This window comes from Pelodiscus sinensis, chromosome 32 (assembly GCF_052426305.1).
Source record: "Pelodiscus sinensis isolate ZL-2025 chromosome 32, ASM5242630v1, whole genome shotgun sequence".
NCBI lineage: Eukaryota > Metazoa > Chordata > Testudines > Trionychidae > Pelodiscus > Pelodiscus sinensis.
In genome coordinates, this window is record NC_143083.1 from 1,887,368 (window position 1) to 2,162,160 (window position 274,793).

At 58.0% G+C, this 274,793-nt stretch overlaps 10 protein-coding genes and 1 long non-coding RNA gene across 24 annotated transcripts; 7 read left to right on the plus strand and 4 right to left on the minus strand.

The window, feature by feature from the left end:
* The first annotated feature begins 11,644 nt into the window (after positions 1–11,644).
* TBXA2R (thromboxane A2 receptor) lies at positions 11,645–69,120 on the plus strand. 3 transcript variants are annotated; one of them, XM_075903287.2, is made up of 3 exons: positions 11,645–11,995; positions 51,768–52,742; positions 68,082–69,120. In XM_075903287.2, the coding sequence occupies exons 2-3, from the start codon at positions 51,948–51,950 to the stop codon at positions 68,349–68,351; spliced, it is 1,065 nt and encodes a 354-aa protein (XP_075759402.1). In that variant the 5' UTR covers positions 11,645–11,995; positions 51,768–51,947; the 3' UTR covers positions 68,352–69,120. The 3 variants fall into 3 exon arrangements, with proteins under 3 accessions (XP_075759402.1, XP_089631176.1, XP_075759404.1); XM_089775050.1 differs by lacking the exon at positions 11,645–11,995 and adding an exon at positions 30,023–30,114; XM_075903289.2 differs by lacking the exon at positions 11,645–11,995 and adding an exon at positions 30,023–30,080.
* Positions 69,121–69,251: 131 nt separating this feature from the next.
* On the minus strand, positions 69,252–78,603 carry GIPC3 (GIPC PDZ domain containing family member 3). Of its 2 annotated transcripts, XM_075903291.2 has the most exons (6): positions 76,887–78,603; positions 74,685–74,870; positions 72,661–72,841; positions 72,186–72,298; positions 71,822–71,903; positions 69,252–71,357 (listed from the first exon to the last, which is right to left on the minus strand). In XM_075903291.2, exons 1-6 carry the CDS (start codon positions 77,178–77,180, stop codon positions 71,206–71,208), a joined length of 1,008 nt encoding a protein of 335 aa, XP_075759406.2. In that variant the 5' UTR covers positions 77,181–78,603; the 3' UTR covers positions 69,252–71,205. The 2 variants fall into 2 exon arrangements, with proteins under 2 accessions (XP_075759406.2, XP_075759405.1); XM_075903290.2 differs by having other exon boundaries at positions 74,685–77,028.
* Positions 78,604–78,720: 117 nt separating this feature from the next.
* Positions 78,721–91,557, minus strand: HMG20B (high mobility group 20B). Of its 4 annotated transcripts, none has more exons than XM_006114793.5 (10): positions 91,537–91,557; positions 87,128–87,230; positions 85,930–86,035; positions 85,376–85,579; positions 84,787–84,907; positions 84,535–84,587; positions 83,908–83,986; positions 83,189–83,404; positions 82,556–82,688; positions 78,721–81,779 (listed from the first exon to the last, which is right to left on the minus strand). In XM_006114793.5, the coding sequence occupies exons 2-10, from the start codon at positions 87,163–87,165 to the stop codon at positions 81,767–81,769; spliced, it is 963 nt and encodes a 320-aa protein (XP_006114855.1). In that variant the 5' UTR covers positions 87,166–87,230; positions 91,537–91,557; the 3' UTR covers positions 78,721–81,766. The 4 variants fall into 4 exon arrangements, with proteins under 4 accessions (XP_006114855.1, XP_089631177.1, XP_075759408.1 ...); XM_089775051.1 differs by lacking the exon at positions 91,537–91,557 and adding an exon at positions 88,488–88,612 and having other exon boundaries at positions 87,128–87,229; XM_075903293.2 differs by lacking the exon at positions 91,537–91,557 and adding an exon at positions 87,738–88,363.
* Positions 91,558–106,316: 14,759 nt separating this feature from the next.
* Positions 106,317–133,954, plus strand: MFSD12 (major facilitator superfamily domain containing 12). Its single transcript, XM_075903286.2, has 10 exons — positions 106,317–106,729; positions 122,997–123,207; positions 125,645–125,768; positions 126,092–126,289; positions 127,501–127,593; positions 127,795–127,887; positions 130,979–131,149; positions 131,583–131,677; positions 132,100–132,230; positions 133,480–133,954. Exons 1-10 carry the CDS (start codon positions 106,465–106,467, stop codon positions 133,566–133,568), a joined length of 1,470 nt encoding a protein of 489 aa, XP_075759401.2. The 5' UTR covers positions 106,317–106,464; the 3' UTR covers positions 133,569–133,954.
* Positions 133,955–153,258: 19,304 nt separating this feature from the next.
* LOC102454107 (uncharacterized) lies at positions 153,259–173,417 on the plus strand. 3 transcript variants are annotated; one of them, XM_075903284.2, is made up of 13 exons: positions 153,259–153,519; positions 162,682–162,816; positions 163,019–163,100; positions 164,028–164,100; positions 164,570–164,673; positions 165,587–165,685; positions 165,892–165,963; positions 166,588–166,662; positions 167,391–167,454; positions 167,804–167,866; positions 169,607–169,700; positions 170,134–170,241; positions 172,231–173,417. In XM_075903284.2, coding segments are annotated over exons 1-13 (1,023 nt in total). In that variant the 5' UTR covers positions 153,259–153,466; the 3' UTR covers positions 172,232–173,417. The 3 variants fall into 3 exon arrangements, with proteins under 3 accessions (XP_075759399.1, XP_075759398.1, XP_075759400.1); XM_075903283.2 differs by lacking the exon at positions 153,259–153,519 and adding an exon at positions 159,750–159,963; XM_075903285.2 differs by lacking the exons at positions 153,259–153,519; positions 167,804–167,866 and adding an exon at positions 159,752–159,963.
* A 270-nt stretch (positions 173,418–173,687) lies between these two features.
* On the minus strand, positions 173,688–178,339 carry TEKTIP1 (tektin bundle interacting protein 1). The gene is made up of 4 exons (XM_025180545.2): positions 178,181–178,339; positions 177,408–177,640; positions 174,268–174,393; positions 173,688–173,847 (listed from the first exon to the last, which is right to left on the minus strand). Exons 1-4 carry the CDS (start codon positions 178,252–178,254, stop codon positions 173,705–173,707), a joined length of 576 nt encoding a protein of 191 aa, XP_025036330.2. The 5' UTR covers positions 178,255–178,339; the 3' UTR covers positions 173,688–173,704.
* A 2,146-nt stretch (positions 178,340–180,485) lies between these two features.
* Positions 180,486–222,221, minus strand: FZR1 (fizzy and cell division cycle 20 related 1). Of its 5 annotated transcripts, none has more exons than XM_075903281.2 (15): positions 222,063–222,207; positions 215,953–216,136; positions 200,039–200,179; positions 195,834–195,959; positions 195,419–195,482; positions 195,036–195,163; positions 194,389–194,471; positions 192,038–192,221; positions 191,726–191,791; positions 189,899–190,001; positions 188,983–189,167; positions 187,295–187,528; positions 187,096–187,200; positions 185,329–185,421; positions 180,486–183,935 (listed from the first exon to the last, which is right to left on the minus strand). In XM_075903281.2, exons 3-15 carry the CDS (start codon positions 200,105–200,107, stop codon positions 183,894–183,896), a joined length of 1,482 nt encoding a protein of 493 aa, XP_075759396.2. In that variant the 5' UTR covers positions 200,108–200,179; positions 215,953–216,136; positions 222,063–222,207; the 3' UTR covers positions 180,486–183,893. The 5 variants fall into 5 exon arrangements, with proteins under 5 accessions (XP_075759396.2, XP_075759394.2, XP_075759393.2 ...); XM_075903279.2 differs by having other exon boundaries at positions 200,039–200,182; XM_075903278.2 differs by lacking the exon at positions 215,953–216,136 and having other exon boundaries at positions 200,039–200,182; positions 222,063–222,221.
* LOC142819050 (uncharacterized) lies at positions 195,697–197,291 on the plus strand. The gene is made up of 3 exons (XR_012896739.1): positions 195,697–195,809; positions 196,452–196,641; positions 197,157–197,291. It is a non-coding gene; the product is annotated as an uncharacterized LOC142819050 (long non-coding RNA).
* Positions 222,222–225,891: 3,670 nt separating the features above from the next.
* On the plus strand, positions 225,892–232,306 carry LOC102454595 (uncharacterized). Its single transcript, XM_075903277.2, has 2 exons — positions 225,892–226,253; positions 229,278–232,306. Exons 1-2 carry the CDS (start codon positions 226,107–226,109, stop codon positions 230,394–230,396), a joined length of 1,266 nt encoding a protein of 421 aa, XP_075759392.1. The 5' UTR covers positions 225,892–226,106; the 3' UTR covers positions 230,397–232,306.
* A 4,461-nt stretch (positions 232,307–236,767) lies between these two features.
* DOHH (deoxyhypusine hydroxylase) lies at positions 236,768–244,970 on the plus strand. Of its 2 annotated transcripts, none has more exons than XM_075903275.2 (5): positions 236,768–236,877; positions 238,450–238,809; positions 240,317–240,393; positions 241,282–241,519; positions 243,193–244,970. In XM_075903275.2, exons 2-5 carry the CDS (start codon positions 238,536–238,538, stop codon positions 243,507–243,509), a joined length of 906 nt encoding a protein of 301 aa, XP_075759390.1. In that variant the 5' UTR covers positions 236,768–236,877; positions 238,450–238,535; the 3' UTR covers positions 243,510–244,970. The 2 variants fall into 2 exon arrangements, with proteins under 2 accessions (XP_075759390.1, XP_075759388.1); XM_075903273.2 differs by having other exon boundaries at positions 236,831–236,985.
* A 14,555-nt stretch (positions 244,971–259,525) lies between these two features.
* On the plus strand, positions 259,526–270,547 carry SMIM24 (small integral membrane protein 24). The gene is made up of 4 exons (XM_075903272.2): positions 259,526–259,754; positions 260,110–260,245; positions 263,753–263,791; positions 269,895–270,547. Exons 1-4 carry the CDS (start codon positions 259,691–259,693, stop codon positions 269,983–269,985), a joined length of 330 nt encoding a protein of 109 aa, XP_075759387.2. The 5' UTR covers positions 259,526–259,690; the 3' UTR covers positions 269,986–270,547.
* Positions 270,548–274,793: the final 4,246 nt, after the last annotated feature.

The window sequence follows — 274,793 nt, forward strand, 5'->3', positions numbered from 1 at the left end:
TTCACGAATCTGAGAACCAGCAAAGACACCTTCCTTTATCTTAGCTTCACTTAACCTTGGAAATTTTCCACGGAGGTACTTGAAAGCTGCTTGTGTTTTGTCCATGGCCTTGACAAAGTTCTTCATTAGACCCAGCTTGATGTGTAAGGCTGGTAACAAAATCTTCCTTGATTCAACAAGTGGTGGATGCTGAACACTTTTCCTCCCAGGCTCCAATGACTGTCGGAGTGGCCAATCTATCTTGATGTAGTGGGAATCTCTTGCACAACTATCCCATTCGCAGAGAAAACAGCAGTACTTTGTGTCTGCAGACCAAGCAAGAGAGCAACAACCTTCAAATCGCCACAAAGCTGCCACTGATGTTGGTCATAGTTTATGCACCTCAAAAGTTGTTTCATGTTGTCATAGGTTTCCTTCATCTGGACTGTATGACCAACTGGAATTGATGGCAAAACATTGCCATTATGCAGCAAAACATCCATGACGTCTAGGAATAACATGATGCAATTCATATAATGTATGACGCAATACCAGCATCAGATTGCACCATTCATTGTTTTGCCTAAAAAGCAAGTACTGTCCAAACCCAGTCATAGATTTATTCGTAGATCCAGTCAAAGATGTATTTTAGTCATTTCTGGTTTAAATTGAGATCCCTTCCCTTTATAACTCACTTATCCTCCGCCATTCACAAGTCAAGGGTCGTATATACCGACCTAATAGCATATCTTGAAACATAACTAGAGACAATCAACAATTTTAAGCATCATTTTCATTCTCAGTGACCCAGAATTAGTAAAGTTTGACTACATTTATTTCAGAAGCATTTTGGCTGTAGAGCAGTGTTACTTCGCAATTAGCTGACAGGAGGCCTGTATTGAATTCCTATATAAAAGAAAGAAATTATAAATAAATATTAGATCCACTCAGCTCTAATATTAATACATTCTGACATCATGTGGCAAGTCCCTTAAGGGACACTGGTTAGCCTTAAAATGTTAATATATGGTCTTACTGTCTTACTAACTGTGGAGAGAGAGAGACTGTCGGAATTCCTGGGCTCTATCTCAGCTCTGGAAGGGGATGGGACCTAGTGGGTTACCGTAGAGTGCAGATACATGTGGGTGCTACATAAGAACATTAGAATAGTTGCACTGGGTCAGACCAATGGTCCATCTAGTCCAGTAACCTCTCTTCCAACAGGGTATGTCTACACTGCATTCCTCTTTCGAGAGAGAAATGCAAATGCAGACAAACGAAATTGCAAATGAAGCGTGGATTTGAATTTCCCACGCTTCATTTGCATAATCGCAGCTGGCCACTTTTTCGAAATACCCTATTTCGAGATAAAAAACACTGTTTAGATGCTGTTATTTCGAGAAAAAAACCTTCTTTCGAAATAACCCTTACTCCCCAAAAGAGGAATGCAGTGTAGACATTATCATTATCAGTGGGAAATAGGTCAATGGAGGAATGATAGGGGTTACTATCTGGCTGATGAGTCTTGCCCACATGCTCAGGGTTTAGCTGATCGCCATATTTGGGGTCGGGAAGGAATTTTCCCCCAGGGTAGATTGGCAGAGGCCCTGGAGGCTTTTCGCCTTCCTCTGTAGCATGGGGTACAGATCACAGCTGGAGGATTCTCTGCATCTTGGGGTCTTCAAAATATTTGAGGGCTTCAATATCAGAGATATAGGTGAGAGGATTATTCTAGGAGGGGTGGGTGAGATTCTGTGGTCTGCACTGTGCAGGGGGTCAGACTAGATGATCATAACGGTCCCTTGTGACCTTAAAGTCTATGAGTCTATGAGACATACCCACAGTGGCCAATGCTAGATGCTTCAGAAGGCATTAACAGAAGAGGCAATTCTCAAATGATCCATCCCCTGTTGCTCATTCCCAGCTTCTGACAAGCAGAGTCTAGGGACACTATTCCTACCCATTCTGGCTAGTAGCCATTGATGGACCTCCCCTCCTTGAACTTATTTTCTTCTTATTGGAACCCTGTTGCAGTTTGGGCCTTTTCACCATCTCCTGGCAAAGAGTTCCACAGGTCGACTGTGAAGAAATAATTTGGTGTAAATCTGCTGTCTATACATTTAATTTAATTCTTGTGTTATGTTAGTGAAGGAGTAAACAGCATTTCTTTTTTCTATTTTTCCACATCATTTGTGATTTTCTAGATCTCTAACATATCCCCTCCATCCTTTAATCATATCTTTTCCTAGCTGAAAAGTCCCAGTCTTGTTAATCTCTCCTCATATGGAAGTTGTTCCTTATCCCTACTCATTTCTGTTGCCCTTTCTGTATCTTGTCCAAATCCAATACAACTTTTCTTTTAGATGGGGTGACCAGATCTGCATACAGTATTCAAGATGTGGGCATACCATGACTTTATATAGAGGCAATATGATATTTTCTGTCATATCTATTCCTTTCCTAATGATTCCCAACATTTGATTAGCTTTTTAGTTTTTAGACTGCACTACACATTGAGCAGATGTTTTCAGGCAACTATCCGCAATGATTCCAAGGTCTCTTTCTTGAATGGTAGCAGCTGTTTTAGATCCCATCATTTTTGTGTACATAGTTGGAATTATACTTTTCCATGTGCAATACTTTGCACTTAATGCTGAATTCCATCTACGATTGTGTTGCCAATTACCGAGTGTTGTGAGATCTCTTTGTAACTCTTTGCAGTCAGCTTTGGACTTAACTATGGTGAGTAATTTTGTAGTATCTGCACATTTTGCCATATCACCATTTACACCCTTATCAAGAACATTTAAAAATTTAGCAGTACTGGTCCAAAGGCAAATCCCAACAGCACAACACTCATTGCTACTCCTCTCACCCCCTCTCAGCTTTTAAGTACCTGGCAATGTTTTCATGATTATCTAAGGATTTCTTAATTACTTGAATGACCCGTCTTTTGTTCAAAAGCTTCAGAGGGGGAGCCGAGTTATTCTGTAATAGGAAAAACTTAAAAAACAACAGTCTAGAAGCACCTTAAAGACTAACAAAACATGTAGATGGTATCATGAGCTTTTGTGGGCAAAACCCACTTCTTCGGATGATGGACCTTTTGTTATTCTTAATCACCTGCTTCCCTTTTTTATAACAAACTCCCTGCCCCAAAGGCAAAGCTGCAAGCGCTCACACTCTGTTGCAGTTAAGCGCTGCCTTTGGAGCCAGGGCATGCAGCTTTAAGCAGACCTCAAGTATGAAATCCAGGGGTACCTAGGCCTCTCTAAATGGCACCCATGCGCATGTGGCTGTGTTTTAGCAAATCAGAATGCTGGCTTGCACAACTGTCAGTGCGGTGCTAAACGTCGTGAGTAACTAAGCACTTCCAGAAATTGTAGTGGAGTAAAAAGTACAATATTTTCTAAAAAAAACCTACTTGAGTAAAAGTAAATTATTTTTAAAGTAAATAATTATTTTACTCAAGTAAAATAAATAACTTGAGTAAAGAACAAATACCGAAAAAATGTACTTGAGTAGTGTAAGGAAGTATTTCTACTTAGTTACTTTCCACCTCTGTGTATATGTCTGACTTTTCTAAACAGTTCTTAACCTGTTCTTTCTCCACTGAGGGCTGCCCACCTCCTTCCCATACTGTGTTGCTTAGTGCAGCAGTCTGGGAGCTGACTTTGTCTGTGAACACAGAGGCAAAAAAATTGAGTACTTCAGCTTTTCCCACATCATCTGTCACTAGGTTACCTCCCTCATCCAGTAAGGGCCCCACACCCTCCCTAACCATCCTCTTATTGCTAACATGCCTGTAGAAACCTTTCTTGTTATCCTTCACATCCCTTGCCCGATGCAAATCCAATTGCACTTTGGCCTTCCTGCATGCCCCTGCATGCTCCAGCAATATATTAATGCTCCTCCCTAGTCATCTGTCCAAGTTTCCACGGCTTGTGAGCTTCCTTGTTGTGTTTAAGCTCACCAAGGATTTCACTGTTAAGCCAAACTGGTCGCCGGCCATATTTGCTTTTCTTACCGTGCATCGGGATGGTTTGTTCCTGTGCTTTCAATAAGTCTTTAAAATACTGCCAGCTCTCCTGGGTTCCTTTTCCCCTCATGTTAGCCTCCCAGGGAATCCTGCCCATCAATTCCCTAAGGGAGTCAAAGGCTGCTTTTCCGAAGTCCAAGATCTGTATTTTCTTGCTCTCCTTTCTTCCTTTGGTCAGGATCCTGAACTTGACCACCCCAGGTTGCCACCCGTATCTACTTACCCTACTCATTCCTCCCTGTTTCTGAGCAGCAGGTCAAGCTGAGCACTTGTACCAGGAAGTTGTCCCCAACATTCTCCAAAAACTTCCTGAATTGTCTGTGTGCTGCTCTACTGGTTTCCCAGCAGATGTCAAGGGGATTAAAGTCCCCCATGTGAACCAGAGCCCATGATCTTGAAGCTTCTGTTAATTTTCTGAAGAAAGCCTCGTCTACCTCATCCTCCTGATCTGGAGGTCTGTAGCAGACACCAACCACAACATCAGCCCTGTAGCTCCTGCCGCTAAACTTAACTCAAAGGCTATCAACAGGCTTTTCTCCAGATTTGTACTGGAACTCTGAGCAACCATACTGCTCTCTTACCTATGTAAGCTAGCAATGCAACTCCTCCTCCTTTACTCCCCGGCCTGTCCTTCCTGAACAGTTTATACCCTTCCATGACAGCACTCCAGAGTCATCCCACCAAGTCTCCATTATTCCAATCAAATCATAGTTCTTTGACTGGGCCAGGACTTCTAATTCTTCCTGCATATTTTCCAGGCTTTTTGTTGCTCTTTGCCAACTGGGCCCCATCTTTCCTGAAATTTGGTGCTCAGAACTGATCACAGTCCCCCAGTTGAGGCGTAATCAACACAAATTAGAGTGTAAGAATTATTGCCATGTCTAGCTTACAACTCTCCTGTTAATGCAACCCAGAATTATGTTTGCTTTTTTTGCAACAGTGTCACACTGTTGACTCCAATTTAGCTCATGATCCACTATGGGTACGTCTAGACTACAGGGTTTTGTCGACAGAAGTTTTGTCGACAGATACTGTAGACAAAACTTCTGTCGACAAAGAGCGTCTAGACTACATTCAGTTCTGTCGACAAAGCAGCTTGCTTTGTCGACAAAACCCTGTAGTCTAGACATAACCCTACATGCAATAACACTTTCTGTCGACAGAACTCTGTTGACAGAAGGTGTTATGCCTCGTAAAATGAGGTTTACCAGCATCGACAAAACTGCTGAGTTCTGTCGATGTTATGTCGACAGAACTCAGCGGTAGTGTAGACGCAGGTATAGTTTTGTTGACAAAAGTCCACTTTTGTCGACAAAACTCTGTAGTCTAGACACAAAGCTACACGCGGCACGGAGTAGGTAGTTCGGATTAGGCTTCCACGTTAGGAAGCCTAGTCCGAACTACCTACTCCATGCCGTGTGTAGCCATGGGCACGGAGTCCAAACTAGCGGGGATTTAAAAATGGCAGCGCCCGGCAAGATGCAAATGAAGCCCAGGAAATTCAAATCCCGGGCTTCATTTGTAATTTCGGTTGCCTACATTAACCACCCTAGTTCAAACTAGGGTGGTAGTGTAGACATACCCTAAGGGTATGTCTAGACTTGCTTTCACTTTAGAAAGAAGGTATGCAAATTCGGTGTAAATTTGCATATCTTCTTCTGATCTCTTTTTTGAAAGAGGTGCTTTCGAAAAAGAAAGTCATCTAGATGTGGTTCTTCCGAGAAAAAAAACTTTTTCAAAAGAACCATTCTTCCCAAAAAAATGAGGTTTACACAGTTCTTTCAAAAAAGGGTTTTTTTCCTCGAAAGAACCGCGTCTAGACGACTTTCTTTTTCGAAAGAACCTCTTTTGAAAATGCAATCAGAAGAAGACATGCAAATTTGCATATCTTCTTTTGAAAGTGAAAGCAAGTCTAGAAGTGCCCTAAGTGGAGTACTTTGCATGTGTCCTTATTGAATTTCATCCTAATTACCTGAGACCTGTTCTCCAGTTTCTCCAGATCAGTTTGAATTATGACCCTGTCCTCCAACGTGCTTGCAGCCCCTCCCAGCTTGGCATCGTCCACAGACTTTATAAGCGCACTCTCTGAGCTGTCATCTGCATCAGTGATGAAGCTATTGAACAGACCCAGTCCCAGGGCTGATCCCTGTGAGATCCCACTCGTTGTGCCCTGTGAACCATTGACAACTGCTCTCTGGGAATGGTTACGCAAGTGGTTATGCACCCACCGCAGTGTGGTGACCGCAGGGGGCTGTGAGCTTGGGCTGCCTCAGAGGGGAAAGCCCCCATGTGCATCCCACAAGCCCTTGGCTGCATGTCTCCATGTGCAGTGACAGCAGCCACCAGGGGTGGCTTGGTCTGATCTGGGAGTCCTGGCTGGCAGAGCCATGAGTGGGGACTGTTGACCTGTCATTGCTGGGGCGAGCCTGGTTCTGTCCTCTCTGGGGAGGCTGGCTGGTGGGATGAGAGAGCTCGGCTGCCTTGGGAAAGCCATGTTTATAACCCCCTCTCTCCGGGGAAGTGCTGCCCATCTTGGAGTGGCAGGAAGCAGCCACAGTCCTGGTCCCAGGTGCCCTTGGCACTGGGCTTTGCTGCTGTTCTTCAGTGCCGCTTGGACCTGACAGTGCATGGCGTAGAAAGGGAGCTTTGTCCTGGCTATGGGACAGCCCCTGGACATGTTGTCCAATGCTCTGTGCATTTCCTGCTCAGCCTGGCTTGGGGCTTTCCAGCACAGTGACCTACCGGCAGCTCCAGCTGACAGCGTCATCCATGTATCACTCACGCAGGGAGCTGGAGCTGAACAGTGCTAGGGATGGACCCCCCCTCTCCCCCGCAATGGAATTCCCCACATCGAAAACAAGTGAGTAACCCAGCGCAGGATGCAAGTGCTGCTCAATGGAGATTTCAGGAGATGAAAGATTGGGGGGGTGTCAGGAGGGAAGGTTATAGTGAAGGCCTTTTGCTTGTAAACCAGAGAATCAGAGGACTTGATGGAACCTCGAGAGGTCATCAAGCCCAGTCATGGCAGGACCAAGCACCATTTAGCCCAGCCCTCGCAGGTGTCTGTCTAACCTGCTCTTAGAAACCTCCAATGATGAAGATTCCACAACTCTCCTGGGCAATTTATCCCACTGTTTCACCATCCTGACAGGCAGGGAGTTTTTCCTAATGTCCAACTTAAACCTCCCTTGCTGCAGTTTAAGTCCATTGCTTCTTGTCCTGTCCTCAGAGGTTAATGCGAACAATTTGTCGCTCTCCTCCTTGTAACACCCTTTTATGCACTTGAAAGCTATCATGTTCCCTCTCAGACGTCTCTTTTCCAGACTAAAGAAACCCAATTCCTTCAATTTTCCCGCATAGCTCATGTTTTCTAGACCTTTAATCATTTTTGTTGCGCTTTGCATTTGTCCTTATTGAATTTCATCCTGTTTACCTCGGATCATTTCTCCAGTTTGTCCAGATCATTTTGAATTCATTCTATCCTACAAAGCACTTGCAAGCCCTCCCAGCTTGGCGTCATCCACAGACTTGATAAGTGTACTCTCGATGCCATTATCTGCATCAGCGACAAAGGCACTGAACAGAACCGGACCCAGAATTGGTCCCTGCGGGACCCCACTCATTAGACCTTCCAGCCATTGCTATGCCACTAGCTATGGCCATTGCTAACTTCTCTCTGGCAATGGCTTTCCAACCAGTTATGTGCCCACATTATGGTAGCTCCATCTAGATTGCATTTCTCTAGTTTGTTTATGAGACGATCTCGTGAGAAAGTACCAAAAGCTTTACTTAAGTCAAGATACAGCACGTCCATAGCATCCCCCCATCCACAAGGTGTGTTACCCTGCCAAAGAAAGCTATCAGGTTAGTTTGACACAATTTGTTCTTGACAAATCCATGTTGACTGTTACTTATCACCTTATTATCTTCCAGAGCTTTGCAAACTGATTCATTATTTGCTCCATTATCTGTCGTGGCCCGGAAGGTTGTCCTTATTCCCCTTTTATAGATGGGCTCTATATTTACCCTTTCTCTCCTGTATTCCATGACTTTTCAAAGATGATAGCTAATGGCTCAGAAATCTCCTCAGTCAGCCCCTAGGATGCATTTCATCAGGCCCTGGTGACTTGAAGACATATAACTTGTCTACGTCATTTGTAACTTGTGTTTTCCCTAGTTTGGTTTCTGATCCTATCTCATTTTCACTGGCATTCACTATGATAGGCATCCAATCAATCGCTACTGATCTTCTTGGTAAAAACCGAAACATAGAAGTCATTAAGCACTTCTGCCATATCCACATTTTTTGTTATTATTTTTCCCCTTCATTGAGTAACAGTCCTACCCTGTCTTGGTCTGCCTTGCTTCTAATGTATTTGTAGAATGTCTTCTTGTTGCCCTATATGTCTGGCTATATTGAGCTTGTTTTGTGCTTTGGCCTTTCTAATTTTGTCCCTATATACTTCTGCTATTTGTTTATATTCACCCTTTATTATTTGACCTAGTTTCCACTTTTTGTAGGACTCATTTTTGATTTTTAGATCATTCAGGATCTCCTGGTGGCCTCTTGCTGTACTTCCTCCCCTACACAGTGGGATAGTTTGCTCTTGTGCCCTTAAAAATGTCTCTTTTAAAAACTGCCAACTCTCTTCAATTGTTTTTCTCCTTAGACTTGCTTCTCTTGGGATCTTATCTACCAACTCCCTATTGGCTAAAGTCTGCCTTCTTGGCTTTCTGTTGCTCTTCTCCCTCCTACCATTCCCTAGACTCAAGAATTCTACCCTTCCATGGTCACTTTCACCCAAGCCGCCTTCTGCTTTCAAATTCTCAACCAGTTCCTCCCTAGTTGTCAGATCAAATCTAGAACAGCTTCCCCTCTAGTAGCTTTTTCCAAGTTCTGAACCAAAAGACACGAGAGTGAGAGCAGATGCAATGCAATGTAACCAAGCCATCCGTCCACCTCTCTCACGCTGGCCAGCCACCTTCAGTCCAGGGTATTCTAGCCAGCCTCCCCAGCTGTCTGCCTAGCTGGTTGTTCCTCTTCCCTTGTCCACCCAGCCATCTAGACCGGGGAGCTTAGGCTGTGGGTTGTGGCTGATGCCCGGCAATGTGACCCTGAAGAGCTGGGCTCTCTCCCTAGTTTGCTGGGTAACCTGGGGCAGATCAGTGAACCTCCTTGTGTGTCTCCAGGCACTGCACGTGGAACTTAGCAGGACACAGCTATGGTGCTCAGGGGTGTAACACCCACACCCAACCTAGCCCAGGGTCAGCACAGCCAAGCTGTCGGATCCGTCCTTCTCTTGCTCGGGCAGGTTTGCTCCTGCAGACGGCGCCTCTGACCCTGCTCTGTGCGGCACTCCGGTGCCAGTGGGCACCAACCCACCAGCAGCGAGTCCCTCACTATGAGGCCAGAACTAGAAACTCAGCTTGACAGAGGACTCCGTCCTGGGATCTGGCTGGCAGAGCTCTGGGTCCTGATGAGTCTCCACTTGTATTTAGACTGAGCACAGGAAGCTGTCCATGCAGCTGTGCTCCCCTGCAATATCTGGTCCTGCTGCCTGACCCTGCCTGCCTTGTGGTCTGTCCTCTGGCCTGTTGTGGATTTGGATCTCCTGGCATCTGACCCAACCCGACTCCTCCTCTGACCACTAGGTCAGACTGCCCACATCCTGGGTATGCCAGCAGGGCAATGTAGCTCCTCCTGCAGACAAGCTGTGACACCATCTATAAGAGCAGGAGGAGTGACATGGTTCATTTACAGCATGTTTGTAAAACTCAGTTAATTCCTTTTTGTTACAAGCTTTGGGTACAGACAGGCCATGAATTTCTATAACCACTGAAACAAAGATACACCCACAGCTAGTTTGTGTGTGTGGGGTGTATATGGTGTGTGTGTGTAGATGTATAGTGTGGATGCTGGGGAGTGTGTGTGGAGAAATAGGGGGGGTTTCTGGTGTATAGTGGATGGAGTATGGGGACGGATGGATGTTGGCACAGTGTGTCGGGGTGGTGTGTGTGTCTCATGGGTGTGGATATGGGTGGTGGACTAGGAGTGGTCTGTGTGTGCTAGGGGTGTGTGGTGTGTGGCGTGTGGTGTGCATGTCTGGTGGGCATGGGGATGTGTGATTGGGTGGGGTAGTGTGTGTGTGTGGTTGGGTGGGTGTGTGCTTGGTGTGCAGACATGCACATGTGTACTGTGGGTTTTGTGTATGGACACACATGTTGGGGCCCCTGCCCCCAGACATGGCCGCTTGGAACAGTTCCAGCTACCCCTGCCATGGAAGCGTGGCGGGCGCGTGGGGTGCCAGGTGCAAAGCAGAGTGAACGCTGTGCCATGCACCGGCAGGGGATGCGCTGGGGAGACGCCTGCCCAAGCCAGGGTGCTGAGAATACAGCCCTGCAGCCCAGCCCGCACCGTGCGACTCGCAGGCTCGTTCTCTCCAACTGACAGCCTGTGGCCCGACCTGCGAGCCTGCTCCTCAGAGCTGCTGGAGCCAGAGGGGATGGGGGGGTGGCTGCCACAGCCTCCGGCTTGAAGGGCTTTGCATCCCGGACAGGCTTTACCCTTCTCGCTCCAGCTCCCCTCTCAGTGTGTAACCCGAACCCTGACCGAGCCGTCTCTGCCTAGCCTGGGAGACTGGGGCTGGCACCTTCACTGCCTGGGAAAGTCAGGGTGCCAGGCACCAGCTCAGACAACAGCTGGAGGAGTTTCTGGCTGATAAAGGTAGCATTGGGCAAACACGCTGTGTCCCGCTTCCCAGCCAGCTGCAGTATTACTCCGGGCATTTGAGCCAGCCAGATGATCCCGGGAACACAGACTCCAAGCCACCCGGAACCTGCCTCTTCTCCATGGGTGCGGAATCCAGAGGTCACTGCAAGTCCCAGGCCTGCAGCTCCCTATACAGAATGACCCCTCTCCTCCGGGTAATGAATCACAGAGCCAATCGCATTTCTCAACCAGCTGAAGTCACTGGCCAAACTCTCCTTAACTTCCGTGCAAGCAGGGGCTGGCCCTGGCTCATTCGTGTGCAACTCGGCAGCATTTCCTGGTGCTTGGGGCTTCGAGACCAGGAATCAGCACCCTTGGGCTCTGTTCTCAGCTCTGCCAGTGGCTCACTTTGTAACTTCAGACAAGTCCCCGGGGCCCAATTCTGCAGCCTTTAATCATCAGAACGATCCTTTCTCAAGAATTGCCAAATCAGGCCCGCAGCTGCTCCGTGCCTCAGTTTCCCCCCTGCCAATGGGTTTAATGATACATCCCTAATCCGTGGAGGGGGAGGCTCAGCCGTGGGTACGCGCTCTGAGATCCCTGGGGCTTTGGAAGTGCCGCACTTGCTATCCCTTCATTCCTGGATTTGTTAATGGCTTCCCCAGTTGCATGGGGTGGGGATGGGAGGTGGAAGAGGAAATGCCTGCCTCCCGGTCTGCAGGACGAGGCTTTCCTGGCTATGGGGCCCACCCTGCTCCCATCCCACCCCCTGTTGTGCTTCAGGAGCCCGCTCACTCAGCCGACAGCCGATTCCGTATGGTTCTGTGACACTTGCAACACGGTGCCCTTCTGAGTCATTTCCTCGCCCCTCGTCCCTGGGGCCCCCTCACTAGGGTCTGCCCAGGGGTCCTGTTTCCTGTTTCCTGTAGGCTGTGGCATGTCACCACCAGGCCCCGAAACAGCCCCAGGGGCGCGACTGAGCCTTGCTATGCGCCTCCCCGTTTTGTTCCCAATTTGCACCTCCCAGCCATCACTGATCCCTGACCCTGTCTGTGTCTTTCAGGGGAAGGAGCCAAAACAGGCTCTCTTGATCTGTCTCTCCTCCCCTCTCCACAGTCACCCCCACCCCCACCCCCGCCCTGCATCTCTGTTTCCGTCCACTGAGAGAGAGGTTCTTCTACAGCAGCCGGCCAAGTGGGAGCTCCTCTCGCCTGTGGCTCCGTATCCCTCCTTCCCGGGGACCTCCTCAGGACCGAGCACTGCCAAAGGTACGTGGGAAAGAGCGGCGTGGCACAGCGCTTCCCAGCAGAAAAAGGGCTTCATTCGAAAGAAACTCTAGTTGCGAGTTACAGGCACTGTTACTGTCACCCGGCTCAGAATGAGCAACAGATGTGTGTGTGGGGGGGGGGGTCAGATAGAAACCAAGTCTGTCTGAGCTCAGTCAGGACCAAATGTCTGTGTGTGTGTCCGTCCCCGTGTGTGTGTGTCCCCGTGTGTGTGTGTCCATGTGTGTGTGTCCCTGTGTGTGTCCGTGTGTGTGTGTGTGTCCCCGTGTGTGTGTGTCCCTGTGTGTGTCCATGTGTGTGTGTTTATGTCCCCGTGTGTGTGTGTCCCTGTGTGTGTCCGTGTGTGTGTGTGTGTCCCCGTGTGTGTGTGTCCCTGTGTGTGTCCATGTGTGTGTGTTTATGTCCCCGTGTGTGTGTGTCCCTGTGTGTGTCCATGTGTGTGTGTGTGTGTCCCCGTGTGTGTGTGTCCCTGTGTGTGTCCATGTGTGTGTGTGTCCCCGTGTGTGTGTGTCCCTGTGTGTGTCCCCGTGTGTGTGTCCGTGTGTGTGTGTGTGTGTGTCTCTGTGTGTGTCCATGTGTGTGTGTGTGTCTCTGTGGCTGTGTCTACACTGGGCCACTTGAATCAAATCAGCTGCTTTTCCGGAATAAGCTGCGAGCTGTCTACACTGGCCCTTGAATTTCTGGAAAAGCAACGATGCTCTACTGTACAAAATCAGCCGCTATTCCGGAAAAACTATTCTGCTCCCGCTCGGGCATAAGTCCTTATTCTGGAACACTGTTCCGGAAAAGGGCCAGTGTAGACAGCCCAGTAGTCTTTTCCGGAAAAAAGCCTGGATTGCGAAAATGGTGATCGGGGCTCTTTTCCGGAAAAGCGCGTCTACATTGGCCACAGACGCTTTTCCGGACAAAAGGCTTTTCCGGAAAAGCAGCCTGCCAATGTAGACGCTCCTTTTCCGGAAAAACTGAAAACGGAATAGTATTCCGTTTTAAGCATTTCCGGAAATTCATGCCAGTGTAGACACAGCCTGTGCGTGTACACGTCCCCTGCACGGTATCTCTTCCCCATCAGCTCTAAAGATCCCTTTTAGGGAAAAGGTAACACATCCACAGGAATTCTGTCTCTCTGAGCGCCGCCTGGCTGGGTATCAGAAGGGTCCTTCTGTCCGAGCCGGGGATGTTATCTTCTGAATGACTGGGCTGGGAGCAGCCTGCTTGGACGGTGGGGGGGCTAGTCTCATGCGAGCTCACTGCATCTGTCTAGCTGTCGATGAATGAAAGAGGGACCCGAGCGCGTAGTTTGGATCTGGAACCAAATCCAGACTCCACGATGTTCCGCTGGGGTGCGGTCTGGCCCCTCTTTTCACAGGCTTGTTCAGGGTTATTCCCAATGCCGCGCTCCCTGCCAGCCGTCGTTATGAAAGCCCCCTCTCCAAATCCACAGTGATAGCAGCCTCCTGATATCAAGCCTACATTTTCCTTTGCTTAATTTCAGCCTGGAGCCCTGAGTGGGAGCTAATCCCTCAGCGCTGCAACCTTCAAATACTTGCTGGCTGTTTATCATGTCTCCAGAGGCTTCTCTCCGCCAACCCATAAACATTTCGCTTTTGTAATCTTGGCTGCCCCGCTGGCCCTGCAGCGCCTCAGTCGCTTCTGCTGCGCTCCCAGCGCTGGAGCTGAGCGGCCAGGGGCCCTGGGCCTTGGCAGCCAGCTAAGGGGGCTGTGACTGTCCCCCGGGTTCTGCAGGCGGCAGCAGCGGAGCGGAATGCAAGGGGATGGCTGGTAACAGTGGACGCTGGTGGTGACCCCAGAACAGGCTCTGAAATGGGTGCAGGGGCTCGTTGCCTGGAGCCCCAACCTCTGCCCCATGGGCCAGTGCACGGCAGCTCCGCGGGCGTGGGAAGAGGTTGATGTGGCTGCAGCGCTGTGCTGGTGGAAGGCCATGAAACTGGTGGGGCTAGTTGCTGCCTTCAGTTGTATCCCCGGGATGAGCAGGGCTTGGCCCAGGGCTTGTACACCAGCTGCTCTGGCTGACTTACAAGGGGCAGTGCTCAGTGCGCCCTTAGCGGGGTTCTCAGGCCCTGAGACACAGGCCTGGTTTGCCTGCGCCGCCCAGGGATGGGTGCTCATGCGTGGCTTCTCTCTGATCTGCCTCATAGAACCATAGAACCATAGAGCTGGAAGAGACCTCAGAAGATCATCAAGTCCAGCCCCCTACCCAAGGCAGGACCAATCCCAACTAAATCAACCCAGCCAGGGCTTTGTCAAGCCGAGACTTAAACACCTCTAGGGATGGAGACTCCACTACTTCCCTAGGGAATCCATTCCAGTGCTTCACCACCCTCCTAGTGAAATAGTTTTTCCTAATATCCAACCTGGACCTCTCCCACCACAACTGGAGACCATTGCTCCTTGTTCTGCCATATGTCATCACTGAGAACAGCCTCTCTCCATCCTCTTTGGAACCTCCCTTCAGGAAGTTGAAGGCTGCTATCAAATCCCCCCTCACTCTTCTCTTCTGCAGACTAAACAGACCCAAATCCCTCAGCCTCTCCTCATAGGTCATATGCTCCAGCCCCCTAATCATTTTGGTTGCCCTCCACTGGACCCTCTCCAATGCGTCCACATCCTTTTTGTAGTGGGGGGCCCAGAACTGGACACACTACTCCAGATGTGGCCTCACCAGAGCCGAATAAAGGGGAATGAGGACATCTCTGGGTCTGCTGGCAATGCTCCATGGGCTGTGCAGGAGGTGGGCGGAGGGAATGACCCAGGCTGGCAGGGAGCCAGAGTCCCGCAAGTGGCAGATACTGGAATGGCCACATGCAGCCACATAGACAAGCCTGCTTGCCCGGCAGGTTTGTCACTCAGCAGGTCAGACCCTGCTTTCCTGAGAGGCTGAACAAGATCGTGGGGCGAGCCCTGGCCAGCACCTGACTCCCCAAAGCTGGTTTTCTCTCTGCCCTGGCCAGGCAGCGCCAGCTGATGTGGGAGGCCCCAGGATGTTGGGCTGTCGCTGCTGCTTGGCCTCCGCATGGGAGGGAGGGAGAACACACTGCAGGGGAGAGGCCTGCATCTGCTGGGGAGGCTGGGAGAAGGGGGCAGCCTAGCCCAGCCTCTTCCCAGCTTTGTCTACTGCCTTAGTGAGGACCTTGGCGGGTGGCAGGGGGCCAGTGGTACTGGCCTGGAGCACACGCACTGGCTCTGCTCCCGCTTTGTGCCCATGCAAAGGAGAGCAGAATCTGGCCCCAGATGCTTAGTCCCTTGAGGTCATTTGCACCCGGAGCCTCCAGAAGTCACCAAGCTGCTCAGCAACATTACAACCTCCCCTGCCGTGCCCCCGGCCCCACAAGCCATGGGCTCTGCCTAGGGCCGGAGGGGGAGAGGGGGAGGCTCTCGCCAGCCTCAGAGGCCCAGTCCCGTTAGCCCAGCCTCGCCTCGCAGGGGCCAATGCGGCTCAAGAGGCGTGAGAGGAATGGCCGACCCCCGGCAGTGCGCAAGTGCACACTGGCGCCTCTCTAGGGCTTTCTGTGGGCACCATCCCCAGCACAGCCGCAGCCTGCGGGTCGGACTCTCCCGGCGGACCAAACAAACCTGAGGCTGCAAAAGCCAACGGGCCTGTTGTTTAAACGTGGCCCCTAGGAGCTATGGCAGCAGGTCGCAGCGGTGCCGTCCAAATTCACCGTGGCAGCGTTTCCTAGTGGTGTCAGAAATACGTGGCGCCCCAGCGTGCTGAGCAGCTCCTGGGTCCGGGGCGCTGCACTGCCCTCAGGGACCCTGCTCCTGCCACTGGCACGGCACTGGCAGCAGGAGCCTGGCGGAGTCTGTACGGGCTCTACCAGCCGCAGCGGAACCCAGCCCAGGGCAGCCCGTGAGGTCCCAGCTGCAAGGCGTTTGTTCTCGCTGCTGCCTGTTTGCACGGCCCCACACTACAGCGCTGGCTTGGTTCTGTGCCAGGCCCCGCAGAACCAGCTAAGCAGGTGGGACCCAGAACTTGCCACAGCTTTCAGTTTCGAGTTACAGTGACAATTGCTCCAAAGGCCTTCCCAGGCCCTTTGCACAGACTGTCTGGAGGCTGCCCCAGGCAGCGCAGCGACAGGCTAGCCAACGCACCGCCGATGCCTGTGGCACGCGGAGGCCCACTGAGGCTGAGGGGTTCCGGTCCAGCCCAGGTCACTGCTCAGCAGCTCCTACCCCAGACTGCCGGGGCGGAGGGGGCTGGCTCTCGTGCTTCCTCAGAGCCGTGTGGAGCTGAGCAGCATGTTCCCGGCCAAGGGGAGGAGTGTGCCGTGGGGCTGCCGGCAAAGGAGTAGACGCAGGGCTCGGGGGCAACACCGGAGTAGCAGCAGGGGAGCGGTAACAGCCTGCCCCACACAGAGTGACTCAGTCCTGCTTGCCGTTGTCTGGGCCAGCCCCAGGGGCCGGCTACTCTGAGGCGTGAGGCCCTTTGAGGCAGCTTCTGTGGGTCTGTGAATGGGGCCCTGGATCCTGCCTCCGCCTGGCTGGGTGTCTGGCGTGTCAGCAGGCTGGGCCTGGGCTATGCTCGTGTGGCGCTGTACTGGGAGGCACGGGAAGTCCCAGTGCTAAGAGATGTGCGGGGGCAGGTGACAGCCGGAGGTTTGCAGGCCACAGGTAGAGCTGCACAGGCACTGGGCCACATGCAGTCTGTGGACACCAGATTGCCCACCACTGAGGATGGGAAACCTGGTGTTGTGAAGGAATAGACCAGGGCTGGGGTTTGTGACTCTTATTATCAACTCGCGGAAGGGCATTGTTGTTAAAAAACATCAAGGGAAGTTTTATTTATACTGTCCAGGAAGGGAAACTGAGGCAGGCTGAGGGGGTGCATGGGAGGTGGCTGACCCCAGTTCCAGGTGTCTAGCACAATGGAATTTGACTCTCCACTGGGGTGATCTTGGTCGCTATGGCTACGCTGCTACTGACTATGCAGCTGGGGGACGGGCAGGTTAGTACCTGGCATCTAACACCTGGTGCCACAGCCACACAGCCTGCTGTCGCTTCTAGCAAGGGTCTGGCTCCCGTGCCAGGGCTGGCACCTCCCAGTCGCTGGCCAGGCCTGGTAAGAAGAAGGAAACTTGGGCCAGATTGACATGGAAACAGTTTGCCAGCAGTCAGGAGCGTGAGAAAGCCCTGCTATGGGCCCAGTCACCTCAGCGGACAGGACTTGCGTTGCTATAGCGCCTGTGAGCAGGCCCAAACTGGGGCCTCAGTGCACGAGGCTCTACACTACAGCTGGAGCTCCAAGCTGGCTGGCTCTCAGCTAGGGCTGTCGAACTGACTCAGTCTCCCTCGCTGTAAGTGGGCTCAGTGCCGCACCACAGGACTGGGCCCCATGCCCAGCAGGCGTGCGGGTTACACTGGGCTCAGCGGTTCTGTTCTTTGGTGTGTCTCGCTGTGCCGGTGTAACCCACACACCTACTAGGGTTCACTGTCCTGTGCAGTGGCACGTAGACCCCTTACAGTGAGCTAAGAACAAGGGAGCTCTACACCCTAAGCTGCGCATCAACTGGCTTCATAGCTCAAGCCGCAGCGGTTCCTGCACCAAGCTCCTGAAATCCCAGGCTCAAATTTGCTTGGTGGTAGTTGCACCAGGCCTTGTCCTCTGTTGTAAATGACTGAACTGCACACCCTGATCTCTGCCACTGCACAGCCCCTCTGCTGCAGGCCAGCCCCAGCTGCCTGGTAGGAGCCCTAGGCCAAGACCAGGTGATGTCCCCTCCGTCTCTCTTCCCAGAAAATCTGAGCAGTGTGGCGTTCTCACAAAAGCCCCTGATCTGGTGCTAATCAGGAATGATGATTGCAGGCAGCACGCCTGTAGTCTGCAGAGTTTCTCTCCCAGAGCACCACATTCAGCTCCTGCCCTTTTCCTTTGTGAAGCTCTGAAGCAACAGGAGCAGGAAGTGAGCTTGCGGTAAAGCACCAAACAAAACCTGGAGCCCTAAGAGAACATGATCTGTTTAAATAGCGTGGCCTTGGTTGCCCTCACACTCTGACTCCAGAATGGGGGTGATTGGAATGAAAACTCCCTGCCCTTCTCACTGTTTGTTTTTGTATTTTCGTGGCCTCACTCTCACTTTCACTTTTGTGTACGGTTAATTCACTACGTGTCTTGGCTGGTAAATATCACCGGGAAGGTTGGTTAGTTTCACAGAAGCCATCGCAATAAAACCATCCTGCCTGCTTGAGCCTCGCTGTCTGGTGCGTTGTGGCCAAAATGCCAATTTCAAACAGCTTTGGACCTGGCCAGGTGCTGTTCACTTTGGAGTAAGTGGCAACCGTTGGGGAAATCAACGTGCACCATGCTGCAGGCAGTTCCACGCATACTGCTGGGTCACTGACTTCCAGGAAGTCAGAGCCTGCCAGCCAAACTGGTCTCCTGGGGTGAAAGTCCCCAGATCTAGTGAGAAGGTGGCAGGCAGTGAGTGCACAAGGAGTTGGAACAGAGTGGAAGCTCCTGGCTGGTTTTGAACTTTACCCTGGAATTGCTGTGGAGCAGCTACAGAACAGCAATAAAGCTCTGCCTGTAAACCTGGTGTTTTATTATGGGCAGGCTCCAGGCTTCTGGGCATGGTCCTAGGCACTGGAAACTGGAAGTCAGGAGGCTCATGTAAGGCTCAGTAAGGGCTGGGGGAGGAGCTAAGCCGTTGGCAGCCAGCGGTGCTGACAGAGCCAGTGTGTGGAGGTGTTGGCAGAGGAGACCTGTGCATCCCGGTAAGTGTCCTCGCGCTGTGTGGGGCTGTGCTGGGGGTCAGGGGCCATGGGTGGGGTTGGGACACTGGCTGCCTGCCAGGGCTGGAACGGCACAAGAACAATTCAGCAAGCAGCCACGCTCTGACCGGCAAATGGGTGTTGCGTAAGGGCTCCGACCGAGGCTTCAGAGCAGGTGCTTTGGCTCTAGGAGGCCAAGCTCGACTCCGGGAGGTGAGCAGCGTGCGGCGCAAAGGCGCTCAGTGCAGCTCTGGCCCTGAAGTGCCTGGTGCATGCAACGCGGGGACCCCTGAGCCCAGTGGTGGGAGCTGCTGAACTGAAGGAGACCTGGCCCCACAGGACTGCTGGCCCCAAGTCTCCCACTGGCGGGACGAACAGGGCGCTAGGCAGCATTTGGAGGGGAGAGCCTCTGCAGAGGGGTGGGCTCATCCCGTGTAAGGGACCAGGCTGGGGTGTGACCGAAGAGCTGGCGGAAGGGCTGAGGAGCTCCCTGCTCAGAGACAGCTCTTACGGCTGTAGAGAACACAGTGGGCTCTGGGTGGCCAGTTAAGGGTGAGGTGCCGATTACACCTGAGCTGGAGCAGGAGCAGATAGCAGCGCAGAGGCGACGTCTGTAAACTCAGCCGGGTTAAACGAAAAGAGGCATCTGGTGAAAAATACCCCAAGAAATGTCTGTCTGCAGCCACAAGCAGTGAACAGCAAAGCCGGAGACTGGGGAATGCCTGGGGCCGGGGCAGGAGAGTCCTTGCTGGGATGACAAAAAGAAAGGAGGGAGCTGATCAGGTCTGCTGCCAAGGGGCGTAAGCCTGGAGATGAGGAAATGGGTGAAACTCACATTGGCTCAGGGACTGCAGCAGGCTGCAGGGCCCCATGGCAGGAGGTTTTAAGGGCTGCTTGTGTGGACTCCAGTCAGAAAAGTGTTAGGTTGGCATGGCCCTGCCTCAGTGGGGGGCTGGACAAGAGGGCTGCTCGCCATCGCCGGTGAAGAAGAACCAGGGGACGTAGTTTCTTTATACTTCCAAAGAAATCTCGTTCAGCTGCGGTAGACGCTCAGGCTGCGTCTGCACTGGGGAGGTTTGGGAACAAGTGCCGTTAACATGCAAAAGTTGCCAAAAGTGCAAAACCGTCCGACCAGTTTTTCTGCTTCCCATTGTCCACGTTTCATGGCCACTTTGCTAGCACCCTGCTGACAGACAGAGCAAAGCCTTGTGGGTGAGCATCCCACAGGGCTGGGTCAGGGGAAGGCAGAGCTGATCCCTGCATTGCCTGGGATTCCCTCATAGCTTTGGGGTCTCTCCGTCAGAGGGATGTCAAAGCAGCACAGCAGCCTCTCCAGCCCTCCCTCCGCAGCAGCAGCCTGCCTGTCGCTATGTTCCTAATCCAGAACAGGAGCATCCCAACGATTTGCTCTTTGTTTGTTCCCCAAATGGAGCAGCTCACTCAGCTGTCAGACACTTCCCTGAGCTTTGAAAGGGGAGGGACACCTGCCTGCAGGGCAGCAGAGATCACAAAACACTGAGCAGAGCCATCACAGATGTAGGATACTGACAGAAGCCAGTTCTCTCAATAGAACAAACAGCAGAGTCCACACTGGCTCCTTGTCGACAGAGGTGGAGTTTTTTGTCACCAAAATTGGGTGTTTTTCCTGACAAAAGTTGCATTGCAGTGTAAACACTCTCATTGTTTTGTCACCAAATGGCAGATTTGGGGGGCAAAATGTGCCAGTGTAGACAAGCCCTTAGTCATCGTGGTGTGAGACACAAAATAGTGTCACTGATTAAAAACCAGCTCAAAGGCAGGAAACAAAAGCAGGGCTTACTTGCTGCACTGCAACTATCTGGCTCAGGGACGTGAACTGCCTGCCCCCAAGCTCAGCAAGTTGCCGCCCTGCAAAGCACCAGTGTAAACAGGCTCCCAGAGCTGTTAGCTCCTCCTCTCAGGGATGTAGTTTGCCTCAAGCGCCGGGAGAGCTTGCACCAGTGTTGGCCAGTGACCACAGGGCCGCCTCAGCGTGCTGCCGCAGCTGTGCCTGGCTTTTAGAAGTGTGGACAAAGCCTCGGCTGAACTGGGGCGTTTCCATCACGGCAGGAGGCAAACAGCTCCCGGTTCTGCACTAGCTCTAGGTGTCTGACGTGGAAAGGGGGGGCAGTGTGACCAGGCCCGCGCTGAGGCAGCCAAAGAGGGTTGCTTCCCCGGGGCCTGGTGATTTGAAAGGGCCCAGGACTCCCAGCAGCAGTGGCTGGAGCCCTGGGCCCTACATCACGGCCAGAGCCCTGGGGGGCACGTGCTGGGCAGCACCGGGGGGCCAGCTGGGGACACTAGCCACAGCCCTGCCCCTTTCACCCCATTCTAGGGGTGTAGAGCTTGCCCCCATCTTGTCTGGGGGCCCGGCAAGTCTGTCGGCCGCTCCGAAGCTGGCCATGTTTCCCTATGGGACACTGGTAACATGACTTGTGTGCAGGCACGTTCAACAGCAACCCAAGCGCTGCCGCGCAGACACGCAAATCGCCACCACGGGGACCGAGCCCCTGGCAAAAGACTCTGCGAAGTTGGTGATTTTGGTTCCCTTCCGACCTCTCAGGCTTTAGGGTTCACGCGGGGAGAATCGACGCACCCCTCTCCCTGGGGCGGTGCTGACGTGATGCCAGGCTCCCTGCCCGATGGAGCCCCAGACAGACCTGCCCCACGGCAATATGGGGGCATGCGGGGTCACGTGCCCTCCCCAGATTTCTGTCATACCGGATGTGCCCGCAGCGGCTCTCTACGCTGTGTGGGAGGAATGGGACAGAAGCTGCTTCCAGCCACAGAGGCCGGGAGGGGGTGGGTGGCCTGGCCTGTGTCTGCAGAGCTCATCCCCCGCCCCCCCGCCCTGAGGCTGGAAGCAGCTTGTCCCTTCCTGCCTGCACAAAGTCAGAAAGGCAGCTCACACCTCCAGGCTGCTGCTGGCCACCAACACAGCTCACCTGCCCCCACCCCCGCTTACAGTGCAAGCAGGAAGGGGTTAAACTGGGAACCGGATTGCAGGGGCTTCAGCCAACTAGGCCAGAGAGCAACAAGTAGTCCTGTGGCACCTCAGAGACTACCAGCGTATAGATGGTCTGGTGGCACTTGACAGACTAACAAAACATGGAGATGGGATCATGAGCTTTTGTGGGCTCAGCCCACTTCTTCGGAAGACCGGAGTGCTGGATGTCCAGAACCAGTGCCGCTCACCCCGCGATGGCCTGCTGGCACCTATTTTCCCATCTTACTTGAACTGAATGATTGAATGGGATTCCCCTCTGGCGTACTGGCACCTATTTCCTGTTTCCTGGGGTGGCTTGGCTCCAGGGGCGGATGAGAGTTTTGTGGGGCCCAGGGCAGCACAATTTCACGGGGCCCCCTTTGGAGAAAAAATAGAAAAAAGGCATCTCCCCTGTGCCCACTCCTCCAGTAGCCACACTCTGATCATGTGAGCTACCCCTCCTCATCCCCTCTCCTAACACCTCCCTCTGCACCTGCCCTGCCTCTCTCCTCTGGTGCTGGTCCCTCCCCTGCAGGTGTCTGCCCTTCTGCTTCACCCCCCGAATCCCCTGGCACCTGCCCCTTCCCTTTCCCCTGCACCCTCCTGGTGCCTCCTCCTTCCCTCCCCGCCTGCGCCCTTTGCCCTCTTTTTCCCTGATGCCCACCCCCTCACCACCCTCTGCCCCCATTTCCCTCATGCCCCTCTGTGCCCTCACACATGCCTTGCTCCATCCCCACCTTCCTCATGCTGACCCCTTCTTTCAAGCCTTCTCCCAGCACCTCCCCCTCCCTCCTTTAGCTCCCAATGCCCTTACCCTCTCCTCTCACAGCATCACCCTGTCCCCCCTTCCACTGACACCTCCCCTCCTGCCCTTTTCCTCATTGTCTCCACTTGGCCCCCTGGCATTTGTCTCTCTCCTCCACTCTGTCCCTTGGTGCCTTCCCCTTTCTTCTCCTGACCTGCCCCCTCCCCTCAGCACAAGCCCCTTCCTCTCCATCCACCTTCTGCCTTCCAGTTTGCAGGGCGGCCATGACCCCGGCCCAGGCTCCAGACCACGTGCCGAACCAAGTGGTGCCATGCTGGGCCGTGCAGTTTTAAAGTCCCGGCCCGTGACGTCACACCATGCCTGGCCGTCTCCCCTCTCAGCTGTTGCGGGGCATTTCAGCACACCACGCATGTGTTCCCTTGGCCCCACATGGCCAGTACTGGCCGGCGCCGGGGAATTTAAAGTGTGGGGCTGTGGTGCCCCGTCACAATCCCCCTCCTCCTCCAGCAGCCGCCAGCTGGCCCTTCGGTGGACGGCCCACTGGGAAATTCCCGGTATCCCGCTGGGCTAGTCTGCCCCGGCGCTAGTGCTGGGCCTATTGAAGTGCGGGGCCCGGGGCAGCTGCCCCGCTGGCCCTGCCCTATATTCACCGCTGCTTGGCTCCCAACAGAAGCTCTTAAAGAGTCCGCGACCGCATTTCGGCCCCTGGTGTGGGTTTGTTTGTTTTTTCTTCTTTTTGCTCAACAGCTTTGACCCTGGAGTACCGTCACCTTTTTTCTTACAAAAAAAGCACTGTCCAGAACCAAGAATAAATGGGGGATGGGGGGGAGGGGAGAGGCAGTGCATTTCAAAGGGAAAGCAGAGCCAGTCTGTAACAAATAGTCTATTCGTACCTTAAAGACTAGATAGTTAAAAGAGGCCGATAAGAACCATGAGTTTGCACTTGGAGAGGAAGAGCACTAACACCAGATTCTGTGCAGACATCCAGAACCATTGGTACCTTCATTGTTCGGTTAGTTGATATTGTTGCAGCCATCCAATATCGCAATTTAAACCATCTGCACGAGAGTTAAACTTGTGAATGAAGTGGAGTTCCAGCCTTCTCTGTGTATTTGGCTTGTGAAATTGGTCTGTAGCAAGACAGCCACTTGGAGATCCCTTAATGAGTGTCCAGGGAGGTTAAAGTGGTTACCAACAGGTTTTTGTTTGTTCCCTTTCCGGATATCTGATTTGTGTCCATTCTTTCTTTCCTGGAGGGACTGTCCAGTTTGTCCAATGTACATTGCAGTGGGGCACTGCTGGCATTTGATGGCATAGATCACATTAGTGGATGTTAAATGAGCCTCTGATTTGGTGGCTGATGTGGTTGGGTCCAGGGATACATTTGCTTGTATAGATATGTGGGCAGAGTTGGCACCGCAGCTGATTACAAGGCTGGGCTCCTGGATGCTTGTGATGTAGCTGTGTAGCATGGTTACCGGAAAGAAATGGATTCAGGTTGGGGGTTGTCTGTAAGCGAGACCCCTAACGATGGGGGGAAGGACGGTGAGCAGTGAGGGGCAGGGGAGGGGGAATCTGCCCAACACAGACAGTGATTTAGGGGAGTTGGGACCAGAGAACACTGGAGGGAACTTCAGAGAGGAGCCCTAGCGTGGGACCAGGCTGCGCACATGGCAGGGGGGATAAACTACTCGTACCTGCGCCACCGAGGGTCCAAATGAACCACCCCAGCTCAGGACAAGGGAGCCCTTGTGGACAGCACCATGGAGACGCCTGCTCCATGTGCTGTGCAACCAAAATTGCAAGTGCGCCGGGAGGCTGAGGAAGGGACGGACAGTGAATATTGCAGAGCATTTTCTAAGTCGTGATGTCAATCAGTGCCCAGAACGGAGCTGGTTACCACAGCGCCCAAAGGGCCGAGCCAGAAGAGGGATGAGGGGAATGAGCAGCAGTTTCCTGGGAAGAGAAGGGATGGGATACCTGGGAAGAGAAGGGACGGGATACCTGGGAAGAGAAGGGATGGGATACCTGGGAAGAGAAGGGACGGGATACCCGGGAAGAGAAGGGATGGGATACCTGGGAAGAGAAGGGATGGGATACCAGGGAAGAGAAGGGATGGGATACCTGGGAAGAGAAGGGATGGGATACCTGGGAAGAGAAGGGATGGGATACCCGGGAAGAGAAGGGATACCTTGCTGGGTTAACTCAGCAAGGGATGGACTCCGAGGATGCGTGAGGAGAGTCTGTAATGGGTCTGGCTGCTCGGGCGCAGGGGTTTCTGTTCTCCTTCCCATGGCGTAACACAGGAACAAAGAGGCATTTGTTGAGATGAAAAGGTGAGAAAGAAAACCAAAACCAATGAAAGGAAACGCTGTCTCGCGCAACGTGTGCTTAAACTGGGGGACTCATTGCCGCAAGACGTTGTTGTGGCCAAGAACTTAACAAGTTTCAAACAGAAACAACCCTGAGTGCAAGTGATCCTGACATCTTAGATTTCAGGGGTCCCAAGAAAGGAAGGCATGAGAAAAGCAGGATGGTTTTGCTCCCCACCCCCCTCCCCTGTTCCTGGCTGCCTCCTCCCAGCAGGCTGCTGCCATGGCTCCTCTAAGTCTACACTGCCACTGGTACTGGCTCAGGGGCATGACACCCCCAAGTGTAGCAAATTTCAGCTGTAAGGTGCCAGGCCTCGCCCGGCGCCCTTGCTGTGACCACGCAGCCACCTCTGCTCTTCCAGCTTTCAAGTGCAGACAAAGACTCGCTGCTGGGACAGAGACAAGAGCCGTGTGAAATCGAGGTGGATGGGCTCTGTGACATTGAGGGGCATGGGGCTCACAGCAGGGGCTGTCACCCAGGACTGCCAGGGCCCCGCACTCATCTCTCAGCATGCCCTCCTCAATCCCAGCAGGCGCGGGCGAGGGTGTGCACCAGCACCAGGAGGAGAGTGGCACGCACAACAGCGCTTTGAACCCCTGGGCGGCTGTAGGTCCACCAGCCTAGCTTTGCTGCGTGGCGAGCCCCGGGCACTGCATGCGCCACCCCAGAGAGGAAGATAAAGGTGCTGAGAAGAGACTCGTTAAGGACGTTAGAAAGCAGAAGAGGATGAAGGAAAGCGCAGGGCCTCTGCGTGGTGAGGGATGGGAGCTCAGTGCTGAAGACGCAAGGGAGGAATATTTAGCCACGTTAGTCGGCCAGGTCTCATGAAATTCATCTGCCGGTACCGAAGGCAACCTCAGAACCGTTAGCGACTCACTGGGCTGGAGGAGAGGTGAGGCCCGGCTGGCTGGAGAAGGGCAAAGGCAGAGCTTGCCTTTGGAAGGGGGAGTCTGGACCCAGCAGCCTGACTCCCATCCCTGGAAGATGCTGGAACAGATTATTGAGCAATAAGCGTGGAATCCCCCAGCAAGGGAGAGTCAGCACCTCGGGGCTCCTGGCCTAGTGGGGGGGGAAGCCGCTGACATAGGCACTGGAAGTCGGTGTGGGGGAGTGGGGGGCAGGTGCTGCAGCATCCCCAGGTTTTGCACCCAGCTTCGCCATGCCCAGGGGCCAGCCCTGCTGCCGTCCCCTGGGGTTCTGCCATCCCACGGGCTCGCAGCCCCTCGGCCCTGGGGTCCAGCCCACCATGCCTGGAGGCCCCGCTGCTGCTCAGGGTCCCGCTGCCACCCGGGCTCTGAGGCCACCTCCAGCTGTGGCTAGGTTGCCGGCTCTCCTGGCCCAGCCTGCCGGATGCCATTTCAGCAGTGTCTGGGCCAGGAGAGTTGGCAACCCTGGGGAACGCCAGCCCGGGGCAGAGCCGTGCGAATGGGGGAGTGGAACTCAGCACCCCCCTAAAATAGCTCCAGCGCCACCGGCAGCGGGGTCTGGATTTTCCAGGGCTTTGGGCCCAGTCCTACGTGCACACTAGTGCAGTGTGGGCTACAAGGAGCGTCCCTGGCGTCGGCCGGAGGAGGGAACCCGTGCCGAGTGCCAGCGCTTCGCCCTCGGCTGCGGAGGGAGTGCGGGGGCCAGTCCTGGCTCTGGGACCAGCTGCTATTTTCATTAATTGCGGCGTGACCCTGTCCCGGAGGCGCTGTGGAGGGCAGGGCTGGACTGAAATTCCTCGCAGACGAGAGCAAAGCGCCCGACCGAGCCGAACGGGCCCCACAACTGCAGACTGGCCCTGCTGGCTCGCGGCCGCCGCAGGGCACAGGGCGTGGGAACGGATCCCGCCCCAGCAGAGGGCAGCTGTGCGAAAGGCGACTAGGACTCGGGGGGGGGGGGGCTCGCTGTAGGCAAGACGGGGGAGCTGGCTGCCCCGCCCTGCCCAGCACTGCTGGGGCTTCAGCTGGAGCCCTGCGTCCAGCTCTGGGTGGGAGGGAGACTAACGGGGGAGTGACACACACGAGAGAGGGTCAGAGCCCTGAGCACTGAGGGAGGATGGAAAAGCTGCCAGGGTCCGTCGAGAACAGACCACGGCAGCACGGGGGAGTGTGGGGGACGGGGTGGGGGAGAACCTGCGACTAGCCTGCAGCCACGCTCGGGGCTGCTGGAAAGGAGCCGGCATCAGCTGCTCTCCGTGTCCTGTAAGGTCGGACCAGAAGTGACAGCCTGGGAGTCCAGAGAAACTCCCCACTCGGCCCAGGGAGGCTGTGGGGCCCGTCTCAGGCCAGGGCCGTCCGTGGGCACTAGATCCCAGCATGCGTGTCCCAAATCAAGCAGTGCCCGTGCTGCGCATGCCAAGCAGCCCCCGCCCCCACCCCAGCCGCTCTCCACCTCTCGGCCCAGGCAGCCCAGTCCCCTGCCCCCGTCGGCCCCCAGCTCTGGCGGCTGCACCGCTCCCCCTTCCGCCTGTTCTCCCACAGCCTCCCTGCCCTGTTCCTGCCCCCCAGCCCTGAGCACAGCCCCCCTGCAGAGCGGGTGGTGCAGGTGCTTGGGCTGCACAGGGCTCCGGCATTCACAAGGGTGGCCTGTTTCAGACAACGCCCTGTCAAGGCTGCTCCGGGGTCACTGGCCTCCCAAGGTCCCTCCCGCCCTGCATTCCTGTGGCCTGTGCATGCCAAGGCTGGGCAGCCTCTCCCCAGTGGGCGTCACTGCCTGCGGACGCCATGCCCTGGGCAGGCTCTGGAGCGTGGGACGGGGCCTCGGGGGCCGGGCGGGGAGGCAGGGTCATTTTTCCCACATCGCTCCTCAGGCTTCCGGCAGCTTCCTCCGCAGCAGCCGGTGCCGGGCGCTGGCAGAGACAGGATCCGGGGGGCTCATCTGGTCAGGTCCCGCAGTGGGTCTGGGGGGCCGCCTCGGCCTGCCCCATGCTCCCTAGCTGACAGCCTCCCGCGAGGTCTCCCGTCCCCAGCACGGTGCGCTCGCTCCGACGGGGCCGGGAGCCGGGCCCCGGGAAAGAGGGGACCTTTCTGTGGCATGTTCTTTCCCAGGCTGCAGCAGCTCCTGGCATCCCAAATGAAAACAGAGAATTCCTAGCGCTAGCCGAACAAGGCGGTTGCAGCCGCAGCGCCCAGAGCCAAGGGCCAGGACCAGCCCTCAAAGGGGACAGGGGCTCCAGCAACGTCAGGCGGATCCAACTCTCCAAGACCCCAGGCTGGGAGAGGCTGGGGCCTGGGTTCCAGCCTCTCTCATTTGGCAGAGAAACTGTCCCTCTTGGGAAGCAAAGCCCGGCAGGCCCCAGGCCAGTTAATGCAGCCAAGCAAATTCCTTTGCCGTGAATATTGATGGCACAAATGATGCTGCAGGAATCTCAGCATGCGATGTACCATGAGTGTGCAGCAAGCACCGTCCGGGTGCAATCCGAGTCCAGCTTCCCCAGCGGGCAGCAAGTCACCAGGCCCTGCGGCAGGCATGCCTGGAGTGGGGCAGGGGGCCCGGATGGCAGCTCTCTCGTCCGGGGATGGTGCTCACAGCACGTCTGCCCTTCTCCAGAGCCCTTTTGTCCCAGGAGCGTAACACGCTTTACAAGGCAGTGTTGTTATCGCTGTGGCACAGCTGGGGAAACTGAGGCAGGGGCCCATGCCGTGAATTGCTCCTAGGCCACGCCACGAGTCACTGATTGAGGTGGGAATGAAACCCAGGAGTCCCGATCACCCCCACAGCCTCATGCCTGCTCTGTTAACGTGCCACCCTGGGCACCTGCACCCTGCCGGGAGCAAGGCTGTGCTTGAGGGTTTGCTATAGATTGTGAGGGAGGCTCGTTCTTGTCTTTCCTTCTCTCATGGAGGCGCAGACGGTCCCATGTGATGAGGTGGCTCTGTCCCTGGCAGGGTAGATGTGATGGGTGGGTCTTTGGGCACAGTGAAGAGGAGTCCCAAGAAAAAGAATTTCCTGGTGGGAAGGGTTTGTCGTGGGGGGATTTCTCGCTTCCTCAAGTCCCGGCTTTGCTTCTTGAGCCCCCTCGCTTTGTGTACGTCCCGGCCAGCCAGCTCATACACCGTCCCCGCCAGTAATAGCCCCCTGGGCACTACTGCAGCAATTTCTGCGTCGCTGCGCTGTCCAGATGCTACTGTGCACAGTGGCCTTGTGACAGACACAGACACTGGCCTACAAGTCGCAGAAGTCAAGTTCCATCTCCAGTTCAGCGACTGGTGCGCTGTGGGATGACAGCCAAGTCTCTGCTCCACTTTGTGCCTCAGTTTTCCCATCTATAAAATGGGGTCACTGGCACTGTCCCTGGGAACATGCTGGCCCATCAGCACAGTATCTGAGCACCTTAGAGCTTTTAACAACTCTTCTGTGAGGCAGGGCAGAGCTATTCATCCCAAACTACAGCTGGGGACCTAGGCACTGAGAGGTGAAGTGACTTGCTCCAGGGCACATGGGAAGTCTGTGGCAAAGATGGGTGAGACTTGAATGCAGCTTTCTTGACCCCGAAACCAGCTTCCTAATCACCAGCCGTCCTTTCTTTCATAGGGAAGCCCCTGAATGAAAAGGACTAAGTATGCTTAGCCCCTCTCCCTACAGTGCACTGTGTATTTCTGTGGAAGGTGCGACCGGGGCCAGATTATCCATTAGGCACAGTAGTACCTCGGGCCTACAAAAAATGTAGGGCCTACAAAAATTCTTAATTGACTCAAAAATAAGAAAAGAAAACTGCTAAATCATATGTAATAATTTGCCATTTTTATTAGAATACATGTGCAAATTATGTCGGACCTGTTTGTAATGTCGGTACCTCTTCAAAGGCCGTCCTTGCCAAGTATTATTGTATCACGTTATTATAAGGTCTAAATAAACCTTTCAGAACCTAATTCCCAAGGTTCCCTGTAAACTGGGCAGCAGCGTGACCTTGCAGCTGCTTAATGAGCCCTGCCCAGGAGTTCAAGGGCTGCTTTGCAGGGAGTTGCCTTATGGGGGGAGGGGTACTTCTCTCTCAGCAGCAGTTCCATGCTGGAGATGGAGTTTGCCTCTTCCAGCTGGTAGGGAGGGGACAATAAGTGGTTGAGGGGGGAGTTTGGGGTGGGAGAGGAGAGGATTGGTGTGATTATAGCAGCTGGGTTTGGCTGTGGTTTCATGTGAGAAACTTCCCCTCCTCTCCCCTCCCAGCCCAGCAGTCTGGAGTGTGCTGGGAGAAGGGGAGCAGACTGCATGGGGTAGGTCGGTCCTGGCTGGCATCTGTGTGCTGAGGTAGGGGGAATTTGTTGGGTGTCCTGACTCACTCCTGTCTGGTCTGCAACTGTTGGTGCAAGGGAGAGACATAGAACTCTCTCCTGGGCTGGGGGAACAGGTTGCATGGGGAGGTGGTGATATGCTGGGGTAGGGGCCATGCGGCTATATGGAAGATGAGGATGCTTCTATGGAAACTTCATTTGTCTCATTAATGCATCAGAGGGAAGTTAGTCAAATATATCTTCCCTTTTCGTGTTGGGGCTGGAGTGAGGAATATTAATTACCAGCTGATTGGTGACATAATTACAAATTTAAATACGCGAGGAAAATATGACAGGGGAAAGAATAATGTAGCACCCACTGTTAGACTTGTCGGCTGCGTCTAGACTGGCAAGTTTTTCCGCAAAAGCAGCTGCTTTTGTGGAAAAACTTGCCAGCTGTCTACACTGGCCACTTGAATTTCCACAAGAACACTGACTTCCTACAGTCTGAAATCAGTGCTTCTTGTGGAAATACTACGCTGCTCCCGTGCGGGCAAAAGCCCTCTTGTGCAAATGCTTTTGCGCAAGAGGGCCAGTGTAGACAATGCGGGATTGTTTTGCGCAAAAAAGCCCCGATAGCAAAAATGGCGATCGGGGCTTTCTTGCGCAAAACCGCGTCTAGATTGGCACGGACGCTTTTCTGCAAAAAGTGCTTTTGTGGAAAAGCGTCCCTGCCAATCTAGACGCTCTTTTCTGCAAATGCTTTTAATGGAAAACTTTTCCGTTAAAAGCATTTGCGGAAAATCATGCCAGTTTAGTCGTATGCACACACCAGTGACTCCTCAGCAGTGCTAGACCAAAATATTTTTCACCTAGTATCAGGAGGAAAAGATAAAAAGCTTGCTTTTGGCAATGTTGAGTTTGTTAACAGGAGGTAACCTTCCTGGAGATGTTAGCCTGAGCTAAAGATTAGTTTGTTTGGAGGGAGACAGATCCTGAGCAGACAAATAAAGAGTGTGGAGAGATTCTGCATTCATAGATCTTAATGCAGGATCTGAATTCACTTGTATTGGTGTTTTTGTATTGTAAATCAGTTAGGTTGCTTTTGTAGATAAGGATTATGTGGATAGGCCTAGCTCATGATATTTGCGTGATTATACTTCCAAGAAAGTTTACATAAGTGGTATAGTTCTGGCTCTGAGTAGTCAATGGGTGTACTAGGTGTGATGCTAAGTGTGTTGTAGGATGAAGACTGTATTTGCAAGCTCTTTAAAAAATGGATCTGCCTACAAACTCTGACGCCATGTGTTAAAATGCTGCTCTGGCTGGAGCTTCTACTCTTTGAGTTGGTGACCCACACAATGTAAAAGTTTCAAACAAGGATAACTTTTATCAGTGCTTACAGATCTCTGTTTCACTTGCATAGCATTCATGTAAAATACATATCACCAACCACCTGATTTTTTTTTCCCTTCCTGTTTTCATGTGTGTGGCCTTATTTATTTTCTGTGTTGCTTTATTACTTATTTTTACTGTTCTATGGTTATGAACTATTGATCAAATCAAGAGTTAACATTCCAGAGAAACTGTATAAGCCTGAGTGCATGCCTTTTTCTCTTGTTTCCCGTGTAAGTAAACATAGTATTAATATTTGCAAGGAGAGCATGACTATGTTCACTTGACTCAGATTGCTTTAGCATTTTAAAGCTGGGCTATGTGTGGATAATACACGTTTTGGTGTGTTTCATAGCTTGAGTTGTCAGAAAGGATGATGAAATACATGTGGTACCAGGGTAGTGTTAATTTCCTTCTATTTGATATTAAACATTGCTCCTCGTTAATTATCCCTTGTTTTAAAATTTGTGTCTTCCATACCTACAAGCTGTTTAAAATATATATTTATATCTAGGTTTTTTTTGTTTGTAGTGGTGGTGCACAGAAGAAAATTCAACCTGCCCAAGAATGGAAAAAGTTAGAGGGAACACTGCTTATCACTACAGTGTTTGCATTGCAGTCACAGTTGTGTTTCAGAAACCCTAGGCTGCTCTTAAACACTGTCTGTGGGGAAACGTATGGCCAGCATCGACCAATGTGCTGTTATTTTGTAAATGATGTTGAACGATCTTGAGACACAATGTTGCCGAGTTACCTCGATGCATTGCTCTGTGGATTTTACAGTCGTAGTGGCGGCTACATCACCTCACTATTCTCCTTATCAGTCGATTATCTATCAGGTGACTCCTAAGTATAACTGTAGTATACAACAAAATGGCTGTTATTTTAGAATGAAGGACCATGAATTCCTCAGGAGAATATCAGGAGTGAAAATTAAAATGGGTGATATTAGGTGTATAGGGGATAGTCTAATTCAAGAGCCTACAATTATGAGCATGCCTAGGCCTACAAAGAGCTTAATCCGGCCCTGGGTGCAACTCTCCAACTCCACCCAGCTGCCTTTGTACTGGGGCTTCCGGCCTCTTTCCTCGGCACCAGGGCTAATGCAAACCCTCAAGCACAGCCTCACTCGTGGCAGCCAATGCTCAGCTGTCAGGTGTGCAGGTTCACTGGGTGGCATGTTTACAGGGCAGGCATGAGGCTATGGGGATGATCAGGACTCCTGGGTTTCATTCCCGCCTCTATCAGTGACTTGTGGCATGACCTTGGAACAATTCATGGCATGGGTCCCTGCCTCAGTTTCCCCAGCTGTGCAATGAAAAGCACATTGAGCTCCCTGCACCCAAAGGGCTCTGGAGAAGAGCAGAGGAGCTGTGAGTGGCCATTCCCTGACAAGTGAGCTGCCATCCGGGCCCCCAGCCCCACTCCAGGCATGCTGGGGCCTGGTGGCTTGCTGCCTGTTCAGGCGGCTGCAGGGATTTCCCTACACCCCCCTATGGGGTGTATACCCCCCCCTAATTTCTCCAGCACCCCACCAGTTTTGTGAACTTTGGTACCATACAGCCCACCTCCACTCTCACGGTCTCACCTCTCATCGGCCCTGACACACCCCTCCGTAAATTTGACACCCCCCCCCCATTTCAGTTCCTGGGGAGGCTACTGGGTGGCTGGGAGGAGGATACAGACAGAGCGGGGGTGAGGTGGACTGTGTGCTTGTCTTTCAAACATCAACTGTAAATTCTGCGGCTGAAAGCCTGGCTGGGGGGTTGCTGCGCCGCGCAGATGTGATGGTTTCCTCTTTGAACTGAGCTAGCACCTGCAGGCGGGATGGGTTTGCCATGAGCTACGTCTGTGCTCTGAAAGAGAAAGCGGAAAACAAGCAGAACAAAAGACACTGCAGGGCTTGGAGCATGTTCAGCATATGCTGCCTGTCCTGGCCGTGATTTGAGTGTGACGGGTGAAAATATAAATCCGGTGTTTGTATTACACCGTCTACAAATGCATTTGGCTTATAAAAACCCAGCGAGGCAAAGAACAATGATTAAAATCAAACAGAGATTAGAAGCAAAATTCTGGGGAGGGGGCTAGAGTGGGAATGGAAGGAATGTGGGAAGAAAAGGTGTCAGGGGGTCCCATGATCATTCAGCTACTTCCAGGAAAGCAGCCCCCACCTCTGGGAATTTGCCTGGAGTGTACCCCCCGCAGTGCCCCTGTCCAAGGCTGGCTCTGCAGCTTGGGGCTGCTGTTTGGGTTTCCCTCTCTGAGCACGTACTGGTGTTCTGCCCAGCACTAATACAAGCAGCAGGTTTTCGTAGAATCACAGAAGATCGGAGTAGTGGGATGTAAAATCCCATTTAATTGGTTACCGGCCTGCCGGAGCAGCCCCTTCCTGCAAAGGGCAGGGACCAGAACCAGTAAGTCTCACCCAGTAAGGGTGAAACTTACCAATTAACTGATTAAACATTCACATCCTTATAGAGTTGGAAGAGATCTCAGCAGATCTTTTGTGCTCAGAGAGGGACCAACCCCAACTCAGTCATCCCAGCCAGGGCTGTGTCAAGCTGGGACTTAAACCCCTCTAGGGATGGAGATTCCACCCCCTCCCTAGGGAACCCAGCCCAGCCCTTCCCCCCCCCTAGGGAAATCGCTTTCCTAATACCCAGCTGTGACGGCGCGTTGGGGTCCCCCGTCTCCTGCACCCCGAAATGGCACAAACAGACTGCACCAGCCGGTGGACTAGAGGAAGTTTATTGCCTCTCCAGGATACAGCACAGCACAGATGGAATCTGGTCACAGAGCTGGGCCAGGATGCCTCAGGCCCCCTTGAGATGGGGGAGACTGGGCCCCTAAACTCCAGCCCCTCTCCCTAGACTGTCTCCTCCATGCTCCCAGCCAGCAACTCACTAACCCTCTTCCAGCCCTGCCCCCCAGCCAGGGCAGCATCCACCTTCCTTTGTTCCTCTCCATGGGGGGTGTCTGGCCACTGGTTTGCATAGTGACTCATCCTGTTTTGCTGGGTCGTGGTACCCACGGCAGCCAGTGGGGGTTACCCCAGAGCCAGCAGCACAGAAGCCAGCCAGGTACCCCCACTACATCACACCAGCCTAGACCTCCCCCCCCTGCAACTTGAGACTGCTCCTCTTTCTGCCACCCGTCACCACTGAGAACAGCCCCTCTGGGACCCCCTTCAGGCTGTCGAAGGCCGTGTCTACGCTCTGCAGCTTTAGGGACCGAGCCGGGTTGACATAGCCCAGTGGCTAGAAGTCAGCGTGCATGAACGCTGTTGCTGGCAGATTTGTCTACAAATTACACTCCCCACCCCCAATGAGGGGTTTCCCGCTGGGGGCAGCAGGGTGCTCCTGCCACTGCGGGGGGTTTGCACTTTCTCTTGCTGCAGCAAAACCGTCCTTCATGGGGAGCATTTTTTAAGCCCCCGTGAACGCCAAAAGCTTTGTCACTCGGGTTCGAGTGTCGTCATAGCTGGGGTGAGCTTTGCACTGACATCCAGCAGGCTCTCTCCCAAACGGCCTGGCCTGGCAGCCTTCCCAGCGAGGGGTTAGGCTGTACCCTGCCTTGTGTCTGACGCAGCAGCACGGTGTTGGACCGACACGGGGCAAAGCTCCTTCCCAGCCTCTTCTCTGGGAGGCTGCCCGGGCTTGGGGCTTCCGCCTCGGAGGGTCCCGGGCTTGGGGCTCCACGTGGCCCTGCGTGGCCGACCCCTGAAACAGCTCACGGACCCCCACGGGGTCGGGATTTTCTGCCAGGCTGTTGTTAGCCCAAGGCCCAGGGAGCAGGTCAGACAATGGCTGAAGTTTGTTTCCATTGACTGGCAGAAAATGAGCCTGGTCCCTGCCCCCATTCCCAGGTGTGCGAGGAGCAGCTGCAGCTCTTGGTGAGCAGGGCCTATCCGAAGCACTTCAGGAGTGTGGGGTTGGTCCTGCCAGGCCAGCGTGTTGCAGGGGGTGAGTGGGAAAGGTCCAGGGGAGCTTTGCCAAGGCAGGGCTGCGAGGGGCTGGCTGAGTTTCTAGGTGTCAGGGGCTGCGGGGATAAAGGAGGCCCTGGCAGCGCAGAGATGCTGCGAAGGGCGGGATTCTATCCCCTGTTCCAGGGGCCCTGACCAGGCTACATGGGAATCACCATGGTGCGTGCTTGGGAGGTTAGCTATTGGGTAATTGAACAGTAGTGTAACCTCATGACATCTTTGCCATTTCATGACTATTTGTGGACAGTCATTAAATTAATGGAGATTGCCTATCTCCTAGAACTGGAAGGGACCTTGAAAAGTCATCAAGTCCAGTTCCCTGCCTTCACAGCAGGATCAAGTACCATCCCTGACAAATGTTTGCCCCAAATCCCTAACTGGCCTCCACAAGGATTGAACTCACAACCCTGGGTTTAACAAGCTAATGCTCAAACCACTGAGCTATCCTTCCTCCCCACCCCCCTGTTCTTGGTGGGGAAAGAACGGCTTAGGAACTATTTAGAAAAGCTAAACGTACATAAATCCATGGGTCCGGACTTAATGCATCCGAGGGTACTGAGGGAGTTGGCAAATGTCATTGAGGAGCCTTTGGCCATTATCTTTAAAAAGTCATGGAGATCGGGTGAGATCCCGGATGATTGGAAAAAGGCAAATGTAGTGCCCATCTTTATGAAAGGGAAGAAGGACGATCCAGGGAACTATAGGCCGGTCAGTCTTACCTCAGTCCCTGGAAAAATCATGGAGGGGATCCTCAAGGAATCCATTCTGAGGTACTTGGAAGAGGGGAAGGTGATGAGAAATAGTCAGCATGGATTCATGAAGGGCAAGTCGTGCCTGACCAATCTGATTAGTTTCTATGATGAGGTAACTGGCTCTGTGGATATGAGGATGTGGATGTGATATACCTTGACTTAAGCAAGGCTTTTGATACAATCTCCCACAACATTCTTGCCAGTAAGTTAAGGGAATGTGGATTGGATAAATGGACGGTAAGATGGATAGAAAGATGACTGGAAGATCAGGCCCAGCAGATAGTGATCAATGTCAGGATGGCGGCCGGTTTCTAGCGGAGTGCCCCAAGGATCGGTTCTGGTACCGGTTTTGTTCAACATCTTTATTACTGACCTGGCTGAGGGGATGGATTGCACCCTCAGCAAGTTTGCGGATGACACTAAGCTAGGGGGAGAGGTAGATACGCTGGAGGTCAGAGATAGAGTCCAGAGTGACTTAGACAAATTGGAGGATTGGGCCACAAGAAATCTGATGAGGTTCAGCGAGGACAAGTGTAGAGTCCTGCCCTTGTGATGGAAGAATCCCAAGCATTGTTACAGGCTGGGGACCAACTGGCTAAGTAGCAGTTCTGTAGAAAAGGACCTGGGGATGACAGTGGATGAGATGCTGGATATGAGTCTACAGTGTGCCCTTGTAGCCAAGAAGACTAATGGCATATTAGGTTACATTAAGAGGAGCATTGCCAGGCGATTCAGAGATGTGATTATTCCTCTTTACTCAGCTCTGGTGAGGCCACATCTGGAGTATTGTGTCCAGTTCTGGGCCTCCCACTACAGAAAGGATGTGGACACATTGGAGAGGGTCCAGCTGAGGGCAACCAAAATGATTAGGGGGCTGGAGCACATGACCTATGAGGAGAGGCTGAGGGACTTGGGTCTATTTAGTCTGCAGAAGCGAAGAGTGAGGGGGGATTTGATAGCAGCCTTCAACTTCCTGAAGGGAGGTTCCAGAGAGGATGGAGAGAGGCTGTTCTCAGTGGGGGCAGGTGGCAGAACAAGGAGCGATGGGCTCAAGTTGTGGTGGGAGAGGTCCAGGTTGGATATTAGGAAAAACTATTTCCCTAGGAAGGTGGTGAAGCACTGGAATGGGTTCCCTAGGGAAGTAGTGGAGTCTCCATCCCTAGAGGTGTTTAAGTCTCGGCTTGACAAAGCCCTGGCCGGGTTGATTTAATGGGGATTGGTCCTGCCTAGGGCAGGGGGCTGGACTTGACCTTCTGAGGTCTCTTCCAGCTCTATGATTGTATTTGATAGTCGCTGGGGGCGGGGACAGCAGCCAATGCGCTCTGGCCCCACTACCAGGTAGCCCCCTGCCACTCCGCACTCTAAAACCCAGCTCCCTGCTGATACAGAGGCAGCAAGGGGGGGTCGTGTAGTCGACAAGGTTAACCAGTAAGCCTGTGCTTGTGTAGTCAACTGCATGCTGACATCCCGAGTGCATGCACTTAGCTGGCTGCCCGCCCTCCTAGGATGGAGTGGAGGGAGGAGGGGGCATAGAACAAGCAGCGCTACAGCAAATGGGTTGTGCCAGGGATGCTGCCATGATCTGAAGCAGCTCCCTGGACTGCCTGGCTACGTCTACACTGGCAGCTTCTTGCGTAAGAACCGTTTTGCTGAAGAGTTCTCGTGCCAAAAATCTTCCACAAGAGCACGTCCACACTGGCATGGGCTTTTGCACAAGAGCATCCGTGGCAGTGTGGACGCTCTCTTGCGCAAGAAAGCTCTGATGGCCATTTTAGCCAGAGGGGCTTCTTGTGCAAGGAATTCATGTTGCCTGTCTACACGGCCTCTTGTGGAAGAGCTCTTGCACGAGAGGGCTTCTTCCTCGTGGGGAGAGGAGTGACTCTTCCGGAAGAAGCCGTTTTCCAACGCTAGACTGTCCATTTACTTGCACAAGAACGCTCGTGCAGTGTAGTCAGCGGGCAAGTTTTTGCACAAGAACGGCTGTTCTTGCGCAAGAAGCTGCCAGTGTGGACATAGCCCCTGTGTGTCTCGGAGCCGTTCGGGATCCCCTGACAGCCCAGAGTTCTGCCCTGGAATGGGCCCCTGGCCTCCCAGCTCAGCCAGTGTTCCCTGCCTGGAGCGGGGGCTGCGAGAGAAGCACCAGACACTGGGGAACATGCTGGAATCGCAAGCGTTGGCAGCGCCGCGTGGATGGACATGCAGCCAACCCGCCGCATTCACTCTGGGGCCAGAGCCGGGGCTGATGGAAGGCCAGCTCCGAAGGTCTCCCACATCTGTCCCCCCTCCAGCCCAGCTCAGTCCGAGGCCCACGGTGGCAGTGCTGCTGCTTTGCCAGACCAACGCCGTCGAGGGGCCGGGGCAGCTCAGCCCCCAGCGAGTGTTGCGGGAACAAACTGTGGCAAGTTTTCACTCTTGACTAATGGAAAAAGCTGGGATGTGCCCCCACCCCGGCAGTTGACTCATTCCAGAGCTCCCTACCAGAGCCCCAGTGACTCAGAGCGGCCAGAGGGGGGTTGGGTTTCCACCCGGGCCCGTCAGCCGGGGGCTGGAGGAGGCTTGTGGCTGGCAAGGTCGCGTGTGAAAGCAGAAGCAGAAGCTGGGTGCAGTGCTCAGTGGCTGCACCGCACCGGGTGAGGCCGGGGGTGAGAGGAAAGGAGATTTGGGCTGCTCCTGCCAGGAGGCGAACACCAGGCAGCCCAGCAGGCCTGGGTCTCGCTTCCGGACCTCGGTCCGAATGCAGCTGGGTCTGGGCTGCGCAACGTTCTCTCAGGTTCAGTCCTTAGCTTGGGGGACTCGTGAGACCCATCTCCTCCTGCCTGCTGGGCTCATCGGGGCCTTCCTCTGCAAGGAGCTGAGTCAAAGCCCCCCCGAGCTCTGCTGCCGCTCTTAGGGCTGGTCGCAGTTCAGCTCGGAGGTGCCTGGCTCCTGCCAGTCTCTGGCTTGAACGTCTGCTCGTCTGGCCTTGGCCCAAGGCCTGCACCAGGCACCGGGCAGAGGCCCGTGGCAGTAGTGAGCCAGAAAATCACTTCCCCTGCTCTGGTGCCGGGGCTGGGCCCTCGCAGCCTCTCCAAGTTCAGCGTTCCAGAGTCTACGCTGCTAAGAGCCTTGGCCTGACATTTTAGCTGGACCCGCCTGCTGCTGCCAGCGGGTTTGCGCAGGGAGTCGGAGCAGCTCGTGCCCTGGGGCAGGGCCCGCGTGGGCCACGCGAACACCTGCCAGATGCTAGGCAGGGGCAGACATGAGCTCAGTGTGACCGGCAGCTGGTGCTAAGCACCCGCTCAGCCTGCTGTTACCGGCGGCTCCTCCAGACTGGGCCTTGTCAGCAGGGGGGCCGGAGCAACGTGCGGAGCCGCGGAGCCGCGGAGCCAGGCTCTGCACCCGGCCGGGCTAAGTCCAGCACTGTGGAGACCGACGGTCGAAATGTGGGCCCCTGGCCGCGGTGTGTGGCGGCTGCAGCTGACAGCACAAAGGCTCTGACCAGGGACCCCCTGGGTGCTAAATGAGGTTGGTAAAACCAGAGATTGGCTTGGCCTGTGCCCCCTGGGCTAGTGCCGTTGGGTGTGGTCAGCCCCTATCTCGGGCATGCGCCGTCCAAAGGCAGCGTCGGACTTGGGCCTGCCATGCCGCCGGCTGCTCCCCGCCCCCGGGAGCGGGGGTGTCTCGGCCTGGGCTGCCCCCGTGGGCTGGGCGGGAGCCCTTGCAGGGGCTGTGGAGCAAGGCAAGTACAAGTGCAGACCTGGAGGGGTGACCAGGGCTCCATGGGGAGGCGTCTGTCTGCCTGTCTCTGGGCAACAGTCAAAATGCAGAAGGTCCCACAGTCTGGTGTACTCGGGAGAGCCCAGTCCCTCCCCCCGTGGGGCCAGGTGTGTGCAGCGTTGGGCGCCTACCCCCCTCCCGCTCTCCGGTGTGGACACACAGCTGGAGTCGCTGGCCAGTCCCGTGGTGCTGCCTGGGCGAGGCGGGCACAAGGGGGAAAGCAGAGCTTAGTGGAATTGACCTTCTCAGCTCTCGTGCCTTGTCCAAGACCAGCCTGTGAGCTCCCCGGCAGGGCTCTCCCTTGCATGTGTCTCTAGCTCCCCGCGTGGTGGGCCCCGAGCTGGGACTGCGCAAGCGAGGCCGCTGCAAACACGGTGGGGCCGGCCGGGCACTTGCAGTGAAAATGGAGCGACCGGCGTCCGCTCGGAGCTTGAAGCCAGGCTGGGACCCAGCCAAAAGGCACCAGAAGGAGCCGAAACCGAACAGGAGAGCAGGGCTGTGAGCTTCCACTCTGAGCAGAACCAGGCCGTGGAGGTCGGGTCCCGGAGCAGGAAGGGGAGAGGCCCGTGATGCAGCCTGCCCAGGAGAGGCTGGGACGTGAGATGAAGGATCTTCTTTCCAAGCTCGGCAATTTAGTCAGTTACAGGGGACTGAATACGAACCACAGAGCACGTCGGGAGCAACCCGGGCACGGGACGTTAACACGAGCTCTGGAAATAAGAAGAGGAGCACCCATGCCCCGGGCTGGCACGCTGGGGAGTGGACACTGGGCTGGGGGCGGTGCCCCGGGCTGGCACGCTGGGGAGTGGACACTGGGCTGGGGGCGGTGCCCCGGGCTGGCACGCTGGGGAGTGGACACTGGGCTGGGGGCGGTACCCTGGGCTGGCACGCTGGGGAGTGGACACTGGGCTGGGGGCGGTGCCCTGGGCTGGCACGCTGGGGAGTGGACACTGGGCTGGGGGCGGTGCCCTGGGCTGGCATGTTGGGGAGTGGACACTGGGCTGGGGGCGGTGCCCCGGGCTGGCACGCTGGGGAGTGGACACTGGGCTGGGGGCGGTGCCCCGGGCTGGCACGCTGGGGAGTGGACACTGGGCTGGGGGCGGTACCCTGGGCTGGCACGCTGGGGAGTGGACACTGGGCTGGGGGCGGTGCCCTGGGCTGGCACGCTGGGGAGTGGACACTGGGCTGGGGGCGGTGCCCTGGGCTGGCACGCTGGGGAGTGGACACTGGGCTGGGGGCGGTGCCCCGGGCTGGCACGCTGGGGAGTGGACACTGGGCTGGGGGCGGTGCCCCGGGCTGGCACATTGGGGAGTGGACACTGGGCTGGGGGCGGTGCCCTGGGCTGGCACGTTGGGGAGTGGACACTGGGCTGGGGGCGGTGCCCCGGGCTGGCACGCTGGGGAGTGGACACTGGGCTGGGGGCGGTGCCCCGGGCTGGCACGCTGGGGAGTGGACACTGGGCTGGGGGCGGTGCCCCGCGCTGGCACGCTGGGGAGTGGACACTGGGCTGGGGGCGGTGCCCCGGGCTGGCACGCTGGGGAGTGGACACTGGGCTGGGGGCGGTGCCCTGGGCTGGCACGCTGGGGAGTGGACACTGAGCTGGGGGCGGTGCCCTGGGCTGGCACGCTGGGGAGTGGACACTGAGCTGGGGGCGGTGCCCTGGGCTGGCACGCTGGGGAGTGGACACTGGGCTGGGGGCGGTGCCCTGGGCTGGCACGCTGGGGAGTGGACACTGGGCTGGGGGCGGTGCCCTGGGCTGGCACGCTGGGGAGTGGACACTGGGCTGGGGGCGGTGCCCTGGGCTGGCACGCTGGGGAGTGGACACTGGGCTGGGGGCGGTGCCCTGGGCTGGCACACTGGGGAGTGGACACTGAGCTGGGGGCGGTACCCTGGGCTGGCACGCTGGGGAGTGGACACTGAGCTGGGGGCGGTGCCCCGGGCTGGCACGCTGGGGAGTGGACACTGGGCTGGGGGCGGTGCCCCGGGCTGGCACGCTGGGGAGTGGACACTGGGCTGGGGGCGGTGCCCTGGGCTGGCACGCTGGGGAGTGGACACTGGGCTGGGGGCGGTGCCCTGGGCTGGCACGCTGGGGAGTGGACACTGGGCTGGGGGCGGTGCCCCGGGCTGGCACGCTGGGGAGTGGACACTGGGCTGGGGGCGGTGCCCTGGGCTGGCACGCTGGGGAGTGGACACTGGGCTGGGGGTGGTGCCCCGGGCTGGCACGCTGGGGAGTGGACACTGGGCTGGGGGCGGTGCCCCGGGCTGGCACGCTGGGGAGTGGACACTGGGCTGGGGGCGGTGCCCTGGGCTGGCACGCTGGGGAGTGGACACTGGGCTGGGGGCGGTACCCCGGGCTGGCACGCTGGGGAGTGGACACTGGGCTGGGGGCGGTGCCCTGGGCTGGCACGCTGGGGAGTGGACACTGGGCTGGGGGCAGTGCCCTGGGCTGGCACGCTGGGGAGTGGTCACTGAGCTGGGGGCGGTGCCCCGGGCTGGCACGCTGGGGAGTGGACACTGGGCTGGGGGCGGTGCCCCGGGCTGGCACGCTGGGGAGTGGACACTGGGCTGGGGGCGGTGCCCTGGGCTGGCACGTTGGGGAGTGGACACTGGGCTGGGGGCGGTGCCCTGGGCTGGCACGCTGGGGAGTGGACACTGGGCTGGGGGCGGTGCCCTGGGCTGGCACGCTGGGGAGTGGACACTGGGCTGGGGGCAGTGCCCCGGGCTGGCACGCTGGGGAGTGGACACTGGGCTGGGGGCGGTGCCCCGGGCTGGCACGCTGGGGAGTGGACACTGAGCTGGGGGCGGTGCCCCGGGCTGGCACGCTGGGGAGTGGACACTGGGCTGGGGGCGGTGCCCTGGGCTGGCACATTGGGGAGTGGACACTGGGCTGGGGGCAGTGCCCCGGGCTGGCACGCTGGGGAGTGGACACTGGGCTGGGGGCGGTGCCCTGGGCTGGCACGCTGGGGAGTGGACACTGGGCTGGGGGCGGTGCCCCGGGCTGGCACGCTGGGGAGTGGACACTGGGCTGGGGGCGGTGCCCCGGGCTGGCACGCTGGGGAGTGGACACTGGGCTGGGGGCAGTGCCCTGGGCTGGCACGCTGGGGAGTGGACACTGGGCTGGGGGCGGTGCCCCGGGCTGGCACGCTGGGGAGTGGACACTGAGCTGGGGGCGGTGCCCTGGGCTGGCACGCTGGGGAGTGGACACTGGGCTGGGGGCGGTGCCCCGGGCTGGCACGCTGGGGAGTGGACACTGGGCTGGGGGCGGTGCCCTGGGCTGGCACATTGGGGAGTGGACACTGGGCTGGGGGCGGTGCCCTGGGCTGGCACGCTGGGGAGTGGACACTGGGCTGGGGGCGGTGCCCCGGGCTGGCACGCTGGGGAGTGGACACTGGGCTGGGGGCGGTGCCCCGGGCTGGCACGCTGGGGAGTGGACACTGGGCTGGGGGCGGTGCCCCGGGCTGGCACGCTGGGGAGTGGACACTGGGCTGGGGGCGGTGCCCTGGGCTGGCACGCTGGGGAGTGGACACTGGGCTGGGGGCGGTGCCCCGGGCTGGCACGCTGGGGAGTGGACACTGGGCTGGGGGCGGTGCCCTGGGCTGGCACGCTGGGGAGTTGACACTGGGCTGGGGGCGGTGCCCTGGGCTGGCACATTGGGGAGTGGACACTGAGCTGGGGGCGGTGCCCCGGGCTGGCACGCTGGGGAGTGGACACTGAGCTGGGGGCGGTACCCTGGGCTGGCACGCTGGGGAGTGGACACTGAGCTGGGGGCGGTACCCTGGGCTGGCACGCTGGGGAGTGGACACTGGGCTGGGGGCGGTGCCCCGGGCTGGCACGCTGGGGAGTGGACACTGAGCTGGGGGCGGTGCCCTGGGCTGGCACGCTGGGGAGTGGACACTGAGCTGGGGGCGGTACCCTGGGCTGGCACGCTGGGGAGTGGACACTGGGCTGGGGGCGGTGCCCCGGGCTGGCACGCTGGGGAGTGGACACTGGGCTGGGGGCGGTGCCCTGGGCTGGCACGCTGGGGAGTGGACACTGGGCTGGGGGCGGTGCCCCGGGCTGGCACGCTGGGGAGTGGACACTGGGCTGGGGGCGGTGCCCCGGGCTGGCACGCTGGGGAGTGGACACTGGGCTGGGGGCGGTGCCCTGGGCTGGCACGCTGGGGAGTGGACACTGGGCTGGGGGCGGTGCCCCGGGCTGGCACGTTGGGGAGTGGACACTGGGCTGGGGGCGGTGCCCTGGGCTGGCACGCTGGGGAGTGGACACTGGGCTGGGGGCGGTGCCCTGGGCTGGCACGCTGGGGAGTGGACACTGGGCTGGGGGCGGTGCCCCGGGCTGGCACGTTGGGGAGTGGACACTGGGCTGGGGGCGGTGCCCTGGGCTGGCACGCTGGGGAGTGGACACTGGGCTGGGGGCGGTGCCCTGGGCTGGCACGCTGGGGAGTGGACACTGGGCTGGGGGCGGTGCCCTGGGCTGGCACGCTGGGGAGTGGACACTGGGCTGGGGGCGGTGCCCCGGGCTGGCACGTTGGGGAGTGGACACTGGGCTGGGGGCGGTGCCCTGGGCTGGCACGCTGGGGAGTGGACACTGGGCTGGGGGCGGTGCCCTGGGCTGGCACGTTGGGGAGTGGACACTGGGCTGGGGGCGGTGCCCCGGGCTGGCACGTTGGGGAGTGGACACTGAGCTGGGGGCGGTGCCCTGGGCTGGCACGCTGGGGAGTGGACACTGGGCTGGGGGCGGTGCCCTGGGCTGGCACGCTGGGGAGTGGACACTGGGCTGGGGGCGGTGCCCCGGGCTGGCACGCTGGGGAGTGGACACTGGGCTGGGGGCGGTGCAGTGCCCCAGGCTGGCACATTGGGGAGTGGACACTGAGCTGAGGGTGGTGCCCAGTGGCCTGGGCTGGCACATTGGGGTGCGGACACGGAGCTGAGGGTGGTGCCTGGTGCCCCGCGCTGGCACATTGGGGAGTGGACACTGAGCTGAGGGCGGTGCAGTGCCCCAGGCTGGCACATTGGGGAGTGGACACTGAGCTGAGGGTGGTGCCCAGTGGCCTGGGCTGGCACATTGGGGAGTGGACACGGAGCTGAGGGTGGTGCCTGGTGCCCCGGGCTGGCACATTGGGGTGTGGACACTGAGCTGAGGGTGGTGCCTGGTGCCCCGGGCTGGCACATTGGGGAGCGCAGATTTAGATGGGCGACTAGTGCGTGACCGGGACCGTATATTGGCCCTGCCTGCGTGAGCCCCTGCGGTCACAGGCCTGTCCTAATGGAGCTGGGGTACTTTGGCTCTGAGACATTTGACCTGATCCCAGCCTATCATCAGCGCAGTGAGAGGGTCAGCGAGGCTTCCTGCTGGGAACAGCGGCTGCCTCTAGCCCAGGCAAAGCCAGGCCCCTGTTCTGCCCCAGGCAACATTAACCAGCACCTGGGCAGCAGGGAATGCCAGGGCTGGGGGAGGAGCTGTCAGGTGAGGGTTATGGCCCAGCACTGCAGCCCAGGGTGGGAGCCGGGGGTGACGTTACCTAAGCTGTGATCCCCAGAACTGGCCCTTTTCCAGCCCCGTTTGTCCCAGGATCACAAAGCACGTTGCGGGGGCCCTGACCCCGTTGTGGTGACGGGGAACCTGAGGCACAGACCAGGAACAGCTTTGCCAGTCACACAGTGCTGCAGGCGTCCTTGCACACGGCCAGGGCTGGGCTCAGCCCTCCGCTGGGATGCCTCCCGTTCCCCCGCTGCGAGCCAGATGGCGACTCTCAGACCAAAGCAGCCTCCAGAGCCGCGGGCGCCTGGGCCGTTCGTTCTGGGCGCCGTGCCGGGCAGGGCTGCCGGGGGTCGGAGCTGCACCGTGGGGTGCCACAGCCTCCCCATGAGACCTCCAGGCTCCTGCCCCTGGAGTCCGATTCACGACAAGGGTCCCTCGCTGGGTCACAAACCTCCTCCTGCCAGCAGCTGTGGGCTTGAGCCCTCCAGGTCAGCTGCACAAAGGCCAAGGGAAGGGCAGGAGGCTCCAGGGGCCCGCGTGTGGGGCCGAGATGGGCCGGGAGCTCAGGGATGGGCCAGCCCACCGGGGCGTTTGCTCTGTCGGGGCCGCTCCTGTGCCCGGGGCTCTGGTTCCCAGCTTGGTTTGGCTTTGGAAATGGCTCTAAGCCCCTCTGCTGTTTGCCGCATTGAGGTCACTGCAGCAGCACCCAAAGGTCCCCCTGCGCTGGGCGTGGGGCGCTGGCCCAGCCTGCCGGTTCCTGCCCAAAGGGCTCGTGGCTGGAGTGTGGGGAGCGCGTGGCGGTGACTCATCAGCCCCCCCTCCCTGTGCCCGGGGGGTCAGGCCTGCTGAGTGGCTGCAGAGTAGCCATGTCGGAGATTAGAACCTGCCCCCTCTGCTCTCCCCGGGAACTCCACTGCCCCCCAGCCCTGCCTGCTGCCCAGCCAGTGCCTGATGGGCCGCGGGGGTCTGGCGTGGGGGTCGCCAGTCCCCCGCTCTGTGACAGGCAGAGCTGGGGCAGTTCCACGCCTGGCCTGGATTTCAGACCCTTGCACTGAGATTTCGCCCAGGAGCGACACGAGGCCTGTTTCTGCTCCCCAACCCCCATGCTGCTTTGCACGGCCCCAGTGGACTTACGCCCAAGCAGGTCGGCTCAGAATTGGGCGCAGGAAGTTGGGGTTGAGACCTGGGCCGTTGCTTCACAGGCTGGGCCTGGGTGTTGGGGTCAAGTTGCTGCCGCCTGATGTTTGTGGTGAGAAGGGTTTTTTGGGGGGGAGGAGGGAAATGCAGATTTGGGAACTGAAACGTTTTCTGGCTTCATGTTCAACCCGCCAGATTGTTTTGCCGCAGGAACTCGGAACAAACGGACGGGGTTTGCGTTTCTGATTCGTTTCCAATGCCCTTTAAGCATGTTTCAATGCTCCACTTGTAAACAGCAAGTTGCCTTTGAGCCAAAAGGGTTTTTAAATGTTTTGCTTGGTCAAAAAAGTTTTTGTTTTGACTCCAAACAATTCCCGCCGCTCCCCCTGAGTTTTTGGAACTGCCACTCAACCAAAAAGTCCATTTTGTCCTACCCCCAGGCTGCTCTCCTACGGCTCCTGAGGTGCAGGCCAGCTGTCCCCCCTCACCCCAACTTCAGGGGGCGCCCAGTGTGCCGGCCAGCCTGGGCCCACGCTGCTCCGAGCAAACAAATGCAGCACCTGGCTGGACTCAGCCGCTCCCTTTCCTGGAAGGACTCGCTACAGCAAGGGCAGGGCTTATTCATCCCTCCTGATGGGAAAGAGGAGGCATAAATGGAAGCAGATGCAGCTGAATATGATGAGCAGCCGGCTCCACTCCTGTCCCACGGGCGGGGATGTTGCAATAGCGGAGTCGCGGAGGCTCACCCAGTGCAGGATGCGCTTGGGCCGACCCAAGCCAGAGCAGTTTGCACCTCAGTAGCGTTTTCCTCCCCTTTGCCCTGGGGTGAAGGAGCCAGGCCCAGGGGCTTGTCCCACGATGTGTCCACAGGGCCGTGTGCATCCTGGGGGGAGCCAGCTGCTTTGTGCCCAGCTGGGGCACTCAGATACAGCAGCCTCCTTCCTTCCTCTTCTGTGCCCTGTGCCAGCCCTGCTGTGGCCGGGGACATGCCGTGAGTCCGAAAGGTGCAGAACGCCGCGGGACGTGCACCCCATTAGGAAGCCTGAATCAATGTGGGCACCCCCCCACCCCGGGAGCCAGCAGCAGGCCCGGGAAAGGGACACTGGGCCCAGCCCCCTTCACTGAGAAGCTGCTTCCAAAGACTTAGAACCAAAAAGCGGGTCCTGCGAGGTGTCTGGTTTTAAACTGGACGGTCCAGTACTTGAGCTTTTTACTCGGGAAACAAATGGAGGAAATAGAAATGAGAAATGCAACTGTCCGGTGTGTTCTAGATCCGATGGAATGTAGCGTGTGATGCAATGTCAAGTGTGTCTGGTATTTTTGTTGAAACCAGCTGGCAACCCTAGTCCTGCGCACAGGCAGTCTGACAGCCTCCCCAGGCGCCGCTCGGTTTTTGCAGCCAGGGCTGCGCAGGGCGAGTCCTGACGTACCGCAGGCCCCTGTTGCTAGTCCAGCCCCTGCCAACCACGGGAATTCGCTTTTCAAGCCCCACATGCCGCAGGGGCTGGGCTGGGGGTGTTCCTGGGAGAGACATGCTGAGTGCAGAAGTGGATTAAACTAAACGAGCCAGGACACAGTCTGCAGAGAGTGGCCACGTGGGGAGCTGTTCTAGATTTGCTCTTGCACTTTAAATTCAAACCCTGCCTTAATGTGGAATCGCCATTTGAACACGGGGACACATTCAGGGAGCCGGTACAGATCTCTGCCCAGTTAGCTGAGCCTGAGTTCTACTCCCGGCTCGCTCAATGACTTGGGCAAGCCACTGACCCGCTCTGGGCCTCAGTTTCTCCACCAGTCCTGAACCTTAGCTTCCTAGCCCATGGGGCTCTGCTACTGTCTGTTCACAAAGAGCTTTACTGGGCCCCAAGTGCTGGCAGGAAGGGCAGGGGTCACTGCGGAAGTGGAGGCCGGGCTCTCCAGCATGTTCATTGACTGGACCCTCTGGGGCCAGCCCTGCCCCAAGCCAGGTGGGTTTGTGCCAGACCCCATGGACAGCCCAAGCTGCCGGTTGCTCGATGCCAGAGCAGGGCCCCCCGAGCCTCCCAGCTGGCAGCAGGTTATTGCAGTCGGGCTCCGAAGGTTGATCCCAGCAGGACAAGGGGTAGATCAGCTGCCCTTCTCCAGCTGAGAGCACCATGTCGCTGGCTTCGGCTGGGAGCAGGGACCCGAGCAGGCTGATGAGCTGCGGGTGCGGGTGTAGAACAGGGCTCCCCGCCCCCCAACCGGATCTGGGCTTGGCCCGAGCAGCACCCAGCATGACCGGCCTGGGCTCTGGTGCCAGAACCATCCCGGGGAGGGTCCCGCGGTAGAGCCCTGCTGCTCGCCAGCCCCCCACACGGTGCTTGTGTAACTCCGCCCCAGCCCGGAGCGGCGCTGTGGGGCTCAGATCTCGCTCCAGTCAAGCTCCTGGCTTTGCCAGAGTCCAGAGGCTGAGCAGCCCAAGCCCCCCGTCTGGGGCGTCAGGCCTGGGGAGACATTCCCGGAGCTCAGGGAGGCCCATGGTGCAGCCACGCTGAGGCCAGGAGCAAATTTGTGCTGACCTGCTCCAATAGACCTGAAACTCCGCCCATCTCCCAGCTCCCTTTTGGATGGTCCACACTGATGCCCTCAGCTTGCCTCTGGCCGGCTCCCCACAGCTCTGGCAGGGAGGCCAATGGAGAGGCAGGCACGTGAGCTCGGCCCGGAGCCAGGTGCGCACCCGGCGAGCGGCGGGGCCCTCGGGCAGCGGGGGAGCTGAAAACAAGTTTCTTTAAACAATGCGCAAATGGGAGCCACAGACTCGTGTAAACAGCCCATGACCTGCCCTCGGGAGCGTGGTGCTAATGCGAAGCAGCTGCCCGGCACTGGACCCGCACGGCCCATCGCTGCAGGGCCTCTCTGAGCCCTTCTCCACACGGTTGAGACTCGCCTGACATCCACACAGGCCCCAGTGGCCTCCAAAGCTGAACTGGAACCAGCAACCTACAGGGAGACACCGTCTGCCTGTATCTACGTTCTGGGCTCCCAGGGTCTGCTGCACCTCGGTAGGCAGGGGCCTGCAGGCCAGGTCCTTGGGGAGAGGACGGTGATGGTGTCGCTTTTGTACAAGGGACGTACAAAGTCTGTTTCCAGCATGCTGCAGGAATCGAACAGCGGGCCCACAGCCCCAGGACGGAGCCAACAGCTCTCCTTGGCCTGTTGCCGGGGGGGTTGCTGCGTTTCTCTCGCAAGGGCCCCAAGCTAATCAATCCTAGAGTGGCCAGATGGTTTAAAAAAAATACCGGACACACTTGATCTCATGGGGGGAGGGGGGCTGGCCGGGGGGGAACCAGACAGCAGGGAGCTGGGCTGGCCGGGAGGGTGTCGGGGGGGGACAGGCTGGCGGGGAGTGGGGCTGGCCCAGGTGCACGCAGATCCTGGGGTGCTGCCCATCCCGCACAGGGTCCCGGTGGGGCGCACGGGTGATTCCATCCCGCCCCCTCCCCTCCCCCTCCCCCTCCTCTCTACTGCGTAGTTGCGTACTGCCTGGCTGGTAGACACGCTCACGCAGTGTGAGCCAGGCAGTACGCAACTACGTACTGATACTCATGATGATAATAAAACGTGCTTATTAGAAAACACTGGACATTTCTGTTTGGTATTTTCTCAATTTGTTTCCCGGACAGACAGCTCAAATACCGGACACCTGGCAACCCTCCCAATGCCCCACCCTTGTGCTTTGGGATCTGGCCCTGGGAAGGCCCGGGTGCATCTCCTACTCCAGCCCTGCATATGCCGGAGCTTTGGCTGCTGGCTCTGACAGCTTCAGCACGGAGCTTCGTGGTGCCTCACGTTGCTCCTCAAAGGCAGCACGTGTTCCAAGAGGTCACCCCCAGGCCCGTGTGTGAGGCCTTTATCGTGGCAGCCGAGCACCCCCCTTGCAGCCTGGAGAGGGAGCGATTGGAGCGAGGCCGAGCCGACAGCTAGAGTCGCTCCTGGCGCTGAAACAGACCCAACCTGCGGCGTAGCGGGCGAGCAGCGTGGTGGCTACAAACACCATCACTACGTCTGGATTGGATCCCTTTTTCGTAAATCTCCCCCGCTTCATTAGCATAAAAATGGCTGCTGCTTTTTTTCGGCACGGAGCTTTGCTGGAAAAAAGCACTAGTCTAGACGCGGATCGTTCGGAAAATAAAGCCTTTTCCGAAAGATCCCTTATTTTAAGAGGGATTAGGGATCTTTCGGAAAAGGCTTTATTTTCTGAAAGATCCGCGTCTAGACTGGCGCTATTTTCCGGCAAAGCTCCGTGTCGAAAAAAAGCGGCAGCCATTTTTATGCTAATGAAGCGGGGGAGATTTAAATCCCTGCTTCGTTAGCAATTGCGATACGTCTAATTTGCATCCCTATTACGAAAAAGGGATCCAGTCTAGACGTAGCCCATGTTTGTGCCAGGATTCCGGGGGTGGAGGCCCCTAGGTGGGGAGAGAGGGAGGGGCGGGGCCATGGGGAGCCTGGGGGCTGGAAGGAAGGCCGGGTGGGGCGGGGAGGGGTGGCGCTCACAGCCAATGAGCCCAGGAGAGAATGGCCAGGCAAAGCCGCCCGTGGCCAAGTCCCTGCTGCAGCACCTGCTTCGAGGGTTGCTCCAGGGCTTCCTTTCCTCCCCAGTCCCCTCGCCCCCCAGCTTGGGCCTCTGGGAGCGGGGGGGGATGGTGCCTCGCGCTCGCTGGGCTGACGCTGTCGTTAGATTCCAACCCGGGACCTGCTGGCAGTCGCCCACGGCAGTGAGAGTCTCGTGCCAGGCTGCCCGGAGCCACCCCAACCGGGCCGGGCCCTGAGCTTCCAGCCCACCCCTTTTCCCAGCCTCGGGGCAGCGACTCGCCAGCTCTCGGGCCGTGGGGACCGATGGGCAAAGGGAGCCGCGGCAGTGAGCGAGTGCCGAGGCCTGGAAGAGTCCTGAGCGCTCCCTAAGCCCAAGCCCACACGAGCCCTGGCCCAGCGAGCGCGGAGGGGCTGTGCAGGGAGCTCGAGTGGCTTTTCGTGCTGAAGACCCTTGACCGGGGGCTCCGGACACTTCCGCCCGCTGTGTGGGATCCGCCTGACGGTGCCCGGGGGCCGAGTCCCACCCTCGGTGCCTCGCGCTGGGAGCCATGTGGGGAGGGCCCCGTGGGGCGCGCTGGGCGCCGCTGCCTGGGTGAGCCGGGCGTGATACTAACCAGTCCCCTTTCTCCCCAGAGCGCTGGCAGAGCAACCTGGGCACCTGCTGCTTCTCGGCCAGTCGAGCACCCGGCAGGCGCGGTGCCCAGCCCCGGGAGAAGGCCCGCCCGGCTGCGGGCCATGGAGCCCAGCTGTAAGACAGCCTGAGCCTGGGCTGCAGAGGTGCTTGTGTGGGGGAGACCCCAACCGTGGGCAGGGATGAAGCCCAACGGCAGCCTGCCCAGCGAGTTGGGCTCCTGCTTCCGCAGCCCCAACCTCACCGAGAACAGCACGAAGTCGATTGTCTCCCCCTGGTTCTCCACCGCCTTCGGCACCATCGGCCTGGCCTCCAACCTCTTCGCGCTCTGCGTGCTGGTCAGCTCCTCCCGCAAGATGCACAGCCGCGCCCGCTCCTCCTTCCTCATCTTCCTCTGCGGCCTGGTGGTGACCGACTTCCTGGGCCTGCTGGTCACCGGCTCCATCATCATCTCCTACCACTTCACCAAGTTCAACTGGATGGAGGTCGACCCCTCCTGCCACCTCTGCAACTTCCTGGGCCTCTCCATGGTCTTCTTCGGCCTGTGCCCGCTGCTGCTGGGTGCCACCATGGCAGGGGAACGCTTCTTCGGCATCAACCGCCCCTTCTCCCGCTCCACCAGCATGTCCAAGAACCGAGCCTGGCTCATGGTGGGCCTGGTCTGGGCCTTCTCCTTCTCCCTGGGACTCCTGCCCTTCCTGGGCCTAGGGGACTACACCCTGCAGTACCCCAACTCCTGGTGCTTCCTCACGCTGCTGCATGACTCCAGGAACGTGACCTTCTGCATGATCTTCGCCCTGCTGGGCATCCTCGCCGTGGGCCTCTCCTTCCTCTTCAACACGGTCAGTGTGGTGACGCTGTGCCGGGTCTACCACGACCGCGAGGCGGTGCAGCGGCGGCGGGACAGCGAGGTGGAGATGATGGTGCAGTTGGTGGGCATCATGGTCATTGCCAGTGTCTGCTGGTTGCCCCTGCTGGTAAGGGCCCCCCTCCCCCTGCGGAGCCCCCAGCTGCTGCGTTGCAACCGGGCTGGGAAGGGATCGGCAGGGGGCATTAAGGCCTTATTTCATCATTCCATTCAACCTGACCCACAGCCTTGCACTCCCCCCAGTCGGTGCCCCTGGGGCCCAGCCCGCAGCCCCCGCGAGCCCAGCCCTGGGTTCCCTCCAGAACGTCTCTGCCGGTGCCCCTGGGGCCCGGACCCGCAGCCCCCGCTAGCCCAGCCCTGGGTTCCCCCCAAAACGTCTCTGCCGGTGCCCCTGGGGCCCAGCCTGCAGCCCCCGCTAGCCCAGCCCTGGGTTCCCTCCAGAACGTCTCTGCCGGTGCCCCTGGGGCCGGACCCGCAGCCCCCGCTAGCCCAGCCCTGGGTTCCCTCCAGAACGTCTCTGTCGGTGCCCCTGGGGCCCAGCCCGCAGCCCCCGCTAGCCCAGCCCTGGGTTCCCCCCAGAACGTCTCTGCCGGTGCCCCTGGGGCCCAGCCTGCAGCCCCCGCTAGCCCAGCCCTGGGTTCCCTCCAGAACGTCTCTGCCGGTGCCCCTGGGGCCCAGCCTGCAGCCCCCGCTAGCCCAGTCCTGGGTTCCCCCCAGAACGTCTCTGCCGGTGCCCCTGGGGCCCAGCCTGCAGCCCCCGCTAGCCCAGCCCTGGGCTCCCCCCAAAACGTCTCTGTCGGTGCCCCTGGGGCCCGGCCTGCAGCCCCCGCTAGCCCAGCCCTGGGTTCCCCCCAGAACGTCTCTGCCGGTGCCCCTGGGGCCCGACCTGCAGCCCCCGCTAGCCCAGCCCTGGGTTCCCTCCAGAACGTCTCTGCCGGTGCCCCTGGGGCCCAGCCCGCAGCCCCCGCTAGCCCAGCCCTGGGTTCCCTCCAGAACGTCTCTGCCGGTGCCCCTGGGGCCCAGCCTGCAGCCCCCGCTAGCCCAGCCCTGGGTTCCCTCCAGAACGTCTCTGCCGGTGCCCCTGGGGCCCAGCCCGCAGCCCCCGCTAGCCCAGCCCTGGGTTCCCCCCAGAACGTCTCTGCCGGTGCCCCTGGGGCCCAGCCTGCAGCCCCCGCTAGCCCAGCCCTGGGTTCCCCCCAGAACGTCTCTGCCGGTGCCCCTGGGGCCCAGCCCGCAGCCCCCGCTAGCCCAGTCCTGGGTTCCCCCCAAAACGTCTCTGCCGGTGCCCCTGGGGCCCGGCCTGCAGCCCCCGCTAGCCCAGCCCTGGGTTCCCCCCAAAACGTCTCTGCCGGTGCCCCTGGGGCCCAGCCCGCAGCCCCCGCTAGCCCAGCCCTGGGTTCCCCCCAAAACGTCTCTGCCGGTGCCCCTGGGGCCCGGCCTGCAGCCCCCGCTAGCCCAGTCCTGGGTTCCCCCCAGAACGTCTCTGCCGGTGCCCCTGGGGCCCAGCCTGCAGCCCCCGCTAGCCCAGCCCTGGGTTCCCTCCAGAACGTCTCTGCCGGTGCCCCTGGGGCCGGACCCGCAGCCCCCGCTAGCCCAGCCCTGGGTTCCCTCCAGAACGTCTCTGCCGGTGCCCCTGGGGCCCAGCCCGCAGCCCCCGCTAGCCCAGTCCTGGGTTCCCCCCAAAACGTCTCTGCCGGTGCCCCTGGGGCCCGGCCTGCAGCCCCCGCTAGCCCAGTCCTGGGTTCCCCCCAGAACGTCTCTGCCGGTGCCCCTGGGGCCCAGCCTGCAGCCCCCGCTAGCCCAGTCCTGGGTTCCCCCCAGAACGTCTCTGCCGGTGCCCCTGGGGCCGGACCCGCAGCCCCCGCTAGCCCAGCCCTGGGTTCCCTCCAGAACGTCTCTGCCGGTGCCCCTGGGGCCCAGCCCGCAGCCCCCGCTAGCCCAGCCCTGGGTTCCCCCCAGAACGTCTCTGCTGGTGCCCCTGGGGCCCAGCCCGCAGCCCCCGCTAGCCCAGCCCTGGGTTCCCCCCAAAACGTCTCTGCCGGTGCCCCTGGGGCCCAGCCCGCAGCCCCCGCTAGCCCAGCCCTGGGTTCCCTCCAGAACGTCTCTGCCGGTGCCCCTGGGGCCCAGCCTGCAGCCCCCGCTAGCCCAGCCCTGGGTTCCCTCCAGAACGTCTCTGCCGGTGCCCCTGGGGCCCAGCCTGCAGCCCCCGCTAGCCCAGCCCTGGGTTCCCTCCAAAACGTCTCTGCCGGTGCCCCTGGGGCCCGGCCTGCAGCCCCCGCTAGCCCAGCCCTGGGTTCCCCCCAAAACGTCTCTGCCGGTGCCCCTGGGGCCCAGCCTGCAGCCCCCGCTAGCCCAGCCCTGGGTTCCCCCCAAAACGTCTCTGCCGGTGCCCCTGGGCCCAGCCTGCAGCCCCCGCTAGCCCAGTCCTGGGTTCCCCCCAAAACGTCTCTGCCGGTGCCCCTGGGGCCCAGCCTGCAGCCCCCGCTAGCCCAGCCCTGGGTTCCCCCCAGAACGTCTCTGCCGGTGCCCCTGGGGCCCAGCCCGCAGCCCCCGCTAGCCCAGCCCTGGGTTCCCCCCAAAACGTCTCTGCCGGTGCCCCTGGGGCCCAGCCTGCAGCCCCCGCTAGCCCAGTCCTGGGTTCCCCCCAAAACGTCTCTGCCGGTGCCCCTGGGGCCCGGCCTGCAGCCCCCGCTAGCCCAGCCCTGGGTTCCCCCCAGAATGTCTCTGCCGGTGCCCCTGGGGCCCAGCCTGCAGCCCCCGCTAGCCCAGCCCTGGGTTCCCCCCAAAACGTCTCTGCCGGTGCCCCTGGGGCCCAGCCTGCAGCCCCCGCTAGCCTAGCCCTGGGTTCCCCCCAAAACGTCTCTGCCGGTGCCCCTGGGGCCCAGCCCGCAGCCCCCGCTAGCCCAGCCCTGGGTTCCCCCCAAAACGTCTCTGCCGGTGCCCCTGGGGCCCGGCCTGCAGCCCCCGCTAGCCCAGCCCTGGGTTCCCCCCAGAACGTCTCTGCCGGTGCCCCTGGGGCCCGGCCTGCAGCCCCCGCCAGCCTAGCCCTGGGTTCCCCCCAAAACGTCTCTGCCGGTGCCCCTGGGGCCCGGCCTGCAGCCCCCGCTAGCCCAGCCCTGGGTTCCCCCCAGAACGTCTCTGCCGGTGCCCCTGGGGCCCAGCCTGCAGCCCCCGCTAGCCCAGCCCTGGGTTCCCTCCAGAACGTCTCTGCCGGTGCCCCTGGGGCCCAGCCTGCAGCCCCCGCTAGCCCAGCCCTGGGTTCCCTCCAGAACGTCTCTGCCGGTGCCCCTGGGGCCCAGCCCGCAGCCCCCGCTAGCCCAGCCCTGGGTTCCCCCCAGAACGTCTCTGCCGGTGCCCCTGGGGCCCGGCCTGCAGCCCCCGCTAGCCCAGCCCTGGGTTCCCCCCAGAACGTCTCTGCCGGTGCCCCTGGGGCCCGGCCTGCAGCCCCCGCTAGCCCAGCCCTGGGTTCCCCCCAAAACGTCTCTGCCGGTGCCCCTGGGGCCCAGCCCGCAGCCCCCGCTAGCCCAGCCCTGGGTTCCCCCCAAAACGTCTCTGCCGGTGCCCCTGGGGCCCGGCCTGCAGCCCCCGCTAGCCCAGCCCTGGGTTCCCCCCAGAACGTCTCTGCCGGTGCCCCTGGGGCCCAGCCCGCAGCCCCCGCTAGCCCAGCCCTGGGTTCCCCCCAGAACGTCTCTGCCGGTGCCCCTGGGGCCCGGCCTGCAGCCCCCGCTAGCCCAGCCCTGGGTTCCCTCCAGAACGTCTCTGCCGGTGCCCCTGGGGCCCAGCCCGCAGCCCCCGCTAGCCCAGCCCTGGGTTCCCCCCAGAACGTCTCTGCCGGTGCCCCTGGGGCCGGACCCGCAGCCCCCGCTAGCCCAGCCCTGGGTTCCCCCCAAAACGTCTCTGCCGGTGCCCCTGGGGCCCGGCCTGCAGCCCCCGCTAGCCCAGCCCTGGGTTCCCTCCAGAACGTCTCTGCCGGTGCCCCTGGGGCCCAGCCCGCAGCCCCCGCTAGCCCAGCCCTGGGTTCCCCCCAAAACGTCTCTGCCGGTGCCCCTGGGGCCCAGCCTGCAGCCCCCGCTAGCCCAGCCCTGGGTTCCCTCCAGAACGTCTCTGCCGGTGCCCCTGGGGCCCAGCCCGCAGCCCCCGCTAGCCCAGCCCTGGGTTCCCCCCAGAACGTCTCTGCCGGTGCCCCTGGGGCCCAGCCTGCAGCCCCCGCTAGCCCAGCCCTGGGTTCCCTCCAGAACGTCTCTGCCGGTGCCCCTGGGGCCCAGCCCGCAGCCCCCGCTAGCCCAGCCCTGGGTTCCCTCCAGAACGTCTCTGCCGGTGCCCCTGGGGCCCAGCCCGCAGCCCCCGCTAGCCCAGCCCTGGGTTCCCTCCAGAACGTCTCTGCCGGTGCCACTGGGGCCTGGCCCGCAGCCCCCGCTAGCCCAGCCCTGGGTTCCCCCCAGAACGTCTCTGCCGGTGCCCCTGGGGCCCAGCCCGCAGCCCCCGCTAGCCCAGCCCTGGGTTCCCCCCAGAACGTCTCTGCCGGTGCCCCTGGGGCCCGGCCTGCAGCCCCCGCTAGCCCAGTCCTGGGTTCCCTCCAGAACGTCTCTGCCGGTGCCCCTGGGGCCCAGCCTGCAGCCCCCGCTAGCCCAGTCCTGGGTTCCCTCCAGAACGTCTCTGCCGGTGCCCCTGGGGCCCAGCCTGCAGCCCCCGCTAGCCCAGCCCTGGGTTCCCTCCAGAACGTCTCTGCCGGTGCCCCTGGGGCCCAGCCCGCAGCCCCCGCTAGCCCAGCCCTGGGTTCCCCCCAAAACGTCTCTGCCGGTGCCCCTGGGGCCCAGCCCGCAGCCCCCGCTAGCCCAGCCCTGGGTTCCCTCCAGAACGTCTCTGCCGGTGCCACTGGGGCCTGGCCCGCAGCCCCCGCTAGCCCAGCCCTGGGTTCCCCCCAGAACGTCTCTGCCGGTGCCCCTGGGGCCCAGCCCGCAGCCCCCGCTAGCCCAGCCCTGGGTTCCCCCCAGAACGTCTCTGCCGGTGCCCCTGGGGCCCGACCTGCAGCCCCCGCTAGCCCAGCCCTGGGTTCCCCCCAGAACGTCTCTGCCGGTGCCCCTGGGCCCAGCCTGCAGCCCCCGCTAGCCCAGTCCTGGGTTCCCTCCAGAACGTCTCTGCCGGTGCCCCTGGGGCCCAGCCCGCAGCCCCCGCTAGCCCAGCCCTGGGTTCCCCCCAGAACGTCTCTGCCGGTGCCCCTGGGGCCCAGCCCGCAGCCCCCGCTAGCCCAGCCCTGGGTTCCCTCCAGAACGTCTCTGCCGGTGCCCCTGGGGCCCAGCCCGCAGCCCCCGCTAGCCCAGTCCTGGGTTCCCTCCAGAACGTCTCTGCCGGTGCCCCTGGGGCCGGACCCGCAGCCCCCGCTAGCCCAGCCCTGGGTTCCCTCCAGAACGTCTCTGCCGGTGCCCCTGGGGCCCAGCCTGCAGCCCCCGCTAGCCCAGTCCTGGGTTCCCTCCAGAACGTCTCTGCCGGTGCCCCTGGGGCCCAGCCCGCAGCCCCCGCTAGCCCAGCCCTGGGTTCCCTCCAGAACGTCTCTGCCGGTGCCCCTGGGGCCGGACCCGCAGCCCCCGCTAGCCCAGCCCTGGGTTCCCCCCAGAACGTCTCTGCCGGTGCCCCTGGGGCCGGACCCGCAGCCCCCGCTAGCCCAGCCCTGGGTTCCCTCCAGAACGTCTCTGCCGGTGCCCCTGGGGCCCAGCCCGCAGCCCCCGCTAGCCCAGCCCTGGGTTCCCCCCAGAACGTCTCTGCCGGTGCCCCTGGGGCCCAGCCTGCAGCCCCCGCTAGCCCAGCCCTGGGTTCCCCCCAGAACGTCTCTGCCGGTGCCCCTGGGGCCGGACCCGCAGCCCCCGCTAGCCCAGCCCTGGGTTCCCCCCAGAACGTCTCTGCCGGTGCCCCTGGGGCCCAGCCTGCAGCCCCCGCTAGCCCAGCCCTGGGTTCCCCCCAGAACGTCTCTGCCGGTGCCCCTGGGGCCCAGCCTGCAGCCCCCGCTAGCCCAGCCCTGGGTTCCCCCCAAAACGTCTCTGCCGGTGCCCCTGGGGCCCAGCCCGCAGCCCCCGCTAGCCCAGCCCTGGGTTCCCTCCAGAACGTCTCTGCCGGTGCCCCTGGGGCCCAGCCTGCAGCCCCCGCTAGCCCAGCCCTGGGTTCCCTCCAGAACGTCTCTGCCGGTGCCCCTGGGGCCCAGCCCGCAGCCCCCGCTAGCCCAGCCCTGGGTTCCCTCCAGAACGTCTCTGCCGGTGCCCCTGGGGCCCGGCCTGCAGCCCCCGCTAGCCCAGCCCTGGGTTCCCCCCAAAACGTCTCTGCCGGTGCCCCTGGGGCCCAGCCTGCAGCCCCCGCTAGCCCAGCCCTGGGTTCCCCCCAAAACGTCTCTGCCGGTGCCCCTGGGGCCCAGCCTGCAGCCCCCGCTAGCCCAGTCCTGGGTTCCCCCCAGAACGTCTCTGCTGGTGCCCCTGGGGCCCAGCCTGCAGCCCCCGCTAGCCCAGTCCTGGGTTCCCCCCAGAACGTCTCTGCCGGTGCCCCTGGGGCCCAGCCCGCAGCCCCCGCTAGCCCAGCCCTGGGTTCCCCCCAGAACGTCTCTGCCGGTGCCCCTGGGGCCCGACCTGCAGCCCCCGCTAGCCCAGCCCTGGGTTCCCCCCAGAACGTCTCTGCCGGTGCCCCTGGGGCCCAGCCTGCAGCCCCCGCTAGCCCAGCCCTGGGTTCCCCCCAAAACGTCTCTGCCGGTGCCCCTGGGGCCCGACCTGCAGCCCCCGCTAGCCCAGCCCTGGGTTCCCTCCAGAACGTCTCTGCCGGTGCCCCTGGGGCCCAGCCCGCAGCCCCCGCTAGCCCAGCCCTGGGTTCCCTCCAGAACGTCTCTGTCGGTGCCCCTGGGGCCCAGCCCGCAGCCCCCGCTAGCCCAGCCCTGGGTTCCCCCCAGAACGTCTCTGCCGGTGCCCCTGGGGCCCAGCCTGCAGCCCCCGCTAGCCCAGCCCTGGGTTCCCTCCAGAACGTCTCTGCCGGTGCCCCTGGGGCCCAGCCCGCAGCCCCCGCTAGCCCAGCCCTGGGTTCCCCCCAAAACGTCTCTGCCGGTGCCCCTGGGGCCCGGCCTGCAGCCCCCGCTAGCCCAGTCCTGGGTTCCCTCCAGAACGTCTCTGCCGGTGCCCCTGGGGCCCAGCCTGCAGCCCCCGCTAGCCCAGCCCTGGGTTCCCCCCAGAACGTCTCTGTCGGTGCCCCTGGGGCCCAGCCCGCAGCCCCCGCTAGCCCAGCCCTGGGTTCCCCCCAAAACGTCTCTGCCGGTGCCCCTGGGGCCCGGCCTGCAGCCCCCGCTAGCCCAGTCCTGGGTTCCCTCCAGAACGTCTCTGCCGGTGCCCCTGGGGCCCAGCCTGCAGCCCCCGCTAGCCCAGCCCTGGGTTCCCTCCAGAACGTCTCTGCCGGTGCCCCTGGGGCCGGACCCGCAGCCCCCGCTAGCCCAGCCCTGGGTTCCCTCCAGAACGTCTCTGCCGGTGCCCCTGGGGCCGGACCCGCAGCCCCCGCTAGCCCAGTCCTGGGTTCCCCCCAGAACGTCTCTGCCGGTGCCCCTGGGGCCCAGCCCGCAGCCCCCGCTAGCCCAGCCCTGGGTTCCCCCCAGAACGTCTCTGCCGGTGCCCCTGGGGCCGGACCCGCAGCCCCCGCTAGCCCAGCCCTGGGTTCCCCCCAAAACGTCTCTGCCGGTGCCCCTGGGGCCCAGCCTGCAGCCCCCGCTAGCCCAGCCCTGGGTTCCCCCCAGAACGTCTCTGCCGGTGCCCCTGGGGCCCGGCCTGCAGCCCCCGCTAGCCCAGCCCTGGGTTCCCTCCAGAACGTCTCTGCCGGTGCCCCTGGGGCCCGACCTGCAGCCCCCGCTAGCCCAGCCCTGGGTTCCCCCCAGAACGTCTCTGCCGGTGCCCCTGGGGCCCAGCCTGCAGCCCCCGCTAGCCCAGCCCTGGGTTCCCCCCAGAACGTCTCTGCCGGTGCCCCTGGGGCCCGGCCCGCAGCCCCCGCTAGCCCAGCCCTGGGTTCCCTCCAGAACGTCTCTGCCGGTGCCCCTGGGGCCCAGCCTGCAGCCCCCGCTAGCCCAGCCCTGGGTTCCCTCCAGAACGTCTCTGTCGGTGCCCCTGGGGCCCAGCCTGCAGCCCCCGCTAGCCCAGCCCTGGGTTCCCCCCAGAACGTCTCTGCCGGTGCCCCTGGGGCGCAGCCCGCAGCCCCCGCTAGCCCAGCCCTGGGTTCCCTCCAGAACGTCTCTGCCGGTGCCCCTGGGGCCCAGCCCGCAGCCCCCGCTAGCCCAGCCCTGGGTTCCCCCCAAAACGTCTCTGCCGGTGCCCTTGGGGCCCAGCCTGCAGCCCCCGCTAGCCCAGCCCTGGGTTCCCCCCAAAACGTCTCTGCCGGTGCCCCTGGGGCCCGGCCTGCAGCCCCCGCTAGCCCAGCCCTGGGTTCCCTCCAGAACGTCTCTGCCGGTGCCCCTGGGGCCCAGCCCGCAGCCCCCGCTAGCCCAGCCCTGGGTTCCCCCCAGAACGTCTCTGCCGGTGCCCCTGGGGCCCAGCCCGCAGCCCCCGCTAGCCCAGTCCTGGGTTCCCCCCAAAACGTCTCTGCCGGTGCCCCTGGGGCCCAGCCTGCAGCCCCCGCTAGCCCAGCCCTGGGTTCCCCCCAGAACGTCTCTGCCGGTGCCCCTGGGGCCGGACCCGCAGCCCCCGCTAGCCCAGTCCTGGGTTCCCCCCAAAACGTCTCTGCCGGTGCCCCTGGGGCCCAGCCTGCAGCCCCCGCTAGCCCAGCCCTGGGTTCCCCCCAGAACGTCTCTGCCGGTGCCCCTGGGGCCCAGCCTGCAGCCCCCGCTAGCCCAGCCCTGGGTTCCCCCCAAAACGTCTCTGCCGGTGCCCCTGGGGCCCGGCCTGCAGCCCCCGCTAGCCCAGCCCTGGGTTCCCCCCAAAACGTCTCTGCCGGTGCCCCTGGGGCCGGACCCGCAGCCCCCGCTAGCCCAGCCCTGGGTTCCCCCCAGAACGTCTCTGCCGGTGCCCCTGGGGCCCAGCCCGCAGCCCCCGCTAGCCCAGCCCTGGGTTCCCTCCAGAACGTCTCTGCCGGTGCCCCTGGGGCCCAGCCTGCAGCCCCCGCTAGCCCAGCCCTGGGTTCCCTCCAGAACGTCTCTGCCGGTGCCCCTGGGGCCCAGCCCGCAGCCCCCGCTAGCCCAGCCCTGGGTTCCCTCCAGAACGTCTCTGCCGGTGCCCCTGGGGCCCAGCCTGCAGCCCCCGCTAGCCCAGTCCTGGGTTCCCCCCAGAACGTCTCTGCCGGTGCCCCTGGGGCCGGACCTGCAGCCCCCGCTAGCCCAGCCCTGGGTTCCCTCCAGAACGTCTCTGCCGGTGCCCCTGGGGCCGGACCTGCAGCCCCCGCTAGCCCAGCCCTGGGTTCCCTCCAGAACGTCTCTGCCGGTGCCCCTGGGGCCGGACCTGCAGCCCCCGCTAGCCCAGCCCTGGGTTCCCTCCAGAACGTCTCTGCCGGTGCCCCTGGGCCCAGCCCGCAGCCCCCGCTAGCCCAGCCCTGGGTTCCCTCCAGAACGTCTCTGCCGGTGCCCCTGGGGCCCAGCCTGCAGCCCCCGCTAGCCCAGCCCTGGGTTCCCTCCAGAACGTCTCTGCCGGTGCCCCTGGGGCCCAGCCTGCAGCCCCCGCTAGCCCAGCCCTGGGTTCCCCCCAAAACGTCTCTGCCGGTGCCCCTGGGGCCCGGCCTGCAGCCCCCGCTAGCCCAGTCCTGGGTTCCCCCCAAAACGTCTCTGCCGGTGCCCCTGGGGCCCAGCCTGCAGCCCCCGCTAGCCCAGCCCTGGGTTCCCTCCAGAACGTCTCTGCCGGTGCCCCTGGGGCCCAGCCTGCAGCCCCCGCTAGCCCAGCCCTGGGTTCCCTCCAGAACGTCTCTGCCGGTGCCCCTGGGGCCCAGCCCGCAGCCCCCGCTAGCCCAGCCCTGGGTTCCCTCCAGAACGTCTCTGCCGGTGCCCCTGGGGCCCAGCCCGCAGCCCCCGCTAGCCCAGTCCTGGGTTCCCTCCAGAACGTCTCTGCCGGTGCCCCTGGGGCCGGACCCGCAGCCCCCGCTAGCCCAGCCCTGGGTTCCCTCCAGAACGTCTCTGCCGGTGCCCCTGGGGCCCAGCCTGCAGCCCCCGCTAGCCCAGCCCTGGGTTCCCTCCAGAACGTCTCTGCCGGTGCCCCTGGGGCCCAGCCCGCAGCCCCCGCTAGCCCAGCCCTGGGTTCCCTCCAGAACGTCTCTGCCGGTGCCCCTGGGGCCCAGCCCGCAGCCCCCGCTAGCCCAGCCCTGGGTTCCCCCCAGAACGTCTCTGCCGGTGCCCCTGGGGCCCAGCCCGCAGCCCCCGCTAGCCCAGTCCTGGGTTCCCTCCAGAACGTCTCTGCCGGTGCCCCTGGGGCCCAGCCCGCAGCCCCCGCTAGCCCAGCCCTGGGTTCCCTCCAAAACGTCTCTGCCGGTGCCCCTGGGGCCCAGCCTGCAGCCCCCGCTAGCCCAGCCCTGGGTTCCCTCCAGAACGTCTCTGCCGGTGCCCCTGGGGCCCAGCCCGCAGCCCCCGCTAGCCCAGCCCTGGGTTCCCCCCAAAACGTCTCTGCCGGTGCCCCTGGGGCCCAGCCTGCAGCCCCCGCTAGCCCAGCCCTGGGTTCCCTCCAGAACGTCTCTGCCGGTGCCCCTGGGGCCCAGCCTGCAGCCCCCGCTAGCCCAGCCCTGGGTTCCCCCCAGAACGTCTCTGCCGGTGCCCCTGGGGCCCGGCCTGCAGCCCCCGCTAGCCCAGCCCTGGGTTCCCTCCAGAACGTCTCTGCCGGTGCCCCTGGGGCCCAGCCCGCAGCCCCCGCTAGCCCAGCCCTGGGTTCCCTCCAGAACGTCTCTGCCGGTGCCCCTGGGGCCCAGCCCGCAGCCCCCGCTAGCCCAGCCCTGGGTTCCCCCCAGAACGTCTCTGCCGGTGCCCCTGGGGCCCAGCCTGCAGCCCCCGCTAGCCCAGTCCTGGGTTCCCCCCAGAACGTCTCTGCCGGTGCCCCTGGGGCCCGACCTGCAGCCCCCGCTAGCCCAGTCCTGGGTTCCCTCCAGAACGTCTCTGCCGGTGCCCCTGGGGCCCAGCCTGCAGCCCCCGCTAGCCCAGCCCTGGGTTCCCTCCAGAACGTCTCTGCCGGTGCCCCTGGGGCCCAGCCCGCAGCCCCCGCTAGCCCAGCCCTGGGTTCCCCCCAGAACGTCTCTGCCGGTGCCCCTGGGGCCCAGCCCGCAGCCCCCGCTAGCCCAGCCCTGGGTTCCCCCCAGAACGTCTCTGCCGGTGCCCCTGGGGCCCAGCCTGCAGCCCCCGCTAGCCCAGCCCTGGGTTCCCTCCAGAACGTCTCTGCCGGTGCCCCTGGGGCCCGACCTGCAGCCCCCGCTAGCCCAGCCCTGGGTTCCCTCCAGAACGTCTCTGCCGGTGCCCCTGGGGCCCAGCCTGCAGCCCCCGCTAGCCCAGCCCTGGGTTCCCTCCAGAACGTCTCTGTCGGTGCCCCTGGGGCCCGGCCTGCAGCCCCCGCTAGCCCAGCCCTGGGTTCCCCCCAGAACGTCTCTGCCGGTGCCCCTGGGGCCCAGCCCGCAGCCCCCGCTAGCCCAGCCCTGGGTTCCCCCCAGAACGTCTCTGCCGGTGCCCCTGGGGCCCAGCCCGCAGCCCCCGCTAGCCCAGCCCTGGGTTCCCTCCAGAACGTCTCTGCCGGTGCCCCTGGGGCCCAGCCCGCAGCCCCCGCTAGCCCAGCCCTGGGTTCCCTCCAGAACGTCTCTGCCGGTGCCCCTGGGGCCCAGCCTGCAGCCCCCGCTAGCCCAGCCCTGGGTTCCCTCCAGAACGTCTCTGCCGGTGCCCCTGGGGCCCGGCCTGCAGCCCCCGCTAGCCCAGCCCTGGGTTCCCCCCAGAACGTCTCTGCCGGTGCCCCTGGGGCCCAGCCTGCAGCCCCCGCTAGCCCAGCCCTGGGTTCCCTCCAGAACGTCTCTGCCGGTGCCCCTGGGGCCCGGCCTGCAGCCCCCGCTAGCCCAGCCCTGGGTTCCCCCCAGAACGTCTCTGCCGGTGCCCCTGGGGCCCAGCCCGCAGCCCCCGCTAGCCCAGCCCTGGGTTCCCCCCAAAACGTCTCTGCCGGTGCCCCTGGGGCCCAGCCCGCAGCCCCCGCTAGCCCAGCCCTGGGTTCCCCCCAGAACGTCTCTGCCGGTGCCCCTGGGGCCCGGCCTGCAGCCCCCGCTAGCCCAGTCCTGGGTTCCCCCCAGAACGTCTCTGCCGGTGCCCCTGGGGCCCAGCCTGCAGCCCCCGCTAGCCCAGCCCTGGGTTCCCTCCAGAACGTCTCTGCCGGTGCCCCTGGGGCCCAGCCTGCAGCCCCCGCTAGCCCAGCCCTGGGTTCCCTCCAGAACGTCTCTGCCGGTGCCCCTGGGGCCCGGCCTGCAGCCCCCGCTAGCCCAGCCCTGGGTTCCCTCCAGAACGTCTCTGCCGGTGCCCCTGGGGCCGGACCCGCAGCCCCCGCTAGCCCAGCCCTGGGTTCCCCCCAGAACGTCTCTGCCGGTGCCCCTGGGGCCGGACCCGCAGCCCCCGCTAGCCCAGCCCTGGGTTCCCTCCAGAACGTCTCTGCCGGTGCCCCTGGGGCCCAGCCCGCAGCCCCCGCTAGCCCAGCCCTGGGTTCCCCCCAAAACGTCTCTGCCGGTGCCCCTGGGCCCAGCCCGCAGCCCCCGCTAGCCCAGCCCTGGGTTCCCCCCAGAACGTCTCTGCCGGTGCCCCTGGGGCCGGACCCGCAGCCCCCGCTAGCCCAGCCCTGGGTTCCCTCCAGAACGTCTCTGCCGGTGCCCCTGGGGCCCAGCCTGCAGCCCCCGCTAGCCCAGCCCCGAGAGCTACGTCGACACATCAGAAAACGCCGGTGGCAGCCTGGTCACGGACTCGGGCCGGCGGGGCTGGCGCCCGGGGCTAAAATCAGCCTCGTGGATGCTCTCACTTGGGCTGGAGCCAGGTGGTGAGCCCCTCCCTGCCCAGAGCGCTGGGCTCCAGCCAGCCCCTGACCGCCGGCCCTGCAGCCTCCGTGAGCTCCGGTCCTGGCGGCCCCACCTATCGGTCCCGCTGGAGGGCGGGGGGCCAAGGCTCCATCGGGGCGCGGCTGAGCGTCCGCTTGTCTGTTCTCCCCAGCCCACGCTGGGGGCACCTTCCCTCCCCCGCCCTTCACAGCACCTGCAGCCTTCCCGCCATTGCCTGGCTCCTGCCCCTCTGGGCCGCTCCCCCCATGTCCCCAGACGTTCCAGCTGTGGAACCCCCCCCCGCCCCTGTGGAATCCCCACCTGGGCCGTTTGCCTCCCAGTGCCCAGCCATACCAGCCTCCAGGTCCCCCGTCCCCCCTCCAGCGGCCCAGAGTCGCAGGGTGATTGGGGCTGTGCCCTGCCTACTCTGGCTGGCTAGGTGCCCCCCACGGTGGTGTGCTCTGCCCCATCTCGCCTGCCCTGCCTGCATCTCCCCCCCCCCCCCGGCACTGCACTCCGTGTCCCCTCCCCCCACCATGTCCTGCTTATCCTGTTCCCCCCACCCAGCCACGTTCTGCCCATGCCCATCACCTGCCGTCAGGCACCGCTCACCCCATGTGCCTCACGGCCCTGCAGGAGGGAAGACTTGCCCCCACCCCATATAGGGGGGAAACTGAGGCACGGGGCAGGTAGAGGATTTGTCCAGGGAACATGGCAGAGCAGGGCCCCACTGACACCCAGCCCTGTACACTAGCCCCAAAGCCCCACTCGTGTCTGGGAGGTGGGCGGTGCTGCACTGGGCAGGGCCTGATCCTGGGAGGGGAGCAGTTTTGGGCACAACCAAAGTAGAAATAAATTATAACTCCAACCCTCGGGGGTGCCAGTGCCCCCCCCACACTGACCCATAACAAGGGGCAGGGCTGGCTATAGCTGGGTCCTTGGACCCAGGCTCAGATTCAGAGAGACCAAGTGCCCCCTGCCTGGGAGTCCTGGTGGCTGAGTCTTTGGCCAGCAAGTCACTGTGCGGCCATAGGCAGACGGTAAGATCGACACCCTGCATGTCGCTCTTTGATGGGACGGACAGACAGACGGGTGCTGCATGGGACCCTGCAGTGGGATGGACAGACGGACGAGTGCTGCATGGCCCCCTGTAGTGTGACTGACAGACAGACGGGTGCTGCGTGGCCCCCTGGAGTGGGACAGACGGGTGCTGCGGGGCCCCCTGTAGTGGGACGGACGGAGGGACAGACGGGTGCTGTGGGGCCCCCTGCAGAGGGACGGATGGAGGGACAGACGGGTGCTGTGTGGCCCCCTGTAGTTACAGACACACAGACGGGTGCTGCGGGGCCCCCTGCAGTGGGACTGACGGAGGGACAGACGGGCGCTGCGTGGCCCCCTGCAGTGGGACGGACGGAGGGACAGACGGGTGCTGCGGGGCCCCCTGCAGTGGGACTGACGGAGGGACAGACGGGTGCTGCGGGGCCCCCTGCAGAGGGACGGACGGAGGGACAGACGGGTGCTGCAGGGCCCCCTGCAGTGGGACGGACGGAGGGACAGACGGGTGCTGCGGGGCCCCCTGCAGTGGGACTGACGGAGGGACAGACGGGTGCTGCGGGGCCCCCTGCAGAGGGACGGACGGAGGGACAGACGGGTGCTGCGGGGCCCCCTGCAGTGGGACGGACGGAGGGACAGACGGGTGCTGCGGGGCCCCCTGCAGTGGGACAGACGGAGGGACGGACGGAGGGACAGACGGGTGCTGCGGGGCCCCCTGCAGTGGGACAGACGGAGGGACGGACGGAGGGACGGACGGGTGCTGCGGGGCCCCCTGCAGTGGGACTGACGGAGGGACAGACGGGTGCTGTGGGGCCCCCTGCAGTGGGACGGACGGAGGGACAGACGGGTGCTGCGGGGCCCCCTGCAGTGGGACGGACGGAGGGACAGACGGGCACTGCGGGGCCCCCTGCAGAGGGACGGACGGACGGATAGACGGGCGCTGCGGGGCCCCCTGCAGAGGGACGGACGGAGGGACAGACGGGCGCTGCGTGGCCCCCTGCAGTGGGACGGACGGAGGGACAGACGGGCGCTGCGGGGCCCCCTGCAGAGGGACGGACGGACGGATAGACGGGTGCTGCGGGGCCCCCTGCAGTGGGACGGACGGAGGGACAGACGGGTGCTGCGGGGCCCCCTGCAGTGGGACGGACGGAGGGACAGACGGGTGCTGCGGGGCCCCCTGCAGAGGGACGGACGGAGGGACAGACGGGCGCTGCGGGGCCCCCTGCAGAGGGACGGACAGAGGGACAGACGGGTGCTGCGGGGCCCCCTGCAGAGGGACGGACGGAGGGACAGACGGGTGCTGTGCGGCCCAGGCAGGGGGCGGGACACACAGGACCAGGGCCGTGGCGTGAGCCAGTCGGGGTTGCAGGACCACTGAGCTCCTGGGCCACGCCGGTTCCTCCCCACACGATCTCCCTCCCCCACCCAGATATTCATCATCCAGACGGTGCTGCAGGAGCCTCGCCCTGGGCTGCTGCCCCGCCAGCTCGAGCGGCCGACGGAGGAGAATCTGCTGATCTGCCTGCGCATGGTCACCTGGAACCAGATCCTGGACCCCTGGGTCTACATCCTCTTCCGCAGGGCCGTGCTGAAGCGCATCTACCCCAGCCTCAAGGCCCGGCCCTCCATCGTCTCCCTCTACCCCACGCTCAACCCCTCGCTGCGCCGCAAGCTCACCCAGGACTCTGTGCTGCAGTAGCAGAGGCAGGGCACGGGCAGGGCGTGGGCTCCCGGCCCAGGACTCGGGCTGCCGAGGGACAGCTGGTTTGGGTGGGTCCCTGGACGGACACTGCCTCCCGCCTGCCAGCCTGGCCTGCCTGACTCCTGCCAGGACGCATGAGGTTGGCTGCCTCGTCTGCCGGCTGGCAGCGCGGGTATTGGAGCCGCCCCGCCCTGGACGGCGCCAGTACCCCGGGGCCATGGTGCTTGTGGGTGGGTGCTCAGAGCCCTGGGACAGAGAGCCGACCCCACCTCAAGGCTTGGCTTTTTCAGTGGGGCAGAGGCCATTTTAAATCCCCCAATCCTTTGAGTGGGGGCCCCCCTCTCCATATGCCCCCCAGCTGCGCCTGCTGCAGGGTCCCCCTGGCCTGGACAGACTCCAAGTGCCGCTGCTGGCTCATCACTCCCAGGGACGTCCTGCTTCACCCCACCGGGTCTGCAGCGACGCTGGGCCCAGCACCAGGCGGACCAGGGCTCCCGGCTGCCGGGCAACAGGCTCGGCCCATGGACCACAGCTGCCGGCAGCACCTTAGCGCGAGCTGTGCTGCTGCTTGGAGGGGAGCCACTGGCTGAGGCTGGGGCATGCAGGGCTCTCAGGAGGGGCAGGACAGGGCTGGGGGTGATTCAGGACAGGGATGGGACTGGCCAGGGCGCAGTGGGGCCCAGAAAGGGGACAGGCTGGATGGGACCTTGGCATCCCTGCAGCAACCCACATGCTCTTCCTAGCAATAAAAACCTAGTTGGTTCCATTCTCTGCACCTGGCTCCGCTGGGGACGATGTGGGGTGCCGACGTCCCGCCCCACAACAGGAAGGGATGCTCATGGGGGGCAGTGATGAATTTTGGAGCTGGGGTCAGGGAAGTTTTTTCACCTGCGTTTCATTGCAGGAGATCCACTGAGGGGCTTACGGGCCAGAGTGAGGCTGTGTGTCTGTACGGCTGTGTGTCTGTACGGCTGTATCTGTGAGTCTGCGTCTATACGGCTGTGTGTCTGTACGGCTGTGTCGCCGTACATCTGTATCTGTGAGTCTGCGTCTATACGGCTGTGTGTCTGTACGGCTGTGTCGCTGTACATCTGTATCTGTGAGTCTGCGTCTATACGGCTGTGTGTCTGTACGGCTGTGGCTGTACGCTTGTGTGGCTGTGCCTTGTGTCTGTACGGCTGTGTCGCTGTACATCTGTATCTGTGAGTCTGCGTCTATACGGCTGTGTATCTGTACGGCTATATCTGTGAGTCTGCGTCTATACGGCTGTGTGTCTGTACGGCTGTGTCGCTGTACATCTGTATCTGTGAGTCTGCGTCTATACGGCTGTGTGTCTGTACGGCTGTGTCGCCGTACATCTGTATCTGTGAGTCTGCGTCTATACGGCTGTGTGTCTGTACGGCTGTGTCGCTGTACATCTGTATCTGTGAGTCTGCGTCTATACGGCTGTGTGTCTGTACGGCTGTGTCGCTGTACATCTGTATCTGTGAGTCTGCGTCTATACGGCTGTGTGTCTGTACGGCTGTGGCTGTACGCTTGTGTGGCTGTGCCTTGTGTCTGTACGGCTGTGTCGCTGTACATCTGTATCTGTGAGTCTGCGTCTATACGGCTGTGTATCTGTACGGCTATATCTGTGAGTCTGCGTCTATACGGCTGTGTGTCTGTACGGCTGTGTCGCTGTACATCTGTATCTGTGAGTCTGCGTCTATACGGCTGTGTGTCTGTACGGCTGTGTCGCTGTACATCTGTATCTGTGAGTCTGCGTCTATATGGCTGTGTGTCTGTACGGCTGTGGCTGTGGCTGTACGGTTGTGGGGCTGTGCCTTGCGTCTGAACGGCTGTACCTTTTGTATGTCTGTGCATCTGTGTCCATGTGCCTGTGTCTGTACCACTGTGTCTGTATGGCTGTACATTTGTATGTCTTTGCATCTGTGCCTGTGCGTCTGTGTGTCTGACTGTACTGCTGTACATACGTATGTCTGTGTGTCTGTCCATGGGTGAACCCCCAGAATGTTGTTTTTATCAGGGGCTGACCAGGCTCCACGGGCTCTGGGAGCCTGCGGTTGACCAGAGAGCAGCCGGCAGACCGGCCCCAGCAAGCCCAATGGGGAAGGGACTTTAGTCTGGACCCTTTAAAACTCACCCACGTTGGTTAGCTGGTGTTAGTGGCGGGGGGCTCCTAGGGAAGCCGACTCTGCACCTGCGGGGCCCTTTCGGCCACTTGGGGCCCACGTTGCCCCCCCATTTCCCCACAAGCACCCGAGCCAGAACCCCGAGCTTTTGGGTTTGTTTTTAATCCACCTCCAGCTTGCCCATAATTCCGGGAGCTGGGGCTCTCAGCAACTCACCTACCACACGCCGTGAGCTCCCGTGGCCGCTCTCAGGAGCCCAGGCTCTGCTCCCGCCCATCAGCCCCCCCCTCACCCCAGCCCTTCCCGGGCCCCCAGCCAGAGGCGAGCCCCGAGGGTCCCAGGCTGCGGGGCAAACGAGCAGAGAAACATGGAGGCTTTCAACAGCCTGAGGCTGTCTGGCTTCTCTGCCCCAGCCTTTGCCAGTGAGCGTGGCTCCTCCATGCCCCCAGGTGGGGGGCCAGCCTGCCTGCAGGGGGAAGGTGGCAGGGCCCCCGCCCCAGTGCACACACCCTGCAGCCAGGGCAGCCCTTCACCCGCGTGGCCTCCCGTGGAACGGCCCCCACCTCGAGAGGAGCGGGTCTGGGCCTAGCCTGTGCCCCCGTCTCTCTAGGGCAGGAGCCCAGCCGCCCCACCGGGAGCAGGAGGGCGGGGGCTGCAGCCGGGTGGGAAGGGAGCACGTGGCCCAGAGGCAGGTGTCAGAGGCCGAGTGCTTTGCACCCCTATTTCCTGCCCCCCTTGGCTCCGCTGATGGCAGCCCAGACCTCGGCCACAAACTCGCCCGGGAATGCAAACTCGCCCAGCACCGAGTCCAGGCCCTTGGCAAAGTCCACGGGGCTCCGGCGGGCCTGGGCCACCTCCACCATGGTCGAGGCTGCAAAGAGAGAACTCAGCTCAGCCGGGGCTCTGGAGCAGACCCCGACCTCCCCGGGGCAGGCCTCGGGGGGGGGGGGGGGGCAGAGAGGCACCAGCCAGCCTGCCTCCCACGCCCCTGCCCTGCCCCCATCACTGGGCCTAGCCCCTCCCCTGCCCCCACAACCCCACCCTGGGCCCTGCCCCGCCCCCGCCCCCACTACCCCACCCTGGGCCCCGCCCCCGCCCCCACTACCCCACCCTCTGCCCACCCTGAGACCTGGCCCTGCCCCGCCCCCACCCCCACTACCCCACCCTGGGCCCACCCTGAGACCTGGCCCTGCCCCGCCCCCACCCCCACTACCCCACCCTCTGCCCACCCTGAGGCCTGCCCCCGTCCCCACCATCACTGGGCCCAGCCCCTGCCTTGCCCGCCGCAGGTCCCCGACCCCACTGCCCATGCCCTTCCCGCCCCGCCCTGCTCACCCAGCTCTACGTCCCGGATGCCCATGTAGCTCTCCAGCAGGTCGTCCACCCTCCGGGCGGCCTCCTCCTCCCAGGCGCTGGGCTGCGGGCAGGGGCCGGGTCAGCGGAGCCACCGTCAGTGCAACCATCTCGGCCCCTAAGCGCTGCAGGTTGCTGGCTCCGAGGGCCAGGCCAGGCTGGGGCAGGCCAGCGAGAGCCCTGGGTGCACCCACCCCAGGCTCCGGGGCGAAGGGAGTCACCAGGGTGCTGGTGGGGGAGGGGCTTTGGCCCGATGGACTCTGCTCTGCACCCAGGGGGGTTCCCTGGCCCGGCACGGATGAGCACGGATGCCTAGGGGGTCTCCCGCCCCCCCCCCCCGACTTACCACCTCCTCCAGGCTGGCTGGGGCCCAGGCGCGCAGCCGCAGCGTCTCCCTGCCGCTGGCCACCCTGCCCTCGCCGGGGCACTTGCTGCTCTTGGTCCTCTGCCCAATCATATCTGGGGAGACGGGGGGGCGGTTCAGTGCGGGGCCCCGAGCCCAGCCCAGGATTGACCTGCCCCAGGCACCAGGGCCAGGACCCCGGCGAGAACAGCCCTGGGGCCAAGGTGGGGGCCTAGCACCCCCCTCTCCCCACTCCCGGAAAGTGAGTGGTCTCTGGCACGGACTGGGGAGGGTCAGGCCCACTGGGGCCTAGTAGAGGCTGGAGGGAGAACGGGGCTTTGCCAACTCGCTCCTCGAGGGCTGGGCCCCCAGATGGGAGCCCCCAGGGAAAACAGTCCATACCTGGGGGGGTGCATACACAGGGGGGTGCATACACCCAGGGGGTGCATATACACGGGGGGGGGTGCACACAACTCACCAAAGGCCCTTTTGGGCTGCACCAGCCTCAAGGTGAAGGGCTGGGCCTTGGGCAGCTCCCGCAGCATCTTGGCAACGTCATAGTGGCGACAGCCCACGATGCTCTGGTCGTTGATGGCCTCGATGCTGTCTCCCACGCGCACCGCCTGCGCCCGGTTGATGATGCTCCCTTCCTTTATTCTCTGGGGGGGGGCACGGCCAGTCAGCACTGGGCAGCCCCCAAGGCCCAGCCCGGCCCCGGGGGGCAGCACTGCTGGGCAGAGCGGTGACCCTAGAGCTGCAGCCTGGGGCACCCGCGTGGCAGGAGCTGCCATTTCTCCAGCCCCGGTTGCACGAGGGGCCCGAGGTCTGCAAGGGGTACAGGGCATCACCCTCGCAGGGCCCGGCCGTAGGAGGGAGCCAGGCTCAGCCCTTCTCGCCCTGGTCCCTGGCACTGCAGACAGCAGCCGGGGGAGGGGCAGTGCGCGGGGCACGTGGGGCCAGTGAGGGGTATATCACCGACGGGGATGTCTGTGCTGGCGAGGGCTGGGCAGTGGAGGTTTCTCCAGTTCTCTGCCCCCAGACAGGGGCTGGGCTGGCTGCAGCTTCACTCCTGGCCCCAGAACATGGGGTTGCCCAGGTCTCTTCCCAGCCTCACTGTGCACCATGAGCTAGGGCGAGCGGATGCAAGCCCAGCCCCGGGGCTGGGGCCATCGGCGCCGCGAGCCCAGCCCCAGAGAGGAGCCAGGGGAAGTGATTTCATGGCTAAGACACAGCTGACCCGCTAGCCCAGCCTCCAGCAGGGCTCTGGCACAGGCTGGGTGCTGTGTGGCTCCAGTTCTGGCCTGGGACAGATTCAGATCCCAGCTCTGCTAGGTGAGGATTCCCTGCTCTGTTCCCTCCCTCAGAGGCACTTGGCCCAGGCCACGGTGGGTGGACAGGACACTGGGCTGGATGGACCTTTGGTCTGACCCATCACTGGCACCAGCTGCTTCTGAGGAAGATGTAAGAATTCCTACAGGCAGCTCTAGGTGAGCTACCCTAGGGCCTGGTCCCTCCAGCCCCCACAGCTAGAGGGTGGCTTGTCCCTGAAGCAGGGGGTCTCCCTTGGGTTATTTCCTGACTCAGGCTACTCTTCCTCCCTGAGGCAATGACCACGCCCTTCCCTGAGCCCTGCCAAGCTCTTGGCCTCTTGGTTACCTTATGGCAGTGAGTTCCACAGGCCACCAGTAGGAAAAGGCATCCCCCTTGGATCAGTTTTGAATCGATCACTTTTCCATGTCATTGAAGGACTCCTATGTCGCCCCATGGGACGGGAGATCAGAGACCCCTAACCTGCCACCTCTGCTCTCTCAGCTGCCTCCTCAAACCAGCTCAACCTCCACTTGGTGAGGTTTCCCTACGTCCCCACTCATCCCCTCCACCGCTGTGTGCTGGGAGCCTGCCCCAGGGAATTCCCAGCTATCGAAGGGTCCATGAGAATAAATATCTGTCAATTTTGCTTCCGGCACATCCATCCCAAAGCCGAATTGTGTGAACCTGATGGGCCTTCTCCCAGGAACCAGCCTTCCCTGACCCCCTCCACAAAGTTTTGTCTTTTAATCAAACTGAAAACGGAAATCCTTTTAAGACGTGCCACCCAGTGTCTCGTGAGTATTGTCTGTAGTTCAGTGATTCTTGCTCCTCCTCTCCTTTATGGGCCCTGCTGCCTGGTCAGACTACTACTCCCATGATGCACTAGGCTCTCCTCTCTTAGTGAGGCATCATGGGCATCAGACCCATAGTGCATCATGGGATTTGAAGTCCCGCTGGGGAGCAAGGTGAACAGAAAGCTGTAATACCCGAAGGCACCAGGAGCGCTCCTAACCCCAGACTGTCTGGGTGCCCGGGGCGCAGTTTTTTAACAAACACCAGATGTTTCCCACCAGAATCTGACAGCCACTTTTCACCAGAAACCTAAGTTTCCACAAAGCCTGCTGGATAATTTGTGGCCACCCCTCATGCAGCTGTGGCCATTCCAGCCATGACCCTTGATGGAAGGCTCACCTTGATGAAGGCATAGCCTGCCCCATTGTCGGTGATGGTCAGCCCCAGCGCATCCTCTGTCTTGGTCACCTCCACCTCCTTGGTCTCGCCCCGCACGTGGGCGAAGATGAAGTCCTCCAGACCGATCTGCCCCCCCAGCAGCTTCTGCATGTCCACCTTGTGGGTGTTGAGGGTGCAGAAGACGATCTGCCAGAGAGCAGCCCCTTCACCACCCTGCCTGCTGGGCGTGGGAACCCAACAATAGCCTGGCGGAGCAGCAGCTGGCATGCGCCAGAAGGGTGCACAGCTCCCAGCATCGTGATGCCCCTGCCCCGGGTTGGGAATGCTCCTCGCTTTGCTCAGTGTGAGTTGCAGACCCTGGATTCCTGCTTTCTGCCCTGGGGTGGGGGAGTCACTTCTGGATGGTGCATTAATGATCCTGTGAAAGGTGTTTGCCCCATGAAAAGGGAAACGGCCACTCGGGGAAGCAGGGCTTACGTTTGCTGGGGACGTTCCCATTCCCCACTGCAGCCCACGACCACACACGCCAGCCCCATATTATCGATGATCATCGTGTCTGTCACGGCAGCGCCCCAAGCCCGACCCTTGAGGCAAACGCCCTTCACACGATCTACAGCGCACACCGATAAACGAATGAGCCCCAGAGCCGAGCTGGCCCCACCGACCTCCTTTGGAATGCCAGGGAACTCAGGGAGCAAAATTAGATGCATTTTCTAACCAGAAACATGATGGGATTTTGCTCTGCTTTGTTGTGGCAGAGCCATGTTGGGTAATTAACCAGACTGGACTCAGTACAATTCCTGGCTTTGATGGATGCCCTGTAGCACGTGTCTTGGTTGACCTGTATCTCAGTTTCCCCATCTGTAAAATGGGGACAAACCTCCTTCCAGGTCTGCCGGTTGCATGGCTTGCTCTTCAGGGGCAGGGCCTGGCTGAGGGTGTATGTGCAGCACCCTGGTTCCAGGCCGGGGGGGGGGGGGGGGCTTCCGATGGTAACCAGAGAGTCACAGCTCACCTGGGCTCAGGGTCACTGCATTTCCCACAGGGGGACAGGACCCTCCTTCATCCTGGATGTCTGTTATCCTGCTGCTTGGGGGGGGGGGGGGGGCTGGAACCCACCACTTTTCCCTTCCCAGGCAAGTGCCCTATCCACTGATGCACAGGAGAACCCACTCCATCACCTTACCTTTAGGGCATCCCTTATCCTGCCGGGGCAGCCTGGGTGTCAGCTATCCTGCTGCTTCGAAGGGGGCCTCACCTCCCCAGGACAGCCACTCCCAGGTTCCCGAGGGATGGACCTCGCACCCTGGGAACACAGGATGGATAAGAGGGGCCCTGAAGGTAGGGAGGTTGGGGGGCTCCTCCAGTGGATAAGGTACCCACCTGCAGAGCCAGAGGTTCAGGGATCAAGCCCTGCCCCACCAGAGATAGCCAGCACTAGCTTGGCAACAGATAGACCCAGCACCCCTGGGACACAGGAAGAATGGGATGAGCAACCCACCCTCCAGCAGTGCATCAGTTAAGGTACCTGCCTCCAGAGCCAGAGGTCAAGGGCCCAAGCCCCACCCCCCAGAAACAGCCACACCCAGCCACCCAAGAGATAGGGCTGGCACACTTGAAAGACAAAGGGGACCTGAAGACCCCCACAGCACACTCAGCTTTTTGCACAAAGCAGGCACCTGCCCCAGTTGCAGGTGACAAGCCCTAATGGGACAAATGCCCCGTTTTGCAGAAGTCAGGACAGAGCTTAAAGAAGGGAACTGTCCTGGCCAAAACGGGACACCTAGTTGCCCTCCAGCTACGCAAGTGAAAGGTGAGAGGCCCAGCTAAGAAACAAACCAGCCAGAGTTTTCTTCGTCACCCTACAGATTACACAGCCGCTTCTAGGCTTAGCTCTTCCCAAAGGTGGGTAAGACAGGGAAACTGAGGCATGGTCAGTCAGGCTGGGACTCAATCCCAGGTCTCCTCCCCACCCAGGGCTTTGTAAGGACCACAGAGGCACTGCGGGTAAAGACAGCCCCTGGTGCATTGGTAAGCCCCCGGGGGCCTGGAGAGCAGCCCAGTCCCACGGCACCAAACGGAGCAGCACCAACGAACTTGGCATTAGACCTCTGGTGAGCAGAGCCAGCCAGCTGGACTGTGCAGAGCTCCAAGCAGCTGTCTCGGCGCTCGGAGCTAGCTGCCGCCCCGCCCCCACCTCACCTCGGTGGGAGAGATGTCGAAGACCTCGGCGATTTTGGCATACAGCTCCTTCACATTGGTGAAGCCCTCGATCTTGCCTGTGGGGCTGCCGTGGGCAAGCTGCGTGTGGAAGACCAGCCTGGGCCGGACCCGCGGGGTTGGCTGCGAGAGGGAAGCAGGACTGCTCTCTCCAGCGCGTCCCCCCTCAGGCGAGGCCTCCGTGGCCCCCTGCTCCGGGGACTTCCCGTTCTCCATGGGCTTCTCCTCCTCCTCCTCGCCTGCCTTCCTGCTCCGCCGGCCTGGTCGCTGCAGCATCCTGCTGCCCTGCTTCCAGGGCCACAACGGCAGCTGCCCCTGCTGAATTATAGATGGCTCCTGGCCCGGCGAATCTGATCCCTGGCGCACAGGTAATTCGAGGCGCGTCAGATGAGCTGCCCTGCACGCAGGCCCGGCTCCAAGCTGCAGGGCCCACAGGCTGGGAGGGCTCGCAAGTGCTACAGCCCCACAGGCAGCTGGGCTAAGGCAACCAGGGACCCAGGGCTTTGGCCACTCCACCCCCGCGGCTGTCAGCCAAGGGCCAGCGGGACTTTACCTCAGGGGAGAGGCCCTATGAACACGGCACCTTCCTGGGCAGTGACAAGGGGCCACTGGCAGCGAGGGAACCAGCACGTTTAGCATCTACACACACACGCCTCTGGTCACCCAAAGGCAGCAGCAGCCTCAGAAAACTGGAGCCGAACAAAGAGCCAGGCTCCCGAGGGCACCGCAGCCAAGCTCTGGAGAGACGGCTGGTCCCCCACTGCCCAGGAGCCGACGCCCCTAAGCAGAAGCCGCCGCTCCAGCACTCAGTCTCTGCGGGCCCCTGGGCCAGGGTTAGCAGTGTGTGGGAGCGATCGCTTTGGGGGAACGAGGTTTGCGGGTCACAGCCCCTCCCACACGGGGCTCTGTGCGACTTTTCCATGGCTTTTCACCTCAGAGCCATGGTGGAAGCTGATCCGTCCCGAAGGCAGCACCTCCAGTCCAGCGCCGGGCGGTTTCCTCGGATGGGAGAGCAGCAGCTAAGCTCTTGGCAAAAGCCAAGACAAGGAGATCGGAGCGAGAACTCGGAGTTCCGGGGGTGTTAATGGAAGCAAACCTCGCCCACGGCTGCGCTCTGCACCTGCCCCTTGCAGCGTCTTCATGCCATGCCTGCTGCCGTGGCTGCCACCACCTAGTCCTTAGCGCCGCAGGCCAAGGCTCTGCTCCATCTTCTGCCCCATCTCCTACAGGCTCCCCCCCCATTCCTGGGCGGGCTGCTGGGGAAACCCAGCTTGACTTTGAGAGGCCAGTGGGAGTTTGGGCAGAAAATAAAACCTCTCTCCTGCTGTGGGAGTTGAGCTGCATTGATCAGAAACGTGCAGGCTCCACACACTGCACCACCAGGACAGGCACTTAGACGGGGTCCGTCTGCCAGGGAAGCCTGAGCAACATTTACTCGCCGCAGCTCCCCCGCATGGCCCTGCTTTGCGCAGGGGCTGGCCTGGGTGCGTCCTGAGGTCTCTTCCCACCCAAAGGGATGGTTCCGTGACTAATCCAGAGCAGGCCCTCACATCCCACATCCACTGCACGGAGGAGACAGCCGGGGCTAAGCTCCTTCTCGGTGTCCCTGCTGCAGCCAGGGGCTAAGCTCCTTCTCGGTGTCCCTGCTGCAGCCAGGGGCTAAGCTCCTTCTCGGTGTCCCTGCTGCAGCCAGGGGCTAAGCTCCTTCTCGGTGTCCCTGCTGCAGCCAGGGGTCCTAACCACTCAGCCACTCACAACACACGCACTTTGCCCACAATCCCCCCCCCCACCGAACCCTTCACACAGGGCAGCAGACTGGGTCTCTACCCCTTTTTATTTGCACAAAACATCTCCCCAGTCTGAGGATGGCAGGCGGGAGCTGAAGTGCCGCGACACGGAGGTGCTTACAAAAACCAGCTCTCGCTGCAGCCCCACGGGAGAGCGACCGCTCACTGAAACGGAGCGCTAGTGACAGAGCGCCAGTAAGAAAATAAGTCTAACGCCACGAGCGGAGATCAGCGACTAACCCCCTCACCGGGACACGGAGTTACGACCCAGACAGACCCGGCAGAATGGGGGGAAGGCGCTTGTGCGACGGGCATGGCAGCTCCTGCACGAGGGGAACGTTTAAGCCACTGACGTTACTGGCTTAGGTGATGCAGAATGTGGGCGCGGGAGCAGTGGGCTCCAGCGTGCGCCCCCATCCCCGCAGACACTGGGGAATCTGGGCTCCCACTCTCCCCCTCCCCCAGAGAGGCAGGGCCCCCTGCAAGGCTGGAGGACACCCCCAGTCTGAGGGTCGGTGGCAGCGCTGGGAGATTATCCAGAGCTCTCAGGCCACTGCCCCTTGGAGTGGTGCTCAGCCAAGCCAGAGCGCGAGCCCAGGAGTTGGCCAGACCCCTACGAAATTCCGAATGGAGGCACAGACCCTTTGGAAATCTTAGTCCATGGAGGGCCAGGGCTCTGTGGACCACGCGCTGAAAAGCCCTATTGAGCGGGGCTGGCGCTGGGGGCGGGACAGGCAGTTCCAAGCAGCAGTGCACAGATCATAGAACCATAGAGCTGGAAGAGACCTCAGGAGGTCAAGTCCAGCCCCCTGCCCTAGGCAGGACAATCCCAATTAAATCAACCCGGCCAGGGCTTTGTCAGGTGGTCATCCCCAGGGAAGGACGGATGCTGCCACATGTCCCTGCAGTGCGGAGCCCCTACCGTACACCCCCCACACTAACCTCGTGCTCAGCTGCAGCTCCCTGCGACCAGGCTAGCAGGTGCCGCAGGCAAGTGGCAGGCCCCAACCTTGGCACAGCCATCTGGGCTCTGCTCTGCCCGCTAACAGCCCTGCACAGGTGCTGTGATGGGATCTGAACCCCTCAGCCCAGTGCGTCACGCTAGTGCCTCTGGCGCGGGCCACGCCAGCAGAGAGGGCTCAGCAACACGTGGCCCGGAGTGAGAGGGCGCCCCCACCACAAGGAGATGCTGGGGGCCGGGCAAACGACTCTTAGCTGCTCCCCGAGGGCCGGTCACAGTCGACGTCAGAGCGAATTCCATCATTTCTTTGCAAAACGAACTGTCCAAGGCAGGCCGGGCCTGCGGCAAGGCCGTGCGGAGCCAGCACACGTCTCGTGGCAAGCCGGAAAGGTGAGCCCCCGGCTGACAATGGATGGCTGGCGTTGGCCAGGCTTGGGCTAAGCGGCTAAGTTGCTGCTATGCAGATGCTGGGGCTCAGCGTTCCGGGACCTACGGCCCAAACATCCGCACTACAATTATACCCTCGCCCGGGCCCAGGAGCCCAAATCAGCTGTGCTGCTCCGCATCTCTGCAGGATTGGCCAGGAGGGAGTGGGGCTCCTATCCCTACCCACGCAGAGCATGGCCCCCTTCTGCCAGGGCCCCGCTCTCTACCGTGCACGGCCTCACCTTCCCGAGCTCCAGGCACCCAGGGAGCAAGCAACCCTCAGCCCCTCAGGACATCTGTGGGCTCAGGACAGGATGGCAGGGGGTGTAGTAACCCTGGAGACGCCTGCTACACCTCATGGCACAGGGCTTCACTGCAGAGTAACAGGAGACTAGCCTCCAGCTCTGAGCCTGGCCAGGGCGAGCAGCGTCTGAGCCAGCACGTCACTCCCCTGGGTGTCACTAGGACCTCGGGGGCACTTCCTAGGTGCTCTGTGCTGCAGGGAGCTGCTCTAGGAGTTTTTCCCCAGTTGTGGGAGACTGTGTCTGTCCTCCTGGGCACACGGGGAAATTATGGGAAGGTGCTGGAGGACTAGCACTGAGGGATTTAGCCAGCTAGCCCGGACTGAGAGCACCACCAAACTCAGGGGACAGGGCTGGATGTGTGGACGGGGGGGTTGAGGTACCACCCAGGTAAGAGCCTGGGTTAACTCAGCCGTGTAGGGCCCATCTACACCACCAACCCAAATGCAGACTGGGGCCTGTTCCAGGCAGCAGGACTGTCACCAGACGGATTGGGCTGGGCCTAGCCCAGTTCTGATCCGCTGGCCCCATCCTCTGGGGAAGGATCACTTGACGATGACCAGTTCTGTTCATTCCCTCTGGGCACCTGCCACGGTGGGCAGACAGGACCCAGGGGCGATGGACCTTTGGTCTGACCCCGTCTGGCTGTTCTTCCACCACAGATATGGCCCCCAGCCAACTAAGGCAGAAGACACCTGGCTGAGGACAAGTGAGCGGGGCTGATCTTGGCATGCAGGCAGGGCCTCCCACACCTCCAGAGCAGAGTGCCCAGCCGAGCGACTTTAGGAGTCGGGGAGCAGAGGCCCCACCCCGCCTGCCCAGAGCTCGTTAAAGAGCCACAGCCTCATGGGAGTGGGGTGTGAACGTGAGTCTGCAGCCAGCCTGCAGCAAGCGCCCGGGAGCAGCGTACTGGTGAGCAGCTTGCAGGCTGGCCAGTGGTTTAATTTCGCGCCGCTGCTGCAGGGTAGCCAGCACGGCTGCACAATTCTGGGGCCTGGATGGAGAACGGAGGGCCAGCCTGCAAGGGGCCTGCAGCACATCCAGGAGTCTCGCTGGCCACAAGCAGCAGGGATCACATCCCACTGCGCTGAGCCCCAGCCCTGCCACTCAGCGAGCCAGGGGCAGCCAAGTGACCCCGCACGCTGCTCTGTGTCCCACTTGGGGGCCTGCCCCCAGCCTCCACAAGAGCCCGGCCCAGTTCTCAGCTGCAGGGAAGGACCCAGAGTTACTCAGCCTGCTCCAAGCCCTTCTCCAGCAGAGATCTGTGCAAGGCAGAGCTGCTGAGGTGCGAGGCTCCGGCGGATTCCAGGCGTCAGGGTGGGCGGAGGGAGGTGGCCGAGGCTCCCAGGCTGAGTCAGTGCTGGGCCGCAGGCCACACCAGGCCTTTCATAAGTGTTCACTAAGAACAGGAAAGAAAAAGGCACGTGTGGGCACGCTCGGCTCGTCCTCAGCCAGGGGCGTTCTGTGTCTCTTCCCTGCTACCCACGCCTGCCTCCAGCCCACCCTGGGGATGTCCCTGAGGCAGATGGGGGAGATTTCAGCGTCTATGGCACCGCCCACCTAGGCAACAGTTGCCTGCAGGAGCAGATGCTGCGATGTGAACTCAAGGCCAGCGGGATGGGGAAGGGTGGGAGACAATCCCAGCAGGAAGAGCAGGACAGGCGAGCCCAGGACATACCCTGCCCTGTCCCCCGGCTGCCATGGAAAACGGGGCCTCCCCAACCACGTGGGCCCCAAAACGTAGAGTTACAAGCCCCACGCATGGGCCCTCCAGTCACAGGTTGGCTCAGCACTGAGCTGGCCTGCGGATGCCCCGGGGACATTTGGGCTGTTCTAGCTGTGTCCTAGGGCTGCGAGGGGGGGTCACAACAGGCTTGTGGCCTAGGCTGAGCACCACTGTGCAGAGTAGACCCCCCCCCCCCGCAGCCCCTGGCACCAGGCGTTTCCCAACTGGCACCGCCACACCGGGGTGTGACATGCTAGAGGGGACTCTCACGCTCCCGTTCACCCCCCCAAGAACGACCAAGGGAGCAGCCAAGCACCAGGGCAGCCTGAGTCAATTCCACCACATCCTCCTCTCGCCTGCCAAGAACTGGCTCCCCCAGCACCGATACGGCCTCCCCCCCAGAGCCGTGGGCACCGAACACCTGCCAGGCGAGAGCCAGCCCCGCTCACCTGGCTATCCGGGAGAGGATCTCCTTGATGCGCACAACCAGCTTCTCGTGCTGGAGGGGGTTGCTCTCGATGGCGCTGTGCAGTTTGGCCATGTAGAAATCCAGCGTGCCCAGCGTGGGGGTCTCTCCAGTGCCTGGGGACGGGGCCCGTTAGTCCCGAGCCGAGTCCCCTCGGGGGCCAGCGGTCCCGGCCTGGCACTCGAGGGGGTTGCCCACAGCCCTTTCACTGGATGGAGAGCTCCGCTCTGAGCCCAAGCCCCGGGGTCACGGCTCGGCTGGCCCGTTGCTCCCGGAGCGGATTTCCCACAGGGGGCCTGTTGGGGAGGCCCCCGTGCCAAGCCCCCGTCTGCTCTGCACAGACGTTTCTCGGCAGGGGTTTGCCCTCTATCCCCTGCCCGCTGAGCCAGCCACAGCCCAGCCAGAGGGGGCTGCACTGCCACGCTGGCGGCGCCGCCAAGGGGGCTTCGGGATCCGCTGTGCTGAGAGGGAACGGCAGGGAGATCTCCAGGCCTCACGCCCCATCTCCAGCCAGCCACCCACGCGCAGAGCCCCACCGCCAGCCAGGGGGCTGTTCAGGGAGAGGCTCTCTGGGGGCGGCTCCCATGATCCTCCTCCCTCCGCTTCCTAAGCCCACCTGGGATGGGGAGGGCAGCGAAGCTGGTGGTCAGGGCCTGCCGGACAGACTGGAGCTGCTGCTGCAGGGCCAGCGTCTGCCTCTCCTCCAGCGCCAGCTCCTGCTCCAGCTTCTCCTTGGCGCAGCTCATGCTCTCCGTGTGCTTCTGCAGGATGGCGTTTTGCTCCTCAAACTCCGTGTTCATCTTCCGCAGGCGCCGCAGCTCTGCCTCCCGCGCTGCCCCACACAGACAGGGGGCGGGTCAGTGCAGAGAACAGGGAAGGCCCGGGCTCCCCCCAGCTTCAGACAGGCCCGGGGCCAACCAGCGCTGCCATGGGCAACTTGGGTCACGGCAGAGCCCAGGGGCCCCAGCCAGGTGCTGCCCATGTTCTTGGCCCATTAGCCCCACACCCGGCCCATGCAGGGACAACTGAGGCAGAAGTCGCCTCGGGCAGGATGCTGGGGCCAGCGACTCCATTCCCCTGGCCCCCTGCCATGGTGCCGAGAGGCTCAGGCGGGAGGGGCCGGGTTTGCCTTTCTGGGCAGGAGCAGGCATCCGCCAGTGGGATGGGCTATGGCAGGCCAAGGGGCTTTACACCAGGGACCCTGGGCCTGCCCCGTGCGCATGGGAGGTGAAAACCCAGGGCCTGGCCAGGCTGTGCAGTGGCGACATGCTAGGGACCAAAACGCGGACTGGTCCCTGCCCCACGAGTGAAATCCTGTCCCCCCAGGCTCAGTACCTTTGTTCTGGTCCAAGAATTCCTCGGTGAAGATAGGCACGTCGAACGTGGAGAAGCCATCCCCGCCACAGTCCCCGCCCTGGCCGGGAGCAGACACCAGTTAATGGCCAGGGGCCAGCACAGGCCGACTCTAGGCTGAGGGTCGAACTCCCCTTTGCCTGGAGGGATCCCAGCCTCCCCTGGGGGTCACACACAGCTGCTCTGCGTCAGCCCAGGGGTTGGGGGAAGGCATCAAGGTGCAAGGAGCCCAGCCAATCCCAGCACAGCCCCACAGTCCCTGGCCTGGCACCTGGACAGGGTATTTTAAAGGCTGCACAATAACTGCCCGCGACTGTTACAGGCTCAGCTCCACATGCTACAGCCCAGTCTGCAGCCGAGACCCCGTCACACTCTTCAGCCACAGTCACATGCAGCAAGTCTGCCAAGGACCATTAGGTGGCAGGGGAGAGACAGGAAGCCCCTGGCATGGTGCCCTAGGCGGGAGCTGTCTGTGCCCTACATGGAGCCAGGCCCCTCTTCACCCCTCACCCCCCACATGCAGCTGGAGAGCTCCCCCAGCTGGCACCTGGCTCCCCAGCCCCACCCCCAGGCACTGCCTGCTCTGGGGAGAGCCACCGGGGTACTTACCTTGTGCAAGTGCCCATTCAGCAGAGTATTCACAGACGCAGAACCAGCATCCTCTGGGGGCACAAAGGGGTCAGAGGTTACTCCCCTCATCCTGCCATGCCAGGGCCACTTTTCAGCACATGGCAGTGAAAGACATGCTGCCAGCTCCTTCCCCGCCCCCGGGGTCCACAGTGCTTCCAGTCCCTCAGTGCCAGTGGGGGCAGGACAGGAGCTGAAACCCAGCCCCCCCCCCCCTCTCCCCCCCGCACCAACCTTTCTTGATCTTCTTCTCCTGGATCTTCTCTGTGCACATCTTGTAGGCCTCCGACTGCTGGTACTCCCGCAGCTCCTTCATGTACTGCTGCTTCTCGCGCTCCGCCTCGTCCAGGTACCGCTGGAACCACATGGGGTCATGGCACAGACCACAGCACAGCCCTAGACAATACCCCCCAGCCCGGATCCCAGCAAATATTCCAGGGCGTGACTCCTGGAGTCTAGCCCAGCACGCAAGGCCCTGCTCCCTCGGCTGCCAATGGCAACCCAACCAGGTAGCCATGAGGAGTCCGCTACTGGCCGACACCCCAGCCTCCAGTCGAGCCGCTAGACATACGCCCTGCAGGTACGGACGGGAACAGGCCCCAAACACAGAGCACTGCAGCTCATTAGGCAAAAGCTTTGGGACCCGTCCCACGGACCCCACCCAGCCTCCCTTGGACGCAGCCTATCCTACTCACGAGAGGTTCTTGCATGGGGCTGGTGGTGCGGGACGGGGCCAACAGCCTGAGTGGGTACGGAGCATGGCTGGCAGCCGGGTCCCATGGCCGGGCTAACACAAGGGGTGACTCCCCATCTCCCCCAGCACCTGTTTGTCCACAGGCTGTAGTTTGCTCCATTCAGCTCCCAGCATCTTGGTGATCTCCGGGAAGGGCAGGTCGGGATGCTGCATGCGGATCTGCTCACGGCGTTCGTTCAGGAAGCGGACATAGCCCGTCACCGGGGCCTTGGGGCCATTGGGCAGGATCTTCTTCCTCTTCTTCCCTTTGGGCCAGCCTCTCTTCTTCACTGGCTGTTGCCCCACAGCAGGGGAGGGAAAGAAACCAACCAACATGCTGGACTGGAGCTCAGTGACCGCGTTGGCAGGGGTGAGGTACAGAGCGCCTTGCAATCCTGTGCAGTTAGCCCCCCCAGGCCCAGAGCCACTGGCCGTTCTTCCCAGCCCTGTGCTGCAGCACAAGGCCCCCCAACATGCGACAGCTGCGCTAGGACTACTGCCACGTGAGCAAATGCATGTCTGTGCACAGGCTTACGCACAAAACCCCCAGCAAAGCAGCTCCCGGTTGGACCCAACCCCCCACTCCCTGCAGCGCTGTAACCCAGCCGCCACTGCACCGTCCTGCTGCACTAGCGCCAGCTCACCTCCTCCTCACCAAGGGGCTTCTCGTTACTGGTCCGGGGAACCTCCCCCTTCTCCTGCTTGATGGCCACCAGGAAGTTCCCATGCTGGCCTTTGCCAGTGGCATGTCTGCAACCGGAAAGCTTGTGTCACATGGGGATGGGGGAAGGGCTGGCAGACACTACTGGGATGGTACTGCCAGTGCACCACAACTGCACAACTGTAACAGACTGGTGAGGTATTTGAGTTAATACTGCATGACAATCTGACTGGAAAATTAATACTCTCCACTATCAATGAAGCATTAAATGGATTACGAATTGGCTAACAGAGAGATCTCAAAGAGGAGTTGCCAATGGGGAACCATCACTGAACAGATGTGTTTGTAATGGGCTTCTCAGGGACTGCTACCAGGTCTGATGCTATTCAACATGCTCATCAATGACCTGGAATTAAATACAACATCAGCATCGATCATGTTTGTAGAGGGGTAACTAATGCTGAGGACAGGGCAGTCAGACAGAGTCATCTGGAGCACCTGGTAAGTGTACAACCAAATGCCAAGTTATTCATCTAGGACCAAGGAAAGGGCCTTGGGGTCACAATGGAGAACCACCTTAACATGAGCTCTCAGTGCGACACTGTGACAAGAAGCACTTTGATGCAACCCTTGGATGTCCAAACCAGGAGTAGCAAGCAGGAGCAGGGAGGAATTTTACCTCTGCATGCGTTGGTGAGACTTTGCATCCAGCTCTGGGATCTACACTTTAAAAAGGCTCTTGAAAAATTGGAGGTGATGTAGAAAAGAGCCACAAAAATGATCTAGAAAAATGCCTCACAGTGAGAGACTTAATGAGCTCTGTTTGATCAAAAGCTGACTTGATTACAGCCTATATGTACCTGGGGCAAAAATACCGGGACTAATGGAGCCATTTAATCTACCAGAGAGGGAGTGACCAAGAACCATAGGCTCAAAACTGAAGCTAGGTAAATTCAATCAGAACTTAGGAGCAACATTTTACCAGTGATGGTGATTAATCATTGGAACAAACTACAAAGGGAGCCTCCATTTGTTGATGGCTTCAAGTGAAGCTCTCTTAGTTTATTACCTAGACTTCATTGCTTTCAGGCACTACAAGTCCTGTCATCATCACCATGGCAACAGCAACAAACAGTTGGCCTGTTGCATTCTGGTAAAGGGAAAGAGCCTGCAACACTTACAAGATCCCAGTGGCCAGCTGTTTTGCACCATGCGACATGACGAATTTCTGCAGACACCACCTTAGAGCACCAGGAAATGCTCAAGCAGCTCAGACCAGGCCACCTGTAATGCGCAATCAAGTTTCATTATAGACATTTCAGCAACCAGGCAGCAAGGTGAAAGGTTATTGGAAATTGGAGGCAGCAAACCACCCAGCACCAACTGAGCTAGCTACAGTCCAGCTAAAACAAGGCCCCAGTGCCTATCTGGCAAATCCCATTCATAGACTCCTGCTTCGATGACTAGGGCTCAGGACTCCTGGCTTCTATTGACAGCTAAGATACTAGCTCATTGTAATAGAAATGTAGCCGTGTTAGTCTGGTGTAGCTGAAGCAAAATACAGGACTATGTGGCACTTTAAAGACTAACAAGATGGTTTATTAGATGATGAGCGTTCGTGGGCCAGACCCACTTCCTCAGATCAAATACATAGCTCACTGTGTGACATTTGCACAAGTCACTGCCCTTATCCCCTCTAGAAGCAAAAAGATCAATGCACAAAACAAAACAAGGCTATTTAAACTGCAAGCTTAACACAGCACCAAAAATATATTCAGGATTTAAAGCAACCTTGGCACAGCAGGCACAGGTAACAGTCTGACTAGCAGCTGTTTTGCTGGGCAGGCCAGAGAGCTGATGTTGCTTGGGGAATACTGAAGCTATTTCCTCATTCACTTATTTCAATTTATATAATACACGTTGCTCATTCATAGAACCATAGAGCTGGAAGAGACCTCAGGTGGTCATCAAGTCCAGCCCCCTGCTCTAGGCAGGACCAATCCCAACTAAATCAACCCGGCCAGGGCTTTGTCAAGCCGAGACTTAAACACCTCTAGGGATGGAGGCTCCACTACTTCCCTAGGGAACCCAGCCCAGTGCTTCCCCACCTGCCTAGGGAAATAGTTTTTCCTAATATCCAGCCTGGACCCCTCCCCCACCGCAACTGGAGAAGCTCTAGAGCCCGGACCCACGATTAATGGCACCAAAAAGGCCCAATTCTCTACTGGAGCTCGCAAGCTCAACTTTAGTGAGTTGAAACCTGCCCTGGTGCCACCAAGCCTCGGGGAGGGCTGCACGGGCTCCTCGCCCCAGCACCCCCCCCCTTAAAGCTGGGGAAACTGAGGCACGGAGCATCCAGGGGTGACTTGGGCAAGGCCGCACGGTGAGTCAGTGGCAGAGGCGGACCCCCCCCCCCCCGCGGGAGAGTCACAGGCCGGAGAGGGGAGCGGGGGGGGGCTCAGCCCCCTCCTGGCCCCGCCCCCAGCGGCTCCCGCCAACCCCCCAGCTCAGCCCCCCTCCCCCCACTTTCCCCCCAACTTCCCTGGCTCGGCGGCCCCGTCTCTCTCTCAACCGCCCTTCCTCGCTCCGCCCGGAGCCGGCCCCGCATTGGCTCCCCGGGAGGCCGGAGGCAGACAGCGCAGGCGGTGATTGGTTCCGTCAGAAGCAGTGGGCGGGGCGGTGGCTTTGCGCGGCCGCGTCATGTTCGGTTGCGCGCGGCTGTGCCCCAACCAATCAGAAATCGGCTTCCGGAGCCGGGCCCAGGAGAGGGTCTTAAAGGGCCAGTTACCCGAAGTGATCGACCCCCCTTGGCCAAAGTAGCCAGGGCCCGCCCCCCCCCCGAGCCAGGGCCCGCCCCCCCCCCCCAGAGCCAGGGTCAGTGACCCCCCCCCGGGCCCCCCCCCCCAGAGCCAGGGTCAGTGACCCCCACAGGCAGGGCCCGCGCCCCCCCCCCAGAGCCAGGGTCAGTGACCCCCACAGGCAGGGCCCGTGCCCCCCCCCCAGAGCCAGGGTCAGTGACCCCCCCCCCCCGAGCCCCCCAGCCCCCCCCCCCCCGGAGCCCGCCCCCCCCCCCAGAGCCAGGGTCAGTGACCCCCCCCCCCCCCCCCCCAGAGCCAGGGTCAGTGACCCCCCCCCCCCCGCCCCCCCCCAGAGCCAGGGCCCGCCCCCCCCCAGAGCCAGGGTCAGTGACCCCCACAGGCAGGGCCCGTGCCCCCCCCCAGAGCCAGGGTCAGTGACCCCCACAGGCAGGGCCCGTGCCCCCCCCCCAGAGCCAGGGTCAGTGACCCCCCCCCGAGCCAGGGCCCGTGCCCCCCCCCCAGAGCCAGGGTCAGTGACCCCCACAGGCAGGGTCCCTGCCCCCCCAGCCTAGAGCTAGGGTCAGTGACCCCCCCACAGGTAGGGTCTCTTCCCTCAGGGCTCAGCCCCTAGCCAAGGTCTGTACCCTCTGCCCCTAGACAGGGTTTGCATCACTCTCCCCCCCACAGCCAGGGGCTCCCCTTCCCCCCAGAGCTAGGGTTTGTGATCCCCCACCTCGGACCTGTGAACCCCCCCGGTCACCCCAGCCAGGGTTTCTACCCTGCACGCAAACTCACCCCAGCCAGGGTCTGTACTTCCCCTCCCCCCCGCACTAACACACCCCAGCCAGGGTTTCTAGCCACCCCCAAGCTCCCAGTAGAGGCTCTCAGTCCCCTATATCATGCCTCCCACACAGAGTCAGGACCCCACAAAACTTGCTTGGTTCTATCCAAGTCTCTAGCATTTTGTGAATCTGCCTCAAATCACGCATGAGGGGCTGTCATTTGTGGCCTTGGCTTAGATTCAGAGAAGCCCCAGAAATGCAAAAACAGGGTGTGCAACCCCCATGGGATGGGAAAGAGGCATCAATGGCTCCGGGAATCCCCACGGACCAGATGCACAGAGCCATGCACAGTCACAACGGCAATACCCAATGGCCACCGTGGATCTGGCTCCAGAGCTGCTATCAAAACCATCTTCAAGACACAGATAGAAAATAGATTCACTCAGTCAGTGTCTCTTGCCATGCTAGTAACATGCCAATGCCCCAGCCCAGGTGTCATGCTTCCCACATGGGACCCAGGGCTGGGAGGCACCTCGTTACCACATCCCGTGAGCATGAGGAAACCTCATCAGTGCCTGCTGGGAGTCAGCCCCCCAACACTCCTTCTCCTCTCTCTCCAAGTTAGCAGCTGCCAAACTCCAACCCCATGAGCATCTCCTTGGAGCGTCCAACGTCCGGTCCACCGGACACTCGCAGTGTTCACAGATTTGCTGCTTCCAAAGAAACAGCTTTGCCTCAGATCACTGCTCTGCTTAACCGCAGCACTCATCTGTTTGCAGTGAAATCAGGCCTAAGTAATAGCAAGTGGAGAAACTGGAGACAAATTGTTACATATAAACCAAAATGCTAACAAGCATTCTAGAGTCTCCATCTCCTTAACAAGATACTTTTTGGCCCCTGGAATATCACTCTCCGCCATTTTCTAGCCTCTCCTGTCATAACACAAACACCTGTAAAACTTGCCTCCTTGGTGTATTCCCTTGAGCCCTCCAGACAGACCTTAATAATCCTTCATCCTAAAGAGGATCCCCTTGCTGTTTGGTTTTCCTGTGACGTTCTTTTCTTGTAGATTTCACAGCCTGCTGCTGCCCAGACCAATGCTGGGAGGGCCACAACATACTGCACACACGAGAAGATTAGGTGCTGTGCCTCTGTTACCCCCTGCCTGAAAGGTACATGTCTGAGGCATGTCACCTCCTGGTGACCTGCCTTAATTTTCAATATAGAGACATAACTCATTAAATAGCAGCTGTGTGTACATTTCGCAATGATGGGCTGCTGGATCTCAGGAGAGGTATCACACGCCACTCACCTGTTATGCGTATGTCTGATCCAGGGGACCCCTGTAGAACTCAGTACATTCGCTATGCTCTTTCTCCATTGGCCCCATGAGGACCTGGGGTCACTTGGGCCCACCCCCAGGCTGCCTCAGACCACCCTTTTCTGCTCCTCCCATCCCAGCTGCTGAAATTGACATATCTGAATCGAGACAGTCACAGCTGAAAGAAGCAATGGGAACCAACCCCTGGATTTTTAAAAAAAACCTTCACGTCAGGTTAAATTCTGTGCTTAGATCTCACTGTATTTGCAAGCCTAAAATAGATCTGAATAATTCAGAATAATCCTGCACAAAATTTGATTCGGAATAGTCCTAAATTATATTAGGGCTGCCTAGTTGCCAACTCTCTGTGACATCTCTAATTTGATCACCATAATATTTAAAACCATTACTGGTTGCTGGAAGGATCTTTCCTTTGTAAACACAAATTCTTGGTTTAACTCAGGGTGCTTAGGAGATCATAACACTTAGCACTTTATAGCAGTTCACATTTCCAAGGGCTGCACAATGTCAGTTCATTAATAAAGCTGACGAAGCTTACTGTAGCTACTAAGTGCAAAAATATTTGGCATAAAGATACATGTCATTCTGTTTAAGGATTCACACGGTGCTTTTTTTTCCTTTATAATTGCAAGTGGCATATTGCTTTCCAGGGTACTTGACATGCTTACTCTGTATATATGTTGGTCCCTCTTTGATCTTAATGGGGAGCCAAAGTTCAGGGTCTTCCAAGTTGTTTCTGCTGGGAGAGAGTGAAAATGGATTGAGGAGTCAGGCATTCCTTTGGTGCAATCCTGTTTAGTTACAAAGAACAGGCCCAGAACCCGGTTTCCCTGACCCCAGCTGGAATCAAAACAACAGCAGACCATTTCTTTGCTCCCAGCCCCTTGTGGGCAGCACTCAGCCCCAAACCTCTCCCAGCTTTTCTCAGGGTTGCACATCCAGCGATTCTTCAGGCTGAGTATGGCTTTCTGCTCCTTTGCTGGGCCTGAGTCCATGAAGATTCCCCTGCTTCTCTCCCACACACCCCACGGGTACGATCTGCTCCCATTTAAATCCCAGCTTCATTAGCAGTTTCGATGTGCCTCATCTACATCTCTCTGTCGACAGAGGTGCTGTCTAGACGTAGCCATAGTGGCCTGTTTCACCTGCGCAGCCTCCTTTCACTTTGGCTTCTTGGGCCCTTCCTTGCTTCTGGTCTCTTTTGGACCCCACCCCTTCACCTCCCCCCACTCCCGCCTGTTCCCACAACAGCTTCCACCTCCTCCCTCCCACTCGGCAGCTGCGCAATTCAGCTCCCCCTCCACCGCCGCACCATCCCTCACAGTCCTGCCTCCTCACCTATGGCCAGGCATCGGGCAATCCCTCGCAGCCCCTCCTGTAGGCAACCTGCAGCCATGCCAGGGCTGCTCACTCAGCTGCCATGACTCACCCCAGCAGCTGCTTCACAGACCCATGAGCATGGATGTGCACCTAGCACCGTTCAGTCCCTCCCTGCCACTGGCCCCTCCTTCAGCGAGGGAGAGCCTGGTACACACCTACCTCAAGTGCGGGCTACAGCCCTTTCTGGCTCCTCTAGAACCTCCTCTGGTTCTGGCTGCACCTCTCCCTGCCCCTCCTGATCTACAACCCCCACAGGGCCCCCTTGTCACCTCCCGACACAGGTACCCGCCATCCCAGGAGCATGAAGCTGGATAGAGGCTACTCTGCAACTGTGGGGCCTATTTCTGATCCCCCTCACTTCTGATCCCACGTCTCCAGGCAGGGTTCCTCTGGGCTGCAGCCACTGACTCTCCAGATGCCTTCGAGGAGTCGTGGGCACTGTCTGGCATTCCCTGCTCAGTGGCCCCCTCTGTCCCTCACCCCATCTCTCTTTCTCCTTTGCTCCCCCCACGTTTTATGCAAGAACCATGCTTAAAAGGCCATTGTGAGCTTACGGATCATACCTCTGGCCTGATGCCAGTCCCCTGCACTGGGCACCTCTGAAGACTGCCTGGGAGATGGGGGAATACAAACGTTTCTCGGTTTCTGTGGGCCCACTGGGAGCTCGTTGTGCACAATCCCTCTCGTTGTTCGTCCCACAGAACCATTTATCTAATCACTTTCCCCACCACTGTTGTTTTTATTAGAGGCGCTGGAGGCCAGCCGGGAACAGGGCCCCACTGTGCTGGGCAGTGCAGAGTTACAGACAGTCCTGGCCCTGGGGCGCTTCCCGTCAAAGAGACCAGACTGCCCCCAGGGGGCGAGAGGAGAGTAACTGACAAGCAGGGTGATGGTTGCAAATGGCATGTTAGTGCCAGGAGCTTTTTGGGTGGAGCTGAAACAGGTCAGGGCAACTGCACCTGAATTTCCTCTTCCTCCAAGCTCCTGGCTTCTCAGCCATCACTTCCTGGATGCAGACCTCTCTCTCCTTCCCTCCTGACCAGGGTTGTCCCAGGCTGCACAGTTTGTTGTTTGCACTGAGAGTTTTCCAGCAGGCCCCATGTCCTAACCCAGCCACTGTCTACGCTTTGCTTGCTCCCTTCACAGGCTCTGATCATCTCTTTCTAAGCAAACACATTTATTCTGCAGGTGGAAAATAAAAAAACCCTCAGCGCTTACCAGAAATTGCCCCTAAGAACAGAGGATCGGCCACACTGGGTCCATCCAAAGGTCCATGGAGCCCAGAAACCGGCCTCCCAACAGTGGCCCCAGTGCCGACAAGGGCTCTGCTAGGAGTCAGTCAGACCCCACCAATGGGTCTTCTGTGGCCACAAGCGCATGACAGCTTTTGCTCTACATGAGAACACAGGTGCTTTGGCTGCTGATCTTTCTGCCGCTGATCTTCACAGATGGTAGGCAGGGAATCGGCTAGACCCTGGGGGTATTCCCTCAGGGAGTAGGTCCAGAGTTGGAATCTGCATTCACCTCCCCTCGGGTACTTCCTAGGAAACCAACACTTCCTTTGTCCTGAAAGTTCCTTCTTGTCTAGAACGTTGCTTCGAGCAGTCCTCCCTCCGGACACCGGGAACAACTCCCCTAGTGGAGTGACGGACAATCCCCAATCACACCTGAACTTGGCTTCCAAAGCTACTTAAGCTAAATTTGATCTCCCAAAGACCTTGCAGTGTCTGTCACAAGAGTAGTGATAGAAATGTAGCCGTGTTAGTCTGGTGTAGCTGAAACAAAATACAGGACTATGTAGCACTTTAAAGATTAACAAGATGGTTTATTAAATGATGAGCTTTCGTGGGCCAGACCTGAAAGTGATCTGAGGAAGTGGGTCTGGCCCACGAAAGCTCATCATCTAATAAACCATCTTGTTAGTCTTTAAAGTGCTACATAGACCTGTATTTTGTTTCAGCTGTCACAAGAGGGAGCTGTGTCTGTGTGTCACGTGACGGGGAGGGGAAGGGAGGGACCAGGGTAGTGGGAGGTAGTTGGGACCAGGGGAAGGAGGAGAGGCAGGGAGGAGACTAGGCAAGAAGGGCTGAAGACAGCAGCCAGTCAGCACAGGGACAAGATGGGGGGGGGAGCCTCTGTATGGAGTGTCCCCAGAGAGGAGTGCATCTGTCATCACAGCACCGTTGTTGGGCCGGCTGGCCTCTCTCAGGCTAAAGAACCTGTTGGAGATGCTCTGGCTCCCTGCTGTTTGATTGGGTCTTTCGCACGACATCAGGGAGGGAGAAAACGCACCCAGAGCATGGGACAGTAACAGCCAAACAAACTATCCGGGGACACGGGTTCCCTTTAGTGCCCCAGCACTCGGTGCCTGAGCTAGGGACCTCACTGTGCCAGATGCTGCACAGCCAGCCAGCCCCACGCAGCTCACCTGCTCAAGAGGCTGGAATAGAAACTACTGGGGTGGCCAGGTGTAGCCACGCCCGTGCAAGCCCCCTGACGTGCACAGGTCCAGGGCTTCACATGGCTGGAGCTCCCCTCTGCAGGGTCTAGGCAGCTGACCAAGCTGTAGGGTACATTCTGCCACGGGCACCACTGCAGACTGCGGGGAGGGGGAACTTTAACTGTGATTTCAAAGGCTACTTTGGCACCTGAAAACTGTCGGGCTTCTCTGAGACAATAACTCAGACATTAGCTCGTAGGAGCACTGCATTTCCTTCCTATACAAAAAAGGAAAACGAAATAAATATTAGGCCCAGTCAGCTCTAATCCTCACATGTTCTCACATCTTGTGTCAAGTCACTTAAGAGACACAGGAGAGGTTTACAATGTGAATGTATACTCTGGCTTTGTTACTAACTCTTGGATACAACAATTGAAACATTTACTTTCCCCGCTTTTTTGCTGTTACAAAGCAAGATCAATTAACTTTGGAAGCCTCCTACAAGGGCAAGGCCCCGGGACTTTACACTGCCCCTCCCTGTAAATAGTAGAGTAGTAACTAAAACTTTCAAGTCACGTTTTCCAAAACTGCCAGTCCCAAAAATCATGAATCAGACCCACCCAAAGCCATGAGATCAGCTTTCAAGCCATGAGATTATGTAAAAATAACACAAGTGGGCTTCTTTTAATTCTCCTTCTGCTTTCTGAGCCTTTAGTGCTCTGGCGCTCCAGGGGGTAGCCGAGTTAGTCTGTTACAGAAAAAAACCACAAGCAAATGGTCTGGTAGCACTTTATAGACTAACAAAACATGTCGATGGGATCATGAGCTTTCGTGGGCACAGCCCACTTCCAGTCACCTGAAAAAGTGGGTTGTGCCCACGAAAGCTCATGATCCCATTGACATGTTTTGTTAGTCTATAAAGTGCTACCAGACCATTTGCTTGCTGTTTTTTTTAGTGCTCTGGGGTCACATTTGGAAGCTTTCTCAATAGCCATGAGGGTTGAAAGTCCATTTTTCTTTAGGAACAGAGGCTGAAATCATCACAGCCCCACTGGACTCCCAGAGCTGGGGCTTTAAGGAAAACTATTCCCATGAGACTCATGGTAAAATCAGGAGAGTTTGCAGCTCTGCTTTTGCCTCCGGTGAAAGGCTGGTTACTGGCCAGAAGGTTCTTCCACACAACACTACAGTGACTGAGTTGCTGGAGAATATTTAAAACCAAATACCAAGAAAATTCCACATGGTAAAGTTGAGGATAAATTTGAGACTTTGGAGGTACCTCGGAGCCAAAGCAGGCAGGAAAGGAAACTTTCTTCCACCTGAAAGGAAGTTGGAGAGTCAAAATTTCCCGTCTTTATTCCAGTATCACTGTGTGACGTAGTGGGGGTACCTTGCTGGTTGCTGTGCTGGGCAGTGGGCTGTGGGTGACCTCCACTGGCTGCTGGCTGCAGTACGGCCCAGCAGGGCAGGGGATGGGTCACTATGCAAGGGGGCTTCAAAACTCATCAGACAGGTATCTCCCAGGGAGCGGAACAATGGGAAGAAGGGGAGTGGAGCCCTGGCTGGGGGCAGGGCTGGAAGTGAGGGAGTTAGTTTCTGTCTGGGAGCATGGAGGAGACAGCCTAGGGAAAGGGGCTGGAATTTAGGGGCCCAGTCTCCCCCATCTCAAGGGGGGCTGAGGCATCCTAGGCCTGCCCTGGGACCAGATTACATCTGTGCTGTGCTGTACCCTGGAGAAGCAATAAACTCCCTCTATTCTACTGGCTGGGGGAGTCTGTCCGTGCCATTAAGGGGGTGCAGGAGATGGGAAAACCCCAACGCGCCGTCACACACTGCCAGCGCCTCCCCTCCTAGATTTGCGTACGCCGGCTGTACGCAGGGGGGCTGCAAAGGGTGCGAACACGCCCCCGTGGTCCTCCAAGTACGTGAGAGGATGGGACGGCACGTTGCCCCTCAGCCTTCCTCCCCCATGCGTCAGCTGGCCGAGGTAAGGCAGGAGCGGGGTGTTGCCCAAACCTCCCTCCTGTCTGTCAGAGGCTGGAGAGGGATGGCAGGAGACAAATCGCTTGATCATTGTCTTCGGTCCACCCTCTCCAGGGCACCTGGTGCTGGCCACTGTCGGCAGACAGGATACTGGGCTAGATGGACCTTTGGTCTGACCCAGTCCGGCCGATCTTATGTTCTTATGTTCTCCTCCATGCTCTGTCCGGCCAGAGGAAAGCTGGGGCTGATTTCCCCACCCCCTCCCCAGGAGTGAGGCTGGGGGCAGGGCTGGGCCATGGGGGTGGGGCTCTCCAAATTCCTGCGTATGGGCCTATCACACGTACTCAGCCTGAGCCACCTCACTCAGACCCATGCATTGTAGCCACGCCAGCTCAGTGACCGCGTTGGCTGGCGTATTCAGAACAATGCTGAGCACACAGGGCCGCATAAATAACACAAATCCATGGACGGTCATTGTCAAAGTCAGACAGGACTCACATTTGTCAGACCGCTCTGTTTATTAGCAAAGCCGCTCTGCTAAATGCACCCAGAAAATGTGAGCACCCCACACGGTTCAAACCCCTTGATTTATACAGTCACAAGAAAGCCAAGTTAACAGGATTAAAAGAGGGGCAAAACTTCACATGATTGTGTGAGGCTAGTCAAGTATTTTCATTTCCACATCAAGCACACAGCAACCTCCTGTCCATATCTCCTTGGTTATCTCACTTGCTTTCTGCCTAACACCTAATGTTCCTTTTCCTGTTAACTCAGGCCCACCTGGCTAGCACTCTGATCTGCATCCCTACAAACAACATTCACATATTTTTCTTCTTCCTGTTCAGCGACAAACAGTATTCCTTCTAAAACAAAATACAGGACTATGTAGCACTTTAAAGACTAACAAGATGGTTTATTTGATCTGAGGAAGTGGGTCTGGCCCACGAAAGCTTATCATCTAATAAACCATCTTGTTAGTCTTTAAAGTGCTACATAGTCCTGTATTTGTTTTAGCTACACCAGACTAACACAGCTACATTTCTATCAGTATTCCTTCTACTTATTCAATTATTACAGCATAATTCATCTTTCTCTCACAGTATAATTCTTTCTACTTTCACAGTCATCGACAACTTAATGAACTCAGGGGGTGCAATTTCTGTTCCGTGTCCTCACATTAGCCAGGCTGCATCTGAAACCTCTAGCATTTGAGGCATAAACAAACCTGATACTTATGATACTTCCTTATTTCAGCTTATTCTGAAACTAAAAAAAAAAGACAAAACAAAATGCTTTCCAGTTAAAATTTCACAGCAGCCACCCAGCCTGGGGCGGAACCCGCCTCCTTCTGGGGGTAGGTGAGTTCCTCTCATCTAACTCCCAATCTTCACACACACACACACCCCCGCTAGGGATATAAAATCCCATTTCAAAAGTTAACGGGTTAAACGTTGCATTTCCTCTGTTAACCGGGATCTCGTGGGCAGGGACCGCCCCAGCCCCACCATACTGCGCGCTGCTCTGGCCAAGCCGGACCAAGCCTGGGCAGGTAGGAGGTGCCCAGGCTGGGCCGGGCCCATCTCGTTGGGGGGGGGAGCTGCTTCAGCCCATCTGGGCCCAGCGCGTCGTTCTGCAGATGGGTGGCTGGGCTAGAACATCCATTCCTCTGCCCCAGGGAGCTATCCCCGAGAGACCTGGTTCAGCTAGTGGGGTTTCCAAAGCACCGAACCCTCCAGGTGCGTCTGAAATCCCACTAGGTTCCTAAAATCTTTGAAACTGTGGCCGTTAATCTGCGTGTGCCTCCGTGTCCCGTCTGTGCGGCGGGAAACCAGCCAGGGGCTGCGAGGACAGGCTGGACCTTGTGAGGTGCTCACATCCTAAGGGGATGGGGCCACATAAGCACCGGGTGGAGCGGAAACCTCTCTGTGCCACTGCTAGCTCTGCTCTTGGTTTGGCGCCTTCTTTTCACCGCCATCCCCAGATTCCCCCCCCCCCCCACCCGTTTCTGAAAGCAGCTGGACGTACCTCCCCTGAGGCTCTGGCTGTATTACACAGCGCTTAGCAGCCAGGCTGTGTCCACACAGCCCTGTCACAGCCCGGGTGGCACTTTTGATCACAAAATGCTTCTGTCTCCACCAGCGGCAGGAAGGCCGCCTGCCCACAAAGCGGCGTTCACACTTGCACCCGCCACGGCAAAGCTTCGTCCTGCATAGACAACGCCCGTCCCGCGCTCCCCAAGCCACGTGGCAGAGCGGGCTCTCGCGGGCTTGCTGCCAAAAGGCAGTTTTGCTGACAAAATTCAGTAGCAAAGACAAGGCAAAAGCAACCCAACTCTCCACCCAGGGCCTCCCCACCCCGCCCTACTCTTGCTTCACTCCCTCTCTCTGTCTCTTCCCCACCCTTGCTGAAGTTTCCCCTCCCTTCTGCACTCACGGGCAGTGGCAGGGGAAGTGGAGCAAGGTGGCCCCAGCTGCTTTGCTCCCTCCCCCTGCCACCATGTTGTCCCCCTCCCCCGCTAGTCGGCTGGCCAGCCTCTCTTGCCCACAGCCTTTGGGGTGCGCATGACCCCTCATGCCCACCCCGTCTCCCCTGCCAGGGACTCCTGTTTTCCAGGCTAAACTTCCAGATCCTTAATTTAACCACCAGCCCTTTCTTTAACCACCCTGCCTCTGTTCCTAAACAACGCGCAGGCTCCCTGCCCCGGGCACATCTCACCTCTCATGAGGCCTGTGGCAGGCAACCCCCCCACCAGGAAGCCCCCACATTTGCCGTCCCAAACTCAGGGAAGGGGGCTTCCGCCTCCCCTGCCCCCTCTAATTGGCAGCCCTGTTGTGCCCTAGAAAGGAGACAGGAAGTTGTTTCTGGAGCTTTGCAACTCACAAGGGGTCTCGCAGGCAACTGGGGGCATTTCCTACATCATTTTCCAAGGCCCCGGCTGTCAATGGGAGTTAGGAACCTCCCGTGGAAACGCTCCTGTTTGTCGGAGGATGGTGCAGTCTGAGGCTTTGTGGCTCTAGCCACTTGGCAAGCCCTCCTACCATTTGCAAGGAGACAAAGGAGCTTGTGGCTTGTTAGCAGGTTGCTCCGGGAAAGCAGGCCCTCTGGAGACACTGGCCAGCAGCACAGAGAGCTGTTCCCAGGGGTGGGTAAGAAGCAAGTCCCACTAGCCTCCTGGGGAGTCGCAAAGCCGAGCCCAGAGGGCAGGAAAACACCAGAGGCCAGACCGGACTCAGCCCCCTTTTGGGCAACATCTGCAGCACCACAAGCAGGGAGAGAGGGAAGTGTTCCACAGCGCAACCCCCTGGGGTCAGGGACGGGGGTTCCCTGGAAGGCCTGCTCCCGGGGGTCTGTTCCCACAAGCAAGAATTCCTGCCTCATGTTGGACTTTAACACCCTGCGCTCTGTAGACAGGGACCTGATTTCCCAGCCCACCATGCCAAATTAACCATTCTCCCACTGCCCCCCGGGCACCAGATCAGCTGAGCAAGTGACCCCGAGAGCGAGCATCGCCCACTGAGCAGTGCAGCTATCTGTGTGTTGCTTATACAGGCAGTCCCCGGGTTACGTACAAGATAGGGACTGTAGCTTTCTTCTTAAGTTGAATCTGTATGTAAGTCGGAACTGGTGTCCAGATTCAGCCGCTGCTGAAACTGACCGCCAGTTCTGACTTACATACAGATTCAACTTAAGAACCCCAAGCGTCCCCAAGTCAGCTGCTGCTGAAACTGATCAGCGGCTGATTCCAGGAAGCCTGGGGCAGAGCAACTCTGCCTCGGGCTTCCTGTAGTCAGCGCTGGTCAGTTTCAGCAGCGGCTGACTTGGGGACGCTGGGGGCAGAGCAGCTGGGGTGCTGCTGGGTTGCTGCAGTAGCACCGCTCCTCGGCGCTACTGGACCAACCCAGCAGCACCCCCAGCTGCTCTGCCCCAGGCGTCCCCAAGTCAGCCGCTGCTGAAACTGACCAGCAGCGGCTGAATCAGGACACCTGGGGCAGAGCAGCTGGGGTGCTACCGGGTTGGTCCAGTAGTGCCCAGAGCGGCGCTGCAGGACCAACCGGCAGCGCCCCAGCTGCTCTGCCCCAGGGTCCACAACAAAAGCCTGGTCTGCTGAAGGGGGGGCACACTAGCTGCGCCCGCCCCCCAGCAGACCAGGGACACGGGGAGCAAAGCGGCAGCGGGGTGCCGCGCCTCTGAGGCTTTGCTCTGGCAAAGCCTCAGAGGCGCGGGACCCCGCCACCGCTGCGGCTTTGCTCCCGGTGTCCCTGGTCTGCTGGAGACAGTCCCCAGCAGACCAGGGGCACCGGGAGCAGCTTTTCTCACCCCAGAGGTCGAGGTGGCGGGACCGCTGCCTGCGAGCTCTGGGGCGAGAAAGCCCCATTCGTAAGTGCGGATCCGCGTAAGTCGGGGACTGCCTGTAAAGGGCTTTAAATCAACAGCTCTGCATTGGTCTGGCCAAAGGGAGCGTCGCTCTGATTTCTCTGTAGGTTTGTCCCCAGGGAGCTCTCTCTGTCAGACCAGTTTCATTTGCACTTCCTTCTGCTCCGCTGCCTCCGGAGCCTGCCTCACGTGGCTGCGGAAACTTTGAGCTGGATGATGCAAGGGCCTGACGATCTTCTTTAGCAACCAGGGGACTTTCTGCAAAAGTCACAAGACCAGATGATAATAGGAATTGTTTGTGCTTCCCTGGCTCAGGAGCTCAGCCAGCTGCCCAGCAGAGCCTCCAGGAAGACCACCTGGCAGAGCACAGACACGCTAATACAAGAATTGGTCACATGGGACGCTATTGAGCTTCATTATAGCAGCCACAAGAGAACTCATATTACAAGTCACAGCCATTTGAGCTAAAGCAGAATCTCCGTTAGTGGTATAGGGCCTAGGACACACAGCTGAGCAGTTCTCCAGTGGTGCAGACATGCACTGTTGGACCCTTTACCACATGGTGCGTGTCCGAAAGACTTTCCAACTGACCGAGTTGAAGAACTTTACGAATAATACCCGATTAAGCCGCAATGCAGGCATGTGACTGCCTGCTGGTGCACACAGCTCCTGGCCTGCAGACAGTGAGCACCAGAGGGGCCAAGGGCAGAGACAGCCCATCCATACACAGGGCGGCCGCAGGGGTCTCCCCTCCCAGCACTCACCATGACAGTGAGAATCAGAATAGCCCAGCGGCCTGCTCCACCTCCCACCCTCCCCGCCGCCCTCTGCCGGCCCACTGAGCTCAGCTTCTCCACGGAGCACCCAGCCCTAGTGCATGTCACATAGCGCACAGCCAGCCTGGGGAACTCCTTGCCATAGGATGTTGTGAAGGCCAAAAGTGTCACTGGGCTCCAGAAAGAACTAGATCGGATGATGGAGGAGGGTCTATCAATGGCCATTAGCCAAGGCGGTCAGGGACTCCACCCCATGCGCTGGGTGTCCCCGAGCCTCTGGTGGTCAAAGCTGGGGCTGGCTCAGGGGATGGATGGCTTGATAATTGCCCGTTGCATGTGCTCCCTCAGAGCAGGTGGCCCAGGCACTGTGGCAGGACAGGGGCTGGCTGGACCCTTGGGCTGACTTGGACGGCCAGTCTCACGTTCCCTGCTGCAGACGCAGCGGCTCATTTCAGTCACACGGTGGATCGATGGCAGAGTTGAGCCCAGGAGCCTTGACTCACAGTCCTGTGCTTTCATCTCAAGCCTGCCCTCCCGCTCGGCTGGATCAGCAGATTCACCCTGTGGCTAGGTGGGCAGCGCAACGCAGCCCACACTGTTCTCCTGGTACTGTCGCTCTACAGACAGCGTCGTCACTGCCCGTCACACGCGGCCCCGTCACACGCGGCCCCATCACACGCGGCCCCGTCACACGCCCTGCTCCGGCCAATCCTAGACGAGTAAAAGGAGGATCACCCCCAGCCCTCATGACAGCTTGAGAGCAACCCTCCCCCATTCCTGTACGTGAGGGAGAGAAATTCCTGTCTGACTGACCAGGTGACTGGGTTATGGCCCAAGGGGTGGGCACCCCCTTGTGATCAGTGCTTGCAGCACCGCTCCAACTGGCCTCCTTTTTAACATTCAGCCATGCTGTTTGTTGCTCATCTCCAGTGGCAAGGAGTTCCGCAAGCTGCATGACTGGGGGCTGTGTCAGAGCCAGCTGCAGTTGATTTGGGGGTGTAGATGAGGCTGAAGTTAGAGGTGACAGAGTCAGCTTTCAGGAAAAGGTACGTGTGAGAGAAACAGAGACACCTTGTGTGCACTGCAAAAATAACCCGTCCTGAACACAGCTGCAGCCAAAGGACATCCCATGGTTTGGTTCTGCCTCTGAGGCCATGCTTTGGATTTTAGCCCATGTGCCACACAGGTGCTCATAAGGGAAACACCATGGAAAACCGACATGGTCTGAAAGCAGCTGTCAGGATGTCTGTGTGGTGTAGCCAGGGTGGGGGAGGAGCCTGGTGCCCGAGCATGGAAACTCCAAACTCGCTAGTGTGGACCTGACAGCGCATCAAACCCTGCTCTTTTCTTCTGCACCTGCTGCGCAGGGCCGTGGACCGGGGGCAGGACTCCCAGTTCCCTTGGGCCAGCACTGAAAAGTCTTTCTAGCCCCGTGTCACAAAAGGGTTAGCAGGTCCAGCGGTCAGAGCAGCGGCAAGAACCTACTTTGACAGGCGAGGCAGGTGGGAGCGGACCCCGCTGGCTGCACTGCTCTAAAACAGCCACACTGCCACTGTGCTGGGAGCAGCGCCCATCCCGGACACTGCCCAGAGCTCCGGGGATCAGGCCTCGGGGGCTCAGCTAGACAAGGCTAATTAAGCCAAATGTCACTTGGCACACGCAGGTTCCTGGCTGCTGCAGGGAAATGTTAAAAGACGAGAGGTCAGGCAGCCACATTGGTATGTGGGCATCTAAATCAGCAGCGCTGAAAGCACTGTCCCCAGCCAGCTCGGCATGCCGTGTCCGAGCTGTGCTCCTTGGGGGGAGCCTGCTGCAGCTGTGTGAGTGCGAATCACTTTGACGTTGATGCAGCTACCCAAGGCTGCCCACGGGTGCCAAACCGCCTGCCAGCAGAGAGAAGCCATTGGATGCTAATAATGGATTTATTCTAAGTGCCTGATTTTAGTGATATAAATAATTCCTCGCTGTCACGTAGCCCTTTCCTGCTGTCGGCACCCGTGGCTGAAAACGTCTCCTTAATATTTTTTACTGAAATTAAATCTTAGGGTGTATTTATTTAGGGCCTGATCCTGCAAAGACTGGTAGAGCTTCCTACCTTCAGCTGGCTCATAGGGTGCAGTTCAGTTACTCACTGTGGTAAGCATGGCCCAGGTCCTCAGTGCCTAAGGGAATTAGGTGCCTAAATACCTTTGAGGAGCTAAGCCTGAACACATGGCATGTTTGCATGATTAGGCTCTTAGATTGTACCTCTCTTGGAAAAGGGGCATCTGGCTTGATTCTCACCTGTCTTAATTGCCTCTTGTGTAATTTACACCAGAGCCAGGGCGTGTAAAGCGCTGGTGAGAGTACGGAATCCTGCTTTGGTGTTTAGCACCAGCTTTGCACGGATGTAAAAGAATTAGTGCAGAATCAGACCCTTGTGTCTTTGGCTGGGCCAGTTCTCTCTGTCGTCTGTGCATCCCTTTGGCATGGGATGATTAATAAGCTAGACAGAGTGCAAAACAATTGCTCATTTAATTAGATCCATTGTGCCATGTTGTTCTCACTGCACAAACGCATTTCCCTCGAGAGCTCCCCCCACAAACGGTACCTTGGTAGGGGCCATAGTTGCCTCTGTGGTTGCAGGAGCAAACCTTAGTCACATGAGTAATTTGACTCATGGACTAGTCCCATTGATCGCAGTGAAATCAACAGGTTCCAAAGGGGCTTGGAAGATGGGAGCAGCTGGTATCGGCAGCCCGGTTTGCAAGCACCCGTGGGGTTGTGCATAGCTCAGCTGTGATCTTTCAGTCAGGGGAAAAGTCGAGGGGACGACATCACAGCAGCCCGCTTGAACACCCGGCCCAGAGCAGGTCTGACGAGATGATCCTGTGCCCGCTCCTGGCCTTGGGAGCCACGTCGGAGGTGAACATTGGGCCCAGAGGCTGCAAGTGCCAGGGCGACGGCTCCGAGCAGTGGAAATATTTCGCCCTGGGCCTGTGAGAGGAGAGGCGCAGGCAGACAGTAACAGAGGCACTGATAACGTGGCCCCAGGCATAGCAGTGGTTGGAAAAACTGGCTTGGAAGAGCAAGCAAAGGAGCCGTCTGTCATCTGCTGCGGGGCATTGCTCCTGGGTTCAGGGAGACCGGGCATCATGTATGTCTCTGAGGCACAGAACTTACCCCACGCCACCCAGCAACAGCTCCCAGGCCCCGGAAAGCCATAAAGGTCAGAGGAGTCAGTATCCACCACAGCCACTGAGCTCCCTGGGAGCGGGCTCCCTTCTTTTTACGCCTTCCCCTTTTGCCTCAGCCCCATGAGTCTCTGCTCTCTGGGAAGAGACTGTCTGAACGGCAGGGCAGCTGCCTACCTCACTGGCTGGCCTGGACACTTCCTCTGCGCACATGAGCTTCTGCATTGGTAAAACAGCTGTTCCCTTGCCAAATCTTGCTGGATTCAGTCCGAGTTTGGCCCCAACCCCACAAACGCCAGTAGCACGCGATGTATCCTAAGGCAATACAGTTGCAAAAATTCCACTGGCTAAATAGGGAACCAGGGCAGCTAAATCCAGGCCCCCACTTCTTCCAGTGCAGCAGCGCCAGAGAAACCGTGAGCTGTTTACATCAGAATCCGGAGCCGAAACGAAGGTTTTCTGCGCCTGGGGCAAGCTACTGAACTGTGCCCCTCCCCAGAACCCAAAAAATGATAAAATTCTTAATTTTGTGTATTAATTTTATTCATTGCACATGTTGTTAATTGCACATATACTGAGATTGCAAATAGATGATAGTAAAGATATAAATGAAATAATATTTTAATTTTCTAATTTTTAATTTTGCACCCCTAAAGGTACTGTGCCTGGGGCGTGTGCCCCACTTGCCCCACCCTTGTTACAGCTCTGTCAGGATCTGTCAGATGGGGGCACTGTCACAGCAGGGGCTGTCAGATTCGGGGGGGGGCGCTCTCACACCAGGGACTGTCAGGTGGGGGGGGCACTGTCACACCAGGATCTGTGATGGGTGGGGAGGAGGGCGCTCTCATACCAGGGTCTGTGAGAAGTGGGGGGGGGCACTGTCACACCAGGGGCTGTGAGAAGTGGGGGGGGGGCACTGTCACACCAGGATCTGTGAGAGGTGGGGGGGGGAAGCATTGTCACATCAGGGGCTGAGAGAGGTGGGGGGGGCGCTCTCATACCAGGGTCTGTGAGAAGTGGGGGGGGGGGCACTGTCACACCAGGGGCTGTGAGGGGTGGGACGCGGTGTCCTTCTCCCCCGTGGGTGGGGTCGGGGCAGCCGGCCACACCGGGCCCTGGCGGGAGGGGCAGCACCTACCTCACCTCACACCGGGCCTGGGAAGCTCGTTCCACTCCACGCCCCGAGCTGGGAAACTGAGGCCCGGAGCCGGCCGAGAGCCCAGGCAGAGCTCGCCCTGCTCGCGGCTGCAATCACAGCCACCCCGCTCGTCCCCAGCCCGGCCCCTCGCCGCCAGCCCCCGCCCCCGCCCCGCCCCGCGCGCAGCCCTGCCCCGGGCGAGTGGCCGCGGTTCCCACTGGCTGCGGCGGGGCGGGGGGCTCGGCCGTAAAACCCCGCGCCGGGCGCTGGCCCCGGCCCCGGCCGCGCCGCTGGATGCCGCTGCGGGGAGTCGCTGCGCGCCCAGCCCCGCCATGGCGGAGACGCCGCCGCTCTCCGGCCCGGCCCGGCTCAGCTACGCGCTCGGCCACTTCCTGAACGACCTGTGCGCCTCCATGTGGTTCACCTACCTGCTGGTCTACCTGCACGCCGGGCTGGGCTTCAGCACCACCCACGCGGGGACGCTGCTGCTCGTGGGCCAGGTGGCCGATGGCGTCTGCACGCCGCTCGTGGGCTACGAGTCCGACCGCTCGGCCGGCTGCGGCCGCTACGGCCGGCGCAAGTCCTGGCACCTCGTGGGTAAGGCGCGCCCGTGGGGGGCCCGGGGCCGGGCCGTGCGCGCCCCAGAGCTCCGCGCCGCGGGGGACGGGTTGGCGGGGGGCCGGCGGCTGAGCCCAGGCGAGTCAAGGAAGGAGAAGCCGGCGAGGCGTTTGCACGCCAGTGTCCCCGCACGGCTCCGTCTGGCCGGCCCCAGTACTACACCCGCTCCCGGCCGTGCGGCGCCCGGCGCAGCCAGCGCCCCTGGGAGCTTCACTGCAGCCCCGACAGGGCTTTGGTGACAGGAAAACCCCTTAGGGGCCGGCCTGCCTGCCTGCCGGGCCTCTCCTCTCTAGAGAAAGCGCGAGTGAAGCCTTCCAGGGCCCCAGGCGCGGACTGACCCGAGAGACCAGCCCACCGTGTGGTGGTGCAGGATGCCGAAGCCGAAAGGTGATAGAGATGCAGCCGTGTTAGTCTGGGGTAGCTGAAACAAAAAACAGGACTATGTGGCACTTTAAAGACTAACAAGATGGTTTATTAGATGATGAGCTTTCGTGGGCCAGACCCACTTCCTCAGATCAAATAGTGGAAGAAAATAGTCACAACCATATATACCAAAGGATACAATTTAAAAAAAAATGAACACACATGAAAAGGACAAATCACATTTCAGAACAGAAGGGGGATGGGGGGGGGGAAGGAAGGTGAATGCCAGTGAGTTAATGATATTAGAGGTGGGGAAGGGGAAATGTCTGTGAGTTAATAGTATTAGAGGTGATAATTGGGGAAGCTATCTTTGTAATGGGCAAGATAGTTGGAGTCTTTGTTAATTCCCCTGCGGAGAGTGTTGAATAAGCCGAAAGGGGTTCTCTGACCTGTATCGACCAAGGGGGCGACTGCCCCCAAATCATGGCACTAGGATTCCCAAGCACCCTGGGAATGGACAGGTACAACCTACCAGCTGGGCTCACTTTCCAGGGAAACGCAGCCACTTCTGGGGTGGAACCTTTCAGCTGTTAAGCAGAGCTGCAGAGAAAGTTATCTGCTAGCTTGGGGGGTCATGGGGCAATGTAGGGCCTGATCCTGCAGCCTTTTGCTCCTGGGAGTAGCGCTCATTGACATAAAGCGGGGGGGGGTTGCTGAGTGAGGGGTTGAGAGGCAATAACCCCTGCTGGGAGGTAGTCGGGGTGCCTGGGTTAAAGGTGCCTGGGCTAATGACAGCTGCTCCAGCGTGTGCATGAATAATTAACAATAGGAGCTTGGTTTGAATTGTAACTGACTCTGTGTCCGGGGGCTGGCACAATCACTAGGCCATGCATAGGTGAGCCTGGCTGGGAAATTACCACTGTGAGCAACATCAGGCAAGCCCAAGGTTTGCCTGGCCCAAGGTTTGCCTGGCCCAATGCAAACAGATCCTGCCTGGGAACCTGGCCATGAGTCTGCCATAGCTCCTGGCTGGGGCACTGAGTCCTCAGATGCATGGTTGTCTCTTAGGGTGTGGGTTCGATCCCTGTGATGACCAGATGACAGTCCGCTCTTGTCAGAGGCTACAGTTGCGCTACAGAGTTAAATCCGCCAATGTTAGCCCAGCTGCTGCCCAGGGTTTCTTGCTGGCGTTAGGGAGATCCACACCCAGAAACCAGCGTGCTGCTGTGTTCCCATGGGAAGCTGGGACCTTAGGGGGCAGCAGGGTTTGCAGTGGGGGGGTCAGGCAGCAGCCCAAGCTGAGAGCGTGGATGGGAGGAGGCTGGCAGCAGCAAGGCTGAAGAGCTGAGAGCCAGCTTTCTTGTCAATTTCACGGCTCTGGTAGAACCGTGAAATTGACCATACTGACAGCCAGCAGCCTATGTAAGGAACACAGTGTCCACACGCATCACTCTGCCTACACTTGCATCAGCCCCATGCCTCTCATTGAGGTGGCTTTATAATGTTGGCATAGCAGGGGAGCTGTGATAGGCCTGGGAGAGTGACAATGTGTGTGCTTCCGCTTGTTGACAAAACTATGGGGTTCAGACAAGGTTGAACCTTCCGCTGTATGGGACGCAGGCGCTTTCTCTACTTGAGGTTATGTCAAACGCTCGGCAGCACAAACCCGGCCTGCGCGAGTGGGAGCGTTTCTTTCAGCTGCGTGGCAGGTGGCCCGGAGTAGTGAGGTTGATGGAAGAATTCTTCCGGCAGCTCAGCGCTATCTGCACCAGGGGTCAAAGCTGCGTGTCTGGTGGAACTTTTCGCACCCGGAGCACCCTGGCTATACCCAGGCCAGCTCCTGGTATAGAGCAGCCATTGCATAGTCTGCCAGTGAGCCCTGCTGTTGCTACCCCTGGAGGAGTTGCTGTAGAGATTTCTCATGTTGGTATAGGCCAGATCCGGCCATTTAGGCTTCAGTTAATGTGAAGCAATTCACAGCCGGTACTTTTGAGATAAAACACCTCAGGCGCTTCCGACTGATAACAGTGGAGTAATGGTTACAAGCCACCCCTTCTCCTGGGGCTCAGGCTAGGGATGTAAGAGACTAGTTGACTAGCCAATAAGCAGAAGCTTATCGGCTAGCCAACTAGTGATGCAACTAGTCACCCCCCCCCCCCCGCTTGTTAGGGAGACAGGCAGCAAGGAAGGGGGAGAGCAGGAGCTGGTGCTGGGGGGGCCAGCTTAAAAGCCGGTTCCCCCCAGCACTGTCTCCACAAGGAGTTGGGAAGTAGAGGCACAGCGGAAACAGTGCAGGCAGGCACTGAAGCAGCCTCTGCTTGTGCCACTTCTGCTATTTTGCTTTTGAAATGTACAAGAGCCTCAGCAGGGGACTCTGGCCCTCCGCACTCCCTGCAGAGCTTCCTTTTGAGGGGCCTTGCTACAGTTCAAAGGTGCAGGTACCCTTATAGATGCATCAAATAGTCAATTGAAATCCCACTGACTATTTGATTAGTTAATTAATCTAAATTTAACATCCCTAGCTCAGGCAGAATGCAGCACCCCAGAGCTGCTGGGGAGAAGCGCTGAAATAGCTCCTGGCTGCGTCTTCTCGGTTTAGTTTTGTGTGTGCAGGGCGGTGTGATACAGACGAGTAGATGCTTATGAGCAGAAAGACGGCCAAGCCCCGGAGACCTGGCCTGGAAAGGAATGTCCCTTGAAATTCCTCTCGAGATGCTTGTCAAACCTGAGTGTCTCAAGGCCTCCCCAGCAAAGCAAAGGTCTGTCCCCATCTTGCAGACGGCGATGATCTGATGCAAAAGGGGGCAGGAGGCAGAGATTCAGTGAAGGGCTCCAGAGTCCGTGGGGGATCCAGAAATGGGTCCCCGGGGCCAGGCTCCTTGTGCTCTGTGATGAGGAGAAGGCCTCAAGGAGCAGTGTCATGTGGAGGAATTAAGAGGCTGTGGTTGCACTTCCTACTTTGTACGTGGTCCCATGCTTTGTTCTGTGGGCTGGGCTCAGCTACTGGCAGGCCGGGGTGGCTCAGTGGGGTAGCAGACACATGGCCCCTTGCCGAAGTGGAGCATCAGGTGGAAACTGTTCTCTCCTTGCCTCATCTATTGTACTTTCATCCCTGCGGTATGTGAGCTGCTCACACCCATAGCACCTCTGTGAAGCCGGACACCGCTATTCCAGGGTATAGAGAGGGCAGCGAGTGTGTCCACACTGCATGCTAAGGCTGGGCTCTGACTCAGGTTTGAATCAAAGTCTCCATTTCCATCCACACAGATCGCTCTGACTCAGGTTAGCAAGCACACACGACCTGGGTTCTAGGACCTGTTGACAGGGGGAGGTGGTTGTGGGAGGTCAAAGCCCCAGTTCTGCAGAGTTTCAGGTCCAAGCCCTGTCATTCTGCAGTGTGGATGCAGCTCGTGCTAAGCAGTGTGGGCATGGTACCGCGGCTGTGAGACCCGGGTCCGATGACAGTAAATGCTGGTTTACAATGCACAGTCATACCAAGGTGCAAAATATATCGGAAGGACAGAGCAGATTGTGCTGGAGGGGGAGTGACACTATACGTGAAAGAAAATGTAGAATCAAATGAAGTAAAAATCTTAAATGAGCCAAAATATTCCATAGAATCTCTATAGATAGTAATTCCATGCTCCAATAATAAGAGTATAGCTGTAGGGATATATTATCAACCATCTGATCAGGACAGTGATAGTGACTATGAAATGCTAAGGGAGATTAGAGAGGCTATCAAATTAAAAAACTCAGTAATAGAGGGGAGTTTCAACTATCCCCATATTGACTGGGTGTGACGGTGTGTTGGGGTTCCCCTGTCTCCTGCACCCCCGAAGTGGCACGAACAGACTCCACCAGCCAGTAGAACAGAGGGAGTTTATTGCTTCTCCAGGATACAGCACAGCACAGATGTAATCTGGTTCCAGGGCAGGCCTAGGATGCCTCAGCCCCCCTTGATATGGGGGGGTCTGGGCTTCTAAACCCCCCAGCCTGTTGCTTAGGCTGCTTCCTCCATGATCCCAGACAGACTAACTAACTCTCTTCCAGCCCTGCCCCCCAGCCAGGGGTGGCATTCCACCTTCCTTTGATCCTCTCCTTGAGGGGTAGCTGGTCAGACAGGTTTGGAGCCCCCTTTGCATAATGACTCATCCCCTGTCCTTCTGGGTCATGCTACAGACAGCAGAGGTCGCCCACAGCCCTAGCAAGTTACCCCCACTATGTCACAACTGGGTACATGTCACCTCAGGATGGGTTGCAGAGATGAAATTTCTTGACACGTTAAATGACTGCTTCTTGGAGCAGCTGGTTTTGGAACCCATAAGGGGAGAGGCTATTCTTGATTTAGTCCTAAATGGGGCACAGGATCTGGTTCAAGAGGTAATTATAACTGGATCGCTTGGAAATAGTGACCATAATGTAATGAAATGTAACCTCCCTGTGGTGGGAAAAATGCCTCAGCAGCCCAACACTGTGGCATTTAATTTCAGAAAGGGGAACTACACAAAAATAAGGAAGTTAGTTGAATAGAAATGAAAAGGTCCAGTGACAAAAGTAAACTCTCTGTCAGATGCATGGAAACTTTACAAAGCCACCATAATAGAGGTCCAGCTTAAATGTATACCCCAAATTAAAAAACACAATAAGAGCATCAAAAAAGTGCCACCATGGCTTAACAACCAGGTAAAAGAAGCAGTGACAGATAAAAATATATCGTTTAAAAAGTAGAAGTCACATCCTAGTGAGGAAAATAGAAAGGAGAATAAACTTTGTCAAATTCAGTGTAAAAATATAATAAGAAAAGCCAAAAAGGAGTTTGAAGAACAGCTAGCCAAAAACTCAGACTATGTCTACACTGCTGGCTTTTGCCGGCAGGGAGTATGCTAATGAAACGCTCATTAGCAACTTCTCTCGTAATCTCTGTCCAAGGCTTTTTGCGCAAAAACTAGCAGTGTAGACGGATCCGTTTTGGGGAAAAAAAAAAACCTTTTGCGCAAGATCTATATACCTCCTCTTTTGAGGCATAAGGATCTTGCGCAAAAGAGTTTTTTTGCGCACAATGGATCCGTCTACACTGCTAGTTCTTGTGCAAAAACCTCTTGCACAAAAATCCTCGGGCAAAGATTATGCAAATGAAGCGCAAGAAGTTGCTAATGAGTGCTTCATGGCAAAAGCCGGCAGTGTAGACATAGCCAAAAAGTAATAGTAAAATGTTTGTAAGTACATCAGAAGCAGAAAGCCGGCTTAACAACCAGTGAGGCCCTTGGATGATCGAGATGCTAAGGGAGCCCTCAAAGAGGATAAAGTCATAGTGGAGAAGCTAAATGAATTCTTTGCTTCGGTCTTCACAGCTGAAGATATTGGGGAGATTCCCAAACCTGGGCCGTTCTTTTTAGGTGACAAATCTGAGGAATTGTCCCAGACTGCGGTGTCATTAGAGGAGGTTTTGGAACAAATTGATAAACTTAACAGTAACAAGTCACTGTGACCGGGTGGCATTCACCCAAGAGAACTCAACTGGGAAATTGCAGAACTATTAACTGTGGTTTGTAACCGATCCTTTATATCAGCTTCTGTACCTAATGATTGGAAGGTAGCTAATGTGACACCAATATTTTAAAAGGGCTCTAGAGGCGATCCTGGCAATTACAGGTTGGTAAATCTAACATCAGTACTGGGCAAATTAGTTGAAACTATAGTAAAGAATAAAATTGTCAGACACATGGATTAATATAATTTGTTGGGGGAAGGTCAACATGGTTTCTATAAAGGGAAATCATGCCTTACTAATCTGCTAGAGTTCTTTGAGGTGGTCAACAAACATGTGGACAAGGGAGATCCAGTGAATGCAGTATACTTAGATTTCCAGAAAGCCTTTGGCAAGGTCCCTCATCAAAGGCTCTTAAGTAAAATAAGTTATCATGGGATAAGAGGGAAAGTCCTTTTGTGGACTGGTAACTGGTTAAGACAGGAAACAAAGGGTAGGAATAAACGGTAAGTTTTCTGAGTGGAGAGAGGTAACTAGTGGGATCCCCCAAGGCTCTGTCCTGGGACCCATCCTATTCAATTTATTTATAAATGATCTAAAGAAAGAGGTAAACAGTGAGGTGGCAAAATTTGCAGATGATACCAAACTGCTCAAGAGAGTTAAGACCAAAGCAGACTGTGAAGAGCTTTAAAAAGATCTCACCAAACTAAGTGATTGGGCAACAAAATGGCAAATGAAATTTAATGTTGATAAATGTAAAGTAATGCACTTTGGAAAACTGTCAGCCGACGGTCAGGGCAGGGTGTGTGTGTTACCGAGAAAGGTTTAACGTCTGTGACTTTACTGCTAGGACCGGGGTCCCGTCGCAGAAGGCAGTCAACAGGCTGACAGACGCCCTGGGTTTATAGGAAGAGCCTATTACATCTCAGATTTTAGCTGCTAGAATACAAGATCCCTTCGCAGCGGGCAGTCTAGGGAAGACTGAGAGATGCCCCAACGGATCTGTCATCTGGGAGTGACATAATCCAAATGCCCAAGCTCTTCCTATACCTGTCCCTTATGACCGGCTGAAGTTCTTTTAAATTGTGCTTGGTTCTGTTACAGCAACTGAAGGAGTCAGGTTACAGCTTAAACAGTTACAGGTTTATTAAGGAAGCTTATAAGTCATATAGTTACAATGGCTATTGCTCTATTTCTTATCTGCTAGCAAATATAGATCTTAAAAATGGTTACAAAGAAGATAAAGATAGAAGAATAGAAATAATGGTACCAAGTAACAGCTTAATCTTTAAAGAGCTCTAAGTCTATGTGTACACTTAAGACAGAGGACCACATCCAGGTACAATTTTTACCCCCTTCTGTGCCTCTCGACTCCAGCGTGTCAGGCCAGGGCCGGTCCCTCAATTCCTAGGAAAGACGAAAATACAAGGTGGGCATCCCCATGGAACCTCGGGAGGTCAAATACCTAACCTGACCAGCAGGTAGAGGGTAGATTGACGCTCAAAGTGAGTGTGCTGCTGGACCCATCTTTATACCCATGGGGTCACATATTTCTCTTTCTTATCTGTGATGCCAAATGGTGCTGGTCTGTCTTTTGTGAGACCAGTTCTTACAAGGGAGTTGTGAACTTAATTTACACTTGTAAGAGAGAGGAAGTACTGGGGATTCTTTTCTCAGTGGGAGATTCCTCTCCCAGGGACTGTGTGAGATCGTATCAACATGGGTGCCAGCCGGGGCAGTTCTCAAGGCCAGCTTATTGCCTTAATCGCTCTCTCCTCATATTTATGTTTTCAGCTTCTCAGGATCAGATGAGCCAGCATAGACTATGTTGATTTTATTGCTCCTTCTCTGTCCTGTATGCTTCAGGAACCTCAGAGAGGCAAATAAGATGGATGTGAGCCGGGGGGGGGGGGAGGGGTCTGTCTGGCTACAAAAACATAATCCCAACTATATATGCAATATGATGGGGACTAATTTGGCTACAACTACTCAAGAGAGAGATCTTGGAGTCATTGTGGATAGTTCTCTGAAAACATCTACTCCGTGTGCAGTGGCAGTCAAAAAAGCAAATAGAATGTTAGAAGCCATTAAAAAGGGGTAGAGAATAAGACAGAAAATATCTTATTGTCACTAAATAAAACCATGGTATGCCCACATCTTGAATACTGCGTACAGATATGGTTGCCTCATCTCAAGAAAGATCTATTGGCATTGGAAAAGGTTCAGAAAAGGACAACAAAAATGATTAGGGGTTTGGAACGGGTGCCATATGAAGAAAGATTAAAAAGACTTGGAGTTTTCAGCTTAGAAAAGAGGAGACTAAGTGGGGGGGGGGGGGATGGTAGAGGTCTATAAAATCATGACTGATATGGAAAAAATGAATAAGGAAAAGTTCTTTACTTATTCCCATAAAAAAAGAACTAGGGGTCACCAAATGAAATTAATAGGCAGCAGGTTTAAAATAAAAAAGGACGTTTTTCTTCACTCAGCGCACAGTCAACCTGTGGAACTCCTTGCCAGAGGATGCAGTGAAGGCTAGAACTTTAACAGAGCTCAAAAAAGAGCTAGATAGATTCATGGAGGTTAGGTCCATCAATGGCTATTAGTTAGGATGGATTGGAATGGTGTCCCGGCCTCTGTTTCTCTGGAAGTGAGAGACAGGGGAGGGATCACATGAGGATTACCTGTTGTGTTCTTTCCCTCTGGGGCATCTGATATTGGCTGCTGTTGGATACTGGGCTAGATGGACCTTTGGTCTGACCCAGTATGGCCGTTCTTGTGTGTGTGATACCGCAGTTGAGACCCGGGTCCAGTGACTGTAAACACCAGCTTACAATGCAGTATGGGCGTGGTACGGCGGCTGGGAGACCCGGGTCCAGTGACTGTAAACTCTGGCTTACAATGCCGTGTGTGTGTGCTACTGTGGTTGTGAGACCCAGGTCTGGTGATGGGAAACTCCAGCTTACAATGCTGTATGTGGGTGCTACTGTGGCTGTAAGACCCAGGTCTGGCGATGGGAAACTCCAGCTTACAATGCTGTATGTGGGTGCTACTGTGGCTGTAAGACCCGGGTCCAGTGACAGTAAACGCCGGTTTACAATGCAGTATGGGTGTGGTACCGCGGCTGGGAGACCTGGGTCCGGTGACAGTAAACTCCGGCTGACAGTGCCATGAGGGCGCTGACACACGGGCTTGGAAGCCGCAAGTCCACAACCTGGGGCCCCCAGGCCCTGGTTCACAGTGCCGTGTAGACACATCCCTAGTGACCTGCCCACGGCCCCTCAGAGAAAGGAATTAACCCCAAATTGCCTGCGTGCCAGGCTAGTGCGCTCACCACTGAGCCTCCCCTGCCCCACACACCACGCCCAGCAGTGAGCAGGAGAGCCTGGGAAACAGGGCCGTGTGTAGGGAGCCCAGGAGTCCCACCGTGGCTCCATTCTCTCCAGGGCCTGCCTGTGGCCCGTTCTCTGCCTCTGGCCAGCACCAACCGGCCTTTGCACGCCAGTCCCTGGCTGGCTGCTGGGGTATGTCCTGCCCTCAATTCGCGCTGATCTGTGTCCCCAGGCCTGGTCCCTATGAGTGGGCCCTTCGTTGCCTAGGCTGCTGGACGGGGATTTCCCCCCCACACACTCCAAGCATTTGCATCTTGAAACGTCCCTCAGGGAGCGTCTGGGGGCGGTGGGTCGCAGTGCTCCCTGTGTGGCTCCGAGCTGGAGCAGCTGGGCGCGTGCAGGACTTTGGGGGCAGGGATTGTTCCTGTCCAGGGCAGCCTGTACCTGCTTTGGGCTAGACGGGCTGTTGGCTTTGCCGACCGCGCTCGGGGAGCTGCGTTGGGCTCGCCTCCCCAGACTCAGACTCGGTTGGAAGGAGCTAGTGTCTGCTGCCAGCTAACTCAGAGACACGGACCTCCTCCCTGTGGCCAGGATCCTAATACTCCATCTTTCTAGGCAGCGCGGGCCAGTGGGTGATTAATGTTCCAGACAGATTCAGGAGAGCTGCTGGTTGTGCTGCTGCCTCTGCCACTGACCAGCTGAGTGACCTTGGGCAAGTCCCCTCCTGGCTTACTGCCTCGATTTCCCCTCCCACCCACTGTCAGTCTGGTCTGGTCATTAGAGTGTGAGCTCTTAGGGGCAGGGGCTGTAATTCCTCCATGCAGTACCTGGCGCAAGGGGCTGTGATGTGTGCGGGTGTTGCTGTCTCACACCCAGCGATCCAGCCTCTGTAACAGAGCCAAGCCATGTGAAAACTGGCATCCCCCAATACACGGGGCTCTGCAGCCCACGCCAAAGCCCAGCAAGGCCCATCGGGGGAGACTCCCATGGACTCCTGCAACCAAACCCCTGGCAACTGTTAATGGAGAGTTTGGCCACTTTCCGCAGGCCCCTCCTTGCACAGCATCTGGCGCTGACCTGGAGCTGAAATGGGGCCTGCACCTGGTCATCTGGCTCTGAGCTGCCCCCGACAGGGTTGGGCCCGTCACCGAACTAAACACTTGCAAATTGCAGACAACCCGCAGCCCCAGCGTGTCTGATGAAACCTCCTGAGCTCTTTTATCTCCAGATGAGGCACCTCTTTCATCTGGTGTCCCGTGCAAAGCCGTTCCTCGTGTGAACCTGTCCTGAGGCCACGTCGGGGAACAGATCTTCCTGTGGCCGCTGGCATGAGCAGCAGGAGTCAACCAGATGAAAAGCACAGCAGGTCTGGCTCCTTCCCTGCCCCTGCCTCTGTCCCGGCACTGGGGGCATGTCCTGACCTGCTTTCAGACACACAGCTCCCATTGAGGGTGCGTACGGCCCCGCAGGGGCCTTCACAACCTTTTGATCCCCAGGCTGGAAGAAGGGTGCATTCAAGCTGGCACAGGCCTGATCGCATCCCAAGATAAGTGCGTTTGATTTGGGCTGTCATGGAAGGCACCTCAAAGTCCCCTCAAAGCTTGTGGGCCATGTCATGAGGCCAACTTGCTGCCGACCCCGCAAAGACGCCTCTTTGTGCACCACGATGGACAGCCGCAGCACGGCGCAGGGAGCTGATCAGCCCGAGGGAGACCGCCCCGGTGCAGGCTGGGAAATGTGCCCACTGGTGACAGCCACTGCTGGGAGAATTGTGTCCGGCCTGCGCTAGCATCTGTGGCTAGCCCCGCCTGCACCTGTGTGCGCTGCTGTCGGACCTGCCGGTGACGTGCAGGGACTAACGGAAGAACAGGTCGAGCCTGGCGCTAAGTACGAGCCCATGGCACTTGTTGCTGGACACCAGGGGGGTCCTGTTCCAGTGAGTGAGTCAGTCGGGGGCGTCGGTGATGCCAGGGCGGAGGGAGGACCGCATGGCCGAAGAGTTGAACTCGAGGGATTTGGCCCTACTCCTCCCACCGCCCGCTTTTCCAGAGAGCAGATGGGTGGGGGCGACGTGTTCCCTCTGTCCTGGGGCTTGAGTACATGAGAGTTGAGCGGGTTTAATTGAAGAGGAGATTAAACTGGTGCCGGCCTCCGTGTAAGAGACTGAAGGAAGCCCCCACGAGTCGGTTGGGAGCCGGTTCACAGGACGCTCCCCTTCAGGGGAAGAGCAGTGGCGTGGGGTGGGGGGTGCTGCACTACCTTAGGACGTGCCAACGCTGTGGGTGTTACAGCAGCGAGGGAGGGAGGGAGGTGGGCGGGGACAGCAGCTGAGCCGCTGGAGTGTGGACACGTGCGACCGCGGCAGAAGGGGGTTTGTTCTGTAATTGCTCCACCCCCGTGAGGGGCAGCTAGGCCGGCACCAGGGTCCAGGTTGGTTTCTCTATATCTTGGGGGTGGAATTTTTCACACCTCTGAGCATCGTTGTCAGGTCGACCTAAGTTTTAGGCCCAGCCAAGGCCTAAGGGTTGTCTACATGGGCATTAGTCAGGAATTGCTGATCTGCTTTCCCTTCCTAGCCAGCCGTAACCTGGACTCGTGTCATCAGTAGACAAGCCCTGACTCGTGTTCGATCGGCACCGGTAGCCGTAGGCGGCGAGTTCTATGGGCTCGTGGTGCCCATGCTCCAGGAATATTCATAGCCGGGGGTCCTGCTCCACCAATATTTGGAGCTGGGTCTCTCCCTCAACCCTGCCTGGAGTGGGCCCCGGCCCCCACCTGCCGCCCCCTCTTCCCCCCGCGCGTCCTACCCCCTGGCCCCAGAGCGTGCCTCCCAGCCCCGGCGTGTGCCTGCCGGAATGAAAGCTGCACATGCGCAGGTGCTGAAATGCCGCACAACAGCTGAGGGGGGAGATGCCCAGGCGTGGGGTGACGTCCTGGCCCGGGACTTTGGGCCGTGTGGTTTTAGAGTTGCACCGCACAACCCAGCTCCAGGCCCGGCAAGTGATCTGGAGCCCGGTCACAGCCTCCAGCACTGCAAACTGGAAGGAAGAAGGTGAGGTGGGGAGGGGAGGGGGAAGAGGAAGGGGCTTGTGCTGAGGGGAGGGGGCAGGTCAGGAGAAGAAAGGGGAAGACACCAAGGGGTAGGGTGGAGGAGAGACAAATGCCAGGGGGCCAAGTGCAGACAATGAGGAAAAGGGCAGGAGGGGAGGTGTCAGTGGGAGTGGGGACAGGGTGATGCTGGGAGAGGGGAGGGGAGGGGAGGGGAAGGGCATTGGGGGCTGGAGGGGGAGGTGCTGGGAGAAGACTTGAAAGAAAGGGTGGGCATGAGGAAGGTGGGGATGGAGCAAGGCACGTGTGAGGGCACAGAGGCATGAGGAGAACGGGGGCGGAGGGTAGTAAGGGGGTGGGCATCAGGGAAAAAGGGGGCAGGGGCAGTGAGGGAAGGGAGAGGCACCAGGAGGGTGCAGGGGTAAGGGAAGGTTCAGGTGCCAGGGGATTTTGGGGTGAAGCAGAAGGGCAGACACCTGCAGGGGAGGGACCAGCACCAGAGGAGAGAGGCAGGGCAGGTGTGTAGAGGGAGGTGTTAGGAGAGGGGATGAGGAGGGGTAGCTCACACGATCAGACTGGGGCTACTGGAGAAGTGGGCACAGCGGGGAGAGAAGGGCTGGTGGAGGGGGGCAGGTCTCAGGAAGGCTGAGGGCAGTGAGAAGGGCAGGAGTCCAAGTCAGGACAGCAGAGGAGGGTGAGGGGTTGGGGGCAGCAGGCACCAGGGGAGCTGATGGAACAAGGGAAGGAGACATGGCAGCAGAGGGAAAAGGTTTATAAAGGTATGTCTACACTACCCCGCTAGTTCGAACTAGGAGGGTAATGTAGGCATACCGCACTTGCAAATGAAGCCCGGGAGTTGAATTTCCCGGGTTTCATTTGCATAAAGCCGGCCGGCGCCATTTTTAAATGCCAGCAGTTCGAACCCCGTGCCGCGCGGCTACACGCGGCACGGAGTAGCTAGTTCGGACTAGGCTTCCTAATCCGAACTAGCTGTACTCCTCGTGGAATGAGGAAGCCTAATCCGAACTAGCTACTCCGTGCCGCGTGTAGCCGCGCGGCACGGGGTTCAAACTGCTGGCATTTAAAAATGGCGCCGGCCGGCTTTATGCAAATGAAGCCCGGGAAATTCAACTCCCGGGCTTCATTTGCAAGTGCGGTATGCCTACATTACCCCGCTAGTTCGAACTAGGAGGGTAGTGTAGACATACCCTAAGATATTTATTTAATAACTTGGGTGCCACAGTGGCACATCCAAACAAGCATGAACTCAGTACTGGTGCACAACACAAAATTCATTCTGCTCATGGGAGGAAACTCTTAGAGAGAACACTTCCCCCAGCCTCTCTGCCTCCCCGCCCCTGAGCTAATGTCACACGCAGTGGGTTAATGCAATTGCAGGATAGTTGCATGAGGGGGGTTTGGTGGGGGCCAAACTAATCCCTATTGGTAGGAGGATGGTGGGAAAAGTCCTTGGAGAGGGGACTTTGCTTCTGGCCATGTGTCCATCAGAGAAAACATGAAGAACATTCCCACTTCGTCACAACAGGTACAACAAAATACGATATAATATATTTGACGCACAATGGAATCCACAATGGGTTCGTTCCATATTCAAACGAGTATTAATAACGTTGATATGCTCAGTTAATTTTTTTTCTGATAGTGATATTGTGCAGCAAAGGGAAACTGTTAAACGCTTACGGTTTCCAGTCCATTTTTACATTATTTAATCAGATATATATCGGCTTACGGGGGGGGGACTAGACCCATTCTGGGCACCACTAAAAATTACACAAACCTGCCGCCCCTGCTGGTAGCCTAAATGGGGACTCGCGCCAAGTGCCTGGTGCTCCCGGGCACGTCTCTGGGTGAGCCCTCGAGGCGGCATGCCGGGCTGCGGGAGGGGAGCGGCCGGCCTGCACTCGGGGCTGGGTCATCTTACCCACTGCGCTCGGGGTGAGAAACGTTTCCTGCTCCGGCCCCACGCAGGCAGTGCCAGGTGGCTGGAAGATTTCTAGCTCTGCTCAGCGGCTTGTGCTGCGTTGCAGCTGCCACGTTTCCGGTGCGGGCAGCCCCCTGCAGGGGAAAGTCTCTGGCATCTGTCGGGAGGCGGGTTAGAAAGCGCTGTTGTGTTAGGACAGCATGAAAGCCAACGGGGCGGGAGGGAGCTGGGATTTCCTCCGGGCTGACGGGTAAGGACCAGCCTGCCCGGCTCTTCCAAGCCAGTGGCAGTGGCAGGGATGCTCTCGCCAGGCCAAGCCCTTGCGGAGGGCGGAAGAGACTGAGCCGCGCTGCCCACGCGTGTTTGGGAGCTGACCGGGCAGCCGGGGGCCCTTTGGCTACGCGCTGCGCTGGCTGGGAGAACTGGGCTGGTGTCCATCGCAGGGCGGAGGCGCGTGAGCCGGCAGGCGACGCGTGAAGGGCTGCGGCGCGTGATGCGAGCCCACAAAGCAGGACGCTTACGCTGGCTGGGGCTGTGGGGAACCGGAGCTGCAGGGAGCGTCTCTGGTTTCGCTGACTCTGCCTGGGATCGGTGTCTGGCCCCACTGGGCTTTTAGGAAACGGAAACCACCGCCTGCCTTGGACACGTGGAGGAAGCAGCTCGGCAGACGGTGCCTCTGGGGAGGAGCGCCTAGGCCTGCCAAGCCAGCGGGGCCTCCGACATGCTGAGCATGGGCCCCGGCGAATGCACTGGGCTGGCCTGTGCGGCCTTCGGCTGCCGTGGTTCCCAGCCCTTCCGGCCTGCTCCAGCAGCTGCAGGAAATGGCCCATGCGCCACCCTCCTTGCCCACAGGGATGGTGACGTGTCCTTGCCCGCAGCAAGGCCTGCTCTGGGGGCTCGCGGCGGGGCGGGGCGTGAGCACGCCCTGGGAAATGGGCCAGAAGGGGGCTGGGTGGGGGGACCAGCCCTCCGCTACCAGCCAGTGCTGAGGGGTCGGATCCACGGGGGGGCGCTCTCCATGCTCCCCTCCTGAGCAGTTCCTGCGACCGCTCCATGGATGGGCTGGAGCCAGCGCCCTGCAGGGCAGGGGGAATAATCAGCCCGTGGGTCCATTCACAGGAGACGTCTGTCTGTCTGCGCTGCCCTTGGCCGGGGGGGGCGAGGCCCAGGCTGGGCAGAGGGGAGGTCAGGGGTTCTCATCCTGGCTCCGACACCCACCCGCTGCCTGGCTCCTTCTCTGTGATGCGGGGTGAGCCAGGCTGAGCCCCTCCCTGGGAAGTGCTCAAGGGGGCGGGGAGCCAGCTGGGCTCCGTCTGTCCCGCCGTCCGTCCGTCTCAGGAGAGTTCTGGGGCCGAGATCTCTGCCCTCGCTGGCGGAACGCTCAGCCGTTGCGTCTTGCTGGCAGTGGCAGAGCCCTGCTGTCGGGGGTGCAGGCAGCAGCTGTCGAAGCTGCCTTAGAATAACCGAGAATAAGCACGTCTTAAAGCAACGCCGGGGGCTAAGTGCTGCTCTCACCAGCGTGCCCAGGAAGCCGAGTGCTTGGGCCGTTGCCCAGGAGAGAGTCCAATGTTGCCCTGCTGATGAGCAAAGTGCCCACAGCCAGCAGCACGTGTTTATCCTGGTGGTGCACATTTGCTCATTCCTCGGTGCATATAGCAAAAATGATTCCACACGTGGATGGGAAAATTGGAGGGAACGTTGGTTCTCGCCTCCCTAGAACCGAGTCTGTTCCTAACCAGGTCCAGCCCCTAGTGTGACCCATGTACTAGGGCTTGCTCATGTGCGAGCTGTACGGGTAGGAGAACCTGTCAACAGGCAGAGCTCAGCTCATCCACGCCGGGGCTGCGGGTGCCACTTGAGAAGGTGCCCTGGCAGAGGGCTGCCGATCGGATGCCCTCGCAGCGTGAGGCCGAGTTGCACAGAGGTGCTTCCCGCAGTGTCGATCTGGTTTCCAGAGGCTGCCGTGCCAGCTGTGCGTCCTGGAACGCCATGGGCCCTGCTGGCTCTGCTGACGTGTGGTACCCAGGAAACCTCCCGGCCAGCCCTGACTCCTCTCTCTTGCCTCCCCAGGGACTGTCTGCGTCCTGCTCTCCTTTCCCTTCATCTTCAACCCCTGCCTGGGCTGCACAGAGGCCACGCCCCAGTGGGCCGCCCTCGTCTACTTCATCCCCTTCATAGTCATCTTCCAGTTCGGCTGGGCGGCCACCCAGATCTCCCACCTGTCGCTCATCCCCGAGCTGGTGACCAGCGACCATGAGAAAGTGGAGCTCACAGCGTTCAGGTGAGGGGGCGGCACGCCCTGCAGCCGGCCACGGGCCTCCAGCCTGGGGCTTGGTGCCTGCAGCCAAGGAGCAGTGCCAGCAGCTGCCCCCCCCCCCCCGAGCGTGTCGCTTTGGGGTGGCCCCTTCGTCGGGGTGTCGGGGGCGGTGACTCTGAGGCGGAGCGCCGGCCCTGTGCCGCCGCAGGCCAAGCAGATGCAGTGAAGTGGGGCCTGATGCGTCCAAGGCAGGGGGTGGGGGGGTCCCGGAGCCTCCCTGGGAGAGCTGCCTGCTGGACCCGAGATCGCCGTGGGCAGCTGTGCCATGAGACTGGCGGAGGGGCCCCAACACCTGCACCCCTCCCCCAACACCCTCCAACACCTGCACCCCTCCCCCAACACCCTCCAACACCTGCACCCCTCCCCCAACACCCCCCAACACCTGCACCCCTCCCCCCAACACCTGCACCCCTCCCCCAACACCCTCCAACACCTGCGCCCCTCCCCCAACACCCTCCAACACCTGCACCCCTCCCCCAACACCCTCCAACACCTGCGCCCCTCCCCCAACACCCCCCAACACCTGCACCCCTCCTCTGGCCAGATCCTGCTGCTCACTGGCACCGCGAGGCCCCCACGTGCTCGCTCCGGGCGGGTGCTGAGCCCTGCCCCCCAAGCGGTGGGAGGGGCGTGCAGCCGGGACTGAGGAGCGCAGGCTAATCCTGCCCCCGTGATGGGCACTGGGCCAAGGGGCCATGCGAGCCGCTCAGCAGCCTGGTGCGGGGCCGAGCTCTGCACCTGGCCCAGCTCCCAGTCCCAGGGCAGCGCACGGGGATGGACCCCATTGGCTGAAGGCTGCTCCCTGCCCCTTGGGGCTCCCCTGCCGAGTGGCCCGGCTTCCTCCCGGTCCCCCGGCTGCTGCTCCTGCCCCGCCCCGGCTGCGCCGAGCCAGCCCATTTCTCCCACTGGGCCCGGGTTCTCTGGCATGGGCTGGCCCCGGGCTCAGGCCTGTCAATCATTCTCTGAATCGCTCCCCCCTTGCAGCGTCCTGCCTGCCTCCCCTCCCCGGGCAGCGGTGGGTCTGGCCCCAGCCTTGCTGTGGCTCTTCTCCTTGGCCTCCCCCTCTGGGTCCAGCCTGGGCCGGGCTGCCCGAGCTCTGCCCCCTGCAAGCTGCCTGGCTCTGAGCAGGGGTGCACTGGGCTCTGCCAGGCCTCGCGTGCACGGGAACACTCGGGCTCTGCCCCTCCCGGCCTCCTCACAGCAGCACCTGGGCAGGGGTGTGACGGGCAGGCCAGCCACAGGCAGCCAGCGACTGGGGGGCTGCAGACGGGAGACCCCCCCCCCCGCTCCTGGGTCGGTGGCCAGACAGTGGAGCCTTTTCTCAAGGTGCACTCCTGCCTCCCCACAGCGCGCCAGGCGAGGGGCCGCCGCACAGCCCAGGGGAGTGCACAACAGGCCGGGTGGCTCCGTTGCAAAGCCCCCTGCCCCCCGTCCTGGCTAGAGGGCCGGGCGGAGGACTGGAGCTGCCCAGGAGCCTGGGGTCCTGGTTCTGATTCCAGCTTCAGAGCTATGGGGGAGCCCTGGGCTGTACTCGACGAGAAGTCAGACAGTTACACTGGCAACGGCTCTCAGGGGAACAGGCCGGGGGCTGCCCAGGAGAACCTGGGAGGTGGGGAGGGGAACAGCCTCAGGCTTTGCAGGAGCAGCATTAGGGGTCCCTGCAGCCCGTGCTCGCTCAGGGGCGGGAGCGTCTCTTATCAGCAGGCCAGAGGCAAACGGAGCCCTGTTATCTGCCAGCGCCCTGTTATCTGCCAGCGGTGGGCGGAAGCCCCGTCCGCATTGGGTCTGTGCCTAGCTGATAACTCGCCGGAGGAAGGATGTGGAGCCCGCACCGGTGTTGTGGGAGGCCTCGCTGCATCTGAGACAGTCTGTGCCTACCCAGTGACACGGCTCCCTGCTGCAGGACAGACCCCGGAGTCCCCTGTTAAACCCCAGGCACCAGGGCAGGGGCTGGGGATCCCGGGGCCAGGAGAGATGGGGCTGAACCGTCATTGATCTAAAGGGGGCTGAGGCCACGGACCCCAGGTCAGGGGGGGGGAGCTAGCTCCCAGCACGTGCTGTCCACTGTCACGCTGGGCTTCCTGCACCCCAGGAGCACGGGAGCGCCCCCCCCTGGGCTAAAAAAGAGTCTCCGGCTCTCCCTGTAGCGTAATCCCAGCTGCAGGGTCAGTCTGGCTCCCTCCAGCAGGGGGCAGTATTGCACGTCCGTGCAAATTCACCCCACGGGGGCGTTCACGCTCACCTGCTCTGCACTGCGGACGTGCCTGGTGCTGGCTGTGCAGTGAGGGGGATCAGGAGCCAGATCTCCCCGCACCAGCCTACAGTGTTTTCCCCTCCCTCCCTCGCACGTGTGGGCACCCGGGCTGGGAGCGCCCCGTGACTCGCTCGTCCCGCCCCCCAGGTACGCCTTCACCGTGGCGGCCAACATCACCGTGTACGGCGTGGCCTGGCTGCTCCTGCACTTCCAGGTCCGGCACTCGGAGCCCACCGACCACCTGGGCAAGCACGACATCCCCGTCTTCCGGGTGAGCACAGCGGGGCCAGGCCGGGCAGCACAGCTGGGATGGGGGCTGGGGTGGAGAGCCAGGGGTCCTGCTTCTCTGCTGCACGGCCGGGGAGCGGTGGGGGACCCACCCTGTGCATTGCCCGCCTGGCCTGGCCGTCCTGCACGGGGGGGAGGGGCGCAAATGGTGGGGAGGCTGGGAGGTGGCGCTGGGCTCCGGGGCGGTTGCAGGTCCCTCAGCAGCACCTGGGGTCGAACCGGCTGCCCCGAACTCCTCAGGAGGGGCTGGAGAGGGTTAACCCCTGCCTGGCTGGCTGCCATTGAGTCGCCTTCCTGTCCTGTCAGAACCTGTCCCTGATCGTGGTGGGGGTGGGCGCCGTGTTCTCGCTCCTCTTCCACCTGGGCACCAAGGAGCGGCGCCACCCCCTGGCCAGGCTGCCCGAGCCCGAGGAGCACACGCCGCTGCTGCCGGGGGCGCAGAAGAGCCCCCCGCGCCCACTGCTGCTGTGGAAAGACTGGTTGCAGGAGCCTGCCTTCTACCAGGTGCGGGGGCCACGGGCCGGGAGTCCCATGAGGGGGCAGGGAGCAGGGGCAAGAGATGGGCATTGCTGGTTGGCGACTGGAGCTCTCTTGCTACAGGACGGGTACAGCCCAGGGCGGGCAGGGCTGGACCAAGCAATCCGGCATCCCGGGCAGACAGTTTAAATGCACCCTGGGTTGGGGGAGGGTGCATGCGTGGCCCCGCCCCTGCCCGGCATGTGGGGGAGGGCGCACGGAGCTGGCGGCAACAGGACGCGCGTGCCTGGCCCAGTCCAGCCCAGCTACTGCCTCTGGCGCGCAAGCCGAGGTCACCCGGGGTGGGCCGAGCCAGGCCGTGCAGGGCCCTGCGGCCGCGGGGGGAAGGGCGCTGCTGGCCGGCGCTGCGGGGGTTAACGTGGTCCCCGCCCCATGAGCCGCACTGCCGTGCACCCCTTACAGCTGCCATCAGGCGCCCCCCATAGGTTGGCGCCCCAGGCAGCTGCCCGGCTCGCCCGTGCCTTGATCCGGCCCTGAGGGCAGGTGCCCGATGCCCCCAGCCTTGGCAGTGCCCCTTGGGCCAGAAGGGGAGGCCAGTCTCCATGCCCTTCGGTCAGTGCTTGGCTGCTCCTGGCTGCTGCCCCCGGGCACTGGAGCCCCCGAATGGCTTCTGAGCACCAGGCTCTGCCTTGTCCCTGCGGCTCCGCCCCTGGTGCTGGCTGAGTGTCCCGTGGGGGAGCCATGTGCTGCCCCGGGGCCTGCCAGGGAGTGTGCTCTGGGCTTGGCACAGCCGTGTGGCTCACTGGGCATGTTGCTGGGGGCGGAGCTTTGGGGGGCTTGGCAGCGCCCCTCAGATCAAGGCCGGAGTGCACTGACTAGTGGGGCCCGGGGGTGGGGGGGACAGCAGCACGGGTGACCCAGGAGGAGGGAGACACCCCATGCAGGCGGTGCAGACCTGGCTACGCATCGCTGCACCCAGCTGGCTAGGCCTCGGGGCACCCCAGCAAGGCAGCTAATGGCTCTGGGTTCAAAGGGCTCATTGTACAGGGAGGGGCGGAGTAGAGAGCCCACCCCTGCAGCTTTGTGCAGTGCCAGCCTGCGCTGGCCGCTCTGTGCCCTGCCACTGCCATGGGCTGGGTGCCCCAGGTGGGCAGAGAGCAGGGCCGGGGTCCCCGTCGCTCCCTGCGAGCTGGGCAGGGCAGGGCGTGGCAGGCGTAACCGGGTCGCGTCTCCCCCAGGTGGCGATGCTGTACATGGCCACGCGGCTGATTGTCAACCTGTCGCAGACCTACATCGCCATGTACCTCACCAACTCGCTGCTGCTGCCCAAGGTGAGGGTCCCGCCCAGAGCTGCCGGGGCCACCCCGCACTGGGCCCTGCCTCCACCAGGGTGACCTGTGAAGCCCAGGGAGGCGGTCCCTGCACAGCTGGGGAGTAGGCGGGGGCTACGAGTGGGGATCCCCTGTGTATGGGGCGGGGGCTCTTGGGTGGCCTGTGAGCCTCACTCTCCGCTCTGCCTCACTGCCCCCCAGAAATTCATCGCCACCATCCCCCTGGTGATGTACATCAGCGGCTTCCTCTCCTCCTTCCTCATGAAGCCCGTCAACAAGTGGATCGGCCGAAATGTGAGTAGCCTGGGGCTGTAGCCACGGGTGTCCGGGCTCGCGGGGAGAGCCCCGTTGGCAGCAGTGGCCCGAGGTGCCCTGAATGAACAGTGACCCTGTGGGGAGGGCGTGACGTGCCCATGTCCAATCCAGGCGGAGCAGCTGCAGCCCCCGCCTGGCGCTTCCCCCTGCCTGGCTGCCGTAGCCTCCAGCATGCGCGTCGCTCCCTGCTGTGTGGTGGTCTGCAGCCAGCCATGCCCGGGCTGGGGTCTGTGGCACGCGCCCACTTTTAGCTCTGCCTCCAGCAACGCAGTCCTGGGCGGCCCAGCCCCACCGGGCTGATGCAGCCAGGGGAAGCCCGTCCTCCTAGCAGTAACGAGATCCCATAGCGTGACCGCGATGCGTCAGCGCAAACACCCTCAATTAGATAGATCGAGGGGCCCCGCGGAGTAACTGCAGCGCGACACCCAGCACGTGAGCCAGGAGGCAGAAGAGGCCGAAATGGTTCCAAGGAAAACAGCAAAACCATCGCGAGGGCCTCGCTTCCCAAACCAGCTTAATCCCCAAGCAGAGTCATCTCCGCACGTGCCCTCAAGAGCTGTGCAGGCCAGATCCCTCAGGCCTGACCCTGCGGCCCCCCCCAGACTAAGTTGAATGCTCGGCACTGCAGAAAACCAGACCCCATCGTGCAAGTCCCCCGCCCTCTCCAGCATCCCAGGCAAGCTGCTTGGCCCTCCCCTTCTTGTCTGGCCACCTCGCCTGCTCCCCAAGCAGCTCTGTGCACAAGGGATGCCCTCCCAGAGCTGGCTTGTAGGATCCCAGCCCAGGTCCAGGCCTGCTACGACCGCGCACCAGCAAGGAATTAACCCGCTAGTAAGAGAGGGAGTTTGAATTTAACTCCTCCCAGGGCTATGTCTGCACAGCTGCGTTATTCTAGAATGACCAAGTGGCGAGCTGGAGGACTTTTGACTCCGATGCCTGTAACTCCTTTCCCGAGGAGCAAGGGAAGTGGGAGGAAGAGTGTTGAGACGGCGCCAACAGCCGACTTCAGCTGTTTTGCTTGAGCTTTCTAATTGACGTCGCTGAAGTTGGGTAGTTTAATTTGATGTTAGCCCTGCTGAGTACAACGTGCCCTGGCTGTGCTCTGTATCAGCTGTTCCCCTTCATCAGGGAGCAAGGGGAAAGTGCCCAGTTTGCTGCATCCCTCACTCTGGCTGGGGAGCACAGGGGGCAGACAAACCTGGACCTGCCCCAGCCAGGGAATATGCACCTCTCCCCCGGCTGTGCCTGCTGGAGCTGTGGCGGCCATGGAGAGGCGCTTCTCACCTGGCCCCCAGCTGCTGTGGTGAGGGGGGGCTGGGTTTGTCCTCCTCCCCTCGCCCCCCGGCAGCCCGCAGACTGAACCCCTCCTTCCCAGCCCCGGAGCAAGGATTCAAATGAAGCCTGGGCACTTGCATTTTATTGTCCAAAAACCAAATGTTAATTGAGAGAAGGACTCGAGCACCATAGGGTGAATCGGCCAGTGATCTGTAAGGTCCTGTCCCAACCCGGTACCCTCCCGGGCACTCTAGGCTGGTGCTGGCTGCACAGGGCGATTGCCTGAGGGTAAAGGAAGCGAGACGCCATGTGGCTGGTAACCCCACCCACCCCCAGGGAGCGCCCGACGGGCGGGGCTGCCTCCAAGGGGCATTCAAAGACGAATGGTGCCGCGCGCAGGAATCTCCTGGCAGTAGCACTGGTTACGTCAGAGCCATGCTGGCTTTTGCCTTGAAAATACGATCCCCTTAGCCAGGCACCCAAACGGCCTCTGAACCGGCCACGCAGCTCTGCCAAACCCTTTGTCTTGTCCACACCCCTGCTCCTCCACTCCTGCCTCCATCGCCCTCCCCACAGAGCTGCTGACAACAGGGTGACTCCGGCCCTGTGCTGGGGGTGCAGAGGGATCCAAGGGACTGCCCAAGCTGGCTAGTCCAGTAGCTCTTACCAGGGGTCGGTGCATCCCTGGGGGCACACAGCCCTTCCGGGGTACAACCGGCCAGGAAACGCACCCGTGAAGTCCGCACCAACCAGGATTTCGCACAGACAAAAAGCGGAAGTCGGCAGATGGTCGGTAACGGTGGCTGGCCCTTGTGAGCAGGTCGCTGTGAGGGGTGACGCGTGGGGGCCCGACGCCTGCACGGGGGGAAGGCGGAGAGCCGCAGGGCTAGTCCGGCCCCTCCAAGCAGCGGGGTTGGTTGCGTCTGAGCGATCCCAGACAGATGGCTGCCCAGCCTCCTTTGGCTAGCCGCCGGGGCCGGAGCTGCCAGCCCTCCCGAGGCAGACGCTGTGTCATCCTGAGGGTAAAGGAAGACCTATGAAGCCAGGCTTCATGAACTGGGCTTGTTTAGTTTGGAAAAAAGAAGATTAAGGGGGGACATGATAGCGGTTTTCAAATATCTAAAAGGGTGTCTGACACAAGGAGGAAGGAGAAAATTTGTTCCTCTTGGTTTGAGGACAGGACAAGGAGTAATGGGCTTAAAGTGCAGCAGGGGAGGTTTAGATTGGACATTAGGAAAAAATTCCTAACTGTCAGGGTGGTCAAATATTGGAATAAATTGCCAAGGGAGGTGGTGGAATCTCCCTCTCTGGAGATATTTAAGAACAGGTTAGATAGACATCTGTCAGGGATGGTGTAGACGGAGCTTGGTCCTGCCTTGAGGGCGGGGGGGCTGGACTCGATGACCTCTCGAGGTCCCTTCCAGTCCTATTAGTCTATGATTCTGTGATTCTATCCCTCCGCTCTGCCAGCTAGCAAGGCTTCCCCGAGACTTACTCTGGATCGGCTCTGTGGAGGTGCGAGCCCCTTGTCCCTCGTCCTGCCTCCGGGGCAAGAGAGACACTTTCCTCCACCTTTCCTCTGGCAGCCTTTCCAGCATCTGAAGGCTGCTTGCCCCTCGCTTTCCTCTTCCTGATTACGTACCGGTTCCATCCGCCTTGCTGCGTGCCCTCGTTCCCCTCTGGCCCTTCCCTGCGTCTGCCCACCCGCCCTCTACGCAGCCCTGTGGCCTGCAGCTGTAGAGTCCCTTGCTCAGCAGTGTTTTCCTCCCCTCTGTCCCTGCCGTGTCCGGAGCAGCTGACTTACTTCGTGGGGTTAGTCATTGTCCTGGTCTTCGCCGGCTGGGTGGCCCTGGACAGCCAGATCGGAGCCGAGGTTTACGGAGCTGCCGTGCTGCTCGGGGCTGGCTCGGCCACCATCTTGGTCACATCTCTCTCCATGACGGCCGACCTCATTGGGACCAACACGGTACGTTCGTGCGGAGGCGAGCAGAGGGCTGGCCCCAGTTAGCGCCCCTGGAGCGGAGCCGAGGGTGCCACCTCCCCTTTGCTGTGGCCTGCTGGGAAAGGCCAGTCCCAGCTGTTGGGACGTCTGAGCAGCGTCCCCAGGGGGCTGGCGTCCTTCAGCCCAGAGTGCTCCGTGGGGCATCGCCCTGCCTGGGTTTCTGAAGAGGCTTCGGAGAGCTGGTGGGTCTGTGCAGGGGGCTCCCTGGTTCTGCAGGCGCGGAGCCGAGCCGCTGGCCCTGAGCTGGCTGAGAGGCCTGGGGGCTCCCGGCGTGCGTGTGCAGGGCCTCCAGCGGGGCGGCTGCGGGAGACGCCGCAGAGGCAGAGCCGGGGCTGGGGGAAGGTGGCCCGAGCCCAGGGGTGTCAAACGAGGCTGATGCTGTTGGTTTCCCTGGCAGCACAGCGGAGCCTTCGTCTACGGAGCCATGAGCTTCACGGACAAAGTGGCCAACGGGCTGGCGGTGATGGCCATCCAGAACCTGCACCCCTGCCCGTAAGTGTCGGGGCTGGGCGGGGGCTGCTTCCGGAGACCCCTGCGGCAGGCATCTCCGTCCCCCTCTGGGCAGCAAGGCCTGGAGCTGCTGGCAGCCCTTCCCCTCAGAGCCCGAGACCTTCCAGTGCACAGTGCTGGCCCCTGCTGCTTGAGCCAGAGTCACTGTCCCTGCTGCCAGCTGTAGTAGGCCATTATCCCCCCTCTGCCAACCAATGGGGGGGCGGTACGCTCTGGCAGTCGCTTACCGCTGCACTGCACCATGGCCGGAGCCAGCACTGCCCCTTCCTGCTCCGGGGGTATCCCCTGGCCTCCTACCTGCAGTGACTCCCCATGCTGTGCCGGGCTCTGACCCCTCTGGGGTGCGTGCGTGGGGCTGAGGGAGCCGGGGCCCTGCCAGCTCCTCACTTCTCCCCTTGTTGCAGGACCCAGCTCTGCTGCGCCGGCTGCGTTGAGTTCTACCACTGGGTGATGGTGGTCGTCACCGGGGGCGTCGCTGTGGGCGCCACCATCTGCCTGTGCTGCATTATGATCTGGCCAGTCCGGGTCCGATTCCGTGAGTGCCGTGGCCTGGGAGAGGGCTGTTGGCAGAGCGGGGGCTGCGGGGAGATCCCTGCACGGGAGGGGCTGGTTTCTGAAGGAGGGTGTCCGTCTACACATGCGGCTGTGGGGGCGTTCCCTGCTACCCCGTCCCTGTGGGTGGCAGTGTAGCAAGGCTGCCAGTGGGGCAGCTACTCTAGTTCCAGCCACTTCCACCAGGAGGCGCTGTTGGGGAACTAGCGAGCAGCCGAGAGACATTTAAATGAGCTAGAACCCTTCCCTCGTCGCTAGTCTGCACCTGCGCTCTCCCTGGGCTTGTCCCTCGCAGGTGTCCTGCTGTAGCATAGCTCTTCTCCAACAGGCCTGGAACACCCCCCGGAGACCCAGCTGGCTACTTACACGGAACCACTGGGGGTAAAGTGAAATGAAGCTGAGCCACTGCTGGGCGGGGGGCCAGGCCTATTAGCAGATGCCCCACCCCACCAACGCTGCGGAAGCAAACGCACCTGCAGCGCTCAAGGGAGTTGGCCTGGGGGCTCTAATGTGAGTTGGGGGGCTCCTTAACTGAACACTGGGGTGCTGCACGACCCCTGCTGCTGCTGCTGCCTCTAAGATCTGGTCTCTGCTGCAGACCTGGATCAGGGGTGAAAAATCCACCCCCAAGAGGGGCACTTATCCTGACTGACCCATTTAGATGGCACAATTGGTGGCACAGCTGGTACTGCCTGTGGGGGATGGGGGAGTGGGAGAGCTCGTCCCCCGGCAGTTTAGTGTCAGTTCTACAGCAGTGCAGGCTTTTAAGCAAAGACACGTCCTTGCCCTGGCTTATGTGAAGCTGGTGCCTCTTGGCCTAGACCTGATGGAGGCAGTGCGGCCTAGTGGCCAGAACATGGGGCTGGGCATTGGATGGCTGGGGTCAGTGCTGGTCGGTTTGGCTCACGTGTAGCTGGCCTTGCCTGGCTGTTCTCTGGCAGGGCTGGCAGATGTGGGCTGAGATGTTTCCAAGGCATGTGTGTGTCCAGCAGCCGTTGGGATGAGGGGAAACGAGGGGACAAATCCCGTAATGGCTTTGAACGCCGTGGTGGAGGCCCGGGGTTAAGCTGGACGTTGTTGGGGGCAGGCCAAGTCTAAGCATGGGGTGACAGGCTGCAGACTGTCTCGTCAGTCGGCTGCTAAGTGCTTTTCTGGCCCATGTCTCCTACGTGGGAGTCCTGGGAACCGGGTAACCCAGAGGCCAACCTGCCGCTCCTCCCTCTCTGCTGCAGATGACGTTTCGGTGCTACCGCTGGCGGGGGCCACGCCGGGCGAGGCTGGGAGCACAGAGGAAAGGCGTCAAAGCAGCACGGTCAACTAAGCCAGGCCTTGGCGCTTGGAACCAGGACTGCACCGCTTGCACTTTGCACCTGGGATGCTCTGAAGGAAGGAACCCGACGTCAGGCCCCGGGGCAGGGCCTGTGCTGAGGTTGTGCAGCAGGTCGTGCCTGCTCCGTGGCATCTCCTTCCCGCCACTTTGCACGGACTTTCCTTCCCCCACCACTGTGGAACATCCCCCCCAGCTGACAGTGGGGGAATCCCTGCGTCTCTGCACATGGGCAGTGACACAGATTGAATCCACCCCATGCACTGTGGGAAGGGGGCACTAAGGTAAACCCATACGTTTTAACACTTGGTTGGCGATCAGGGTCTGAGAACACTTTTTTAACGAGAACAAGTCTGAATAAAGAGACAGTGTTGGAACAACAGCAGTGCTGTTTGGGGGGGTCCGATCTGCATCCCGACTGGCAACTCGCCTGCCAACTCCGCATTTCCCAGCCGGGCACCGTAACTGTCCCTCCTTTGCCCCTTGCTGTGCACCAGCATGACAGCGGGGCCAGCGCTTGTGAGCGGTACAACCCCAGCTCCTGGAGTCAGGTGACTCATGGGACTCTTGGGTTGATTCTGTTTTAAGCGAGTCTCTAGTTTTTGTGTATGCAGAGAATCACGGATTAGCACTGGAGAAGACCTCAGGAGTCAGAGTCCAGTCCCCTGCCCAAAGCAAGACCAAGCCCAACTCAATCACCCCAGCCAGGGCATTGTCAAGTCGGGACTTAAAACCCTCTAGGGACGGAGATTCCACCCCCTCCCTAGGGAACCCAGCCCAGCGCTTCCCCACCCTCCTAGGGAAAGAGTTTTTCCTAATATCCAACCTGTTAACTCATCTCCAGCTTCTCTTCCACTGTCATCCCCAGGTCCTTTTCTGCTGAACTGCTGCTTAGCCAGTCGGTCCCCAGCCTGTAACAACACTTGGGATTCTTCCGTCCCAAGTGCAGGACTTTGCCCGTGTCCTTGTTGAACCTCATCAGTGCAAAATCCGTAAGGCTCCACCCTTTGAAGGAAGGGCCAGATTAGGGTTATCATAGAACCTTAGAGCTGGAAGTGAGCTCGGGAGGTCATCAAGTCCAGCCCCCTGCTAAAGACAGGACCAATGCCAATTAAATCAACCTAGCCAAGACTTAAACACCTCTAGGGATGGAGACTCCACTACTTCCCTAGGGAACCCATCCCAGTGCTTCACTACCCTCCTAGGGAAATAGTTTTTCCTAATATCCAACCTGGACCTCTCCCACCACAACTTGAGACCATTGCTCCTTGTTCTGCCATCTGTCACTACTGAGAACAGCCTCTCTCCAGCCTGTTTGGAACCTCCCTTCAGGAAGTTGAAGGCGGCTATCAAATCCCCCCTCACTCTTCTGCAGACTAAATAGATCCAACTCCCTCAGCCTCTCCTCGTAGGTCATATGCTCCAGCCCCTAATAATTTTGGTTGCCCTCCGCTGGACCCTCTGCAATGCACACACATCCTTCCTGTAATTGGGGACCCAGAACTGGACACAATACTCCAGAGGTGGCCACAACAGAGCCGAATAAAGAGGAATAATGACATCTCTAGTTCTACTGGCAATGCTCCTCTAAATGCATCCTAATATGCCATTAGCCTTCTTGGCTACAAGGGCACACTGTAGACTTATATTCAGCTTCTCATCCACTGTAATCCCCAGGTTCTTTTCTGCAGAACTGCTACTTAGCCAGTCGGTCCCCAGCCTGTAACAACGCTTGGGATTCTTCTGCCCCAACTGCAGGACTCTGCACTTGTCCTTGTTGAACCTCATTAGATTTCTTGTGGCCCAATCCTCCAATTTGTCTAAGTCACTCTGGACTCTATCCCTGCCCTCCAGTGTATCTACCTCCCTCTACCTTAGTGTCATTCACACACTTGCTGAGGGTGCAAACCATCCCCTCATCCAGGTCATTAATAAAGATGTTGAACAAAACCGGTTCCAGAACCGAACCTTGGGGCACTCCGCTAGAAACCGACCACCATCCTGACATCGAGCTGTTGATCACTACCCACTATGCCTGACCTTCCAGCCAGCTTTCTATCCATTTATCAAATCCACATTCCCTTAACTTGCTGGCAAGAATATTGTGGGAGACCGTATCAAAAGCCTTGCTAAAGTCAAGGTATATCACATCCACGGACTTTCCCACGTCCACAGAGCCAGTTAACTCATCATAGAAGCTAATCAGATTGGTCAGGCACAACTTGCCCTTCATGAATCCATGCTGACTATTCCTGATCACCTTCCTCTCTTCCAAGTGCCTCAAAATGGATTCCTTGAGGATCCCTTCTATGATTTTTCCAGGGACTGAGGTAAGACTGACCGGCCTATAGTTCCCTGGATCGTCCTTCTTCCCTTTCATAAAGATGGGCTCTACATTTGCCTTTTTCCAATCATCCGCGATCTCTCCCGATCTCCACGACCTTTCAAAGATAATGGCCAAAGGCTCCTCAATGACATTTGCCAACTCCCTCAGTACCCTCGGATGCATTATGTCTGGACTATGGATTTATGTACGTTTAGCTTTTTTAAAATAGTTCCTAACCTGTTCTTTCCCCACCAAGGGCTATCCACCTTCGTCCCATATTGCGTCACTTGGCGCATTAGTTGGGGAGTTGACCTTGTCCGTGAATACAGAGGCAAAGAAAGCATTGAGTACTTCAGCTTTCCCCACATCATCTGTCACTAGGTTACCACCCTCATCCAGTAGGGGCCCCACACCCCCTCTCTGGTCACCTTCTTCTTGCTAACATGCCTGTAGAAACCTTTCTTGTTATCCGTCACATCCCTTGCAAGTCGCAATTCCAATTGCACGTTCGGCTTCCTGATAACTCCCTGGCATTCTCAGGCTATACATTTATATCCCTCCCTGGTCATCTGTCCAAGTTTCCACTTTCTGTAAGCTTCCTTTTTGTGCTTAAGTTCACCAAGGATTTCCCCTGTAAGCCAATCTAGTCTCCTACCAGGTTTGCCTCTCTTGCTACGCATTGGAATGGTTTCTTTCTGTGCCTTCAATAAGGCTTCTGGGCTCCTTTCAGCTCTTCTGGGCTCCTTTCCCCTTCATGTTAGCATCCCAGGGGATTCTGCCCATCAGGTCTCTGAGGGAGTCGAAGTCTGCTTTTCTGAAGTCCAGGGTGTGTATTTTACTACTCTCTTTTCTTCCTTTAGTCAGGATCCTGAAATCTACCATCTCACGATCACTGCTTCCCAGGTTGTCACCCACCTCTACTTCCCCTATTAGTTCCTCCCTGTTTGTGAGCAGCAGGTCAAGCTGCACACAGCCCCTGGTTGGATCCTTCAGCACTTGTATCAAGAAGTTATCCCCCAACATTCTCCAAAAACTTCCTGGATTGTCTGTGTACTGCCGTATTGGTCTCCTAACAGATGTCAGGGTGATTAGAGTCCCCCATGAGAACCAGGGCCTGCGATCTGGAAACTTCTCTCATCTACCTCATCCACCTGATTCGGTGGCCTGTAGCAGACACCAACCACAACATCACTGCTGTTGCTTACACCTCTAAACTTGACCCATAGACTCTCAACAGGTTTTTCTCCCTCTTTATACTCGAGTTCAGAGCAATCATAGTGCTCTCTTACATACAGTGCAACTCCTCCTCCTTTTCTCCCCTGTCTCTTCTTCCTGAACAGTTTATACCCTTCCATGACAGAGCTCCAGTCATGCGAGTCATCCCACCAAGTCTCTTTTATCCCAGTCAAACTGGAGTTCTTGGACTGGGCCAGGGCCTCCAATTCTTCCTGTTTGTTACCCATGCTTCTCGCATTGGTGTACAAACATCTTAGATAACCACTTGATCGCCCTACCCTCTCCATTTGAATCAGGGGTCCCCCTTTGTTGCTCGTACCTCTTTGCATTTCTTCCCGGTATCCGACTTCCCCTCTCCCCTCAGGGTTTTGGTCACTGTCCCCCAACGAACCTAGTTTAAAGCCCTCCTCACTAGGTTTGCAAGCCTGCCCGCGAAGATGCTCCTTCCTCTCTTGGTTAGGTGGATCCCATCTCTTCCTAACAATCCTTGTGCCTGGAACAGAATTCCATGGTTGAAGAAATCAAGGCCCTATCTCCGACACCACCTGCGCAACCACGCATTTACTTCCTCAATTTAACAATCCCTACCCAGTGCTTTCCTTCAACAGGAAGGATGGACGAGAACACCACTTGCGCTCCGAATTATTGGATCCTTCTTCCTAACTCTATGTAATCCGTAGTAACCTGCTCAAGGTCATTCTTGGCTGAATCGTTCATTCCCACATGGAGAAGCAGGAAGGGGTAGCGATCCGAAGGTTTGATCAGTTTTGTAAGACTCAGTCACATCCTGAATTCGAGCTCCTGGTAAGCAGCACACCTCTCGAGATTCCAGCTCCGGACGGCAGATGGATGGCTCAGTCTCTCTTAGGAGGGAGTCCCAACCACCACCACTTGCCTTCTTTTGGGGGTGATGGTCATGGAACCCACATCCCTAGGACTATGCATCCCATGCCTTCCAGTAGACGTGGTTCCCTTCCAATTTCTTCCTTGTGAGGTCCCTTCCAAAGCATTCTCCATCGCAGAGCCTGGGGCGAGAGCCTGGAAGCGATTACGTACCTCTGTAGGAATGGGGTATTCCTGTGCTGGCCTTCTTTTCCTTCTAGAAGTTACATGCTGCCAGTTCTCTTCCTCGTCCCGTACTGCCCTCTCTGGCTCTTCCGTCTACCATGCTTGCAGGATTAAACGCTGCCTTCTATCGAGGAAGTCTTCATCCTCTCTGATCGAGCGGAGGGTTGACACTTGGGCCTCCAGTCCTCTAATTTTTTCTTCCAAAATGGCAACCAGCTTGCACTTAGTGCAGATGAAATCCGTTCTTTCTTCCAGGAGGAAGACAAACATGGCACATGCTGTGCAGGTTACAACAGCAGACCTATCACTATCCATACCTGCTGTCGTAAAAAAGGGTTTAAAGGAAAGGCGAGGGTACCTCATCCCCTTCCCAACTCCCTCTCTAAACTCCCTGTTTTCAATCACCTGTTCGCAAGCTCCCTGGTCGCTGACTCACTCCTTTATGAGGGGTCTAAGGCTAGTGGGGGGAAAGGGCCTAAGTATAAATTACATATTTTGAAGGCATCAAACATTTATCTATGTACATAAAATTATCATCTGTATTCTACTGTCCCTAGTCAGTTTTCCCATTTCAGCTGTGGCAAAGTGGTGAATAATGTCACTATAGTTCAAAGACGTGACAATTTCATTCTCAATGCTCAGGAAGGATGAAGCCCTGAGGACACTTCTAACCGTTGTTAGAAGAGAAGAGGAACATTCTCCACTCTTGCTAGTGATTATTAGCAACAAACACGGCTGTAATGTAGCTTCCACATTTGGGAAACATTGTGTCACGTTGGATTCAGTGATAACTCAGAGCATCCACAGAGACGCTTTCATCATCTTTTCTCTCTGAGAGCGAGAGGAATCCAACAAATTGAAGAAATTCTTTAGTAAAATCTAACTGGGAGATCATCTGGGTACTTCTGACACGGATGTTAGATAAGACCCTGGGGCCTGGGTGGGGACTTTGGCTACCACCCAGTGGTTTTTGCTTAATGTGGGAGCTAGAGAGCATGGGGGATGTACTAGTGTCCTGTCTGGAGCCAGCAGCGTAAATGCATTTCCTCTGTATTCATTAGCTCTTCCACAATTAGAATCCTAAAATCATAGGACTGGAAGGGACCGCTAGAGGTCATCCAGTCCAGTGGTTCCCACCCTTTCTTATACTATGGACCGGCAAACCCATTCACAAACTTTTGATGGACTAGTAACCTTTTATTTGCATATTCATTTGACTCTGTCAACCGTGAGGTCTTCTGGAAGATCCTGCAACACTTTGGCTGTCCACCAAAATTCATCAATATTACTTGTCTCTTACACAACAACATGCAGGCTGTGATACTCCACAATGGCAACACAACTGAACCAGTTGACTTAAGGACTGGAGTCAAACAAGGGTGTGCAAATAGCCCCTAGGCTATTTGGCAGCCATGATCCAGGTTATTGGAGATGACCTCAGAGGCGGAGTCGAAATAACCTACAGGATGGACGGTAGCCTCTTCAGGCTGGGCCACTTAACAGCCAAGACCACAACGGTATCAGTGGCAGAACTTCAGTATGCTGATGATGCCCAGGTCCGTGCTATCTCGGAAGACGGTCGCTAAGCAATTGTCGATGTTTTCACCGTGACCTACCGCAGGTTGGGACTGACTCTCTTTCAATGCAGGAAAGAGCAAGGTTCTCTTTCAGCTAATACCCGTTATCCAAACCAACCATCACGGCGGACGAACAAGTGCTGGAGAACGTCAACAGCTTCCCCTATCTTGGAAGCAATCTGTCCAGCAATGTTGACATTGACAATAAAATCCGCAACCGAATCTCCAGTACCAGTGCGGCTTACAGACGTTTACGGAGGCAAGTCTTCAATGACCATGACATCAAGATGCAGGCAAAAACTGATGTCTACAATGCCGTCATCATCCCAACACTACTGTATGGAGCTGAAGCCTGGACTCCCTTTAGACATCATATTAAAGATCTGGAGAAATTCCACCAAAGGTACCTGAGGGGAATATTGGACATCACGTGGCATGAGACACGGACTGATGTTCGTGTCCTTGCAGAGGCTGATTCCTGCAGCACTGAGGCAATAATTGCCCACAGGCAGCTACAATGGTATAGTCCCGTGGTCAGGATGCCTGACATACGTTTGCCTAAACAGATTTTCTGTGCTCGGCTGAGGAGTGGGACGAGGTCTCGTGGCAGGCAGAGGCAGCGTTACAGAGACGTCCATAAGAACACCTTGGTAAAGTGCGAGGTTGACGCTAACACCTGGGAGAGGCAGATGGAGGGTCGGGTAACCTGGAGGACCACCATCATGGACGCTTTGAGATCAAGCGACATCTCCATGAAGAAGATCAGAGAGCCCGATGTCAGGAGCGTGACAAGGCCTGTATTGGCGCCACTGGTGTTGGTGCTGCTGGCGATAGAGACCTCACCTACAGCCCCTGCCAGAGAGTGTTTCTTGCCAGAATTGGCTTAACTTCTCATCTTCACACTCATCAGTTACGGGCGTTCAAGGGGAAATCGTACTCGATTCGAGGGATCCCAGAGAGAATGAATATGCAACTAAAATGTTACCAGTCTGCCAAAATATGTACCCCGGCCCCCAGAGCCACTGGAAACAGCCGGCTTCAGCTCCGGCAGCCACCACAGCCCTGCGACCCAGCACCAGTCCAAGCCCAGCAGTTGGGAACCGCTGTGCTAGTCCGTTCCCCTGCACTCCCAGCCTTTGAATGAGTAAGATTAAGCAGAGCTCTGCCCTGTTGTCTTCTCTGCCCCCCTCAACAGAAAGACTCATTGACAATCAACATCTCGAGAACCAGCAGGGTTGGATCAGGGGTGGTAACTGTGTGTTTGTGTAAATGTGTAACCACTGGACTTTAGTGGTGACATGTTCATGCACGGGGAAGGGTAGGCGGCGCTGTGAGCACTGGCTCCTGCCTCCTTCCCCGCCCCCACAGATCTTACACTGCATTTAAATTCAAAAAGTGATCTTGTGCTTTAAAAGGTTGGAGACCCCTGCTTTAGAGAGAATAGTGATAGAAATGTAGCCGTGTTAGTCTGGTGTAGCTGAAACAAAAAACAGGACTGTGTAGCACTTTAAAGACTAACAAGATGGTTTATTAGGTGATGAGCTTTCCTGGGCCAGACCCACTTCCTCAGATCAAATAGTGGAAGAAAATTGTCACAACTATTGTATCCTTTTTTTATTTTTATTGTATCCTTTGGTATCTATGGTTGTGACTATTTTCTTCCACTATTTGATCTGAGGAAGTGGGTCTGGCCCATGAAAGCTCATCACCCAATAAACCATCTTGTTAGTCTTTAAAGTGCTACATGGTCCTGTTTTTTGCTTTAGAGAGAATGTGTCCCTGCAGTCTGGATGCTCTTTTGCACACAAGTGATCGCTTTTTCGATGCCCTTTTGCAGTGTGGACACGCTCTTGCACAAGAAGTTTTTGTGGAAGAGATCTTCTGCCAAAAGCTTCTTGCACGAGAAGCCTGTAGTGTGGACATAGCCTCAGCAGTTAATCATGTAAATGACTATAGCTAACATCCCTAGTCTGGATGGGGTTTATTTACTAGGCTGCTGTAGAAGAAGGATCAAGCAGACAGCAGACCTTGCTTCTCCCCTCTCCTCCCCACCCCAGTTTAAAGTGTTCACTGGAGAGTAACTCGAGTGAGATTCTTTATCCACGGGTGAAAAAGCAGAAGGGGCCTAAATCGATTCTTGTGCAAAAATCTGTTCTCCTGGACCTTGGCCTGAAGTCACTAAGACTACAAACGTGGAACCGTGCCCAGGAATCGGCCTTTGTTCTCATTCCTGTCTCCCATCAGTCACATGCTTGGGAAAGAAGCTCCTTTGAGCGGGCAGTGAAACAATGATGAATGACACTGGAGGTGAGAGTGAGTCGCCCTGGTGCGCTGACGCAGTAAGAGCCAGCTGGGGTGCCTTGCTGCAGGCAGAGGTGAGCGTGTTCCCAGCAAGGCTCCTGGAGCCCTCCTGAAGGCGACTAGGCTAAGCAGCAGGCAGGTGAAAGGGGCTGGCTTGGGATGCGCCCCACATGGGTCCAGGATGGCCTGAGTCACACACATACCACCCCCATTCCTCTCGCCAGCAGTCCTGTCCCGCACAGGTTTAGAAGGTGTGTATGTGTGTGTGTGTAGACAGACAGATAGATAGATGAGGTGTGGGGGATAGACAGACAGACTCTGTGTGTGTGTGTGTGTGTGTGTGTGTGTGTGTGTGTGTGTGTGTAGAGACAGATAGATGGATGGATGGTGTGTGGGGATAGACAGACAGGCAGTGTGTGTGGGGGGGGGGAGACAGATAGGTGGATGGGGTGTGGGATAGATAGACAGACAGATCGACAGACAGATCGATAGCCAAGAGACCATGGCCTGGCTTGTGGCCGCAGAGGGTTGTGGCTGCAGCGTGCAGGGCCCCTGGGAGAAGGGTTTTCGCATTTTCGGGAGGAGGTCACTGTTTCAAAATCGGGTTTTGCTCTGACTAGGGTGCAGCCCAAACCATCTGGCGTTCCCAAGGAAGAGTCTAGCGCCTGGCGGCTCTTGGGGCACAGACTCCACACGCTGGGGCTCCCCCAGGGTTTCTGCTACCCATCACACATTTTGCCTCCCATGTCTGCTTCTCCCCCTCCCCATTCAGGTCCTTTCCCTGGCAGGTGAGGGGGGCAAGGAGCCAGCCCATTGCTCACAGGAGGTGGGAGCAGAGTTGCCCCAAGTTGCTGGGCTCTTTCTGCTCCCTGATCCCCTCCTGTGAGAGCTGCAGTGGCTCCTGGGGGGCAGGGGGAAGGGGAGCTCTGCCCGCCTCCCATAACTTCTCTGATTGGCTGCTCTTCTGCAGGAGGCGGGGCAGTGGGCAGCCGGGAGTTGACCGAGTTTTCCCGCAGGCAGGGCTGACATTCCTGAGGGGGCTGCGGCATCTCACCTCAGGGACTGGCCCCGCCCCTCTGGATGGCAATGTTCACGAGCGCTGGTGATACCGTGCAAGGTGGAAGGCGGGAGTCACAGCTGGGCTGCCTATCAGTGCGCAGAGTGTGACAATATGGTTTTCCCGTAGCCATATGGCAGGCTGAAGCCTTCCTCTGTGAGCTGTGACACCTGGAATCACACACTCACATTCCATCTAACTCGCATGACAATAGTGTCACACCAGGCTGTTAAGACGACCCGGGTCTCCACTGTCACCAGATAAAGAAACAGATCTCAGGATGGGTAAAGAAAACAGTTTAACGGCATCTCATCTGGTGAGAAACTTTATCAATAGTTGAGATTGTGGAATGCTCCTTCTATGATTCTGGTCCTCACTTTCCTATTGTTTGCCTAGAGGATCGCTGTCTGGTTTTTAATTGTTTCTGTCTGCTGTATAGTTAATTTTGCTAGGTGTAAATTAAACTAAGCTAAGGGGAGAGGTAGCTATGCTGGAGGGCAGGGAAGGGTCCCGAGTGACCTGGACAGATTAGAGGTTTGGGCCAAAAGAAATCTGCTGAGGTTCAACAAGGGCAAGTGCAGAGTCCTGCCCTTGAGATGGAAGAATCCCAAGAACTGTTACAGGCTGAAGACCGACTGGCTAAGTAGCAGTTCTGTAGAAAAGGACCTGGGGGTTACAGTGGATGAGAAACTGGATCTGAGTCAACAGGGGGCCCTTGTAGCCAAGAAGGCTAATGGCATATTACGTTGCATTAAGAGGAGCATTGTCAGCAGATCCAGAGAAGTCATTATTCCCCTTTATTCGGCTCTGGTGAGGCCACATCTGGAGTATCGTGTCCAGTTCTGGGCCCCCCACTACAGAAAGGATGTGGACGCACTGGCAAGGGTCCAATGGAGGGCAACCAAAATGATTAGGGGGCTGGAGCACATGACCTGGCCATGGGGCAGACAGCGCAGTGCAAGCAGGAGCGCTCTTGTTAGCGTGGGCCCATCTTCCTGAAACACTGCGCAAGCCCTCGTGTCCAGGGGACAGTTCTGAGGAGATGTGAGGCCTAGAGATGGGCCCATTCTGATCTGCTCATCCCCTGCAGGGGGGCGGCCAGGGTCCTGCAGCCATGGGGGTAGTTAGGTACGTTGGGAAGTAAACGCTATTCACTCCCAAGGGGCTGCAGGACAGTGCTCTGCGCTGTGCACAGGGAGTGAGGCCTGCACACTGACCCCCGGCTGCCCAGCCCCCAGGATTCCCTGGCCAGAGGTACAGGCCCTTTACAGCAAATCCCTTTACAGGGATCCCACCCTCTGCTTCTCCACCCCACTCAGCACTCATCGGGGGCCCTGTGGGACAGAAGGCAGGTGGGGCACAGAGCCGCTGGCTGCAGATCCCTGTCCCTGTTGCATCACAAGTGATGGCGCATCCCAGCTACTGGAGAGGGCGATGGGAATCACAGGCTGGGCCAAATCCTGTGGGGTCCTTAGTGATAGGTGGTGACGGGGAAATGCCCAGAAACTGCTGTGTACAACACTCCATTGCCCCGCAAAGTCTCTGGAATGTGTGCGTGTGCGTGCGCGCATGTCCGTGTCCCTTCCCCCTTGCTCACTGGAGGGGATGAGCCCTGCTGTGTGTGTGTCTGTCTGTCTGGCCATGTCCCTGCCACTCCCCTTGCTGTGTGTGTGTGAACATCCCCACGTCCCTGCCCCCGTGTTCACGGGCATGTGTGCGTGTGCAAGTGTGTATGGTGTGCGTGTGTGTGTGTGTCCCTATGTCCTTGCCCCCCCACTGGAGGGGACAAGTCCTGCTGTGTGTGCATGTGGATCTGTGTGGTCACTAGGGTTGCCAGGTATCCGGTTTTCGCATGGACAGTCCGTTTTTTCTGGCCCCGTCCAGAAATGTCTGGTATTTTCTGTTTCTCTCAGAGGGAAGGCTGGTGGGGACAATCTTCCCCTGCCCCATCTGATATGGGCAGGGGAGTAAGCCGGGAGCGTGGGGATTCTTAAAGGCGCAGTGCCTTTTTTTTTTCTCAACACCTTTTGTCTCCTTGTTGTTTTTTTGAGGGGTTTTTTTGCTCAACCAAGTTTGGTCTCCTGTTTTTTGTTTGGGTTTTTTTTTTCCATGTTCAGGATTTTTGGTGAAAGCATCTGGCAAGCCTAGTAGTTGCAGGGCACACGCAGTCCCAGTTTCCAAGCCTGTCACACACATTCACCATTTGCAACTCAGCTCCTCCACAGCTGTGCAGGGGTGCGGCTTGCCCAGGACTGGAGCCTTTGGCAGGCTCAGTATCTCTGACCTGCCTGGCCAGAGCCAGCCTCCAGGGCCCATCCGCTCCTCTCATTCCAACTGCTGCCTAGCCCAGGCCTGCACCTCTGCAGTGAACCCCATGGCCAGCATTTGGGTAAGCCACACCAGAAGGGCAGGCAGCCTGGACCTAGAGACAGGCAGCACGCGGCCCGCCTGTTTGCTCCAATGCTCATTGCTGAAAAGTTTGTGTCCAATGTGACTGTGTCGGTCTGGCTCCAGTTCTGTTCTTGTTTAAAGCGCCCTTAAGCCCTGGTGTTTTCTCCCCGTGTGGTGCTTAGATGCTGTGACCTGCTCCCAGCTTGATCTGCTTTCTGGCTGGCCGAACACCCTACGCTCCCCACGTCGCTTGCTGCCAGGCACTGACCCCGGTTCTGTGGCTTCTCCCTGCACTCACCCCGTTTTTCCAATGTCTGCTTTAAAATGTGGCCCCAGAACTGGCCACGGCATCCAGGGTTGTCTCACCCAGGCTGGACCATCTCCTCCCTGCTTTGCTTGCCATGGCCCCATTTATCCCGCACAGGCGCCCATCAGCCCATCTGGCCACAGCAGGGCCCTGGGAGCTCGGGCCAAGGTGCTTATCCACTCGCATCCTGTATAGTCGCTACTTTCCAGAGCTGGGCTCCAGCCTCTTGGGGGGCCTGGCTCCAGGCTTCGTCGTTTCCACACTAAAATGCATCTGGTTTGACTGGGGTGAGTGTCCCAGTGAGCCAGGTCGCTCTGTATGGCTTCCCTGTTCCCATCCTTAGTTACCGCTCCAGCCTTTGAGCCCTGTGCAAATGTTATTGGCAGCTGGATTAGATGTAGTGCTTTGGAAACAATCCCCCTTCTGCATTCTCTTCTGTGTGCGGGATCATTGGCCCCACAGAACTGGGGAAACTGAGGCATGGTGTGTTGCCCAAAGCAGCCCAGCAAGTCGCTGGCTGCCAGCCATGTGCACAGATCACATTGCTCATGAAGCCCAGTATCACCTAGAGCACTTGCTCTCCCTGCTGCATTTACAGTGCAGACAGGCCAGGAAGGAGTTACAAATCCTGTAGTTTTGGGAAACTCCATTTATTGCAGCCTGGCCTTCATCCCAGCAAGCTGGGCTACACGGCTACTGCTCATAAAAGCATAAATCACAGCTCAGGTGAGAGCTATAAACTTCAGGGCCTGTCTCCCAGCTGCTGGGGGCTGGTTCAGGCTCAGGGGCTGTTCAGCCTCATTGAGTCTGCCCCACATGAGCCTTGTAGGGCAATAACCATAAACACCTGCTTCCATCGTCAGGCCTGCACCCACCCACGCACTCCTGTATGTGCAGGAGCCATTCGCACGCTCATGTGCACCTACGCACACCTACGGCGCGCAGCCAGCCACCTGGTGTGCGGCTCCGAGCCCCACCTGCTCTGCGTTCACATTGCCTTGCACTCCCATACGTGCAGCAAGCCATTTGCATGCTCGTGTGCACCTACGCACACCCACGGCATGCAGCCAGCCACTCAGCATGCAGGTCTGAGCGCACACCCGTGTGCAGACGTACTCGCTCACACTTTGTCCTACTGCTGAGACATGCAAGTGCTCTGCTGTGTGCTGCTCTTGGGTCATTGGCAGAGTTTGAACCTGGGCTCACGTGGATGGCGTGACTCCTTCAGGCAGCGGCAGCAGCTGACTGTCATCCTCTGCAGGCAGGAAACAATGCGCCCTTGAACCCCATGCACGGCCTGGAATTGGGTCACACTCCGGTGTTGATTTGGATTGATACTTTTTTTCCATGCTTAACACCTGAGCCAGCCACTTCTGGGCCTGAGCTCACAGGACTCTGGCGTTTCACTTCCTGGGTGATGAGCTGCTGGGAGAACCCAGCTGGTGGGAAATTTCAGCCCATAAATGTCCCCCAACACCCAAAGCCTTAGGAGAACCCGCTGAGCAGAGAATCACCAACACAACCACAGACGCGTTCCGGGCTCCACGGGCCTCTGCCCAGTGCTAGGGCCCAGGATGGGCTCTGGTCGTGCCTCTTCTCGGGGTCATTGGGCGCGTTTGCCTCTGTTTCCCCATCTGTATAACAGGGCTAAAGACACTCACCCGCCTTCGGGATGGGCTTGGGAGCGCTGCATGGGCGGGACTCAGCAATTCTAACACGCCCGCACAGAGCTTTGGGCTGAGGGGGCTGGGTTCAAAATGCTGCTGCTAACTCACGGAGGAGGTCCCCATGGATACAGCGCTGGGCACACAACAGAGTGTGCCTGCCTGTCAGGGCATGTGTGAGTCTGTCCCCTGCAAGCCCCGGGCGCTTGTCTGTACCGAGCCGTGTGAATGTCTCTCGGCATGTCCACATGCGCACATGTCTGTGAGTGTGTGCACCACGCTGCACTGCCATGGTGCCACCAGAGAAATGCAAAGCCTTCCCCAGCTGCAGTGGGGACCTCTAGGCTGGATCTGAGGAAAAACCATTTCCCTAGGAGGGTGGTGAAACACTGGGATGGATTCCCTAGGGAGAGGGTGGAATCTCCATCCCTAAAGGGCTACGTCTAGACTGGCATGATTTTCCAGAAATGCTTTTAATGGAAAAGTTTTCCGTTAAAAGCATTTTCGGAAAAGAGCGTCTAGATTGGCATGGACACTTTTCCACAAAAAAGCCCAGATCGCCATTTTCGCGATTGGGGCTTTTTTGCGGAAAACAAAACGGAGCTGTCTATACTGGCCCTTTTGCGCAAAAGTTTTGCACAAAAGGACTTTTGCCTGAACGGGAGCAGCATAGTATTTCCGCAAAAAGCACTGATTTCTTACAGTAGGAAGTCAGTGCTTTTGTGGAAATTGTAGACAGCTGGCAAGTTTTTCCGGAAAAGCGGCTGATTTTCCGGAAAAACTGGCCAGTCTAGACACAGCCAAGGTGTTTCAGTCCCAGCTTGACAGAGCCCTGGCTGGGATGATTGAGTTGGGTTGGTCCTGCTTTGGGTAGGGGACTGGACTCGATGCCCCCTGAGGTCTCCTTCAGCCCTAATCTCCTGTGACTCTCTGATCAAACAGCTGCCCGTCTTCCTTTGCCATGTTGTGACCAAGTTTACAGTTACCTGGTGCAGCCTTTCCACAGCCCAGGCATCGTGCACTGAGAACGTCCCGCACTAAAGGGGCAAAGAATAGGGCCCCGACGGCTCAGGGAGACCTGTGTGTGCAGGTTTCCAAGGCAAAAAAGTCCAGTTTAGCCTGTGATAGAAAATTGGTGATATCAGTCAGCAGAAGTTACAGCCAGAGACTGGCTCAGTCCAGACAAAGGTCTGTTAGCAAGAGAATGGAGATGGCAATAATAAATGAGCCAAAATTAGTGCTGAAAATGCAGCCTAATCGGTGGACAAAGTCACAAGGGGACGGGCTGTTCCCTCTTTCTGTGGTCTGTAGGTTGTATAACAGCCTTTGTGGGGGCAGCAGGAATCGGGGAGCCCCTGCTGGCCAGGCTGGCTGGCAAATCTGCTCTGCGTCTGAAGCTTTGGGGGTACAGAGCTGTTTCTATGGAACGCTTTCAGCCCATCCACTCTGCGTCGCCAGGGAAAAGCGTGTGCTGGGCCAGGGATCCATCGGCAGCAGAGACACTGCTGGGCTGGCCTCTCCCTGGGGCAGCCGTTTGCCTTGTGCCAATGAAATGAGCTCAGCGTCACAACAGGAGCCACGGCCCCGGCTCCGGCCCAGGGCTCTGCCCCGAGAGGGCAGTTACGGCCACGCTGCCAGTGCCAGCAGAGCGTCAGCCGGGGGGCCTGGCCCACTCTCTCCAGCGGCAGGGAAGGGAAGCGGGAACGTGCGCCGGGGGGGCCGCTTTCTCTGCGTGATGAAGGGCGGGTTGCTGGATAGTGGGGCGGTTGCCATGGCACCGAGCAGGCTGCGAGCGCTGTTCTTGGCCCACGTTTCACCGTTCATTGTTGTGCCGCACCAGGGTCTTTCTAAAGTCTTGGACTCTCCGGGCCCATTCAGGCGTCGCGTGGGCCTAGCGCCTGCAGGGACAGGCACGCGGGGGGCCATGGGCAGGCCCCTCGGCACCGGCATGGCAGATTGCCAGGGCTGGACTGAGGGAGCATGTCGGCCCCAGTTCTGGCTCTTGTCCCTGCTGGGACCCCAGGCCTGGCTGAGGGAGCCAGGAGGAGGCTGTGCCGGCCGCAATAAGGAAGCGGGGAAGAGCTGAAGTTGGCTGCGGCCTGGTGAATCATTCCCAGCCTGCCCTTGAGGCATTAGGAAATCCAGGCCGTGGCTCTCCCCCACCTTTCCAGCCTGGCTGGAGGGGGACAGGGTGGGCAGCAGCTCAGAGGTGTAGAGAAGAGGGGATGGGGGGGCAGTTGCCCCCGGGCGCCACACTAGGGGGGCACTGGGCTGAGGTGGGACTGGAGCACACGCTGCTCTGGCCCACGTGACGCTTTGAGCAGAGACCCGGGACTCGGAGCTGACTACGTGCTGCCTCCCTCTGCACAGTGTGAGCCGAGGCAGCCAAGCTGAGTGGGAGGAGCAGCCATTCTCCGGTGCCTGGCTCTATAGGGGGCAGGAGGGGAGGGGAAGATTTGATTGGGGGGGCGCTCCCAGCGCTGGGGGTGCCTGGCTCTGGGGAGGGGTGAGTGCATTGGGATGGGGAGCACTCAGGGGGGCTGGCTCAGGGGGAGGGGTGGTTGTGTTGTACTTAAAAGTACGGCATGGGATCTTTTCGGGGGGGAAAGGCAAAATGCCACATTTATTGGTAATACACACACATAGCAGTCAACCCTTATATGCATATAATACAGCACTCATGCATATACGCACCAGCTGTGTCTAGACTGGCAAATTTTTCTGAAAAATCATCTGATTTTGTGAAAAAACTTGCCAGCTGTCTACACTGGCCGCTTGAATTTCCGGAAAAGCACTGACTTCCTACTGTAAGAAATCAGTGCTTCTTGCGGAAATACTATGCTGCTCCTGTTTGGGCAACAGTCTTTTTCCGAAAGACTTGCGCAAAAGGGCCAGTGTAGACAGCACAGTACTGTTTTCCACAAAAAAGCCCCGATCATGAAAAAGGCGATCGGGGCTTTTTTGCGGAAAACCGCGTCTAGATTGGCCACAGATGCTTTTCCGCAAAAAAGTGCTTTTGCGGAAAAGCATCCTGCCAATCTAGACGCACTTTTCTGAAAATGCTTTTAACGGAAAACTTTTCTGTTAAAAGCATTTTCGGAAATTCATGCCAGTGTAGACGTAGCCACCATGTCTTGTTTTTACCAGTAGTTGTTCCACCTAACTGCCCTGGCCATTAGTTAGGTGGGAAAGGGTTGGAGCTGGATCAATGCTCCCATGTTGACTGCAAGTTGCCTTAGATGTATACAGTAATGTCTTCCCTCTCATGCAGAGCGTCATCACATGCCTATGCAGTTATTTGTCTATGGCACCTTCTTCTGGGTGTTGTTTTAATGCTGCCGCATTCACCTTCAAAGAGGGAACTCCATAAGCAGACACTTGCTGTTGACTCCCAAGGCATCCATAGGTCCAGTCTTCTTTCTGAGTCCACCCACAGGTCTTATTGTTCTTGAATCTGGCTCCCACCTTTCTCCGACCATTGCAAGTGCCCAGAGGTGCTTTTCTTTCATGCCTTATCCATTCACACCTCATTCACTCAAAAGGACAATCAGTTCAGCAAAAGGGGGTACAAAGTCTACAAGATGCAAGGTTTTTATGTAAAAAGGCTTAATACAAAGTTTCCGTGTTCTATACAAGTTTACAAAGTTTCTATAAAAGGACTTGATATAACAAAGTCAAGACTTATTACAGTGCTAAAAGGACTTGCTACAAAGTTAAAATTAAAAAAAATTCAATGAGAAAATTATTAATACAGAGCTTAATGAGATTTACTTACAGTTGCATTGGTATGGAGGGAGTTGGGGTGCCTGGCTCTGGGGCAGGGGTGAGTGCATTGGAATTGGGGGCACTGAGGGACCTGGCTGAAGGGAAGGGGGGGTGCATTGGGGTTACTTATAATGTTTTTTATATAAAAGATACTTTATAACAAAGGGAAAAACTTAAAAAACCAAAAGTCTAGAAGCACTTTTTTTTTTGCTGACTTAGAAATAATAACAGATCCACAGTAACAAATGATGGGGGGGGGGGGGCGCAAATTTGACCTTTGCCCCCGGGCACATACCCTCACTACGCTTCTGCAGCAGCTGGAGACGGGGGTGCACAGGCTGCTTTCAGCCAATGCAAACCATGTGTCTGGGTGCCCCTTCCAGGCTCTTCGCTCCGGGGCCCGGATCCCACGGGTGAGCTCAGCCAGCAAGGGGTGCCTGGGGACAGGCAGCAGGATCCCAGAGCTGCAGAGGGATCTCACCACCCTACCAGGTGGGGAGGGGCACCCAGCCTGGCTTGCTGGGCTGCTTGGGGTGATGCTGCCAGAAGCGAATTTCGGCAACAAGTTCTAATCCACAGAGCCTCTGCTGGGACCGGGGAGCTGGGGGTCCCCCACAGCCAGCGCTCCATCCCCATCCCCCACAGAGCCCCTGCTGGCACTGGGGAGGGGCTGTGGGTGACGGGAGCCCTGACCTCACCCCTGTTCACTGCAGGGCCTCCTGCTGAGAGTGGCCAGGGCTGCAGGATCTGAGCTCCCCCCAGCCAGTGCTCCAGCCCCATTCCTGGGAGAGGGAGGCACCCAGGTGCCAGCGACTGGCTGAGGGGGGCCCTTGTGTGTTTTCAGCCCCCTTAGGCCAGGCCTAGGCTTGCCGGACATGGCATCTCCTGGTGGCTACTCGCTGCCTCTGGAAAGTGCAGAGCAAGCCGCTGATCGGCAGCTGGTGTTTGCCAGAGACCAGGGAGGGCAGGAGGGTACCTGGGCAGTGGGGAGCAGTGGGCACTGGGCGAGGGGGAATGGGGAATGGGGCCTAGCAAAGGTCAGGGGAGGGTGCCCATGTGGATGAGAGGCCCTGGATCCCCTTCACATCCCCTGTCTGCTCTTGCCTTCCCAGGCAGGAGGCTCCCTAGCTCCTCAGCAGCTCGTGTGGGCATTGTGACACCAGCACCAGCATCACTGCCCCCTGCACACCCCTCCAGGGATGTGGAATTGAGGTTACAACATATGGGGGAGTCACAAGAGCCAGGGAGAAAGCGGGGGAGGGAGGACAGCTCTAATAACCTGGAACTTCCCAGATGGGGATCTAAAAGCACAGCCCAGACATGGCCTCACACCCTGGGAGTCTCATCCCTACAGGAGAAACTGAGGCACAGAGCAGGGCAGTGAGGGGCAAACCCCCATCTGAGGCACAGAGCAGGACTGCAAAAGGGGCAAACCCCCATCATCCCAATTCCCACCCCCTCCTGTCCTGCTCCTTCCCATTCCCAAGACCTCTCCCCACTGCTATTGCCCCACTGTCTGGAATCTGGGGCTCAGCTGTGTGTCACAGGCCCGATACTGCTAGCAGAGATTCTCTCGTTGATACCTGTTTGGGGGGTACTAGCTCCAGCATGGTGTGGGGTTCTGGGTGTGCAGCAGAATGACACAGGTGCAGCGTCAGGCCGCTGAGCCTTGGGCCCAGCTCTGAGGGCTGCCACAGCTCGGTTCAGGAATGACTGCGCAGCGCCAGGGCGAAGAGCTGTCGGAAGCAGAAATTGCTTTTGCGCAAGGGAAGAGCAGCCTGGCTGCCAGCTGGCGTGTGCTGGCGTGTGCTGGCGTGTGCCGTGCGTGTTAGTGCGCGGCAGTGGGCGAGGGGCGGAAGGAAGAGGAAGATGATCAGAGCCGGTGGCGGCACAGAGGCAGCTTTGCCATCCTTGGATTTCCTTGAAGGAGGAAAACACCTGCTGGTCGGTCGCCTGGGAAACCATCACGAGGGAAAGCGCCTGGAGTGGCTGCGGCGGGGAACGAGCAGCACCTGGTGCGCCAGGCTGCTCAGCGTCGACAGCAGCACAGGTGTCTGGGGCACGTCCCCTGGGCCGGCCCAGTCCCGGCAGGCGCTGGAGTCTGAGCTTTGAACTCTTCCTCTGCTGCCCTGCGGCTGGGAGAGCAGCGGAGCCGCGGGGGACGGACCGAGCGTGGCCAGGGACAGGAGCAGCCTGCCGGATGGAGCCCCCGTGCAGCGGAGCGGACAGTGCCCTGGGCGGGGCCGGGGAGCTGTAAGTGGATTTCCCCTTCCAGGGGTCCAGGAGCGGGCTCTCCCCTGGGGCCAGCCCTTCCATCGCCCTGCCCCATGGGACGCACTGCCACCCTGCCCTGAGGTGCAGCCCTCGGGATGGGGGCTGCCGTGTCTCTCTGTGCCCAGCCACCTCAGGCAGGCACTGCTAGCGATGGGCACACGGCAGCAGGGCTCAGCTGGTAACGAAAGGCGCCAGGGCTCAAGCAGCATTTTACTTTCATAACTGAGGTGGCAGATCTGAGCCCTGCCAGGCCCAGAGGCGCCAGATCTGAGCCCTGCCAGGCCCAGAGGCGCCAGATCTGAGCCCTGCCAGGCCCAGAGGCGCCAGATCTGAGCCCTGCCAGGCCCAGAGGCGCCAGGTCTGAGCCCTGCCAGGCCCAGAGGCGCCAGGTCTGAGCCCTGCCAGGCCCAGAGGCGCCAGATCTGAGCCCTGCCAGGCCCAGAGGCGCCAGATCTGAGCCCTGCCAGGCCCAGAGGTGCCAGGGGGCCCAGAGGTGCTGGGGCTCTGACCTGCGCCCAGAGGTGCCAGGGGGCCCAGAGGTGCTGGGGCTCAGGCCTGGCAGGCCTGAAGCCCTACACAGCAGGGCGCTGGGACAGTGTTTGCCATGGGGGAGCTGCACACCAGTGACCAAACCTGCAGTGATGGCAAACAGGCATTGGGACATCACCCTTCGTTCCAGCGCCCTACACGTGTGGAGAAAGCTCGGTCCGGTCTGTCCTCGCCAGTCCAAGCTAATCCAGATTCTGCCCCGCGAGCGGGGGTCCCTGCTTGGCATTTATGCAGAAATACACCAGCCGCGTGCTAGTGACAGAGAAGACATTCCTAAGTCTGCGTATGCTCACCCCTGAAGTTCCCTGGGGGGTGCCTTGAGGGTTCTTCTGGGTTTGTGTCCAAGTGTGCATTGGGTTTGATTCCTCTCGCTGCATGTCCTGGGTTCAGCCCCTGCCTTGACCACAGATTTCCTACGTAACTTTGGACAAATCAGCTACGGGCTCTGTGCCTCAGTTTCCCCATCTGGGGATGGTTGTAAGGCTGGCCCCTGCCAAGGAAGGCAGTGCCACAGAATCTGTTCTTTGGAGGTGCTGGGGCAGGGCTGTGCTGCCCACAGACTTTGCCTTGCTCTCAGGGCCCGCAGCAGCAGATTTTGTCCAGAGGCCAGGTCAGTTGCCAGGGAGTCAGTGCTTAGAGGGTGCCGGATGAAAGACCTACAGCCGGGGGAGGTTCCAGGGAGATTGGCCGGGGGTGGTGTTCAGGTTCTGCTGGGGGGGCCTCACTGAGTCGGGGGCAGGGTCTGCGCTCAGCCGGCTGCCCTGTGCAGGGACCAGAGGCGGGCGCCAGTCACTGCCCATCACTCCCCTCCGAGAGCAGGGCAGTCCGGGCTGGGCAGCACTTGAGTCCAGCATTTCCAGCCCTGAAGGGCCTGACCAGCACATGGTGCTCAGCGAGCCGGGCAGAGCCGGGAGGGAACCCAGCGATCTGCTCGGTCCTGGGCATCTCCACTCGGCACAGAGGGTGGCTTTGTGGGTGAGGCCTGGGACCTGGGCTCCGCGCCCAGCCCTGCCACGCACTCTGTGGGTGACATTGGGCAAGTGGCAGCCCCAGTCCATGCCTCAGTTTCCCCATCTGTACAAGAGGGATCATAGTAATCCCCCCCAGGCATTCTGTCGGGCTGCAGCCATGGACTCATAGCAGGGACTGTCGGCTGCAAAGGGAAGTCCCTGCACTGCATAACCCTGCACCCATGGGGTTTGCAGTGGGGCAGGAATATCCCCTCCCTGTGTCCCAGCTGGGGCAATGCGGGTACGGAAGGGAAAGTGACTTGCCCGAGGTCAGCACTGGGAAGAGGAGGCAGAGTCCTGGCCCAGCTCCCTCGCTCTGCTGAGTTTGAGTTCACACCAGGAACAAGGCTACATGTAAGGATGCCCCAGCTGGGCCTTCCCCCTTTCAACCACGGCTTGGACGCGCTCTTCCTCCCCCCGCTCGCCGTGTGTGTGGCTCCTCCACTGCCCCAAGTGCAGCCCCGCAGTGCGCCCGGGCCCCCAGGACGTGCCGATGGGCCCCATGCTGAGCACTCCCAGCAGGACCCGGCCGTTCCAGATAATCACGTGCCCCACAAGGCGTTATCTCGGCAGGGCCGGGCGCTGGGGCAAGGTGCAAACCGCCGTGAAAGCTCAAGGCCAGGGAAAGAGGAAGAGCCTGGGCAGCGAGCCCGCAGGGGCGGGTTGATTTTCACTTTCCTCTGCCACTGGGGAGGAGTCGGGCGGTTTGTCAGGTGGATTCTGGATCACGGCTCAGCCCAGCCCTGCGCTGTCCTTTCGCCTCCAGCCCCTTTGTCCTGGCAGGATCCTACCGCCGCTGCGCTGACCAAACATCTCCAGACATGATCTGGGGATAGATGGGACCCCCTGATCCCCGCCCCAGACAAGCTGGAGAACTAGCTGCTACGCTTAGCAGGCTCTGTGACTAGAAACCAGCATCACTCAGCACAAAGCCCTGTCTGGCGGCTCTGTCAGGAGGCGGGGGCCTGGGCACGCTGTGGTCCAGAGGAGAGCGCTGGACTACTGCTCGGGGAGATCAGCTGGGCTCTGTTCTTGTCTCTGCCACTGGCCTGCAGGGTGGCTTTCAGCAAGTAGTCTGGGCTCCTTGTGCCTCGGTTTCCCCATCTGTGCAACGGGGGCAAGGAGTCTGACCTCCTTTGTGAAGTGCGTAGAGATCAACTGATGTAAAGTGCTGCTGAGAGCTAGGTCAGTAATATGCATCCATCCTGAATGCACAGCAGGGGGCTCTGGGAGGGACTTGGTTAGCGGAAGTGACCGACCCCTGGTGCCAAGGTCTAGCCACCAAACCCCAATTAGCAAGAGATTCGATCTCGGTGTCTCTCTAGCCCTGCAGCGTCGAGGCTTCACTATTGAACATTAATATTGCAGCAGCGTCTAAAAGCCACGGACAGGCCCAAGCCCCTTGTGCTGGGTGCTGTACAAATATAACAGGACAGTCGTGGCATGGGCCGTGGGCCGTGGGCTGGGTAAGCCCAGGGAAGGACTCCAGGCCTAAAACTAAAGAGGCTCTTTACAAGCAGGACAATGGATAGAAGAGCTGACGCTGCAGCAACATCCCAGCCACGTGCATCCAGCCTGACTCGGGGTGCCTTCCCCAAACTCTTCCCTCCTGTAGCCTGTGCTCCTCCCTCCAGGTTCATGCCAGTTGCTACAAATCCCTGTCCCATAAAGTTCACTCCAAAGACAAAAGGCCGTAGGTGGATGGAACACGAGGGAGACGGGGTGATCAATAAAGGAAATGGGCGCTGGATAGGGCTAGGATGCAGGGACAGACAGGTCATGGGCAATGAACAACATTTGGGGCCGGTTACTTGTGCTACCAATCCCCCTTCTAGGGGCTGGGGAGGAACTGGGGATCCACCACCATCGCTACTTCTCCTGCGGGTGGGGATTGCCTGGGACTAGCTGCCTGGGGCCGCTGGAGCAGCAGCCAGTGTGGTTGGCCCTGGGGTAGCCCCAGCTGCTCAGGCAACCCAAGGCCACCTGCACCCACCACCGCAGCTGCAGAAGTCAGGGAGGTCCCTAGGGTTGCCAGATGGTTTCAACAAAAATCCCAGACACACCTGACATGACATCCCAATCGACATCCCATCTGATCCAGGAAATACCGGACAGTTCTATTCTCTCAATTTGGTTCCCGATCCGAAAGCTCAAATACCGGACTGTCTGGTTCAGAACCGGACACCTGGCATCCTCGAGGTCCCGGAATCCGGGAAAGACTCACAGCCTTAGCTATGGCTAATTCCTAGCCAGTCAGCAGCAAAGGTGTCAGCAATTCCCGGGCAGAACTTTGCCCCCTGCATTGGCGAGGAGGGGAGTTTGGAGGAGGCCGTGCAGGACAAGGGGGTGGTTTTACGGTGTGGGCCCAGGACCTGTTCCAGTGAACTTGGGCGGGGCAGCGTGAAAGTGCTCGCCAGGGATTGGCAGTAGGGGTCTGCTGGGGAGGGATGTGCATGTCTGGATAACGAGCAGCACGTCCCACACCAGCTCCTTTAAGGCTCTCTGCCATCCTACCCCACCCCGGGTCAGATGCCAGAGTGTCAGCCATGGATCCCACCTGCACTCCGCTGGGCATAGCAGCCTCGCCTGCCCAATTCTCCTGCCCGCACACCCCTGCATGGCAAAGCCTTCCAGCAAAACACACAGGCCTGCCCCAGCACCCTGAACACCTCCTGCCAGGGGCCTCTGGGCCTCAGCCTTCAGGGCCTGTCTGCCTGCGGGTTGCAAGCCCCGTGGGGCAAGGGTCTCGGGGGGGGGGGGAGATGAGGCAGTGGGAGCTGATCCTTGGCGGGGGCCAACAGTAAATAAGAAAGGCACAGGCTGGCCAGGGTGAGCGGCTCCAGATCCCACGGGAGCTCGGCTAGAAGCCGGGAACGAGCGCTGGGCCTGGGGTTCTCTCCTTCAGCCAGCTCAGGTTTAACCCCCCCAAGGCCCGGCGTTGCCACACTCCACTCCTGCCCCAGAAACCGAGCCTCCCAGGGAAGAGGCCAGACATGCCCGATGCCGGGAAAGGGAGGGGGCGCCCGAGATGGGGCCTGAATTCATCTCCCGCCCAGAAGATGCTACAAAAGCATTCTGAGCGCAAAGGAGCGGTCAGTTCCGCCGTGACATCTATGAAATCCAGGGGTATATTTAGCTGCTTGCCAGACATTGTTCCGGCTGTGACACCTACCTGCAGTGACTATAGAAACAGCTCTGAATAAGCTCTCTATGGCCACAGCTTTGCTACCAGCTCTAGGGCTCTCCCCCCACTCTAGAGCTCTCCCCCCACTGAAATGCAGCCATCTCTGGGGTGGAACAGAGCAGCGCAGCTGGAATGCCAGCCAAAGCCGCTTCCCCTGTATGAAGGTTTTGACTTCACTGTCCTGCTGCCTTCTCCACCAGCCCCATTCCCCAATCTGTTGGGCAGTAGCGCCTGTTTCGCAAAGCAAGGGTGACCCCTTACTGTGGGGGCAGGGCTGCATACCCCAGGCACTGAAAACATTAATGATCCTTGACAGGACTGGCCATCCTAATCTCTGCCCAAGTGCACACGAGTGGCTGGTACACACCAGCCCCCTCTGCCTCTCACCAGAGGTAGATGCAGCTTCTGTTTGTGCAGGATAACTTGGGAAGGGCTCCTAAAAATCCCCGCCACCCCCATCCTAGAAGATAGCGTGCACACCCCACACTCAGCAGGCTGGAGAGGATGCTGTATGAGTCTCCTTTTGCTCCATGGGCTCTTCTGCCTCTCAGCTGCAGCACAGCGCTGGGGAGGAGCTGAAACCAGGTGGGGGCAGAGTGTGGACTGGGCTGTGCCAGGCTGTTTGGGGATTTCCCCAAGCAATTAAAAATGTTCTTTAAAGTTTCAAAATACAATTTGTTTTTTTCTAGGGAAAAATCCTGCCCTAAAAACACTTCTTTTGAAAACAGTCAGTGATGAAAAATGTAGATAATTCTGATCATTCTGGAAAATAAACCCAACATTATCTGAAAATATTGTGCAGGTAAATAAGATCTGCCAAATTCAGATATTCAAAAATCTGTCGTCTCCCAAATTATGAGATTGGTTTAAAATCAAATTGTATAAAAAATAGTTTTGTATTTGCTTTCTGGCTTTCGCACCCCTGGGGCTGCCTTCAGTGTTCCTTGTATGCTGGGCACGTGTGCGGCCGCTCAGGAGACATTCCAGCTGATTAGCAGAGCACCCAGGGCTAGGTTTGTGTTTCAGTTGGGGGTGCGCATTCGCATATGCCTCGGTGCAGACAAAACATTTATTCTGCACACGGATGGATGGAAAAGATTAGAGGGAACATTGGAACCTTGCCGGGGTTTCTCTGCAACCACAAAGGCTGGAAACAACCTTTCTGGTTTAATTACAAGCTGTGGCTCTCACAGGACTCCAGGAGCTGAGGGTTTAAGCAAACAGCGGTTACGGCCAGCGGTGCGCACGGCCATGTCCCCTCCCGCCCACGCTGTAGCTCTGGGCTGGGGAGTGTCTGGTTCAGCAGTTGCTCACTAAAGGCGCCCTGGCCTCTGCATTCACAGCAGGACCTGCTTGGCAGCGGCTGGGAAGGGAGCTCCACACTCACAGGAGAGGAATGTGCGGGTGCCACGTGCTTGCAGCAAGCGTGTTCGTTCTCTGGGCCTGGCCCTTTAAGGAAATGCAGTTTGGGATGCAATTACAGCCTCACTGGGCTGGGCCCAGGAGCTGAGCAAGCTGCAGAGGAGGCAGGCATGGGGTGGAGGCTGCTGAAGGGGCAGGAACTGGAGGTGCATGAGAGCTGAGTGAGGCAGACAGCCCGGAGCTGGAGCCCAGGGGAGCTGGGGCCATGAAGCTGGGCGCAGGGGTGGGACGCACCCCCTCGGCTGTCTCAGTGGCGAGGTACAGGCTGCGCGTTGGCGGGCTCTGATCTGGGCTGGGGTGGGGGGCTTTGGCCCCCCTGCAGGATCTGTACAAGAGAGGTGGGAAGACAGGAGCCCTGGGGACCGGAGGCACAGCGCTGAGCACGCCTGATCTCCTCCCCGCCCCTCCCAACACCCAGAGCAGCAGAAACTCCAAGTCCCTGTGCTCTGGGGGGGGGGGGGGGTTGTTAGCTATGGGGGATGCTGAGCCATAGACATTTTTGCCCGTCCCTGTGTGTCAAACCAGGGTCACACTGAAACTGGAGCATAGGGGTCCTCCCCCCCACTCCAACCACTAGGGAACCTTTCTTCCCAGCGCTGCCAGTCCAGGGATGCTGCCTCCAAGTCTGCAGGCTGGGAACAGAACCCAGGCGTCCTGGCTCGGCGTCCTGCTCTTGCCCACAAAATCCCACGCTGTCCAGCGAACCTGCACTGACACCAGCGGGAAACACGCAGGCAGGGCTGGGGCTGTGTGACGGGGATAGGAGGGGAACGGCTCCTTTTCTTTTCAGGTTTTGCTTCATCAGGCCCCAGCTGGGTGTGTGGATGGAGTCACGGCTGCTTAGCATGTGCCTGTGGTGCCAGTGTGCCTTTGCCATGCATGCATGGGGTGGGGTATATTGACTCTGGGATTCCCCCCAAGGATTTTAACACCAGCAGGTAGCAAACATGTTTATGCTCCAACATGGCTGAGAGTCTGGGGCGTGCTAATCTTTCAGTGCACAGAGGGAGCAGTGAGGCACGGGCAGGCTAAGTGACATGACTAAGGGCATTCGGGATGCTTGTGGCAAAGCTGGTTCTGAACTCAGGTCTTTCAAGTGCCAGGCTCACTCCCTAGCCACTGGATTCCACTTCCCTTCTTCTCTGAGGGCCCATGACACTTGGCCCCCACGTCACCTCCCTATTCCTGTTACATGCTGTGTGCCAGCACTGCCAGGAGCCCTGGAACCCTGACTTCCCTCCTGACCCCCATGATTCAAGGTCAGGTTCTGCCCTGAAGCATGGGGGTTTGTCTCCTTTATTTTGCCTTAGGAAGCAAAATTCAAAGGCTCCATAATCTAGTTCATAGTGAGTCCCTCCAGTTTCATAGCTCAGGGTCAGGGCTGTCGACTCTGCCTTGGTAGGGTTACCATCTGACTTGCAAGATATTACACAACCTGAAAGTGATCTTGCACGGTCTCTGCACAAGCGGTATTATTAACTTCCAGCTAATTACAGCTATGATGGGTTTGGTCACAGGGATTCCTTGGAGACTGTCGCCTGATGGGCTGATCCGAGCACTGAGTTTGTCTGCCTGCCCTCTGGGGCACCCCATCACCCCGATCTGCTGAGCCAGACCCTCTGGTCTCCTCCAGCAAAGGCACAGAGAGGGGGTCACAGCCCACAGCAGAGCAGCACAGACACTGAGAGCAGCTCAGCTCTGGGAAGGCGTAGATGCAGCCCCCTGGTCAAACCCCAGATAAATCTATTTGAACCCCACATAAATGTTTTATCTAGAGCCGGCTCAGAAGTTGCTCAGTGGAAGAGCGATGCAGATATGCCCAGCTGCCGCCCACCCCCAGCAACAGCTCTTTCCAGTGGGTTTAATGACAAACAAAAGGGATTTTATTAAACACAAAAAGCAGGACTGAAGAGGTTGCAAGTGATACCAGATGGATCAACCCACGCTATCCGGCTAGCTAGAAGGAAACGCGCCAGCTGAGCGCAATACTCAGAGGCTTGTTACGGGCGCTTTCTGGTCTATGCTGGCAACGGAGTGACTTCTTGCAGCCAGTAACTGTGTAAAACGGGAGTTCTGGCCGCTGGAGGTTTGCACTCTCTGGGGCTGTGCTGGGGGTGGGCTGATAGACTGGACTGGGGCTCAGGACACCTGAGTTCTACCGCCAGCTGTCACAGGCCTGCTGGCTGACCTCACACAGCTCTCCGTGCCTCAGTTTCCCCCTCCATCAAATACCCTCCTTCGTAAAGTGCTTTGAGAGCTGCTGATGGGACGTGCCCAGGGAGGTCTCGCCACAGCCCCTGCCGTGGAGAAGCAGGACAGAGGGGCCGTGCCGCCCCTGTGCAGATTGTGAAGGGGGAGCAGCGGCCCTGGGACCGGGGCTGACTGCCGTTGGCCTGTCATGGCCATAGGATTTTCACGCAGCTCGTGGCCCTTTTGCTCTGCTCCCCTTGCCCCTCTGCCTCTCTGGAGGGGTGGGGGGCTGGGGCATGGCGTGCCTCCCCCCAGCGCCATCTGATGGGCCTGTCTGGGACCGAGGGGCTGGGGGGGGAGTGTGAGGGAGGAGCCCAGCCCAGGGCAGAGGTGGGTCCTAGAGGAGGCCTGGCGGGTGCTGGAGAGTGGGTACCCACCCCCTGCTGCCCCCAGGCTGCCGTGCTGTGAACACAGCCCTGCCCCGTGTCCAGGTACACCAGCCTGTGGCACTCTCCCCCGCTCTAAGGACCCCAGAGCCAGGGGCAGCAGCAGGGCAAAGCCGGTGGGAATCGCTCTGCTGCCCCGGGCGCCTCGCGCACCGACACCCCACACGTCCCTGGGGTTTCTCCGCGGCCTAGGGCAGCACCCCCCGCCCGCGGGAAAGGATGGGCTGGGCAGGGCGGCTTGGCCAGCGGCCAGGAGGGAGTCCCAGTGGCGGGACAGGGGCATGGAGACGGCTCCTGGCCAGGGCACCTGTCACTCCACCCTGCTCTCTGCCCATCCCAGCTGCTTGGCCGACCCTGCCGCCAGCTCCGGGAAGCTCAAGAGGAGCAAGAAGAAGATGCTGGAGCAGAAGTGGCAGAGCCTGGAGGAGACAGGGAGCAATGCCCCCCAGCCAAGGAAGCACCCCAGCCTCATCAGGTGAGACCTGCCCCTCCCCCCAAGCAGGCACCTCACATCTGGCCCACCCCAGCTGTGCTGCAATGTACCCTCCCCCCAAGCCTGCTCGGTGCCTCACTGTGCTGCCAGCTGCCCCCCGTCCCAGACCAGCCCTGCCCTGTGGGGACCCCGCACCCCGTCCAGGGCTCCGCTGCTCTCATCTTTGGCCTCCGGTGCCTTTCAGATCAAAGACCTACGACCCGTCCTTCTCCAAAGAGCCCGAGCCGGAGCAAGCCCCAGGCATGCAGAGAGCTGCTCCTTCCTGTGTGAGTCCCCTGCCTCCCACCTGGACAGGGCCCAGGGGCTGCTGGGGGGTTGGGATCCCTGTGGGGACAGGCATTGGAATGGGCACCAGGCTTGGGGCTTTAAGATGGTTACGGGGGCGACGCTCTCTGGGATTGAGGATAGGTACTGGGGGGGTGTTTGGGAGAGGTCAGGAGGGGTCACTGGCAGGGGGGCGGGATGGATGCTGGGGGGGTGTTTGGGATACCGGGGGGGGTCACAGGAGAGGTCACTGGCAGGGGGGCGGGATGGGTGCTGGGGGGGTGTTTGGGATACTGGGGGAGGGGTCACTGGCAGGGGGGCGGGATGGATGCTGGGGGGGGTGTTTGGGATACCGGGGGGGGTCACAGGAGAGGTCACTGGCAGGGGGGCGGGATGGGTGCTGGGGGGGTGTTTGGGATACTGGGGGAGGGGTCACTGGCAGGGGGGCGGGATGGATGCTGGGGGGGGTGTTTGGGATACCGGGGGGGGGTCACAGGAGAGGTCACTGGCAGGGGGGCGGGATGGGTGCTGGGGGGTTGGGATGCCCACATGGGGGTCTTAGATTGGGGCGCTGGGTGGGAGGTTTATGCCGCCCGCTTGCCTGGCATTAGCACTGGTGGTCCCAGCTGCTCAGGGCCGGCTCTCCGGGGGGTGGGCAGCGCTGGGCAGGTCCCAGTGACACGCTCCCTGGCACACCCAGCCAGCCGGGCAAGGTCCGGGGAAGGCCCCCATGTGTCCCCACAGCCTGGGCATTGTGTTCCATCCTGCCCTACATGTGCCTCCTCTCTGCCCCCTCTCCTGTGGGGCCCGGTTCTCCTTGGGGTGGGCCCAGCTTGTGGGCTCAAGCTGCCCCCTAGGCCCATCGGGGTGGGGTGGGGTGGGGGAGGCTCATTCTCTCCAGCTGACCTGGTTCCCTGCTCTCCCCCCAGCTAGCCAAGCACCTGGCGAGCTACCAGAAAGCCTTCAAGGAGGACATCCCCGGGGAGGAGACCCTGCTGGACAGTGAGTGCGGCTCCCCCACTTCCCGCCCACCCCCCAGGCTCCCGCCTGTCCCCCACTTCCCCCCCCACCCCTGCCTCCCGCCTCCACGTCTGCTCCCCACCCCCCCCTGCATCTCCTCTGTCTCCTGCTTCTCACCCCCCCAGCCTGTCGCCTGCTGCCCAGCGTCCTGCCCGCCCCCTGTTTGCACCCCCCCAGCCTCCCATCCACACCCCCTTCCCGTCCACTCCCCAGGCCTCCTGGCTCCCCCCCCCCCCGCTTCCCACCCACCCCCTGCATCTCCTCTGTCTCCTGCTTCTCACCCCCCCAGCCTCCCATCCACACCCCCTTCCCGTCCACTCCCCGGCCTCCTGCCTCCCCCCCTTCTCCCCACCCACCCCCTAACCTCCCAGCTGCCCCCCCACAGCCTCCCGCCCACTCACCCACCCCTCTGCCCCCCCAGTCACCCGTCCCTGTCGTCCGGTGCCCATAGGTGTCTCCTGTGCTTGGCAGAGGGAAGTCCCCTATCACGGGCGCCTCTACGTCTCGCAGAACTACGTCTGCTTCCAGTGCAGCATGCTGCGCCGGGACATCAAGGTGGGGCCCCTCCGCTGCTCACGGGGGTCAGACTCGGGGTGTGGGCTGTGTAGGGGTGAGTGGGGTGCATGCAGGGAGCAGGGGGTTGGGATATGTGGCTTGCATGGGGGAGGGGAGGAGAGCTGGAAAGGAGGCGGGTCAAGGGGGTTATATAGGGGAGGGGTGGGATGTGGGGGGGATGGGATGGAAATATATGGGGGAGGGGACAGGGTGCGTGGAAGACGGGGGTGGGATGTGTGCGGGGGAGGGGTGGAATGGGGTGGGGCGGAAGGGGGTGGTGGAGGAGTGGGATGAATGTGGGGGAGGGGTGGGGTGTGTGCGGGGGGGGTGCACTGGGGGAAGGGGTGAGATGTGTAGGGTGTGGGGGGGTCTGTTTGCCTCTAGCTCCCCTCCCCACGTGGCAGCCAGCTCTGGAGCAGTTTGCTCACCACCTGTCACCCCAGCTGGGTCCCACGGGCCAGCTGGGGGGCTCCCCTGCCCCAGGCGCCAGGCAGCCTTGCTGAGCTGTGGTGGCCTTCGGTGGCGCCAGCCCCAGGCCTGGCACTGATGCCTGGGCCGGGGGCTCTGGGCCCCTCCTCAGGCCTGGGGTGCCGGAGGCTGCCAGCAGCCCAGGTTAGCCGTCTGTGCCAGGGGCTGAGGGGACCCCCGGGGTGTCTATGACAGAGGCTGCCGCAAGGACCATGGGGCAGCAGCTCAGCCATTGGCGTGTGGAGGAAGCTATCCCAGCTCCACCTGCCTGGCCTGGCTGGGCGGCCATGTGTGTCTCAGCCTGGTCCTGGGGTGTGCACTGCAAGGACCCCACCCTCGCAGCTCCGGCACCCCCATTGGCTCCACTTTCACCTGGGTCTGGGGGCACCAAAGCAGCCGTGGGCCCCTCCTGGAGCGGGTGAGACGGCCTCCTCTCGCCATGCAGGTGGTGATACCCGTCTCCTCCATTACTGTCCTCAAGAAGGCCAACATGGCGCTGGTGGTGCCCAACGCCCTCAGCATCCGCACCTCGGAGGGCGAGAAGGTGAGAGCAGAGGCAAGGCCCATGGGGCATCCACCCAGCTGTGGCACCTGCGCAAAGCGAGCCCCGGGCAGGCCATGTGCCCTTCCCCCATGGCACCAGGAGCAGGACAAGCCCTGAGCTCCGGGCACAGGCCCCGTGGGCAGGGGGAGGCCGTGGTGGGAGGGGAGTGAGAGCTTGGACAATCCCTTCTCCTTCTCTCCTCCCAGTTCCTCTTTGTCTCGCTGCGGACCCGAGAGGCCACGTACCAGCTGCTGAGATCTGTCTGCAAACACCTCCAGGTTGGCGCCACTCCAGCCGCACGGGCAGGAGGGGCTGAGATGCCCAGGCACGCCCATCCTGACCCCCGGCCTGCCCAGCCCCGGGCTCCCCTTCCGCATGAGGCTCTGCCAAGGCCCCTCAGGGCCCGCCGCCATGCTGCCCCGGGCTCCCCCTACACGCACACTGGGCAGATGCCCTCAGCCCCCTTCCCGCCCCACTCCCCAGCTTCCAGCTATCGAAGTTCCCAGAGGTGACCACCCTGGGCCTGCCTGTGTGTGGGAGCCGGCTCCCAGGCTGGCGTGCGGGCACGCTGCGCCCCACAGGGCCCGGGCTGGCCTGGCCGTTCATTAGGGCACCAGCTCAGCCGAGAGAGCTCATGTGCCCGCTGCCAGCGCTGAACACGCCTGCCCGTTCCTCTCCCCGCCCCGCTGCTCTCTCCTGCCCAGGGCAGCGCTCCTCCCTCGCCTGCTCCTCCCAGCCAGCAGCTCTGGGTGGGGGGCGGGAAGCCCGAACCCTGAGGGGGAGGGGGCTCCGTTGTGTAGGGCCCCATGATCTGTAGGGACACCCCGGCCCAGGGCTGCCCTGGCCGGCTCAGGAGGCTCTGCTGCCTGCCAGGGCTCACCGGCCCCCTCCTCCGTGCCCAGGACGGGAGCGTGAGCAGCAGCCCCCTGGCCTCGCCAGCCGACACCAGCTCGGAGCAGCTCCAGGAGAAGTCTCTGGTAAGGGCGAGGCCGGGTGGGCAGTGCGGGCTGCGGGCAGCTATTGGCAAACGAGGAAGAGTCCGGCGCAGGGCTGGCTCCTCCAAGGCACCCACAGTGCCCAGGCCTCTGCCTTGGCGTGTCCCTGTGAGGCAGCGGCCCAGCGCCTGCTTGGTGCCCCACTGCCAGGTCGCCGGGGGGACACACTCTAGCCCCATGTGCCGCACACACCTGGGGGCTCCGACATGCTTGGGCTGCCCATCTCGGAGGGGGGGGGGTTTCCCAGGCCTGCAGGGGTGTCCGGCCCGGGAGATGGGGGAGGCTTGTCTGTCCAGAGCTTCTCTGCAGCATCCCTGCCCCCGCGGGACGGCGGCGCCTGCTCCTGTCAGGTCTCAGCAGGGCCTGGTCTGGTCGAGACGCCGCCTGGGCCCTGCCGAACGCCCGTCTCCCCAGGGCAGTGCCTCGCTCGGGGGCAGGCAGGAGGCGGGTGTCCAGGTGCCACAGGGAGGCAGCGCTGCCCAGGGAATGAAGCGCTGGGGGCGGTTAGGGGTCTGCAGAGCGAGGCAGGAGCTTTGTGCATCTCAGAGGGACCAGAACTAGGAGCCTGGGGTCTGACCGCTCTGAGCAGGCAGCCGAGACCCAGTGGCCAGGGGAGGGGGTCGGGGAGGTGACGGGCAGGGGGCAGAGACCAGAGAGCCATGGGGAGGGACGGCAGGGCCCCTCTGTGACCTGCTGCTTTTCCCTTCCAGACCTCCAGCCAGTCGGACCTGGAGCAGAGCTCCCAGGAGTCTGACGACCTCCTGGACCAGCGAGGTGAGTGGGGCCCAGCCCTCAGCCTTGCGCATTCAGCAGCCCACGTGCAAACGAGTGTGCAAGTGCGATAAGGAGCCTGCTGGCGCCTCCTGCGCCTGGGTCTGAGCGTCGCAGTGTCTGGCCAGGGGCCCAGCCACCGCCACTTGGATTAGGTGGAATGAGTTTGACCGTCCTCCACTCGGCCCCCCTGCTCCATGGCAGGAAGAGCCGGGGAGCGGGCGCTGGGACAGCAGGGCCCCTAAAGGCAGGCAGAATAGGCCATGCTCAGCCTACAAGGCAGGCTCCCCCGGGGGAGCCTGGTGCCTTGCGGGGCCTGGCAGCGCCAGTGACTGTGTCCTGTTGTGTGCAGACGGGCTGGGCCCGAGGCGGAGCGGAGAGCATGAGGGCGAGGAGAAGGCCATGCCGAGCCAAGGTGAGGGTCGTGAGGTGCCTGCTTAGCTGCGGGCACTGTGCCCCGGCCTGCTCCCCAGGCTCTGCCCACGCCCATTCAGGCACCATGGCAGATGCATCCCTGTAGCTCTGGCAGCGGGGCCGGGGTTAGCTGGGGCGCCTCGGCTGCAGAGCCCCCTCCCCGCTGGTCCCCGCAGGCCTCAGACATGGCTCCCCACGGCACGTCTGGCACGGGGCAGAGCTGCTGCCACGTTTGCTGGCGCAGCTCCTCCCTCGCCAACCTGCTGCAGGGTCGGGCCAGACTGTGGGAGCCCTGCAGTCACCCCAGCCTGACACCAGGGCAGGACTGGGCCCCTCGGCGGGTGCAGGGCCACTCCCTGCACTTGGCATGAGCCTGGCCCCTTGGTTGGTATCTGTTACACACACCGGGCACCGGCCAGTGCCCAGTCCCTGGAGGAGTCTTTCATGCGGGGCTGGGGTGATGGACGGCGGCTGCCCAGATGCCCTCTGGATGGGCTGCTGAGAGCGAGACCTTTGGCTCTGCAGCCCCCCAGGGAGGCCGTGTCCTTGCTGGGATGTTAGTGAGTCGGCTGCTTGACTACCCGGTAGGCGTCACTTATTGGGCACTCGACTGCTCACTCCCTCTGTGTGGGCCGCGGGGGTGGGGGGAGCCAGGTTAAAAAGCCAATTCCCCCCAGGACCATCTCCCTGGTGCCGCCTGCTCCTCTCCCGTCCCCCCCGCCTCGGGGCGGGTGGGGGATGGTGGAGGCTGCAGCAGCCCCTGTGCTCGGTGGCCCGGCTGGCGCGTGCGGATGGGACCACTGCGCCTCTGCATTGTAAGGTAGCACGAGCTGGGATTGCTCAGTCCCAGCTCCAGCCAGCACCAGGAGTCGCACTCACTGGGCTCCGCAGCGTGGCCCCTATCGACTTCTCAGGTAGCCCAAGAAATCGTATCGACTATACGATTAGCCAAGTAACCGCTCTTTAGCATCCTTGCCCCTCCCTGCCGTGTGGCTCAGCAGTGGGGCACAAGCACTCTTGGGCGTGCTGTGCAGGGGGGTTCCTAGGGAGTTGTGCAGTGGGGACTTGTGGGGGGCTGTGTGGGGGGGGCTCCTGGGGGGTTGTGCAGTGGGGACTTGTGGGGGGCTGTGTGGGGGGGGCTCCTGGGGGGTTGTGCAGTGGGGACTTGTGGGGGGCTGTGTGGGGGGCTCCTGGGGGGTTGTGCAGTGGGGACTTGTGGGGGGCTGTGTGTGGGGGGCTCCTGGGGGGTTGTGCAGTGGGGACTTGTGGGGGACTCCTGGGGGGTTGTGCAGTGGGGACTTGTGGGGGGCTGTGTGGGGGGGGCTCCTGGGGGGTTGTGCAGTGGGGACTTGTGGGGGACTCCTGGGGGGTTGTGCAGTGGGGACTTGTGGGGGGCTGTGTGTGGGGGGCTCCTGGGGGGTTGTGCAGTGGAGACTTGTGGGGGACTCCTGGGGGGTTGTGCAGTGGGGACTTGTGGGGGGCTGTGTGGGAGGGGCTCCTGGGGGGTTGTGCAGTGGAGACTTGTGGGGGGCTGTGTGTGGGGGGCTCCTGGGGGGTTGTGCAGTGGGGACTTGTGGGGGGCTATGTGGGGGGGGACTCCTGGGAGGGTTGTGCAGTGGGGACTTGCGGGGGGTTGGCAGAGGGGTCCTGGGGTCCCCCAACCCCTCCTGGGATAACTAAGGGGCCGTAGCCCTGCCCTCCCCCAGGCTGGCCATGCCATGATGGCTCCTTCCCCCTGCAGGCGGGGCCCGGCCAGGCAGGCAGACGAAGAAGCCCAGGAGCTGGTGGTCGTACCTGAGCACCCTCAACATCATCATCCTCGTCTACCTGCTGCTGTGAGTTGGGCCAGGGCACCCTGGGCTCCTAGCAGGCACCACAGGCCAGGGGCCTGCGCCCCGTTAGCTCCTGGCACGGGGGCTTGGCGCTGGGGCACAACATGCTGCTCTCCAGGGCTGCGCACCAGAGCCCCGGCCCCCTGGTGTCCTGGCTGCTGGCTCCTGCCCACAGCTCCCTCCCTCCCAGGGCAGCGTGCAGCAGCTGGGGGCAGCAGGCTGCCTTGCTTCGCCCCCGCCGGGCTGTGCCACCCCCGAGGAGCCAGGCAGCTCCCGGCTTGCGCTCTGCTCTGGCGAGGCCACCCCCGTGGGCAGCCTGCCCTGCCATGTACGGAGGGCTCGGTGCTCTCAGCAGCCGCTTGCCAGCCCGGCTCCGGGAGGGCGAATGCCCCTGTCCGGCAGGCCCGGCTCTGCCGCTCACGTCGCCTCTCCCCAGGGCGGTGGCCTTGCTGCTGTCCTCGGGGTACATCGGCCTGCGCATTGTGGCACTGGAGCAGCAGCTGATGTCGATGGGAGCCTGGCCAGAGCTGCACCCGCAGCACTAGTGAGTACACGGCCCCGCGGGGGGAGGTGGGCGAGGAGGGAACCAGCGAGTGGGGGGGGGCGGCTCCCAGCCTGGGGCCAGAGGGCAGGGCAGCCACGGGCACCCCAAACCTCGGGCAGGTCCCATCTCCCCTGCCTGGCCCTTTGGGCATCTCATGTCTGTGCTGGGCCCGGCCCAGCAGCCAGCCAGTCACCCCAGTGCTGGTGCATGTAACGCTCATTCCCCACACGGGGAGGGCTGGGGGGGCAGCAGGGGGTTACCCCGGAGCCGGGTCTCGGTTCCCTGCTGAGCTGAGCGAGCCGTGACCCCGCGCTCACCGGGCACGCAGGAGCCACGGGCTGCTTGAGTGGGGAGAGCCCCAGCCCGACCCCCGCGCCGGCCGGCTCCTGGCCAGCCCTCAGCCCAGGCCCAGCTGCTGCAGCTCTCCCGTGCCCCCAGCCCAGCGGTCGCCCAGCGGCAGGAGGACAAAGGGCGGCCTGGCAGGGGCTGGAGCGGCCTGTCCCGTGGCTGCCAGCTGTTCGGCCCATTCCCTCTGCCCGGCCCCCTCACCCAGCAGCTGCTTTCTCGGCTGCCGGTGCTGGCCAGGCAGGAGGCTGCAGAGGGGACGGGTGAGGGTGGGGGTGGGGGTGGGGGTGGAGCTGGGTGCAGCCCTGGGGCCACAGAGCACCGGCTGAGGGTTGGCGGTGCCCGGCTGGGCAGGCCCTGTGCCGCGGTGGCACCGAGCACAACTCGAGGCCTGGCTGGGTTCCGGGTCTGCCCGCCCTGAGATCCAATCCCACTAGGGCAGGGACCCCCGAGCCTGGGGCGCAGGCAGGACCCCAGCTAAGAGCAGCCCCGGGGGGGGGGGGGGGGGCTGCCCGCGCATATGGATGAGGAGACGCCAGTAGCGGTGAGACCAGGAGGGCAGCTGGGATGTCAGACCCCCCTCCAGGGCAGCTCAGGCCCGGCCCTGCCTCTGGCAGGCAGCAGCCACCCTGCATGCTGGGCCCTGAGCCCCACACAAACCCCACGAAGGGCGGGACCAGAGGGACACCCAGGCCGAGATGAAACGGTTTGTCTCCTGCAGCCCAGTGCTGGGCCATGCAGCCATCCTGCCCCACCGAGCCTCCCAGACTGGTCCCAGCCCCTGCAGGGGTTATCGGTGTATCAGTGGGGAAACTGAGGCACCGTGCGCCAAAGCAGCTTGGGCCCCCAGTCAGTGCCGGCACCAGCAATAAAACCCAGGCGCTGGGCCCTGGTTACACAGGGAGAGACTTAGTGAAGCGTTTCCGGGAGTCCTTGGCAGAGCTGGGATCCGAGACCGCTGGAGGCCTGTGCTTCGAACGCTGGCCTAGCCCCTCCTCCCACCCCCAAGGCAGCTGCTTTGCTTTTCCCCGGCAGATCTCCCCTGGACACAGCCCCAACCACAGCCCACGCCCCCAGCAGGAGGCCCAGGGCAGGTCTGCAGAGATGTGGCTGGCTAGGACCTGGCACGGCTGGGCAGCCCAGCGTCCAAGGGGCTGGCTCCTTGCCAGCAGGCCAGCGTGCCCAGGCTGCTCTGCGGAGGCCCAGGGGGAGGGAGCTGCCCAGGTTGCCGGCGCCCGAGGCCAGGGGCTGGGCACAGAGCACACAGCAGCAGGAGATGTAGCCTGTTGCCGCAGACAGGCAGGGAACGCAGGCGCCCAGCCCCGTGCTGCTCGCAGGCTCTTCTGCCCGTGCCGTGCGGGTCGGCTGGCTCCACTGCTACCAGGCAACTCCCCGCCCTGGCTCTGGGCCCGCAGGATCCCTGACTCGGCCTCTCCTTGCTGTCCCAGATGGGCCACGGGGGGCGGCCGAGACCCCACTACCCAGCGATGACTTTCTGCCTCCGGGTCCTGCCCTTCTGCTCCGCTCCAAGCACAATTCCTGGGCTGCCTGGGGCTAGCAGGGGTGGCCTGGCCCTCGCCCCGAGCCAGGCTGCGCCTCCCACCCCAGGCCAGAGTGAACCAGTCATCTCCTGTTTGTGTCCAGATACAGGTCGACCTGAAACCAGGGACATCAGGCTGCGCTCGGCGCCGGGGCCTGGTGGCCCATGGACCAGGCTTCCTGCTGGCAGACGCCCCCTGCCCCATCACATGGGCTGGAGTCCCCTGGCCAGGCAGCTGCCTGCTCCCCCTCCGGGACACGCCGAGAGCAGGGGGCTGGCTTTGAGGAGAGCAGGGAGAGGAAATGAACGGACAAGGCGGGTGCAGAGACCAAGCTGAACACCGGAGCCCGTCAGGCTCCCCCAGCACGTGCCTTAAGGAGCCCTGCAAGGGGCGTTTCCCGCGCGGCTGCCTCCTGCTCAGCCTCGGCCGCCCGGGCAGCAAACCTGGCTGGACTCCTTCCGGCCCCTGTGGCCTGGCACCTGTCTGACCGCGGCTGCAGCTGGTGGGCAAGAACCAGAGCCCTGGCCCCGCTGTGGGGCTGTCACAGCCGCCCGCCCCCAGGCCCTCAGGCAGGGCGGGAGCCTCCTGCTCGCCCCTGAGCATCACTCCTCCAGCGCCGAGACAGGCTCAGCTCCAGGCCCCGGGCGGTGCTGCTGCTCCCGGCCTCCCCAGCTCGGACTTCAGCTGCCCCAGCCCCTCTCTGGCGGCCACGGTGCTGCAGGCTGCACTCAGAGCCAGGGAATGGGGCCCCGGCAGGGCAATGCCAAACGCAGCAGGAGGAGCCGAGCCCCAGCGCGCTCGCCCAGGCCCCGGAGAGCAGGGCTGGGTACCGGCCGTGGGTCTGCACTCAATAAAGACACATGAGCTCCAGCTCCCATGTCCGCACCGAAGCTCCTGGCCCCCCAAGTGACTGGGGGCTACTGCTCTGGGGGAACCCACTGGGGGGTGGAGGGTCCACGAGTCCCTTCTGTCCCCTGCCCTGCAGTCCGCGCTGGTGGGGGCAGGGCATGGGGGAGCCAGTGGTTCTGGGAGGGAGCAGGCGTGGGCAGCGGAGTCAGACCGCCCAGCTGCTTGGGCAGAACACTTGGGTCGGGGGAGGTGCTGGGGGGGCCAGGCCCACTTTGGACCGGTAGCTGCTGCTTGTGCTTTCGGGAGGGAGGGAGCAGAGATGGGGGGGCCCTGCCCAGGTATGGCCTGCGCCGTGGGGCACTGGTGGGGGAACCGCACAAGACCCCAGCACATGCACGTCAAGGGGGGGTGCTGGGTGCCCAGCTCACGAGAGCGCCACGTGGACGTCCCTAACTGAGGGCGGGGGCTGGGCAGAGCCAGCGAAGGCACCTGACGCGTCTCCTCCGGCCTCTGTTGGGAGGGAGGCAGGGAGGGCCTGGAGGCAGCTCGCCCTGCAGGGGGACAGGCCTGCTGCGGGTACTGTGTCCCCCCCCCCCGCCGCCCAGGCCCCTTGCAGCCCCGGGAGCTGCCCCGACCCCCCTGCAGCCGGGCACCCCCGGGCACTGGGAGCCGCCACCACCCACCTCCCCCCTGCACAGAGGCGGCTGGGCAGAGGCGGCACAGGGGGTTTACTGGTTGGTGGAAGGCTGGTGGCGGAAGAGCGCCCAGGTGCGCAGGTCCCTGGTGGTGAAGGGCGGCAGGTGGGCAGCCAAGCCGGGCACGTAGCCAGCGCGGCCCCTCAGCTCCGTGCTGCAGCGGTTGCGGTTGACAACTGGGAGGGGAGGAGAGAGCAGGTGAAGGGGGAGCCTGGGCGAGCCAAGAGCAGGAGCCTGCCCGGCCAGGGAGGCCCCTGGTTCGAGCCTGCGGGCCCCTTCCCCTGCCCCCCCCAGAGCGCCCGGCCTGCTGGTCTCGGCCCAGGGAGGCGGGCGGAGCAGGAAGGGACGTGGCCCCGGCTCCAGCCTCCGCAGCCTTGTCAGACTGCCGGGGGGGGGGAGGCACCCCCCCTTTACTAACCCACTCAGGCCAACGGCTTCACTCCCAGCCCCAGCGCACCGGGCAGAGGAGGGGCTGGAGCAATAGCCCTGCCCAGCGACGGGGAGTCTCAGGAGACCTGACTCCCAGCCTCTGCGTCCAGGCCTCTTCCTGGAGGGGGCACCGGGAGCAGCAAGAGGCCCCAGGGCTGGGCACTTACCGAACTCCTTTCCCAGGATGGGCTTGTCGCGCCACAGGAAGGCCCCCCACCTGGTGCTGGGCTCCAAGTACTGGGCAGGGACCACTGGGTCGTACCACGAGGCCTCCCGCAGGTGCTGAGCGTAGGCTGCGGGAGCGAAACAAGCGCAGCGCAGTCAGGGGGAGGGAGCCCGGCAGGCAGGGGTCTGGGCTCCGCAAACCCAGCACAGGGCAGGGATGATCTTTGCAGCCCAGAAGGTTCCTGCCCACTCCAGCCAGTTAACGAGGGGGTAAAGCCTAATTATTTATTAGCCTACTTCATGCAACTCTGGTTGGGCTGAGTAACCACAGGACAGATCCTGGTATTGTACCCATGTGAACGGCAGGCCTCATTAGTGTCCTGTGGCAAGGAGTTCCACAGGCTGATCTGCACACTGCTCAGACACCACGTGCAAAGCGCAACATTTTGCGCTCAGTTGTACTGCAATCCCCCATGTGCAAACACTGGCTTTAAATGCCAAGCAAATGCATTTCCCTGGCCCTTCCCCACTGCCCCAGTGCCTCGGTTACTTGAAAAATGATTTCCCAGAATGGCCCAGAGGCCCCTGGGGCTCAGGGCCTGGCCCAGAAAACTTCAGCCCCAAAGTCGGTTTCCCCAGCAGATACCAGTGGGCGACTTTGTGTTTCACTCCCTCCCGGGAGGGGCAAGCAGTGCCCAGCGAGGGAAGACGGGTCCCTGGAGAGAGAGGCTGGGGGGGGGGGGCATGTGCCAGCCAGCAGCAAGGGCAATTTGCAGCCCCTGCCTTGCAGGAACCCTGCTGGTGCAATTTGCACCACACCCTGGCTCCGTCTGTGCTGAGCCTAATGCCCTGCGCCGGGTGTCCTGGCAGCCCAGAGCAGTACCCGCTTCCCGCCTCACCCTCCCAAACCCAGAGTCAGCTCCAGGCGCGGCCCGGCCCAGCAGCAAAGAGCTCGATCGCCCCCTGCTGGCCCACTGGTGCATTGTACAGAGCTGGAGGGCCCAGTGCTAGTCTCTGCCGTGCTCATGGGGGCCAGTCCCCCAAAGGGGCAGATGCCGAAGCAAGAATGGGGGTGCGAGTCCTGCAGAGCATCAGGCCTTGACTTGCTCCCACTGTCCCCAGCCTTGGGGCACCCTCGACCCTGCCTCTCCCCCCAAGCCACTGCCCCGGGGGAAATCCTGCCGTTCCCTGGCAACGCTGGTGCAAGCCCCACAGGGCCAGCCTCCAGCATCCACATGCACACACGTGGCCAAAGCGGGTTCCCGGGGCTGCCTGGCTCAGCTCTAGAAGTCCCTTTGCAGAAGGCCTGGCAGGGGCTAGGCTGGGGTTGTGCTGCTCAGAGCCGCGTGGTTCTTGGACTCCCGTGGCAGCCTGGGTGCAGCCCGGGTCTCGGCTGGGACCGGCAGAGCAGGGAGCGTCTCCTTGGGCTGCGTTTGCCCAGCACAGGGAGGGCTGGGCGTTAGGATCGCTCCCACCCAGCCCCCCACCCCAGGCCCAATGGGATCCCCGTTGCTCCGATCTCTCAGGGACACACACCAGAGCTATCGCTCCTGACACGTTATTGGCCTGCGGCCTGCGGGGTGCAGGTGGCCAGGCCCAGCAGCTTTTGGGATACTGGGGCTGCTCCCTGCAAGTGTTTAACACTCGTCTATCCCCCGCTGGGGGGCAGGAAGGGAAGCGCGCAGGAAGGCAGGGGTTCTCTCACAGCACTGCTCAGTGTTATTAGCCTGGTGCTTTGGGGGCTGCCTGGATGGCGCCGCGGGGCTGAAAACAGGTTTGCTCTGGGGCCTGGGAAGGACGGGGTCTCAGGCAAACAGCCGTGTGTACCCGCCTGGTTGCAGGTTGGAGACTCCTGCTGCAGGGGGTTTGGTGCAATGTGGACGCGCCCTTGGAGGCCTGGTCTGGAACTGCGGGTTCTTTGCGCTAGGGGCTGTACACGCCGAGCGCAGCTGGGCCCCTGCTGCCCCGAGCCACAGCAGAGACTGGAGATGGCTGGGTGCTGCTCCATTTCCCACGCTTCCCAGCATCCTGTGCACGTGACTTACGGACCGTCCACGGGAGTAGCTGGCCAAGCAGCTGAGGTCAGTGGCCCACTGCCTTGGGGAGCACACTCGCAGCCAGAACCCCACCCGGGAAGCCCCGGCTCTGCAGTGAGCGGCACTGCTGAGCTGTATCCACCCAGCAGGGAAGCTGGCAGGGGAGGGGCATTTAGAGCGACCCCTGTGGAAAGATTTAAACTTTCTTATCACTGATAATCCAACGTCGCGCTGCCCCAGCCCTTTTCGTCAGGGCTGTAGGAACGTTTAGCCGCACGCCTCCCGTGCCGGGTAGCTCTTGCCCCGTTTCACACATAGGGAAACTGAGGCACAGAGCAGTTAGGTGGTTGGCCATGTAGCACGTTGGAGCAGAGGGGGGAAGGGAACCCACTATTCCCTGCCCCAGTGCCACACTCCGTTTAGCTACAAGATCCAGCCTCCCCCTTGCACTTTTCCACCCAGCGGGAGGGAAACATTTGATTTTGCTCTGAAGCAGCCTTGTAGCTAAACTGAAACAGCCCCGACAGCACAGACGTGAGGTCACAAGGCGAGACCACAGCGTGCGTCAGACAAGGGCGTCTCCTCCACGGAGCTTAGGGCTTGGTGCTTGCGTCTAAGTGCCCAGGCTGGCCTAGGGCAGGTGGGCAGCCCCCCAACTCAGTTAGTGTCCTCACCGGTGCCCCCTTCCCCCATGGGAGGTGTTAGGAACGCTGGGGCCGCCCCCTGGTTCTTGGTGCTGTGCGGAGCTGTCACGGGCAGGGCAGGGAAACCGGCCTGTCCTTTCCCCGCACTGGGCCCGGCTGCCGAGCGAGGCCTCCACAGAACTGGGCCGCTCCAGGCGCTGACGGGAGCCAGCTGCTGCCGTCCACAGGGGTGCCCAGGTCCAGGGAGGGGCTCTGGCAGCTGCTGTCTGCACAGGGCCTGCCGGGGGCAGAGCAGTGGCCGTGGCAAGCGGCAGGTTTGAAGGCTGCAGGGCCCCTGTGGCAAACGATGCCGGGAAGGCTCTGGGCATGGTGCAGGCCCCGAGATGGAGGGCGCTACAGCGCCATGTGCACCGGTGCTCCCCGGCTCCATGCATGGCCCCGGCTCCCAGCCCCACCGCTTACCAGGGGGCAAGGTCTTCCGCTCCCTCCTGGCGTGGTCCTGGAACCAGCGGTGATAGGCCGCGCGGCTGATGCCGTGGGTGAGCGTGTACCAGGCGTCTCGGTTGTCGCTGTTGGTCAGCCCGGTGTACCAGGTCTGGGGGATGGCGTCTCGCCCCATGGGGGTGCACTTCCAGCGCACGGCCTGCTTGAGGATGGGGGCATTGCGGGGCCCACGCAGTGAGAGGAACTCATCACTGTGGGCAGAAAGGAGCCGTAAGGGCAGGGAAGATAAACCCAGCTCCTGCTCCAGGGAGCGCACGCCCCGGGCATGGCGGCGGAGCTCAGGGCTGGCTGCTGGCTCTGGGCTCAGCGAGCTGGGAGAGGAGCTCTGAGAAAGCTGCTCCCCACACTGGAGAATGGGGCACTCCAGTCCCAGGCTTCACCATGGGTCAGGACACGCGTGTGCCAGGCTCCGCCATGGGTCAGGACATGTGTGTGCCTGACTCCGCCATGGGTCAGGACACGCGTGTGCCAGGCTCCGCCATGGGTCAGGACACGGAAGCGCACACCCCAGCTCAGTTGCCTAGCACCAACACAGCGTTGCTAGCTTCCCAGCGCATCACGGACCCCGCAGCATTCTGGGAGCAGAACATTCCCTCACTGGGGAAACTGAGGCCAGGGGAAGCGAAGTGACAGAGCTGGCCTAGCGCCCAGCCCCACTTCTCGCTGCCGGGCGAGAGCGGCGGCTTGTCACGAGAGCACAGGCCTGCGGCTGGACACTGGGAGGCTCCCACCTGTACAAGGGGGTTGGGAAGTCGGTCTCCAGTGTCCCCTGAGGGACGTATGGTCGGTCGGCCTCCAAGTCCATGCCCTCCGTGCCCACCTCCTGCGGGCCACGCCACCCCTGCCGGGCTCTGCGACTCCCTGTGGGCCAGCTGTCCTGCTGGGCCACTGTTGCCCAACACAAAGCCTGACAACCAGCCCTAGCAACCAGGCAGGCGGGCAAAGCAGGAGCAGAGACTCTCAGGCTGCAGGCACAGGGCTGCCTCCCTGGGGGCGAGATTCGGGACCAGCCCTTGCAGGGGAACAACGGGGTTTGCAAAGGCCTTCTCCATGCACCCGTGGCAGAGAAAAGAGGGTTTAATCCAGTCACCCATCTCAGCGGTGGCAGCAGCAGCCCCCGCCCCCGCAGAGACCCTTGCTGGCTGCTTTTCACTCAAGCAGCCCGCCCCAGGCTGGGGCGTCACACCTCACCCGGCTGGGGCAGACTCGCTCAGTCCACCCCCGTGTGTGTCTGGCCCGGCTGGGGAGCAGCCTCGCTCCGAGTCACAGCAGTGGCCGGTGGACCTGCCAGCACTGTTCTGTCCGCTGCTTTTCTCACTGCGCTCCTGCCCACGGGGCACGTCTCCAGACCGCTTAGATCCTGCAGGGCAGCTTCGTGGGGGTACCTCCCAGCCACAGTTTCACCCAAACATCAGCGTTTTCACCACAGAGACTAGATCCTGCCCCCAACAGAGACGCCTCCAGGACAGCCGCACACTCACCAGAAACAGGGAGATTGTGCGACACGCACAGCTCGACAGCGGAGAGAAGTGAGACGCCGGGGACTCCAGCAGCAGTCGGCTCCCGTGAGTCTCTCACAAGCCCTAAGTGTGAGCCAGTTGCCACCTGGTTCCGGAAGCTGAAGCCCTTCTACAGCTGATGCGTTCGCCAGCCATTGCCTCCTGCCCCAGGGGCAGCCTAGCGCTAGCACCCTGCAGCTGGCAGCGGGGAAACGGGTTTTTCAGTGGCTCCGTCCACACACAGTGCCCTGCCCCTCCTGGGTGAAAACAATTCCTTCCTGACCCCTGTGATCTGTTTGTCCTGGAGCTGGAGGATTTGCCTGTCCCAGTGTGGCAAACCCAGCTGGCTGGATTACTAGCGTTTAGTGAGACACGGGGGGTGAGACAACACGGGGAAGTCTCGCCATCTCCAGCCTTCTGACCACTACCACCTCGGGACCCACCTGACCTGGCTACAACTAATCAGCCTACGCTATTTAGTGTGTCAACCGCAGCTTCCCAGGCGCTGTCCCCCCATTCAGTGCCCTGGCCCCTCCTCCAGGAGCGTTGCCCACCAGGCTCCAAGCCTCCCTGATGAGTGACACTCATTTCTTTATCCTGGGTGGATGCAAAATCCTGTCAAACAATGTTTAACACCTAGGGACCCCGCACCATTGCAGACCAGTCAGGGCCTTCACGCTCCAGGACCCAATCGCAGACCCAGCCTGGCCCGTTTTGTATTGGAAGCTTGTTGTTGTTTAACAGAGTAAGATTTGGTTGAGGAGGGAGAAAAGACAAACCCTGTAAGATCCCCTGGCCTGAAGTCTCCTCCAGGGGAGTCAAACACGGGAGCCAGAGGGCGCCAGGCTGCCAGTCCACCTGAGGAAGGGGGGGTTTGCCCACAAAAGCTGAGGCTCAAATAAATCTGTTAATCTTTAAGGTGCCACCCGACTCCTCATTGTTTATGAGGTTAGTAGAAGCTGCAGGAGAAAGAGGCAATGAGGAGCAAGCCAAGAGAGACTCACAGAGCTGCAGTCAGGTCCTAGCTGCAGAACTGCGATCACTGGATGAGCTGTGGGCAGAAAGAAGCCAGCTGGATTTTCAGATCCCAGCCTGAGGAGGGTTCCTGGTGGTAGTGTGGGAGGGGGAGGGGGAAACATCACATGAGGGTTTGGAACAGAACATTTTTAAAAATGTCACGGGGCTTCATATTTCCACGATCACTGTACCTGGCCCTGCTTCTCCAATCAGAGCCTCGTCCCAGGGACATCACTACGCTTGTGTGGGCTCGTGTATTTGAGCGCAGGATCCACATAGCACATCACACACGAGCAGCGTGCCCTGTAAGCTGGGTGCTTCAGCAGCCGCCCAGGAGAGATTCAAATGCTTCCCAGCTGTGAGGAGAGCACTCACAGCCAGCAGCATGCGTTCCTACTGGTGGTGAACATCTGTAAATGCCTTGGTGCACAGAACAAATTTAGTCTGAACATGAACAGAAAAACAGGAGGGAACAGTACTCATGAGTCTCACGCGAGCCTTCAAACAAAGTGACACAGGCTTAAATTCACAACGTATTTAATGCCAGTTACATTGCTTTACATGAAAAAGGTTACAATGGTCTATTTTTTTCACCATATGATGCATTAAGTAACAATGCCACAAGTTCTTAGAATTTACCTGCATAAACTCTGGGGAGACCCTTTGTTCAAACTGCCGCGAGTCAGAAACGGCACGGTTCATACACTGAACGGACGTATATGCGAGTTTCTCGTCTTCCATTTACAACACAACTGAGCACACTCCAGACAGCCCCTCGCTTCACACACGTCGCACAAGAGAGTCTAGACACAAACAGCCCCTGCGGCCCCCACCCAGAGACCCCTTTTGGGAACATTCCACAGGCCCAGCAAACCACGTCCTTTGGCAACTGCACATGAAATGGGAGAGGGGGAATGCTGGCTGCGTGTTTAGGTCTTTACCATTGCTAGCTCCCCCTCCAACCAGATAGCTGATACACTCAACCATAAACCAGCTATGGGATCGGGAATCAACTTGCCATCCCTGCTAAGGAGACCCAGCGGAACCCAGAGTAAAGCACCCTGCTCTCAAGGCAGTGTCAGTCCAGGCTGCTCCTGGGGGAGGGTTAGGAATGCGGTTGTGGGCACGGTAGAAGGAGAGCCAGGCAGACGAAAGGATCCCACTCTAGGCCGAGCTCTCCGGGGAATGCAGTTCTATGCTTGAGAGTTAGCGTGACACAGCCCCCATGTGCAACTGTAGCCCAGACTGCTCGGCGTATTTCCTCTCTCCGCTCCCCCACTAGATTTCTGGGGACTTCAAAACCAAACCTGAACCTGCCAGGCCTAACGGACGGGACTCTGCAGCCCTCCCTTTTCTAAAGCAAAGCCTCTCCCGTGAAAAAGCAAAGCTCCCCTCAGCCGGACACCCAGCAAGGGCGCTCTCAGGTGCAGTTTGCACAAGGGCCCGTTCGCTGACCATATGCCCGGTAAATAATCCGGCTTGCTCCTCTCCATCCTGTGGGAGTGGGGCAGGCAGGGGGCCTGCTGTCAGTCTAGCTGCCAGGACCCTTGCCAGCCTGGTCTGTCCCTCTCCCTCCTGTCCCCCAAGCCACCATCAGACTTCCCACCTGTCTTCTGCACCCAACACTTTCCCAGGCTCCCTTCTCACTAGCTGGACACTTACACAACTTGAGCAGGGACAAACTGACTCCCCTCTGAAGCGGTTTCCTTGGTTCCCTCCTTCTACTGATTTTAATTGAGGAAGAAAATGTTTTGAGAGTGGTTTTGACAGTGGGCCAGGGCCTGGAGAACAGAGGCAGACCAAAACTCAGGCAGCACAGGAGAAACTAAGCCCCAGAAGTGGCTCCCGCCGTATTTCCCCTCCTCCAATCACTGATCTCAACACGTGCGTTTCTCTCCTCTGGCCCCTTCTCCCCCACGATCCCCAAGGGGCGGAACAAGTCCCCAGCCAGGCCACCTTTCACTGCAAGTGATGCTTTCAATTCCAACATGTTTGCTAACTCAGGGGCCTGACAGGTACTGGTTCCTTAGTGCTGTAGTGACGGGAGGGTGCCACAGGAGTAGCAAGCAGCAAGAGGAAGCAGGGGACCATTACCAACCACTTTTATGGTGCCTTGTAATTTTGTGGACAACCAGAGCTAAGCAGGTCTGTGCTGCAGCCATTTGGAGGAGCAGACAGGGCCAGGGGATTAGTCAGTCCCATTTTTGGCTTCAAGAGCTCCAATGCCGTCAGCTGCGCCGAGGGACTGTGCTCCTGCGCCAAGAGGCATTAGCTGGAAATGGCAGGCTCGGTCAAGGCCGTAGTGACATGGAATCTCAGTTCTCTGACTGGCTACCCGCCATTCACCCTTTCTCCAGGGGATGCTGCAGAGAAGCAGATACTTCCCACACCCACCCATCCCCCCACCGCTGGCAGTCTGGTTTCCCCAAGAAGGAATCTGCCTCCACACTATGTACAACAGGACAAGGGCTATATACACACACAACAGCCAAGAGAAAAAGACACTTACATCCACATGCGCTACAAAAGGGGTAGGCAGAACAGCCAGATGCACAGCAGGCAAGCGTTGGCACATGTACAAAGGAGACAGAAACCAGCTGCTGCAAGCAAAACAGCTTCTCTTTAAATTAAAAGCGACACACACACACACGCACGCACGCACACACACACAAAGTGCTTAGCATCACACCCCACTGCATTATTCCAACAAACTGGCAGGTTCGCTCTCTTCCTGAAACTTAAAAATGGGTCTCTGGCTCTGACCTAATTGAAGTTTAAAAAGGCAACACTTCTCCCTTGCCTAAAAACCTCGCACACAGACTTACAAACACATGATGTTTCTTCCGTTCCATGTGGAAGACAGGCAACAATCTCAAAGAACCTTTGTCTTTGAAAACAGATCAACAATAGTCTTTTTTTCTAAATCCATCTCAACTGCTTTTGTCCTCATAAAGACACTCTGCAGCAATCAGTCTGCAATAATTGGCACAGCATAAAGCTCTAAATAAATACTCCTGGGTCATTTAAAAAAAAGCCATCGTTTCCCCATTAAACTAAAAGTCTGGAGACCAGCTATGAACATGTAATTGCAATAATTCACTTAAAAAAACCCATCGTCTCTTTGGATTGTGCAGTAATCTTTCCTTCAGAAGAGGCTGTTAAAACGTTTTAAAAAAATTCTCAGTTCAATGGTTTTAGGTAGATACTAAGTGTGCTGAAAATTAAATGGTCTTCACTCAACAGGCATGTGAAGTATTAGTCTTTTTTTTTTTTTTTTTTTTAAGCTGAAGAGAAAAACTGTGGATCTGAAAAAAATAAGTTCTCCTTTTTTCTACTTGGAATGAGTCTCGAGCCAAACCAAAACTCTTCTACATTCGAGAGGCTTCTCCCCAGCTCTAGCTTTTGTCCTTCCCCACGGGACAATTTGATGAAGTCTGGCTCCCACGCCTGCGTCTGAAGAAGCCTGTCAAATCAGAGAATGACGAGCCCAGAGCAGGGTTCCAAAGCCCTCCTCACACAACCCAGGCCTCCCGACACACCCCTTATGGAATACTCAGCGCTCCCAGAGGGTACAAAGCAGCAGTTGAGATGCCCTTGGCCTTGTCTTCTTATCATGGTCCATATCACACAAGTTCTACCCAATGTACAAAATTAGATACTTTCGGTTTTCCCCTCTTGCAACTGTCCCCCTTTATGGAGAATAAATTCTGAACCCTTTGCCAGGTCCTTTGCCCGCCCAGCCCCGCCCCAAATACTGTCCAATATGGTTCACAATCACGTATTTAATAAGAATCTTGAAAGTCCGTCCTCCAAACCCACTGGCACTCTCTTCCCCTCTTCTGGTTGATAGCGAGAGGGTCCGTGCATGCCAAGTTCGTGGCTTGTGCCTGGCACATCGTACCGGGGTCTCTTGGAGCACGATTAAGTTTTACCGTATCCTGGTGAAGAGATTCAGAACAGACACAGACTCCTGCAAAGAAACAGAGAAGCGTTTTGAACCCAAGATCCTCCTCTCTAATTATTCACTGAGACACCAAGTCGAGTGCCGACAGCTCCACCACCCTACCCTGTCACTACCCCAAATACCCATTTCTGCCACGAAGCCAGGGCTCAAGCAAACCAGGGAAATGATCCAGGGCTTGTGCTACATTAGAGGGCAAAGACTCACAAGCATCCTAGGGCATGATGCTGGTAAGATAGTCACCCTCCTGTGCTCATGCCTGTGTATGGGGTGCATGGGGAGCACGCGCAGGGCGGAAGATGGTTTGGGCATGCACTACTAATGGTTTAGGCTGAAGAATGTAGAGAGCCAGCCTTAAACAGAGACCCTGGACACTCACTTCACTGCTTTTGCATTCCTCCGCTTACCTCTGTGTGTTACGATCTTACGCCCAACACTACCTCAGAACGGCTGGGGGAAATGCCAGGGGTGAAAGTGGGGATTTTTGAGGCCTCTGAGCACAGAATAAGTAAAGTGACTAGTAAAACTACAGATCCCACAGCAGGTGACTAGAGCAGGACAGAATATGTACAGCCTCCCCACTGGAGGGGTCTCCTTCTCTAGGCACAGCTTGCTGCAAAAACAGCTGTGGATGTTAAGGACTAGTCCAGTTCACTAGTCGATTCCCCACTCCCCCTTGCTACCTCTTATCAGACAGAAGCAGCAAAGACGGGGGAAAAGAGAGGGTACTTCAAAGCAGCAGCCTTGCATGGAGCCCATACTTGGGGTCTGTGCAGTGCTGCTGCTTTGAAATGCCATGGCGGTGTTTCAAAGGGGCAGCACCACACCGCTGATCTTCAGCTCAGCTGTGCGGTGCTGCCCCTTTGAAATGCCGCCTTGGCGTTTCAAAGCAACGCCATAAGGAGCTGGCCCTGGGTTCTATGCAGAGCTGCCCCTTTAAGAAATCCCCGGCTCAGCTGTGCAGCACTGCCCCTCTGAAATGCCACCAAAGCGTTTCAAAGCAGCAGTTCCGTGTGGAGCCCAGGGTCAGCTGGGGACTTCCCAGCTGACCTTGGGCTCCATTTCCATGGAACTTGGGATCAGCTGGGGACTTCCCAGCTGACCTTGGGCTCCATTTCCATGGAACTTGGGATCAGCTGGGGAGTTCCCAGCTGACCCCGGGCTCTGAGTGGCATTTGAAAGCAACAGCACCGCATGGAGCCCAGGTCAGCCCCGCTGTCCCCAAGCTCCATGTGGGCGCTTCTGCCTTGAAATGCACAAGAACTGGGGACTCTTGTACATTTCAAAGGAGGAATGTGGAAGTGCCTATTGACCAATCGATGGAAATTCCATCGACTACTCGACTAGAAAATTACTCGCTATTTAACATCCTTAGAAACAACACACACACTAGAGAGTTTACCTTTGTTGAGCGGGTTTTGCTGAAGACATTCCAGAACCTCAGTGTTTCATCTCCTGCCCCCGTGACTATGGCCTCCCCATCAGGAGACATTGCCTAAGAGAGGAGCAAGAACACAGTCTTCAAAATATATGTTGGGACAAAGTGGGGATTGTATTCACCCTGTTACAGTGCATGTGATTTCTACTATCCTGTGGTAATCCTGTGTGTGCCTCAGTTTCCCTGGGCACTGCACCAATACCTAGATGGGGATGGGAATTTCGGGTGTGACTCTCACTGAGGGAGGCTGTTCCAGTCCCAGCATGTACACAGTAGCCCAGGCTTTATGTATCATGAGCCCGGGAGGGGGTGCAGCTAGGTGACACCTTTTGCCCAGGAAGCTAGGCAAAGGCTGGAGAGGGGACTGGCTGCAGAGACTGTAAGTGAGTCTTGCAGGCTTGAGGTGCAGAGATGGGGGGGCAAGGCCTTTGGCTCGGTGCCCTCTCCCCAAGATGGGTTGTACTGACTGCTCCTGGTTCCTGTGCTGACAAGTCAGTTCTATGCTGTGTCTCTGTGAACCAATAATCCTTCTGTTCTACCTGCTGGCTGACAGTCCCATCCGGCTGCGGATGGGGGTGCAGGGTCCAGTAGCCCCTCACACATGCACATTTTGCTGAATGGTAGTTTAAAATGAAGGCCTCCTCCCTCCAGAACATAAATATTCAATTGCCTTCGCTGTCTCCCTAATACACTAATAAAAGGGTTTAGTAAACCAGGGCTACTTACATTTGTTTTCCTCCTGCTTCCTCACCACTGCCACAGGCACGATGGAGAATTTGGGGAGGTCTTAGTGGTGCTACAGAGCACACATGGACCATTTGCATTATCTTTGGAACTGCACTTCTCTGTAGAGTCAGCCGTGATCACCACCCTACACTGTTAACTAATGAACTAGCCATGGTGTCTAGAACAGTCTGAGAGGCTCAGCTGATCCCATTCCATGCTGAGGTTCCCCCAACTACCATGAGAGGGAGAACAAGCAAACAGGAGACACAGAGACCAAGGGGTGGAACTAGACTGAACAGGACTGGATGTTTTAATGCACAACCACAAAGAGAAAAACAGCAGGGGGGGGGGGGGGGGGGGGGGGGGAGGAGTACAAAGAAGCAGCTTTTGCCATTTATAATTTTCCCTCCAGACTCCTAAGATCAGCTTGCTGTCCCAGAGGAGGAGCTGGAGTCTGACAGCCTAAGACAGGGCTGGGGAACCTTTTTTGAGCCGGGGCTGCTGACCCACAAAAAAGTCAATTGGAGGCCTCGCACAAGTGAGAAGCGGGGGGGCCCCCGAATGAGAAAGACACTCCCCACATTCCTGTCACACCCCAGAGCCTGAGGGACCCAGCCTAACAGATTCTGTGTGCTCCAGCCCTACAGGGAGGCAGCAGGGGGACTGGAGCACCAGTGCAGGCTCCCCAATGTTGGGGGGGCGGCCCTGAGCCTTGGGGGCCAGATCCAGACAAGCTGAGGGCCAAATCCACCCCCGATCCTGAGGTTCCCCACCTCTGGTCTAAAGCTTACCCAGAGATTAACTTGGGTGACTTTGGGGCAGAAGAATCCCTCACCCCAGTGTCAGCTTAGTGGAGTGAAGCGGAGCCTTGTTTGTTTCACTAATCAAAGCACAAAGCAGCAGACATCAGTGCTAGCCACCCTGGGCTCTGTCTCAGTGCCCAGCCCAGTCGCGGCAGAGGCAGAAGGACGGGACGCTAAGCAGAAGGTATGGGTTGCAGCTTACCAGATATAAGACTCTGTACGAATGCCCTGTTAGTTTTGCTACTTGAGTTAAGGAGGGATATTTCCAGACAAGGATCTGGTTTTGCGAGTATCCATGGGTACTCACCTGTAGGAGGAAGGCACAAGGGTTACAAGTCAGTGCTGACAGCTCCTGACACAGGAAAGTTTAGCAGTGGGACTCCAACCAGGAAGGCACTTACTAGTTCATTGGCATGTTTGGACCAAGCCAGATTGCACACTTGTGACCCGGTGTCAATGCACTGCAAAGGCTGCCCAGTCAGAGTGTTCCAGAACCGTATGCAGCGGTCAGCTGTCCCACCACCGGAGGCCAGCAGACCATGCTGGTGTGGAGACCAGGCGATAGCTTTCACAGCAGCTAGGTGCTCTGTATATTGCTGGACAGGACTCAAGCTGGAGTGATTCCACACAAGGAGCTGGTGGAGAGAAGAAACAAGGTTAATTAACACTCAGCTCCAACCTCTGCCCCTCTCCCCTCCAAACCGAGGGAACGGTGCTGAGCAAGCTTGCCCTGCAGCACTTGGCCAATGTGCCTCCATCTTATCGGTCAGCGATTCCAGTGCTGGGGCCTCTCTCTGAGACAGGCCAGCCTGCTCGGATCAGGAGCTGTTTTGCAAGTTGGGGCTAGTGCAGAGGTGGGCAATAATTTTTTGTCAAGGGGCACTTCAAAAATGGGCGGGGCCTCAAAAGGAAGGGGCAGGGGCAGGATGCTTCAGGCTTCCCTACCCACAGACCATGATTGGTCTGGAGGTGAGGGAGCCCCTTTGCCCCCCCACTTCCCACTAAGCACCATGCCCCTGGTGGTGGGAGGAGACTTCCTGGGCTCCCCCACCCCCAGGCCAATCAGGGTCTGGGGGCAGGAAAGCATGCAAAGCCCTCCTCCTGTCCTGCCAGGAGCAAGTGGCACTTCCAAGTGCCACACACTCCTGGCCGGGGAGGCGTGGGGGGGGGAGAGGAGAGGAGGAGGGTCTGCATGCACTTCCCCCTGCCCCCAGGTCCTGATTGGCCTGGGGGAGGGGGAGCGTGCAAAGCCTCCTCCCGCTCTGCCAGGAGTGAGCGGCACTTCAAAGCACCGCTTGCTCCTGGTAGGGCGGAGGAAACTTCATGTGCCTCTCCCCGCCCCCAGGCCAATTAAGGCCTAGGGCCGGGGAGCAGCAGGGCCTCTGTGGGTTGAATCAACCCACTTGGCACCTCTGGGCTAGTGTTACTTGGGCTACGTGCAGTGTAGTCTCTGGACAGGAAAGCCTTTCTGAAAATCCAGCCATGATCAAACACTTTGGAACTCTATTGTCATCCACTGGGGAACAGAGGAGAAGTTGAAAGAGTTTGCAACACGGTATATTCCATCACCCCAGCGTCTGGGGAGTTAACTGCAGGAATCTATCCCAAGGGGCTTTCAGGATTGTTTGCTCTGTTCTCTGGTACAGAGCAAACTTGTGCTGTGCATGTTAAAACAAGACAAACTTGCAGAAGGGAATTTCGGTGTAAAACTAAGTTATGTAAAATTGCCAGAACTTCTGTACCTGCTCAGTGCCTAACTTCATGTTTTGGTGGAGACAGTTTAAACCAGCGTGACTGAAATCTAACATCCTCAATGCCAAAGGTGCAGGTTAGGAGCAGCAAAGCATGGCTAAGCTGTGCTTGTAATGTTTACTTAATACAGATCCTAGAAAATGGTAGGATGGTCTAGTTCAGCCCCATTTGAGGGGAGAGAATCACCTCCTTAGTAACAAAAAGGCATCTTCAGAAAAAACAGAGGGAGGCTGTAATTAAAAGCTGACATCTCTTTGAAAGAAGGCAGCTTGTAGGATTGGGAATGCAGGTTCAGCGAGGAGGCCAAGGCCCACACCAGCAGCAATCAGTACTATACCTTGTTATCATTTCCGCCCGATGCCAGGAGTTGGTGGTCTGTGGACCACTTCAGGCCACACACCTCCTGCCTGTGGCCCTGAAGCCGTCGCTCAGACTGCAGAGGGGGGGTCCGGATGTCTCTCTGAAGGATCATTCTGTCCCGACTGCCGGAAGAAAGCTGGTCTGCGTTCCATGCCAAAGCACCTGGAATGCAGGCAAAGGAACAGAGTGAGAACTGCAAGCAGCTGTCAGTGCAGGATTCCTAGGCTTAAGTAGCAAGCCACTGCCACCAGAGGAGCACAATACAAATATCGTCTTGACCCATTGTTGCTCGAAGTTTAAAAAACTTTTTACAAACACAAACCTATTTAAGTTCATATTACACCCACTTTACAGCTGAGGAAACTGAGGCATGAGGGTGTAACAACTTGCCTGGAGTCAGTAGCAGACATCGGACCAGAATTCATAAGATGTCCCAGCTCCCAACCCCTGACCTGGTCACCAATCCACACTGCCTCCTTGAAAAAGCTATTCCCTGAAAAGCAGGATGAACTGGAAAGCTCAAGCAGCCAGCCTGGAGGGTTGAAACCAATGACATTCAACAAGGTGTATTAACAGGACACACCTAGGATGTCTCATTACACTACACCCTCCACAACTGTAGCTGGCCATGATTCATAGTATCACCACCCGAAGAGCAGGCCAGTGCAATTGAAAAGGACTTTTAAAAAAAAACAAAAGAAGCAGCCACTTCACAGAAGGCTTGGGGAAGGAGTGGGGCATGGGAGTGGGAGTGAATCTCACACGCCCTTTTGGATCATAAATTAGAAAAATACTCCAATATTCACATGGCTTTAAGGGACCCCTCTTCTACCTTAGCACATGCCATTTTCAAATGGTGAGCTTCAGCCCTCTGGCCTCCTTTTCCTTCTTACCCACTCTGGCGGTGTGTCCCTCGAGCATGGACAATTTCTTCCCTGCAGCTGCATCCCAGATCTGTACAAAGCCCTTGTGAGTGCCCACTGCTACCAAGTTCCCCTAGATACACAAAAAGAAATCTTACAATTAGGGATGTAAAATCCTGTTTAATCAGTCAACTGGTTCAACACTTAAACAGGGCGGGGCGAGGGCTATGCTAGCCACGCTGGAGCGCCCTCCCACAGCATGGTGGGCCTGGCCCCCCTGGTTAACTGTAACTGGTAAGTGACACCTGGTAAGGTGATGCTTGCTGGTTGTCCAGTTAAGCATTCACCTCCCTACTTACTATCAATAAAGACAGTACGGAGGCACATAAAGAGAGCCAAGGGCCACACAACAGTCAGTTCTGGAAAGGCAAAACGAGGGGCAGGAGCAGCATTTCTAGAAATTCCACAACTAGGACTATCAATCCTGCTCAAAGAAATGCCACCTTGCAATAGCAAGGACTTGAAATGTTTTAACCAGGGAAATCGAGCAATGGGCATTAAGTGACTTGTCCAACACCATACAGGGAGTTTTTAGTAGAGTTGGAAACAGAACCTAGGATGTTCTCTGAACACCATGGCAATGCTAAAGGAACCACAAAAACCTGTCCTGTCTGCACAAGCTACTGATTTAAACAGGATGGGAATATTTCCATGCCAAAGGAATTCAGAAGTATCATTCAGCCAGCCAGGCAATATTTCATGGCATATGAAGAGCACCAAACAGAGCACCTGGAGGTCTGGTTGCGAAGATCCTGCCTCACAAAAGGTTGTTTGGCAGATGCTTGGCTCTTTTACCCAAATCTGCCCTACGAGGCAAATCTGGCAGGATAAGAATATGGAGAGCTATTGGCGCAGAGACAACAAGCATATCAGATTATGTAGCGGGTCTCCCCATAACAAGCAGAACTACAACCTCATCCTAACAGCCCTCCTAAGGAGGTGCACTGCCGTGATGGCACCGTGCGAACCAGAGCATGGCTCACTCACATACAGGTATTCATAGTAAATTTAGAAGATGCATTTCTATATTCATGGCCCAGTCCAAGTCCGTCCATGCCATGCTGCTGCATAGGCACGGTGCTTTATTTGGGGGAGGACTCTCAAGCGCACATCTTAGGTTTTAACAAAAAGGAGAGAGAAATGGATGCTCTTTAGCCCCTCGACGGAGGTCACATGTTGCTTACTGAACTTGATCTAGGTCAGTGACGGGCTAGCGAGCAGGTCGTATGAGTGGCTACTTCCTAGCAGTGGGCCACAAGATTGTTGTAACCAAGATGGTCCCCCAGATTAGAGGAGTTTTGCTAACTAACCCTGCGTACCTAGAGTTTGTGGGACGAGCCAACTGAACTGTAGCAGCACTTTGTTTGGATGCAGGGGGAGTGTCCGGCTCTCACCATCAATGCTGTGTGCAGTCAGAACGCACCTAACTTCACATGCCCTGGCTTTGTGTGCGTGACACTTTATTAATACCGGTAGGGAAAAACCAACATGGACAGAAACCTGCAGAATCTGTCAATCCTGGGTGTGGACAACAGTAAAGAAAACGTCTCATGGGCCACATGCAGACGCCGATGGGTCGCATACGGCCCTTAGGCCGCGGGTTATCCACCACTGATCTAAGTGGTTCTCACTCCAGTGAGACACTGTGAATTCCCATCAGCTAAGGGGTGTTTCTAGTGATATACAGGGGGTTAGATGTTCTGAAACACTAAGCTCTTACAAATGCAAGTGACGCTCTGGTGCCCAGCCTCTCTGAAAACAATGGCTTAATGGCCTGCGTGGTAGTATCATACTGACCCGTTCTGACCAGCCCACCGATGTCACAGAATCGCCTTCCACAGACAGATCACACAACCGGGTCACCTTGAAAATTAGGAAGTAAGATGGAAATCAGGCATAAATAGGCATCAACTTGGTACTAGGAGATTCACTGCCTAGCAGAGTAGTAATCTGGAACGAAGAGCACTAGTATGTTGCACCGCATAGATGGTAAATTCCAGTGCACTGGAAAGAGTACTGTGGCAGACTAGGAAACACAAAGGCCAATCCAACTGACTCTCGCTACATTGTACTTTCTCCCAAAACACCAAAGAAAGAGCCACACCTTACCTGGCTAGTACAAGCACTCCAAAGGTAAACACAGGTGCCAAGGCCAACACTGAGAACATTGAGAGAAGACCAGTCCACAAGGTTCAAGTAGAAGTCATCCTGCAGCTCTGGAGCATCCAGCACTTTGAAAGGAATCTTGGAGATTTTTCTTGTTGGTTTTCGAGGTGATCTTAGCAATTTCTGACTGTTTATACAAAGAGAAACGGCTTTCTTTGTAGGAGGCATTGAAGGTACCAAAACATTTAGAGAAACGCCTACTCTTTGATCACTAACTTTCTACAGAAGTGGAGAGATGGAAGAAGCTATTGCTTCAGTGCTGCAGCCCTCCTGAGGTGGCAGATAAAGCCAAGTAATGGAAACAGAATGAAAGAGGGAAGATGCCCACGGCAAAGCTGCCCTGTGACACTGAACCAGAGAGGGTAAAGCAACCAATAGGCTAAGTGACCCAAAATCAACCTTTAACAGCGTATCAGAGAAGTACTGAAAGGGTTAACAGGGCCATTTTTTTGTATAGACTATTATCAAAGTTACTTTAAGTAGATATAAGCTTTGCCTACACTACCACTTTTGTTAATCAGTAGTGTGGGGAAGAAACCCAAACCCAAAACAACCCCCTGACTGATACAAGTCTCATGGACAGCATAAGGTCAGTGGGAAATGCTCTCCTGTCAACAAAACTACTGCCACTCATTAGTGATGGCGAAAGAACTCTCTCCCACCTACACACAGGAAACCTTACAGAGGCACAGCTGTAGCAGTATAGGTCTGCTATAAAGTCTGTAGTTTAGGTATAGCCTTAAGTCTTTGAATTGTTAACCTGTATTGTCAGAGAATTAGAAGTAGATACTAAGGCTGTGTCTACATTAGTGCGATCTTGTGCAAAAGTGGCTGCTTTTGCGCCAAAACTTGCTGCCTGTCTACACTGGCCACGAGTTCTTGCGCAAGTACACTGACTTTCTAATGTGTGAAATCAGTGCTTCTTGCGCAAGAACTGATGCTCTCGCTCAGGAATAAGCCCTCTTGCGCAACTGTTCTTGCACAAGAGGCCAGTGTAGACAGGCAACATGAATTTCTTGTGCAAGAAAGCCCTATGGTTAAAATGGCCATTAGAGCTTTCATGTGCAAAAGAGCGTCTACACTGGCATGGATGCTCTTGAGCAAAAGCACATCTCTTGCGCAAACGCACATGCCAGTGTAGACGCTCTCTTCTGGAAGAGTTTTTGCACAAGAACTCTTCCGCAAAAGAGTTCTTGTGCAAGATCATGCCAGTGTAGACGTAGCCTAACTATATTCGTCTGTGATTACCTATATTTGTGAAGTTTATCAAAGTGACCTAATTAGCTTGCAGGTGATAATCTTCTATTCCTGTGTTACTGTACTTCATTGATTCAGAGATCAAAAAGGAATATTAACATCTAAAGAAAACTTACGGTGTAATAATATCATTGTCTATATTTTTCTTTCTTTGAAGTTTTTAGTAGACTGTCTATGATCTGCATGAATGGTTAATTACCTTATGGTAACGAATGCGGCTAGTTACCAGTGTGTGACTAGGGAATAGAGATTTCCTTCACGACAACTTTGTATATTACCTATTCTTCATTCAGCAAATGCCTGTTGTGATGTCTGTTGCTACTGATGATGTATCTGCTAGAGAACTATAACAGAACTGTAAGGCCTGAAACTTTTTCCATCTCACATCTGCTTCAACTTTGACTGAAGTTCAAGTCACAAGACTGATGCGAGCCCTGGACTATCTGAGCGAATTTTCACAGAAAAATGTCACAGACAAAAGAGTGGCAGTAACTTTATTGGCAGAAGAAAGTCTCCCACTGACCTTGTTCTCTCCATGAAACATATCAGTCAGGGGCTTGTTTTGGGGTTTGGTTTGGACTAACCTATTGAACCAATTCTAAAAGTACTTTTACAAATCTCTGTTATGAAACTGACTTGGCCCAGGGGTCCTTGGCTGCAGCCTGTAAAGGCCTGTATTCTGGGCAGGGCCGGCGAGCCATTCCTGCGCCCCAGGCAGCAGGCACGCGACGCATGTGCGGCCCCGCCCCACGGCACGCACCTTACGAAACTCTCAGCCCCACCCCTGCCACGTTCGCAGAATGAATTTTGTTATGTAAGTCAATACGAAGGGGATGTGTCGCACATCTCCATATTGGTGCACATAAAAACAAACTGTTCTGCATATGGACATAGAAATTAGAGGCACCATTACTTCTGCTCCCTACTTCCCCTCCTGAAATCCCATCGCCATACAGCAACCAATTATGGCATTAATCAGAAAGCAGCATAAAAGCCTCTGCCCCCACTTTTCCCCACCCAGAGGTAGCCAGCATTACCTTTTGTTGCTGACAGGCGATAGAGAATATGGGGAGACCTCGTTGCCATCATCTGGACTGGAGCGTTTGGTGCTGAGGGAATACTACACAAAGAAGAAAGCATTGGATACAAAATCCCCACAAAGTACAGGCCCCGATGTGTCAGAGAGCACCTACAATGTAATGAATTGATACATTACCTAGTCAGGGGTCCCTCCAAAATCCTGCTTGGTGGTAGCCCCCATTGTATTTTACTTCCTATTTTCTTCAAGATTTAAAGGTATCTTGAAGGGAAGGGACTGATTTAAAGCTACACCGAGAAACTAATTTCTGTAGAATTTCAAAACCGCTACGTCATTTAGCTAGCACATCAAGACCACGTGTTGATTTGCTCATATCTGTTCCAAAAGACCAGACTTTCAAAAACCTTCATAACTCAGGAAAGAAGAGGAACTGCGGCTAGCTGCAGATATACAGGCCGTCAATGGACAGTTTCCACTGGAATTTGTTAATTCAACCCTCCCTAGTCATTCCATACTACTGATGACTCATTTTAAACCGTGGCTGAACTTAAAATAGCTACGACGCTCCACACCTTCTGGCATCTGTGAGGAATTCCCATTCTTCTTGAGAAACCAATGCAGACCAACACAGTGACTCCAACCTACCGTGAAGAGGCTCTTCTTCTCTGGCGTGGATGGCTGCAGTCTCCTGTCCTCTGTCTGAGGGTCCTGGACTTTCTCAATCCCTGCTCCCAGCAGTTCATTCTTTAGCAAGGCTGAGTAAGCAAGGCCATCTGTTCAAATACACAAACCAGCGAATGAGCAGAGAGCTCTCCATCAGTGGTTCTCATCCAGAGGTACACAGTGGTCTTCCAGGGGCTACATCAACTCATCTGAATGGGCTGTGAAGACCAAGTTATCATATTCCCTGTGGCCCACTAGCTAAGGCAGCAAGCAAGATGCTTGCACGGCTGTTGCCCATGCTCTATTTGACTTCAGACTCAAATCAAAAGCTAGATAGAGAAACAAACGGTACAAAACACATCTACCTTTGCCATTGTCTGAGGTAGCATCCTTTGCTTTTCTGTTTTGACTTGGTGACTTTTCATTTTCCTAGAGGGGGGAAAATATATGCTAACACACACTCCAGTCACTGCAAAGAGCTCACCAAATTCACTTTTCTTCCCCCGCATACTAGTGGGAAATGCACCACCATCTTAAACAAGCTGCAACAATGCAGTCACAATGCACTTTAGGAGATCACAATCGTGATGCTGAGGCACCAAGTACAGATGCAGCAAAAGAGATGGCAAGCGGACAGTGAAGTAGTGCAATGGGTAGGGGAAGGGGAAGGCAATACTCGGCTAGTCCTCTGAAGTAGTTTTCCTGCCAAACAAACGTCTTTAACGCTGGGAAAACTCACCCTTCCTGCTAAGAAAGGTACCTATTGGGGGAAACACTCACATTTATCCTGTGGAAGTTAATGCTCCAGTTGGCCCCAGCTCTTGAGGGAATGAAACGGTCGCCATGTTTACTGGGGGAGGACATTGGAGAGTTGGAAGGTGTCAGTGTTCGTCTCATCTCAACTACCTGAAATTTTAAAAGTCACGTATGGAGAAACACTGCAAGAAGCAGGCAGGAAAAATGTTGGCTCACAGTGAGCTCTGAAAGGCAGACCCCAAGAATCTGTTTCATTAGGGCCAAATTAAGCTGGAATGACAGAACACACGCTTTGTCACCTTACAGGCCTAGTAAGCACTCCTTACACAGGTGCAATCCCCCCTGAGGAGTGCTAACAGGAGCACTGAGGGAAGCTCTCACTCCATATGCTCCGGCTCAACAGCGGAGATCAGCTGGTCTGAAATCAGGGCAGCTGGAGGCAGGGCACTATTTGTTTCGGAGATGGTTTCATGACTGGAATCCCTTTCCCTTTTGGTCTGAAAGGCCCAGATGTTAGCAATTCAGGCACTATCACCTCACGTAAGCATAGCTGTATTGTACCTACAGGAATCTCTCGCACCCAAATGATGTTACAGTTAGAATTGCAGGCACTCAGGCCTGTCTTTTTTCCTCTCCTTCCAGAGCACGAAGCCATTGATCACTGCCCTGAGAGTCCAGCAGGAAGATCCCTGTACCTTGCTCTTCCCTAAGCCTTTGGTTGAGTGTAATACCTGCTCTAAGTACACTGAGTGGCCACTCCTGCATATGAACAGGAGCCCTGGTTTGGAGTGGGGGCGTTCACAGTGAAAACAGCAGCTTTTATTAAGATAAGGTAAGTACTGCAATGCTTCCAAGCCCTTCTGGCATCCTATGGCAGCAAAGTCAAGGCTGCCGTGTTGTGTGGGAAAATGTCACCTTCATACTATCCCCTGGTTCTCTAGCATTTGTTAGTCTTCCATAGTGCTAAAGTTCTTGTGGTGGGGATGTAAAGGGACGTTCTCTTTATATTTCTTGATTTTGTTCGCGATATCGTGTGTAACCCAGCAGTGTCCCTTCAAGGTGCATTCAAGCATCAATTGTTATTTAAATTCAGCACTGAACCTAAATTAAGCAAGTAGAATCTCTGCAGGACTATAGCTATGTGTATATCTTAAAATCTTAGCCATGAGAAAAGATACTATGGAGTCTGTAGCAGATATTCACCAGAACCAACATTCTAATCCCCTGGTGGAAGGATTATTTCAGTAAAAAGCCATTTATGTGCAACATTTCAGCTTGTTCCAAGACTTGGTAAGATACAGAGATCAGAGATCTCAGTCTTTAGAATATTTACTCACTTTTCCCAAGGCAAAGAAAGCAAGAACAGTGAAATACTAATATAAAATGGATGCCATGGATTAGACCACGTCACAGGCTTGTAACATTTTGAAGGCCTCTTCAAGTAGAGACAAAGGGTGCAATTTGGAACCTGTCACAGCATACAAGGACTGTAAAACACTGGGAACCAGCTGGAGGACAAGTCTCCCAGAACAAGTGTCGTTTAAGGAAGCTATAGGCCTCCCTGTAAAACCCACCACAAGGACACACCGGGGACTGGAACTCAGTAGTGCCAACCCCAACTGTCCAATAGTCAAGAGATTGGTTTAAAAATCTGATAAAATTAAAATGTGTGGCTCTGGGTGCATCTGAGTCACATGATCAAGCTTTCTTCTCCAGAGATGAAGGTGTGAAACATTTTTTAAAACATGAACTAAGATTCATGTAATCACTTGTCTCTAGGATCAGGGACGTAAAATAATACATCAAATCATAAAACCACAGGTTTGGGAAACCTCAGGGGGTCACCAAGTCCAACCCCTTGCCCAAAGCAGGACCAACCCCAACTCAATTATCCCAACCAGGACTTTATCAAGCCAGGAATTAAAAACCTCTAGGGATGGAGATTCCACCCCCTATCTAAGAAACCCATTCCTGTGCTTCACTATCCTCCTAGGGAAATTGTTTTTCCTAATATCCAACCTAGACCTCCCCCACCACAACTTGAGACCATTGCTCTTTGTTCTGCCATCTGTCACTACTGAGAACAGCCTCTCTCCAGCCTCTTTGGAACCCTCTTTCAGGTAGTTGAAGGCTGCTCTCAAATCCCCCCTCACTCTTCTCTTCCTTAGACTAAGCAAACCCAAATCCCTCAGCCTTTCCTTGTAGGTCACATGCTCCAGCCCCCTCACCATTTTTGTTGCCTTCCACTGGATTCTCTCCAATGTGTCCACATCCTTTCTGTATCAAGGAGCCCAGAACTGGATGAAATACTCCAGATGTGGCCTCACCAGTGTCGAATACATGGGAACAATCACTTCCCTAGATCTGCTGGCAATGCAAGTCACAAGTCTCATAATAAAACTGCAAGAATTGGCAATATTGGGCCACGTAGCATAGCACAATGGTGATTCAGGGTGGCGTCAGCCTACAGTGCCCCTTGGGTCCAGCTGCTGAGCGCAACTCACAGCTGTCATTTCAGGCCCCAAACTTGGGACACACAAAAGCGGACCTTTGACTCCCTTCCACTGGAATGCGACGCTTGTACCATGCCTCTCCCAAAGGATTTCCAAAGAATTTACATGGCTTTTAAAGGGAAACCATGGCTCACCAATTAGAATTGTTTGAGTGGGTCAAACAAACATGTGGACAAATGTGATCCAGTAGATATAGTGGACCTGGAGTTTCAGAAAGCCTTTGACAAGGTTCCTCACTAGCGGCTCTTAAGCAAAGCAAGCAGTCTTGGGATAAGAGGGAAGTTCCTCTCATGGTTCTGTAAGATTAAAATATAGGAAACAGAAGACAGGAAAAAACAGTCACTTTTCATAGTGGACAGAGATAAAGAGGGGTCTCCCAAGGAGCCGTACAGAGATCAGTACTGTTCAACATACTCATAAATGATCTAGATTCTAGACAAAGGATAAATCAGGGAGGTGGCAAAGTTCGCAGATGATACAAAATTACTCAAGAAAATTAAGTCTAAAGCAGACTGTGAAGAATTACAAAAGGGATCTCACTGGGTGGCAGGGCAAGAAAATGGCAGAAGGAATTCAATGTTAATAAATGAGAAGTGAAAATATAATTCCACCTATATTACAGAATGCTGGGGTCTAAGTTAGCCATTACCATTCAGGAAAGATCCTACAGTAATCATTGATAGCTCTCTGAAAACATGTGTTCAGTTTGTAGCGGCACTCAAGAAAGCAAACAGAACGTTAGGAACCAATAGGAAAGGGACTGATAATATAGTGCCACTACATAAATCCATGGTATTCCCACACCTGAAATACTGAGTGTAGTTCTGGTTGGCCTACCTCAAAGATATAGAAGAACTGGAATCCATACAGAAAAGATCAATCAACGTGATTAAGGCTATGATGCAGCTTCCATACGAGGAAAGATTAAAAAGACTGGGTCTGTTCAGCTTAGAAAAGAGATGAGTAAGGAAAATAGGATAGAGGTCTATAGAATTATGAACGGGATGGGAAAAGTGAACAAGACAGTGTAATTTACCCCTTGACATAACTCAAGTCACCTGACAAAAAATGATCTTAAAACAGGTTAAAAAAAATGCGCTTCACACAACACACAGTTAACCTGTGGAACTCATTGCCAGCAGATGTTGTAAAGCCCAAAACCATAACTGGGTTCAAAAAAGAATTAGATGAGTTGGTGGAAGAATTCCATCAATGGCTATTAGCCAAGATGATCAGAGATGCAACTCCACATGCTATATGGCCTTATGGTTCAGACTGCCAGATCTGATGACTTGATGACTGGGAATAGATCACTTGATAATGGTCCAGTTTGGATTATTCCCTCTGAAGCATCTGGCCTTAGCCAGCATCAGGAGACAGGATACTGGGCTAGAGAGACTACTGGCCTGACCAAGTATGTCCATTATGATGTTCCTGGGATGTAATACACCACTGAAATGCTGGATGGTCTATGTGCCAAGTCCATCTATTGTTTACCCCCAGCATTCAGAAGATTTGCTAGCTTAAAAAGACCTGTGTGCTATTAAGTAGCTCATATAGGAAGCTAAAGGATAATAAAGCACCTTACAGCTCACAGAATAAAGTCCGTTCTTTACCGGGGGGGGGGGGGGGGGGGGGGGGGGGGGGGGGGGGGATGTGGGGAGGAAATGCCTGACAGTCTCCTGGGAGGATCATTAAGTAAATGTACAGACTTACACTAGGCATCGTGTTTTCATTCTGGATGTTGATCTGGCGTAGGAGACGTCTCTCATAATCCTGGTCCATGGTGGATAGGGGTGGCTGGGGAGTCTAACAGTACCAGAACTTTCTATTCATGAAGTCTAGCCCGTAATCAGTCTGCTGCAACAAAACAGGAAGAAAGTCAACAAATGGTGCATACTAACCTGCTGCCACCACATTTCATCTCTAGCCCATCACCCACATGAGACATAAATTAATTAAACCACACAACCATTATGAGAAGTACACAAATGTCATCCCGCTTCTACATAATCTGTGAAGGGAAGCACAGAGAGGCTGAGCGAGTGGCTGGATCACAAACAGAAACTAGAAGTCCAACTCTTAATCTTGAGCTATAAACACAAGTCCATTTTGCCTCTGTCACACACACATTATTCAGACTTTCAAATGGTAAAGCCTAGCACAAAATCAGTGCACTAGCGGGTTAGGAATATTACACCACACTATGACCCTCAAATCTATTTAAAATCTATAATTCTGGGTGGATGATGGGTCCTAGTCTCCACTTACAACTGGTATATGCTTAAAAATTAGATCGATCTAGTCACGTTGCTCAGTGCTATTAAAAATCTCACACCCTGCTTGGATAACTAGTATAGACCAGCTAGGTCAAAGGAATACTGTTGATCTAGCTACCTCAACCTTTTTGGCCCATGGACCACCTGGCTCAATGTAAACCTTTCCACAGACCACCAGTTGTTAATGGAAACTCACCATTAATTACATAATTACAACCGAGCCATTTTGCTAGCGCTGCAGCTAAGGAGAATGGTTTAATTTAAATTATTAAACAGCTAGATTTCACTTTCTCATGTTAGTTTATCAAACTTCATTTTAAATTAAGTATTAATTTATGCCCAACACAAAAGGTTTCAATGCTTTCTTGATTTATGGCAGGGGTGGGGAAACTTTTTTTGGGTCAAGGGTCACTGACCCACAGAAAACTCAGTTGGAGACCACAAGTGAGAAGCAAAAAAACCTGCTCCCCAAACCCCCGAACCTCACTGATGTGGACCCCAACTGAGATACCTCACTTCTCTGGTGCTGGAGCCCCATGGGATGAGGGGAAGGGACAGCGAGGACTGAGGTTCAGGGCTTCCCATAGGTCAGATTTACTTTTCTGGTAGATTTTATGGGGTGGAGACAAAAATGAGGGGTTCAAGTGTGTGGGACAGGGCTGCTAGTGGGATAAGGATGGGAGAGGGAGGTGGAAGGTAGAAGGGGGAAAGTTTGGGAGATCTGAGTGAGAGGAGGGTGCAGAAGGCAGCTGGGGGGATGGAGCAGGACCAAGGGAGAGTGAAATGTGTGGTACGGATGGATGGAACTCTCTGGTCTGGCACCCTTTGGACCTGAATGGTCCCAGATAAAGGATTTTTCTGGACCATGGAAGGTCATTTCAGGTCCCCTGCTGCAGCCCCTGCCACTGGGCTTTCTGGCTCCCCACTCCCTTGCGCCCCAGCTAAACAATGTGCCTGACTCCTGGCGCATCCGTCCCCCACAGCCTAGCTGAGGCATGCGCCGGTTCCCGGATGGATGTAATAGTATAGTTGATTAACCAATAAGCAAAAGCTTACAGGTTAGTGCTATAGACTACATGCATTTCCCTCTCCGCCTCTCCCTGCCAGTACATTTTTTAGCAGGCTGGCCAGGAGCCTGGCTCAGTCCTGGCTTGCAACAGGTCCAGAATCTACCCCTGCTGCGGCTCTGCATTTAAAGTCCATTAAGAGCCAGGGGGGCAGACAGCCCAGCTCAATTCTGGCTTGTGCCAGGTCTGGGAGCTCAGACCCCCAACTCCCAGACAGGGACTGCTGCCTCTCTCTCAGAAGCAGCAGCACAGGGTGACAGGAAGCTGGTCTGCGAGGGGGGCTGGTTTTTAAACTGGCTCCCCTCACAGACCAGCTCCCACCTGGCACCCCACACTGCTGCCTCTGCAACCGTGGCTGCTGGCCCTGCCCACGGGGACTATAGAAAAGTCGACTAACTGAAAATTTCATGAGGTTACTCGACTATTCAATTAACCGATATTTAACATCCCTAGTTCCCTGACACCCCTTACCCCCCGCAGCCCAGCTGAGGGACACACTGGTTCCCTGTCCTCCTCCCCCCATATAGCCCAGCTGAGGCTTCTAGCTGCATTCAGAGCCTCAAGGCTTCCCGGGACACTTCACTGCTGCACAGGGACATCAGGACAGGAGATCAAAAATTGGGACTGTGCTGGAAAATCCAGGACGGATGGGCAGTGTAGCTATAGTAGCCATGCCCAGACTATCTTTCAGTCATAAGAATAAGGATGATGTGATTTCAGAACAGATATTCATTCACATTTTGTTGGTACAATTTTAATAAAATGTGTCTCACAAAATTAAACATATTGAGGTACCTTATATTGCAAAATAGCATTATCTTTGAAGTTAGATTCTGTTTTATAGCTTCACAGCTACTTACAGAATTTATATCATTAGATGACAAGATCACACTTTATCACGTGTTTAAACAGAACTTCTTTGCTTTCAGACATGAGAAAGGACAGCTAAAGACTTCATCTGAAACACTTCTCTCCTATACTGCATAGTCATGCCAATGACTGGGAAATGTGCATGACAGCGGCTGGCTTAGTAGAAATGGATTTTACAGCTGTGGAGGGGCAACAGGTAGCATATATATTCCAATTTTATTGCCAGCCCACAGACTACATCAACAGGAAGGGATATTTCTTGATAGTGCTGCAGGCACTTGTGGATCACCATGGGCATTGCACAGACATCTACATGGAGTAGCCTGGAATATGTATGTTAAGGACTAGTCAACTATCCGATAAGCAAATGCTTATCCAATAGTCAGTTGACTCCCTTGCTGCCTCTGTTATACAGGCGAAGAGGGAGTACTTCAAAGGGGCAGCGCTGCACAGCTGAGCCGGGGACCAGCGGTGTGGCGCTACCCCTCTGAAATGCCAAGGCAATGTTCAAAGGGGCAATGCTGCCTGGGGCTCTGGGGCTCCCCAGCTGATCCCGGGCTCCGCAAGGCATTTCCGCGAAACTAAGGATCAGCTGGAGAGACCCCAGATGATCCTGGGTTCTGCTGAAATGCCGCATGGAGCCTGGGAGCAGCTGGAGAGTCCCCCGCTGACCCAGGGCTCCGCGTGACATTTCAAAGCGGCAGGGCAGCATGGAGCCCGGGGTCAGCGGGGGACTCTGAGTCCCCCACTGATCCCAGGCTCCACGAGGACACTTCCGCTATGAAATGCGCAACAGTCCCTGCTGGGGATTCTTGTACATTTCAAAGCTGGCCCACAGGCAGCCCGGAGTCTGCAGGACTTCCTGCTGGCCCCCAGCTGCACGCGGAGTTCCACATTCCTCCTCTGAAACGTACAAGAGCCCCAGCGGGAGCTCTTGTACATTTCAAAGAGGAAAGCAGAAGTTCCTATCGACTAGACGATGGAAATTCCATCAACTATTCGACTAATAAATTAACCGCTAGTTAACATCCTTAGCCTGGAAAGATGCATGACACACTCATTTTCAGGAACACTGGTTAGTACAGAAATCTGCAAGCAGAGAGACTTTCTTTCCAGGCCACACACTTACAGTGGGAGGGATGTGAAAATACTCATTGTGATCCTCAGAGATTCAGCTTACTCCTTGCAGCCCTGGCTTATGGAACCATACATGGGCACTGGGCAACAGTAAAAAGCATTTAACAGAGTGAACAGGTGCTGCATGGTGGTCGAATGCACCTTTGGGAGAGTGAAGGCAAGATGAAAGTGTCTGTATGGCAGGCTAGACTTGAGGACAATATTCCCATGGTTATCAGAGCTTGCTGCACTTTGAGTAATTTGTGTGAAAGGAGGAACTGTTTGCTCAGTGACGGAGCACTAAGGCACAGTGCTTGGCTGAAGAGTTTGAGCAGCCAGACATTAAAGCTGGTAGAGGAGCCCAAAGGGTTGCTGTTAATTTCAGAGAGGCTTTGATGATGCATTTTAATAAACCTCAGTTTCTTAAAGCACCTCCCCCCAACACAACATCTTGCTTTCAAAGCCTGCACCTGGGATCACAGTGATTGATCTGTGAGATTACTGAGCAGTAAATAAAAGAGTTGAACCATTATAACAGTGTGCCTTTATTCATCAGGAAAACAGTGCACTGAAAAGCAATAAAATACCCCCAGGGCTGGTAAGGGAGGTACTGGCAAAGGATTACAACTCACAAATGTGATTAGGTCCAAGCATCATAATCAAAGTTGGGAGGGGGTGAAGTGCCTGGGAAAATGACAACTCCCAGAGAGGAAAAAGGAATGTGAGGACATGGGGGGCGGAGTTTGCTGTATTCAGCATTTGTATTGATTGAAAACACTTCATGAATCAAACCTTCCCTGCTTTTCCTAAGGTAATTGCCTTATCTGTTGCAACTTCTCCAAGGCAAGGTGCAGAGGGGCTGCTAAGGTCTCTATTCAGCATAATGTACAAAAATGAGCCTGTTAGCACCGAGTCATATATTGTACCATTTCACTGACAGACTCCTTTCCCATTCACTTTCCTGCTGATCTTTGCAAGGAACACATCTCGCCTGGTGCCAACATTGGTACTGTTTTGGTGCCAGGCCAAGGCCAAGGCCACGCTTTTTATCCATGGTGTTTAGTTGTGTGTATATGGGGGGGGGGAGGGGGAGGTAGGAGGGCACGCAGCACCGTGGAGCCGGTGCTGGGTAGGGGGGCTGGCTTTTAATCTGGCTCCCACCAGCACCAGCTCCTACTCCCCCCTTGCTGCCTCTGGGTGGGGGAAGGGGTGAGGGAAATGCATATAATCAACAACATTAACCAATAACCTAGGCTAATACAGACAACAGAAATTCCAGACAGGGCTAAAAAAATTCTCTTTGGAGGAACATAGTTTAAATTATGCCACTCTTCTCCACAGGCAAGTAACACCCCGACATCTTCCTGCTCAGAGTAAGCAAGGAGACCAGAGCACAGCTTCTCCAGGCTTGTGGCTTTTACCTTGCTCCATTTATGTTCCGCTTTGGTTCCTATGGAGCGATTGATGAACGGTACAGGCTAGTGTCCCACAATAGAGGAGGGGACAAAAGCTATACTGCCATGGAATCTGAGGCAGAAATTTTACAAGTACCTCTCTAAAAGTTCTGATCGCCTCCCTCTGCAAGATTCCACTGAGATCACAGCAAACAAATGTTCTGCTCAGCCATATGGATTAGCTATGCAGGACTCACAAAACACAACCAGCTCCCCACTTTTCCATGCCCTCAGCCCTTGCACTCCACAAGGCACAGCCACTTACCCTGTGTCTCATCTCCTGCTCCACAGAAAACAGTTGCTCAGACTGGCTACACCAATCCGCAGTGGAGTGTTTCTGGCAGCCAGGAACGGTTTTTGACAACTCCAGTGGGAGACCTTGATCCTCATCCTACTCATGTACTATTTTGTCCCCTGGGTTAAATCCTCCATGGAAGGCACAGACGCAGTGCAAAGTATCCACAGGGCTCTTGGCAGGGAAGGTGCAAGGATAGCGACTAGCTCTTCAAAAAATGGCAAGTCTTTGGTGAAGCACTGGAGCACCAGTTCGCTCCAAGGCGCTTAGGATAGGTTTGTCTCCATTCTTTAATCTTCATTCTGCACTGCAGCATGCCCCCTTTTCACACAAAGTGTCATAGAATCATAGAACCATAGAGCTGGAAGAGACCTCAGAAGGTCATCAAGTCCAGCCCCCTGCTCTAGGCAGGACCAATCCCAACTAAATCAACCCAGCTAAGGCTTTGTCAAGCCGAGACTTAAACACCTCTAGGGATGGAGACTCCACTACTTCCCTAGGGAACCCATTCCAGTGCTTCACCACTCTCCTAGTGAAATAGTTTTTCCTAATATCCAACCTGGACCTCTCCCACCACAACTTGAGACCATTGTCTCTTGTTCTGTCATCTGTCACTACTGAGAACAGCCTCTCTCCAACCTCTTTGGAACCTCCCTTCAGGAAGTTGAAGGCTGCTATCAAATCCCCCTTCACTCTTCGCTTCTGTAGACTAAACGGACCCAAGTCCCCCAGCCTCTCCTCATAGGTCATATGCTCCAGCCCCCTAATCATTTTGGATGCCCTACGCTGGACCCTCTCCAATGCGTCCACATCCTTTTTGTAGTGGGGGGCCCAGAACTGGACACAGTACTCCAGATGTGGCCTCACCAGAGCCGAATAAAGGGGAATAATGACATCTCTGGATCTGCTGGCAATGCTCCTCTTAATGCAGCCTAATATGCCATTAGCCTTCTTGGCTACAAGGGCCCCCTGTTGACTCATATCCAGCTTCTCATCCACTGTAACCCCCCCAGGCCCTTTTCTTCAGAACTACTACTTAGCTGGTTGGTTCCCGGCCTGTAACAATGCTTGGGATTCTTCCATCTCAAGTGCAGGACTCTGCACTTGTCCTTGTTGAACCTTAACAGATTTCTTGTGGCCCAATCCTCCAATTTGTCTAAGGCACTCTAAACCCTATCTCTGCCCTCACGCGTATCTACCTCTCCCCCTAGCTTAGTGTCATCTGCAAACTTGCTGAGGGTGCAATCCATCCCCTCATCCAGGTCATTGATAAAGATATTGAACAAAACTGTTCCTAGAACCGAACCTTGGGGCACTCCGCTAGAAACCGACCACCATCCTGATATCGAGCTGTTGATCACTACCCGCTGGGCCCAGCCTTCTAGCCAGCTTTCTATCCATTTATCAAATCCACATTCCCTTAACTTGCTGGCAAGAATATTGTGGGAGACCGTATCAAAAGCCTTGCTAAAGACAAAGTACAGGCAGTCCCCGGGTTACGTACAAGATAGGGACTGTAGGTTTGTTCTTAAGTTGAATTTGTATGTAAGTCGGAACTGGTACATATTGTAGGGGAAACTCTAGCCAAACATTACTCCAGAGCTCAGTTTTATTCTCCCACACCTCACTTCCCTCAGTCCTTTATTCTCAAGCTGAGGTGTCTGCTGAGAAAAGCCACTCCATGTCTCCCTGGTCTGCTGGAGGGGGGGGCGCTAGCTTCGCGTCTCCCTGGTCTGCTGGGGATAAGCAGCTAGTGCGGGTTTGCCTCACCCCGTTTGTAAGTAGGGATCCGATGTAAGTCAGATCCATGTAACCCGGGGACTGCCTGTATATCACATCCACTGACTTTCCCACGTCCACAGAGGGAAACTCATCATAGAAGCTAATCAGATTGGTCAGGCACGACTTTCCCTTTGTGAATCCATGCTAACTATTCCTAATCACTTTCCTCTCTTCCAAGTGCCTCAAAATGGATTCCTTAAGGATCCCTTCCATGATTTTTCCAGGAACTGAGGTAAGACTGACCGGCCTATAGTTCCCTGGATTGTCCTTCTTCCCTTTTTTGAAGATGGGCACTACATTTGCCTTTTTCCAATCATCCAGGATTTCTCCCCACCTCCATGACTTTTTAAAGATAATGGCCAAAGGCTCCTCAATGACATTTGCCAACTCCCTCAGTACCCTTGGATGCATTAAGTCCGGGCCCACGGATTTGTGTACGTTTAGCTTTTCTAAATAGTTCCTAACCTGTTCTTTTCCCACCAAGGGCTGTCCATCTTCATCCCATCTTGCATCGCTTAGCGCATTAGTCCGGGAGCCCACCTTGTCCGTGAATACAGAGGCAAAGAAAGCATTGAGTACTTCAGCTTTTCCCACATCATCTGTCACTATGTTGCCTCCTTCAACCAGTAGGGACCACACACCCTCTCTGATCACCTTCTTCTTAACATGCCTGTAGAAGCCTTTCTTGTTATCCTTCACATCCTTAGCCGGTCACAATTCCATTTGCGCTTTCGCTTTCCTGATAACTCCCCGGCATTCTCGAGCTATACATTTAAACCCCTCCCTGGTCATTTGTCCAAGTTTCCACTTTCTGTAAGCTTCCTTTTTGTGCTTAAGTTCACCAAGGATTTCCCCTATAAGCCAATCTAGTCTCCTACCATGTTTGCCTCTCTTGCTACACATCGGGATAGTTTCTTTCTGTGCCTTCAATAAGGCTTCTTTAAAATACTGACAGCTGTCCTGGACTCCTTTCCCCTTCATGTCAGCATCCCTGGGGATTCTACCCATCAAATCTCTAAGGGAGTCAAAACTGCTTTTTTGAAGTCCAAGGTGTGTATTTTACTACTCTCTTTTCTTCCTTTGGTCAGGATCCTGAAATCTACCATCTCCTGATCACTGCTTCCCAGGTTGTCACCTACCTCCACTTCCCCTATTAGTTCCTCCCTGTTTGTGAGCAGAAGGGCAAGCTGTGCATGGCCCCATGTCAGATCCTTCAGCACTTGTACCAAGAAGTTATCCCCAACATTCTCCAAAAACTTCCTGGATTGCCTGTGTACTGCCGTATAGGTTTCCCAACAGATGTCTGGGTGATTAATGTCCCCTACGAGAACCAGGGCCTGCAACCTGGAAGCTTCTCTCAGTTGTCCGAAGAAAGCCTCAGCTACCTCATCCACCTGATTCGATGGCCTGCAGCAGACACCAACCACAACATCACTGCTGTTGTTTGCTCCTTTAAACTTAACCCATAGACTCTCAAAAGGTTTTTCTCCCTCTTTATACTGGAGTTCAGAGCAATCATAGTGCTCTCTTACATACAGTGCAACTCCTCCTCCTTTTCTCCCCTGCCTGTTCTTCCTGAACAGTTTATACCCTTCCATGACAGCGCTCCAGTCATACGAGTCATTCCACCAAGTCTCTGTTATCCCAATTAAATCATATTTCTTGGACTGGGCCAGGGCCTCCAGTTCTTCCTGTTTGTTGCCCAGGCTTCTCGCATTAGTGTACAAACACTTCAGGTAACCAGTTGATCACCCTATCTTCTCCATTCGAATCAGGGGTCCCCCTTTGTTGCTCATTCCTCTTTGCATTTCTTCCCGGTATCCGACTTTCCCACTCCCCTCAGGTTTTGGTCACCGTCCCCCAACAAACCTAGTTTAAAGCCCTCCTCTCTAAGTTTGCAAGCCTGCCCGCAAAGATGCTCCTTCCTCTCATGGTTAGGTGGATCCCATCTCTTCCTAACAATCCTTGTGCCCGGAACAGAGTCCCATGGTTGAAGAAACCAAAGCCCTCTCTGCGACACCATCTGCACAACCACGCATTTACTTCCTCAATTAGACGATCCTTGCCCAGTACTTTCCCTTCAACAGGGAGGATGGACGAGAACACCACTTGAGCTCCAAATTCTTGGATCCTTCTTCCCAGCGCTACATAATCCGCAGTAACCCACTCAAGGTCATTTGTGGCCGTATCGTTAGTTCCCACATGGAAAAGCAGGAAGGGGTAGCGATCCGAAGGTTTGATCAATTTGGTAAGCCTTTCAGTCACATCCTGAATGCGAGCTCCCGGTAAGCAGCACACCTCTCGAGATTCCGGGTCCGGACAGCAGATGGATGGCTCAGTCCCTCTTAGGAGGGAGTCCCCAACCACCACCACCCATCGTTTTCTTTTGGGGGTGGTGGCCGTGGAACCCCCATCCCTAGGACTACGCATCCCATGCCTTCCAGTAGATGGTGTCCTCTTCCGTTTTCTTCCTTGTGAGGTCCCTTCCAAAACATTCAGCACTGCAGAGCCTGTGGAGAGAGCCTGAAAGCGATTGCTTACCTCTATAGCATTGGGGGATTCCTGTGCTGGCCTTTTTCCCCTTCTAGAAGTTACAGGCTACCAGTTCTCTTCCTGGTCTCTTACTGCCCTCTCTGCTTCTTTCGCCTGCCGTGCTTGAAGGATTAAATGCTGCCTTCCATGGAGGAAGTCTTCATCCTCTCTGATCGAGCGTAGGGTCAACACTTAGGCCTCCAGTCCTCTAATTTTTTCTTCCAAAATGGCGATCAGCTTGCACTTAGTGCAGATGAAATCCGTTCTTTCTTCTGGGAGGAAGACAAACATGGCACACTCCGTGCAGGTGTCCCAGTTCCTATGGATCACTCACATCTGGGACTGAACAGACTCCTCTCCCCATACACTGATCAGATCTAACAGCTCCAACAGTTCAAATGGGGGAACATTTGGCGTGATGGCCGGATATGGGCATCTCTGAAGATGCCATGAGACCACTGCATGCTGAGCCAGCACGTGGGGAACGGGATGCCCAGGTGTTCAGGGATATACATGTCATGAGGCTTGCAAGGAGACAGGCAAAGTAGCTGGTCATCTGGCTGCAGGGCAGGAATCAAACTGCTGATCAGAGGGGCTGATTGGGAACTGTGGACAAGTGCGAGTGATGAGGAAGAACACCAGGTGGAGGAGGAAAGGGCGACCCCTGCTGTAGGGGCAGGATTCCCCTGCTATTTCCCCAGGACTCCCAGAGGTTCTGGCCCCTTGTCTCTTCCACCCATGGCATTTGGGGGTGGTCATGTGCCCCCTCAGCTCCTCCCTCATGCATCATCCCTGATTGTGGGCCACTTCTCCCAGATCAGAATCAGTGACAACATGGCTCCATTTGTCTACACTGGATGTTTATAAACACCACAAGGAGGAGAAAAGAAAAGAAAAAAAGGTTCGTGTCACTAGAAGTTTTGTCTTCAAAATAGTCATTTGTCATGACAAAAGTTCTGCTGCAGTTCTTGACAAAAGACACTTTTCCCTCAAGAAAATTTGCCAGTGTAGATAAAGCCTCAGGTTGAAACTCACCAAAGCAAAAACTGGAAACCAGGGATGTGAAAGGTTAACCGGATGCAGCTGGCATGTACCAGGCTCAGGCTGCTCTGGCCAGGCTGGAGCAGCCCCTGCAGGGTGGGGGGCCTTCCGCCTGACCACAGTGGGCAGGGTTTGAGCAGTCCCCCTTCTTAAACATAATGTTTAACTGGTTAATTGATTAACTGATTAACTAATGGAAATGGGATTTTACATCCCTACTGGAAACCCCAACATTTTACTGCTACTGAAATACAAACATTTGACTAGGATAGCTGTTTTTAGAAAGCCTTTGCAGAAGATTTCTTTGGAAATATATTACCCACATTCTAGGACACTGCTTACTTGAAATCTAGTCACTTTAAAAATAATTCAGAGCTGTTCCAGGTACCATGTCTGCCTTGAGTTCCACTGCACATTGTGTAATTTTATCATTACATTTTCCAGTAAAAAATTTCTCCAATGAGATTCTTGGACAGAAGCACATAGAAGAAGCAGCCTGACTGCCTGCATCTGACAACACTGAGTTTATATCTCTTCTGCATAGATGGATGTTACATTAACCTTTCCTTTACTGTAATCTTCAGCGTTACTTGTACCAAAAGGAGATTTTAAAAGCTGCATTTCTCATTGCTCTATATTAACATTGTCCCTTTAATCTTACTTTTGGTTTAGTATGTTCAAAAGATTTTATAACCCCTTTACTCTAGTCTCAAAACCAGAATTTCAGGAAAAACATCGCACTACCTAGTAGGAAAAAATGGGACTAACATCTGTTTGTGCAGCAATACAACTATAAGGGAAAACCAGCACAAGATATCTCCACCTACTTGTAATCATGCTACTGAAGCTGTTGAGCATTTTAATTCAAATCATTGGTAACACACAAGATTTGTCAGTTTTATAGCAAGTTAAATATAAAAAGTAAATTTAAGTTTGTAAGACCTGGGACTCAGTGAAGAAGTTTCCAAACTGAAGGTTGTGACAACAGTAGCTCAGTCATATTTCATATCCTGTACATTTTACGATACACTTTCATAACAAAAAGAGTAGACTTACCACATTTAAAAAGGAAGGGAGAAGAGAAAAATGCTGCACCAGGGTAAAAAATGCTCATGGTGTTTGTTCAGCTATATAATTTTCCAGCTTGTGTAAGCTTAAAATTGAAACTGTAACATTATTTTAAGACCAAATGTTTGAATTTAATTACTGGTGTCTAGAATTTTTTTAATTACAAAGAGAAACAATAAATAGAGGAAGATTGCAGGTTGGTCAACAGACTTTGCCAGACCCTGGATAAGGTGATAGAAATGTAGCCGTGTTAGTCTGGTGTAGCTGAAACAAAATACAGGACTATGCAGCACTTTAAAGACTAACAAGATGGTTTATTAGATGATGAGCTTTCGTGGGCCAGACCCACTTCCTCAGATCCTGGATAAGGTGTGTGTGGGGGGGGGGGGGGAGAATTGGATGGCAAGGGTGGGACTAGCCTCCCCCAGCCTGCCCTTCATCACTTCTTGGTACATGCCGCCCACAGCTCCAGTGGCAATATAAAGGGCTGCTGCTGTTTCTGCTGTAGTGGTGGCGACCTGGAGCTCCAGACCCTTTTAAATCATTGTCCCCTGTTTCTCCCTGTCCCCCCATGGGAGGGCCGGCCACAGAGGTTCTATTGTAAATAGAACAGCATCCAAATAAATGCAACTATTTTGTCAACTAGTTAAACTGGTATCAACGTTCTCTCTCCTGATCTAAAAAAACCAAGATTCTAAAAAAGATCATAATTCAATTTCTTTCACTATAGAATATTATTCCATATTTTGTCTTGCTGAACACAGTTACATTGAAATTAGTCAGATTTTAATTCAAAGAAGAGCCTTTTCAAATAGTTGAAGTTATCTATTTTTGCTTTTGCTTTTTTGCAACAATAGAAAAAAGTTAGAATAATGCCACCAGTAAATTCAATTCTTATTTTTCATATACACAGCTGGTCAGCCTTGGAACTAGGGATGTAAAAGTTTAGCTGGTTAACACATCAAGTGATGCTTATCGGATAATCTCCTGTTTTAATTGGTTACACGGTTAATGTTTTTAGAAGTTTTAACATCCCTACTTGGTTAATAGTTGCTTAATTAGTACCAATCTAACCCACTGAATATATGCACAACATGCACTGTTCTTCAGTTTATAGTTTTATAGCTTCAAGAGAAACATTTTTACAGTTTACATGCTGAGAATTTTTATAGTAAAACCAAGTTGAAAAAAATCTACTCAAGAACAGAAGAGCTGCTCTGAGCTTGGACTAATGTGCTTCACGATAGCTTAATAGTATAAATAGTAAGAAATACAAAATATCATCTGAAGCTCTTAAAGAGCTTTCCAGCAAAATAAGATTCCCAAATTTTACTGAGAGGAAAACTGAGTAGGAAAGCGGTTAAGTGATTTACTTAATGTCACACAAAGCAAGGTTCAACTCGTTAATAATCATGTATTTGTGTAAATGTGTAATCACTGAATTTTTAGCGGTTACACATTTACATCTGGGGGGCAGGTGGGAACTGGTGCTTTGCGGGGAGCCAACAAAGCCAGTTTCCTGTGTGTAACAGCTCCCACCTCTCCCCTTGCCCCCGCCCTGATAACAGAGACAGCAGCAAGGGAGGCAGGCAGTTCCCTGGGAGCCAGTACACAAAAGCCAGCTTCCTGCCTATTCCGGCTCCCACCTGCCTCCAACCCCCGACTCCTGCGCTGCAATGTGGGCAAGGGGCAGGCAGGAGCTGGTGCTCACATGGGGAACCAGCTTAAAAGCTGGTTACATGTTTACTTAAATGCATTTAAACATCCCTACTGCATACCCCGGGCTTCAGCATAAATTAATTGATTCACAACAGCACATTGGAAGAGAGAAGTAGTAACAAGCTTCAGCCACAAGTGACATCAGCTAACACCCTGAATGCCTCACAACCAGCACACAACAGAGACAGCTCTTATGGCCATGGACACAAGCAATATTTCTGTGCCCACAGTGCTGGACTTCTCTGTAGCCTGACACACTGTATCAAAATATAGTGAGTGGATACAAAGTTTTATCAGAAGCCAATTTGCAAACATGGTCCATGGAAATAACGCAGGTATCTGCAGGGTTCTACCCACAATCCATACCCCCTCCTTCTCCTCTTACTGAGATAGCGAGATGCCATGGGCTCAACTGTCCATGGTACGCAGATGACATTCAGCTGCCCATCTCATTTGCAACTGGTGAAATAACCACTACTGAAACATCGTTGTGCCTACAAGTCAGCTCTGCAATGCACTCAGCAAAGAGCAAAGCAATGCTGCTCTGAAAGGGGAAACACCTTGAAGAATTACCCAAGTGTCTCCACCTTTTGTTAAAGTCTCTCAGTCCCCATTCAAAGTAGGGATGTGAAAGTAACTATTTACACTGTTCACTGGGCTCATCAGTTAACCTGCACGGTTACACACAGAGCTCCCCCCCCCACCCATTACAGAGACAGCAGTGCAGGCAGCAGCTGCTTGTACCTTGTGTGCAACCATTGACATTTTCAGCAGTTACACAATTAAACACATTTTAACATCCCTAATTCAAAATGGCATAGAGCCTCAGGGTCCTGCTTGATTCCTCACTAACCTCAGCTAAGTAGCATAGTAGGTAAAAATCCCTACCCCATCTCCAGCTTGGCAGGAAATGTCGTTCCTTAGCCAGAGACAAGAAATTGGCCACAGAGATCCACACATCAGTCTGCTCCACTCTAGAATTCATAATTCACTGCATTTGAAGCTGAATTTGAAATCAGAACATATGATCCTGCTGGCAATCTCTTCTACACACAGCCCATACTCAAGTACTTCCACAGCCTCCCAGTCAGCTTTGATAAATGATTTTTAACATCCCTAACTTGTGTAAACACGTAACCACTGAAATTTTTAGCAGTTACGTGTTTACACACAGGGGGGCAGGTGATAGCTAGTGTTCACAAGGTGCCAGCTTCTAAGCTGGCTCCACATGAGTACCAGCTCCCGCCTTCTCACCCCATGCTACTGCCTCTGTGGGAGCAGGGCTGGAGGGGAGGGTAAAAGGGGGAAAACAGGCAGCTCTGTGGGTGCCAGCTTCCAGTGTGTACCAGCTCCTGCTTGCTCTCCCCGCTATGCTGCTGCCTCTGTGAGAGGCAGCAAGGGAGTGGGGGTTTGCATGTAACCATTACAATTAACTGATGAGCCCAGGCTTATCATGTACGTACATGGATACACACCAACATCCCTAGGTTCGATGCCAGTTTAAGCCTTGGTTACTAATTTTCAAAGCAATTATTAGAATCACATACTGAACACTGTCTATGAACCAGAGATAGATGTGTTTCTCTGGGACAATGCAGGTCACAGGGAGGAGGAAGTTGTGTGAGAACTGGGGAGGCAGGATTCTCAATCAAGACGATGTGACTATGGACTAGGGATGTGAATCAGTTACCCAGTAAGCATTAATCTTACCAGCATGCTTATCTGGTAATCAGTTAACCAGAGGGCCCAGCTGGCGAGTGCAGCCCCACATCCACCCATAACAGCCACAAGAAAGGTTATTTTCCACGACAGGTGTAGCAGGGACATGTTGTGAATGACTAACTGTGGAGCCATGAGCCTTGTGAAAACCAGGTTCCAGTCCCAGGGAGAAAAGGCTGGCATATGTGAGGGTACAACTTGTCTAGACCTTTAATGAAGCAGCTTACTAATGGGTTGGTGTAGATCCATTTCCCTCGTGCCCCCTGGTGAAAGGCAGAAATGGCCACCAGGTGAACCAGACTAAATATGTGGCCAGACCCTGTCACCTTAGATCCAACAGATAATCCAGAGGACAGTGACTGGAGCTTGTAGTGGAGGAATCCCCTTCTGTGGGGACCAAATAGAAAAGTGCTTCCACTTGGGGTGCATCTACACTGAACCATAGGTTAAAGTAAGATGTGCAATTTGAGCTACGCAAATTGTGTATCTTATTTAGATGTTATTTCAAACTAGCTTATTTCGAAATCTGGCACGGTCTACAAAGCATTTCTTTTTAAATAGATCGCTGTTCCAAAACATCCCTTACTCCTCGTGGAATGAGGTTTACAGGGACGTTGGAATAGCGAGCCCATTATATTTTGAAATAACAGGTGTGCTCAAAAGACACTGAATAGCTATTTTGGGATACCTCTGTTGCTGCAGTGTAGACGTAGCCTTGGACAGATAAGTAAACCTTGTGGAAGGTTTCCTACTGCCCAGTAGCACTTCGTGAACTGATTCAGAGCATCAGCATTCAGCCCAGATCAGCCAGGGAGTTTCCAAGCCATGAGGTGGAGAGACTCCAGATTGAGGTGACACAGCTAACCTTGGTCCTGGGTGATGAGATCCGGAAACAGGGAAAGAGTTATGGAAGAACAGAACAGAGTATGCCTAGAACCCAGTGGTCTGACATAATTTGGGCCCAGGCACAGGAGGAACGGGATAAGCGGTTCACAAAGGGAAGCTGAACCAGGGAACGGACTGGAATTGTGTCTTGGGTGCACTTTCAAAACCCCAATTTGGGACTGGTCCTTATGGAGGACCTGGTTCCTTGGCCTAAGAAGGATCTAGAGCCCATCCTTCTGCATGGGGAGGTGGCGTGAATGGTTTCCTCTGCAGGCCAGGGATATGAATGCCTAAGGATTTGAGGGTCACCCTGGAATCCTTCAGGCATGTAACCTGGATTCGGTCTGTACAGAAAAAGGCCAGCCCCATTGAAAGGAAGGCCCTGTAGAGTGTTCTGGACCTTTGGTGGGAGGCCTGACACCTGCAACAAGGATCTTATGGTGGTGGCCATCATGTGGGTAGCAAAATCCACTGAATCTAAAGCCACTTGGAAGGAAGCACGGGCAACCACTTTTCCCCTTATCTGCAATGGCTGCAAATTCTTGCCAAAAGTCCGAAGGGAGCAACTCCATAAACTTGTCCAGGGATGATCATGAATTATGAGCACCACCTCTTGGTTAGTGATGCAAAGTTGGAGACCCCCTACTGCATAGACCTTGCAGCCAAAAAGGTCTAGCTTTTTTGGCTCCCTGGCTTTTGGAGTGGGTTCCAATTGTCCTTGATTTCCCTGCGGTTGGCTGCTTCCACCACCACAGTCCCTGGCAGTGTTGAGTAAAGAGGTGTTCCTGCCCCCAGTGTGGCACAAAGTATCTATGTTCTATCCCTTTTGCCCTGCCATTGAGTTGGCCATGGTGCAGTGCTGTGACTGCTGCAAGGACCTTGAGTGATGCACTGTAGATGTAAGACTCTAGAGTACTCTGAAGAAGACCAGGGTGGCACCATGGTCAACGATGACAGGGAGCAATGTTGTAAGAATTGCTGACTCGGCATGATCAGCTTGCCCCTATGCCAAGCTATGGGAGGCTTCGGTGCTGGCATGAAGTCAATGCTACTGAAGTTACATGGGTCTCTCTCCCCAGGAGCTGTAAATGGAGCCAGCATTGCCCCTGCAGACAGTGCTGTGGCTTATGTCTGAGTGCTGTACCGGAGCTTTGAGGGGCAGGGTCTGGGAACTCAGTCAGCTCTATCTGATCCGTGGCCACTTCAAAAGGGACCAGCTCTGCCACCCCAGAGCCAGAGGACATGGAGTCCATCCATACCAGACTCAATGGGCAGCCAGAGTAAACAGGAGTGCCACGGTACAGCAGACTTAAGAGTATCCCGACTGTAGACACATTCCCTCAGCATGCCGAGATGAAGAGCAGCCCCTCTCTGCCCTCCTCTTCTTGTAAGGAACTAGAGACTGGGATCCGTGCCACATCCTAGCACTGGGTCTCAGTGTCTGGGAAGGCCAATGCTCTCTAACATGGTCCCTCTGTGGTGTTGAGGGGTCCCAGACTGAGGCTAGTGCATTGTGCACAGAGGTGCTGTTTGCGGGCAAAGTGCTGCTTTCATGAGAAGGAGCCTTAAATGAGTGTTCCTCATAATCTTAGTACAAGGCGTAAAGCCACTACAGATCTTACACTTCAGATTGGTGACTTTCTCCCAAGCACTTTAAGAAGGCATGAGGGACAACTACATGGCATAGGCTTTGAGCACTTATTACCAGGCTTAAAGCCCTGGGACCAAGATATGCCCTGCTCCAGAGAAAGGAGGAGTGGGGATGATCCCCACAGACTAATTAGGTAAGAAGTTACAAGAACTATATAAACAACGAGGAGTCCTGTGACACCTTATAGACTAACAGATTTATTGGAGCATATGCTTTCGTGGGCAAAGACCCACTTCGTCAGATGCATGTCTCTGCCCAAGAAAGCTTATGCGCCAATAAATCTGTTAGTCCATAAGGTGCCACAGGACTTCTCATTGTTTATGCAGATTCAGGCTAACACTTCTATTCCTCTGATACTTGTCACCAAGAACTATAGATACACTCAAAGACCTCTAGAAAAGGTGCCTTCAGAATGCAAGGACCAAGACACTCCAACCGTCACAGGCTGTAAGAAGGAACTAAAGGTGAGGAAGGTTGGCAAGGGTCTATATGTGCTGCCACAGAGGCACCACTCTAAGGGACTCTCCTGCCAGCCCAACAGGTACCACTAAGGGAAAGTCTTCAGACAATCATGCATGCGGTGTACACACAGCTAAGTGGAATGGACATGAGCAATCACTCAAAGCAGCTACAGATTGAGCCTTTTACATTTAAGTTGCTTGTACAGCCTACGGGCTGATGACACCGTACTGTTACCTTCTGATGGCTGTTGAGTGGTTCATGGATATATGTCAGCTGGGGACTACCCCAGATAAGAACATAAGAATGGCCATACTGGGTCAGACCAAAGGTCCATCTAGCCCAGTATCCTGTCTGCCGACAGTGGCCAATGCCAGGTGCCCCAGAGGGGGTGGACCGAAGACAATGATCAAACAATTTGTCTCCTGCCATCTCTCTCCAGCCTCTGAGAAACAGAGGTCAGGGGCACCATTCCTTACCCCTGGCTAATAGCCTTTTATGGACCTAACCTCCATTAATTTATCTAGCTCTTTTTTAAACTTTGTTATAGTCCTAGCCTTCACAGACTCCTCTGGCAAGGAGTTCTACAGGTTGACTGTGCACTATGTGAAGAAGAACTTTCTTTTATTAGTCTGAAACCTGCTACCCATTAATTTCATTTGGTGTCCTCTAGTTCTTATATTATGGGGAAAGTAAATAACCCTCTCCACACCACTCATGATTTTATATACCTGTATCATATCCCCCCTCAGTTTTCTCTTTTCTAAACTGAAAAGTCCCAGTCTCTTTAGCCTCTCCTCATATGGTACCTGTTTCATACCCCTAATAATTTTAGTTGCTCTTTTCTAAACCTTTTCTAATGCCAAAATATCTTTTTTGAGGTGAAGAGACCACATCTGTACGCAATATTCAAGATGTGGGCGTAATATAGTTTTATATAGGGGCAGTAAGATATTTTTCATCTTATTTTCGATCCCTTTTTTAAATAATTCCTAGCATCCTATTTCCTTTTCAACTGCCGCTGCACACTGCATGGACGTTTTCATAGAACTATCCAAAGTGTTCACCTAATAAACACTACTATCACAATTACCACAGCTGTTAGCAGTTTTGTCAATGAAACTAAGAACTGAAGAGACCAAAGAAACTGAATTACCCTTTCACTTCTGAGGCTTTCCAAGTCAGGTTGACATACATTGGCTTAGTAGGGAAGCCTCAAATAGAATTTTATCAGCTTTGTTTCAGTTTACATGTATGTATATTACATTTTATTGCCTTAGAAACTAGGGATGTTAGATTTAGTTTAATCATCTAATTGTCTAGTCAATGGATTTTCCATCAACTAGTCGATAAGTAGAGGAGCCACAGTGGGGTTAGCGACCAGCCCAGCTCTGATAAAGGCAGCAAGGGGTGGTGGGGGTGGGGGGAGAAGAGACTAGTTGACTAGTCGCTTTCATCCCTATTAGAAACATGGATGCACCATACATCTCTTCAAGGATTCATGTGGATTCTTGAAGTACATTTTAAGATCAGTTCTTCTGAATAATGGGTATGATTAAAATAGAAAAGTGAGGAACAGAAGACCCATGCATGCAGTCAAGCAAATCGAACACTAGGGCTGTGTCTAGACTGGCCAGTTTTTCCTGGAAAATCCGCCGTTTTTCCTGAAAAACTTGCCAGCTGTCTACAATGGCCGCTTGAATTTCCGCAAAAGCACTGACTTCCTACTGTAAGAAATCAGTGCTTCTTGCGGAAATACTATGCTGCTCCCGTTCGGGCAAAAGTCCTTCTGCGCAAAAATTTTGTGCAAAAGGGCCAGTGTAGACAGCTCAGATTTGTTTTCCGCAAAAAAGCCCCGATTGCGAAAATGGCGATCGGAGCTTTTTTTGCGGAAAAGCGTGTCTAGATTGGCACGGACGCTTTTCTGCAAAAAGTGCTTTTGCGGAAAAGCATCCGTGCCAATCTAGACGCTCTTTTCCTAAAATGATTTTAACGCAAAACTTTTCCGTTAAAAGCATTTCCAGAAAATCATGCCAATCTAGATGCAGCCTAGGTGTGCTGCCGTTCTTATGGAGACTAATAAATATTCCAGCATGGCAATTTTTCAATTGTTTTAAAGCAAGATTAATTTTAAGCCTATCTTATATGGTGCTGACTTGATATTCTGGAGAAAATTCCTCTATTTCTCTGTACAATTGATTCAGTAGAAGCAGCAATCTTGGTCTTTCTGCTGAGATAGCCAACTAAACTGACAGTCAGCACCAAATGTGTTGATATTTTTGTACATTGTTGTGCTGATACTAGGGACATTGGTCACACCAGCACTTGGACTCATTCATTTCACAAAAGATGCTGAACATGCAAGATAGCAATTTTTGGGTCCCAGGCTCAATATAGAAGGAACCATGTTTGAAAATAGTGTTAACACACTAGTCAAAATCAGCCTCTTCTTAAATTGGTTTGACTGCTAGTGACAACAAACCACTTGCCAAAAAACACTTTCAAAAGCAGTTGATGGGTATGGAAAACAAGCACAGGTTAAAGAAAGCCTTCAGGTGCAATGTTATAGCCAAAAGTCTTGTGGATTGCCTAAAGAGATGAGAACTTCCACGGTCCCTTTTAATTCTTAAATTAGTACTTTGGGAGTAGTTTGAGAGCCCTGCATTAGCTCTGTTGGAGCAGATTTGTGTAAAGCCACCCTGAACAGAGGTCCTATGCGCATCTACCAGCCAGTGTCCAGAGTCAGCTCCAAGCTTGGCCACTTAAAAGAAAATTGGGGGACCCCTTACATCATGCTTGCTGGGGCCCCTCTCATTTCATCCCATATTCCATGGGAGCCCTAAGCCCCCCCAGGCTGAACCATTTTTTAAGTAGGGAAAGGAGCTAAACTGGACCTAAACACCCTTTGCAGCCCACAGATCAGAGCCCCCTGTATCCACCACCCCCCCCCCAGGCCAGAGCCCCCCAACCCCTTGGAAAAGGGCCCCAAACTCCTCCACCCCCACAAGACCAGAGCCTCCATCCCTGGAAAGGGGCCTGGGAACCCTCCCCACGCACCCCAGACAAGAGCCCCCCAGCCCCTGGAAAAGGGGCTCTAGACCCCTCTACCCCCCCCCAGACCAGAGCCCCCCACCCCCTGGAAAGGGGCCCTAGACCCCTCTGCCCCCCCCAGACCAGAGCCCCCCACCCCCTGGAAAGGGGCCCTAGACCCCTCTGCCCCCCCCAGACCAGAGCCCCCAACCCCTGGAAAGGGGCCCTAGACCCCCCTGCCCCCCAGACCAGAGCCCCCCAACCCCTGGAAAGGGGCCCTAGACCCCCCTACCCCCCAGACCAGAGCCCCCAACCCCTGGAAAGGGGCCCTAGACCCCCCTGCCCCCCAGACCAGAGCCCCCCAGCCCCTGGAAAGGGGCCCTAGACCCCCCTGCCCCCCCAGACCAGAGCCCCCCAGCCCCTGGAAAGGGGCCCTAGACCCCTCTGCCCCCCCAGACCAGAGCCCCCCAGCCCCTGGAAAGGGGCCCTAGACCCCTCTGCCCCCCCCCCCAGACCAGAGCCCCCCAGCCCCTGGAAAGGGGCCCTAGACCCCTCTGCCCCCCCTCACCAGAGCCCCCCAGCCCCTGGAAAGGGGCCCTAGACCCCCCTGCCCCCCCAGACCAGAGCCCCCCACCCCCTGGAAAGGGGCCCTAGACCCCCCTGCCCCCCCAGACCAGAGCCCCCCAGCCCCTGGAAAGGGGCCCTAGACCCCCCTGCCCCCCCAGACCAGAGCCCCCCGGCCGAGCTCCCGCCGCACGCAGCCCCTCACCGACCCGGCCAGCCCGGCTCCTGCTCCGCCTCCTCCTGTCACTCTCCGCCGGCCTCAGCCCTCAGCGCTCCCCAATATGGCGGCCGCTCCTGCCCTGCCCCTGCGCTGCCCGCGGCTCCGCCCCCTCCCCGCGCGGTGCATCACGGGAGCGCCTGCCCTCGCTCCGTTCGAATCAATACAGGAAGGAGGCGATGCGCTCGTTGCCCATAGCAACCCCTGAGGCCTAGCGGGCCCGGCTGAGGCAGGGCCTCCATTTAAAGTCCGGGGATGAGAGGTGGGAGGGGGAAGTTTAGGGAGTTTGGCGTTCAGGGCGGGGGCCTCGACACGATTTGGGGGCTGGCAGGGATGGGGGGGTGGCCCATTGAGAGCTATTATGCATTTTGTCATGGTTGCCATGGTGCTGTTGCTACAGCAACCACGAGACGGCGGTGACGTAATGCGGCGCCTAGTGACATCATGTGGCAGTCATGATGTCAGAGCTCCTGGTGGGCCTGATGTATAAAAGCAGAGCCCAGGGCTTGTGTAGATGCTCTCTTCTGAAAGAGTTCTTGCTCAAGAAGCGGCCAGTGTAGACGTAGCCGTTACCTGTGGCAAGAGGCACCAGCTTTGCATGATAGAGCCCCAGATTATCAGCTCTGGTGGCTGTATTGCAACTCACAATACTGGATTTGTTTCTAAATGGCCAACTTCTGCTGTCACATGCTTACATGAAAATCTCAGCTGTATTAATTTCTCTTTTTGTCGTAAGTTTGTAGTATTCAGCGTTGCAGAGAAAAATTGGGGAAAATGAGTGAAGCCTAAAGACTCAGAAAAGACCCTTCCATCACAGCTATATCCAATGTGCAGCAATACTGAACACCTTAGTCTCTTTAAATGTCTTATCGTGCATGTCTTTTGTTAGGCCACAGAAAATTGAGCCTAGGGCGGTTATGCTAAGACAGACCGAGAAGAGTCCATCAAAGGGTTCTGGGTAGTCCCTAAACAAAATTTGAGACATGAGTTAAGCAAGGGCATGAGATAAGCGAACAGCTGCATTTTTGTACTTGCTGAGCTGAACAGCTTGCTTAAGGAACTGATAAGAAAACTCCCTGTCTCCTCGTTGTCTGGTACTTGCCTTCTGTCTTAATAAGAAAGTTGCTAATGTATCAAGGCCACCTTGTACACTTGCCAAGGTATGCATCCATGCTAGAAGTTTCTAACTAACAAAGGGGGGGTGGGTTGCTTAAGTGAATAATCGATGACGCGACGGAACTGTCTATATAACCCCACTTGTTATAGAAATCGGGGGCTGGTTCTCGGTAGAGACAGGCTGCTCTCTACTGTCGTGTGCACTCTTCAATAAAGAGCTTTGTGATTAGACCTTGCTGGTGTTGCCTGTCTCTTTGCGGTCAGACAACGAACTGAAGCCATCTGGGTTAGAGTCCCCGACACTATCTAATGATCTAACATGAAAGGGATGGGATACCTTTTCATCCCATGTGCTCTGAAAAAGTTCATATTGGCACGGTTTTAGTATCTGGTGTCAAAGCAAATTTTCCTGAGAGCTTGGAAGCATATAAGAATTGCTGGACTGCCAACGCTGGCAATTTTATAGTGATTTTGAGAGATTATTAGCTGCATTTCCAAGATACTCCCAGTGAGACCCGGAATAGCCTGTATTTTAGGAATTTGGGCTTAGCTTTCACTAGTACACTCAGCAGCCAGCAGAGATTACTGCTCCAACTCCAGAGTAGCTAGGGAAACTCACAGTTATGTGTCTCTGACTCCCCCAGTAGGAGGTGCTGTATGGGATTGGAGTTGAAGTGAAGGCAGCAAAGGACTGCACTAGACCACTATCCTTTTCCAGCAGGAAGCAACACTGAGGCTATGTCTATACTCGCGGCTTCTTGCGTAAGTATGGCCGTTATTGCGCAAGAATCCACAGAGCGTCCACACTGCCCGCCCACTCTTGTGCAAGAAGATTTACAGTACAGCGTCATAAGAGAGGGCATCTTGCGCAAGAGCCACGCTCTTTTTTAATAGGTGTAAGCCCTCTTGTGCAGGAGCTCTTGCACAAGAGGGCAGTGTGGACACTGGGCAGGGATTTCTTGCGCAAGAAAGCCCTATGGCTAAAATGAGCATCAGAGCTTTCTTGCACAAGAGGGCGTCCACACTGACATGGGCGCTCTTGCGCAAAAGCACAGCTCGCACATGGCAGTGTGGACGTTTTCTTGCGCAAGACCTCTTGCACAAGACCCCTTGCGCAAGATGTTCTTGCGCAAGAAGCCACCAGTGTAGACATAGTCTGAGGATATGTCTACCCTGCAGAGTATTTTTGGAAAAACAGTCATTTTTCCGAAAAAAACTCCAGTTACATCCACACTGCAATTGCGTTCTTTTGAAAAAAAATTGAAAGAACAGAGGGGCTTTTCCAACATTGGTAAACCTCCTTCTATGAGGAAGAAGGCTTTTTTCCGAAAGAATTCTTTTGGAAGGGAATTCTTTCGAAAGAAAAGGAAAGAGGAAAAAGCACAGGTGCCCTGTGGCCATAGTAATGACAGCTTAAATACAAGATAGCGTCCATTCAGTGTGGATGCTATCTTTTGAAAAAGCAGATCACTTTTTCGATGCACTTTTGCTGTGTAGACGTTCTCTGTCGGAAGAAGTTTTTTCGGAAGATCTCTTCCAGAAAAGCTTCTTCCGAAAGAAGCCTGAAATCTAGACAAAGCCAAAGAGTGGGATAAAAGTGCTAGCTATGAGGGAACTCACAGCACTGGTTTGCAGACATTGCCCGCAGTAGGTGCTAAACGGAAGGATATAAGAGTGGTGTCTAGTGAAAGCTCTCAGCTCCTCAAGTATCAGCCTCTCCCAGCAGGCGTTAGTGCACAAGGCCCAGGGCAGAGCTCAGCTAGTATTCCTCGCAGTCCCCAGATGACGAATTTCTGGATCAAAATAGCCAGTGACTGGTTGTGCCCCTTACTGGGCTTGGTAAATGTATGTGGGTGAGGAGGGGTGAAATATTTATATGGAACACCAACTTGGTTTTACAGCAAAGTAGCTGCACTGGCCAATAGTTTCTGACACCTGCTAGCATTACACTGAGCATGGAAATCACCTTTGAGCTCTGATCAATAAATGGAGCCAGTATGGTTTCCATATTTGATAATGGACTGTTACTCAATCTCTAGCAGTTATTCAAATTCAAATCCCTACTCAAGACCCATCTGTGAGGATGCCTACTACTGGCTACCAAAAAACAGCCAATGCCTCAGCCTTGCTGATTAATAAATCACAGAAAAATGAGTTTATTCATTTAAAAATAATCCATGTGAGGTAGAACCACCAAGATGTCCCAGCTCCTAATATATAGCTGCATGATCTTACCACTGTCACACTCTAACCCATGTATCAGAGGGGTAGCCGTGTTAGTCTGAATCTGCAAAAGTGACGAGGAGTCCTGTGGCACCTTAGAGACTAACTGAAGTGTAGGAGCATAAGCTTTCGTGGGCACAGACCTACTTCGTCAGATGCATGAAGACTCTAACCCATGCTTTCCCAAATTCTGGGTCCACTAGAGAGAGGAGTTTATTAGGTGATGAGCTTTGGGTCTGGCCCACGAAAGCTCATCACCTAATAAACCATTTTGTTAGTCTTTAAAGTGCCACATAGTCCTGTATTTTGTTTCAGCTACACCAGACTAACATGGCTACATTTCTATCACTATTCTACAGGAGAAATTGGTGTGTGTAGATGGGGAAAATCAACTTCCTTACAGCCTTGCCCTCAAACACTGCAGCAGAGAGGGCTAGTGTCTGAAAACCCGACGGGGAAACCGACCAGGGACACAGGCAGGGGACGTTCTCTGTTTTAACAGAGGAGGCTGAGCAGCGTGCCTGTCATTTCTGCTGTTCTACGGACCGGTCTCTGGCGGGGTAAGAGGACCAGTAGATGGAGCTCCGCTTGCAAGACGGCTTTTCCTTCCTCGCCTTTGTGTTCCTTGGCCACGCGGTGACCCCAGCAACTGCGCAGCCCGTTCACTTCCTGCGGAGGTCGGGCTCTGGATTTGAAAATGCAGGAGTCCTGGCTGCTCTTGCTGTACCTGCTGATGAAAAGGAGGGCCGCCCCCCCGCGGGAGATGGCCGGCCGGGGGGACGAGACGCAGCGCACGGCCTGGCTCCGGCAGTATTACACGCAGAGGCAGAAGAGACTCATGACGGTAACACTCGCTGCGGGCAGACGCGCGTGTTGGGCACTTTGCGCTCGGCAGCCTGGGCGCAGCAGGGAGGATGCAGCTGTGGCCAGCTGCGGGAGGGGGTCACCGGAAGCGCACTGAGCTATGAGAAGGACTCATCATGCGGACAGGCCGCTGTGCGCTCAAACCGAGGAGGAGACCCAAGGGTGGCAGGAGGACGGGGGAGAGGAATAAGGATCGGGTTGGAAGGGGAGAGGGAGCACAAAGATGTGAGAAAGGGAATGGGGGTGCAGAGGGGAAAAGGAGAATGGAGGAAAATCTGGGAGGGTCATAATGTATCGCTTTTAACTCCCCCCTGCCAGCCACACAGTCCTAGAAAACGGGCTGAGGCAGACAAAAGGAAAGCAACCCCCCCCAGTCTAGTGGTAGAAATGTAGCCGTGTTAGTCTGGTGCAGCTGAAACAAAAAACAGGACCATGCAGCACTTTAAAGACTAACAAGATGGTTTATTAGGTGATGAGCTTTCCTGGGCCAGACCCACTTCCTCAGATCAAACAGTGGAAGAAAATTGTCACGACCATACATACCAAAGGATACAATTTAAAAAAATGAACACACATGAAAAGGACAAATCAAATTTCAGAACAGAAGGGGGATGGAGGGGAGGGAAGGGGGTCTAATTCTCAGCCAGGACCGTGGGGCCGAGAATACTTCTTACTGCCTTCAATCTGGTAGCTTCATGGCTTATTTCATCCTATAATTACCAACCAGCTACCCATTGGATTGGCCAGTTCTAATGCCAACCCAGCTAGGGTACCAGTCACCAATTATTGTTTTGGTTTATCGTCCAATTTAAAAATAATGATTAAGCCCGAATGTTCCGAATTCACCAAACTGAGTGATTGGGCAACAAAATGGCAAATGAAATTTAATGTGGATAAGTGTAAAGTAATGCACATCGGGAAAAATAACCCCAACTATACGTACAGTATGATGGGGGCTAATTTGGCTACGACAAATCAGGAAAGAGATCTTGGAGTTATCGTGGACAGTTCTCTGAAAACTTCCACACAGTGTGCAGCGGCGGTCAAAAATAGGATGCTAGGAATTACTAGGAAAGGGATAGAAAATAAGACCCAGAACATCTTACTGCCCCTGGATAAAACTATGGTATGCCCACATCTTGAATACTGTGTACAGATGTGGTCTCTTCACCTCAAAAAAGATATTTTGGCCTTGGAAAGAGTTCAGAAAAGGGCAACTAAAATGATTAGGGGTTTGGAATGGGTCCCATATGAGGAGAGGCTAAAGAGACTGGGACTTTTCAGTTTAGAAAAGAGGAGACTGAGGGGGGATATGATAGAGGTCTATAAAATCATGAGTGGTGTGGAGAGGGCTGATAAAGAAAAGTTATTTATTAGTTCCCATAATAGAAGAACTAGAGGACACCAAATGAAATTAATGGGTAGCAGGTTTAAAACTAATAAAAGGAAGTTCTTCTTCACACAGCGTGTTGTCAACCTGTGGAACTCCTTGCCAGAGGAGGCGGTGAAGGCTAGGACTATAATAGAGTTTAAAGAGAAGCTGGATAAATTCATGGAGGTTAGGTCCATAAATGGCTATTAGCCAGGGGATAAAATGGTGTCCTTGGCCTCTGTTTGTCAGAGGCTGGAGAGGGATGGCAGGAGACAAATCGCTTGATCATTGTCTTCGGTCCACCCTCTCTGGGGTACCTGGTGCTGGCCACTGTCGGTAGACAGGATACTGGGCTAGATGGACCTTTGGTCTGACCCAGTACGGCCGTTCTTATGTTCTTATGTTCTTATGTTAAAACAAAAATAAAATGTAAAAAATGTGGAAAAATTGAAACATTGCAATTGACCCAAAATGGGATTTTCCCCTGCGAGTTCATTCTGTGGAACACTTAGACTTTTTGTCCCCATTCGGAACAAAACATTTCCAATTTGTCTGAATTTTCTGCAGAAGAGAAATTCTGAGTGTCACCCAGAGTTGGCTGCAGTGGTGTGTTTCACAGCCTGGCCTCACTGGTGTGCATTATTGCTGTGTGCTGGTGAGCAGCGACTGTGGTGCCTCCCAGAAGTGGCTCTTTGGGGGCCCGGGCTAAGGGAGTTGCATAGAAAGAGGCATAGGATGTGTTGAAAGGGAATCCTCTGAACTGTCATTCATGTTAAAATTCGACACTTTCCAAAAAGGACTCAACAAACACTTGAACTATCTCACCCATTACCAAGATAGTTTCCCCAATTATCACCTCTAATACCATTAACTCACAAACATCCCACTCTCCCTACCTCTAATATCATCAATTCACAGACACTTACCTTCCTTCCTCCCCCCTTTCCCCCCGCATCCCCCTCCTGTTCTGCAATGTGATTTGTCCTTTTCATATTTGTTCATTTTTTTAATTGTATCCTTTGGTATATATGGTTGTGACTATTTTCTTCCACTATTTGATCTGAGGAAGTGGGTCTGGCCCACGAAAGCTCATCATCTATTAAACCATCTTGTTAGTCTTTAAAGTGCTACATTGTCCTGCATTTTGCTTTAACATCTCACAGGCTTTTGACACACATTGGTAGCAAGCTGGTACAGATAATAATACCTGGCTCTTATAGAGTGATTCTTGCCCATAGATTTTAAAGTGCTTTACGAAGAAGGTCAATATCATTGTTCTCATTTTACAGGTAGGGAAACTGAGGTGAGATGGGGAAAATGAGTTGCTCAAAGTCACCCAGCAGGTCAGTGGTAGACCTAGGAATAGAAATGAGATATCCAGAGTCCCAGGGCAGTGCTCTACCTACTAAGCCACATACTCATCCCATTTAGTATTAGCTTGGCATTCATGTAGACATGCCAATACAGTATATTGCCAGCAAGTGCCAGGGATGACTGAGCTCCAAAGCCAATTCAGTGACTAACAGGGTAGCAGGCTGGGTGTCTGTAGATGCAATGCTGTAGAAATGCTAAGCATTGTCATAGTCCAACATGCACGTCTCCTGCTTCATACCTGCGATTGTCAAATTTCAGCTGCTGATTGCCCGCCGGAGGAGATCCAGCTGTTACTTCCACCCCCGGGCGTGGCCCAGCTTCCGGAATGCTGACTGGTGGGAACGGGTAGTCCTGAAAGACTTTCAGCCACGGGACTGGCTGGAGAAATTCCGAATGTCCAAGGAGACCTTCTTTTATGTCTGCAACCTGCTGCGACCCAAGCTGTCCTACCAGAGTGGCCAGCCCCACCCAGTGCTGCCTCTGGAGCAGCGTGTAGCTGTGGCCCTTTGGCACCTGGCTACCAATGCAGAGTACCAGACAATCAGCCCCCTCTTTGGGGTGGGCCCCTCCACAGTGCAGAACTGTGTCAAGGAGGTCAGTCATGCTGTTGTGCTGCTGCTGAAGCCACTCTACCTCCGGCTGCCCAGTGAAAAGGAGCTGGAGAACATGGTGCGGATCTTCAGTACCCGCTGGGGATTCCCACACTGCATTGGTGCCTTGGACAGCCTCCATGTCTCTATCCATGCCCCTGCACACCTCAGCACCAACTACTGCAACAGCCAGGGCAGGCATTCGGTCCTCACACAAGCGACGGTGGATGGGCTGGGTCAGTTCTGGGACATCTGCGCTGGTTTCCCTGGCAGTATGGAGAACAGCACCGTCCTGGAGAACTCCAGTTTGTGGGTGTTAGCTAGGGAGGGCTGCCTCTTCCCAACTCCCCCGAAACATTTCATGGGGAGGACACAAAAGTACGTCCTTTTGGGAGACGCCTCTTACCCATTACGGGACTGGATCCTTAAGCCTTACCCGGAAGACGGCACCCTCACTCCACAGCAGCTTCAATTCAACTATCGCCTGAAGCGGGCCCACAGCGTGATTGAGAATGCCTTCCTGCGCCTTAAAGCCCGCTGGCAGTTCCTCCTGAAATGCGATGACTGCAGCCTGGACCTGCTGCCCACGGTCATACTTGCCTGTTGCATCCTGCACAACGTGTGTGAGGCGCACAACAGTCCCTTCAATGATGAGTGGCTGGAAGTTATAGAGCCCTCCGAGTTTCCAAAGCCCTGCCACCCTGTGCCCATGTCCATGGACGACAGCAGTGCGGAGGAAGTGCGAGAACTGATGTGTGGCTACTTTGAAAACTACGGTGAAGGCTGATTGCTACAAAGCAATGCCATATGCTCCTCAGCTCTGAAACTTTCATTAACGCTACCACATCTAATGTTGCCCCAGCAATCAAAGGCTCCTGAATGGGGACAGTGCACTGTCACATACTGCAAAGCCTTTTCAGGAATGAAGCTGGCTTCGGAGATTGGTAAGGAGTCAGCCCTTCCCAGCTCAGCCTCCAGTTCCAGTTCAGAGGAGGTCAGCCGTGTTGTGCTAAAGCACTCATTCCCTTGATGTTAGTCTGGCGGTGGGTTGGATTTCATGCCTTTGTAATCTGCCAGGATTTAGATCATCTTGTGACATTGTCTGTGAGATGTAAATAAAACAGGAGGTCTAGGATTGGACAAAAAGAGGACTCCACAGTTTTTTGCTTTCTTTAAGAATAAATCAGGCTCTGTAGCTCAAGGTGTTTGGGAAAGGGGTATGAAGCCAGCCATGGCTGAAAGTTGCCATCTGATGAGCTTTCAGTGGTCAGTGTGAAAAGGTGGGTGGATCTCAGTTTAGCCTTCATCCCAGTGCTATTACTGTTGGTATATAGTGGCACCCGCGTGGGCAGCCTCAGCAGCAAGCGCCATAGGGATGGATGCTCTGGAAACACGTCAGCAGAAAGGCCAAAGGATGGAATTGGCATGGTTGTCTGACTCACAATAGGATCTGGAGGTCCCAGCCGAGGACGGGGCCCCTGACCCTGAGACACCAGTCCTTGCCCTGATGAGCTCACTGTCCGCACAGGCAAGATGCGCCCAGTGTAGGATGGAAAACAGAGAGGGCAAGTGACTTGCCAGAGGCCAGCAGCAGAGCTGGGGTTAGAATCCAGGAGTCAAGGCACCCAGGTAGTGCCCTCCCCACTACTCCGCACTACCGCCATGTCCCTTGGCTGGCTGAATTACCTTGCCAGCCTGAGGTGGAAGTTCTTAATTAGTGCTGAGGCATGTTGGTGAGTCTGCGCTGAGGAGACTTGTACAGCCTGGGCACGTGGTTGCAGCTCTCTAGGCTGGGCTGCTTCAGGAGCACAGGCACCGAGATGGCAGTGGGTAACACAAGCCCGAGGGTCGCTTTAGGAAGTACATGATTTTCCAGAAAGGTATGTGCCAGGCATGGCGGAACCTCTTCAGAGATGCTGCCTCCAGGTGAAATCACATGATGAAGGAAATAACAGCAAACTCAGCGCCATGGACCAGATTCAGCTGGGGCCCTGCTGAGTACGACTTCACTGCCTTCAGAAGAGTGACCCCCATTCACCTCAGAGCTGAGCTTAGTCGCACACCTCTGATGTGGCTCTGCTTCTGCTAACACCCGTCTCCTGTTTTGTCTGTTGCACTGTCTAGCATCATCATTCCTGGGGACACACTTATATAATCAGCTATTTTCATACCTCCACGCTTGTGCCTGCTGTCAAGAACTCACTTTTTTGTGGAAATCTAGTGTTTTACTCCTACAATCTGAAAAAGAGAATTTGGAACTTTAGTAATATCTATGGCCTTTTAGTGCATCTTGAAGGGGTGTGAATATAGCAGGGACATTAGCTTGAGTACCCAGACAAATGCCAATCTAGGTAACTACACTCTGCCTATCTATGGCCCCAACCTCCCAAGCGTTACACATACACTTATTCCTGCCTGCATCGACAGACCCACTGAGCCCAAGCCTTATGCCTCCAGGATTGGAGTCTTTGATTTCTAAGATGAGGCTGGATAGTTATCTACTCACAGACTTTAAGGTCAGAAGGATCTCAGTTCAGCAGACAGGAAGCCTTCATCCCAGTGTTACTATTACTGCTGGTATATAGTGGCACCCACGTGGGCAGCCTCAGCAGCAAGCGCCATAGGGATGGAATGCCATAGGGATGATCCTCTCATCTGATGTGCACATTGCAGGCCACAGAGCCCCACCCACCCTCCCCGTTCTGAAATAGATCCCTGGCAGAGGTCCTGATGTGCATGCTATTTGAGTGGCTAACGAAGTCTGGACATTGCAAGACGAGGGTAGAAGAATCCAGGCATCTGACCAGTTCTTTATGAACCACAGGGGTGGGAGCTTACTGCCTTTGAGTCAAAGAAGCCTTGATTGGATGCCTCTCTGGAAGAGATGCTTTAGGTTAATACACGCGATTAGGTATAATGTTGGGGTAACTGGGTAAATTACATAGCCTGTGACGTACAGGAGATTCAGAGAATTAATGGTTCCTTTGCGCCTTTAACTCTATGGATCTTTGGTCTGTTCAGTTCAGTGAAAACTCCAGCACTCCTCCCGCACTTTACTTCCTTCCCCAAAGTCCTGAATCTCACACTGCACAGCTTCCTCCTCTCCACCTAAACTTGCTAGGTTTGCATCAGCAGGCAAGAGGGCGTCTCTTGGGGCTCCCCAAAGTCACCCCAAGACTCTGCCTGTCCCAGAAAAGCTTCAGATGCAACGACCATCACCTGGGGCAGTGGGGGAAGGGTAGCAGTCCACCTGCGCACAACACAATGAATCTGAGATATGATTTTAGCCAAGGACATTAGACAAACCTGTTCATTTTGCAAATAGTGCCAGGGGATCTCCAATGCCCAACAAGAGCAAGTAAGATCTAATTTTTAAGGTCTTTGAAAGACACAAGCATAAAGGCTACGTCTAGACTGGCACGATTTTCCGCAAATGCTTTTAATGGAAATGTTTTTCCGTTAAAAGCATTTTCGGAACAGAGCGTCTAGATTGGCAGGGACGCTTTTCTGCAAAAGCACTTTTTGCGGAAAAGCGTCCGTGCCAATCTAGACGCAGTTTTGTGCAAGAAAGCCCCGATAGCCATTTTCACGATCGGGGCTTTTTTGCGCAAAACAATACTGCGTTGTCTACACTGGCCCTCTTGCGCAAAAGCATTTGCACAAGAGGGATTTTGCCCAAACGGGAGCAGCATAGCATTTCCGCAAGAACACTGACAATCTTACATGCGATCGTCAGTGTTCTTGTGGAAATTCAAGCAGCTAGTGTAGACATCTGGCAAGTTTTTCCGCAAAAGCAGTAGCTTTTGCGAAAAAACTTGCCAATCTAGACGCAGCCATACAGTAAATTGTATAGAAATGGATGTCACTGCCTTGGGAGGTATCAGGGGCTGAGTCAAAGTAGGGGAAATTTGAAGCTATGGTTGCAGGTAGGTCTGGTATTTCTCTCTTGAGCGTGAGACTATTAAACCATCCCCTTGACATACTGCTCGTATCAGAGCATGCCACATGGATTGCAATATGTAACTGTATTATACAGAGCTAGAGTTGGATCCCTGTTACGCTGGTGGGAATCTGGAGTAATTCCACTGCAGTCAATTTCCTCAGTGTAAAATCGGGGCTCCTGAGACCAGAATCCAGGTCCTAATGTGTAAGTGAATTGTTTCCCCTCATTTTAAGCAGCTGAAGAATTCATCATATCAGTAGGGCTCTGGTCCTGATCCAGCAAATATGTATACACGCATTTGAGTAAGTTAACTTCAGTGGAACAATCTGTGTTTGAAATTAAGCATGTGCATAATAATTTGAGGTCTATAGCTGCTCCTTTCTTCACTTCCTGTCTTAAACTGCTGTACTGTGCGGGTGAACTGCAGTAGCCGATGATGTTTGTAGGGCTGGGGTCCTTCAGGAGGAAAGAAGCAACTTTAATAAGTTATTAATTGGTTTAATTGCCTTTTTTCACAAATGCCTTTTGAATTAAACATTATAATGAAAATACAATTATTGTATTAACAGGTCAGCATATTAAATCTGGAAATTAAACAATTTACTTTGCACAGCTTGCTGTGTGTTTCCTTTTCTCTTGGCCTGGACAATGAACACAGATTAGTCATTTTCACTTGGGTTTGTGGTCAGTTTTCATGTTCAGGTTCTCAGGAGTTAATATGAGGCTATCTTTGGGAACCTCTAGACAAGTGATTTTTAACCTGTTGTCCACAGACTACTGGGGGCATCTGCAGACTATGTCGGCATCATTTTGGATGGTTTAGATGCAAGAAATCTTGCATCTTAGCAGGGGTTATACTACATGACCCTTGTGGATCCTCCTAACTCTATGACTCTGAGATTTCCAAAGAAATTTATGCCACTATTTGAAAGTTTTTAGGGGCCCGCAAATGAAAAGGTTGAAAACTCCTGATCTAAGGAAAATAGAGAGCACTGATGACTAGGTGTAAGGAGACTGATTCCATTCTCACTTCTCACTGTGATCTTAGCAAGTCACTGTCCTCAAAGTCTACACTCACTTTTAATGTCTCACTTTCTGGAGGCTGGTGTTTCAGAGATGCTGTATTCCCACTTTCCGCTGAAGTTTTAGGTACTTGCACTTTTCAGAAAATTAGGCCAGTGGTACCTTAAGAGGGAACCAACAAAAAAGCTTCTGAAATCAGAGGCCACTTTGGAAAATGTTGGTTCAAAGTTCTCTGTGCCCCACTGTTCCTGCACGTTAGGGATAACAAAACCCCATCCACTGGAAAGGAATCTGTGCATGAAAAGTGCTAATTGTTATTATTGAAGCTCTGCAAATCCATAGATGTCCACATTACACCCATAGACCATTTTTGCAGATTGGATGCAGATACAGTTTTTTTCTCCACACAAGGCTCTACGTATTGTTTATATTTATTACAGGTAGGGCTAGATTAAGACCTAGACACTAGACCCAGGCCTATGACCCCAGCTCCTGAACAATATTATGAAATTAGAGTCTCAGCTTTCATTAAATATAAAAATTATGGATGCAGAGGAAACATAAACCAAATGTAGCAGTTGCCTGCCTGAGTCTGCAGACAACCTGAAACAATAGGGTTCTTATGCAAAAGGGGTTTTTTTTGCGCAAAAACCTCATCCACAAAAAGCATGGAAAATAATATGCAAATGAAGCGAAAGAAGTTGCTAATGAGCACTTCATTTGCATTGCCTCTTCCGCAAAAAAGAGGCAGTGTAGACGTGCCCTTAGTTAAAGCAAGCAGTTCTCTTTACTCTCACTAGGTCAAAGCCTGGCCTGTTATAATGGCTGCCATTTCCCTGTGGCAATTGCAGGGAACTAGGATGTTAGCGAATAGTCGACTGGAGTATCGACTACTCACTTCCTCCCCTTGCTGCCTCTATGAGAGGCGGGGAGGAGGAAACAGGAGTTGGTACTGGGGGAAGCCAGCTTAAAAGCTGGTTCCCTCAGCACCATCTCCATGGTGCCACCTCTCCCCCCCCCCGCCTCTATCAAAGGCAGCAGTGGGGGATAGGGGAGGCTGCTCCGGCAGCAGTTCCTGTCCGTGGGAGTCCCAGCAAGGAGCTGGCCCCCGTCGCAGACAGAGCTGCTGCTGCTAAGCAGCCCGTTTGTGGTGGACAGGGCTGGCTGCCATGAACAGGGGCTGCTGGATTCAGCATGAGCTGGGACTGAGCAGTTGCAGCTCGTGCTGATCCGGGATACTGCGCTTCTGCATTTTAAATGTACTAAAAGCCTGACGGCTTACTAAATTTAAAATGCGGAGCTGGAGCACGGGTGGCTCCTGGAGCCAGGACTCCTGAATCCCACATGAATCCCAGCTCCAGCAGCTACCCCTGCTGCGGCTCTGCAGGGCAGTCCTTATTGACTAATTGTAAAGTCCATACAAATTGCATCGACTACACAATTAGCCAGATAACCGCAGTGTAACATCCTTACAGAGAACGTCCATTATTTCCAATGGGGTTGAAGCCAGGCTGCCCTTAGAGGAGAAATGCTCCCTCTGCCCTCTATGATTAGGGAGCAGGGTGGGGGGAAATGTAAGGTGGGAGGGGGAATGACAGGAACCTACCAGGGCACAGAAGGGAATTTGTGGGTTAAGTGGGATATGGGGGTCCAGGCAGGGGAACTAAAGGTAACAGGGTGCAGGGGAATGGGGTGTAGGAGGAAGCCTGGAGGTGCAGAGTAATAGAGGGTGCTTTGGCATTTGGGGTGCAGGGAGACTGGGGGTGCAGAGGGATGTGGGGGTGCAGGGAGACTGGGGGTGCAGAGGGATGTGGGGGTGCAGGGAGACTGGGGATGCAGAGGGATGTGGGGGTGCAGGGAGACCGGGGGTGCAGAGGGATGTGGGGGTGCAGGGAGACTGGGGGTGCAGAGGGATGTGGGGGTGCAGGAGGGGGATGTGGGGGTGCAGGGAGACTGGGGGTGCAGAGGGATGTGGGGGTGCAGGGAGACTGGGGGTGCAGAGGGATGTGGGGGTGCAGGGAGACTGGGGGTGCAGGGAGACCGGGGAGGGGGGCAGCTGGCCCAGGAGCCTGCAGAGGAGGTAGGAGCATGGCGGGTGGCTGCGAGGCGCGCGGAGCCGGCAGGAGACCCCGGTGGTTTTGCGTGGGCGTGGAAAGCTGAGCTCGCTCCAGCGATTGGGCATGCCTCACCCCACGCAGGCCCCGCCCCCCACGTGGCCCCGCCCCACGCGTCACGGGCCGGAAGGGCGGGGCTGGCGGCGAGGAGCGCGCGAGCCCTGCCCACTCGTGACGCGCCGCGCCCGGTGGGTTGTACCACTCCCCACTCGGGCGGGGGGAGGCGCCTCCATTCGGTCCCTTCCCAGCCGCGCGTGGCCCGTGTGCGCAGCAATGGCCGCGCCGTGAGCCGGCGGGTGAGTGCGGGGCCCAGCTGCTCCCCCCCCACGCGTGGGGCCCCGCGATCCCGCAGGGGGGGGGCTCGGGGCCACGCGGGGCTGGCAGCGCACGGGTGTCTGCCGAGCTCCGGGCGCTGCGTGGGGGCCGGTCCGCCCCGGGGATGCTGCCGGGGGCCGCGCTTTGCAGAGAGCCTGGGGCGCGCCGCGCGCTCCGTTCACCGAGGGGCCAAGCTGCGGACACGCCCCCCCCCCAGGCAACCCTGCAGCCCCGCTCAGCCCCGGCTCCCGCAGGGACCCTCCGGCTGCGGCTCTGCATTCCCAGTGTTAGCAGCCGGGGGCTCCGTTCCGGCTTGTAGGGGTCTAGGGGCTCAGACCCCCCATAGGGGCTGCGGGCACCCTGCTCTGCGGGGCAGCCAGGGGAGCTGATACAGAGGCAGGTGGGCGGCTGCCAGGGGGCTCCCCGGGAGCACACTGGCTGTTGGCCCCACCCCTGGGGGCCATAGAACAGTCCAGTAACCGGTAAGAATCCATGGGGTGAATCGACTGTTGAATTCACCGATATTTGACATCCCCCGGGTGTGTTTCTGAGCCCGCTGCCGCCTGCACCATGTGGGCGGCTGAGTCTGCCGCCTGACCCTGGTGACTGTGTCTGGGGCCGTGCCTACTGCTCTGCCTGGGCATGGAAAATCTCTCCCCCGCCACCCCCAGCTGGGTAATAAGTTCCCCTTCTGATTTCCCAGCATGCCTCCCCTCCAGGCCTGGCCTTTGGGCAAGGTGAGTGAGGTGCTTGCCTAGGACCCCATGCTGCCCGGCTCCCAGCACTGCCCACCTGGCCGCTCACTCGCTGCCCTGATTGGGAGCCCTGTGGCTCGGCCCCACGCTGCTCAGCTCTTGGCTGCCCACCCAGGGCCGCTCACTCGCGCTGCCTTGGGCCTTGAAAACTCTTTGGCCAGGCCTGCTCCCCTAAGCCAAGCCGGGACCCTGTCTTTGCTCTGTGCTTGCTGCAGGTCTGCACTCCTGTGTTCTGCCTTAGCTCCCTGACTGGCAAACATCCTAGGTCGACTCTTGAATTTGTGATTGGGCTTTAACACAAGTTAACTCTGGTGGTTTTTGAGTTATAGAGAGGATGCTACAGAAAGTCCCCCATCCCCCAGATACAAACGGGTTAAACATGACTGTAACAAGCGGTGGTGTCCCATCCGGTGTTCACTGAGGGCTTGTGGGGTGGCTCAAGAGAGATTCCAGGGCCACCCAGCTGATTAGCAGAGTGCTCACAGCTAGGTTTGTGTTTCTTCTGGTGGTGCACATTCACACCTCCCTTGGTGCATAGAAAAATTTATACTGCACATGGATGGAAAAGATTAGTAGTGACATTGGTCCTAGCCACACAACCCTGGTAGTGCATGTGTGAAAACGTGGCTGGCTGTGGAGTTTGATGTAGCCCGGAGTATTGGAGTCCTGACCCCTCTCTTCCGTGGCCAGGTGCTGGCTACGCCTGGTTCGTGGGAGCTGCTGGCTGAGGAGTAGAGAAGCTGCTGCGAGCCGGAGACCCCCAGTGCGCAGGTGCCATGGTGACTGAGGAGGAAGTGGAGGCCATTGGCCGGACGCTGGTGGATGAGACGCAGCCCCTGAAGACTCGCTTCCGAGCCCTCTTCACCCTGCGCAACGTGGGCGGCCGCGCTGCCATCGACTGGATCAGCCGGGCGTTCGGGGACGAGTCTGCCCTCCTAAAGCACGAGCTGGCGTACTGCCTGGGGCAGATGCAGGACGAACGTGCCATCCCCTGCCTGGTCCGCGTGCTGCAGGACGCCAGCCAGGAGCCCATGGTGCGCCATGAAGCAGGTATGAGAGCTCATTGCTGGCTCGTGGGTCTGGCCTGCTCCCACTCCCTAGAGGCCCCTGCCGGTCCAGCCCAAGCTGGACAGGGATGGTGAAGCTAGGGCTGAGAGTCACAGCTTGTGCCTGTGTCGGCGTTCTCCTAGTTCAGCCTCTTTCCAGCTCTGTGCTGGCTGGCACCCCAGGGCTGCCCTGCGCGATCTTCCCAACTCCCTCCCGTGCAGTGGCTGGCAATGCAGGGAGCACGGCGGCTCCAACTTCCCTGCACAGCCAGGTGCCCAGTGGAGCAGACTAAGGGTGTTAAACTGCGGTTAATTGACTAGTCGATGGAATTTCCATCAACTACTCAACTAGTGGCTAGGCACTTCCGCATTCCTCCTTTGAAATGTACAGGAGCCCCCACTGCAGCCTGGAGCCAGTGGGAAGTCCCGCTGGCTGGGCTGCACGCAGTGTGCCTCGGCGGGGGCTCTTGTGCATTTCAAAGCCATGGAGCCCTGTGCCGACGCAGTCGGGGTTCCCCCCATCCTGCACCCCTATAGCAGCAAGAACAGATTCCACCAGCAATAGAATAGAGGATGCCCCTCCAGGATACAGCACAGCATAGACATGGTGTGATTACAGGATTTGGGGCCAGGATGTTTCAGACCCCTTGGGTTAGGGGTCCATCACCCCAGCCCTCTGCCCCAGCAACCTTAGTCTCCCTCCCTCGTGGTTCCAGCCCAAGACTGCCCCTCCCCCAACACACAGTTCCTTTGTTCCCTCTCTTCCCTTAACCCGTAGAACCGGTTTGGCCACTGTCCTGGGGGCATCAAGGTATCCCCTGCTGGGCCTGCTTCCAGACAGCCCAAGCATAGCAACCAGCAAGGTACTGACACTACACCACAAGCCCGGGTCAGCTGGGGACTCCCCTGAAATGCTGTGCTGAGCCCAGGATCAGCTGGGGAATTCCCAGCTGACCTCAGGCTCCATGGTGCTGCCAGTGTTTCAAAGGGGCACTGCACAGCTGGTCCCCGGCTCAGCTGTGCAAGGCTGCTGCTTTGAAGTACCCTCTTCCCCCCCTTTGCTGCCTCTGCCTGATAGAGGCAGCAAGAGAGGGGGAATCGACTGACTGACTATCTGATAAGCATTTGCTTATCGGATAGTCGATTAGTTAACACCCTTAGAGCAGACCCCATGTGGGGGGGTGTGTACGCTGAATCCAGGCCCCAGGGTCAATGCCGAACTCGCTGTGTGGGGGGATGCGGCAGACGTCTCCTCGGCGCTGGCCCGAGGCTGCCTCCTACCCTCGGACAGCGCCGCGTGCTGCGTTTCCCTCCCCATTTCCGAACTCGCTGTCGCTCTTTAGGAGTGCTGCAGCCCGGCGCGCGCCAGGGCTGTGTCCCCCTGCCCGAGGGGAGGGGCAAGGCCTCCGTAAAGAGGACTGCAGCACAGCCAAGCTCCCAGTGCAATGACCTGCCTCTGCTAGCACTGCCCCCAGGAGCTGGCTTAGCCGCGCCCTTGCTCTGTGTTCCAGGGGAAGCCCTGGGAGCCATCGGGAACCCCCAGGTACTGGATGTTCTGAGGCGTTATTCAGCAGATCCGGTGATTGAGGTAAAGCTTCTTTTGCCTTCCCCTGCCACTGGAAGCTGTCGGTGCGGATTGTACTGCCCAGCAGTGTGGGCCAGTGGGAAGAGCTCCGCACTGTAACTGCGGAGGCCTGGGCCCTATTTCCAGCCCTGCTACTCACCTGCTGGGTGACCTGGGGAAAATCACTCCCCTGCTCCATGCCTCAGTTTCCCCTTCCTCTTGATCTGTTGAGACTGCAACCTTTCAGGGCAGAGACTCTTCCTGTTTGTCCATCCAGTGCCTGACCCCTTGGGGGCCTGATCTCTGCTAGACTCTGTTGTGTTGCTGGGTGTCCAGGTGGCAATGTGAGGCTGGCAGTCACTGAGGGACTTCTGTTGAGGGGTGGACATGCCTGTGTGAATAACAGCCCGAGTCCTGCTGGCAGTGCGGGTTCTCCCCACCCTGAAGGGGCCCTGTCTGGGGCATTCAATATACATAGCTCTGGTGGTACTGCTATTGGGAATCCTGTCAACCAGGAACTGAACTGGTCCCAGTAGGGGGTTCTTTGTACATGGAAGACCCAGTGACCCTGCCCTAAGGCATAAGAAGAAACGGTTCCTGCCCTAGTAAATCTCACTGGACAGCCAGACCTCGTGGAAGCAGACGATCGGAGCTGTGTGTTTGAGTGCTGGCAGGGCTATTGCTCCTTTCGGGTGAGGCTTAACAGAGCTGTTGTACCAGTGGGGAAACTGAGTCACAGAGGGGGATGTGACTGGGTGGTATTGCAGAGTGTCGGTGGCAGAGCTGGGAATGGAGCCAGGAGCTGGAGTCTCAGTCCTGTGCTCTGACCAGTAGATGCTGCTGCCTAGCTGGTGGAACTCTGCTTTCTCCAGGAGACCCCAGCAAAGATGTCTCTGCCCTGTTCTGCCGCAGGTAGCTGAGACCTGCCAGCTGGCGGTCAAGAGGCTTGAATGGCTGCAGAAGAACAAAGACGACCCCAGCGCCAACCCCTACCTCTCTGTGGACCCAGCGCCCCCGGATGAGGAGAAGGACGTGGCCAAGCTGCGGGAGACGCTGCTGGACGAGTCGCGCCCGCTGTTCGATCGATACCGCGCCATGTTCGCCCTGAGGAACGTGGGGGGCAAGGCCGCGGCGCTGGCGCTGGCTGATGGTGAGAGAGCCCTGGATGGCTGATGCTCTGGCTTCTCGCCATCTGCCCCGGGATCCCTGGGCCGGCGGGCACTACTGTGCCCTAGGAGGGGTAGAGCACTGGACTGTATCCCTGCTGTTCCCAGCATCATCCACCAGGGGGCGCCCTAGGTGGTGCCTAACCTACCCAGGGACAGGGCACCTTTCACAGCGCTCCCTGAGCAGACGTGGCCCCTCCCTGAGCCCCCCCCCCCCCCCCACGTCTTGTCACTCGGCCCCACTGGAGCCTTTGCACCTGCCTGCTGGATGGGAGAGCCCACAGTCCCTCCCCCCTCCCCCCCCCCCCCCCCCCCCCCCCGGCCCAGGGCACCATGTCAGAGTTCAGGATCCTCCATGGCACCAGACTGCAGCCAACAGTGGCTCTGTGCAGCTGGAACCCAGGGCCACGGAAGGGGACAGCTTGTCTCCTTGGCTGGCCCCACTCCCTGTGCGGGCCCGGCAGCGTGGGCCAGTGGGCAGAGCTCCACACTGCAACTGCGGAGGCCTGGGCTCTATTCCAGCCCTGCTACTTACCTGCTGGGTGACCTGGAGTAAATCACTTCCCTGCTCCATGCCTCAGTTTCCCCTCCCTGTTGGTTTGGAACCTTCAGGGCTGAGACTCTTTCTATTTGTCCAGCCAGTGCCTGACGCCTTCTCAGAAAGCGCGGGCTGGTCAGAGTCGGGAATCGCCACCGAACAGTCTAATCTCTGCTCCACTTGTGTTCTGCCCCCTCTGGTGGGCACTAGAGCTTCCTGGGGCAGGTCTGCCCTTCCCATTTTGGGGAGATCCTTGCTGAGAACTGCTGTTCTAGGGCCATGCCTGCCTCCTCCCCCCACTAGCTGAACCCACTTACCCCCAGGATCAGCCCCTGGCACCGCGCTTCCATCTGTGCACCCACAGCTGACACCAGAGGGCACCGCTCCCCCCAGTCCGGCTGCTGGTGTTCAGCATGCAAAGGGCAGAGGCCCGCAGGAGGGCCCGACCTGCAGAGCCTAGGCCAGGCCGGTTGTGGCCCCAGGCAGGTCTGACCCCGCTAGGGATGAGCAGAGCTGAGCCAAATCCACTGCAAAGACCTTCGGGGCTCATTGCCCGGAACCTGCCCCCCCATGGGGCCCCTTCCTGCGGGGTTGGTGCTGAGGAGGCTGCACTGGCAGCCCTGGAAGGCCCAAGCCTGCATCAGGCAAGAGCCTCCCCCATCCCCAGCTCTTGTGCCTTAGCCCCGCTCGGAGGGACCCCTGCAGGGCCGCTGAGTCCAAAGGTGCTGGAACTTGGGGGGGGGCTGTAGCACCCCCTGTCTGGAAGGAGTTTCCATCCGACCCAGGGCTTACTGTTTGGTTCAGTGGCCCTCAGCTCCCCTCTACACATGGTTCCAGCTTCCCGACTGGGTCCATGGCCTGGGTGCTGTGGTGTTGCCCCGGCAGAGCCTGGCTGAGCCCCCTTGTTCCCCCTGAACTTGAACTTGCCAACCGGAGGGTCCGGGCTGCACCTGCCGTGTTTAACCTCTGAGCAGCCGAGCCCCCCCGCAGCTCGCTCTGGGCCGCCTGTGAGCAGTCGTGTCCCTGTGCCAGGTGTGTGGGGAGGGTGGGGCCCAATATCCCAGAATCCTTTGGGGCACCTCCTTGCCGTACCTGCTCCAACCCTCCCGCTCTCCCCAGGCCTGGCGTGCGGCAGCGCCCTCTTCCGCCACGAGATCGGCTTTGTCCTGGGCCAGATGCAGCACGAGGCCTGCGTGCCCCAGCTGACGGCGGCGCTGGAGAGCGTGTCGGAGAACCCCATGGTGCGGCACGAGTGTGCCGAGGCGCTGGGCTCCATCGCCGGGGGGTCCTGCCTGGAGACGCTGCGGGCGTTTGCCCACGACGAGGAGCGGGTGGTGAGGGAGAGCTGCGAGGTGGCCCTGGACATGTACGCCTACGCCAACGGCCCCGAATTCCAGTACGCCGACGGGCTGAGCAAGCTGCAGGCCTCAGGCTGAGCAGGGGCCTGCCCCGGTCCTGGCGGGGAGCTGGGTGTGTGCTGGGGGCAGCTCCTGGGTGGGGGATCCAAGGCTGGATTCGGCCCTGCCCTGCACAGCCGCTTGCCCCTGGGCAGGAAGCCAGATCTGCATGGGTCCGCACGCAGAGCCCTGGGTGGGGCCAGCAGGCAGCTTGTTTCTTGGGGTCCCTGGGATGGGCTGGCAGCCCCGATCCAAGCCCGGGTGAGGAGGGGGGTTTCAGGGTCTGTGCTGGGGCCCAGGGCAGAGCCTCGCTGAGGTGCTTGGGGTGCGGCTGGTTCTACAGCAGCTTCATGCCGCCCAGCCTGGTGCGCCACTGGCGGGCCTCCCGGGAGGTAGCGGCTGCTTGGGACCTGGCTGCAGCCCTGCGGGTGGCGCCTCACAGCGGGGGAGCCTGCGTGTCACTCCAGGAACAAGCAAGCAAGAGCCAAAGCCTCTGCCTGTTCGGCCCAGCCCCTCTGCCTGAGAGCAGGAGAGCTCTGGGCCTTGCACAAGCCTGGCTTTGCACAGCGCCGGGCTGCCCTGCAGCATTTCCCTCTGGCCCGGGCGCTGGTGGCAGACCCTATGCCCCCATGCCAGTGAGGGCCCAGCTAACCCCTGCTACAGCTGCCTTCTCTGAGCCCTGGCCTGTGGGCAGAGGGGTCGGGGGCCCCTCATGGCCCTGCCATGGGGTCTCCCAGCAGTAGGTCACAGCCAGCGTGTAGCAGAGGGAGCGTGCAGGGCGCAGGGGCTGGCAGGGTGAGCTTTGCACCCGTCTGCCACAGGTTCCCAACCGGATCCAATCCATTCCTGGGGAGGGAGGCTTCAAAGCTGGTGCCTTTAGGGGTGGGCAGTCTCCTCGGGGATAAGACTCTTGCAGCAGCTGCTGAGCATGGACGGAGCCTGCGGGGCCTGTCGGACGCAGCCGTTGGCTTGTGCGTGGGCTGGGAATAAACGCAGTGATGTAAAACCTGGCTTTGATCTGCCTCTGTCACGCAGTGGACTTGGGGGGGGGTGGGCTTCCTCTGCTGGGTCTTAGTCTCCCTCCAGGAGTTGTGCAGCCAGAGAGCCATGCTGCCTCTCCTGCTGGGCCTTAGCTCCCTGCCAGGGCCCCTGTGGTCCGGTCTCTTGCTGGCCGTGGCCCTTGGGAAGAGTGGGGTGCAGGCTGCTGCATTGGGGTGGCAGAGAACCATGGGGCAGCAGCCCTGCAGGTCCCTGCCTGGACCAGGCAAGAGTGTGGGGCCTTATAATGCATAGGCAGAGGGAAGAGCAGTCGGGGTTGGGGCAGGACCCTAGAGCTGGGGGAAGGTTTTGCCATGGGACAAGGCTGGGGCAGCTGACTGCCCAGGTGCCAAATGAGGCAGGTGCTGGGGGGCCCCCAACCCCCAGGGCCCCATGCCTCAGCAGAATAGCTTGGACTGGTTAGCTGGGCCTGGTTCTCTGCTGCCCGGCTCCCTGTGACATCACTGGCCCCTGAACCCAGCCCCACTGGCACACTGCAGTTTGCAGACAGTCATCCCAGCCTGTAGGGAGTGGGGAATGGGGTTTAGGGCAGGGGGGCAGTGTCGGACACATATGCCTGGGACTGTGCCCATCACGGTGGCCTCTGAGCTCTGCCGGAAACCAGCTCTCCTGGATTCCAAGGCTGGAAGGGCCCTCTGGGCTCTGCCCTGTCCCGCACGGCCCCTGAGTCCTGTCTTGGACAGAGCTGGGAGCAAATGACAGGGACAGACGATCTGCCCGCCCCTTGGGAAAGCGCCCCCTGATTAATTACGGTCTCTGTAAATATGGAGCCTTTCCCATCTCCACGTGTCTGGCAGCCCCTCTGCGGGATGGAGCCCAGGACTAAAGAATTGTTCCCCGTGGAGATCGCTTCCCTGGGCTTGTGCCCATCGGGAGTCGCAGCGCAGCCTTTCCTGCCGTTCGTCCTCGGCTCCTCTCGGCTCCTCTCTGCCCCCTCCGCTTACCGGCGTGCTTGGCGAGGGGGCGCCGGCTGCTGTCACCAGCCACTCGTGGGCACTCTGTGTAATCCCCAGCTGGGGATGTTACATTTCCATTCATCGGCTAATTGAGTAGTCGATGGAATTTCCGTCGATGAGTTGATGAGGGGGGCACTTGCTATCCCGCTGAGCCTCTACATAAGAGCAGCCGGATGGGGTCAGACCAAAGGTCCATCTAGGCCAGTGTCCTGTCTGCCCACAGTGGCCAGTGCCAGAGGCCCCAGAGGGAGGGAACCCAACAGGTAATCCTCGTGTGATCCCTCCCCTAGTGCCCACCTGCAGACAGAGGCCAGGGACACCAGGCAAATAGCCATTGATGGATGGACCGAACCTCCATGAATCTATCTAGCTCTTTTTTGAACCCTGTTAAAGTTCTAGCCTTCACTGCGTCCTCTGGCGAGGAGTTCCACAGGTTGACTCTGAACTTCCTTTGGTTTGTTTTAAACGTGCTGCCTATTCATTTCATTTGGTGACCCCTAGTTCTTATATTGTGGGAATAAGGAAATCACTTTTCCTTATTCACTTTCTCCACACCACTCATGCTTTTATAGACCTCTATCCTATCCCCCCTCAGTCTCTTCTTTTCTGAGCTGAAAAGTCCAAGTCCTTTTAATCTCTCTTCATATGGGACCTGTTCCAAACCCCTCAGCATTTCTCTTGCCCTTTTCTAACCCTTTTCCAATGCCAATCGATCTTTTTTGGGATGAGGCGACCGCATCTGAACGCAGCGTTCAAGAGGTGGGTTTACCGTGGATTTGTACAGAGGCAATAAGATATTCTCTGTCTTATTCTCTCTCCCTTTTAATGACTCTAATGTTCCATTTGCTTTTTTGAAAGTGTTGCCATTTCCCCCACTGAAATGTACAAGAGCCGCCCGCAGTCCGCAGCCGGGACTGTTTCAATCCCCACTGCCCCTGCCTCCCTGCTCCCTGCTGAAACAGTGCTGGGGAGAGGAGGGTGGGACCCAGCTTTTGAGCCGGCTCCTGCCCTCACCCCTTGCTGCCTCTCTCTGATAGAGCCAGCAAGGGGGGGAGCGACTAGTCGAATTCCTGCTGGACTATCCAATGAGCACTTGTTTAGCGGGAGTCGACTAGGCGCTTACATCCCTATCCCCAGCGTGGCCGCCGGGGTAACTCCAGCCTCGCTTTCCCCTGGTGCTTTCCGGCGGAGGCCAGCAGCTGTGTCCGGTTTGCTCACAGATGCTTTTTCCTCCACAAAAGCCCTTTATGAGGCACCCTCCCTCAATCCTCTTATTTCCTAAACCCACTAATGTGGCTGCAGCTCTGCTGGGGCGGGAGGAGGGAGCCTGTCCCCCGGGGCCAATGCACTGACTGGGCAGTGGGGGCTGGCAGAGCCCTGCAGACCGTGTGTCCGACGGGCAAGAGACTGGCAAAGGAATGTGCTGTGGCCGCGAGGGTTGCTGGGCATTGGGGCAGGGGCTGTGTTTTGGCTGGCTATGGGGTGGGCAGGGTGGAGCCGGTGGGCAGGCGGGGGCTGGCTGAAGGCAGTTCTGTTACTGCAGGTTTCAAGTGTGGCTCTGTGGTGGTCCGCAGGGAGGCTGGCGGGGGGAGATTCCGACCCTTTCTTGCCCAGGGGGCCAGGAGCCTGGCTGAGCTGGGGAAGGCCCAGAGACTTGAACCTTGGTCTCCCACGTCTGCCTGAGCGGCTTGGACTTTGACACAGGGCACGTGGTGGCAGCGTCACATTACGGGCCTGTTCAGCACAGCCCAGTCGCTGCTCTGCCCCAGGGGGTGCCCTGCACCTGGGAGCGGTGGTGCCAGAAGCTGGTATGACTCCGCTGGCTGAGCTGTTGGCATGACTCCCATACAGCCGGGGGAAACTGAGGCACAAAGGGGCAGTGACTCACTTAAGGTCATGTGGTGAGTCCAGGGCAGAGCTGGGAATAGAACCCAGGAGTCCTGGCCCCTGGATTCTCTGTGGGGGGTGGGACGTGGAGAGCCCAAGGGTGCCTGAAGGCTCAAGGCAGAGAGAGAAGCCCTAGAAGAGAAGTCGGCTGAGCCCTCAGCTGGAACTCCCCCCCGGATTACCCGGCCTGGCTGGTTCCTGGCCCCTTGGCAGCGCTGCCTCCCAAACACCGAGTTAGCCACAGGGCAAGTTCTGGCGTGTGGCCCGGCCACATTTCAACCTGGGCCGGCTCCCCAGACTCCTGTGGTTTCCACTGGGGTGTTCAGGTCTGGGGCAGCAGCATCGAATCCATGGGCTGAAAGAGACCTCACAAGGTCTCAGTGTCATTCCTTACTGCGCAGCAGCTGCCACGCTCCGCCCCAGAGGTGGCTGCACTAGCTGGGCTACCTCCCAGGTATCCACCTTGCACCAGCTTGGGAGGGCAATTGGTCTTCAGGTGGGCCAGGCCAGGGGGACAATGGTCAAAACTTTTCCTCTGGCCCTCACCATGTTAATATGCATATGCAAATTAGATCATGCATGGCTAGGCAGTGCCATTGAAGATAGGAGAGCCCACTTCACCCTGCAGAGAGCCAGCCTTGGACACGAAAGTAGGATCCACCATGGGAGCAGGCCCAGCCCCTTTGTTTGGGGGGGGGTTGGGAGTAGGGGTGACAAGGGGGCAGCAGAGACCCAAACCCAAGAAGTCAGATTCATTGGCCTCAGTTTCCCTGGCAGGTGTGTTGGCCCTTTAGCTGCCTCCACCAGACCCCCCCCCCCCCCAAAAGAGCTGCTGTGCTGCCTGCCCTCCCAGTGCCGGGACCAGAGCCCTGGGCGTGTGAGCAGGGACGTCCCTCGCCGCTCTCACACCATCTGTCGCCGAGATTCCAGCCTGGGAGGGATTAACTCAGCCTGGGGGCAGCTGCCCCTCCCGGGCGCTGTGGGCGCTTGGCTTTCGTCTGCCCTGCTTCCCGGGCTGTGTGAGTTCCCACAGGGCAGCAGCAGCGCTGTCCAGCCCTCCGCGGCGTGCCCTGAGAGCACGAGATGTGCCTGGCACCTGAGAGCCCTGCAGCGTCTCGGCCGTTCCCTGGGGTAAGATTTCCAGAGGCACCGAGCCCTGGAGCTGGTGCAGCCAGCGGCAGACACTGGGGGTGGGACGTGGCTAGATCCTGCCCATCTGCTCCTGGTACACCCAAGGCAAAGCCTGGCCAGCCCAAAGCCCTGAGCCACCTGCTCCTCTCCTGGCCTGGGGCTGGGAGCCACTGGGGCAGCATCCCCTTACGCTGAGCGGGCTGGAGGGACGTGCCTCGGGGAGAAGGTCGAGTGCAATCTGGACAGCCCCCTCACTGCTCTCCTCATGCACACACCTGGCTCAGCCCAGTCCAGGCCCTCTGGGGGCAGCAAGAGGCCTTGGGGAGCGCTGGAGCCCAACAGAGCACAATTTGCAGGTCCCACCCGGCTGAGAGTGTGGGGGGCAGATGGGAACCCCCCTCCACAATGCTGGGGGGATGTGCCCCTCATGCCAGCTGCACCCCGGGGCTCTTCAGCTCCCTGCCTGGTCGCCTCGGCTCCAGAGCTGCGAGTCCCAGGGCAGGGCAGGGGACTCCCCTGGGGCCAGTTGGCGGATGCTGGGCTGCACCTGGCGAGATCTGACTCGAGCGCAGAGCCACTGCCGGGTGCTGCCGGAGGAACGGGGCCCAGTGGGCAGGCTGCCGAGAGCTGGCAGCCTTGGGCCATGCGGGACATCAGGAGGGCTCAGTGGGGCAGGCGGGGGGGGGGGGGGGGGCTCAGCTCTGAAGAAGGCCATTTGGGGCTGGCTCCTGGCCTGTGCGCGCCTGATGGGGGCTGGGCTCCTGCCCTTGCTGCAGGACACCCCAGGGGAGGAGGAGATGCTCTATGCAGACTACAAGCCCCCAGCGCTGGATGCCGTTCGCCTGCCCGGCTACGTGCTGTACCTGCTCATGGCAGCGCTGATCGTGGTGGGCGTCGCCTACGCCATCGTGGGCCACTTGATCAAGGACCTGATACACGACTTCACTGGTGAGCGTCCTGGGACGCTGGGTGTGCTGGGCAGTGCGCACGGGGTGGGGGTGAGCAGTGAGCAGGGGGACGTTGGGCGGGGGTGAGCAGTCAGTGGGGGGGACACGGGGTGGGGGTGAGCAGTCAGCGGGGGGGACACGGGGCAGGCCGGGGTGAGCAGTCAGCGGGGGGGACACGGGGCGGGGGTGAGCAGTGAGCAGGGGGACGTTGGGCGGGGGTGAGCAGTGAGCAGGGGGACGGGGTGGGGGTGAGCAGTCAGCGGGGGGGACACGGGGCAGGCCGGGGTGGGCAGTCAGCGGGGGGGACACGGGGCGGGGGTGAGCAGTGAGCAGGGGGACGGGGCAGGGGGTGAGCAGTGAGCAGGGGGAGCAGAGGGGGGCGGGGCAGGCCGGGGTGAGCAGTCAGCGGGGGGGACACGGGGCGGGGGTGAGCAGTCAGCGGGGGGGACACGGGGCGGGGGTGAGCAGTCAGCGGGGGGGACACGGGGCAGGCCGGGGTGAGCAGTCAGCGGGGGGGACACGGGGCGGGGGTGAGCAGTCCGCGGGGGGGACACGGGGCGGGGGTGAGCAGTCAGCGGGGGGGACACGGGGCGGGGGTGGGGGGGGGGGACACGGGGCGGGGGTGAGCAGTCAGCGGGGGGGACACGGGGCGGGGGTGAGCAGTCCGCGGGGGGGACACGGGGCGGGGGTGAGCAGTCAGCGGGGGGGACACGGGGCGGGGGTGAGCAGTCAGCACAGGGACACAGGCCTAGAAGGTGGCTTGGGTGACTCAGATGCTGGGCAGAGACTTGGCCTCTCTCAGCTCGAGATAATCTGCTCCAGGCCCTGCGTCCGCTCTGGCTGGAAGCCGTTCCCAACTCGTGGCAGCCGGGCAGCCTCCGTCAAGGGACTTGGAGGCCTTGGGGAGGAGGCTGGCGCTCACTGAGCCCTTGGTTTGTAGCCTCAGTGCCAGTGCCAGGCTGGCTGTGGGCGAGGGCTGCTGGGGGTGGCTGGGGGACAGACAGCACCAGTGCTGGTGTCGTGCAGCCACCTCTATGGGTGACACACAGCAACGCAGAGCAACCATTTGGGGCAGGGCGGGCGAGGCGGCCTGGGCTGGCTGAGGGAAGGCGGGGCCATGTGGGCCATGAGGGGAGTTTGGGCAGGATGTCGCAGTTACCGGCCCCATTGTTAGGGAAAGCCCCAGGGATCCATCAGAAGGACAAGTATCAGGGAGTTCCAGTGACCCCTCAGCCTCTGCTCCCTGCACCCCTGCTGGGTGCTGGCCTGCGGGATGGAGGCCCTGCTGCTCTGCCAAGAACCAGTGGAGATGAGGGTTGGAGGAGACCTCAGGAGGCATCAAGTCCAACCCCTACTCAGAGCAGGTCTGATCCCAACTAATTCATCCCAGGCAGGGCTCTGTCAAGCTTCTAGGGACGGAGATTCCCCCCCTCCCTGGGGAACCCCCCCCAGCGCTTCCCCCCCTCCTAGGGAAAGAGTTTTTCCCGCTATCCAACCCCTAGCTCCCCCACTGCAACTTGAGCCCATCGCTCCTCGTTCTGCCCCCACTGAGAACAGCCTCTCGCCATCCTGTCTGGAACCCCCTCAGGTAGCTGACGGCAGCTCTCAAATCCCCCCTCGCTCTTCTCTTCTGCAACTAAACAAGCCCCAATCCCTCAGCCTCCCGTAGGTCGTGTGCTCCAGCCCCCGAATCAGTTTGGTTGCCCTCCGCTGGACCCTCTCCAATGCGTCCACATCCTTTCTGTAGTGGGGGGCCCAGAACTGGACGTAATACTCCTGTAGATCTGCTGGCGATGCTCCTCCTAATGCAGCCCAATCTGCTGTTAGCCTTCTTGGCTACAAGGGCACACGGTTAGCTCAGATCCAGCTTCTCATGCACTCTAATCCCCAGCTCCTTTTCTGTCAAACTGGTGCTTAGCCAGTCGGTCCCCAGCCTGTAACAATGCTTGGGATTCTTCCGTCCCAAAGGCAGGACTCTGCACTTGTCCTTGTTGAACCTCATCAGATTTCTTTTGGCCCACTCCTCTAATCTGTCCAGGTCTCTCCGGACTCTATCCCTGTCCCCCAGCGTAGCTACCTCTCCCCCTAGCTTAGTGTCATCCGCAAATTTGCTCAGGGAGTAGCCCAACCCCTCGTCTAGATCATTAATGAGGATGTTGAACAAATCAGTCCCAGCACTGACCCTGGGGCACTCTGCTTGATACCGACCACCAAGGAGCCATTGATCACGGTGGCGGTGCCGTCGGGGTTCCCCCGGTCCTGCAGCCCCGTCGCAGCACGAGCAGTCTCCACCAGCCAGTAGAACAGAGAGGGGTTTATTGATTTTCCAGAAGACAGCCCAGCCCATACGTGATGTGGCTACAGGGGCTAGGGCCAGGATGCCTCAGGCCCTAGGGTTAGGGGTCTGTCACCCCCAGGGCCCAGCGTAGCCTCTTCTCCCCATGCGTCCCAGACTTCAGCTGCCTTCCCCCGAAGCCCCCTGCCTATTGTCTCCCTCCCTGCTCTCAACTGGGCGGACAGGTTGGGGGTCTTTTGCCTACTTGACTCAGCAGTTGTCCTGCTGGGCCATGTGGGGGTCGCCCACCGCCCACCGCCCAAGGATAGCAACCAGCAAGGTGCCAACACGACACCACAATCACTACTCGTTGAGCCCGACAGTCCAGCCACCGTGCGGCCCATTATCCTCAGCTTGCTGGCCAGGGTCCCATGGGAGACCACGTCTAAAGCTTTGCTAAAGTCACGGTGTATCCCGTCCGCTGCCTTCCCTGTGTCCGCAGAGCCAGGTGTCTCCTCATTCCTGATCAGCCATTGCTGCCTCAGTGTCTGTGGCGCCCGCGGCCCTGCCCGCCTGCAGCAGAGCTGGCCTCGCGTGTGGGCAATTTCCAGGTCAGCCCTTGGGCTAACTGTACAAACCTCACCTCTGTCTTTGCCTGTGTCCAGACTGGGCCTTTGGGCCGAAGCCGGAGGAGCAGCCGGAGGAACAGCCAGAGGCCGGCGGGGGGGCCTCTGTGGGGCACACAATGGGGGTGCAGGAGAGGCGAGAGGAGGACACCGTCATGAAGGTGGAGGAGGGGCAGGGCTCCCAAGCTCCCTGCACCTTGCCTGAGCTGGAAGCGCCCCTGGCACAGCCCCCCGGCACTCCCCGTGGTTCCATCACCACCACGGACTCTCACAGGAAGAAATTCTTCTAGGGTGCAGCTTGGAGCAGGCATTGGGGGAGCTCGGGCGGTGGGGCCGGCAGAGCGGGTGCTGGGGGCGGTGGGACCGGCAGAGCGGGTGCTGGGGCGGTGGGGCCGGCAGAGCGGGTGCTGGGGGCGGTGGGGCCGGCAGAGCGGGTGCTGGGGGCGGTGGGGCCGGCAGAGCGGGTGCTGGGGCGGTGGGGCCGGCAGAGCGGGTGCTGGGGCGGTGGGGCCGGCAGAGCGGGTGCTGGGGGCGGTGGGGCCGGCAGAGCGGGTGCTGGGGGCGGTGGGGCCGGCAGAGCGGGTGCTGGGGCTGTGGGACCGGCAGAGCGGGTGCTGGGGCGGTGGGACCGGCAGAGCGGGTGCTGGGGGCGGTGGGGCCGGCAGAGCGGGTGCTGGGGCGGTGGGGCCGGCAGAGCGGGTGCTGGGGCGGTGGGGCCGGCAGAGCGGGTGCTGGGGCGGTGGGGCCGGCAGAGCGGGTGCTGGGGCTGGGGCGGTGGGGCCGGCAGAGCGGGTGCTGGGGCGGTGGGGCCGGCAGAGCGGGTGCTGGGGGCGGTGGGGCCGGCAGAGCGGGTGCTGGGGCCGGTGGGGCCGGCAGAGCGGGTGCTGGGGGCGGTGGGGCCGGCAGAGCGGGTGCTGGGGGCGGTGGGGCCGGCAGAGCGGGTGCTGGGGCGGTGGGGCCGGCAGAGCGGGTGCTGGGGGCGGTGGGGCCGGCAGAGCGGGTGCTGGGGGCGGTGGGGCCGGCAGAGCGGGTGCTGGGGCGGTGGGGCCGGCAGAGTGGGAAGAGCTTTGCCTAAGGATGGCACTGGGAGCCAAAGCACCCAAATCTGAGCCTGGCTGGCCCTGCCCGCATGGGAAGAATGGGGACAGTGGGGAGACGCGAGGCTGGGGGTGGCTGGCAGGTCTATGAAGCCATTAGCATCCGTCTCCTCACAGAGAAGCTGCCACTGTGCACAGCTCCATGGGCTGTGGGGCACCCTTAGCTCCTGCCGCCAGCACAGGCCTGTGGGGCGGGACAGATGCAGACTCCCCTGCAGAGGGAGGGGAATGCTCAGGCCGGGCCCCAGCCTGCCAAGGCCCAACGCTGGGCTCAAGACTGGCAGGCAGAGCAAGAACCGCGCGCCAGGGCTCCGCTGTGCCCGCTGCCGCACTCTCGGAGGGCTGGAGGCCCCTCTGCTCTTCCCTCGCTGAGCCGGCCTTGGGGCAGGCTGCTCCCCTTGGGGGCGGGCATGTGGGGGAGTGGCCAGGGTAGGGGATCACGAGGGGCTGGGGTGCACCCAGCATTAACCCATCCAGAGGGGAGGGCCAGCGGCTGAAGGCTGGGGCTGTATCCCCACCGGTGCCCCAGGAGGCGGGGGGGTGGACGGTGTCTCGGGCCAGACACCACGCCCCGGTGCTGGGGAGGGCAGGCGTGTAGCCGTGGGGCAGGTGCCGTGCTGCACGGGGGGCGGCTGGCGTGGGCTGTACACTGCCCGCCCGAAGGGGAACAGCCAGATCCCACTCGGGGGAGGGTTGGGAAGCCCTGTGGCTTCTGCCAGTGTTTGTCAGGGACTGGTGCCCCTCTCTAACGCTGCGGGACAGGGGTGTTGGTAGCTCTCAGCTCCAAAAGGGAGGGGGAGGGTCGATGGGAAACCCGGTCAGCCTGATTGACAAGGCAGGCCAGCCAATGAGGAGTCAGGAGGCTGGGGCGGGGAGGAGGGGGTTCTGTCCTCCATGTGAGTGGGAGCTGCCTGGGCCAGAGCTAAGGAGAAAGCAGGGGCTGGGCTGCACTTGAGGGACAGGCCACACTGGCCACAGCCCGAGGAGCAGCCCCAGAGCAGGCCAGCGCTGGAAACGAGCTGCGGCAGCCAGAGCCGGAAAAGCAGCCGGGGGGCTGGAGGCAGAGCAGCATCTGTGCTGATGCAGAGTGGAGCTGGGTGCAGTGATCAGCTGGGGAGAGGGAGGGAGGCCCCCGACAGAGGGCCCAGCGCAGGGACCCTGTCAAGAGGCCTTGTGGTCCAGGCTTGGCGGGGGTGGCTGAGGCTGGGGAGAAGGGTCCTGCTACCTAGAGCTCAAGGGCATGTGGCCACCGCCAGAGCAAGAGTCCGACCCTCAGCATCCCTGCGACACAGCTAGGGCCTGGGCCTTGTGAAGAACAGACTGTGACCTGCCCTGACATCCCAGAGATGCTGGGGGCGGTTCCCACCGCGCAGGGTGGCCTGTTCTCCTCCCCACTTCCCAGCTTCCCTGCATTTTCAGTGGGAAGCTGTTTCCTGCACCGGTCAGTGAGGCAGGGAGAGAACGCCCCAGAGTGGGGATCCCTAGTGACCATGTGACCATGACGAGGTTGGGGGGTCGAGTCCCCAGGAACCCTCGGCCCAGCCTTGTTGGGTTACGCAGACTCTGCCACACCGGCGCATGGAAGGGGAGCCCGCGCGGGCAGGGAGGCCTCTGGGTGAAGGGAGCGGGAGCCGGGACTCAGATCCCATTTCAGGGCGCAGTGTGCAAGCCAGGAAAGTTCCCCACAATAGCAGGCCCAACCCCCCAGTTACATGCAGCCCAATGAAAGCCAAACGTCCCCAGCCTGCCCACTCCCCCCCCCCCCCCATTTGGTTTTAGGTTTTTCATGATGTCACCCAAGTCTCGGGGACAATGTTTGGGTTTTTGAGGGAACAAAACCCGCTCTTGGGTGAGAACATTTTGGCCAATAAAACTCGGCACAAAAACTCTGGTACCAAGCAGGCCTCAAAACAACAAGGCTCTTTCTGGGGCACTGGTGGGAGGTTGGGGGTTTCTCCTCACCCTCTCTGGGATTAGCCAGGCCCCCTGAGCAGGGTACCCCCATGGCTAGAGTGGGGGTGAGGCTGCCCGGCTCGGCCCTGGATACCCGGGTGGCAGTGTGGCTAGCTGGGGGCAGGGGCCAGGTTTGCAGGAGAGGAGCCCGGGCAGGTGAACAGAGCTGGGGCCTGACTCATTTTGGGTTCGGTTCCCTGCCGGGCTGTGGGAGTCTACCCCGGAGGATCCCACCACACCGCCATTACCTGGCCAGGCTGGACATGGGCAGCCTGGGATTAGACCGGGAGGCGAAATGAAGTGGGGCTGCCACCCTGGGACCATGCTGTCTGGGCCCAGAGCTGGTGTGATTCCTGGGACTGCGACCAGACAGCCGTGGCACCAGAACCGCAGCGAGAGAGGCTGGGCCATCTCCCCTGGAGACAGCTGCTCAGATGCCAGCCACTCGCCCCAGAGTGGCCGCATGCTGTGCTGCGCAGCACTCTCATGCTGACCTTCACCCCCCACACATGTCCTTCCCGAGGCGCACACAGACACTGCAGATACACACACACATGCACAGGCTGCAGACATGCTGTACGTACACGCAGTCCATGCAGTCACGTGTGTACAAGCACACGCACTGCAGTCATTGCATACACACACTCCCACAGTCCTTCCCACACTGGCAGGCATGCACGCACGTTACATGCACACGCGCACATACGCACGGCCACGTGCACGGTCATTTGACTGCACCGGGCTGCCTGGAGTAAAGTTTGTTGCTGACTCAGGATTTTAGGGGCAGGTCTCCACCCCAATGTCTCTCCCTGACCCTTGGGAGGGGCAGGCCCAGATTTCGGATGCAGCTGAGGAGAGCTGGACAGTGGCTGAGCTACCGCTGCTGGTCAGCCTCCCTCTGCCGCTGGGGATCGCGTACGTTGCGGGGGAGATGGTGGGGCTGGGGGTCAGTCGGCTTGTCTCTGGCAGCCTCATCCTGCCCTGCGCCCCAGCAACGCTCCTTCCCTGCAGGCTGCTCCGGCCACTGGGGGCTCCAAACGCAGAGGGACATTCCCCCCCTTCCTGGTTACCGGGGCTGGTGCCTTGCCCAGGCGTCCTGGGAAGGGCTGGGAGCCTGCAGCAGGCCTGTCCGCACTGGACCATTGCAGGCCTGGGATCTGGGGAAAGCCACAGGGGAGACGCTCCCCAAGGCCTCCGGGCCAGGGGCATGGGGCTCTTTGGTCCCAGAAGATGCTGCTTCCCAGCCAGCCAGTCTGGGATGGGAGTCCCGGCGCTCCCACCCTGCGACAGGATGCCCTGCCCCAGTGGCAGCATGGGCCTGAGGCCGGCTCCTCCCAAAGGGGCTGCCTGGAAGACGCATGTTTATATCTGACTATACTTTGGCACCGTTGCCATGGCTACCTTGGGGCACAGAGCGGCCATGTCAAAGTCCAGACTCCAGCAAGCTGCCTGCCCCCCCCGGAGCAGCGATGGCATGCCCAGGGCAGGCGCGTCCTGCAGCATGGAGGGGTCTGAGCTGCCCAGGATGGCTGCCCCCAATGCCCTCTTCCCCCCACAAGGGGCCTGCCACCCACAGGCTGTGAGGGCCAGACCCAGTGGGTAGCATCTGCCATCCCTCCGCTGTGGACTCGGTGCCCAGAGGGGTCCCTATAGGCCTGGCTGTAAAGGTTGTGCTGGGGCAAACCCCCATAGCTGGAGGGGGGGGTCTATGGCTTTGTTTTTTGGGATTTCCTCTGCCAATTGGCTGTTTGCTCCAGCCCCCCCCCCCCCGCCCCTTCCACTCAGCTCCTGCTCCTCTCCGCTCTCTGATCGCCACCACCCTCCCCTGGATCACGCTGCCGCTGAGTCCGACCCTTGCCCCGCTGGGTCGGCCTGCTCTGTTCCCTTGGGGCGCACCGCTCTCAGCCTGCCGAATAGGGCTGGGCCCTCCCAGGCATTGCTCAGGGAAGTGGCCTTCACTCGCCAGCCAGCCCCCGTGACTCACCGGGGCGCCCCGATAACAGCACAGTCTGCGGCTCACACGAGCCTGGAGCGCGTGATGCTGAGAGGCCCCCGGGGAGCTGCTGACCCCACCCTAGGGCCCTAGCACGTCCTTTCTGCAGGGGGCACGGCCCTCGGAGGCAGCTGTCGTGGCTGGTACCTCAGCCAGTGCCCTGGGTATCGAACTGGGGACGCAGGTGCTAAGAACATGCTGCTGCAGCCAGGCCCTAGCCCCACCTCCCGTCCCCTGGGGCTCAGGCACAGAGCGGGACACTCACGCTACCCAGCGGGTGCCCAGGGCTGCGGGGGGGGGTGTATGAGCAGCTTTGCCTCCCTGGTTCTCACCACTACAGCCCACCCACAGCACTGAAGGCAGAGCCGCCATTGGCCCTGGGGTGCAGCTGGGAGCCCTGGGCAGCCGCCCTGGGGGCTGCTCTGGCGTTGCCTCACGGGTAGGGTGCTTGGCAAGGCCCCTTGCCTCTGCCCTCGGGCGGGACAGGCCCTGGGCTGGGCTGGCCCCAGAACGAGGTGGCCATGGCAACCACCATGGGGCAGCAGGTACCAGAGCCAATCAGCATCCCCCTGAGATTCAATGTGTAGCCCCCCAACAGGTCCGCTGGCGGGAGCTCAGTGGTACGGGGAGGCCCACGGTACGCACAGCAGGGGGCTGCGGCATGTCACAGATGGGGAGGGGGGTGGAGAGGTGCCAGACACCCATCTCCCGCAGGGCTTCCAGGGCACGGCTCCCAGCTGTGTTCTTCCTACCCCTGCACCATGTTCCCTGCCCTCGGCACCCCCACGGGAGGAAGGGGGAGGAGGTGGTGTGGGGAGGCCGCTCACTTGGCTGACAGAGGCCCCAGACCCACTCACAATGACTGGCTGCAAAAAGCCACAGCTGGGCCGAGAGCAGAGGCAGACAGGTGTGGAGAGCTCTGTGGCCAGTGGCAAGGACCCGCCTACCAATCTGGGCATCAGTAGCTCAGCCCACCGCAGGAACAACCCGTTGCACCTCACACTTGCCCTGGTCTCCATGGCTCAGCCTAAAGGCAGGACTGGACACAGACGGGTGCGCCCAGCCTAGCCTAGTAGCATAGCCCAGGTCTTTCTAAGTCCTGGTGTGGCCCCCACGCCCTTGGGGAAGAGGGGGGCTGGAGATGAGAGCACTGAGGACACCTTGCCCTGCAGCTGTTGTCAGGCTCTGTGGCTGGAGTTGGGCAGAGAACAGAGATTCGGGTCGGTCCTGGACAATTCGGGAATTGGCACTGTCCATTTGGGGCCAGCAAAGTGTGCATGTGTGTGCCTGCACGCCTATGGGTGTGTCCCTGTGCATCTCTGGGTGTTTGGAGTGGGCCCTGTATACTTGTGTGTGTGTCCCTCCTGCACACCTCTGTATGTTTGGGGGGGGTGTCCATGTACCAGTGTGTGTGTTTATGTGTGTCTGCACACCTGTGTCCCTGCACACATCTGTGTGCCTGGAATGTGTCCCTGCACTCGTCTGTGTGTGTCTCCTCCCACGTACCTGTGTGTGTTTGGTGTGTGGGTGTCTGCTCACTTGTGTGTCCCTACACATGTATGTGTGTGTCCACCTGCATACTGCTCTGTGTGTGTATGCACAGCCAAATGTGTTTGTGTGTCCATGCATACCTGTGCATGTTTGGTGTGCATGTGTAACCCAGTGGATTTGAATCCACAGCTGGTTCCCCAGGTGCCCCACCTCAATCACCAGGCCAACAAAGGGTGAAGTGTGTTCGCAGAACGGAGCAACTTCCTCCGGCTGCGAGTGACTTTGCTCTCCTGGGAGGGGACGCTCCCAGCTCAAGTCCTTGCTGAGAACAGGGAGGGGGGTGGGGGGGTGTCTGGCATCTCAGCACTGCAGTGCCCCCCCAGTGGCTAGGAGAAATGCTGCCCAGCTTGCTGGCCGGGCCTGACCACGTCACGTCTGGGCGTTCTGGGTCGGTTGAGCGGGAGCTGGGCAGCAAATAAACGATTCGCCTGAAAAGCGTCACCCAGCTCCCTGCATGGGCCTGGAACGCCTGCCCCTTTCTCCCGCTGCCTCCAAAGGGTTACAGGGATCTGGTTGCCATGGTGCCTTGAACACAGGAGTTGGCATTTGCCCTCTTGAGCACAATAAACCCCCTGGCTGGCGTCCCTGCGCGATCAGACGGCGGGTTCGTGCGCTGGGTGCGGACGCTGCCTGGCGGGAGGGGGCTGAGCTCAGATTCATCCTCACGCGATCCCGGTGCCACTCCTGGGCTGGGACAGCGCCTGGCGCCCGGGACAACAGGCAGCCACCAGGCCAGCTGGGCACCATGTCTCCTCTCCATGTCCTGCTGCTCGCACTGCTCTGCATCGCCGCCTCGCAGGCCCAGGATGGTAGGGACAGACTGAGCGGGGGAGGGAGAGCACAGGGCTGGGCTGCTGGCAGACGGAGGCAGGAGATGAGTCTAAACAGAGCCCTGGGTGTGTGCTCCCGGGGCTGAGCTCTGGGGTGCGAGCTTTGGGAGCCCTGAGAGCAAGCAGGGCTGTGGGGTGCTGGAGATGGCTTGGGGAGGGCTCAGTCCCCCAGATCACATCCCATGGGGAGTGGAAGGCTGCCCACAGTGCAGCTGGTGAAGCAGCCCAGGGAACCCCCCTTGGGCACCAGCTCCCCCAGGGTTATGGGGAGAGGGGTCCTGGGCCTCAGGGATCAGGGCCCCTCCCGACCAACCCCTTCCCTGTGGTTTGGCAGGTGCAGTGAAGGGCACCACGGCAGGCTCCCAGACGCTGCAGCCCTGGCTGGTGGGGCTGACGGCCGTCGTCGTCTTCCTCTTCATCGTCGTCGTGCTGATGATCATCAACAGAGTCTGGTGCCACAAGCAGCGCAGGTGGGCTCCCGCTCTGCCCCCATGGGGGTATCCCGCAGCACCCTCCCCTTGGCCGCCTCCAGCATGGTGCAGAGTGCCCTGTGCTGCCCTTCTAATCTCCCGGCCCCCGGCCCCCTGACCTGCTCTCTGCTGTCACTGACGAGGACTGTCTGAGACCACAGAGAACTGTGACTGCCCGGGCTGGGAGTCAGGGCCCCCGAGCTCTCCTGCCAGCTCTGGGAGGGCAGCGGGATCTAGTGGTTGGAGCAAAGCAGGTGGGCAGAGCTCCTTGTTTCCATTCTCAGGAGTATTAGTGACTTGTCTGGGGCAAATGACTAAACTTGCTGTGTTACCATGGGCAAGTTCTGCTCCGTGCCTCAGTTTCCTCATCTGTTTAAAGGGCATAACAGAGCTCCCCGCCCCCCACTGCTGGGAGAATGGTGAATGGATGCCCTAGTCAATGTCCAAGGAGCACTGGGATGCCCTACGCAATCACTAACCGGATTGGTAAAACGTTTTTGAGATCCAGGAACAAACTGCGTTGTCAGAGGGCACAATGCAGCCACTCCCTGTGATCTCGGAATGGAACCCGCTGCCAGGTGAAGGTCGCTCTCTGCTCTGGGGTCTCCTGCACAGGAGCTAGCAGTTTGCTGCCTGTCTGTGGCTTGTTCTCTGTATCAAGACACCCCCGTGCTCCACAGTTGTGAGGGGCCAGGGCACAGAGTGTATTGAAAGTGCCCAGTCCCGGCTGTGCCAGGCTCTTACAGGTGAAATGGGCAGGGCCATCTGCAGCTAAGGTGACCTGATTGTTCCATTATCAGCCCCTGTTTTCGGCTGCATATAACTTGACCAAATTTGAAGAGCTTGGGCTGAAATTTTCCAGCTGCGTCTCAGCCTCAGGCGGGCTACAGTGCAGCCTTTCAGAGAACCAGGCTGGAGAAATCCCACCCGCTCCTTTGAAGAGCTGCAGCGCCTCCGGGCTCCGGCGCAGGAACGTAGGCCCCTGGCAGGGGTACGATCCTGGGTGCAGAGAGGCCCCTTTGTGCCTATGAAAGCTCATCGGGGTTTGGCCGAGCGCCAGGCCTGCGGAAGCTGCTCTGCAGCGCTTGCAGGCAGCTCGCTGGGCATCCCGGGCTGACGGAGCCTGGGCTGTGGACCGGCAGCGGCAGGGAGGGGAGCTGGCCCGGGAGCCAGCGGGACAGCAGCATGGATTCTGGTGCTGTCTCTCCCTTGGACGCACTTGACAGCGTCTCTGGGCAGCACAGGGCCCGGCCCATCCCTCCGTGGCAGGAGATACCAGACTTGCCGTCTGCTTGGCTGAGAGGGCAAAAGAGCTGGGGCTCAAGCTCCCGCCTTTCAGAGCCATCAGCCGAACCCAAGTGCTTGGCTGTGGCGGCTGCACACCCTGGGCCAGTGGGTCTCCACTGCTGCGTGCGCAGGCCCCCTCTGTAATGCTCATGGCCTGTCGCGACCCACTAACTAGTCTGGGGGAGGCCCTGGGCTGGTTTTGGTCAGGTCCTGCCCACCAGGAGGGGGTCGGTCCTGCCTGATGCTCAACCCGCAGCGGCGGCTCCCGCAGGCCCTGTGTGTGGGGCTGGTGGGACTCAGCTCTCTGCTCTGGGCACTGCAACCTCCAGGCTGGCAGTGCTGCTCCAGTTCGGCCCTGCCCCCAATGAGGCCCCGCTGGGGTGAGTGGAGCAGTGCCTGGCTGCCGGGGTGGCAGTGCTGCTCCAGTTCGGCCCTGCCCCCAATGGGGCCCCGCTGGGGTGAGTGGAGCAGTGCCTGGCTGCTGGGGTGGCAGTGCTGCTCCAGTTCGGCCCTGCCCCCAATGAGGCCCCGCTGGGGTGAGTGGAGCAGTGCCTGGCTGCCGGGGTGGCAGTGCTGCTCCAGTTCGGCCCTACCCCCAATGAGGCCCCGCTGGGGTGAGTGGAGCAGTGCCTGGCTGCTGGGGTGGCAGTGCTGCTCCAGTTCGGCCCTGCCCCCAATGAGGCCCCGCTGGGGTGAGTGGAGCAGTGCCTGGCTGCTGGGGTGGCAGTGCTGCTCCAGTTCGGCCCTACCCCCAATGAGGTCCTTCTGGGGTGAGTGGAGCAGTGCCTGGCTGCTGGGGTGGCAGTGCTGCTCCAGTTCGGCCCTGCCCCCAATGGGGCTCCGCTGGGGTGAGTGGAGCAGTGCCTGGCTGCTGGGCTGGCAGTGCCATTCTCTGAGATTTGGCCCATCCGGGCTCCGTCGTCATGACAGTTAGGCTGCCTGGCCTGTGCAGGAAGCCCAGCGGTCGCAGCGCCTGGCGCAGAGGTGAGCCCAGGTGACAGGAGCTGCAGCACCTGCCACATGACCCTTAAGAGCATAAGAACGGCCAGACGGGGTCGGACCAAAGGGCCATCCAGCCCAGTGTCCTGTCTGCCCACAGTGGCCAGTGCCAGATGCCCCAGAGGGAGGGAATCCTCACATGATCCCTCCCCTGTCACCCACCTGCAGACAAAGAAAGGCCAGGGACACCATTCCTACCCATCCAGGCGAATAGCCATTGATGGACCTCACCTCCATGAATCTCTAGCTCTTTTTTGAACCCTCTTAAAGTCCTAGCCTTCACCGCATCCTCTGGCGAGGAGTTCCACAGGTTGACTATGCGCCAAGTGAAAAAACACCTTCCTTTTGTTTGTTTTAAACCTGCTGCCTATTAATTTCATTTGGTGACCCCCTAGTTCCTTTATTGTGGGAATAAGTAAATCACTTTTCCTTATTCACTTTTTCCATATCAGTCATGATTTTGTAGACCTCTGTCATATCCTTCTGTTTTCTAAGCTAAAAAGTCCAAGCCTTTTTAATCTCTCTTCATATGGGACCCATTCCAAACCCCTCAGCATTTCTGTTGCCCCTTTCTGAACTTTTTCCAATGCCAACAGATCTTTTTGGAGATGAGGCGACTGCATCTGTCCCAGTTTGGGGTCCCAGCCCACAGGCTGAGAAGCTCTGGCGTAGATGATAGTCCTGTGGAGAGCCAGGAGAAGCCCCACCAGTTCCTGCTTCCCTTCATGCCTCTTCTGGCTCACAAAAGCACTAGTAGGCGCCTCCCAGTGACTGGCCCAGGCGGAGGATAACAGCCTACTACCTCCGCGAGTCCCTCCCCCATTTAGCGCAAGTAGCAGAGGTCTGTGCTGAGGATGGAAAGGCCCCGATCCTGGCTCTCTGGGGGGAGAGTGCGTTATGATCACCATGATGCAGTTTCTGCTTTGAATTCACCCCCCTGGAGCATTCACACCCGTCCATTTTCCTGGTGGGAATTCAAAGCCATCTGGCTGGAAAATTGTTCAACCAACAGGGTCTCACCAGGGCCTTTGTGTGATCACCCGGCTGGGCACTGGGACAGGCGCGTTCTGTGGCCAGCACCCACAGAGCTGGCCAAGGGCCCCGCTGCAGCTGGGACAGGCACTGTGCTGCCCCATGGCACTCGGATGCCAGTGGGGAGGCACCTCTTGGCGCTGGCTGCCCAGTGCCCTCTGATTCCCTGTATCCTTGCTCTTTCCACAGGAACGAGGAGGAGCCACTGGGAGACCCTACCAAAGCCAGGTAGAGTTAACCCTGGCCGCATGCCAGCCCCACTGCTCTGGGGTGGGCAGCTGGGCCCGAGGGGAAGCAGGGCCTAGTGCCTGGGTGCTGGCCTGGCAATCAGATTATAATTCCCACCTCTTCCACTGGCTCCCTTGGGCCAGAAGCTCCGTCTTTCTGGGCCTTAGTCCCCCTCTGGACAAGGGGGAACGGCTCTGCCCTGCCCCACAGGCTACATAGGGAGGCAACTGTGGGGTGCCCAAGGCCTACGGGCAGAGGTCAAATAAGGGCTCTGGCTGGACTCCTCCCAACTAGGAACTGCCATGAATAGCCTGAACTGCCAGCAGCCTTGTGCCTATTGGCCCTAAGAAATGGATCTGCCCATGGCTCATCTCCTGGTGACAGGAGAGTCAGTAACACCTCCAGGTGAGCTCCGGCCCCGCCAGGGACACCCGCCCAGAGCCAGCCCGGCCCCAGGGAGCTCCGGCCCCGCCAGGGACACCCGCCCAGAGCCAGCCTGGCCCCAGGGAGCTCCGGCCCCGCCAGGGACACCCGTCCAGAGCCAGCCTGGCCCCAGGGAGCTCCGGCCCCGCCAGGGACACCCGCCCAGAGCCAGCCTGGCCCCAGGGAGCTCCGGCCCCGCCAGGGACACCCGCCCAGAGCCAGCCCGGCCCCAGGGAGCTCCGGCCCCGCCAGGGACACCCGCCCAGAGCCAGCCCGGCCCCAGGGAGCTCCGGCCCCGCCAGGGACACCCGTCCAGAGCCAGCCTGGCCCCAGGGAGCTCCGGCCCCGCCAGGGACACCCGCCCAGAGCCAGCCTGGCCCCAGGGAGCTCCGGCCCCGCCAGGGACACCCGCCCAGAGCCAGCCCGGCCCCAGGGAGCTCCGGCCCCGCCAGGGACACCCGCCCAGAGCCAGCCCGGCCCCAGGGAGCTCCGGCCCCGCCAGGGACACCCGCCCAGAGCCAGCCCGGCCCCAGGGAGCTCCGGCCCCGCCAGGGACACCCGCCCAGAGCCAGCCCGGCCCCAGGGAGCTCCGGCCCCGCCAGGGACACCCGCCCAGAGCCAGCCCGGCCCCAGGGAGCTCCGGCCCCGCCAGGGACACCCGCCCAGAGCCAGCCCGGCCCCAGGGAGCTCCGGCCCCGCCAGGGACACCCGCCCAGAGCCAGCCCGGCCCCAGGGAGCTCTGGCCCCGCCAGGGACACCCGCCCAGAGCCAGCCTGGCCCCAGGGAGCTCCGGCCCCGCCAGGGACACCCGCCCAGAGCCAGCCCGGCTTCAGTGAGCTCCGGCCCCGCCAGGGACACCCGCCCAGAGCCAGCCTGGCCCCAGGGAGCTCCGGCCCCGCCAGGGACACCCGCCCAGAGCCAGCCCGGCTTCAGTGAGCTCCGGCCCCACCAGGGACACCCGCCCAGAGCCAGCCCGGCCCCAGGGAGCTCCGGCCCCACCAGGGACACCCGCCCAGAGCCAGCCTGGCCCCAGGGAGCTCCGGCCCCGCCAGGGACAATGGCCCAGAGCCAGCCCAGCCCCAGGGAGCTCCGGCCCCGCCAGGGACACCCGCCCAGAGCCAGCCCGGCCCCAGGGAGCTCCGGCCCCACCAGGGACAATGGCCCAGAGCCAGCCCAGCCCCAGGGAGCTCCGGCCCCGCCAGGGACAATGGCCCAGAGCCAGCCTGGCCCCAGGGAGCTCCGGCCCCGCCAGGGACACCCGCCCAGAGCCAGCCCGGCTTCAGTGAGCTCCGGCCCCGCCAGGGACACCCGCCCAGAGCCAGCCTGGCCCCAGGGAGCTCCGGCCCCGCCAGGGACACCCGCCCAGAGCCAGCCCGGCCCCAGGGAGCTCCGGCCCCGCCAGGGACACCCGCCCAGAGCCAGCCCGGCTTCACTGAGCTCCGGCCCCGCCATGGACACCCGCCCAGAGCCAGCCCGGCTTCAGTGAGCTCCGGCCCCGCCAGGGACACCCGCCCAGAGCCAGCCCGGCTTCAGTGAGCTCCGGCCCCGCCAGGGACACCCGCCCAGAGCCAGCCTGGCCCCAGGGAGCTCCGGCCCCGCCAGGGACACCCGCCCAGAGCCAGCCTGGCCCCAGGGAGCTCCGGCCCCGCCAGGGACACCCGCCCAGAGCCAGCCTGGCCCCAGGGAGCTCCGGCCCCACCAGGGACACCCGCCCAGAGACAGCCCGGCTTCAGTGAGCTCCAGCCCCACCAGGGACACCCGTCCAGAGCCAGCCTGGCCCCAGGGAGCTCCGGCCCCGCCAGGGACACCCGCCCAGAGCCAGCCTGGCCCCAGGGAGCTCCGGCCCCACCAGGGACACCCGCCCAGAGCCAGCCCGGCTTCAGTGAGCTCCAGCCCCACCAGGGACACCCGCCCAGAGCCAGCCTGGCCCCAGGGAGCTCCGGCCCCGCCAGGGACACCCGTCCAGAGCCAGCCTGGCCCCAGGGAGCTCCGGCCCCGCCAGGGACACCCGCCCAGAGCCAGCCTGGCCCCAGGGAGCTCCGGCCCCGCCAGGGACACCCGCCCAGAGCCAGCCTGGCCCCAGGGAGCTCCGGCCCCGCCAGGGACACCCGCCCAGAGCCAGCCTGGCTCCAGGGAGCTCCGGCCCCGCCAGGGACACCCGCCCAGAGCCAGCCTGGCCCCAGGGAGCTCCGGTCCCGCCAGGGACACCCGCCCAGAGCCAGCCCGGCCCCAGGGAGCTCCGGCCCCGCCAGGGACACCCGCCCAGAGCCAGCCTGGCCCCAGGGAGCTCCGGCCCCGCCAGGGACACCCGCCCAGAGCCAGCCTGGCCCCAGGGAGCTCCGGCCCCGCCAGGGACAATGGCCCAGAGCCAGCCCGGCCCCAGGGAGCTCCGGCCCCACCAGGGACACCCGCCCAGAGCCAGCCCGGCCCCAGGGAGCTCCGGCCCCGCCAGGGACACCCGCCCAGAGCCAGCCCAGCCCCAGGGAGCTCCGGCCCCACCAGGGACACCCGCCCAGAGCCAGCCTGGCCCCAGGGAGCTCCGGCCCCACCAGGGACACCCGCCCAGAGCCAGCCCGGCCCCAGGGAGCTCCGGCCCCGCCAGGGACACCCGCCCAGAGCCAGCCTGGCCCCAGGGAGCTCCGGCCCCACCAGGGACACCCGCCCAGAGCCAGCCCGGCCCCAGGGAGCTCCGGCCCCGCCAGGGACACCCGCCCAGAGCCAGCCTGGCCCCAGGGAGCTCCGGCCCCGCCAGGGACACCTGCCCAGAGCCAGCCCGGCTTCAGTGAGCTCCGGCCCCACCAGGGACACCCGCCCAGAGCCAGCCCGGCCCCAGGGAGCTCCGGCCCCGCCAGGGACACCCGCCCAGAGCCAGCCTGGCCCCAGGGAGCTCCGGCCCCGCCAGGGACACCTGCCCAGAGCCAGCCCGGCTTCAGTGAGCTCCGGCCCCGCCAGGGACACCCGCCCAGAGCCAGCCCGGCTTCAGTGAGCTCCGGCCCTGCCAGGGACACCCGCCCAGAGCCAGCCTGGCCCCAGGGAGCTCCGGCCCCACCAGGGACACCCGCCCAGAGCCAGCCCGGCTTCAGTGAGCTCCGGCCCCGCCAGGGACACCCGCCCAGAGCCAGCCCGGCCCCAGGGAGCTCCGGCCCCGCCAGGGACACCCGCCCAGAGCCAGCCCGGCCCCAGGGAGCTCCGGCCCCGCCAGGGACACCCGCCCAGAGCCAGCCCGGCCCCAGGGAGCTCCGGCCCCGCCAGGGACACCCGCCCAGAGCCAGCCCGGCCCCAGGGAGCTCCGGCCCCGCCAGGGACACCCGCCCAGAGCCAGCCCGGCCCCAGGGAGCTCCGGCCCCGCCAGGGACACCCGCCCAGAGCCAGCCCGGCCCCAGGGAGCTCCGGCCCCGCCAGGGACACCCGCCCAGAGCCAGCCCGGCCCCAGGGAGCTCCGGCCCCGCCAGGGACACCCGCCCAGAGCCAGCCCGGCCCCAGGGAGCTCCGGCCCCGCCAGGGACACCCGCCCAGAGCCAGCCCGGCCCCAGGGAGCTCCGGCCCCGCCAGGGACACCCGCCCAGAGCCAGCCCGGCCCCAGGGAGCTCCGGCCCCGCCAGGGACACCCGCCCAGAGCCAGCCCGGCCCCAGGGAGCTCCGGCCCCGCCAGGGACACCCGCCCAGAGCCAGCCCGGCCCCAGGGAGCTCCGGCCCCGCCAGGGACACCCGCCCAGAGCCAGCCCGGCCCCAGGGAGCTCCGGCCCCGCCAGGGACACCCGCCCAGAGCCAGCCCGGCCCCAGGGAGCTCCGGCCCCGCCAGGGACACCCGCCCAGAGCCAGCCCGGCCCCAGGGAGCTCCGGCCCCGCCAGGGACACCCGCCCAGAGCCAGCCCGGCCCCAGGGAGCTCCGGCCCCGCCAGGGACACCCGCCCAGAGCCAGCCCGGCCCCAGGGAGCTCCGGCCCCGCCAGGGACACCCGCCCAGAGCCAGCCCGGCCCCAGGGAGCTCCGGCCCCGCCAGGGACACCCGCCCAGAGCCAGCCCGGCCCCAGGGAGCTCCGGCCCCGCCAGGGACACCCGCCCAGAGCCAGCCCGGCCCCAGGGAGCTCCGGCCCCGCCAGGGACACCCGCCCAGAGCCAGCCCGGCCCCAGGGAGCTCCGGCCCCGCCAGGGACACCCGCCCAGAGCCAGCCCGGCCCCAGGGAGCTCCGGCCCCGCCAGGGACACCCGCCCAGAGCCAGCCCGGCCCCAGGGAGCTCCGGCCCCGCCAGGGACACCCGCCCAGAGCCAGCCCGGCCCCAGGGAGCTCCAGCCAAGTCTCCCAAAGCAGCGGGCAGGTCCCAGCCACTAGGTAAGTCTGGGTGACTACAACAATGTCTGTGTGTGCACATGTGTGTGGGTGCCAGTGTGTTTGTGCAGGTGTAACTCACACTCAGTGGGGTTCACTGTGCCATGCAGTGGCCCTTAGACCACTTGCAGTGAGAGAGAAGAACAAGGGAGCTCTACAGCCTAAGTTGGCCAGCCTAAGTTGTAGCTCAAGCCAGCCTGGCCCCAGGGAGCTCCGGCCCCGCCAGGGACACCCGCCCAGAGCCAGCCCAGCTCTGAGTTCCTACACCAAGGCTACGTCTACACTGGTGACCTCTTGCACAAGAACTCTTTTGCTGAAGAGTTCTCGTGCCAAAAATCTTCCACAAGAGCACGTCCACACTGGCATGGGCTTTTGCACAAGAGCATCCATAGCAGTGTGGACGCTCTCTTGCGCAAGAAAGCTCTGATGGCCATTTTAGCCAGAGGGGCTTCTTGTGCAAGGAATTCATGTTGCCTGTCTACACGGCCTCTTGTGGAAGAGCTCTTGCACGAGAGGGCTTCTTCCTCGTGGGGAGAGGAGTGACTCTTCCGGAAGAAGCCGTTTTCCAACGCTAGACTGTCCATTTACTTGCACAAGAACGCTCGTGCAGTGTAGTCAGCGGGCAAGTTTTTGCGCAAGAACGGCGGTAGACATAGCCTTAGTGCCCACACTAAGTTCCAGAGATCCCAGGTTTGAATCCACCCTATAGCTGTTACACAGGGATTGTGTGTGTGTTGGGGGGGCTGTGTGTGTGCAGGGAGTGTGTGTGTGTGTTCAGGGGCTCGTGCGTGAGCAGCGGGCTGGATAGAACTGGAAGGCAAGGGGGCTGCTCTCAGTGTGGCCTGCCAGACCCTCAGCAGGACTGGTGACAAAGCAAGCATCTTCTCGGGGGAGGGGGGAGGTCTCGGGGGGGAGGCATCCCCTTGCAGCTACACTCTGCAGCTGGGATTTCTCAGATGCATGTCATGTGCTCTATACTGCTACTGTCCAGTGATGATCCTCCTGCAGCTTAGGAGCTGAGCAGGAGGCTCTGGGTTTTGTCCCTGCTGCTGCCCTCAGGGCCCAGGTGGCTGTGACCAGCCGTGCAGTGGCAAATGAGAGGCCAGAGGTGATGACTGGCTTGCTAGGATTAGAGCCATGTCCAGGGTGTGGGTGTGACTAATTCACACCTGTTCAGGCCCCTGGGACAGCTGTGCTCCAAAGGCGTGGGAGCAGGGCCGGGGAGCCAGGGAGTGGCCGTTACCCCCAGGGATCTGAGCTAGCTAATGAACACGGGTCCAGGCATCCTAGGGAGCGGCCCGCTCACCCCCGCCCAGCCCTGGGATCTGCATTTCCTTGCTCCGTTCGGCAGGCACATGACAAACCCCTATGACAACGAGGCGCTGGAGGAGGACGACGAGGAGCCGGCGAGGAGGCAGGAGGATAAAACAACCTCCCTGTGAGGAGCCCGCGAGCCGGGCGGGTGGGGACCATGGAGCTGCCACCGCCACGTTCCCCGCTGTGCCGCCCTGCACCTGGATCAGCTCACTTCTTCCTGGCCCGGGGAGTGCCTGGCTGCCCCATGCAGGACAGAGCAGCAGGCCTGGCTCGCTCTGGCCGTGCCGGCTGCGCTGTGAGGCTCTTGCTGGCGTGCGCTATGCCAAGGCACAGCGGGCACAGCCACCCCCCCGCCCCCTCCTGGCTAGCTCGGCCCTTGGTCATCCAGCGGGGGGCTCGGCAGCTCTCTCCGACCCCCCAGCCGGTGCCAGACCGGCCCTTGCGCAGGCTGAGCTTGTGGTGCAGGAGCCTGTGAACTGCAGTGGGGAGGGGGCAGCAGTCTCCCCAGGGCTGTCCCTGGGTCTCTGAGCCCGGCGGCAGAGATTGGTGCCACCTGCTAGCGGGCGCGTGCCACGCCGGGCACAGCGAGGGCGGAGTGGCTGGGCGGCCAGTGGGACAAGGCCCGTGGGCGCCGGAGCCTGCTCTTGTATTTACATGAATAACAATAATAAACGGTTTGGCCCTTGGTGGTGCGGAGCGGCCGGTGCAGTGCGTGGGCCTGGCGCAGGGCCGGCGGCTGGCGGGTGCAGGGAGCCTGAGCCCGCCAGCAGGCCTGCCACCGCGCCCATGGCGCCTCGGAGGGGGGCAGGGTGCGTGTCCAAGCCCCTGCCACCGGGATGTCTGGCCACCCCAGGGCACCGGCCTGGGCAGCACAGGGGGCGCGAGGAACCTGGGGCCACAGGGTAAAATAAAGAGACTTTCTCAGCTGCGTGACGAGTGGGGAGCCAGAGCCGGGCGAAGCTGCACTTTTATCCCCTCCCCGCCGGCCCTGGCTGCACGGTCACGGTCACGCTACGCCCAGCCCGGCGAGCCCAGGGCCCTGCCGCAGCAGCTCTGCCATCTGAAAGTGAACCCCGCTCGCGAGCGACTCACCTGGGCCGGGCCCGCAGGGGTGGGAGGGGCTGTGCAGCGCCCCCATGCACAGCTCCGTGGCAGGTACCCAGCCTCCACTACCCCTGCTATGTGACCTGGCTCATCCCACCAGCACCTCTAGAGGGCAGGCCCTGCACCCCCTTAGCGGAGACCGGGGAGCCTACCGAGGCAGCGCCAATGGCCTCTCCCTGCACTACTCCCAGGCCCACAGGACAGCAGCCGTCCACGCACCCGGCTGCTCGACGCAGGCTCTGCCCCAAGGGGCTACGGGCGGCCCTAGGCCTGGTCCCCTGCCAGAAGGGAGACTTTGTGCACCTGGGACCTCTGTGGCACCCCAGGAGCTGGCCGTGTCATGGCAGCACCCCAACATGGCACCCAAGAGCCAGGCCCTACTGCCCTGGGGCTGCTCAGCCCCCACGTGGGTAACAGGCCAAACTAAAGAGACCAGCTGGACACATGGTGGGAGGGGAAACTGAGGCACTGGGTGGGTAGGGCACTTGACCAAGGCTGTCCAGCAGGGCAGTGGCAGAGCCAGGACTAGGCCCCAGGTGGCCGAAGGAGGCCACATGGGGCTGTTGCCCGGGTGGGGCGCTGGGCTGGGGCAGGAGCTGCTTTCGGGAGTATGAGTGCCCTGTCACCCTGTCGGCCGCCCCTGCCCGTCACCCCTCTCGCCAGGGGAATGACTCCAGGGCCCCGCCAGCCCCCCCCCGGCCGTGCCCTTGGCCCCGAGCTCTGCAGGGTGCAGCTTGCCAGCAGGCGGCTACTGGGCTGGACTGGGGCCTCTCTGCCTCTGCTGGAATTTGGGGGCACTCACTGGGGGGAGGGGCTGGCAGCTGCTGAGTTCCATCCTCCCAGGCCCTGGGGAGCCCCGGCAAGCCCCCGCCCCCTCCCTGCCTCCCGCTCAGGCCACAGGGGCGGGGGTCTCTGGAGGCCCAGGCGGGGCAGCCTGGCAGCAGAGACCCTTGGGGGACGGCTCCACACGCTCAGGGCAAAGGCGCTGCTGCCGGGGTGGGGCCTCCCTGCGGACAGAAAGCGCCAGCGTCTGACCCCCCCCTTCCCCGCTTTGCTGAGCAGACAGGCAGGGCCTGTAGACCCCCGCAGGGCCCAATGGACACGAATCGCGTGTCCCCTCCCCCAGTCAGCATTAAGGAACTCCGAGGAGCCTGAGGAGAAACTAGGCTACCACACGCACACGCTGTGCACACTCATCCGTCCACGCACACGCTGTGCACACTCATCCGTCCACGCACACGCTGCTGTGCACACTCATCTGTCCACACACACGCTGTGCACACTCATCCATCCACGCACACGCTGTGCACACTCATCCATCCACGTACACGCTGTGCACACTCATCCATGCACACTCATCCATCCATGCACACGCTGTGCACACTCATCCGTCCACGCACACGCTGCTGTGCACACTCATCTGGCCATGCACTGCTGTACATACTCGTTCCTCCATGCACACACTGCTGTGCACACATTCCTCCATGCACGCCTGTGCATACTCATCCCTCCATTCACTGCTGTGCACACTCATCTGTCTATGCACTCCTGTGCACACACATCCCTTCAGGTGCTGCTGTGCACACTTATCCCCTCCTGTGCACAAACTGCTGTGCACACTCATCTCCTCCCATGCACATGCTGCTGTGCACACTCACCCCCCATGCACACATTGCTTTGCACACTTATTCCTCCATGCACTGCAGTGCACACTCATTCCACACATTGCTGGGCATACTCAGCCCTCCATGCGCACACTGCTGTGTGCACTCACCCCCCTCTCACACCAAGGTTGCCAACTTTGAATTTTGAAACAAAGGGGCTGTTTTCTCCCCCCCCCCCCTCGATATGATGCATTCTGGGGCTGGGGCGGTGCAGTTGAAGATGCTGCCAACACAGTGATGCCATTGCACCAGATCTAAGACCCAGCACTTGGTGGGCGGTATCCACAGTGCGGCTGACTTCTCTGCATGTATCAGCCTTGTAAGTGACGCTGTGGACCCAGCCATGGCTTTGTGGCTCTCACCTGTGCCACACCCAGATGGACCTGCCCCAGGGCCAGCCGGCTGTGACACAATGACTGGCAATGGCTCATCCAGCAAGGGGCCAAGGGCCGCCCGGTGATTCACAAACCACGTGAAGACACGGGAGGGGCCAGGTGAGCTAAGATGCCACCTTTTCCCAGTCTCTTTCCAGGTATTGGGCCCCTCACTTTCCATGCCCCTGGGCAGCCAGACAGCACCAGCTGTGACATCCCTGCTGTGCCTCCTTCCCGCATCAGGCCTGTGGCTTTACAGCCAAAAGGAGCATTTCAGCCCAAGGGCCGAGGGGCCTTCCGAGCGTTTGGGGCTACCAGCGTGAGGTTACAAGACAGCTGGCCATGCGGTCACTGCTCCGCTCTGGGGCGAAGGACTGTACTGTTACCCTCCTGTGCCCTGGTAGCTGTTTATTACGGGTGTCTTTTCTTTTTGTAATAGCTCTTCAGCGAGGACACAGTGGCTTGGCTGGCAGCATGACATGTGGGTAAAATCTGCAATGCCCGTTGGCCTGGGGGCAAGGGGCTGCCATTAGCAGAACCGCACAGAGGGCTAGAGCCCTCCCAGACACAGGCCATGACGAATCTGTCCCAGACCGTGGAATCTGGAGCCCCCACAATAGCCTCGTGAGAGACCCCCCTCGTGGGTCAGGAGCCCAGTCTGAGAACCGCTGACGTAAATGTTTCGACTTGCAAATACGGAATCACGATTTGTGACGACACCATGACACGTTCGATTTCAGATCAGAAACGGGACAGTCAGGTGTTTGCAACGCCAGGACCCTGAAACGTACCCAAATGGCCCATGAATGTGGCAGGTCCCCGGCGCTGCCAGGCTGCCCAAGGGGGCATGGCCCTTCCGGGCACTTGCTCACATTAATCCGCTGGGGGGGACTCACCTGCACGCTCAGGGGTGTTTCTCGTGGCTTTTCGCAGCACTCAGCAGCTCCCCAGCTTGTGGTAGAGAGAGAAAGAAATGTGGGACGTCCCTGGAGGCTGGAAACAAGGCCCCCCATGATCCCAGGGTCTGCAGCTTTCAGCAGAAGGCCAAGTGTCATGGGCATTGTGAGAAATTGGGGGGGCAGCTAGCAGGATGGGAGGCAACAGAAGTGGGGGGAGCAGATACTGTCAGATTCCTGTGGTGGGGAGGTCCCAAAGTTTGTCAGCAGGGGGCACAGTGTGTGTGTGTGTGTGTGTGTGTGTGTCACAGTGTTGTGTCTGTGTGTGTGTGACCGGGGGCACAGTGTGTGTGTGTGTGTGTGTGTGTGTGTGTGTGTGTGTCACAGTGTTGTGTGTGTGTGTGTGTGACCGGGGGCACAGTGTGTGTGTGTGTGTGTGTGTGTGTGTGGCACAGTGTTGTGTCTGTGTGTGTGTGACCGGGGGCACAGTGTGTGTGTGTGTGTGTGTGTGTGGCACAGTGTTGTGTCCGTGTGTGTGTGACCGGGGGCACAGTGTGTGTGTGTGTGTGTGCGTGTGGCACAATGTTGTGTCCGTGTGTATGTGACCGGGGGCACTGTGTGTGTGTGTGTGTGTGTGTGGCACAGTGTTGTGTCCGTGTATGTGTGACCGGGGGCACAGTGTGTGTGTGCGTGTGGCACAATGTTGTGTCCGTGTGTGTGTGACCGGGGGCACAGTGTGTGTGTGTGTATTTGTGCATGTGGACAGGGCGCAGGCTAGCAGCATAAGTACCTAGCCAGCGGTCTGGCGGACGTGTACAGCCGGCCCTGGGGTCCTTGCTGCGGTGCCCACACTGCTATTGTTAGCTGCACCAGCTAGCGTGGACACTTCTCCCTG

What these genes read in the sequence shown, in the direction of transcription:
- GIPC3 (XM_075903290.2), bottom strand. Translation starts at nt 75,182, where the DNA reads ATGGGAACGTCCCCAGCAAACGTAAGCCCTGCTTCCCCGAGTGGCCGT. An exon ending in CAGGCTATGCCTTCATCAAG is followed by an intron (nt 72,842 to 74,684) that starts GTGAGCCTTCCA and finishes GCCCCCCCCCAG; the next exon opens with AGAATAAAGGAAGGGAGCAT. An exon ending in GCAGCCCAAAAGGGCCTTTG is followed by an intron (nt 72,299 to 72,660) that starts GTGAGTTGTGTG and finishes CCGTCTCCCCAG; the next exon opens with ATATGATTGGGCAGAGGACC.
- LOC102454595 (XM_075903277.2), top strand. Translation starts at nt 226,107, where the DNA reads ATGCAGGAGTCCTGGCTGCTCTTGCTGTACCTGCTGATGAAAAGGAGG. An exon ending in GGCAGAAGAGACTCATGACG is followed by an intron (nt 226,254 to 229,277) that starts GTAACACTCGCT and finishes GTCAAATTTCAG; the next exon opens with CTGCTGATTGCCCGCCGGAG.
- TEKTIP1 (XM_025180545.2), bottom strand. Translation starts at nt 178,254, where the DNA reads ATGGACTTGGAGGCCGACCGACCATACGTCCCTCAGGGGACACTGGAG. An exon ending in TTCCCAACCCCCTTGTACAG is followed by an intron (nt 177,641 to 178,180) that starts GTGGGAGCCTCC and finishes TTCTGCCCACAG; the next exon opens with TGATGAGTTCCTCTCACTGC. An exon ending in CATCCTGGGAAAGGAGTTCG is followed by an intron (nt 173,848 to 174,267) that starts GTAAGTGCCCAG and finishes CTCCCCTCCCAG; the next exon opens with TTGTCAACCGCAACCGCTGC.
- LOC102454107 (XM_075903284.2), top strand. Translation starts at nt 153,467, where the DNA reads ATGGAGCCCCCGTGCAGCGGAGCGGACAGTGCCCTGGGCGGGGCCGGG. An exon ending in GGAGGAGACCCTGCTGGACA is followed by an intron (nt 164,101 to 164,569) that starts GTGAGTGCGGCT and finishes CGGTGCCCATAG; the next exon opens with GTGTCTCCTGTGCTTGGCAG. An exon ending in TGCTGCGCCGGGACATCAAG is followed by an intron (nt 164,674 to 165,586) that starts GTGGGGCCCCTC and finishes CTCGCCATGCAG; the next exon opens with GTGGTGATACCCGTCTCCTC.
- TBXA2R (XM_075903287.2), top strand. Translation starts at nt 51,948, where the DNA reads ATGAAGCCCAACGGCAGCCTGCCCAGCGAGTTGGGCTCCTGCTTCCGC. An exon ending in TCTGCTGGTTGCCCCTGCTG is followed by an intron (nt 52,743 to 68,081) that starts GTAAGGGCCCCC and finishes TCCCCCACCCAG; the next exon opens with ATATTCATCATCCAGACGGT.
- DOHH (XM_075903275.2), top strand. Translation starts at nt 238,536, where the DNA reads ATGGTGACTGAGGAGGAAGTGGAGGCCATTGGCCGGACGCTGGTGGAT. An exon ending in CAGCAGATCCGGTGATTGAG is followed by an intron (nt 240,394 to 241,281) that starts GTAAAGCTTCTT and finishes GTTCTGCCGCAG; the next exon opens with GTAGCTGAGACCTGCCAGCT. An exon ending in GGCGCTGGCGCTGGCTGATG is followed by an intron (nt 241,520 to 243,192) that starts GTGAGAGAGCCC and finishes CGCTCTCCCCAG; the next exon opens with GCCTGGCGTGCGGCAGCGCC.
- FZR1 (XM_075903278.2), bottom strand. Translation starts at nt 200,107, where the DNA reads ATGGACCAGGATTATGAGAGACGTCTCCTACGCCAGATCAACATCCAG. An exon ending in ATGAAAACACGATGCCTAGT is followed by an intron (nt 195,960 to 200,038) that starts GTAAGTCTGTAC and finishes TTAAAATTTCAG; the next exon opens with GTAGTTGAGATGAGACGAAC. An exon ending in CGGGCGGAAATGATAACAAG is followed by an intron (nt 187,529 to 188,982) that starts GTATAGTACTGA and finishes TCTCTCCACCAG; the next exon opens with CTCCTTGTGTGGAATCACTC.
- HMG20B (XM_006114793.5), bottom strand. Translation starts at nt 87,165, where the DNA reads ATGTCGCATGGTGCAAAACAGCTGGCCACTGGGATCTT. An exon ending in CAGCTGGCCACTGGGATCTT is followed by an intron (nt 86,036 to 87,127) that starts GTAAGTGTTGCA and finishes TTCCGGTTGCAG; the next exon opens with ACATGCCACTGGCAAAGGCC. An exon ending in CGCTGCCCTCCCCATCCCAG is followed by an intron (nt 82,689 to 83,188) that starts GTGGGCTTAGGA and finishes CCCCGTCCCCAG; the next exon opens with GCACTGGAGAGACCCCCACG.
- SMIM24 (XM_075903272.2), top strand. Translation starts at nt 259,691, where the DNA reads ATGTCTCCTCTCCATGTCCTGCTGCTCGCACTGCTCTGCATCGCCGCC. An exon ending in CGCCTCGCAGGCCCAGGATG is followed by an intron (nt 259,755 to 260,109) that starts GTAGGGACAGAC and finishes GTGGTTTGGCAG; the next exon opens with GTGCAGTGAAGGGCACCACG. An exon ending in TGGTGCCACAAGCAGCGCAG is followed by an intron (nt 260,246 to 263,752) that starts GTGGGCTCCCGC and finishes CTCTTTCCACAG; the next exon opens with GAACGAGGAGGAGCCACTGG.
- MFSD12 (XM_075903286.2), top strand. Translation starts at nt 106,465, where the DNA reads ATGGCGGAGACGCCGCCGCTCTCCGGCCCGGCCCGGCTCAGCTACGCG. An exon ending in ACAAGTGGATCGGCCGAAAT is followed by an intron (nt 127,888 to 130,978) that starts GTGAGTAGCCTG and finishes TGTCCGGAGCAG; the next exon opens with CTGACTTACTTCGTGGGGTT. An exon ending in GCCAGTCCGGGTCCGATTCC is followed by an intron (nt 132,231 to 133,479) that starts GTGAGTGCCGTG and finishes TCTCTGCTGCAG; the next exon opens with ATGACGTTTCGGTGCTACCG.